Genomic DNA, 288358 nt, shown 5'->3' with positions numbered 1-288358 from the left:
AGCGAATAGCGAGCTTGAGAAAGATAGATGTCAGGGCTTGGTGGCTTGCTCACACATGTGAGCGAGACAAGTTCAAAAGTTTTGAACTTGACTGTATGAAGGTGGTACGAAATAAGACAGCTATAGCTTAGAGAGGTGATCTCTCTTAGCTCGCGATAAGCTATTCAGTGCAAATTTCAATATTATTAAAGTGCTAATGGTATTATTAGTTACACTAATATGGATTCTACTAGGACCCGATTCTTGAATTTATTCGCAAGGAAAACGTATGCGTAAATTTGGTTCTTACAGAAAAGTTGCAAGTTGATTAGCTAAAAGCCATGCAATATAGCCAATCAACTTTCAACTTTTCTGTAAAACTGTTCGCACACACTTTCCGTAAGACGTAACAGTAAGGTTTCGACCAATCGAAATTTCAACATGTTGGAATTCTATTGCTACTGTTACGTTTTACGGAACGCGATTGGTCGAAATCTTACTGTTATGGTTTTACGGAAAGTGTGTGCAACTAGCTTAAGAACTGAATTTATGCATATACGTTTCTCTTGAGAATAAATTCAAAAATTATCAGTCCTTGATCACAGTTTAGCTATAACCAGTTAATTACGACAGTCAGCAAAATTTTGCGTATAATATTTGAGGGCGAATGCGCCAACTGTACCATTAAAAATATAGCGACACCTACATATGACGCGTGTATCTAATCTGCGTTTCTCGTTTTGGATAAATTAGTATTAAAGATTATTTGTATTTTTTCAAAAAATAATTTTCAAGCCATAATGGCCCCCATAGCAAAAAACCAGTGATATCACAGTGATATCACAGTGATATGCTCTGGATGTCATAGCGATGTGCGAATGTCCGCTTTGTCACAATGTAACGTCACATAATGATATCATTGTAACATCACACTTTGTGACAAACAAAGTGTAATGTCACAATGATATCATTGTGACGTTACATTGTGACAAAGCGGACATTTGCACATCGCTATGACATCCAGAGCATATCACTGTGATATCACTGGTTTTTTGCTATGGGGGGGATTTTCTTATGTTATGTGTAAAACATATTTGGACGAAATTTAAATTTTTTTAAAGATTTAAGACAATTTGTAATGTTACATTTATAAATGACGATTTTAATATTATAGAATACATGTGAGTACTTAAAAAATTATTAAATCATCTTTTTTGTATTCTATATCTTTGAATAATGCGCTTTTATACCATCAAGAACATGGCGCATGGTCTCGTGATTAAGGGACACGAATATCAAAGGTTTCGACACTACTGTTGTAACTGGTTGTAAATGGTTATAGCTAAACTGTGCCTTGATTGTATATCCTAGAGATGCCGAGAGCATATAAGTACATACTTTAATTGTAGATCATTGGGAGCAATGGGAGTCTTTCAATAACAAAACACAGATATAGATAATGTGCAATTGACTATCAAATAAAGAATTTTTCAAGTCTCGAAAATTGTCCTATTTGAACCAATCGTATGACATTAGGTCTGTTCTTTTTGGCTGAACTGGCTGTACAGTGGGGTCTACAATGGCAGCAGGAGTACAGAGTACAAGAGTAAGCAGTAAGCAATACGAAATGGGATTCGCTCATTTCGTCGGGAGTAACGGAATGAGCCAATCCGATTTCATACTGCTTACTGCTTACTCTTGTACTCTGTACTCCTGCTGCTATTGTAGACCCCGCTTACTAGTTCAAAGTTTATCTCTTTCCTTTCAATGCGGAGTAAAAAAGACAAACTCTGAACTAATGCAGCCAGTTCAGCTGATTGTGAGTCAGCCAAAAAGAACAGACCTATTGCGTTTATGTGTGTTTATCTGAAGATAGCCACGTCTAAGTCAAAAATAGCTAGACATTGTGTCTAGTTATTAGTGCATCATGACTGTATAAGTTCTTGAAAAAACCAGCAACATATTGTTTCGAAGTTTCGGAGTTATCAGTTTGACAGTACCATCGAGCTCGATCAATTTAACCGGTCAACTTTTACTTTTAAAACTTTTTTTTACGAATCATTTATTGATCGTTTGTAGGTGATTGTTGATCTTATTACAACTTATGTTATTAGTTAATATTTTTTTAAATACCAAGAAAAAATTTTATATGAAATTAGTGTCAGAGGGATATAGATTTTAGTTTTTAATAAGTTAATTGATTTGCAATCATTTGTTGGTAAAGGATAAACTATACTTAAACGTTTATTGGTTTATTATTTACGTTGAGAAATGAAAAAAACTAACAGCAGATTTTCCTCGCGCATGCGTATTTGTACATTTCTCTGTGAACATATATCGATCGTTTGTAACGACTTAGAATTCGTATAACAATTTTAAGAAAAAATTAAAAAATTAACAAGTGCAAGAAATTAAATTTGTTGTAATCTTAAAATAAAATTATAATAAATTTATAAAATAAAAAAGTTAAATTTCTTGATCGAGAGAAATGCGCGATTGCACATGCGCAAGAGGAAAGAATTTTAATTATTTTGACACACAATATAAGATAACCCAGATAGCACCATGTCCAAAATGCACCCATAAAACATCTTTAAGATGTTTTTAAGATGTCTTTGAGATATATCATATTATAAAACTTCTTAAAGACGTCTTAAAGATTTCTTAATGATGTCTTATTGGTGCATTTTGGACATGGTGCTATCTGGGAAAGCTTATATGCAATGTCTAAGTAATTATTCAGTTTAGAAGCCTCACCTTAAATATCGATAAAATTATAATTATTTTATAATTATTTTACACGTTTTTACATAGAATGAAAGAATATTTTTAACAATAAAATGTATATTTTGCAGCTCTTTATCTTTATTTTTTATATTTTTTAATAATAAAAAAATTAATTATTTTAAAATAAAACCTTGAACTTAAAAATTAGATAAAAATCAAGTCAGATAGCACCATATCCAAAATTAAGAGATATAAAAAGACATCTTTACAAGAAGTCTTATTTATGATATCTAAAAGACATTTTAAAGACATCTTATCTATTTTGGACATGTTTCAATTTTGGTGCTGTCTGAGAATATATTTTAAAACATTTTCAAATTTTATTTATATATATGCACGTACTTTGCATATACTGTAATATAATGATATCTATGCTCTTATCATACATGCAAGAATGTTCGACACTGAAATAAACTGTGAGTCAAAGCCAACTTATTTTCTTGATGTTGACATCACGACAAAATCACGTGATTGTGTTTAACGCTGTAATAAATGTTTCATGAATTTGCACCTTTATTTCCGGGCTTATTATTAGGTTCCATTGGTAGTTACAAAAATTTACTTTAGGATCGATGGTCTTTAATAGTATTTTGTCGATGACTTAGTGCTCGATCCAATCCGGTTCGCTGTTGATTACGTTGATATTAGTGCTTGTAAATTACTATAGGCACACTTGAAGATGTGCAACACGATGCGAGTCATGCACACATTGTATCGAGTCGTTAATTAAACGTGTGTTGTGTGCATCACTGCGCACTTCCGTGGTGATCATCGTGATATTGCGTTCCATTTTTTGGTTTAACTACATTTCGATTATGATTTATTATTTGTTTTGCCGGAATACACTGGCCAATGAATTTGCGTGATGGATTGATTCTATATTTTAAGCTGCTTCAACTACGACGATTGGTGTTAATTATTGGGACAACAGCATCAGTAGCGTGAGTTCCAATTTATACTTTAATTATACATATCAATCATATCAACATTTAGTTGCTAATTATGAATTACATGTATTTTGTAAAAAGCAATTATGTGTTTTCTTTACACCAATTGATTTCTCTTATTATTTGGTGCATAAAAGTATAGATGAGGTAATATGAATATTCTATATAAGGTATTTCAATTTATAATTTATGTAAGATTATCAAATTAAGATATAAAATATTTCGTAAACTATTTGCTTTTTCCTATCTTTATAATTTTTTATGCAAAATATTTGCGAAGAATCGATTTATATATACATATAAAAAAAATATGGTTTCATTTATAAAAATTCAAGGTGATCTCATTTTTACCTTGACAATGCCACCGAGGTCAAAATGATAAGATCTGTAAATAGATATTATTTAATACTACAATTTTTATTTAAAACATTTTTTAATGCATTGTTTATGATGAGATATTCAACAGTTTTTAGACTTTTAAAACACACTGTACATACAAATATGTATATATAATATTATAATAATTAATTAAGTAATTAGTATATAAAAAACGGGACGAAAAAAAATATTATAAGCTGAGTTTTTTATTCTGTTTTTAATTTTAAATATTTTGTTTTTGTTCGCAACTTTTGCGATATTGAAAAAGCGCATTATGTTATCATAATTACTTCGATAATTATGTCTTATATACAGGATGGTAATTCGCGCCCCATTCGTCAGGTGTAGGTAGAGCAAATTAAACTGAGTAAAAAAGTCCTTTACCGTTTAGCGATTTTCTTAATAATAAAGAAGAAATTAATTAATAAAGTTTGGCCAATCCACGCGAGTGCGCGCGGCGAGAAAAGACAGCCCATTCGAAGGTCCAGTTATGCATGTTATTATATTTGGTCGATTATTATCTTTTACGTTTGTGTAAAGCATGCGAATTGGCCGATTTTTATAAATTATATTTCTCATTAAATATAATTAATTATTGAGAATTTTTCAAAATGGTAGAGGACTTTTCTACTCAGTTTGACCTGCTCTACCTGCACCTGATGGGTGGGGCGCAAATTACCGGACACCCTATATATCTATATAAGAAACGATTGCTATACCGTTTATATAAGTTTATTTTGATGATCGTGAAATTATTTTTTTGCTGTTAATTTTTCTTGGAACGCAAAAATCGCATCAAGTTTTTGTTTAAAGTGAGAAATATTCATATAATAATACATAATAATAATATATTATTCATTTTGTTTCTAAATATACATATATATATATAATAATACAATGATATAATCTTCATGTTATTTCTAAATAATTTTAGATATAAATCTTTTTATTATCTGTTTTCTAAACCTTTTTCTAATCTAAATCTTGCTTATATCTATATATACATACCTGCAACATATACATGCATATATTTCAATGTTTGAACTTAATATCTTTTGCAACTGTATTGTAGATATATTTTTGGAGTATCAATGATTGTCTTCTACAAGGAATGCAAAATGAAGAAAAAAAGATTGTTAATTTATCAAAACCGCGAAGTCATCTGTTGTACATATGTACATTTGCAAGATTATTATGTTCGAATGCAAGAGAAATGTAAATACATCTTTTGCATTTATTTTGCGTTAACGACATTAATAGCGAGACTCATTGTCAGTTTTTATGGACGTTTATACGTGCAATTAAAGTTATATAATCTGATATAACAAAAAAGCTACAGTTTATCCGCTTTCAAGTCTTGCGGAAATAATATCATTGAATCAATAAAAACAAGTTTAAATAATCTTTTAGAATATCATTTTTGTAAAACAATGTCCTGATTTTTTAAATGCAAATAATTAGATGCTTATATAAGTAAAAAACTGAATGTAAAGTGAATAAAATAAATTATATTTTTAAATGCTGATTTTTTGTGCATTTATAAACATTCTTCATGAAATGTTTTATAAATATTTTAAGAAAATGTAGCTCTCTCTCTCATAACATAACATTTTGAATATTTAAAATATATTTAAGAAATATTATTCTAAATATTTTTTGAGTGTTTTTCTTTCTCATTGTTAGTAAAAGCAAAAAGTAAGCTCAAGATTTTTTTTAAATATTGATTATATGCATTTTAAACATTCTTATATGGTTTATAAATGTTTACAAATGTTATTCATATATATATATATATATATATATATATATATGTGTGTGTGTGTGTGTATAATTATCATATTATTTATAAAATATATTTAAAAAAATATTCCAAATATTTTTTTAACTGCTGTATTGACACGTTTGCAATACGACATAATTATTTCTAATATATTTAATATTAATTTCTTTACTTATTATTATGTATTATGTATTATTTTTCAAGTTCTACTAAATAAATTAAAAGTCTAATAACTGTTCTAATCAATTAATTTCTAATGCAAAAATAAAAAATTTGGAACATTAAATTAATTAAAACTGAGTTGATAAATGGAAAATTATCTTTTTGTTGCTTATTTGAGACAAAAAATCGAAGTTTCCATATAAATTAAAATAAATTATTATTTATATTATTTTTATTTGTTAGTTATTATTTTTTGTTTAATTTTGCACATTAGGTCAATTATTTCTATCTAAATTAAAATAGCATTAAAAAATTTTTTTTAATATTATTAAAACATTACTTAAAATACAAACAAGTACTTAAAATACTGATATACAGTAATTTAAGTACTCGAAATAATTATATAAGTGATAAATTAGCGTTACTAAGTGATAAATTTTTATAAGGGCTATATATAAAATGTTAGAAAAATGTTAGCGCATTATTATTAATAATATTATTTCTATTTTAACATTATCAAAATCTCTAATTGTAAGTATGACTCAAATTTTATTCACTATTACACGTTGTATATTAACATATATATTATATGTTAATGATTTCTCGCTTACTGATTCATTTTATATATTGATCACACTTTATACATATTCTTCACAAGGCATCTTATACGAGTATTTCTTAGTTATATATTTTCTTCTTGATTTTTATTATGTGCAGGAATGACTCATGACACAGTTAATTACCATAATTTTCTTGGAAATTTAATATTGGAACAATAAATATATCTATACATATATATCTATACATATATATCTATACATATATATCTATACATATATATCTATATGATATACTCATACATTCAATACATTATTACTATATATATCCAACGAATGTTAATTTTGTCTTTTGAAAGCGAATTAATTCAATACAATATCAATATATCTCTGTTGCAGAATGTCCCTCAATCTGGTTTAGAAAGGTTTTACTTTCCCACTCGAGTGATCCGCCATTAGCATAAACGCGTGCAAAGTAGACATCCGGGAAGTGTGACCCCGAGGACCCAACGATCGAATCTACACATATCTTTTTATCGTCCGATATTTTATTCAAAAACAAGGAATCGATATGGATGATCGAATTTATATAGACAAGGAGACCGGCGAGGATCTGATTCATCCATTTGTCGATTGTGATATGCGTTATTCGACCGACACGATGGCGATGAATGACGCGGAGACCGGGGAACCGGAAGTCAGCCTCATAGATCACAGAATGGCCAGAGATCATCTTAGGAAAGTGCCATTTCAGGTACTGCTTGGAAAATCCTCATATATGTATACATGTATATTTTTTACATAGATTCTTCTGAACATACGCATTCTATATATACCGGGTGAGTCATTTAAAGTACCCAGATAGAAATGCCTGATGATCAGATTTCATTATGTCATGATCTTCTGATTTTTTTTATGATTGAAATGTGTTATATGTCTTGTAATTATATTATGATGATAAGTATCATGAGCACAAGTTATACATACATATGATGAAAAATGTGAACTAATATTAATTTGAGCATATTTATGTACTCATAATGACATTTTTTGTAAACATTTTTAAGATATAATAATACATACATATTTTGTATATAATATATAATATATACATATATATAATATAATATATACATATATATAATATATACATATTTTGCTATCTGGGGTGTTACAGATGTTACATATTATATTTCGGAAATGATGAAGCATTTTAGAGAAAAATGTTTCAAACAAAAAAGTATGGTTTCAAGGGGGACATATAATTAAGATATGGTGTTATTGGTTTGATCTTGGATAATCATTTGAAGGTTATGTGAAGGTCATCTTCGACTTCTTAAATGGAACCTTGTTTTTTATTGCATATTCTGGCAGATTATCTCGAGAGTTTTCCAAAATACTATAATAAAACATTTTTTTCTTATAAGCACTCTTCGATCGAGTAATATATAGTTATAAAGTTAACAATTGAAAGTTTAAAGTTAACAATTTTTTGACATAAATATTAATAAATAATGTAAAATATCTTATAAAATATTCAGTTTTTGATCGTCATATATCTTAATACTTTTATGCACGGAATAATGAGACTAATTATTATAATTAGTGTAAAAGTATTAGCCCTAATAATTAATCTATAAAGGGTGATTGAAGGTGATTAAGCCCTAAAGTAACATAGTTCCAAACTGCAATATTTCTGTCTTAAGTTAAAATTCTAATCTCTAAACCCTAAGCAAGTTGGTCAATTCCCAACTTTTAAAGCTTCGAATTTGAAGCTTAATTAAGATCGATATAATTTTTCTCTTACATCTTCTTAAATTATACCTTAAATCACCCTTTGTAGACTAGGACTTAGGATAAGATGTTTGAAAAAGGGATATTTCACGAAATATTTGAAATCTTTGAATAAAAATATAGGTAGCAAACTGACGTCATATTGATGTTTAATGACGTCAGTTTGTTATCTGAGATACATGCTGAATAAGTATAAGACTTCGTCTACTTTATTCAAAGCATCGAGATGACTAACTTTATTTGTTTATAACTTTGTTATAATTTTAACTAACTAGAGCAGATAAAACTTTTTGAACTTTTTATTCAAAAAGCCTTTTATATAATTATATATATACCCAGATAGCCACAGTAATTATTATGACATCATTTTGATGTCAAAATGCATCATTTGTCATCAAAATAGCCACAGTAATAATATTATGACATCAAAATGTATCATTTTGATGGCAAATGATGCATTTTGACATCAAAATGATGTCATAATAATTACTGTGGCTATCTGGGTATAATTCAATATTATTGAAATCAGTAAAGTTGCCTTCAATATATTCAATTTTATTGAAATAAGTAATTTATTTCTTACAGATACCGAAAGAAGTGAAGGAAAAATCCTCGAAAAAACGTCGTTTAACAGAGTTAGAGCCGGTTCCAGCGGGTGCCTCCTTTGGCCAGATAAATCCCATTTGTTTGTTCTTACCGGCCATCATCTATTTCCGCTGGTTCCTCGCCTTATTGATGCTCTTTGAGGTATAAATGTCGAAATGTTGGAAAATATTTTTTCCAGGTAAATTTTCAAAAAAATTTCTAAATCTTTTACGCTCTCTAAGGTCATTCTGCATGTGTGGGCACATCACAAGAACAAGAGCCTGAAGAATGCCAACGTATACTTTCGTTCACCGTTTCACGACATCTCTGCCGAATTCTGCGCTCTCTGCCAAAATGAGACCTGCATGAATCGTGTCGGGAAAATGCATCAGATTCGGATGCACAAATTTTTACGGCAATGCAACTACATGAAGAGAATAGTAACGTGAATTTGAAATGAGCGTATCTAGCTGTATTTTCAGCGTCACGGTTTTTTCATATGATGACTATATGATCGCAATTAAATTCTACGACCTTTAAAGTTGGTCTATAAAATAATTGTTATATTTCGTACACATACAAATTTCAAATATATATATCAAATATATATATATATATATATATATATATGTATATAATATACAAAATATATAAATAATATACACAAGTTTATGAAATACTTGGACAAATGTCCTAGATAGGAAGCATATACATAAATTTAACGTATAAGACGGGCAACATAATTTTTTACAGGAAGGAAAAATAAAAATTTTTAAAAACCACCAATTTTGCGCTAAAGTTGAAACTTCAAGCTTCAAAATACTTTTTGAATTTTTAGTCTACGATGATTTTTTGCCGAGTTTCAGCTGTTTAAAAAAAGCATAATTTTTATGATATAAAAAATGGTCCTTTTTTTTTTTGTCAATTTCATTATATTTCAATCAATTTATTATATTTTCTAAGCCAATGAGTTCTCCCACTTTTTTGTGTTAAATTTGACATGATTTCGATAACTTTGGCCCTTCAATTTAATAGATGTTTTGGGGGGAGGGGCTTCATTCTTCACTACCAAAAAACTAGACACAGGTTTGAATTAATTGAATCTCGCTTTGCATGCAAAGTTGTAAATTTACGATTTTACGACCTTTAAAATTCGATACCTCGAAAACTATTGATCGTAGAGCATTCTGGTTTGCGACATTCTTTCTCTCGGTAAAAAAACCTATCGAAAACATCTATCAAATTGAGAAACCAAAGTTATCGTAATCCCGAGGACATGAGGAATATACTCTAGAAGTTTGTCTAAGTATTTCGTAAACAACCTGTATATACATATATATTTATATTTTTATCTATAGGTGAAGGGGAGGGGAGAAATTGTATGTATCAACGCAAACGACTCTAATCTATTTTCTTGTTAAACATCATATCTTTTATTTTTAAGAATAACATACAATGTTTAATTCTCTATTAAGCACATTATAAACAAACTAAACACGAAAAAAAAACCGTTTTACATTTTGTTATTTCGTATTACAATTTTGTATAGAAAAGTTTATATTAAAATTCCTTTAGTCAAGATTCAACAAGCGTAAAATTAATTGCTATATGTACCTTACAAAATGCACATTTTGTTCTTATTAAAATTCCTTTATACACAATATTTCCAAATATATAAAACAAGTTTTCGCATTATCTTTTAAATATGCATTTTATTAAATAACTATTCACTCTCTCTCTCTCTGATAAACTTCAATCTCAAATTAACGTCATATCGAATATGTTGAAAATGTGTTTTTTTACCATTAATGTCTTAATTTTATTGCATTATGAAAATTTGTTTCAATAAAACTTGATGTGAAATAATGAAGTTAACTGATAAGAATAACAAAAAAATTAGTAAAGTTCTATAATAAAAAAATTAAATATACGTATCAAATCAAGTAATATTCGATTAACCGTTCTCGTTATCGTAATGCTAGGATTTCTCTGGTCGCTATTTTACAAATGACGTTGAAATCTGCAGCCAGATGAGTCCTCCAAAAACGACACCTGCTCCAAATCACTGCGGAATAATTTGGGCTCTGTATTCCGTGAAAGATACGAGCTATGGCACGACCGGTAAACTTCGTATCTCTATAACATATTATCAAATTACGCACATCGGTGGCGATTTGTTGCTCATTCGTCACCTCATTCTGCAAACAAAACACATATGAATGAAAATGTATCCTCTTAATGTAACGACTAAAAATTTGTACTATTTATGTATTTTATTTTATTTTTTAAAATCATATTCCACCACTATAATCTATTTGAAAAGAAATATGTTAAAATGGAGAATTTAAAGATGTTTTTTTGTGAAAATATGAGGTGTCACTCAAAAACATTTTCCTAAAAATTTTTTAAAATTCTTTCAAACAATTGTTTCATTGATGTCCATAACATATTTTTTTCAAAATTTACTGTTTCTAAGAATAATCACTTTTCTATTTCACTTTATTCCTCTACAACTCTTACAAAAATACAAATTTTATTTATTTAAGTAATATAATAGTATTTAGGTAATTTCATATCACATGCATATCAACTTATGACATCAATTAAGCCTCATATGTGCGGGCAGATTTGCTTATATTATTCGGATGTTTATAAGTAGATTTATTTTATTAAAGAACATACCTGGAGACTGATATCAACATTGTTTAAAGGAGAATCCGCTAAAAAGTATTCTCTGATAATATTTTTGAGCTCTTCCGATCTCCTTAAGACATCGTCGGTCAAAATCGAACAGTGCTCGATCCTCGGTACGCTGATTTTATCGAATGTGGAGGATATGAGCTCGAGCTGCTGCAAACACGAGGTTTCCTGGAAACGAGTACGGGCAATCAATTCGTCAAGTGCCTCATCCAATTCCGCGTCTGTCAAATCGCCTGGTGCTTTCACCCGTAAGCCGAGTTTATCGTATTTTACCGATATAGCCGAACGTTTCGTCTTTCCATCAGCTGTGAAAAAAATTTCCATTATATAAGAAAAGTAAATAATTACTTTTGCATTTCTTTCGCTGTAACTTCAAAACATCGACTTTAGGGCATATGTGTATTAAGACTTTTCGACTTAGAATGACACCAAGAATACACAGTTTCAGTATGAACATGACGTTGCAGGATATCCAGTATAAAAATCATTCTAAAAAGGAAACCAAACATTTCCCACACAATAAAATTTAATAGAAATACTTTCTTACTTCCTGTTATCCATTCCAAATTTTTTAGATGACTCTTTACTACTCCACTATCCCAGCCGATGGCTGACGCGACTTCGATTACCGAAAATTCTATTAGGTTACTGTCCTCGTGCGAAATTCCCCTCTGCATGTCCAGTGCTATCGCCATTGCGAGCGGTAGAGACTAAAATCAAAGTCATTTCTAACTAACTCTATTTTTTTTCTATAACAAAGTACAAAAATTATATTGTGAGTTTAAATTGACCACACTGGCTAATAATAAAAGGTTCTTTATTGAATAGGCAACGTTTCGACCCTGGAATTGGGTCCTCTTCAGGCTACAATATTAAAACAAGTAGTAAGTACAAAGAAAAAGAAAACGCAACAATTTTTCTTATACAATTCACGTAGATCTTAATGAAATTACGAAAGAGAAAAAACCTTACCCATAAATTCGATGTGAAGGGTTACACAATGCGCATAATATTGATTGAGACTTATTTAAAACATGTGAATTTATGGGTAAAGTTTTTTCTCTTTCGTAATTTCATTAAGATCTACGTGAATTGTATGAGAAAAATTGTTGCGTTTTCTTTTTCTTTGTACTTACGACTACTTGTTTTAATATTGTAGCGTGAAAAGGACCCAATTCCAGAGTCGAAACGTTGCCTATTCAATAAAGAACCTTTTATTATTAGCCAGTGTGGTCAATTTAAACTCACTACCTTGATTTCTATATTGACTGACAACTACAATATATTTCACCTTAAAAATTATATTGCTAGAAAATATTACTATTTCGAATAAAATCTTACAGATTGCGCCGCTTGTTTAAGAGCTTGCGGTCCATGGTAACTGGAAATTCGTGCTCGAACATATACAGATGACAAGACAGTAATGAAACTCTTCGGGTGTAGCTCGAGATAGCATAATAATGTCGCAATTGTTTCTTGCGTAATATCAAGCTCTTGAGTGATCTCGTCGATTGGAAGGGCGACTTCGTGACCAGAACACTTCTGGTCGGGACTTTTTGTATTGATTTTTGCGCAGGAGCAAGGAATGAAGATCTTTTGGAGTAAGCGTCTAATCGTATGTCTATCGACACCGTTTGCATGTATGTGTCTGCGCAATTCCCATTTATCACTATTTTGCTATATTTGAGAAATAATAATAAATAGATTAATAAAGCAGAGTCGAAGATTAATATCAATTAGAATAAAGATTAATATCAATTAATATCAATTAGAAATGAACCCTGCACTAGTCCTATGTAAAATTGGATCCCGGTAAAATCAGCTGGTTTTCTCATACGTTGTAGTTTTTGACCTGTTAAACAAAAATGTAAAACCCTCAAAGCTAAATAACAATTACTGACCTATAATCAGTCAAACAACTCGCAAAGCCCAGGTTTTTCATATTTGACTGTCTACATATAAGAGCGCTTTGAATCTATTACATGTTTTGTTTAAATCATAAATTACAACATATAAAATCAGCTAATTTTACCGAAATCCAATTTCATGTAGGATTAGTGCTCGGTTCTTTCAAAGAGAGTAATTTTGAAATTTTAATTAACTATGAATGTACCACAGAATTCAAGAACAAGTGACAGTGCGCTGTGATATTGTCTCTTCCGCTACGGCCGACTTCCTGCACATATCCTTCGAAGGTAGCGGGCATATTGTAATGAATGATAGCCCGAATGTCGGATTTGTTGATTCCCATTCCGAATGCGACGGTGGCGACCACGATTCTAATTTTGCTGCTCATAAACTCCTTTTGCACGAGCTTGCGTTTATAGGTCGTCATACCAGCATGATAAGCTTCAGCTATCGTAGATATCCTTGCCTTTGGGTTCTCAGGATTTCGTGGATCCTACGTTCATTTCATATCTTTTGAGATCTTGTAATTCTCTCTATTCTCTCTCTTCTCTCTCTCTCTCTCTCTCTCTCTCTCTCAATATAGCTATAATAATAATAAATGAAATCTTAATACTTACCTGTAACGACACTCTTAACAAGCCTGCGATTCTCGCGCACTCTTCTCTGCGAATGCAGTAAACTATCACGGAGTCCAAATCGCGGAACCTCTCGCTCTTCAACAGTGCAATCAACGCCTGGTCTTTGTTCTCGTCTTTGGACATCGTCAGGACGAGATTCCTAGGCAGGGGCAGGTCCGATATGATACCGGTCATCCCGTCGTGCAGATTTAGATGCTTCACTATACTCTCCGCGGTTGTCTTCGTGACGGTCGCCGTGAGTCCCAATATCATCCTCACGCGCAGCTTCTCCTTGAGCACTCGGCAGACCATCAGGTAGGACGGTCGGAAATTGTGCGACCACTGAGAGATGCAATGGACCTCGTCGATGCAGGCGAATGCGATCGGGGGTAGCTGATTAAGGAGGGCGCCGAAACCGGTGGACTTTTCACCGGCCACCACCGCTTCCGGTGACACCAGCAGAATGTTCACCCTGCCCTGCCTCACCGACTCCATCACCTGTTCCCTCACTTTTGGTGTCTGGTTGGTGTGTAAGCACGCGGCGGACAGGAACGCGGGCATACCCGTTACTTGATCGTCCATCAGGGACACCAAGGGCGAGATTACTAGGGTGATGCAAGGGAAACGTTTGGAGTACAGGTACGCTGGTAATTGATAGCACAAGGATTTTCCGGAACCGGTTGACAGCTTTACCAGAGTGGACTGGCCAGACAAAATTCTCATTATTGCTTTCTCTTGGCCACTTCTAAAGCTTTTGTGACCAAACGTGCGTAGTGCTTCAAAGACTTCTTCCGGCGTCTCGATGAGACTGTTGTCTTTGTTTGTGGAATATAGCGGATCGACTACTTCCCTTCGAGGCGGCAATAATCTGGAGCACAACTCCTGTGGAATCTTATGGGAGATGAAGGCCTCCTTCTCATTAAAGTCAAAGTCGTCATCAAATAGCTTCATCATATCTTCTTCTTCTTCTTCTTCGTGTTCTTGCGAGGAACACGAAGCCTTTGCAGCAAAGTTAAGCGATCCTTCCGGGAGTCCATCAATTCTGCGACCTTGTGCGTTCTTGCCGGCCATCTTCTCGACTTCCTCCAGAGTTGGAAAGTTTATAGACTCGTCAATTTCAGACAAAGGTAGAAGAGCAACGGAAGTTGTGCAGTTTTTAGCGAAATGCCCAGACTCGCCGCATTTGAAACACGTCATACCATTTTTGTCGATCAGATCAGCCGCGTCCAGGTCATTCGCACTGGATTTCTTTCTGTGTTTCCACTGATTTCTCTTATATTTGGACAAATTGAAATTTTTCTTGCCCCGCACGAATACTTTTTTCTTCAAATTTATCCTGACAAAATTATTGTTCATCGTCCCAGTAGCCATTTTCTGCTCTAGCTTCGCTATCGCGGTCGATTTAGTGCTCGTCGAAAGTGTCGAAGCATCCCTTTCTTGGGCATCGTTGGAAAGCGATTCGGAAAGTTGGACAACGAGGTCGCTGCTCTTCGACGGCTTCATCGCGAAGCGAGGAATCGTTTGCAACATCTTCGCGTCATCACACGCCGGAATGTCGTATATTTCCGAGTCTGAATTTTGGTCTTTATCATTCTTCTCTAAATTTGTATCTTTTCTCGAAGATTTTCTTCTTCCCTTCATGTTGCATTTTTCTTCGTTGCTTGCCGTCTTATCTTTACCTCGCCTACTTATGGATTTTTTGACGGAACGTGTCTTCACTTTCGCCTTTTTGTCCTTCTCTTCCACATTAGAATTGGAATCCTCTGACGGTACTTGTTTTGCTCTTCGACGTGATATATGTTGCTTTACTGATTCCTCGTTGGATACCAAAGAGTCCTCTTGATTCGCAAGATCAGCTGATTTAGAAATAGCATCTGTTATTCTGAATCTATTTTCTACTTGATCAGTCTTGCAATTATTCTCAGATGTCTCTTTATTGATAACATTCGAATCTGAGTGATTTATGTTATTTTGAATCCTAATAGATTTGTCCAATATATTGAAACTTGTTTTAAGATCGTTAATTAACTTGGATGCGTTAATATTGTCATTTTCGTTTTTGTTACTTTTGTGTATTAAATTTAAATTTTTATTAACATGACAAATCTGCTTGAATGTATCGTTATCGATTATATCGTTAGACTGAGTAGTGTCAAAATCAATTTTAATACATTGTCGTTTTGCAGGATGAATATTATCTTGTTCACTCAGTTCCTTCTTGAAATTTCTGATACGTTTCTTTCTGCATTCTTCTTCGGAATCGCTATTGCATATAAAATCCTCATCGGAGACCTGGAGCAATGTGGCAGAGGATGCAGTAGATGACTTTGTGGAGTAAATGCTGGATTCTGTCGATTCCACTCCAGAATCGCTAGAGCCTGAGAATCTCTGTGAATTGATGGCTATTGTGCATCGATCAAGCCAACCCCCATTCAAATTACGATTCACACAAGTCACCTGGCTGTCTACCAGCTGTTGGACAGCATTGATAGAATACTGAGTGGTAGGTTTGCTCTCTTTAAATGTTAACTTCATCGATTCGTCAAACATGGACTTTATCTCATCAGCTGCCACATCAAAGCCATCTTTGTCACACACAGCCGTCTGATCAATGTTTGAGCTGGTGTCGTTTTCAACTTTGTTTCTGATTTTAGTCGATGATAGTGATTTTCTTGGATTTCGTTTAGTAAAGGTTGAACTTTCAAATTTGTTTTTAGATAGCTGAAAAGACGAAGATCTACCAATTAATAGAGCTTGCTTTTTCTTTGGTATCTGCTCCTTGCTTTTGCTCAAATGGTCTCCCCAGACTCCTTCAACATCTGCCGATTTATTTAATTGACTAAGAGGATCTTCAAGTTCTATAAAATGTTTACTATTATGAGGATCTATGTTCTCTGCATCCTTTGTATTTTTTTCTGGGCTTAGAATCTTCTCCTGATCACTCATTGATTTTTGCAACGAGTTAGTGACATTGTCCTGCATATCATCACAGAAAGTAATATCTGTAAGGGTTTCCTCAAGTGCACGTGTTTTTAGTTTCCAATATATCTTATATGCCTCTCTGATAGATATATCTGCTTCTTTTATGTCATTCTGTGAATTAAAAAAATTAAATGACTAAAAAATGCAGCAATATAAATACGGTATAAAAAGTGTGTTACATTCCTGATATATAATACAGTATCCAATTTTATTATTTTTTAATAATATAGAGAGATGCAACATATTTTTGATATATTACATTTTTATATCGTTACAATTTTTATTTTGTTTTTTTCTCTTATACATATAAGAAATATGTATAAAAATCTTTGAAAACTCAACTGAACTTGCATCTTTATCTAGTTTATTTGTCTACTTTTTTAAAATTGTGAATATAATTATATATAATTCTAAATTATTTATTTATAATATACGATTTATATGAGTGTGAATGCAAGGTAGAAACTGGAAAATTGTGTATTTCATCGATTCTAACAAAAATGTGAACAGAAGTTGCGAGGTAGTACATGCCTTGTTAGGTTTCCGTCCGTATTTTTCCATAAAATCGCTCTCCCATCGTTTCACGCGGCGTTTATTTTTCATGTACTTGTTTTTAAAAATGGGATCTTCGAAGAGTTTCATATTATTGAGAAATAAAACGATTTAAGTCGACAAAAATTCACACATAAACTCCGCGAATTGATGATATCGGAATCGGAGACCCCGCCATATGGCCATAGACGATATAAGAAGATAGATAGCTAACTCCTGTTAATTTCGCTTTGCAATATACAGGGTGTCTTGTTTTAATGTCCCAGCTTAAAATTATTTTTTTATTTTTGATTGTAGAAAAAAATGTTTCAGACAAAAGTTGTATGATTTCAAGGGTGATGTAAGATGGTATCAGGTTGACTTTGAATACTTGCTTGAAGATTACCTTCAATTTCTTAAATAGGATCACTATTTAATATTTTTCATTGCATATTTTTGTAGCTATTAGCTCGAGAGCTTTCCAAAATCCTATAATAAAGTATTTTTTCATGCAGTACTTTTTGAATAAAGGTTTGAAGTTAATAATTTTTTGACATAAAATAAAAAATTTAAAGAATAAAAAAAAGTTATTTAGAACATTAATGTTTTAACGTAGCAAATATCACCATTTTGAGAAATTTTTATGTTAGAAACATAGTGAAAGCTACGATATATACTCGATAAGAGTACGATATATTAAAGCGTTTTGAGTTGCAAAACTGGGAGTTTCTTTTGATAATTGATAATGAAATGCTGGTACAATAAAATAACTTATAACGTAAAAACTTGGAATTATTCATCAATTGTTCAGAGAATCCAGTAATTAATATTAGAAAGGGTTTCCCAAATTACATTATCAATTCTGTTTTACAATCGGATCATATTAGGTTGAAGATTTTCACAATTGGTAAGAAAATTTATAAAAAAAAAATAATTGTACATATTTAAAAATTATTTGTTATTTTTGAGGAATTTTTTCATCTCATAAACGATATAACGTGTGCAAAAGTTGCACAAATTAAATTTAAAAACATTCTACAGTCCACTGGCTGTCCATTGGGTTTCATAGTTAGATTTTAAATTGAAATTATACAATTATTTTGATTTGATATGGTTAATAGATGTTTGGAATGATAAACATATTATCAATATCCACAATTTTTAAGTAATAGTACGCAATAAAAAATATTCAGAGTTTCTCAGAATGCCATATAATAAAAAAATCGATGATTTAATATATTGCAACCAAGTTTTCAACGTGAATTAGATATTTTCCAGATGAGGCCAATAGCTTACTCCGTAAGATTTTCAAGCATAAGTACTTGATGGCTAGATATGCAAAGACAGTTTCTCAATGATAACTATCAATAATCTATTCATTAAACCTCTAAAATATTATGATATAAAACATCCAAATAGGACTGAATGAGATAAATTTTAGATAATAATTATTATACAGACAATGTACAAGATGCACGATTTAGCGATCTACGTTTAATAAACAGTTACGTGATGTAGATTAAATAATTTTAGCAATAGATTTAGGGACTTGAGAGAGACATGAAATATACTACACAAATGTTTTACCAATCAGTGTGAAGCAAAGAATATTTAAAATATTTTTTATATTTAAAATATTCTTTTTCCTCAATTAATCTTAAAAAAAATATTTTTAAATATTTAAAATATTTAAAAATACTATATATTATATAAAAATAATTGTTGTTTATTATATTGGATTATTAATTGAATGAAGCTAGAGCTTTTAATATGGCTTTTAATACTGCTTGACAAGGAGAGAGCATCATTCCATCTTTGTCTCTCTTACATCGCATATGTAGTAGCGTCCATGTAGGTACAAACACTAAAAAATATTAAATTTAATTTTTTTATTGTTTTGAATAATTTTATCATTAATATACTTATTTTCAGAACTATTTCAATTTTTATTTCATACTTATGTTTATATAAATTATAAATTAAAAACATATCAAAAATGTAATACATATTAATAAAATGCAAATACATATAGAAAATTAATTATAAAATGTCATCTTAAAATAGTTTTTATTTTTGTTCTTTATTTACATATGCATACATATACAAAAAAATAAAAATAATATGATAGCCTTTTTGCTAACATTATCTCTCAATATTTGCATCCGTGTGCTCACGTATTAGTGTTTGTACCTACATGGACGCTACTACATATGCGATGTAAGAGAGACAAAGATGGAATGATGCTCTCTCCTTGTCAAGCAGTCAGCATGTTACCACAGAAATTTCCCCTGCTCCTTATGAATCTAGTGAGAATCTTATCGTCCAGATATTTCATAAAATAAGTGACATAACTTCGTGAATTTTTTTTTAATATATTCTTTATATAATAAAGCAGTCCTCTAAAAGGCCGGATTTTACATTTTCGCTCTTAAAAATTTATAATAAATAAAATACGGACTCGCGGCTAACCCAACCTTACCCGTTCCTAGCTGTGCATTCCCCCAAGTTTATTAAAAATTTTTTATTTTTATCTTTTTTTCATAAAATAGCTCTTTAGAGGACTACAAATGAGCTTACTGATTAAGAATATCCTAAATTTAATAAGGGACATTCTGTATAGAATCCCTATAGAGTCCCTAGTCCCTCTTCTAGGGACTCTAGTGACACAAATCGACACTGGTCTACATTTTCATACGAAGTGTCTCCCTCATGATTGATGATGCCAAAGACTTTCAGTAGTCAAAAATTTAATATTTGGTATATATCGTGATCTGTATAATTATATATTGAAAACTGTGTACAAACATATATAACGAAGATGGACTTGACTTGTCAAAATCCTAGCTTGAGCATTGAGTATTTACTCGGTCAATTAAACACAGCCAGACAAGAGATTAATAATTTAAGGTACTTCAAAAATGTTTTTTATTTGCCAATCTGTCACATTTTGACAAGAAATTTTTTCATTTTAGGAAACAAGTGAAAGGTCTACGATATATACTCGATAAGGACGTCGATGATATTAAACGCGTTTTGGAGTTGCAAAAACATGGGGAAGTCCTTTCACATTCCAAGCTGATAACTGTAGAAGAAGCAAAGCCTGGTACAAGTAAAGATCAAGACATTCTCAAATTAAAACCCATTGGAATTATTTCCACTTGGTTCCCCAACAAGAGGGCAACTCCACGGCAATCTGGAATATGTGGGAAGGTTCCAGGGAAATTAACACTTTATAATTCTGTATTTACAAATCCGGATCATGCATTGCAGGGTTTGCAAGATTTTTCACACATGTGGTAAGAATAATTTTATAAAAAAAAAAAAAATAATTGTAACATTATTGATGAAACAAATTATAATCTTTGTCTTTTCCTTTCGTAGGATTTTATTTCATTTTCATAGAAACGATTCAACGCACACTCGTGCAAAAGTTGCACCACCACGATTAAATGGGATAAAAACAGGGGTATTTTCTACACGTTCTCCACATCGGCCATGTCCCATTGGTCTCAGTTTAGTTAAGATTTTGAAAATTGAGAATTATACAATTTATTTTGAGGGTGTTGATATGGTTAATCAGACCCCTGTTCTGGATATAAAACCATATATACCACAGTACGATAATCCATTACACATTGAGAAATTAAGTAATAGACTAAGAGAGAATAACACAAATATCTCAGACACGTTTCAAAATACAGAAGAAGCCATTAACTTAAGTGAAGACCAATCGATTGATCTTAATATCGATGATGCAAACACCAACAGTGGCAGACAAGCTGAATTTGATATTTCCAGAGATGAGGAAATAGCTTTAAGGCTCCAGGTAGAAGAATTTCAAGCGGATCCAAATCTTGATGGCTACGATATTGCAAGACAGTCTTCTCAATCGATGGAAGCTTATGCTAATAATGCTACTTCATTACAAACCAATGCTACAAATATTATGCATACAGAAACATCCCAAGATAGGGCACCTGATATGAGATTAAATTTAGATAATAATTCTATTGAGCAGAATGCTGAATTAACTGAATCGCGGACGGATTCTAGCGATCTTAGCGATTTGAATAACAGGTTACGTGATGTAGATCTAAATAATTCTAGCAATGCAGATTCAGCGTACTTAGAGAGAGACAGTGAAATATACTACACTGAGAATCAGTTTTTACGCAACTCCAGGCTGCTGGACGGAGCAGATGGTCCGAGCACAGTTTGCGGTACAAATATAGATTTAGTCACTCATATGTTACATGCAAGAGTCGATAATTCTCCTGTAAGGATGGGAATACGTGAAGCGCCTGATGGAGAGGAAGGACTCGAGTCTCAGAGCTTGACGCCGTCGCGAACCTTATCGAATATTCACGTAGGGACTATCGTGTCGTCCGTGCCGATGAATACGTCGACGGAGGATAATTTTTCTGAGATAAGGGTACCAAACTGGATTTCGCAGCCTCGCACAACAGCATTGTCGGTAATTTTTAATGAACGTGCATTGATGCAATTAAACGAGATTTCAGACAACAAGGTTTTTGAACAAAAACAAGCTATAGAACATGTATTGAGAGAGGATCCTAGATCAGTGTACTTGAGGCAGAGATGGGGTAGTCAAGTTTACACTTTTTTAATATACGATCTGCACATCACATGTAGATTTGACGATAGTAGAGGTATTGTTACTGTATTTCAAGTGCGACGTGCAGGTCGTATTTGCGTTTGCGGTGAGCCTGAGTGGCAGTGCTTAGGACACTCTCCTTAATCTTAATGTATCATATAAATGAAATGAAGCAAACATTTTTTGGGAAACCGGAGAAAAAGAACAGCAAAATACTATTTCTCTATCGTGATTTAGCATAAGTAATTTATGTACATTTCCATTTTTTAGAAGTCTTGTAAAATAATTTTGCTTTTTATATAATAATAATTGTAGCTGATAGAATATTTATTATAATGATGAAAGTAATGAAATTTTTATGATTTAAATTTAACTTTAATGCAAATGTACAAGTTCCTACATTTTGTTATCATATTTAATTATTATTTAAATTATATTGCAAAGAATTTATATTAATAATAAGTAACAAAAAAAAGTATATATTGACAACAAATTTGTCTTGATTGAAAATTATAAATGAAAATGAACAGTCGCCTTTATTAATATGGCTCCTTTAATAAAAAAATTGATGAAAACAATTATTAATATTTTTCTAGTAATGATTGCTCAGAATATACAATTATCCTTTTATGGGAATTAATAAATTATTTATTTTTGCAAGAACTATTATTATAACATTTGAAATTGCACATTATATATATTCTGCAAAGTAAGTTTTTAATAAGAGAACAAATATTTTATATTAGTAAAAAAAAAAAAAATTCTATCAGAATTATTTTAAATTTTTTGTAAGAGCCAGAAGAATTAATAAGGGTAATTGTTAATTTTCTTTATAATTTTATTTTTATCACATCGCGTTGTAGCTACATCAATAAACAATAAACGTCTACAATGCATTGTGGCATTTTTACATGTCAGAACATATTGTGATCGATTTTTTGCAATCGGTGAGCGTTTTCGATCTTTGAGCTTAATATATATTTTATGCATTTTATATAAAGATGGAAAAACACTAATATAATTTTTTTTTGTATAAGGATGGTGACGCTGCAATATTCTGTAAATATCTATATTTATTTATTTATGTATACATGCATATAGTAGAATCTGCACCTGCAGAAAATATCCATGGTTCAATGGGATGGAACATGACATCCAAAATACCAAAATCATTATATGATTCATGGTTACACAATCTTTTCAGTGGCACAATTAACGGATTTTGTAAAAGATCACTGAAAAAGTATATACAACGATTAAATATATAGATATGCAAAAAGAATTCTCATATTCGTTATATCTTACTTGTACACCATTCCATGAGATACAATAAGTCCCCTATCATCAGCTCCAGAAGCGAATAGAGGATACCGTTTGTGAAATGCTACAGCACGTACACCAGTTCCGTGTAATCGTAATGTTTGATAAGGTTTAGTACTCAAATCCAAGTCGAACCAAAGCATCTTGCGATCATACGTTGCTACCAAAACATTATCACCTCCTAAAACATTTTTGACGATCACGCATTAAGAGAATATATACATAATTGTTACAAGATTTGTAAATATAATTTACCAGGATGAATAGCCATTGTTGATATCCATTGTGAATTGGATAATAATTTTTTAACCATTTCCTGTTTTACGAGATCGTATATCCTCACGTTCCTTTGCGTCTGAAAAAAAGGTAAATAAAATAATTTATTAAAAAATGGATTGAAATATTAATACTGTTAATATTTTTTAAATAAATTACTATTACTTACTGCAACGAATAAATACGGTCTAATCGGATGAAACAACACACACTGTATTAATCCCTTTGATTTATTAAAAGGCAATTGAGATCTCCGCTTTGATAACTGATTTATTAACACTGATCTATTTTGGCCATCTGGCATTACAGTAGCGAAATAATCTCCCTTTCCATGCCATGTTACTTGTTTTACAGTTTTAAAATTATTTAGAATTATCCTAATTCCAATCGTCCAATGTTCCTTTTCTACTTGCTCCCACTGTACTGCACTTTGTACTCTGTCACTTACTAATATCATATAACATACATTAATTTCATACACATATACAATTTTGTCTCAAAAAAGCTTATATATGTTTATATAATCTTTTTTAAATTATTTAAAAAATAAATTATATAAACAATAATTTTAATTATTGAATTATTGATACCTATTTTTTCACTCTGTGGTACTATTTCCATAAGCTCATCAGTTTTGCTAATAACAAGATCGTCTCCGACTCCTGGATTTATTAAAAGAACCTTTTTATCAACTGCGACGGCTATCAATGATATAGCTTGGTTTGGACACCAGGCAACACTTCTAATAACACCACCACAGGGCACTGTTTTTAAGCATCTGCCTGTGTTTACTTCCCATACTATAAAATAATACATCTCTTATATTTCACATGCAAAGTGTGTAAATTTATCAATACATTACATAAAAAAATATATACCCATATTAATTATTAATAAATATTATATGTATTATTATTTATTTACTATTAATTTATATTTAATAATTATATACAATGGTAACATAAAAATATAAATGTATATATGATGAGCTAACTCACTTTTCAATGACATATCATCTCCACCAGAAGCAATAAACTGACCACTTGGTTCTGCAGTAATACTTCTGATCATATCTGTATGGCCTTTAAATACCATGAACATTGTTGTTGGAAATGGTTGCAAATCTTTTGGACTAGGCAATTGTGGAACTAAAGCTTCAGGCTCTATTGTCAATCTCATCTTTAATGCTCTAGGGCATAGATACAGATCCAAACACCTCTGAAATCTTTCCTTGATATATCTAGAATATGCTGGTACTTCTCGAAGAGAATTGAACTTTTGTGGTATAAAGTGTAACTTTCTTTTCCATGGAGTTGTTTTTAATTTATTCCATTCTTTAAGTTCTTTGTTATCAAATAGATATTCTGATGGAGGATTATAACTTTCTGCATGACCAGGCAAATGTCTTTTAGGTGCCGGAATATGCTTATGGATTCTACGCATTTCCTCTGCCTGATCATCAGACTGCCACAACATATAAAATTGTGGTCCTTGATTCTTCTCCCTATTATTTTGCATCTCGGTAGTAGATTTTATCCAACCCATCTTGAGAGCATGTACCAATTTTGACACCTTCTTAGCTTCTATTTTAGATGGTAAGAAAGAACGTTTATGTTCTGGAAATTTTCGAAGAGGCGTTTTCATTACTTCGGAAGTAAACCAATCCACCCATGGCTGTGCAATTTACAACATGAAATAATAAAATTTTTCATATATAATATATAACAATATAATTTAGAAAATTAAATTATTATAGGTATAGCTTACCGCATATTCATCAAATTGAACATCAGGTATTTTTTGTTTTTGAATTCTTACAATTAAGTCTATATCTGCTTCGCTTAATGTAATATTTTGACCACTTTGAGGATCTTTTATAGTTCTCCAAAAGTCAGGATCTTCCATTCTCTTCAAAAAGTTATCTAATTCATCGCCTTTTTCTGGCTTTGGAATTTTTTTACCCTCCCAATTATAACCAAGATGATCATAATCATTGTACCATTTTATTGGCACATTTCCAATTGTGTTAGAAATATCTTCCTGATCAGAAGTATCATACTCGTATTCATCTTCATCTTTAGATAAATTTTTAGTTTGTATTTTTTTACAGGAATCATCTTCATGTGCCAGTGCTTCTGACTTTTTAGAATTCTTATCATTTTTTAATATTTCTTTTTTCGTTGATATTGTAGCTTTAGATATTTGAGATTTTTCACCTTTATTCTTAAGCTTTAATTTATTTTTGTCATCTTTTAATGTAATTTGTGAATTCTTTTGTGTTTCTTTATAAAAATTATTTATTGCTTCATTATCTTCAGAATCTTTAGACTCTTCAGATATTGTAACTTTAGATATTTGAGATTTTTTACCTTTATTTTTAATCTTTAATTTATTCTTGGAATCTTTTAATGTAATTTGTGAATTCTTTTGTGTTCCTTTGTAAGAATTATTTATTGTTTCATTATTTTCAGAATCTTCAGAATCTTCAGACTTTTCAGAATCTTCAGACTCTTCAGCATCTGTAGATTTATAATCTGATTCAAGTATATCATCTTCATCATCCGATTGAAATACAATAGGATCCCGCTCTTCATCTGAATTGGGTATATCCGCATTATTCTCTACTTCTTCATCTGTGGTATCTTCATCATTGATATAAGCTTCTAACAAATCAATGTTAGATATCTAAAAATTGTTAAGAAATTATGTTTTATTATTATTATATCATATTAATAGTCTTTATTTGAATTAGATGTAATAAAATAAATAAGAATATGTCTATGTATATATAAGATGTATAGACATGTTAAATATTATTTTTAATTTAGTTTTGTCATATCCTTTAATTGTAATAAAAAATCTGTAAATTGACTTTTGATGATTTTAGTTAACAATTCCTATAACTGCTTGCAAACTTTTGAACAATAGAGTGTATATAAATATAAAATACTTTTAATATAAAAAATACTTTAAAATAATTTTTATATTATATAATAAAATAAAAAATAAAAATTTATGTATAGAATGTATAACAAGACAGTACCTTTGATTTATCATTTTTAATTTCATTTTCTCGCGATTTCTGATTAACCTGTTTTCTCTTCAAAACTTTCTTTCCCATTTTTTTTATTACTTATGGAAACTAAGCACAAGTTATGTGTATTATTATTTTTCAAATCACGTATATTATTATTTTCTTCTTCTATATTCGTCTATTGAGTAAAATATTGAAATAAAATATACAATATACAAAATCACGTGTATCATGGAAAATTCTTTTTGATTTGTGTCATCGTCATAGAAAATTCATAGATGGAATCTTTCCGAAGAAGTTAAAAAAAAACACGCCAGATGGCGAATTCACCAATCTAGAGTCCCTAGAAATAATTATATAATAATATATAATAATAATAAATAATATAAAATAATAATATAATAAATATACATTAAAAGATTATTATTACATTATAAAGTTATAATAATCATAATTATTTCTAGGGACTTTAGACCAATCAGAATTTGATAATGACAAGTCCCTAAACACAAATGGCATTTGGTTATATTGAAGGATTCTCTGGTTCATCGTGCTAGTCAATGATTGTCTATTTTCAAGTTGTAAAAAGATTATACATACATGTTGAATGGATCTCTCTACTTTTTTCAGAGATTTACTGATTGATTTTAATATATTTATAGTATCATATATAGTCAAAAATATTGATGACGTCCCAGCAAACACAGTATATAAATGTTATATACTCAACAGGGTTGGGAAGTAACGAGTTACTTGTAACGAAGTTACAGCTACAATTACTTTTTTTCGGTAACTATAACTTAACTTCGTTACTTTTCTCCATCTGTAACTGTAACTGTAACTTTGTTACATTTTTTTAGTAACTAGTAACTATTTTAATAGTTACTTTATTAGTTACTTTTTTTGGAAACATGCGCTAAAAGTATTGTTTAAGTATGGTAGCCGTTATATTATTAAATTAAATTTTGATAACAGTAGCATATGGATCTTCATATGATTTAATCTTTTACCTAAAATTTTCATTTTATGTACATAAAATAATATAACACATAATTAAGATCGATCAATCACAGTCAAATATTTAAAAAAATTCTTAAAGGTAATAATTGATCGATTTGCTTGCGACTTTGCGATTACCATTTAGTAACTTACTATAACTATTTTTACTGTTGTATATAAAGGTCATTTATACATTGATGTTAATTGCAAAGTCGCAAGCAAATCGATCAATATTACATTCAAGAATTTTTTAAATACTTGACTGTAATTGTGCATAAAATGTAAGCTCCTTATATTTAAAACAATGTATAATTATTTTTAAAAAGTAACTGAAAAGTAACGACTCGTTACTTTTAGAGTAACTGTAACTGTAACGAGTTATTTTTTAAAATCGGTAACTTGTAACTGTAACTATAGTTACTTTTTCAATGAAATAACTGTAACTGTAACTAGTTACTTTTACAAAGTAACTTTCCCAACCCTGATATTCAAGCATGTTACATGTAACGTATATGTTAGTTGTAATTTCCCACTCATAGATGTAACATTTTTAATATTACATATATTACATTGTAGTTATATTGTCATTATATCCCAAGATAGCACTGACTTATCAATACATCAATGTGCTATTTGGTATATAATTACAATATAACTACAATGTAATATATGTTATATTAAAATGTTACATCTATGAGTGGGAAATTACAACTAACATGAATGTTACATGTAACATATACGTTATATTATCTGTTATATTCCGTTTTATTATAGCAATGTAACAATTATATATATGTATGTATGAAAGTCGTATAGGAGTCGAGTATAGACTTTTGCATAATGCATAAGAGAGTCAACTAATTAATTAGAATCCTTCATTTCTATTTTTAGGATGAAAATCCTGAAGATTTAGAAAATGAAGGATTTTGAGATTATTTACATTATATGTAATTATCTGTGCTCCGCGGTCCTACACGAGTTTTCTTTTTTACAATATATAAGAAGATTGGAAATATAACATTTCTCTTGTAGAAATTTATCGCTAGTAACGCCAATTAATCACTTATTTCGAGTACTTAAAATATACTGATGTACAGTAATTTAAGTACTCGAAATAAGTGATAAATTGGCGTTTCTAGTGATAAATTTCTATAAGGGTTATCTAGTAAATCATGAAATTTGCAGGGCCAGCGTAAAATCGATCATTTTTTCGTCACTGAGCAGCATATATGTGATGATATCATGATAAATTAAATTTTCGTTACATGAAAAATTATGACTATTTCGAATCAAAATAAAATTATTTTGACTTTTTCTTGACTTCAGTGTGTTCCTTGGGTATATACACGGTTGTATATACCGTGGGTATATATTGTTATTCAATTATAATTATATATAAATCGTAAAACCATAAAACATTTATTTAAAAACTGCACATCACTATGTATGATTTTTACTCAATATCTGGAAATGCCTTTAAAATAATTTCCAGATATACAGATTAAGCACTGATATGATATGATCTATATATATATATATATATATATACCGGGTGTCCGGTGACTCGCGTTTTACACATTATAATGAGAGATTTCTGAAGCGATTTAATTGGAGACGATTTTTCCTCAGCGAAAATGTTCAGACACTAATAATTTTTAAGCTATAAATGATTGAAAATAAAAGCTTTTTCGTAAACTAAGCCTTGTAAAAATTAACAAAACTACATTTTTTAGTTAATTTCAGGTAAAGTTTACTGTAATATATAGAATTTTAATTTAAGGCTTGGTTACATGATTTCAAAAATTGGGAACATTAAAAAAATGATGATCTTTTTCATCATTTTTGCTGAGGAAAAATCATCTCCAAATCGCCTCAGGAATCTCCCATTAACGCGAGTCACCACCGGACACCCGGTATATATATATATATATATATATATATATATATATATATATATCATATCAGTGTTTAATCTGTATATCTAGAAATTATTTATTTAAAAGGGATTATTTTATATATATATATATATATATATATATACAGGGTGTCCGGTAACTAACAGACTAATGATTAAGGGCGGATTCTCTGGCCAATTTGGAGACGATTTTTCCTTAGCAAAAATGTTGAGAAATCAATAATTTTCGAGTTATAAGCGATTTAAAAAAATGGGTTTTTTGAAAACTAAACGTTTTGGAGTTAAAAATCTAACATAATTACATTCTTCAGTTAATTTCAGATAGAGTTTACTATAATAAAATTTTAATTTGAGGCTTAATTATAAAGATACATAATGACAAATATTGGAAAGTTGTAAAAAATGATGACCTTTTTCGACATTTTCGCTAAGGAAAAATCGTTCCCAAATTGACCAAAGAATCCATTTGTAATCGTTGGTCCGTTAGTTACCGGACACCTTATATATATATGTATATATATATATATAAAAGTATAGGAAACGTAAAGTTAACGTATTAGCAAAAAAAAATGCGATAAGAGACATTTTATTTGAATATATCTGCTTCTTCTTGTCTCAATCAATGCTTAATTAAAAATAATACTTTTAGATTAACATTATATATATATATATATGTAATGACTTATATATTTATTATTAAAATTTTATTTAAGACAAATTTACATAATTATATACATCAGTACATAAAATCTAAATTATAAATCTGCACGCAAAAGTTCTTATCAGCAATGAATATTATCGTTATCGCGCTTTATGCTTGAAATGTTCAAGAACAAAAATAGCCATCGCTAATCGTCATTCGATAAGAAATAAGTTAGAATGTCATATTGAGTGCGCTTAACCTCTGTTGTTTCGAAAAACGTGATTGCTTTTCCAAAGAAGAAAGTTAAGGGAACATATATACTCATAGAACCGCTTATTGCGTATGTATATATTTATCTATATATACGCGCGTTTTTTAAAAATATTTGATATGAATCATAAGGAACAAAAGTTTGTACAATGGTTCAGAGATGCAAGCTGTGCTCGACAAACGAAAAATAATTAATATAAATTTGGTAAATAGTAGTTTATTAATCCGTTTAATGCAATTAATAGAGATTATAAGATAGGCATCAAAACATTTATGAGGGATTTTAAGATAAAAAGTTCTTTAACAATTCATGTTTATCGTACTATTATTTTTATTTAGTAGAATTTTATTTATGCAACAAATAATTTTTATTTTAATTTCGTATATATTTTATTAATATGATTATTAATATGCTGATTTATTAATATAAACATATAATACACACACACACACACACACACACCACACACACACACATATATATATATATATATATATATATATATAGTGTCTAAAAATATTTGGATTGCGCCCTTTATTGATACAATACAAGAGATCACCAATTATTTATTATCCAAAAAGCAAGTCAACTTTGCTTCACTTGAATTGCAACCGTGGAACATATCTCCGGGAGTAGAATTACTTCACGGAGCGAAGCAATCAAGAATCATCATGTATATAAAGTCTAGTATGTAAACGACCTTTCCCTTCGGATCCCCCTTTCAGCGCAAAAGAAACTATATAGACGCTTCTCGCCATCGGGAAGTGAGAGCGTGAACGCGAAAAGGATCTCCATCTCTCCAGGCACTCAACATATAGACCCCAGTCCGACTCGACAGTCGTTCGTCCGATCAGAGTTACATTTGGACGAGTGCGCGCGCGATGGTGCGGTCGATAGGATGTACCATGTATATACTATGTACATACATACAAATGGAGCAAGGTGAATGTACAAACGGAGCAAGACTGCTCGCCGCGCATGGTCCGTAGGTAGGCACAGCCACGGACAGGTATAGGATTCGTGTCATTTCGGCCGTGAGGATTACAGCTCGGTTGGAATCGCAAACCATGGAGTTTAAACCGTGAAAATGGTCGCCTGAAATGACGGTGTCAAGGACCGACGAGGATTCTTGCATGTGTGATCGATCTAAAAGGGATGTTGTGTTCTTAGAAGGAGTGGGTATTGGTACATGTAAATCTTTAGACTGACGACTGCCAAAGTGATTTCGGTGGCTTAGAATAGGTTATTCACAGGATTCGTCCTGCGAATATATCATTCCAATTGACTCTTCAAGTGTTACTTCCGAGGGAAATAGTGTTCGGTGCTTGTACGATGTTTGTTTGATGACAAAAGTTGTTCACGTGCTGTTTTTAGAATTGTACTAAGTTATAATAACAAAAACTCTCAAATCGATACCGAAGTAATAAAAGGATATCTGTGTGTTATCCTTTTTTATATATTATTTCGAGGAAAAGATTCACGCTGTATGAAAAAAATGGATTATTTAAAGTCAATCCCTCGGTGCTCTTTCTTAATGTATCCAAAATACCGGATGACAATGGACAATTTGAGAGATTTGCAGGGGTTCGAAAGTTTGATAAAAACTTTAATCTATCGTAAATATTTATTGTCGCAAATCTTAAATAAAATTTACAGTCTTCACAGTACGTTTGTCAAAGTGTATTAAAGTATATATATACTCGCTTTGGGAAATGGAAGGCACTTTAACGCGCCGACGAACGTAACGGAGAATCCTGGCGCGGCGGAGGTCCGTTACTTTCGAGAAGGAGGTAAGAGAGCGAAGTAAAAGAAAAAAGTGGCGATACTCTGTTGGTTACCATAATTTTACCTTGGCAATTACGAAAGAACGCGACTAACAATAAAATCAACAAGCAGGATAACAAAGAATTGCGAAACTCATAATTTCTCTAAACTCGTAATTGTCCTCTGAGGCTCGCCAAATTGCACAAACGATTGTGAAAGCCAATACATATATACGTATGTGTATCTTACTTCGAATTAATTTGAATGCAAAGTTCAGTTTTATGGAAATTTTACGGTAAGAGTTTCTTTTGACAATAAATTTTGTGTAAATATTCTAACAAGAGAGTTTTCCTGCGAGAGTAAACACAGTGAAAGTTCAAATATAGTGTGAATTGGAGAAGTGTATCTGTCGAGAAAACTCTTATTTATATGTGAAATAGAGACGAAAGAAGAGTAAAATATTAAGATCGGTGTAAGAACTGTATAGTTTCTGTGGTGTTGTAAGAATTTTGTCAAGAAAATTACGAATTGGCTTCGGAGAGATATACATATGCGTCAAAGAATCAATAATGTGGAAATATGCCGTAAAATTATACAAGAATGTTCAATACACCATTTATTATCCTGAAACAAATCAATGATAATATAACATTAAGGTATACAATTTAACGGATTGGAACGTCGCAAATCTTGACATTATATCGCATAACGAAAAACCCTAGAACCGAGAACCAGGGAACCGGAAACCAAAAGTCAATTGAATCAATCGGTGGGATCGTCCCGGATGGGAGTACCCGAGTTATCGAATGTAGCGATAATTTCCTTAGGGCCACACCTTCTGATAGAAAAGAACGAATGATGGACCGTCATCGCAGAATCGACAGATATGGCACCAGGGAGATGCGTCACTCAAGAAGCGAGGATCTTTTGGGCGCGATCTCCAGATCTCCCAGTCCGAACATCGATTTACCCACTGCTACATCCGAGGACGATCTGATCGCGGCCAGCGGTCTCCGAGACTCGGGTATCTACGATGAGGCTGGGGTTAGCATCGGCGTCGCGGGACCCTCGCAATGTATCCTTTCGTCGCCGTCCAGAATAGTGGGGGTGCCCGTCGACCCAGAGGACTCCATTCGCGATATTGTTACTGAAAATGATTTGTACAGGTCAGTGCAAGATAATACTGTTATTTTATTTATTTTTAACTGCAAATACCACCTGAAAACTCTAAATTATGTATATTTTAACTTCAAATTGGCTTCTCTCTTTTTTTGTCATTATAACTTGCCAACATAATTGTTTTATTAATATACGAAAAGAATAGACCTCTCAGATATTTTTGTTGATGAATACTACGTATACTAAACGATTAATAATTATTGTTTCTTTATTTGATAATTAAAGTCGATTTCGTTAATCAATTCAGAGATTTGATAGATATGTACTATATTTTATAATTATATTATATAATAATTGCCTGTCACTAATGTTTTCTTATTTTTAAAGTCTCGCACTTATGTTAAATTAAATGCAAAGTTAAAATATGGTTGCCGGATATTCAAAGTTTGATGCGAAACTGGCCTTGTAGTCACTATAAGAAGATCATTACCATTTAATCATCTACGCCTACGCAATCAAGAGACCGAAACAAGGATAATTTCTTTCTTAAACGATGAGGAGCGGCTTCCGCGAGTCGTAATAATCGCTCAATGAAATAAATCGCAAATAAGTATTATTTCGATCGGTAATTATTTCAAAAGATATATCCGTATCAAAAATATTTAACATATACATTATATAGAGTATAGAATATAGAATGTCTTAAAACTATTGGACATATTTTTAATATAGCAGATTAGCTAATTTAGAATTGCGATTTTTCCTCAGAAAAAATATCAAGAAAAATCTAATTTTTAATTTTTTCCATTATATATCTTATTTGTATAATTAAGCGACAGTTTCTCTTTTGGTTGATGTATCACTAATCTCTATGTATCTGTAAATTTCCAAAATATAGAAAAAAGATTTTATAAGAGAAATACTTCTTAAATTTTAACTTTAAAGGCAAGTCTTGATAAAGATAGATTATAGAAAAAAATTTATAGGAACTTATGGAATTATTTTTACCTATTCTACATGTCTATGAGAGATTGTTCAGTTTTACTGAAATACTCTATATAAATTTAAGTCAAATCGGTTAAAAAATTAATTAGCCAAAACTTTGAGATCTTTGATGAGTTCAGCATTTCTATTTCACACGCGTTAAGCAATTAATTCAAATCTTCGATTGTTATTTTCACATCATCTATAAGAACGAAAAGTAACCTCTTTTTGGAACACAAGAAAAAGACTTTGAAAACGTTTTTCGTTTTAGTTTTTTTGATGCTGAATACGCGATCTCTTTTTGAAACATTTGTGGTTAAAGTTTATAAAAAAATTAGATTAACAAATTTAGTTTAGATTATTATAACTACAGTATGCGATGCAAATGGAAAAAAATTTTTGCAATGAAAATCAAGTATGTTTCAACTCTCAAAAGAATTTTTTTTTATATCATTATTAATAATAAGATATTCAATCCATTTTATTGGGATTCAATTTCATCTAGGATTTTATATCAAAAACCCCGTATATTAATTTTATATAAAATTAAATCTTGGTCAGTTGGTTTTCTCATATGTTATAGCTTAAATTTATTAAACAAAAAATGTAATAGGCTCAAAGGTTAAATAATAGACGGTTATTAGTTTACGACCAGTCAAACACGAAAAACTGGGACTCTGCAAGTTGTTTGACTTACAATTAGTATATAATAATTATCCAACATTTAGCTTTGAAACTATATCATCTTTTGTTCAGCAAGTCATGAGCTACAACATATAAAAAACAGCCAATTCCACAGAAAGCTAAAATCCTGTATGTACATATATATTTGATGCGAGGGCTTCAATTTTAACATTGGATTCTCGTCAAATGGGAAGTTTTTTTGTGTTTTTTTTTTATGTTAAACTGTTACACTCGCGCATACTGTGACGCTTCATCGTGTTTCCGGGTCAGGTGACTTTCTCATTTCGAAGGTATCACCGGGTATCACCTGGGTGCAGAGGCCCATTCGCTCGCAGACTACCGGGACGTGAAACGTACGAATCAGCATCGATGTGAATCAGCCGGTCTCATGAAAGCGAAAGTTGTGTGTTCGCGGAGACCAGTTAGCAAACTACGAACTAGAGAGGAAGAAGTTTGATTCATCGCCGCGATTGGTGCGGTGAAATCGGTTTTAAACGCTCAACACAAAACTCCCGAAACGCCACAAGGCTCGAAGTGAGATCAAATATAAGTGCGTGCATGTCCGGTTCCGTTTCTCTCGTTGGAACAATGGCTGGGAACAGATCGCGGATCTATCGTAGACTTTCCGATGCTACAATGATGAACGGCGATGAAACTCGTGTATTCGCGTACGTTATCTCTGCTCCGATAGGAACAAACAATTCCATATATAAGTCACTTTCATAAGTGATTTTCTAGTCTAAGCATCTTTAATTTTAATTTTCTCCATTCTGATAATATGATCATGTGTCAAATGCGAGTAATAGAAGAATGATGCAAGAGAATCTTATATTTTAAAAGAAAACGACTAATTTATATAATTAGAGGAAAAGCTAGATAGAAATAATAATAGTAAATATAGGAAGAGCCAGATATAGTATAAGTCATTGTATAATATTGTACCACTTAATTTTCTACTTTTGTTTCGTTTTTTTCACAGATATGTCCTATTCAAACGGCATTATGACAAATACGTGGATCTCGCCGAAAAGTATAAGGAAGCAAAGAATATCACGTATTATCTGGAGGAACGTTATCATGAGATCAAGGTATGTAAAAATGTTTTTGTTGGTGATTAAAAAATTGCTTAAAATTTATATATATCTTTACATATTGTACTATATTGTTTGAAAGGGCATACATTTTTTTTTGCGTAAACCGGAAATTGACCCGTGCAGGAGTTATTTAAGATCGAATTTCGAAAAAAGCCAATTTCAAAAAATCGTTACTACCATTTAGAAAATCCCCAAAAAATGTTTGAGATGTGAAAATATCTTTTTAAGTCCTTTTTTTGTAAAAAAATTCAGATTCAACATCGAGATTTTTTTCGGTTCAAAAAAGAAATCCAAGTAATTTGTTAAATTCACGTCTTGCTTGGATGAGCATCCAAAATATTTTATCGCTCACTCCTTTGCTCTTAATTTTTTGATAAAAATAAAGGAGATACAACACACTAGAATCAGTTCGCGAAATCAAATAAGAATTAAAATTACTTTTTTTTAAATAAATTTTATTTTAATTAATTTGCAGAATGCGGACGATAAATCATATTCTATACAAACATGAACGTATATAATGTGATTTGTGTCGCGAATTATTATCAAAATGCGTCTATAGTTGTTCCGCAATCTCATTAATCTCGATGCTTAATTACAGCTAATTATTTATTAGTGAGTCCGCGAGCGGTGAAATCGAGTCTTCTTTCTCTCTAACTTTATTCACGAATTGTTCTTTCTTTCGCGAAACCGGAAGAACAGCCACAAAAACAAAAGAAGTGATGATCACTAAAAGAAATTAATTTTTTTTCGCGAGAAATTTGTTCGCTATATTGATCTTTATTTTATTAACTGTACGATTTGTATCTTGATCTGTATAATTTGTATTGGATAATTACTTCTGATATCACGGTGTTGAGGATACTTCGAAACTTCTGATTTCAATTGTCAAGAATTTTAATTGGGAAAAAGTGAAAGATTTATTGGTGAAATTTTTCTCCGCGGAGCATTGTTTTTCTTCAATAAGATTGGTAGATAATTACGTATTGTAGCGGCAGAATAAAACTTGAGTTCATTATTATCTTCAATCGCATAAATAAAACTTTCGTCTTTCTACGAAATACGTAATTCTCGATCTGTTAAAATTCCTATAAAAATTCTATAAAATTTCTTAAGTAAAACACATTTTTTTCTGAAAAATCTTAATTTTCACACAATATACATAATAATATCTCAATCTTGTGTTTTGGCTTTTATACATTTTTCGAAATTTGAGTTTTGGAAATAACCGACCAAACTAGCAAGTAATAATCGTTTATTAAATTTCACGACGTTTCGATCATATGATTGTGGTCCTTTTCAAGTGAGACTACAATAATTATTAAACATATTATTATTATCAATGAAACACTAATATAAAATTCGCAATTGGAAACGCACGTATAATACTTACAAGTAAATGTAGTAATAATTAACTCATCATACAGCAATAATCAATATCAATTTTTAGCTAAAATTATACAAGTCAAAATTAAAATTAAATTGAAATTGTGAGACAGCCACAACATCTCCCAACCAAGGATCGTCAGATTCTAATGTATTTTAAGTGAGATTATTTACACGACCTTAATTATTTTATTATATATATTGTTAAGGCTCTCTGTATTCCTCTGTGAGTTTGTTGTTGTTTAATTTTTTAATATAAAACATTTCGGCTATCTCTCTCTTCCTCACATGCTTTTCCGTGTGTAAAAAGTTAAATCGATTCCACTCAAAATTATGTTCAAATTCAGATCGATGTTTACTTATAACCGAATGTGAACTATGATGTAATTTAATATTATTACAATGTTCCTTAATCGAAATTTGTCAAATTTTAAATTTTATTAATTGGATAGTCCATATCTACGATTTTTAATTCAATATTATTTCGAAACTATTATCACCCTTTTCTATTAATTTTTATAATTTTTTTAGATTTAGATAGATTACAATGTCACTTTAATATAAGTGCGCGATAAAATTCGGAAACATATCTCGAAATTCTTTAAAATATATCTCGCGCTTAGGTTTGCATGCAATTGTACGCAATGATATTCCTTGGAGCTTACTTTTATTTATAGAAAATTAAAATTGTTTTCCTCTAACACTTCTCCTCAACCTTGTCACTTGATAATGTTCTGATATTTGGTGCTGGGAGATTTGAAAATTTGCCTCGTCGAGCTATTCAATTCTTTTATAATTCTTTTGAGATGACATTCGGCCAATTATAGCTTCTATCAATTTTCTGTATTTGGAATTTACAATAATTTATTATAATCTATTATTATATAATTTATTATTTTTTGATCACACGATATAATTGCAATTCTAGAATTTTTCCCAATATTTTTTTCCAATATTTTTTTCAATATTTTTTCCAATACTTTTTAATCGTTATATAATGATCGAATGATTAGTTCGTATATAAATTTCCTTCTACATGTAACTTTTTCCTTTCACAATTCTTGCAAGTTATCGTTTTGAAATGTACTATAATACGAATTACGTCGGCCCATCATATCATGCTGTAAATTATCGGCATGCAAGCTGCATTCCGAGAAGTTCGTAAACCATGAAACGAAAGAAGAAAGAGGTGAATATTGTTCTCGTCATTCTACTTTTTCTAACGTATGTGTATCCTCTGCCTTCGGATTTTTGGATTCGTCATCATCACCTACTTGTCGTTTAAATTTCTCGTATTTGATACTGGGAAAATGACGGATATGTGTGAAAGACGTTTTTTCTTATTTCTTTTTAAACAAGTCGCCTTCGAGTTTACGTTTTTTATAGAGATTATCTCTTTTGGATATTTGCAATATTTCTGCAGTCTTTTGATGCTGTATGAGATTTATATACCAACATCTACCTACTTTAAAAAATATGTTTAATGTTCGAAACGGGTTTAATTTTAATCCTATAAATATTTTTCGATTGTCCAGAAAAATAAAACACTACACATTTTTAAATATCTTAAAAATGTCTAAGGCTCTGAATGTTTTAAATACGTACAAAACGTCTAATATGTATATTTTTAAAACATTATTGTGTTGTCTGGGTTAATATTTATATTTAATAACTAAATATTTGTGCATGCGAGTTCATATATATATATATATATATATATATATATATATATATATATTGTATATAAAATTTATAATATTAAATATTACCATGTTGTAAAATACATTCCTTTTTTTGTCATCGTCATTTACTTGTAATAATATCGCAGCGCGATAAAAACGACGATATAATGCATTTAATCTAAAAAAAATCTTGAAACGAAACGGTATCTCTTTTATATTTCGTTCTTCTGCATCTGCGTCATCGTGTCTCTTTCAGATTCCTTTGGTTTCTACATTACGGTCTCCTTCAGCTTCCTTTGGTTTCTATATTACGGTACTCTCATCTTTGCCTCTCAGATAAGATTTCTCGACAAGAGCAAATAAGGTGTGACTTAAAAAAAAGAAAGATTGAAACATGAAACACGATATTGATACTCCGATTATTTTTCTCCGCACGATATCCTGTTTTCTACCTCATTCGTTTTATAATATAAAAGTGTGTATGGTTAAGTTAATTGCTAGCGCAACAAATAATACGTGCGGACTAATAAAAGACGTATATATATGTATATATGTACATAAATATTTATGTACAATATATAACCAGATAATTAAGCAGAGTCCAAATAAGGAAACAGAATATGGAAAATTACACAAGAGCCTAGACACTCGTAATAATATCATCTATTTGTGGCAGAGACACTGATACTTCATCACTTATCTGTGTAAAGCATTTATATATTTTTTAGTCCAGAATAATCGAATAAACGATATTTCATCTAGAAAAAATGTCAAATATAATTTAGGAACTATATTCAGCAATTAGGTAATCAATATTACTCTAATGTCTTATAATGTGACATAATTTTATATGTGACATAATTTTAATGTAAATAATTTTATTAGTCTCGCATAAGTGCTAGTTAGCAATTTTTTTGTAAAACAAATATCTTTGATCCAGGATTTTTATATTGGATCTCTTCTTCAATTAATACTTTTAATCTATTGTGATGGTTTTAATCAGAATCAGTGGAATTCACGTATATATAATATTACACATGTTATTCAGTTATTTGTCCAATATAACCAGCTATATATAATATTTCTTTCGGTATTTCCGGCTTCCCGTTCTTCTTGTTATAAAGAAAGCTCCACCAGAAGAGTCTACTAGTCTCAATACTATGTAGTTGGCGTTCATCCACCTCGCTTGCCTACCTGGTTGACCTACAATGTGGCCGCCATTAGAACTAGAACTGAAGGGAAAAGAGAGTACTGAGAGTATACGTCATCCGGCATGATCAAGCGGTCGCGCGAAATCAAGCTAGACGCGGCTCGCCAGTGATTTTCAACGCGTACTCAGTATATCGACAAAATATGCATTGAGAAAACGAAATCACTGAATAAAATAATTTATAAAAATAAAACAAATTTTTATGAAACAAAAATAGTTTCAAAATTTCTTCAAAGTGATATCGCACAATTTACAAATTTTATATATCTGTGGTAAGATTTATTTTCTCATGATGAGTAAAATATTTTTCGTGCAGTTCTTAACGCATTAAATAATTTTCTAAAGAGTTCTAGGCACTGGCAACATTGTATTATTTAAAAAAAAAATTTTATTTTATTAAATTTTTGATTATAGTATTTTTTGTCTGAACTCTTGAGAATTCATGCTCAAAATGTTGAACTCGTCGGAATATTGCTCCCTTACGCTAGAAGATGTGAAATTCGATGAGATGCTATAAAGCCATACGAGAAGTGAACATCTCATTTCTTTAGAATGCGATTTTATGTGTAAATCAATTGAACTATTGTTGAAACTTATTAAAACTCCCAGAACTATGCCGGATGCAAGTAAATTTATAATAAATTCGTAAGATATTAACATAAGATATTAAGATATTAACATAAGATGCTAGCTTCACACCGGTAGTTAGTCTGTCTCATTTAATGTAAAAAAAAACTTAAGCTGATATTTCCAGTAATTTTGAAGAAAATGGCTTATAACACTTTATTTAATTTACCCTGAATATAAAAGTGCAGTAATAGAATTATAATCATTAATGACGATACCATTTTTTGGACAAATAATGGTTGGAAGAGTCTGAGTGACGCACTCGAATTGCAGACACCTTTACGTAATGAGTTTTGGGATGTTTTATTTATTGAAACTCACAGAGAGTTGCAAATATATTATAACAAAAATTTTAACAAAAGTGTCCTACAAATCATTAATTTTTAACATTTTTGTAAGCTAAATTATAATTCCTAGAAAGTTGTGCCCATTGAAATTTTTGTTTAGACGTTATATGAATTGGTATAAAACCCTAAGTTTGTATGAAATTCCCCTGAAGGACAATTTTCTATAAGATATGTGGTTTTGTTTCCAAAGGCTGAACGAGATAGACTAGAGGAGACTCGTAGGAATCTGGAAAGACGGTTGGAGAATTGCGAGACGGAACTCCGTGGAAAAGAAGACGAGCTTTTTATACAACTGGAGAGAAGTCTCCGATTAGAAGAAGAGATCGAACGCGCGAAGGCCGAAAAAGATAGCTATATAGAGGCGCAAAATCGACTGGAGCAGCAACGGGAGTCAGCCTTTCGTCGTTTGCAGATGCAGCTCGAGGAGAATGAGACCACAAGACGGGATCTCGACAGAGCGCGTCAAGATGTTATCCGACAGGCCACTATTATTCGCGCTGAAAGAGACACCTTGGAAAGAGAGGTGGATACTTTTTGTGTATTAGAATACCTTTATTGCACAATGTTTTATATCCTGGTAAAAAATCAGAAAATGGATTTTCTATTGCATCAAAAAGTTTTTTGCAGAGTCATTCAATTTTTGTTAGATTTCTTCATATCATATATCTGTGTCAAGTTTTATGACTATTGGTTTTGTACCACAAAATTTTCCCTATTTAGTATACTCTTTTTCGCACATATTTTTGAAACATTATATAATATGTGCCATGTCGATTACCTCTTCCAGAATGAAATGTTGCGGCAGAGACTCAGAGTGGAGCAGCACGAATTGGGAGCCGAACGACGCCGTCGAGAAGAAGGCGTTGCTGCACTGACCAGGGAGACTATTGCATTGAAGCACGCTACTCGTCACTTGACTGCCGCAACGTTTCACGCAACATCCTGCCGAAATCGTCGCCGATGTTCTATTTGCACATATGCCAGACGCACTTTTGCCAACGTCAACAATTATCGTGACAAGTAAATAAAGATTCTAAATCACTCATTTGAAAAATGAGATTACAATTTTACTATATCGGTATTTGACACTATCAAATTCTATAACATATTGTAAAGAATATATATGTAACCAAGAAAATACGGTGGTATCGGACGTATGATTCAGCGATTTCTCTACTAAGAGGAAGATTCTAGGATCGAGTCTCGATAGAAAGCTTCAATATTTTTCTTACTACTTTCCTCAATATTTTCAGAAGTGGGTTGAGTTCTCAATGGTTCCTTGGTGATTTTGAGTTGAACTAAAGGTAAGAGAAATGTAAGAGTTTTGTGAACTAAAAAAGCATTGTGACGTTCGAAGACGAATGTTTGGTCATGAGAACCAAATTGTAAAGATATATAAGAGAAGAGATAAAATACGGTGATATGGAACGTTTAGTGGCTCAATAGCAGATTTGCCTGAGGTTAGGACGATCCTAGAATCGAGTTTTCATAGAAAGCTCCGATATTTTCCTTTCTTACAGTATTACGCGAAATGCGTATATTTTAATTTAACCATAAATATTTACTGTTTGCAGTGGAAATCTCTTGCAGTGCCTTCAAGCACCCTCACAAGATCTTCGTAGCTGGTTACGACCTAGCGCGATTCAGTCGTCGTCCCGAGTTCCGCGAATCGTGTCGTCCATGGCCGATCGTGAAATCTGTTACATCGACGACTCCAGCGTCGACAGTAGCAGCAATGACAGCACCAACAGCCGCAGCTGCAGCAGTAGCAGCAGCAGCAGCAACAGCGCTTACGACGACGAAGCCTATCCGAATACTCCGATAGCCGAACCCTCTCTCTCTTCGGCCACTTCCAGTGTTCCTCACACAGTCAGAGCTTTCTCTTCGGATTCAGGGTTTGTTTAACTTAAAGATTTTCAAGTAAGAGACATGCGAACTGGTTATAACGTCAGGATTGGTTAATGGCTGACTTTGCAAAAATATAGCGGAATCAATGAAATAATCTGATTTTATATTTGACTTACAATTAGGCATATGGACAAAGTATAAAGATTAGTCATTATAGTAATTATTAGTAATTCGGAACACAGCAACTCAGTATTGTGGTAATTTTTTGAATATCCACTACAATTTTTATGTACATATTATGTCACATATTAGGTTAAGAATGTGATTATCTTAAAATATATTTTTAATTTTCATGTATTTTATAACTTTTTTGTGTAAAATATTATATTATGAGATGAAATGTTTTATACATATATTAATTTTAATATATTTATATTTTTCTTACAAACCTTACAACCCAGATAACAATTTTTGCGTGCAAAATTTGCGCGTCTTATGCATATAAACTGTGTACGAGATTTGCCTGAGTGTTGCTTGTGGGATATGTTTAATCGTACATATTGCACGCAAATGGTTAGCTTATGTATTATTTAATACACTAGCAAATCACGTGCAAATGGATATCAAATTGTCAAAAATATGTCAGTGATGTGATAGTGACAGTAGAGATGCTTGTTGAATAGTGCTCATCTTGCATGCATAACGAGATGAGATCGCGCGCAAAGTGTGCTAGCATTTGCTATCACTATGACGACACACTAGGATAAGGTTTTGCTTGCGTAGTATGAGCCGCTTTTGTATGCAATGGCTAGGTATTTGCACGCAAAATGTTTTCCGGGAAACTGATCACATTCGCGTCATAGCGGCTGCCATATTCTTGCAAACAATCACAGTTCGCATGTCTTTTACTTGAGGGTCTCTATATAGTTTAACTCTACAGGAATTGTTACTGTTAGAAACACTTGTTTGCATTCTCATCTTCTAATTTGCATTAATTATTCAGGTTCTCTTCGGAGATGGGAGATCGTAAATCGCGATGCTTCAATAATGCTGGTAGTAGCATCAGCAGCGGCAAGAGCAGAAACATCAGCGAGTCGTTAGACAGTAATGAGGTCAATGATCAGGCCGTGACTGGAAGAGACGGGCTTACCCGTTCGAGATGGACTTCCTCTTTTCGCAGATTGCTTGGACGAAAGTCGAAGAATAAGCTCGATCGTTCCTTGGATATAAGTAAGACTGATGAACCGCGATGAACTTATAACTATTTATATTGTGCCGAGACAAGAACAATTTATTACAAGTACATTTTCCCATTTCTTCTTCTCCTTTCATGACGAGTTTTGCGAAAGAAAAAAACGAAATTTATTCGAAATGAAATAGATCTTTCACGAACTGATTCGAATTTTATCAGAAGGTAACAAGATTATCTAGATGCGCATGTCATATTTATTATTATGAAAAAAATTGGAGATATGAGAATTTAGAGATTTGTAGAAACTCTTGCATTTTTTGAGGTAGTAATCAATAATAATTAACACACACGTTTCGAGAAAACCTGTTGTTTCTGAAAATATAATCTTATCTCTTTCAAGATTTAATTATTATTTGAATTATAATAGCAAATTAACTTTGGAAACAATGCAGATATCTTGTAAAATATTAAAAAAAACTTTTGTGATTTTTTTTCAGAGCTTATTAATATCTTCTTCTCTTTATTAGTAATGCGTATAGCGGAATTTTGTAAAAAAAAAATCACATATCCTACCTCTCAGAATTTAAAAATCCTAAATGCAAATTCTGAGATTCTCTCTCCACAACGTAGGAATTGAATTTTAAATAAGTTAGAGAATTGAAAAATTACGTATTATATATATATATAAGAGAAAGGAGTTGAATTATATTAGAAATAATCGCGATTGTGCGATCGAACTTTATACATATATAATATATATACTTATTCGCAAATTGTATACATGGGTTTTAAAGGTTTCGAATATTAAAAAGTGACATGTATTGAAATATTCGATGTTTGAATCGAATTTTAATAATAGGAAGATGTTACTGTTTGCATTCCGAAAGTTTTTTGTATTGTTACGTTTTATTGTTGTTGTGCGATGATTGTTGTTGCATTTACCAAAGAGTACAATGATTTATGAGCACAAAAATTAATTGTCATTATGTATATTAAAAGTTTCAAACTCGCAACAATTTCTTTTATTATTCTTCAATATTTTCATCGTTTTTTCACCAAAAAAGTGCGAGTTTTTTTATACAATTTCAAATACGTGCGTGATGAAAACGGCTGGACCAAATGGCTGACACGTCATATGTTGTGAAATTTAAAAAATGAATTTTACGGATGCAAATAAAAATACATATACGGTAAAAAATAACTTCTCTTCGATATTTCCTACATTTTTACCTATTAAAAAGTCATAAGTATATATCAGCATTTACAGAGCTTAATGATACTAAAAATTAACAGAAGTCATAGAATTGATTGTAAAATCTATCCGAGGAAATATTGTAATCAGAATTATATTGCATGAAATAAATAAAAGCGATTTCTCGAATGTGATATTTAAGAATAATTCAGTTTAATCTTACATTATTGTTTTATTATCTTTTATTATCTATTATATGATATGTTATACTTTGAAAGTTAAAATTCTCAATTTAGATCACTTCATTTTATTGATAAAGAAAACAAACAGAATAATCTTATCACTGTATTTATTTCTATATAATTACTAAACGTTTATACATTGCGATAATTGCACTTATTGTTATTTTTGTAAGAAATATTACGATATATAAATTACAGTTTACAAATTGAAATTATAATGTTTATGCAAAGCGATTCACGATTTGAATAAAATTGTTTAATTTAACTTCCTAAAGAACTTCTTCCATTTTAAGCCCTCCCGGGCTCAGTCATCAAACATATAAGTAGATAATAATTAATAATTTTATAATCGCTAGTAAATTATAATAAATCAAGATATATTTGTAATTCGACCAATACTAGCTATAAATTTGTTTATTTCTTACATCGTTTTGACCATCAGGTTTTGATCCTTTTCAAACAATGTAATATAATTAAAGCGGAACAATCTTCTATTCTTTAGATTCTCCACACAAACACTTTTGTCAAATTTATAAGAGAGAAATCATTCATGATGTTAAACATATGATCATATGTTGAAACATATGATGTTAATTATATGTTTAACAGAATCTCATCATGATACAACGATTTCTCTCTTATAAATTTGACAAAAGTGTTTATAATTTGTGTGAAGAATCTAAAGAATAAAGGATTGTTCCGCTTTAATTATATTACATTGTAACCTTTACTTGAAAAGGAGCAAACCTGATGGTCGAAACGTTGTAAGAAATAAACAAAATAGTTAGTATTAGTCGAGTTATAAATATACCTTGATATAAGTATATAGATAATAATGGTAGAATTAAAAAAAAATAATTTAGATCTTTAAACCGCCGTCAGAGTATAGGTTTAACCTTTTAATGATGTTATTTATTTATTGATTGCTCATCATCAGAGTTGTCTAAGATAACAAATTCGTCATTACTGTGCTCAGAAGTATATCTGTATACCTTCTAAAAATATATTTAGCACATTCTCATACCAAATAACCGATATAGTATAAGGACAATATTCTACAAACTCCAAAACACTTCCACGATAAAATGCCTTGAACGCAAAAAGAAATCTTTAGGAAAGGATGAATAATATAGAAAAAACAAGAATTTTGGAAGCACGTTAAAAACAATTGATTGATCTTGCATAAACCATCTAAAAACTCAGGCCCACCCTTTGGCCTACCATAAAATTATGCTATACTACTCTGTCCAAGTTTTTTTTTATTATAATAAATAAATATAATATATTATATGTAATAAAAATAATATAATAAATAAATAATATGGCCCATCCATATACACGCTGGCCCACTTGCATGAGTTCTCGCGTATGATACACTTTATACACTTTACACCCAACATTGATGATGTCTTAACATTGATCGATGGTGTTTTCGACATTGGCACCTATAAATTTTGAATTCTCTCTAATGCCTTCCCTGTGAAAAATGATCAATTGAATCGATATTGATTCGACCAATTCGACATTGATTCGATGTCGAATCGACATTGATTTAATTATATCATTTCTCGTTGGATTATAATTTGGATATGTCTCATTCTTGGGTTCGAGAGACCCCTCCGAAACTCTTATAAAAATGTGTGTAGACGAAGTTCTGTATTTTAAACAATTGGAATACTATAGAAGTTGTATCTTCTTCTTTTCCTTTTCTTTCGACGAAGATATTTTATTTTTTTCCGTGAATATCTAATTGTACTCGTGCGTCAACTTTGTTATCTAATGCGATATCTTTCTGGAACTGCTGTGACCATCATAATTTGATTACTATATAACACGTTAGTTCGTTTCATTCGCCAACGTATTCTCCCACCCGCCACCCACGTTCAAGTCTCCACATGGGTGAAGACTCATGACGAATTCACAAAGGTAATCCGATTTTGAAGTCGTGCCACGAACACGTCCACGGACCGCAGCATTCCTCCACGAGCGTTCTCTTGTGATAGGTGTAGGCGTGACAGGTATGTTAACATATATATATATATATTATTAATTATATAGGCTACGGTAAATAGACTGAGATTGCACCATTCAAAATTCGCAGAACGAACAATCACGTCAATTCAAACGAGAAAAGATTTGTATTGCGAAGTTCATATTAAAAAAAATTGTCAAGATTTTTTCATTTTGAAATTCTGCACAATTGAAAAATTTAATAAAAAAAAATGTCACATATCCCAAACAAAACCACAAAAATCTGTGTTAATTTAACATAATACGAATATGTTAAATAGTGACACGAATGCTGTATTAATATTTCAATTTTTAACATAAAAGAAATGCAAAATAAATTTTATGTAAAATTAACATATAATTTTAATATAAAAATTAACTAAAAAATTCTTAATTTTACATATATATATATATATATATATATATATATACACGGTAAAAAACATTTCGTATTTCTGTTGAAATTATCTTGTGTAGAAATTTTTAACATACTCTTATGTTAATATAACATATTGTCGTTATGTTATTTTGACATTTGTCTGTTGAGTTAATATTCACTATTTTTAAGTGTTAAAACAACACAATTAAATGAAAATGTACGAATTTTTGCTTATATTATATTTTTATTTTTATATTTTTGTGTTATTTTTTCACATATTACGTGTGTTATTTATTTACATATTTGTCTTCTGTTAAAATGACATTAAAATTAGAGTAGATAAATTGAGACATGTGAAATGTGTTAAATTTAACATAAATTTTTTTACTGTGTATATATATATATATATATATTTTATTATTATCATTTATATTATAAAATAAAATTAATATTTTTTTCTGTAAATTTTAATAGTTAATCTTAAATCTTGTCGTTATATCATATTTATATTGTGCAAAATTAAAAATAAATGTATTTTTACATTTTTTTCAGTTGTTTTAATAATAAATTTAATAATTTCACATTTGAGTCCAATTAACACAACAGCAATATGTTAAATTAACAAATGCATATGTGTTAAATATTTAACATAAAAATTCAATTCAATTATCTTTATTTCTGTTTTCAATATACACATATAACTATAAATTGCATTACATATAACTATAAATAATTATTACATATAATTATAAATAATTATATATGAAATAATATTATTATATAATAAACAAAGGGTTCGTCCCGATATTCATTGCCAGTGAAATTCTATAACTTACGTCATGTAGATTTTTAGTATTGGCAGTGAATATTGGTACGTAGCCAAGTGTATCTAAATAAGTGTGAATTTAAAATCACAATGATACAAACAAAATAAAAGTAATTCCTGATATTATACATATAAGTCAAATGTGTAAAGTAAAATTTGTTTACTATAACTTTATTTTTTTAAAAATCAGTTTTGAAGTTTCATTGAATACAAGCGTGCACAAAACTATTTACACTAAAAGTTGAACTTAACATTTATTTGGAATTAAAAAAAACAAAATTATATAGGCTTGTTCGAACAAATGAAGATATAATAGTTTACAACAAACATCAAGATTAAAGTCTATTTTTCTTTTGTTAAAATGGGCAATTATCACTTTTAACATAGTTTTGAGATAAAAAATTCTTTTTTTTTAATGAGTTTCGATTAAAAAGTGAGAAATGTAAAATAAAATAAAATAAAGTGTTAATTAGTTGACTCTCATCTATTAATGTCAGATATGTACGTGTAAAAATATTATAAATTTTGAATAATTTTGATAGATAAAAAATTATATATAAAATATGTATGAATAAACTAATATAAATTTAGAGATAAACTGATATAAATTTAGAGATAAAATAATAATGGACGTAGAAGAAAGGGAATAAAGATAAGAAAAATATATATATATATAATATCGAGTTATTGTGTTACGAATTTGCGACTCTGAGAAAAAAAACCAAAGTACTACATTCTTTATCTTAGTTTATACACTCATCTTTAGCTTAGTTCTACACTCAATCAATAGTTAACCAAACATGTAAGACAAGTACTTTTTTATTCGAAACCAATCGACGCGATAGTGTTCTTCGTATTCTTCTATTTTACGAATCAAAAACATTTTGTGACATAAAAATTTTGTGACTAAATTTTACAAAAACATACGATAAGATTTTTAAAGTACAAAGTTAATATATATATATGTATATATCTGTACTTGCATTTTTGTAAATATGTAAATTATTATTTCAACAATTGTAATAATTCCAGGAGATACGATAGTCGATCATATTAAAATATTAAGTAAGCATGTTATATTTTTTTTAAATATGAAAAAATAAAAGACACTAGTGACGTTCTTTTTTCATGCAACAGCGATGGCAGCACTTCTTGAAAACGCATCGCACAATGATGACGTAATCGAATTGTTATCAACATATGTTATATATTGATATGGCATTGGTACAAACATATGAATCACGTGTTATCACACACGTATATATGTGATATACATGTGCATATTTTACGTCACATATAGGATCGGCTCCTACATATTAATTTACATTTTTTATTAAAAAAAAAAAACAGAAATTAAGTACCGAATAAACACATCTTATAACAGTTATATAACATTGAAGTAAAAAATAAATCTAACAGCGTTATATCTTTATTATATAGTTGCTATATATCATCTCTTTACTGTTGCTATGTACTAGCAAATACGTAGTATAACATTCATATAACATTGGAATAAAAAATTAAAATAACAGCTGTTATATATCTTGATTTTATTACATTATGTTCTTAATGTAACAAAAATATTACTAACATAAAAGCATATGATATAAAAATGTGATATAAAAACATATGGTGTGATATTGCAAATATTTCGATGGAGAAAGCTATGTCAATTCCAAACTCACAACCGCCAATACAGAAAAATATTCTAACACAATTTTATACAAGGAAAAGATTATTAAAGTTTTTTTATGAGTCATTATCTTGAGAAATTCGTGCAGATTTTCCTTTGCCTATCAATGAGAAATTATGCAAAAGGTTTTTATGAATAACTTGTATAAAATTATGTTAGAATATTTTTTCGTATTGGCGGCAACTGAGTTTGGAATTGACATAGCATTCTTCATCGAAATATTTGCGATATCACATCATATGTTTTATATCACATTTTTTATATCATGTTTTTATATTAGGTTTTTTAATTTGTTTAAATTTTGTATTGAAAAAGACCTGAGTGAAGTCGAAACGTTTACACACGAATTATACTTGCAAATGATTTAATAATAAAGAAGAAAAAATTTTTAGCTCGTTTAGTTGGCCTAGTAATTTCCTTTTATAATAATTATATAACATTACTCCTTCTTTGAGTGGAAAATTACAAGGAATGAGAGTATTGCATGTTACAAGTTTTATAATATTTCTTGTTATATTTTGTTACATTGAGTTATGTGTAACTGTTATAATATAGTTATAAAATGTGTTTGCTGATATTACGACGATTACTCGAAATTTGATTTTACCTTGTATAGTAATCTAATAAGAAAAATATTTTAAAGTGCGAATTTTTTTAATAACGCGGTGTATTTTAAAATTAAGAAACAAATATTTCTTATACACATTTTCGACGGCCGTTTTCATATTAATCATTTATTATTTCGTTGAAATCTAACTGAGAATATTTGACGCGTTGTAAAATTATTGGAAGAAGATTATGAAATATTATCGAGAAAGATTATATTGCGAGATTCCCGCGAATTGTGATAAGGGTACACTGATAAAACGAGTATAGTATATATAGTGTATAGAGTGTCCGATAAAAATTATGCTAACGCTCGTGAGTAGACTGAACAGAGTAAACTGAACATAAAATTTTCTCCATGTTGCAATTTTTGCGATAATGAATGATAAATTAATTAAAAAAGATCGCAAAACGGACACTTTTCTATTCAGTTTAAGGAGATTTTAAGGTCCTGTTTTTCCGACAAAACGATCATTTTGGTGCACTTTTTTATTGGTTGAATAGAATAATACATGCTTTTCCATGATTAAAATACAAATAGAAACAAATAAAGCGGGGACCTATTATAATTTTATGTTAGAAACAAAAATAATTAACTTGCTCTATTTGCTAGAAGTGTTGATACAATCCCTAGAAGACATATTCTGAATATTATTATATATCGTAAATCTACATTTTATCACATTTATTACATTAATTACATCCTAGCCAGAAATGATATCGAATCAACATCAATTCGTCGAATCGACGTCAATTCATCGTTCAAACGACGTCAATCGTCGTCGAATTGATGTTGATTAATTACTGTACTATATGTATAAGTAAATTCTCTTCAATAAACACATACTCTGCAAAAAATATAACTTGTCAATATATAATATATGTACATATAAATATATTTTATTGGCCGATTTAAATATCATAATTATATTATTATTAAATATATTTTAGTTTATAGAAATATTTTTTAGAAAAATATTAAATACAAATTAATTGTAATTTTTTATTTTTTTTTAAATTATGTTATTTTTTTAATTTATATTATCTTTAATTTAAATTATGTTATCTTTACTTTATACATGTATTCTTATAAGCACTTGGTTTAATTTAAAATAGAATAGACGTAGAATCGTGATCAATATTGAGATTATGACGAGATTATTAGAATGTACAAAATTTGTATTAGCTTTTAACAATTTGTTTAATTACTGATAGCACGTTAAAAGTGATAATTCAAGCTTCAAAGTGCTTTGTTAATTTTTTGTTCACAAGGATTTTTCGCCGAGTATCATATCTAAAAAATATAATTTCACTTTCAAAATTGTGTAAAGTGTGTGGTTTGTAGGAAAATTTAAAAAACAGTGTTTTGTAGGCAAAATGTTCTAGCTTATGGAATTTGAGTAAAATTTTTCAAAAGTAATTTTGTATCGAACTGCAGAATGTTAAAAATACGTAATTTTAAGAACAAAATAATTGTATGCTTTTTAAAGCACAGAATAAGGAAAATAAAAAAATTTTTGGTAATCACCAATTCCGCATTACAGTTAAAACTTCAAGCTTCAAAATGCTGTTTAAATTTTTAGTCTAGGATGATTTATCGCCAAGTTTCAATGATTCGAAAATAGTCTAATTTTTAAAGTATAAAAAATGTTCCCTAGTTTTTGTTAGTAGCACATAAAATTTCAAGGGGCAAAGGAGTAAATGCCTTATTTGAATTTGCAAGAAAAATGGATACGACAAATTGGTTGCAATAAATTACTTGACAAATATATGAATTTATTTTAATATAATAAAAAAAAAAGAAATGAAATAAAACAACATTTTTACAACTTTAAGTATCTCATTATGTCACAAATCTAAATATAGAAACTAGTACTAAATAATAAATTCATTTATAATTGTCATTTATTGCAAACGATGATTTATTGCACCCATTTTTGTTTTGCGAATTCCGTTTTTCTTTAGTATAGACGATACTCGATATCTTACGTAAAATAATTTCTTTTTATATTTTGCATTTAGATAGTTGTCCATGGAGCAAAAAATGGATCCGCACCATCAGCCACCGCCTGCTTTTAACACATCACCGCCATATCCTTATCCGCAGCCGCCACCTCCGCCTCCGCAACAACCAAGTAAATAAAATGTTAAAAATAAATTTTCAAGTTTGAATAGAAAATGACATTGATTGCGATCCGCATAAGGCCGGTTTTCGGCCCTCTCTAAATTCATATATACAGGGTGTCCGGTAACTAACGGACCAACGATTACAAATGGATTCTTTGATCAATTTGGGAACGATTTTTCCTCAGCAAAAATGTCGAAAAAGGTCATCATTTTTTACAACTTTCCAATATTTATCATTATGTATCTTTATAACTAAGCCTCACATTAAAATTTTATTATAATAAACTCTACCTGAAATTAACTGAAGAATGTAATTATGTTAGACTTTTAACTCCAAAACGTTTAGTTTTCAAAAACCCCATTTTTTAATCGCTTATAACTCGAAAATTATTGACTTCTCAACATTTTCGCTAAGGAAAAATCGTCTCCAAATTGGCCAGAGAATCCGCCCTTAATCATTGGTCCGTTAGTTACCGGACACTCTGTATATATAAATATCAGAAACGTTTTGTTTTTGTAAGAATGATTGAAATCGAATGATTTTAGTATAAACATATATACCCCGCAATTAATACCATTTTTACAATCAATGTTCTTGTACCATCCACATTTAAAATAAAAAATAAATAAAAGAGAAATTCGAGATTAATAAATCTTGTGAAACCTAATATAGTTTGATTAAATATAGATGTTGTTATAACGGGCGCGGTCTTTGGCCCAGAATCGCAACATATGACTTGTCCATACTGCCGTGCTAGCATATCCACACGTATAGAAACGGAAGCGAACACAAAAACGCACTTGTTCGCGTTACTTCTTTGTGTTCTGGGGTAAGAGAGTTTTGCGTTCGTATATATTAATAACAGATCTTTTTATTTAGAGAGTAGAAAATTAAATCTGAAATCTTTTTTCCAGATGTTGGTGTTGCGCACCATGTCCTTATTGCATGGATAGCTGTATGGTAAAGAAACATTATTGTCCGGCATGCGGCAATTATCTCGGATCGTCTGAAAATTAATCCACTTCAAGCTGCGATAAGAGAATACGAAGAGATATTACGGCATTATCATATCATCGATCAAGGTTTATGACAACGAAAAAAAAAAAATAGTTTAAGGGTCGGCAGGCGACATGGTGGAGACGCCTATCGGCCGGCCGGGAATTAGAGATTCTTATATTCCAGATATTAGCGAAACTACTGAATGAATCTTATTAAATTTATGATATTCTTAATCAGTAAGCTCAAATGCAGTCCGCCAAAGAGTTATTTATTGAAAAAAAGATGAAAATAAAATTTATAATATAACTTGAAGGAATGCGCAGCTAGTAACGGGTAAGGTTGGGTTAGCCAGGAGTCCGTATTTTATTTATTATAAATTTTTTAGAGCAAAAATGCAAAATCCGACTCTTTGGCGGACTACTTTATTATATCAAGAATATATTAAAAAAAAAAAAAACCAAAGTTATGTCACTTATTTTATGAAATATCTGGACGATAAGATTCTCACTAGATTCATAAGGAGCAGGGGAAATTTCCGTGGTAACATACTGACAGCTAACAGCTTGACAAAGAGAGACTATCATTCTGTCCTTGTCTCTCTTACATCGCATATGTAGAAACATCCATGTAGACACAAACACTAATGCGTTGAACGAATTTTTGCATCTTTAGATCAAGATATCTAAAAAACGTGACGTGATACGCAATTTTTGCGGTCGAATTTGTAATCGGCATGAAAAAAATCTACAAAAATACGCTTTGGAAATCTTCGAACCTGAAAAAAGTCATTTTTTGTCGACCAGTGTTATTGATTGAAGCATAGCACAAACTGAACATTTTATATTGTATACATTGTCTGCATAATATTTTACTTATTTATAAAATATATAATATATAAGTTTATATATATGCACACACATAGATATGACAATAGCGTTATCGTGATTTTTTTCGATTATTGAAGTTATATTGTATAATCTCTCTCTTATCTCTTTCTCTCTGCTACATAAACACTATTATAACGTAAAAGAACTTACGAGTAACGTATGATGGCTCAATGCAATAATATTCAATCACGTAAAAAACTTGAGTTCAAATATATCAATATCAATTTTTTTACAATATATTAGAATATAGAAAAATTATAGAAATATAAGGCGATAAACTTGAAAATTTTTAAATATTGAAAATATTTTAATCATTTTTACAATTACATACACTATATATATATATATATAAATGCAAAATAAGTCCGTAAATAAATTTATCAAGTAATAAATCCGTTGCATGCTTGCAGCTACATATGCACACACAAATAGCTGGTATGTTGATTTTTATTAAAAATTTATTTTCTGTATTATTTTGCATTTATATAGTGTGTATGTGTGTGTGTGTGTGTGTGTGTGTGTGTGTGTGTGCACGCGCGCGTGTAGTAAAAATATTTTCAATATATTTATAAAATTTTTATTGCCGAAATATATTTTTTTATCATTTCTCTGTATTCCAATATATTATTAAAAAATTGATATTGATATATTTGAACTCTAATAATTTACTGGGTGATACATACTGAACATCCTTATTACTCGACATAAGTTCTTTTATGTTATAAGTATTTATAGAGCAAATTATACAATAATATCAATAATAGAAAAGAAATCAAGAATAACCAACGTATATTCGTCAATCTATGATTGCTATACAAGCTAATAATAATTTATATTCGTTCTCTTATTCTTGTCTCTCAAAAAAGTATAAGCAATAAATTATCAAATCTAACAAGTACCCGTGTCTAACATTGTAGACTAATTTACTTTCAATTATGCTACTGTTATTATTTATCATTAGACAATTATAAAACATATATATATAGCACTACAAATTATATATATGTATATGTTTTATAATTTATTTTATATTTTATTATTTGACAAGTTAAATCTCTCCGAATCATAATTTGCGCTTACATCTTAAAGACGAAATGCTGTAACTCTCTGATATTCCAATCTGTATTTTTGAAAAGGACCACATCCCGTATGGTCGAAACGTTAAAATAAATATATATACAACTTTAATTTGAGGCCAGTGTAGTCAGACCAAATCTATAACCTCTGTTTTATAATTGTCTAATGATAAATAATAACAGTAGCATATATAATTGAGAGTAAATTAGTATATTTTATATATATATATATTTATATATAAATAATATATCCACATATGTGCATAAGCATATATAAAATTTACAAAAATGGGTGCTTATTAGTCTTGCTACGTTACTGCTTTCTGCTACGGAAGGCCAGAAAGCATTTTTAGGCGGCATCTCGCGTATACCGGCACGGTAGAGGAACAAGGAGAACACGTGATTATCGGTCCTTGTCTCTCTTACGTGCGTCCGCGTGAGCGATGCAGTGGTGTATGTACGTGTACAGACATACACCACTACATAAAACCCGAGAATTGGTTTCTCGGCGTTGGCAACACTGAAACCGGAGCTTCGCGTTGTCACCGCACGAGGTCTCCAATATCAATTCGGAGTTTGCCTGGGTGTACTGCCGACCCTTAATATCTCACTTTTACCATATACATACATACATACTATACATACATACATATATATATATATGTAAATATAATTCGAGTTAAAATATTGATTTATTTAATTATTTTTAAATTAAAATTAAATAAAAATAAAATTTTGATTTTATACACAGATATACATGTTGTGCTAAAACAAGTTATATATAATTCCCAGGGTTGGGTAAGTTAATAATTTTTTTAAACTAATGAATTAATTAAATATTACGTAAAAAGTTTATTAAGTTAAAGTTAGTTGCTTATAAAATTAATTTAGTTAAGTTGAAAGTTGCATGAACAAACAATTAACTCCGTTGAAGTTAAGTTAATATTAAATTAACTAAAGGGAATTAACTTTAGAATTTTGTTTGTTAATTCTTTTAAAATTTATAATAACAAATAACAAAGAAATAATTTTGATTTTTATACGGAAATATATATTTTTTGATAATTATACAATAATTGATGATAAATGAACATAAAAATTAATAATACCTTAATTTAAGAATAATACGTTTATAACTTATAAAAAAAACAATAATGATATTCAGACATAAAAAAATTAACTTATTGTTAGAAAAAAAGTTAATAAGTTTAAGGTCAAAAATAACTATAGTTAAAGTTAAAAATTTAATACATTTTAAATTAACTAAGCTAAGTTAAAAGTATTAATAATTTTTTAACTTTTTTTTAACTTTTAACTAATAATTAACTAGTTATTACTCAACCCTGATAATTCCTATTTCTTCCTAGCAAACAGATTTGTTATATAATATGTACTAACAGAAAAAACACACGTACATAATTTAACGCGTACATTTATGATTATTATTGCATGCAAGAAAAACTATGCAAATTGTTTCAACTTAATATTATCTTGTTATAATATCAGTAAATAATATCAATATAAGTATATATATATATACATATATATAAGTTTTAAAACAATTATATAAAATAATTATTCAATTATAATATAAATGAAACATAAAAAACACTTGTTATATAACAACCCAGCGAGAATGATTGGTCGATTCGATCAATTTGATATCGATTCGACGATGAACCGACGTCGATTCGGCCATCATATTTCTCATTGGAAAAATAACACATGTGTGTTACTCCATAGCAGTTATATTTTATTTGCAGAGTTATTTTTTATAAACATATAAATAGAAAAAATTATATATATTTTAATTGTATGTAAATTGTAGATAATTAAATTTTTTATATTGTTTGCAATATTTCATTGAAATATCTATTATATAATTTTGCTCCGCAAACGTAAAAATATAAAAAATATTACACATTTAATACAATCGATTTTACAGAATATTTTTTTCATATGGTATAAAAAATTTTCTGTACAAAAATAATAAAAATTTACAAAAATATATAAAAGAAATGCATAACATTTTTTAATTTATCTTTATTCATTCATCTTCAACAGTGTACTGTTATCCTCTATTTATTATTTTCTTAGATATAGCTTTTGTTTTTCTAAGATTTTAGACTAGACCAATAAAAACGCATGCCATATTGTCTGTTCTTCTTTATAATGACTTTATTTAATTTTACTTAATTTTGAATAACTGTCAAACTGCATGTTAACCCTCGTGATGATAGTCGCTCAATGCTAATAAGAATATAACACGAATATATAAATAATTCAATTTAATATTCCATGTACATATATATGTTATAACATATTGCACTTAAAATATTTTAGCAACGAAATGTGAATATTGTAATTAAATAAGTATTCCAATTTATGTTGTTTCAAAATGTTACTATCTCTATTAAAATTTAATCGCAAAATTATTCGAAATTACGAGTTTTTGAGCAAAATAATTGTTTAAAAATTTCCTAATACTATCAAAATATGCAATTACTGCCGCTCACGAAGTAATCGCAACTACAGAACCAATCGGCATCGCGGATCGCGGAAAAGGCAACAATAATAATCTTCGATACTTTCGAGAGGTCTTCGATACATGCGAGTGCACTGCGATACATTCGAGAATCGACTTAACATATACCTTTTTTATAAAAAAAAGGGAGGGATGTGAAAAGCAGATGTATCTAATAAATAATAATTCAATAATATGTATTTTGCTCTTTATTCACGAATATAATAAAATATTTTATAATCTATTATTATATTGATACAAAATTTATACCTGGGTATCGATTCTGTAACTTTTTCTAAAGTAAAAATGTGAAAAATTTCTGCCAATCACGCATTAATTTTAAAATAAAATCGATGTGCAATTGGCGGAAATTTTTTACTTTTCACGTTTTCACTTTAGAAAGTTACAGAATCGATACCCCGTTGTATCTTTCATGGTGTTGAAACTTATAACAACTGAGGAATTGGATGAATTGTCTGTTTTACTAATGGATCATAAAATCAATAATGGAGGGGAGGGGGGAGTCTTACAAAATTATTTAATAGTAAAAATATTTTCTCAAATCAGATTATAATTATTTCTTTTAATTTTTAAAGGGAGGGAAATTTAACTTAAAATTGATCTGTTTTTAAGGGTATATTCTATTATAGAGAATCATATAAAACTTTTTAATAATGTAGAATAAAAAGAATAGAAAGATACTTTAACTCTATTTTTATAGTTATTCCAAAAAATTCTTGATAGTTTCACAATTTTATTTATTTTATACAAACAAAAATCATTTTTCTTCATTATTTTTATTCTCGGTCCATGAATAATTGGAATTATTTAGATATAATTTGGCTGGCAGTAGTATAGGTTTGGAAAAATTATCTAAAGGCTTTATAGAAAGATGGTATCTTCTGGAAAAATATTTCATCAGAAATCTTTATTCATAGATCCACTTCTCGGATGCGCGCGTCCAGTCGATCACTTCCTTCTCGCCAAACCATAGACTGATCTCCTTTTTGGCTGATTCCACAGCGTCGGAACCATGGATAATATTCCGACCAACTTGTATGCAAAAATCGCCGCGGATTGTGCCAGGTGCGGAGTCTTTTGGATTTGTCTCACCCAGCATCACGCGACCAGTCTTTACAACATTCAAACCTTCCCAAACCTAAAAGCAATAATTTTGTTAAGAAATAAAATAGATAAATATTTAGTTTTGATCAGTATATTTATCTTAAGAAACTATAACTATTTATAGCATTATTTTATTGCATAATAATAATTTACCATTGGCACAACTGGTCCCGAACTCATGTATGAGATCAAACCTGGGAAAAAGGGTCTCGATGCTAGATCGGCGTAATGTTTCTTTAAAAGCTCCTCGGTTGGCTATAATGTAAATTAGAAAATATACTTACAAATTAGAAAATATGTATATATGTATAAATTACAGAAATGTAATTATTAATTATAAGTATTTTATTTTATTATTTTACGATTACAATTTTATCATATTTTCAAGATAATTAGAAGTTACGTTAGATACGAGTATAATTCGTATTTCAAATTTCGCGCCACGTTCATCGTCACACGGTTAGGTCGACGGGATTTCTAACCTTAAAAAAGTGCTAATTCGATTTGTTTCTTAATTACAAATCAATACTGTACTTAACTTGATTGATTAAACAAAAACAATTTTAGCTGCTACTGATGCTTAAAACAATTGAATTAATGTTTTATATTAATTATGGCTATTATGAATTAAGCTCGTACAAAGCAGATTACATCGAGTACTTCCATTCACTGATGGAATTTGCTTTGTTGGCATTCAATTTTTTACATAATTACTCGAACCAAAAAATACGAGTAATTACAACTCTGAACCTCCAATAGCATATTGAACAGCCAGTTAATATCATTAAAGGAGTTAATCATGGAGAGACCACGTGGTGTGCTCATGCTAATAACTCTTCGTCAATAAGTTTCAGTAAAACACAATGTTGTAATAAAATTACGTGAGCACATTACTTACCCACAGCATTTTCATAGCCACCAGTTTAAAGCCTTTGTCCTCAAACCGCTGGATAATTTTGCCAACCAGACCGCGTTGTACGCCGTCTGGCTTGACCATAATGAAGGTGCGCTCCTTGTTTTCTGCCATAATTAATTTGCAAATAATTTGTAACAAGGCAGAGATAGAACACACAACCATGCGGTGCCGACTAGCTGCGAATGACCGAGAACGAGATGACCCGATGACGCGAAGCCGCGAGACGAGAAATCTGGCAAAAGTGGGGGAAGAACGCGTCGTGACGTGACGGTTCGTCGATCGTATCTGCCGGCCGGTCAAATTTCAAAATGTCGGAGCGAACACAGGATGATCGTGGTGTATGATAGAATTAATAGAAAAGCAAAGATCCCTTCAAATCATAAAAATATACACGTATTAACCAAATTGCACGTATAAAACATATTAGTGCTTATGACTTGTATATATTATTTAATAAAAAAATTTCTCGATTATAATTTTAATAAAATAATTATATAAACAGTTTTATTATCGAATAAGCTTTCGGCATAAAACGAGTACAAATATCGATGTTCCAATTTTAAAGATCTCTTACAATTATAGCGTCATTGTGGAAATATATGTTTCGAACGTTACTGTCAGTATGTCACGTGATGTGACATCGTCGAGAGTATTTCGCATCGATTAGCTTTTACTAAAACTTGGCGACCTTCATCACGATTTCCTTTTCCCAAGAATGTCCTAAAATCATGAAATGTGTCACAAAATAATCTTTTTTTAAAATGTGTCTCACTATTATAATAATAAGATATTTCATAGTACTTATTTTAGTTTTATATCCGATCAATTTATTGTCTATTTCTTTTTAATGAACTTTAATTTTATCTAAAAAAATTATTTTTGTACATTTTTTCTTTTTCTGCATCCTTCAATTTGCCTCATATTAATATATATTAATTTAATTTAACTTTTAGTTATAAAAACATAATTTAAAGATGACAAAAGGAATCATATATAGATTTAAAGCCTATATAATAACGTTTCATAACCGACTCTCGAAACCGTTTTTTTATTAGTTAAAATGTCCACTCGAAAAATGTTAAGAGAAACCTTTACTTCTGAGTTTAAGAAACGGTCAAAATATCATTTTTTACCGTTTTATACTTTATTGAATTTGCAATAATATAGATATATCCGCTTCTAAATCATATTCAGCAATAATTTTTGCAACGCTGATATATTTTCTGCAACGTTAATGTAACATTGATAAAATATTTCTTCTTTTTTATTTTCTTCATTTATTTGGATATTTATTATTTGTTCGATGTTTGAATAATCAGTTTAATATTTGAATTATCTGTTAAAATTGTATCAAAAAAATTAAACTGATAAAAATAATTGATTGTAATATATATATATATATAGCTACTTTTTGCATATGCTTTATATAATTCTCGTGACTAAAATCTCTGCGAGATAGATAGCTCAACGTAAATGAAGGAACTATATATATGTGATTGCATTATTATACTATACATAGCAGTAATATTTTGCAATGTCTCAAATAAAATATATATTGACTTATAATATTTGTATATTGCTGCAATATTTGTAATGTAGCTCAATATATTTTGAAATATTAATTTTATTTGCAATATTTTGTGCTGTAAAGATATAATTTAAACGTGAAAAAAACGTTTCTTAAATTATAGTTTTAAAAATAACGTTTTAGTCGAGACGTTTTTTATTGGATGCTTAAATAACGATTAACAAATAATTTTAGATATGTTTAGGAAACATATTTTTGAAACAATAATCATGTATTACCTGGGCGTTTGAACAATAGAATAAATAAATAAATAATTGTATAATATATACAATTTTTTTCCAAAATGAATTTTAAGTAACACACGTATTATCAAGAGGTCATTATATGAGTTTTAATTATATGTTATTCTATCTGCACTATTATACTATTAATTTTTCGTTATTATTAAAAATTTCGCAAAACGGTATAAGAGTTTTTTACTCGGTTTGATCTGTCTATTCTAACATCAATCTGATATAAAATGAACAATAACGAGAGACGCAAATAAATGTCGAACTCGCACAACGCCAGACTATATAGTTACAGCACTGCTCTCCTTTTTCACCTCTGTCTCCGCTTTGTTGCCGCTGCTGCCTGCCGAATACTCGCGACACGACTCTACCCGAAGACGGCCGAACGTGACTCTCGAATTTCCGGCGCTCCGCCGAAGGCTTTCATGATGGCGCGCGTGTGAAAATTGCATTACCGTGCACAGCGAAAGTCAAATCGTTCGAACCCGGGGATCCGTCATTTATCTCGGAGAAATCGACTCGGACGCGGTCGCGAGTTCTCTCGGACGAGTTTATACGCGATCGGGAGGCGCGTCAGTTGTCAAAGTCGTCGCGTCGCGCTCGTGCTCTTCCGCATCGTCCGTCCGTTCCATTTCGTTCGTACAGGCAGACCTCGCTCGTCGCGGACGCAGCCATGCAAGCGCAACAGCAAACGCAACAGCAGCAGCAGCAGGGCCACCAGCAGATAACGGGCACCAACGTGATACTGAAAATGAACGAGATTCAGCAGCTGTCGACCGTCGGTACGACTAGACTTTTTTTTCGCGCCTTATCTTTTTCTCTCACCAGCCCCTCGAAATCCGCCTCGAGCTGCTCCGCTCCTTATTTAATAACCTATATGCATCACCTGCATCGCTCGATCCTTCGTACTCGTCCTTTTTCCTTACATTTGGAGCAAGTTTTGCTTTTTATTGCATTTCTTGTATTTTTATCATTTTTATGTATTTTATATATGGATATATGTATACATATATACCTATGTATATGTATATACATATGTACATGCGCGCGCGCGTGGTGTGTGTGTGTGTGTGTGTGTGTGTGTATGCGCATCATGCATGCGTGTAGGAAACGTACAAAAGGACAGGTGCAAAATGAATGAATAATCGTTAATAATTGAGAAAAAATTTAATATTTTATAAATCTAACGTTTCTCGAATTTTTTTATCTGTGACGGTAACGAGGTGTAATTATAATATAAATTTAAAGAGAGGTGATATAAATATATAATTCGAAATTTAATTACGAAAATTTATCCCGAGATTTCGCTTTTATAGATTAAATAAATTGAATTATAATTCTGCATTTTTTTTTTGTATATTTTTCTGAAACATGAAGTAACATAAAATTTCAGATCAGATAGCCGTTAGCATCAGCAGACTTCAATATATATGTATATCATTTGATGTAGAAAAATATTTTTTTTAGTTTTTTATCTCATGAAACATTCACAGGTAAAAAACATGTCGTCGATATGCTTTTTGCTGTCCCTTCCTCATAATAGCGGATATCTCCCTCCCTTCTGCTTCCCTTTCTTTCGTTGTGAACGTGATATAATATTCCACTTCAATATCTATTCCATCTGCCATCTACACTAAGCGGGGAAACACTCTTCTGTTTCCCTCTCTCTTTCTCGTTTATAGTTTCTCTATCTGTAGTTCTCTCGTAGAACAGGGACGTATGCAGAAATTAGCAGAGAATGAGCACGAACGTTATTTCAGGATATTTTCACAAATGTGATCGATTAAAATTAAAATTAGTGTAATTTTCCATGGTCTTTTAGCTTTTAAATCATTTTTTTCGAAAATAAAATCTTATATGAAAAATTTTTATATATAAAATATTTTTAATCTTTATTTTTCCACGTAGAATTTTGCTTAAGAAACATCTTTAATTTTTTAATGTATAAATTACTATGGTATATTCTATTAAAAAAAAAAAAAAGATAATTTTCAAATTCCGAAAGCAAATGTTGTGGATTTTAATTTTCCATGATCATTTAGCTTTAATTAAATAAGAAAAAAAGTTATTAAGTATATTATGATCAGTACAGTCATCTCGGGTTTCGCAATTAATATATAATCTCAATGTCAGTTTTTATCATAAAAAAACATTGGTAATATTGTTATACATATATATGCTTCTGAAATAGCATTTGTTATATAAATAAATACAGGATATTTTTATGTGACTATCTGAAAAGATAATCAAATAATTAAAATGTATTATAATGCTTATTATTAGCTTAAAAATGTATATATAAGGTCTTATAAATTTATTCTTTGTTATTAAAAAGACGGCTTACAATCAATAATATAATTTTATTCTCATTTGCTTTCGAAATTTGAAATTATTTAAATTTTTTAAAATGGAATATACCATAACAATTAATACATTAAAAAATTATATATATATAATGTTTCTTAAACATACTTTTACACGAAAAAATAAAAATTAAAAATATTTTACAATTTTTCAAATAAGATTTTATTTTCAAAAAGTTGACTCAAAAATTTTAAAAAATATGTTCTGTTAAACTTAAACAATCATATTTTTGCATCGTGTGATTATAATTTTATGTAAAATTATAAAAATATATTTTATTTAACAAAAAATTTTAATAATTTAATTATTGAAAAGAAAATCTAAAAAATATTTAGATAAATTTAATTTTTTCAATAGAAAAAGTTTTTTTTTAAGTATTGTATTTAAATAATCGAGATAAATTTATTATTTTATTGTAAATAATCCACTATTTTTTTGTAAAAAACGCTATGAAAATTAATAATCACGTACGTGATTTTGTTTTAGAGAGATTCAACTGTATTCATAAGGGTAGTTGTTCTCTAAAACATGATTTTCTGGAAAAATGTAAAAATATGTCAACTTGTTTTAGGACTAATATGAAACGTATTTTTTTAGATTTTTTACTCAAATTTTACTTTCTTTAATGAATTTTTGTATAATTTTAATCATGTTTGGAGGTGGTTTAACTCCATAAAATATTTCAATTAAAATCGCCGAATTGTGTTTTATTTTTCATGGTAATACAACTTTTTTGATCTAAAAATATTGCGTGCTCATATACGAAACGATCAAACGACCCTAATAACATGCATAAAACTGGACCTTTGAATGGGCTGTCTCTTCTCGCCTCGCGCTATCACTCGCGTGGATTGTCCAAACTTTATTATTTAATTTTCGTTTCCCGATTCAGCCGACTTTCGGACCAATATTTTTCTCGTCTATTTCTTTACAGGGGATGTTAAGAGAAGGAACAAGGGGAATTTCTGAGATCCCAACCATAGGATTCAAATTCCTTAGTTTCCAAATTTTCTTATCTTAATCTGTCGCAATAACATCGCGTTTGGCTCTTTAGTCGAGATGAATATGGTGGTTTAAAAATTGGAGAGCTGACTTAAAAATATTCTTATTATTATTATTTAACTTTTTCCTTTATTATTATTGAGAAAATCGCAAAACTGTAAAGGGACTTTTTTATTCAATTTGACCTGATCTATCTGCATCTGACGGGTGGAGCGCGAGTTACCGGACACCCTATATATAAAGCTAAGATGATGCCAAAATTTTATCTAGATGATCATCAACAGCAAACACCGTTTATATAATTTTACTTACAATTAGATAACAGCAAACACTGCATACAGTGTAGAAAAACGCACGTGCAGCAACACTTAATATATACGCTCCTGAAATTATCCGCTTCGACCACTCTTCGCTTCAATCTGACGCTACGTCGTTGACCAATCAGCTCGTCCATCGCGCTGTTAGGAATGAAAGAGAGACAGAGAGGGATAGAGAATGAGCTAGGACACAGAATGTATGCGCAGTGCGTCTGTGCGCAGATCAAGAATCGGAATGAGGGGTATAAACGAGCATAGAAGGTCGACAGGTCAAAAACTGATTTAGAACTATCTGGAATATTCGCCGAGATTAGGTGCGAGCGAATTGAAAGAAGTGAGGTCGAGGAAGATTTCTTTCGAAATTGAGAATTTTTGGCACTTTGATATCGTGACCTTGATATACATACATCTGTATCGCCAAAGATGAGTGTACACGTGTACACAGAGAAGAGCAACTCGTTGAAAGGCCCTAATGGGTTGATTCCGCAAAATGGGGACGATGATTGGCAAGATGAACAGAATATTTTGCTGGTGGCACAGAACATGCATGGCAAGGAGCTGATCACTCTGTCTGATAATAATCAGATTGTTAACACAGACACTTATTGTTCGTATATTTTTTTTATTTACTTCTTCATTAAGAGAAATGATGTGCCACGAGGTTAATTGGTCATAATAAATAAAATTGTGATCGAGGGAATTATTTGTTCGCTCAAACCTCGTGATTGAGCGTGAATTAATAATTATCGCAACTTGATTTAATATACTTGTTTGCCACATTTTTGTGACTTTGATCTATAATTCGAAAATTTACTTAGGGTTTAAAAAAGATTGATATACATGTTATGATTCAATATATTTTTGAGTTTCTCCAAATTTTTTAGTCTCTTCAATATTTATAACTTAATTTAGGTTCCTTAAATTTTGTTTGTTTAATTTCTCTAATTTTTACATTGCTTTCCTTTTGGTTACAATATGGTAAGCCATAACTGAAAAAGAAAAATGAGGAAAACATACACTAATGTCTATGATATTAATCCTTAAACTGCCAGGAAAGCCACTTTTGTGGCTCTTAAAGATGCTAATAAATTAAAAATCTCTATTGCTAAATATATTAATATATACACGTATGTATGTAACCTATGCAATGTGTGACTGATACTCTGATGTCTGCGCAAGCTCATCTGTTCCAAAAAAAATTGATATACAGTTTTATATTTAGTTTATATTCAAACATGGTGTCATTATTATTTTTAGTCTCAAAATTTCATAAATCTATGCTCATAATTGGAATCAGCGATACCAAAAACCCATAGATACACTTATTTTTGGAAAAAAAGTTTTTTTATTGGATCGTCCGTTCCCTGCTGGAAAGGCACTTTTGTGGCTCTGTACAAATCTTGAAATTCTGCACAATGTGTATGTTACTTATATAGATAATTTTTTGAGAAAAAACCTTGATTTTAATGAAAAAATACTGGCAGTCTAAGGATTAAACAAAATGAATGAAAAATATATGTAATATAATTCAAGTGTAGAAATATATCTTATGCTTCTATTGAATTTAAATTCAACATGAATAAAATATCACTCATGAAAAACCTTATGCGTTACAATTTTTATTTTAGGGTTGCTGGAACTTGCTCACAGAGAATATCAAGCAGGGGACTATGAAAATGCTGAAAGACACTGCATGCAACTATGGCGACAGGAAACAAACAATACTGGTGTTCTTCTTTTGCTCTCTTCGATACATTTCCAATGTAGAAGATTAGAGAAGTATGTAATCTCTTGTTATATTTAGTTTACATTTGAAATTAAGGTTATAACAAGATGAAATTAGCAAATTTATATATTTTATATATATATATATATATATATATACAATTTTTTAGATATGTGAAGTAAAAATATGTTACTTTGTATTTCAGATCAGCACATTACAGCAGCTTAGCGATAAAACAAAATCCATTGTTGGCAGAAGCATACAGCAATTTGGGAAATGTTTATAAAGAGCGCGGACAACTGCAGGAAGCATTGGAGAACTATCGTCATGCTGTCAGATTGAAACCTGATTTTATTGATGGTTATATCAACCTGGCTGCGGCACTCGTTGCAGCTGGTGATATGGAACAGGCCGTCCAAGCATACGTTACAGCGCTACAATACAATCCCGTGAGAAATTCGACATTACGACACATTACAGAGTTTAAATGTTACTTAATAAGACTCAAAACATCCAAAAAAGTATTTGAAAACTAAAAGAAAAAACAAAAGTTCTTGTTTATATAAGATTTAAGTTGCAAAATTTTATATTCTTTATATACACAGAGAAAATTTTATATTGAATATTACTATAATGTCACAGTAGCTGCGGACCATCAAGACTTTATAAGTCTAAATGCTATAGTCATTATTTTAAAAACAATGAAGCAAAGCAATTTTTACTTTTCCTCATAATAAAATTTGTATATTACAAAGTAGAAATTTTCTGAATGAATGTTAGTATTGCAAAGAAAGATAAAAAATATACACTAAATAAATTGTAACTATACAACATAGCAAAAATTTAGTCTTTTCACTTTATAATATAGTTTTAGCGGCGGTTTCGCTAAAATTACTTTATTAGTATGATAAAAAGTGATATTGCCATAGTAAAAGTTATATCGAAATAATTTTAATAGTATCAAACTGTGTATAATAGCGGTGTTGTCAAGCGGGCCTCGGTAACACAAGAGCGAACGCGTTTACAAGTTCGCAGTACGTTTCAACAGTTCGAAGCTCGAGGAAGCTGACGTCGTTTATTGAATTTCGGTTTTTGTTTAGAAGTGCGTGAAAAGTGACATACAAAAAGAACACATAAGTCAAAATCAGTTCTATTGTAATATAGATGATATAGATGCATTAAATAAAAATGTCATCTGAAGATATGGAGATTCTAATCAAACAAAGGTAACTAAATTTATATTATTAGAATTATTAAAACTAAAATATTGTTTAATTTCTTTTTGTAAAATACATTATTTCTTTTCTGTAATTGTTATAACGTTTGGTCTGGTAAATCAATAAATAAAAAATAATTAATAATTTATGAAACATTACTTGATTTATCAGACCAAACGTTATAAGAATTACAGAAAAGAAATAATGCATTTTACGAAAAGAAATTAAACAATATTTTAGTTTTAATAATTTTAATAATATAAATTTAGTTACCTTTGTTTGATTAGAATCTTCATATTCAGATGAAATTTTTATTTAATGCATCTATATCATCTATATTATAAAGAACTGATTTTGACTTACGTGTTCTTTTTGTATGTCACTTTTCACGCACTTCTAAACAAAAACCGAAATTCAGTAAACGACGTCAACGACAATAGATATAATAAGTATAGATACAATTAAATATAGTAAAAAAAGAGGTTTAACATATTATAATACTTTAAATGATACATAATAAAGATAACTTTTTATACCTACGAATTTTTACTAAGGCAAATGATAAAATATATTAGATGAATGTTGGTTTTAAGTTTTGCTATGTTATACTTTAATTTATTCTATAAAGTCATGATGATCCACCAATAATGCAAAAAATAGTAAAATATAATTTAAAATTATATTACAAATTAATATAAAATTTTCTCCGTGTACTAAAATTATTACACTAATAACATTATTTTACATTATATTATCAATAACATTAATTATTACACTAATAACATTAAATTACATTCTTTGGACTCTCTTAAAAAATCGCATTTATTTCTAGTTTAATAAATTAATGTTTTATTATATTAAATCTTTTATTTTAAGCAAGATGAGTCACATACGGAAATAATTTACATATTTCACCTGTTTCAGGATCTTTATTGTGTGCGGAGTGATCTTGGTAATCTTTTGAAAGCATTAGCAAGACTTGATGAAGCAAAGGTATGTTTTAGAAGTATTTACATTTAGCTAGTAAACTAATTCGATATATCATGCATATGTTCGCGAGCATTTTTACTTTGAGCAAGTTACAAATGCAGAATCATTGAATGAAAAATAACAATGCTCCTTGAACTAGTGAGAGATTATTATAGAGAAGTTTTTCTCAATTTTCAAAAAAGTCACCAAATCTATCAATCTTTCCTATCCTGAATAATTACATCATCTTTTCTATGAATTCCTTGAAAATAAAAGTTAATAACAATTGATTCTCTTTTAATGTCTCTTCTAGATTAAGGAGTAAAAATTCAATCTATAGAGAAAAAAAATATTCCGCTATTCTCGTGGGTCTTTATGTCTCTCTTAATTTCGAGGTACAAATGCATCGCGCGTATATGTGCACGAGCTACAGTGCGCAGTTTTCCGTGAAGTAAGCGGGCAACAAACGAACAGAATCCGTTCACGATGATTGTGACGAGAAGCTTTTATTTTTTGCCGAGCAACTTGCAAGCGCGGCGCGCAATTCTCCGCCGTCGAGTATAGAAGACTTGATAGAAAATTATCCGTATACAGATTTTTAATATTTTTCTTCAACAGTTTATACCTTCATCGAGGAACAGGCGAGCGAGAAACATTGTTGAAAGCGCGATCGTAATTGTGTGATCTCGATGGCGGATCGAAAATATCGAGTCGATATCGAAAAAGATCCTTTATTCTATAAAATTGAAAGGAGAACTGCGTTTCATATCGCCGATAGCGAATTCTGCTATTTTTCGCAGCGACATTAAGCGACAGTCTCTTAACGTAAAACCCTAAACAATATAACAGACGTTTCTGACAGACGCATTTTTCTTCGATCCAGATTTGTTTTGAAAAAGTCTTTACTTTTTTTTTCTTTTTATTTGAACACGGCGACGACAAGACAATTTGAATCTGGACACTTTAAAATGTGGATTGTAATAGTTTTTTATAATTGAAAAAATGTTTTCTTGTTTTTTTTTTGTTTGTTATACGATAAACGTCATCATGAACTTTCGAGAAATTTTCTAAACTCAAGAATGAACGTAAATCATTTTTTATAATGTTTAGGGTTATTGTTAAAGTATATAAATTGGAAGAGAAGAATATTTTCTCTTGCATTGCGCGTTTTGCAGCAACACCGAGAAAACTATGTGTTATACTTTTGATTTTTTCTTTTTTTTTTTGTACTATTTCTAGAACTCTTGATGTTGTCGCAAATTATAGCATTGCTCAGCCAGTATTATCCGATTGCTATTTAAATTCGAATCTACAGGCTGGCAGCGCGCGAACATTTAAGTGAATGAGCTGATCTATTGTCTCTTGTTTTGGATGTGCGATTTTGCTGTTGTTCTCTCGTGGCGTATGTGCATATCGCCACATGCTGTGCTTTTTTTCAGCACTTTCATGTTGATGAATAGTTGATGATAGAAAGAGAGAAAGAGAGTGTGTATGAGAGAGAGAGAGGGAGGGAGAGAATCTATCGGTGTGTATGGTGAAAAATCTGAATATCGGCGCGAGATTACTTGACCAGTTGCACTCCCTTAAATCGGACAAATGCAAAAGAAGATGAAGATAACTTTTGTACAAGTCGTATTAATAGAAGAATCGAAAAGTTACGAGATACATTCGAAATTGCGAAGCTCGCGGGACTTTTACGGTGATCGCGAGTTGCTTTTTGACATTGGTCTACTTTGTTGTGAAAAGGGTCAAGTGGTCTACAATAATTTCCGCAGCGCGGCGCGGCGATCAACCGAGACGAGAGCGTATCCATAAATGTGTGTGTTTATACATATTTTTTTCACTTGAAATATATTTTTAAGTAAATTATAATGGAGAAAAGAAGGCTCTAATGTCTTAATTTAAAAATTTAAAAGGAATAGGCTAGTAAGAGTCGATGATGTGTATACTTGAGTTTTATTTAGAACGTTTTGGCCCTTTCTTTGGATCCTCTTCAGCTTAATATTTCTAAATTTTACTTCAGATAAAGCGCTTGATTATAATACAGAAATGCGAGATTTGTGAATACGCGTTCGGTGTTCGGTTCTTGAAGATGAGAGCAATTAGGAAAGCTTCTCGTTACATTTCCCGCTGTTCTCGAGAACTGGCTGGTATGCTCGTCCGTTTCTTGCCGAGCTCCTTCAGCCATTCGCTTTTATCAACATCGTAAACGAACGTAAAATATCGCAATTATTTCATTCTCTTGCACCATCACCACTCGACGGTTGATTGTATTGGATTGTTTGAAAAGTTTGTAGTGTTTTTTAATATTGCGTATAGCAACGTATTCTTTGGTGGTAATACTATCTGTTAACCTATACGTATTTTTATATTTTAACGCGTCTTTTACTGCAAGAATTATTTCAATTTAATATTTTTAGTAACTAAATTTATTCGGGTAAAATGGACGAAAATAAAGTGCATTTTCGTCGTTTAATGTTCTAATTCGAAACAAATTATTGCATTTGAATGAGATGTTTTACCGCACTCGCCTTATGCGTCTGACTTTTTACCTTTAGATTACCATTTGCTCCGAACTCTACAAAATTCTTTAAGAAATTCGAAAGCGAAGAAACCTGTAAAAATTATCTTGAACAATTATCCTTCAGAATGATAAGATGTTTTGGAAGAATGGGATTCTAAAGCTATCAGAAAGATGGCAGCAAAGTCATAAAAGAAAGTAGTGCATATATTGTTGAATAAAGATACAAGTAAAGAATTAAACAAAGTCTTTAAATTTCGTAAAAAAAGTGCTACGAACTTTCCGAACAATACAACTTAATGCAACATTTTTTATTAGAGAAAGAGGAGAAAAAAGTGTAGAGTCTGCGCAGCAGCTGGCTGATGAGCTCGGTGAGGCGTGCCGTTTTGCGGACACGCGAATTGTTGAATTCTTTGTGTATACACATACACACACACTCACACACGCATACACGTATGTAGAAAGTAAAGAAAAAAAGACAAAGATTTGATGCGAGGAGTATAATCAGTGAAGAGACATTAACGCAGCTGTCTTATTGTTGTGGATGGGATGATCAACTCTAGGAGGGGAAGTGCAGGAGCAATGTGAGAATGGTCGGTTACCGCGCCGGTTCCTTCGTCAAAGGGTGAATCTGAATCTGGTTATTCAGTAACACACTGTCTCTCGGTCTAAGTTTATTATGAGAGCTTGCGAGCCGTACCTACCGAGTCAGCCTACCAAAGGGTACATTGCAGGTAAAGTAATTCCCAAGGCCGGTCTCTAAAGACCCCTACAATCAATCCAATCTCCTTCTCTCTCGACCGGCTCCTGTGTCGAAGGGTTCCTTATTCCATTTTCCTAGATATTGCGAAACATCACTGATATATATTGTTTATTACTCAAATTTACGTATTTATTGTTTTCGTTATGGATTCTGTAAGTAAATGTAAGAAAAGAGATAAAGTTGTTTATCTATCTATCTATCAAGATTTACGTACATCATATGAATCAGTTTTATGCAAATCGATCTTTAGATTCGTTTAAATGAAAATTCGAGATCAAGGCTTTTTTATTTTTAAAAACGTAGTACAAGATATCCCAGATTTATTATTCGTCACTGCAATAATGATCTTATCGTTAAAGGAATAAAAAAAGTGATACATCCTGTATATATTAGTGTATAATACGTTGCATCTTTTCGCTAAATAATGGTGCAATTAAAAAAATTAAATCTATTTTAATATGTATTAAGATTGTAAAATATATATAAAAAATCGCACAATCCTTTCAATTTTTTTTCGTTTTTTTTTTTTTAATTCCAAGCAAACCTGTCATCCTGCAGAGACTGGTCGACTGTAAATGCCCTTCTTATTTATTGTTTAGGTACGGAGATTACTCTGTTTTCAATATCAATGCAGCCCGCCTCTCGGCACGCGCGATAATCATCCACGCTAAATTCTTAGGGTCGTCATCCCGTTACGCCGTGACATGATTTTCTTCTCATCGACAAGTCGTTTCATCACACGAGTCCCAAAGAGAGACTTGGGAATTTTTGAGACTCGATTTTAGCGTACGGCCTTCAGCGTGCAGTCGAGTCTGCCGGACGCATTCCGGGGATTCTACGTGCACCGGAAGTCGCGCGTTATCCACACACATGATGACGTCTCTAGCGCGCACCCAGATACCTTTATTGTCCTTGACACCTTCCCGATTCCTATCCGAGAATGCAATGCTGATGATGATCGTGTGAAATGTTGTGAGGAGACCCTCGTTCATTCTGTTTCCATTTCTTACCCTCTTTTTCGCTCTCGACGAGGATAGAAAGAAGGGGGAAGTTAATGAACTCGAAGAATGGCAACGTTCAAGGAGAAATAAAAGAAGAATCCATAAATTGGAATAAACTAAAAAAAAAATCAAAAGTTGATTTAAAAAGAGCGACACACGCGGAAGAAATACAGAATAGAATATTTTAAACTCTCGCATTATGTCTTCTAAATCTCTGATGCACATTAATTTTTTGATATGTGACAGAGTTTGTTCTTTATTGTTACACTGAGAAATTAGAAACATTTTTGTTTTATTCTAACTTATTTTACAGTATGCACTAGTTCACCAGTGCAGCAAAATAGAGAATAAACGCATACTTTTGTTAAGAAATTTATATTAGATCACATCGTTTAATTGTTGAAAATGTGTATTATTACATAATTTTAATTTATATCTATTAGTAGGATTTTAATTTCGTACATTTTTATTTTTATAAATGGATTACATGGATTTTTTCTTTCATTCTGATTCTTTATTTCGTATTATGATTTAAATTTTCCTAATGTTGATTCTCTAATAAATATTGTATATAATCGTATCGTTTCTTCAGACTTATATTTAAAACATTTTTTTATTAAAATGGCTCAAGACTCACAATCAGTGCACTTACCAGACCAAGTAAAAAGTACCTGATTAACATAAGTCAGAAGATTGACATGGTCAATCTTACCAAATTCTCTAAATCAATTTTAGCTCGAAATAAATTTCAAAAAACTTTGGTAAAATTCTCTAGCAATTTTTCATCTACCTCTAAAAAGCTAATTTGAAGAAACTTGAAAGAAAATTAATCCCACGAATGAAGAACTCGAGCAGCTCTAATAAGACTAAAGCGAAACTGCTCGAATTGATGATGAAGGGAGAAGAGATGAGCGAGGAAAGGAAATAGAAAGGAGATGTAGAGTAACGAAAGGAAATATAGTTTTGACGGAGTCGAGAGGGTGAAAAGGGGAGAGAAAAAGAAATAAAGAAAGAAAGGAAGGGAGAGAATATATGAAACAGAGAGTGAATGAGAGCGAGAGAATGGGAGAGAGAGAAAGAGAAACTGCAGCGCGGCGATGGGAGGTCGGGCAGAGCGCGCAGCGCGCGTCCCTCTGAGTTCGCGAATGTAGCCGCTATAAATCGCATTCTGTTTCTCTAGGCCTGCTACTTGAAGGCGATTGAGACACGACCGGATTTTGCGGTCGCTTGGAGCAACCTCGGCTGCGTGTTCAACGCACAAGGGGAGATCTGGCTTGCGATACATCATTTCGAGAAAGCTGTGGCCTTAGATCCAAACTTCTTGGACGCATATATCAATCTGGGGAATGTGTTAAAAGAAGCTAGGATCTTTGACAGGTTTGTTTTTTTATTAAATATATGGAGCTTCAAAGCTAAAATCCCCCACCAAGTAGCAAACTGTGACGTTATTAAACGTCAATATGATGTCATTAGATGTCTAAATGACGTATGCTTACTACCTGGGCCTGTACTAAAACGTAGGAGTTGCAGAATGTTATCTTTTATGGTTTAAAAACCTAACCTTATTCTATTTCGATATATCAGATGTGTTTCACAATATGGCGGAACTAAAATTGCACAAAATGGATGCCGTTTTGAATTTGAACATCTAAGCTCGGATTATGATTAAACATTTTTTAAATTATATGTAATTTATACAGTCCTTTTATTCTTCTTGATAATGGGATTAAACACACTGGAAAAAAAATTTTGTTGGATTAACAAAAATTCTGTTCGAAAATGGACGAAACAGAATTACTGGTTGAATCTACCAGAATTCCTTTTAATGCAACAAGCATCTACCAGAATTCCTTTTAATGCAACAAGCATCTTGTTTGTACAACAAATCAGTTTATTGGTGCAAACATAATATTTGTTGTATTAAAAGGAATTCTGGTAGATTCAACCAGAATTCCGTTTCGTCCATTTTCGAACAGAATTTTTGTTAATCCAACAAAATTTTTTTTTCAGTGCATATATCTGACAATTAGTGTAGGGATGTTTGAAATTTTAGCTTTTAAAAAAGGTTTTTTTTTTTAATAAAAGTGGCTCACTTGGCATGGAATGTTTTATATATATTTTTTTAAATTTCTTAAAAGGAATTTATAATTAGCGACAAAATTTAGGACAGAATTCTGAATTTTTTTACTTTAGAGTTCTGTAAATTTTGTCATGTGTAATATAATATAATATAGAAAACATTTAACCATATTATATATCGAAACAATAATAAGAATTTTTTTTTTTTTTTTTTTTTTTTTTTTTTTTTTTTTTTTTTTTTTTTTAACACGATCTACACTCCATTCCTCTCAGTCAATAGAGCTACACGCGATATTATTGCGACAATATTTCTTTACAGGGGAAGTTAGGAGAAGGAACAAAGAGAAATTTCTGAGATCCCAACCATAGGATACAAATTCCTTAGTTTCCAAAATTTCTTTCTTTCTTAATTGTCGCAATAACATCGCGTGTGGCTCTATTGGCTGAGAGAAATGAAGTGTAGATCATATTATATATGTTTATTTGTACAAGATACACATATACATTAAGCTCTTAAAATTATAAACAGAATTTTATTTTGTCGCGAATTATGAATCGTTTAAAGTTTAGTAATCCAAGTAAGTAATAAATAATATGAATTATGTGTAATAATTAATTTTAGTAGCGTAAAATGTGATTTGTTTTAGTAACCTAATCAAAACAAAAATTTCATCTTATCACAAAATTTACGAAATAATATTCCACGCGCACAGTCTTGATCAATCGACGTCTCAATATTTCCGTCGTCGGTTTTAAAATCTGTGCAAGATTAAAATTGACTTTAGTTATTCCACTGATACATAGCATAAAATTATTAGTGGCTAGTCAAAAGTCATACACAAGTCTATTATTTCTACAATTTTCCGACATGATATCAAGGAATTTATCACGCTAATTTAAAGAATTAAAATCTTTACTTAATATAAAAGTAATTATTGCAAGTTATTAAAATCTGCAGAGTGATATAAAAGTTATTTCATAAAAATATTATTTCAGCTGTAAATACAAGTATCTTGATAAAGATGCGTTATAGAAAAAAAATTTATAGGAACTCATGAGATTATTTTTTTATCTATTCTTTATGAGAAATTATCCACTTTTATCGAAACACCCTGTATAAATTAAAGCCAAATCGATGAAAAAAATTAATTAGTTAAAGTAATTTAAATATTCACAAATCGGAATTTTACATCGTCTAAGTGACATAAAAATATTTTTAAACAGTGTCGGTCCAAAAGCTATCCAAAGGCTAATATTGCATCGTTTCTCAGGAGGCATAAACTGGAAAAAATATTTTTAATATCTGTAATTATTTTTGTTATGTATATTAATCATGAACCACACTTGATATAAAAGATTAAAAAATATAATATCTTTTTAAATTAAATAGTGAAGTCGTAAGTGTTAATATAGACGAATATACTGATAAGTCTATGATTATATTGGTCAACAAAAAACTTTAGTGCCAAGGACGCTTGAACGAATTTAGGGTATTTTGGGGATGTGGAATCAACCATGACTCAAAAATGATAATAGTTTTGCCGAATTGGTTCTAGTTTTTGAGATAATGAATATTCAAATTACAATTTTATTCTAAATACGATCTGTAATTATTGATACATGCAGTAGGGTTTGTTTAGTCTGTTTTTTATTCTTTAACACTGTTTTTAGCTTCAACGTGATCCTGATGACCTATATAAAAGAAAATTGTACAAAGCATTTTTCTGAATCAGCTTACTTATTTTTATGTTATTTTACTGTGTGTGAATACAACATTAGTTATTTCATATATATACTTTTCAGATGATTTGAAACAATTTCCTATGATTTTATATGATTTGGGGATAGGCTATGCCTGACCATTACATTTTTGTGTTGCACTTATATCTCAAAAATTAGAACCAATCTAGGAAAATAAATGCCATATTCGGAACAGCGACACAAAATTACCCTAAAATTGGTCTAATATAGTTGGCAATAAAATCAGTGTTGACCAATGTTATATATAGATTCAACATATTTGTACTCGAAAATAGAATGTGGCGCTGTGAACACCGAGAATCGATATTCATGTCCTAATATCCTTTTCAAGTTCATCGTTCTCTGCACTCGAAACGAGAATTCGGGCAATGCACTATTTTCCGATGTTTCTCATGTTAAAATTACGGACAAAGAATCTCGTGTTATTAATATTTTCATATATTTCTCGATACTTTATAATGATACCATTTTAACCATTTCATCAAAATCTCGAATTGAGATTTAACTTTAGAAAGAATAGAGGGATTTGCTAAAAATCTCGAATTGAGATTTAACTTTAGAAAGAATAGAGGGATTTACTTAAAATCTCGAATTAAATATTTAAATTAATTCTTCCTAGAAGCTGTGACGTTTGGCTCTTACTTAATATGATTTTCATATCGATAACTTAAAGTCTTACATCAGTTGTTAATTTCATCAGTAACTTTTTTGTATTTTTTAAGAACGAACAAAAGAATTCTTAATTTCGCATTATTTAACTCTTTTATATATATATTATTTTTTTTACACTCGATTTCTTCTCGTTTCTTTGCATATAAATTTTCTGACTGAGTTCCCAAGCTGAGTGTAAAAAGCTTCCATGGCTACATAACACATTCATTTTTCTTCTTAACTACGTCTTTACGCTTTTCTATTGATCTTTACCAAGATTGTCTGAACAACCAAAATAAAAGAAGTCGCCGTTTGCCAAGTATCGCTTATATACTGCCCTATATTTTAACATTTTTCCTCCCTCCCTCTCTCTCTCTCTCTCTCTCTCTCTCGATTGACGTATTAAAATATTTTTTTATTTTTGTTAACAAAGGATATAGAATTTTTTATTCTTCACTAATGTTAATAAAGCTAAAACATAATTTTGATTATACGTTTTATGTTAATTTTTAATTTTATTTTTTTTTATTGATTAATTTTATATACGTACATACATACATATATATATACAATTTCTTTTTTTAAGGAAAATGAACGTGCTTATAAAATATAATTTATAACAAAATGTTATTATTAATATGATGATGATGATGATGATGATGATGATGATGATGATGATAATAATTATAATGGATCCATGAAATATAATATATATTTCTTGGTAATCCTGATTCTGCGTTGGTGGAGAGAGAGGGAGTCCTTTCACGCACAAAGTGGGAGGAATTTGAGGACAACTATCGATTCCAGCAACCGCTCCGCCCCCACGGAAGTCCTTCGCCTCTCTTTTCCCCTACCCTTGCGGGAGGATACGCGTGCTCGTTCACGACTTTCGCCGAAAACGGGAATCTCGTTCGCTCGCTCGCGAGTTAAACAGCTTCCCTTCGACCGTCAGCTTCCCGGAGGGCTGACAGGATCTATCAGGATCCATCAGGATCTCCACGGGCTTGTAATTCCCGCTTTTATATCTTGCTGCTTAGATACCGCCTGTGTATTCCGAGATGAGTGGATCCTGTATCCACGTGGATTCAAAGCTATACAATTCACGCTCTGGTGTAATTCTTATTTCGTTTCCCGCGCTTATTATTAGATACGTCAACGTGCATCTAGGAATTTGTGTATTCGGGGTTCTACGTATCTAAGGAAAATTCGTGCCTTTTGTTTTAACGCATTTGCCGAGAAAATCGTTGAGTCCACGAAAATACGCAGAAGAGATCTATAGAAGAATTGACACGTATCTTTGAATACTGGTTGGTATACGTATATTTTTCCATTTTACACGAGATTTCTACCCTAACAGCACACATATCCTGACGACGTTTAGAAAACATCCTGAGGATGTTCGAATATTCTCTAGATATTCTCAGAATATCTTCCGGATATGGTGTGCTATTAGGATTGATAGAACCTGGACCTGGAAGATTATCGGAAGAAATATAAAATTTTTCTCAATAAATTTGTAGACTCAACATTTTTCGTGCTTTGCAAAAGATTCGATTTCGAATCTTCCCTCCTTTGCGCTTCTAACAATCCCTTCCTTCCAAGGGAGATAGATCTCCTCAGGATCTCTTGCACCTGCTCCGCCTCTCCAAGGATTCACAATTAATATCTAACCAGTCGTGCCGTCAAGAGTCCTCTTCTCGCATTCAGATCCGTGGGCTTTCGGGATCCGCGGGATCCAAGACGGGCGGGATGGGGAAGGAATGGACTGCCAGTGCGTGGTTGTCTATACGGTGATCTCACCCTCGAGTACTATCGCGCCCGCGCTTCGCGTACAAATAGAAGATACTATCGCGCGACCCTCCACCTCTGGATGCGTCTCCTGGATCAGGCGCTTTCTTAAAAGGTTCATCAGACTCGTCTCTGTGACGTCGGGTGCTATATTAACAATTTAAGTTTCTACCATTACGATCTGGAATAAAAAGGGCAATTTTTTCGCGGATATATAGAAAAAAAAGATATTATTAATATCTTTTCTTTTGTTTTGTTGTTGAAAATGAGATCCGAAATTGAGAATCATGTTTGTTTATCAATTGTTCCAGAGCTGTAGCCGCTTATCTCCGTGCATTGAATCTCAGCCCTAACAATGCAGTCGTACATGGAAATTTGGCATGCGTCTACTATGAGCAGGGGTGAGTTAATAATTTTTATTTTTATTTACGATGAAAATTAGTTCTTCAGGATCTAGAAAAAGCAATCCAGATAGCAACAGTAGTCACTTTGACGTCAAAATGTCTTAACAATTATTGTGGCTATCTGGTGATGGATCTAATAAGCCTGGTGCTAAGCTCTAAGGCTGGATCCAAACACCTAGCTAACTACAAGAGAGAAAAGATGGATCATAATCTAGTAAAAAATTGTAATAATATCATTTACGATAACCATCCTACGATGATTTTGAATTTACAATTTTTATTGTAACAAATTTGGCTAAATTGTCGACAAAGCAATCGAACGCTAATTGATATTACAGGCTTATTGATCTGGCCATCGACACATATCGTCGTGCTATCGAACTCCAACCAAACTTCCCAGATGCGTATTGCAATCTGGCAAACGCTCTTAAAGAGAAGGGCCAAGTGGTCGAGGCGGAAGAATGTTACAATACCGCCCTCCGGCTTTGTCCTACACACGCCGATTCTCTCAATAATTTGGTATGAAATCACGCCGTTTTAAGTTTAACATTAAATTCTGTGTGTGAAAATATCAAAGATAAACTTTTTTTTCTTTTAGGCCAACATAAAACGTGAACAAGGGTATATCGAGGAAGCGACTCGCTTATATCTTAAAGCTCTGGAGGTATTTCCCGAGTTCGCAGCTGCTCATAGCAATCTCGCGTCTGTCTTGCAGCAGCAAGGCAAACTAAACGAGGCTCTGATGCATTACAAGGAAGCGATTCGCATACAACCGACCTTCGCCGATGCTTATTCGAACATGGGAAACACGCTCAAAGAGATGCAAGACATACAAGGAGCTTTGCAGTGCTACACACGAGCTATACAAATCAATCCAGCTTTCGCCGACGCTCATTCCAATTTGGCATCGATCCATAAAGATTCCGGCAACATTCCCGAAGCAATACAGTCTTACAGAACAGCGTTGAAGCTAAAGCCAGATTTTCCTGACGCCTATTGCAATCTGGCGCATTGTCTGCAGATAGTATGCGATTGGACGGACTACGAAGCTAGAATGAAGAAATTGGTGTCTATTGTCGCCGAGCAACTGGATAAGAACAGACTGCCTAGCGTACATCCGCATCATTCCATGCTGTATCCTTTGTCTCACGAATTCAGGAAGGCTATCGCTGCTAGGCATGCTAATCTTTGTATCGAGAAGGTGAGTGCGTTCGTCTAATTCACTGATCTCCATATAACACTGGATGGCGTATTTAACAGAACGTGTTATGAATTGAAAATCAGGCAGCCATCTTTGATAAATTGAAAAATTCTAAAAAATCAAATTATATGTATTGTAATACATGTACAATATATTGTTTAATTTATATTTCAATTCAGATGAATAGCACCCCGCAGTTCAGAACTTTGATGTTGGGATGCTAATTTCACACATCAAAAAGTGCATATTTTACTGTATTAAAGATGGTTGTCGGGCCTTCAAAGCTTAACACACTTTCCCACTTTTTCCATAGTATATCCAGTGTTATATAGAGATCAGTGATCTAATTCCGTAAATCGTTTCAAGCCATATACTCTACATATTCTATTCATCGTCCCACAAATATATTTTCTCGTACCATTAAGTAGTCATATATAAATAAATCGTTGCAGATCCATGTTCTTCATAAACAGCCGTACAAATATCCGCGTACGATGGGCACACGCTTGAAGATTGGATACGTTTCGTCGGACTTTGGAAATCATCCCACCAGTCACTTGATGCAATCAATTCCTGGCTTGCACGATCGCGAAAAGGTCGAGGTCTTTTGTTACGCGCTCAGCGCGGACGACGGTACGACTTTCCGCGCGAAGATCGCGCGCGAGGCCGAGCACTTCGTCGATTTGTCACAGATTCCGTGCAACGGCAAAGCCGCCGACCGTATCAACGCTGACGGGATCCATATCCTGGTGAACATGAATGGTTATACGAAAGGCGCCAGGAACGAAATCTTTGCCCTGCGACCGGCGGCGATACAGGTCATGTGGTTGGGTTATCCTGGTACTTCCGGCGCAAGTTTCATGGACTATCTCATAACAGACGAGGTCACCTCACCACTAGAGCTCGCCAACCAATACAGCGAGAAGCTCGCTTACATGCCGCACACTTACTTCATCGGTGATCACAAGTATGTCCATTTTTAAATAGCGTTTATGGGAAAAATATAAACATTATGTAATAATAATTATAAATCAAAATAATAACGACAACACTTAGAAATATGATGTGTATTTTAACGTTTGATTTATAATTTTTATTATTCCTGGCGATAAGAACTATACAATTTTACTGTTATAATTATGTAATAACGTTTATATTTTTGTCAGCTTTTAGAAGTTTTTGCTTATCTGTTTGATAAGATTATTTATTTATTTATTTATTTTTTAAGGCAAATGTTCCCTCATCTGAAGGAACGTTTAATCCTGACGGATAAATTGAATCATAAAGGCAAGGTGGCCGATAATGTAGCCGTAATCAATGCCACGGATCTTTCTCCGATGATCGAGAATACTCTGATAAAGGAGATTCGCGAGGTAATCGTACCGGACGCGAAGAAACAACCAGTCGAAATTTCTCTCAAAGTCGCCGAGTTACCGACTACCACTCCGATCGAAACAATGATAGCCTCTGGTCAATGTCAGATGTCCGTAAACGGTGTCGTCGTGCAAAATGGTATGACCACTACGCAGGTGAACAACAAAACTGCCACGGGCGAGGAGGTGCCTCAGAACATTGTCATCACAACCAGGCAGCAGTACGGCCTGCCGGAAGATGCCGTTGTCTATTGTAATTTCAATCAGTTATATAAAATTGACCCGCTCACTCTTCACATGTGGGCACATGTAAGTAAATGATCTCTCAGATCATTTTTATGTAAAATCCAAGATTTTCGCCGAATCGTTCGTCTTAAAACATCTATGAATATCTGATTTTAGATCTTGAAAAATGTGCCAAACTCCGTGCTGTGGCTACTACGTTTCCCGGCGGTCGGTGAACCTAATCTCCAATCAACGGCGCAGCAATTGGGTTTAACGCCTGGCAGAATTCTCTTCAGCAATGTCGCTGCTAAAGAAGAACACGTAAGACGAGGCCAATTAGCTGATGTATGCCTAGACACGCCACTTTGCAACGGACACACAACCAGTATGGACGTTTTGTGGACCGGAACGCCAGTGGTTACACTACCGGGTGAGACTCTAGCTTCTCGAGTCGCTGCTAGTCAATTGAACACTCTCGGCTGTCCAGACTTGGTTGCGGAAACACGACAAGAGTACCAAGACATCGCTATTAGGCTGGGTACTGATAGAGAATAGTAAGTATTCGACTTATTGCAAAACAATCAGTAGAAAGTTTTCTTTCTGCAGATAATAGACACATTTTTATTTTTTTCCAGTTTGAAAGCAACAAGGGCTAAAGTTTGGAAAGCGCGCTCGGAGAGCCCTCTATTCAACTGCAAGCTTTACGCGATGGGCATGGAAATGCTATATACAAAGATGTGGGAGCGTGTTGCACGTGGGGAAAATCCCGACCACGTATCGGCTGTTGATAAGAATGACAACCAGAAATCGTCAAATATGTCTTAAAATTTTTCACCAGATTCACACGATCACTTTACTCCGCGATTTTTCGTCTCCAGGAAATTTTAGAGTTTACAGCTGTGGTTAATATAGCTACTCTTTCCAATGAGATCTTATAAAATTTCATATCTCTACTGACTTATTGTTTTTGTATGATAAATCACGAAGCTTAAAATAGATATGAATATATATATACATATATATACATATACATATATATATATATATATATATATATATATATATATATATATGTATGTATACACATACATACACATACACACACACACACGCTCACACAAGATTCCATATATTTACGCTTCGCCTTCACATATTACTCTTATTATTTATAGTTTTCTTTCAACGTAATATTTATGCACTTTTCTTCTTTTAATTGAAAAACATCTATTGAATCCACATTCTGTGGAAAGCTGAGGAAGCTTAAAAAAACTAGAAAAACAATTTTATAAACGTACAAATTTGAAAAGTGATAAAAACACCAGTAATAGAAAAAATAACATCGGAGAATGTATCTGTAGATAAATGTTTTCGATTTTTATTTTCCAGATTATTTGCCTTTCTACACAATATCGATATTTGAATAAAGCATTGATAGTGGATTTATCGAATGTACAAAATTAAGAAAAAAATCTTAATTTTCCGATATTCTAAATGTTAAGAATTTTATAAAATTGCAAGAAAATTAAATATTATAAAAATTATACATTTAGAAGCTTTGAAAGAAGTTCAGATTCAAAATTACGAAATTATATAAAAATTTTTTTTTTTACTAGAATCTACAATTTCATTATAAGCTGACAATGAGTTATATAACATTGTAATCAAGAATCCATCGTACATTTCGCGTATGCTCCTGTAATCGTATTGATTTGTTTATTGTAAACACTATTGAGATATCCATTCTTCTTTCCAGCAGTTCTTTAACGCACAGATATCTTTCTCACGTAATTTACTGAGAAATGCAAAGATTAGAGTTCTCTCCAGTAATCTTTCTTTTTCGAATTACTTATATTCTACTTTACCATTTATTCCTCATCATTGTGACGAAAGATAAAAAGCAGTTCAAACAGACTCTAATCTGAATTGATAATTTTGAAGATTTTGAGAGAAACAAAAAATCAAAAACATTTTAAAATAATAGAAAAAAAAACAAAATGCAAAAAATTTACGAGATCTTACTAACTTTAAAATAATAAATCCCAAGATTTATGACTAAGATGACAAGGATTCAATAATTCCATTAAAATGTTTTCAGAAAAATTGAATTTAGATATTGTTTCAATCAATATTCCAAGTATATAAACATTCAAAACTCGTAGAAATTACAAGTTTTGTTAAAAATCACAGAGTTGAAAAAGCCGAAAAATTTAGAAATAATTCCAAAAAGATGGACCTAAAAAATCAAGAAATCTTAAGATCTTGACGTCTTGATCTCTAGGTATCAAGATTCTACAAGTGTTTGAAGAACGAAATGTTTATTTTAGTGACCACAAGCAGCGTGTAACGCAATTGTATTATATGAAGCGACTAAGGATATGTTATACGTGTAAATATTAAGTATATAAGATAACTGTTAATTATTTACGTTAATGGAGTGCGATTTGTGCGATTTGTGTGAGGTAGTAAAAGATATTGAACTGTAATAAACTGATGTATGTGTAGAGAATAAATACGATGAATGAAATAATGATCTTTCACTATTGTATCGGTACTGTACTATCTTGTGACTTGAAATATTACGCTAAACACGCGTATTGATCTATACATGCACCCACACACACACATGCGCGCACGCGCGCGCGCGTATACACACAATCCAGCAATGTATTTAAATTAATTAAATAAATAAGGATTAAAATAATAGTTCGTGAAATGTATAGTTCAAGCTCATTATTATATATAGTGCATGTACGTATAATACAAATTTCTGAAAACAATATTGTCAAGGAATGTATTTTCATTCGATAGACATTTTTTTATTTATGTACCATATGAAACATATTTTATATCATAGTTGCAAAATAATGTAGTGTAAGGTAACTTCTCTTCCCAGAAATGCAACAGCATATTGTTAAAGGCGTATGAGAAAAGCTTTCTTGTGATTGTTAATCAGTAAGAATCCAACAATATCTTCCCCCAAAACTTAGGAATCTATGCAAGATTTTTCACACGTAAAAAAAGTAACTTCTTTATTCCTCCGCAATTTCTTTTAATTTTAAGATCTTGATTATACGGAAAATCCAAATTTTTCAAAAGTCGATTTTCCTAATTTTTTATGATTAATAAAAGAGCCAAATTATTGAATTCGCAATTTTGTATGTGCTAGATTATAGAATAGTGAATCTATAAAATTATTCTACTTGTTAAATCTAGCAATCAATGAGATAAATAAAAAAACGCATTAATCAACTATCAATATAATATTAAAAATAATTTTAGTTGCTTCTGTATATTCTGAGAGATATTTACTAGATTAATTATTTACATTAACACAACATTTTTAATGTCCTTTGACTTTAATATATGCAAAGGTAAGCGTACTAATTAACATTGAAATCATTGAACGATACACGAAGTATTTTGTTTCGCACGAAAAAATGCAAATACTTAACCATATATATATAATTTTAGATTTTATTTCCTATTAAAGTTTAATGTGTTTATTGTAATTAAGTTGTAAAAAAACTGATATAGTCATCTCTTCTTTAACCACATTTGTATTGAACATTTAATATTCATATGCATACCTCAAAAATTATATAGTCGATGAAAACAAGAAAATGTAGGGTCAAGACACTATGATCTCTATATATAACTGGATAAGGCATAAAACAAAAAACGTGTGACCAATTGAAACTTGTGTGCTTTGTCTATATAATATGAATATGGCGCTTATTTTGATATTTTAATGACAATATATATATATATATATATATATATATATATATATAGTGAATTTAATCATGATTTTGATTGGAAAAAATTTGACATTTTACATATGGAAAAACATTTAATAGCGTTTTCGATTGGGAAAAAGTTAGTGCGCACCAGTGCGCACTCAGTTCACACGAACACTGGACAAGTTCCATGGGTTGCACTGAATAGTGCAGGTGAAAAAGAACACGCCGAAATTTTCAGTGCCACTTGAGTTGACTAGATTCCGGGAAGAACGAAAAAGTAACCTCGACATCTTGTGTTCAGTTAAGTAATGATTTTTATTATATGTAATTAAATATAGAAGATGATCAAGAATATCACGTATGACAAATATAAAAATTATTATTTTCCAGTATAAAAATGCTATTACATTAAGTACATTAAATATATTTTAAAAAAGGGTATAGGTTCGATGTTCATATAAAAAGATATAACACTTACGGTGTCATTATCCATTTTTTTCACACATTCTACATAATTTACAGTTTTTGGAATTATTCTTTTAGTTCGAAGAGTTGTAATTATTTCTTCTTGCTCGCTTGAACTAGAAGAAGATTCCAAAAATGTCTCCAAAATATTAAAGAGAGCCAAATCCGAATTGCTCATTATGTCGAATTTTCGTTCAAAAGAATGCCCTACTGCTTGCATGCATCCAGTGCACTGAACTGGCACCGTCATAATATCTCGTGCCACTTAGTGCGCACTATGCGAGTGTTGTGCGTTCAAACGAACACGCAACACTAGCCAAGTGCGCATTGGCACTACCAATCGAACACGCGCCTGACATTCAGTGCAGCCAGTGCACCCCAATCGAAAACGCTATAAGAAAGAAGGAGATAGCAGAAATGTTTTTCATTAAAAAACAAAATAATAACATAAATTCACAAAAGGATACAGAATGCTTAAACGACATGTACAACAAAAGTATAAAGATCGTGTAAATCTGCTTATTAAAAATATATTAAAACTTGACGGATCCTTCGGCGTGATATGTTGACTATATAATTTCTCGTACCTTCAATCGTTTGACTTTTATATATTTATATTTTAATAATTATCCACAGTTAATATGAAGATTTAATTACTTACTTATAATATATATTATTAAATTAAATCTTCATATTAATTGTGGATAATTATTAAAATATAAATATATAAAAGTCAAACGATTGAAGGTACGAGAAATTAGTCAACATATCACGCCGAAGGATCCGTCAAGTTTTAATATATTTTTAATAAGCAGATTTACACGACCTTTATAATTTTGTTGTACATCGTCGTTTAAACATTCTGTATCCTTTTGTGAATTTATGTTATTATTTTGTTTTTTAATGAAAAACATTGCTGCTATCTCCCTCTTTCTTAAATGTTTTTCCATATGTAAAATGTCAAATTTTTTCCAATCAAAATCATGATTAAATTTACAATATATATATATATATATATATATATATATTTCGCATATATATGTATATACATATAATGTTTATTGCTGCTATGAAAATGTAGATACAGCCTACAATTTTAATCGCTTCTATTGGTCATACTTTTTATAGCTATATGTTATTGGGGTATGCCAAATCCAGTTATATATAGAGATCAGTGGGTCAAGATAATTAAAAATATATATTTGTTAATGTAAATAATTATGTCCTAGATAATTAATTTGCATGATTTTATTAAAGAGATCACATCGAGGAATGTATTATTTTTTAATAGCACATCAATTTTTTTAATAGGCGATACATATATTATTAATCATTACGGAGATCACATTCCTTCATCATCCGCCCACTGTCGGAATTATCAGTATACATGCACCTCCGAGCTTTCGATAGCCGCTATTTGTTACATGTCGATTACGCGACAGAGATAAAAAAAGTATAATTCTAACACAACGAGCGTTTAGGTTTCACGACGTTCGCTTATCGTGACATTTATACGAGGCTCGACGAATCATATCGTTTCGCGCCTTGCACATTTCGTGATGTGTTAATAAAATACACACCGTTATATTTTACCCTTGTAAAAATTTATCACTAATAACGTCAATTAATCACTTATTTCGAGTACTTAATAATAAAATACTGATATACAGTAATTTAAGTACTCGAAATAATAAGTGATTAAGAGCTCGAAATAAATGATAAATTGGCGTTACTAGTGATAAATTTCTATAAGAATACTTATATTTATTTATATGTAAAACTGTAAATTATATATTGATACGGAAAAAATATTCACGCATCAACGTTGTAAATGTATGTTTATAGAATATCTCGCCCATATATTAAATGCTCTGACGTCCTATTAAATTGAATTCCGGGATTAATTACCGAGCCTAATTCAGGTCAAACTCTCCGAAATATGCGCGACTATGCGCGCGACTTTCTGATATGTACTTACTTTCGACACCGCAACGGCGTTGCTGTCGCGTTTTATGCGGCCCCGCAGTATCGATTGCCACCACCTTGCGAGGACGAAACTGGGTCGAAAGCAAGCACAGGGAGCACGGAGCAGCCGCTGCTTTCACCCCCGCCCTCGATACTTTCCTCGTGTGCGCCAATTTATACTATCCTCTCACTCTCGTCAATTGGTATCGTTAAATTTGTGTCGTTGTTATAACAAATCAATTACCAGAAAATATCTAACCTAAAATAACATCATTCTATTTACATATATTTTTATTGTATTATATCGTTATTTCGCGCACTTACTCGTACTTTGCAGCAGAATATATATATTTTCTCCTTTTTATAATTAATAAGTCGTTAAAGGGATCTTTCGTGATTGTCTGTTTTATCGATCAATTATTATATTAGTACTTCTAGTCTTTTATTGTCACATTAATTTGACAGAATTAAAAATACTCCTTTATGATTGCAATACATATACATCAAAGATCCCAGGGAAGTTTGATTTCATATAAAAAATGAAAAATAATTATGAAATTACATTTTTTTATCTACTTCTATCTCGATATGACGTCTCGAATGACAGACGAACTGTCAACGCATCATATACTACGTGTTTTATATAAAAAAATGTACATTTTATATGAATATGAACAAGATCCCTAGGGATTGAGATACACGAAAACACTATTATCTTCTAAATCTGAATTAGAAGTCTAATATAAAAGTATAGGTTGTATTACGATTTGTATATATGTGTGCGTGCGTTGTAGGTATATTAATAGAGCGAAAAACAGCAATACACGTATTTACGTTTAAATCTATAATAATATTAAATATAGCAAAAATGGGCTCCATATGTGCCATGCATAGATGGATTTTTAATACATGTTTGATCTGGATTATTTATAAGGTGAAATTCAAAATATCAGTAATTATTATTTGAAAAAATCAGTCAATAATTACTAATATTTTTAATTCCAAAATGAGGGCGCTACTATTTTGTCGGAGTTTGTCGTTCGCGGAGGGATTCCCTTAAAAATGATTGTTTTTATGAATGTCAGGGATTCGTTACAGAATGCGTCTATCTATAGAGGTTATAGTTTGTGCGTGGTTCATTTGTTCTCTTTATTTTCCCTTAATCGGTGTTTCATATTTACTTCCTCTCTGCGTCTTCTCTCCTTTGATTCTTCCTCTTCTCTTTATTTCTTCCTTTTCACTTCCTTTCGATAGAAACATATTTAGAAACTAATATCAACAAGAGTAAGTTCCAATACGTTGCTTTATAAAATTACGTGAGTGTAGAAAATAATTAACACATGAAAAATGCGTGAACCAGGTATATTTTATACAAATAGAATTTTCTTCTCTCCCTCTCGCCATCTTCTCTTGGACTTCTTGCCTCGAGTTACACTACTGGAGATTCGCTCCCTCTTTCCCTTCTATCTACATATTCCACCACTCTGTCTGCTCTACGCTCCATCCATCCCTCTAACCCTCTCGATCTTCAGTGTCACGGGATAGGCTAGTAGGCTGCCAGATTGAGCGTTTGTCCCTCCGCCTCGGAATGGTTTGCTCGCGTTTGCGTTTCGAGCCTCGGAGGGTTGTGGGGAGAAAATCTTTGACATAAATAATCAGTAGTAGAACATCGCGGTGCCGGCCCGGTTGCCATGGCGACGGCATCGATCGAGGCCTACCAAGAGGTCGAAGCGAGCTACCCCCTCTTAGTACGACTTCTTTTTTTTTCTTTCTTTACTCGCGCTTTCTTACCTCGATCTTTTCGTCCGATAGGATCGGCCCTTCTTCGCCCCACTTTCTTAACGATTCGCTCACAGTCGCTTTCGCTTCCTAGTCGTCTACCTATCTAGGGTTGATTCTGTAGGAGCAGCAATTCTTGGGAACTATCCGTCCATTTTTTTAGTATCGCAGGAATTTCATTCGTGGTGAACGTTGCGTCGCCTATTATATATTATATAGAAATTCATTTCAATAATGAAGACAAAATAGGAATATCATATAAAAAATTAGTTAGTATAAAAAAAAAAACATAATTGTTTCTAATAAAAAATATGTAACTAAATTAGTTACAAACTGTTATATGTTTTTCGAAGAATCGATTTCTAAAATTATAGGATGATTTCATTTAAAAAAATTAGGTTGACCTTGATCTAATTTTGAATTACAAGGTTATTAAAACACAGGGAGTTACCATTGTACATTCCTCTCTACAACATACACAATTTATTTGGGAAGTTTATAAAATTGCACATTTTCGCGCGAAATATTTACCTTATAATATTCAAATAAATCACCCTATATATATAAGAATGTTTTAGAAATATATGTGTGTGTGTGTGTGTGTATGATAAATTTTTAGAAGAAAAGTAATATTTTGTAATGATGTTGAGACTTTTTTTAAGTAATATGTAAAAGATTACGAGCTAAAAAATTAAGTAATTAGTTCGATAACTAACTTATTAAAATCAAATTAGAAAACAGAATGTTATATCAACAATATACTATTGACAATATTGTAATAATATTTAATTATTACATTTTACGGGAATATAAAACAAAATATATATATATATGTATAATGATAAGAATCAGAACCTAGATTTTAAATTGAATGTCGAAGAAGGTCATATTGCAAAAGATTAACAAATATTTTAACCCGAAAGTTTTTTCGGGATGAAATGTTTTAGCTAGAAATATTTCAGACTGAAAAAGCTATCTTACCTAGTAACCTACTTTTATTATATTTTTGAATATACCGAATCAGTGTTCTGCTTCGGTCGAAAAAATTTCAAATGCAGAATAGACATTGCAATTTCAAGTTTGTGAACAAAAATAAAGCTAATTTTAATTTAAATTATATGCCATATCTATGATTTTTTAATATAGGTTTTTTAATTATTTAAAAAAATGCAATATTTTCATAATATATACAAGTATATTTAGGGAGGGAGAGAGAAAATCATTTATTAACTTTCTCAGCTATTTGTAATACAAATCTAATTTACATCAATTACAATATACACTTTTAACGTTCGCTTAAACAAATTAAATTCTTACATCGTTTTATCTCAGCTGGTAAAGCATTATACATTTTCACTCCTTTGTAAAATTCTTTGTGTACTTATAGTTCTACGAAAAATTGTATGTTTCCGATTTATATCGTGTTTGTATTTCACTCACTATTTGTAATCTTTTCTTTTAATTGTTTGTGTAACATGTCTTTTTTTAAAATCCTAAAAATAAATATACATTATGTTATACCCTTTGTTTTATACGTACATGAAGTCATCATATGCTTTATTAGTACGCTTATTACATTACAGTATGGACTCTTAAGATCCAATTTTGCTTTATTTCCAATTTATTTATAGTTGTGTTTCTTTTAAATCAATTAACATATCAACTTTATAATATGCGTATGCATAAGCTTAATATAATATACGTATATAATATGCATCAGCTTAATATAATGTGCTTTGGCCTTTGTTTTTAAATTGATTATCTTTTAATTTTGAATTTTAATTCTAAAACTAGTCTTCTTATTTCATATTAATATAATTTCTCTTTATATTGTTTCAAATTTTTATGAAAATTACTCCTATCATACATATTTCTCCTTCGCTTTCAATTTCCATTTGTTGATGACGGTTTGAATTGCTGTTTATTTTATACACATTATTTTCTAAGATCTGACTGATGTTCTGTTATAATATTATTTTTCGGATACATTACAAATTTTACAATTTGTTTTTTTATTACAAATTCTAATATTTTCTTAAATATCGATAGTATTAATATATTCACTCTCGCTTTTTTTTTTACTTTTGGGATCAGTATTATCAGTAAATTGTTTTCTAATCATCGGGATAGCAACCTTCTTTTGAAGCATTATTTACTACACTAATAACTCCTCTTTTATGTAAAACGTTAGTTTCAGAGTATATTATTTGTTATTTCTTTTTTGTGCCTTTTTTGGTAATTCCATGTAACAACTTCTTTTAAATATTTTATCTGAATTATTTAAAAATTTTCCATGTCTCTTTACTTTCAATAACTTACAATTAAATACATCTCTCTTATCTGCACACTTCTTATCTTTATTTATAAATTTTATGTTATCAATATTCTATGTGTAATATAAGTAAAATATAAGTGTATTAGCCTCTTCCAATGTTGGTTAATATCTAAAATTTTATATATCCTCTATTTCTTTTTTAATTAGCTTATTATTTCTTTCAGGATTTTCCAGATAGATATACTTCAGGTTTTCTTTGCTAAGAGTGGAAGTGTCTATTAACCACATTGATATTGATCACAACTAATCATAGTGCTTAGGGTTTTTTGCTACATCAATGATAATGTTCTGTAGTGGATATCAACGTCGTCAAACGGATTCCACTGGTTAAAATTTATCATATTTTTCATTATTTTTTCATTGTCATAATTAGTTTAATGTGCATTTCTTTTAATTTAAAACTGCAATTAATTTTGGTCCATATTGCCGTACACTTTACTATATATATTTTATCTCTTCTAGCTATTACTTCTCTTATTTCGTCTAAACTTATTTCCTTTCCACATTTTCTAAACTTTTTCTTAGATGCTATATAATATTCACAATGATCTACTATTGTATTAATCTTTGCTTTTACACTGACACCCTTGAACTTGCACTATTTTTCACAAATCTAATAAATTCGTCTACTTGAATTTATTATAATCCTTAACTAAACTTACATTTATTATAGTTCTTAGCTTATTCTCAGATTTACCTTCTCGCAATTCAATTTTTAGTCACGTATGATTTATTATTTTAGGTTTATGTTATTTTAGGCTTGTACTCTATTAATAGCGAAAAATAAATATAATTGTTTGACTATCTTTCGCAATAACATTGGTCTATTAACGTACTATTTCGGCTACCTAAAGTCTGCATTGTCATTTACAATTTTCTTATGTAAAATGTAAATCTACCACACCAAATCTATCTTAATCTTTCATCATATACACATTTCTTTTAATCATCAATTTCTTTGTTAAACGTGAATTAGTAAGAAAATTATCACTAATTCACGTGTATGATGAGGAAGAGAAAGAAAGAAAAGTGCTTTTTCTCTTAAACTTTGGAGGAAAGCGCAGAAAGAAATCGGCAAGTTTGTACAATCTGCAGCAAATCTGATAGTCGTGCAAGGCGCTCATGACGAAGCGTTTCAAGGCTGAAATCGCCCTCTCGTTCGCGCTCCCCCGTCTCTCATTCCCAACTCGGTTTCATCCTCGTCTATCCTCAGCGCGGTGTACGTATCCCACCGTGGCGACGGATCTATCCCCCTATCGCATGACTCCGCAGTGTTACGCAACAGCCAGCGCGCGCACGCGAGTGCGAGCGTGAACGCGGTGTTGCCGAACGCGGTCGGGCGAGCGAGCGGCAGCTTGGAAGAGAGCGGGGGTGAACATGTGTATGTGTGTTTTGTCTGTATTTGTGTACATGTGTAGTTATAAACCATATATGCTTCATACAGGTATGTATATAGCGATTGAGGCGGTCCGACTGAAACTAGAGGTTCAAACGACCCGGAAACCGCAACCGATGGATATTACGTAAATGATTATTACGACAATTGAGTAATTGTTGCAAATGAGTAATTTGCGAAAATCCCAATGACGAATATATTTCGCGGGATCAACCAATAAGATTTGTAATGATAATAAGTAAGGAAAATAAATAAATATAATAGAACAATTGTGTGTGATTTAAAAAAATCTACGAGTTTGCTTGCTCCTCCGTCAGAAACTTCGTACAGTTGGCAGCTTCATTATATTTCCGGTGCATTTCCGCATAGCGTTAAGGAGACGCGCGTGCACCTGCGATTGCACACACGCGATTCTTGCATGTCGCACCGTTTGTTCAGAATTTCATGTCAGAATAGAAGTCAATCGTTATCCTTGCAGATAGAGACTCATCAATTGTACATACAAAGATCATCATCATCATCATCATTATCATCAAGAAGATAAAATGACATTGCAAAGAAATTACATAAAGAAGAAGAATAATGGAAGGGGAATGTAAAAACAAAATAACAACGACATATCTTAATTATCTGAGGAAAGCGCAATGTTGCAGAAATATAAGAGTAAATAGAAAATAACATTTTACTGAAGATAGCGTCTAGAGGAAGATGAGCAATGTACAATAAAAGAAGAATCAAAAAGAAAAAGAGAGAGAAGAGAGAGAAGAGAGAGAGAAAGGGGGGGGGATAGGGGAAAGAAGATAATTCCTTCCTTCGGTTACGTTTTCTGTTGTTTATTCTTCCATTCTTTTTTATCTTCATAAGGAATTGACTCTGACAATGGCTTTTTTTCGAAGACGATGTCCGAAGGTCGAAATGCGAGACGAGTAATGACGAATGGAAGAGTAGCGACGGAGCAAAATGGCGAGTTCGCATTCACGTAACTGAGAGAGAGAAAGAGAGAGAGAGAGTGAAGCAGGGAATCCGTTCCTATACGTCGAGCTAAATCTAGCGCGCGCAGCTTTTTCTCGAGTGCTCACAAGGTCGATTAATTACGTTTGCGTCTTTTTGCGGCCGTCGCTCATTATAGAGGTTCTCTTTTCTTTTCCAATACATATTTTGCGCCTTGAACTCGTGTGCGTGTATAAAAATGAATAGAGGAATAAAAAGAGAAGACTCAAAATTATGATGAAAGTATAACTATGCACATACACACACATCATACATCATACATACATATATATATATATACATACATATATATATATATATATATATATATATATATATATATATATATATATATACACGTTCAAGAAACAGCAAACATAAACAAGATAACCTTCAATAGAGATGCATATTTCTAAGCAGAAAATTGTAGACTAAAAAATTATGTTCACGCTTGCATAACGTTAGCAGCGAGAATAAATATCAGTTTTACGACTTGCAGTAGCAATACATTGAATTCGTATTTAAAACAATTGGCGCCTTTCTTTTTATATTTTATGTGAAACAAAAAACAATTATTAAAGTACATAAGTCATATGTAGATAAAAAATGACAATGTAATATTAATTTAGAAAATTTGCACAACAAAAGATCTTAATGTAATATTATAAGCGTTACAAATTAAATTTTATAGTTCTTACATAATGGAATCAGAACTTAATTTTTTCATTTAATTTTCTTTCTATTAAATTGTATATACTCCTTTTTTCAAATTAAGTAAAGCTCTATAATAATAATTAAATTATATTTAAATTTGAAAATATTTTATAGTATATAATATTTTTTATCAGAAAGACTAAAAATGGTATAAATTAAGTAATGCTACACAGATAAAAGAATTCCTTTATGAAAGTATTCCTTTTCTGAATTTAACTCGTGTACTTTGGAGCATTTGGAATACTGTTTCATAGATATAGATATTATTGTATTTGCAATGGAGCATTTTATTGTAACTGTCATGATTGAGCACGCAACACACATCTTGCAACATTACACTTATGATAGTAGGACACGCAGAGAAGCGCGCTTGCGCGATGCCTCCCCTGCGTATACCGGGGATGCCCTACATTTCTTAACTATACCTACCCGTCCATATTACATGTGCTACAATCAGTGGTGGGAGAGTTTACGAATGGACGGAAGGAGATCGATGAGAGGAAGAAGCGTCCATACTCATATATCTCTATTTATATTGTATATATTACAAAGTTATTTAAACTATTATAATGTAAAATTAAGTAGTATAACAGAGAGAGTAGTAATAATTTTTTGATGTATACTAATGTATACTAAAATTTTCGAAAATTATTTGAGAACGTAACTATACGTAATTTAATTTGATCACGATTACACACATATGCAACACTTAAATATGAATTGGAAATATACACAAAGAGAGATTAACAAAGGTATGATTTATTGTTGGAATTTTTATAATAGCTAATATAAGTAGAATTTTTATAAATATAATGAAATCAATTAATTTTATAATATTAAACAAGAAAAGAAATCCCGATTCAGCCGACTTTTGGACCAATATTTTTCTCGCCTATTTCTTTACAGGGGAAGTTAGGAGAAGGAACAAAGAGGAATTTCTGAGATCCCAACCATAGGATTCAAATTCCTTAGTTTCCAAATTTTCTTTCTTTCTTAATTGTCGCAATAACATCGCGTGTGGCTCTATTGGCTGAGAGGAATGGAGTGTAGATCGTGTCAAGAAAAGAAACTTTAACATTTTTGAAGCTCATTATTATTTTTTGTAAAAGTAAATTAGGTCGTGAAATAAATTAGATTGAGATTAAAAATTGAAATCAATTATCATACACGTTCTAAAAAGTTTGTCGATGGGATTTGTTGTCATCTTGTATAGTAGGAAAGTTGCATTCCGCGTTTAGTAAGCGGGCCAAGAACAACACGATGAAGAGTGAGCAGACACAGCGCGCGTGTGCAATGGCACAGATCCGCGTCTTCTAACCTCTCCTCTTTCTTCAATCTCCTCGTCGATCCCTTTACAAACTAGGCCGATGCATTTATGTGAGACTAGGCCGTATATAAATTTGCATAGCTCCTGAGTTTTATCCACTGACAATTTTCGTTCCATTAAATATTTCAATTGTATATTTTTATATAGATATAAGAATTTGACTATAATAGATTCGATGTGATATTTGTACAAAGTACCTTGAATCAAGGTAAAATAAATTCTTACATGGAAAGAGTTGTCTTTGTTTTGACGGAGTTTCTCGCCAACTTATGTTTTTAGCGAATACAAACTCTTAGTTTCATAGAAGTATTACAAATATAAGCGGCTAATAAGAGCAGATTCAACATCAAGGTTAAACAACTAATTTATTACATCTAATTCATGTATACTAATACAAACAATACAGTTTAAATTAAAACTATAAAAATAGACTCGAAAATTGAAACAAATTAGGAAGCGAACTTTTCGGATCTTCTTCAGCGCAGTATAAAAAGCAAAATTAAATTCAACAAAGTCTAAATGTTTTTAACGTATAAACGTCTAATAAACATATTTAAACGCCGTTACATCAGTAAACGAACTAAAACGTCGTAAGATTAATATGACTCTCGCTAAGCTATCACATTTACGTTACTGTGGGAAGCGATCCTCTCTAGTTTTCTGACTACGAGGTTGGCAGGTGTTAGAATATAAAATATTAATCGCATCATTAATCGTATTTATGATGTGACAATATTTTAATTGTAACAGTAACAACGGTAACGCTAGTGAAATCCTCATGTCAGTAGAACGGCTCAGAGGAAACTCTTAGTTTCATAGAGAAGTATCGGAACGAGTTACGTCATCGAGCGTGAGAACCGTCCGTGATCCTTTCAGGACCTCGAATAAGATCCCTTCCTTCTTATGAGAAGAGGGTCGGCCGAAAAATCGGTTCTTAGGGTAGGCGGACGCGAACCATTCGAGGGGTGAGGGAGGAGCATCGTCCAGAATGGTATTTCCATTGTGTTGTATCTCTTGTCCATTTTGCGGGTTTCAGGTTAGGCCAGGAGCATGCGCGCAACGTGTGCCCACCTACCCGCACATCTATCTGCCTTCTAATCTATCTGCCTGTTTACCGGTTTGCCTTGATCCCCTGAATAATCAGTAGGTGGGTTGGTAAGTAGGTATGTCTTTCTTACGTAAGCTTATACCGCCGCATATGCCGGCAAGAATGAAAGACAAGAAAGAGAGATAGAGACAGAGATGGAGGAGGGCAGAAAGAGAGGGAAGTAGGAAGAAATAGTAAAAAAGGATGGAATGGTAGTATTAGTGATTAAAAATAATTTTAAAGGATATATTCCTTCAAAATAAAAAATATATTTTTGGTAAAAATATACATGTGATATTAAATAATTGTTAGTACCGATAAGAGATGAATTTATTGTCGTGTGTTCTTGATAATAGCTGATATAAATAGAACCAAAAAATTTACGTGTTAGATATCTTCAAATATACATATATCTATATATATTGGTCTTATTTTTAATGTAATGTATGTTTCTTTCATTTTACAAGTTTTTACGCTATGTATAGTCTTATTGTCTCTTTGCTATATTTTTTGACGAATTGTTTGCGAAAATTGAAAATTCACTTCAACCTGTTAATCTCGCGAAGGCCGTTTTATTCCTTCACATATATCTTTTGTATGCGACATTATATGAAGAACCAGGATATGGAAAAAACTTTATCATTTCCACGTATGACAATCGGTAATTTTCCTACTGCGCCATGAATGGCCCGCTAGCGTGTTCGCGATTTCCAGGGAGAGCGAGAGTGAGTGCGAGAGAGAGAGAGAAAGAACGAGAGAGGAGAGTAGGCGGAAGAGAGGAGGGAGGAAGAGAGAAAGAGAGAGAGAACGTGAACGACGGTAACGGCATGCTTTTTCCTGCAGGAGCGAAGCTCGTTGTCCTTGAGGTGTTCTTGGTTCTTCTCATAGCAGAAAGATCCGTTTCGCAGGGCGTGGTCTAACGATGACCTCACGGCGGCCATCTTTGACCAAGAAATCGTTTGAGAATGGTAGTAGGCGAAGATGAAAGTCTCGGAGTGAATTTTTCGGCGAAAAAGATGGATGTGAATAGATCGGTAAGTCCTATTCGTGGGATGGAGATGGTTGAGAAACAGAGAATGCCATCTCCTCCGTCCTCGAAAACTTTCAAAAATGAAAATGTCTTCATTATTTTTCTTTCTTTTTGTTAAAAATAGATAGTTGAAATTTATAACATAAATTGTTTATCCACGCGTATAATCATCTTCAAGAGATCATCGTCTTATCAAGAGATAAAAAACGGAAAATTCAGAGCGTAATTCAAGTCTGGATCTTTTTCATCTTTTTCCTTCTTTCAAAGACATTCCACGAACGAGGAATATTGTCAACGAATAATATTGGTATTGACGAGCGTCAAGTTGCCAATGAGTCGTCATGACTATGTTCGAAGACTGCCTAATAATTGATACGATCGTCGATTACGTAATCTACTACTGATTTATCCCAGCAAACACCGATATATTGTATAATTGTTACATTGCGGTGCACAAAACGGAATATAACAGGTAATATAACGTGTATGTTACATGTAACATCCATGTTAGTTGTAATTTCCCACTCATAGATGTAACATTTTAATATAACATATATTACATTGTAGTTATATTGTAATTATATACCAAATAGCACATTAATGTATTAATTGATAAGTCAGGTGCTATCTTGGGATATAATGACAATATAACTACAATGTAATATATGTGATATTAAAAATGTTACATCTATGAGTGGGAAATTACAACTAACATATACGTTACATGTAACATGCTTGAGTATATAACATTTATATACTGTGTTTGCTGGGATGCCAAGCAAGAAGTGAATTTAACAAGTTGTTTGGATTTCTTTTTCGAACTGAAAAAGACTTCAATGTCAAATCTCGATTTTTGTGCAAAGACTTTCGCACCTCGACCTATTTTCTCGAATTTTGCAAATGGTAATAATGATTTTTTGAGAAATTGGCCTTTGACTCTAAATAATTCCTCTGAACGGGGATCAACGTATCAACCTCCGATTTATGCCAAAAATTTTCTTTTTTATGCCTTTTCAAACGATGTAGTACAATACGAACAGTTTTACTTTTAGCCCCTCAAAATGATTAAATATGTATTTCATGATTTTTCATAATTTTGAGCAGTTTCCAAAATATAGGAGCTGAAGACAGACTTTATGGACACTCTGTGTGTGTGCTTAAAAAATAATGACTTTGAAAGTTCAAAAATGCCTCTACCTGAAATTAGACTATGCTTACAAGATGGTCTTTTCGAAAAATAGCAATGCATTATTTAAAATGGGACACTGTGTGTATATACTATACATATATGCATTAAAGAGCGATAAGCGTGTCCAATGCACTCATCTTACGTCCTATGATTTAATGCTTTCGTGCGCGATCGATATTTATCGCCAGTACATAAGACTCGAAGTAGTTTTATAATGTAATCTATTGCATAAATAGCAATATGTCAGTTGTATCAATTGTATAAATAGTATTGCACAGCGATAAATATTGAATAGCTGAAATCGAGTATAAACCTTAGACTCTCCTTAGATGCTCTTTAAGAAAAGACGCATTGACTTCAGCTCAAGAAATAACTATACGCTGACTTCAACGCTAGAGTTTCGTTCATAAATGACGCGCGTACTTTCATTCGTCTTCGTTTCCTCAAAGCCTAGCTGGCCCCTTTCCTGGTTCCCTTCTCCTACATCCCTTCTGCTCGGCAGATTCTATCTCATTTCATCATGGTTACCATCGTTTTCTCTTTCTTTGTCTCTCTCTCTCTCTCGTCGTTTCCTTGCATCCTTTGTATATCTCTCCCCTTCTCTCTTCCTTCCTTCTATTCACTCCATCTCCGTTCATCTTTGCTCTTCTCTAGCATCATATGCCTGGCTCCACCCCCTCCTTTTTGCAATGATCCACGGTCTTTACCGCTGTCTCTTTGCCCCACGAGCCAACCGTTTCGCAATGATGTCATCTGCGCCATTGGCGTCGACCTCGCAGTATTTTCAAGAGGTTTCAATGACAAAATTAGAGTCGGTAGTGCAAATGCTGGTGAGAATTTCTGATTGAATGTATTTTTACGGTTAAAAAAAAGGTATATAGAGTGAAAAACAAAACGCTATACTAGTATATTTAAAGAGACTATTTTAAAATAATAACTAAAAAGAGAAAGCGGTGTAAATATGTACATTGCAAAACACACGATTTAGATTAGCAAAATATGACTTTATATTTAATTATTTTATTTCAAAATTTTTCGTTAACGCGGTTATGAAACAGTGGTTTGTCGACTTGGCTTTTTTCGCGAAGTATTTTTCTGAAATCAGGTACGGCATATGATGAGGCAAGACGATGCGATATCGAGGCCGAGTAAAATTAGATAGTGAGGATGGAATCTGAGCGTCGGTATGCGAAATGGAAACGGAAATGGCTTCGGTCGCCTATACGAAAGATGGCCGCAATACGATGCCGCGCAAGAAAATGGCGCTTCCGCAAATGATCGGTTGCGCGTATATCTCTCACGTTCTCTCGTGAAATATTTTAGCACGCGCTATATTTTTTCTCTTTTCTTATTAAATCAAATTAAAATTGAAAATTTCTTCATACTGTTGTATTTATAATAAGTTCGATATGACTAAATGATTTAATTCTTTGACATATTAGCATATAGATAATGATATTGAAAAAGACTGTCGTACAGTCGAAACGTTTATCTTTTTTAACATTATATTATGACGTAAAATAATAAAAAAATTTTTTAATTAATATCTTATATGCTCGTTAAGTTGGCCTTTTATTGTATCACATATTTCTTCATACAACCTAATTTTTACTCATCATGATATTGATGTACTGGTATAACAAATCGCGCATAATTATCACACTTTCTTGATTAAATTTAACTGACATAAAAGAAATTTTTTATTCAGCTTTTTACTCCTTAATATACTAATAAACGCAAAAAAGCGATCAAGAGATTTTGTAACAAACTGTAGATTATTGAAATTACAATCTCTCGATAAATCTTGCGTGCGTGTAAAAACCAGTTAAAATAGTCCTATTTTTTTCTCTCTTCCACAAAAGATATACTTTACTCTTTTCCGTTAGATCGACCACATTGCGTTATAATAAAAATTAAACGATAAGTGATAAAGCTTTTTTTGCTTAACTAACTTTCGAAGATTTCATCAATTATGTATCGAGAGTAAATAAAGTTTAACCGCATATGCTTGCATTTCTGCATACAAATGGACACCATTGCGTTGTGTAATATATATTTAAATACTGACCAAAGCACGGTATTACCACAAATACTGTTTGTTTGAACGTAAAGCTATACGTGCATGTACATGTGTGTATATATAATTGTTGACTATACATTATGTTGGCTATATATTTAAAATTGCTCACAAAGTATATTCCAAAAAGCTTCGATAAGAAAAAATGGTAAAAAGATATATGTGAACGACAATATTGGATGAATAATATTATATATATATATATATATATATATATATATATATATATATATATATATATATTATATTTTTTTATATTTTTAGATAAGAAATTTAATATTTAGTTATTTTATATCTTACATATTATCTATTGTTGCATTTAGAGACAGTGTTCAAACATTTTTATAGCAACGCAGGAAAACTTATAAAATGACTACATAATTGTCATTTGTTGTGTACGATAGCTTCGTCTAGCATCATATTATTCATTATCGATTACTTATTATCAATTCGTACCACGTTAAAAGCAGCGTTTGATATAAGCTTGCGATATAAGTTAATTAGTCGATGCCATAACTAAGACTTACATTATCGACTCTAACTCTTGGTCTTACGGATATGAAAAAAAGGTTAGTATGTCTTGTGAAAATAAGACTATATGAAAATTATGAATAAATATACGAGTTGATAAAATTTCATGGGTACAAAATTTTCAAATTAAATAAAAAAGATATCTTTTTATTAAAATTATGATTTTATTAAGAATGTAATTATGAATTACATGATATCAGTTGAAGATAGTTAACATTTGTAACTTGTTTTGATTATGAAATCTATTTAATCTATAAATGTGTTCAAGAAATATAATAATATAAATCGAAAAAAATGTCGAAATTTTTATTTTTTTTATATAATATTTCTGGCATAATATACACATTATATGTAAAATATAATAAAATCATGATAATAATAAAGTAGAATAGACATGCTACTAATTTTAAAAATATGCTTTAATTATAAATAAGATTAAATAAATTTTATTTTCTTTATTATTTTTTATTTGATTATTAAAGTGTATTACCTTGATATTTATTTAATAATTTTGCGCCCTATCTACCGTGTTGTTCCTATCACGCCAATTATTATATTTTAATTGAATTTTACGGACCTATCTTTTTTAATTATAAATAAGAATTACGCAAACCTAAGTAATAAAAAATTTAATTTAACTTGTAAATTAAGAGTTCTACTCACTCAACTTTGTGAATACATTATATACAATATATATATATATATATATATATATATATATATATATGTATGTATAAACAAAACAGGTAATAAAAAAATAATAATTCTTTTCAAGATTTCTTAATTGCCGTATAGCAATGAAAAAAATGACATGTGCAGGCACGGAAAAATACGTGCTACAGAAAACATCATGTCGCGATCCGGTTCGTTCTATACCTCGTAGTTGGAAAAAAAATTCGCGACGGCCGCACGGTATTTGCCGAGTTACGAAAGTAAATAGCTTTAGAAAGTATAGTGCGCGACAAGAGAGGTGAACGGCGACTTAAGAGTCCGGGTAGCTTTAGCGCAATTACGGGGCACAGCAATGTATTTGGGCAATGTTAGAAATATAGCAACAATATATGGGGGAGCAGAATTTAAATGATAAAGTCAAAATTAATGTCGATATAATTACCATATTGAAAAAAAGAGAATAAATAATAATGTACGCAAGTACTATATTGCTCCAAATTATCTTCCACATTAACATATTCTGATAATCATACTGCAAAAAGCATAGATTTCGATTTAAATCCATATGATTCATAAATATATCGTAGTCGTAATTCTGGAATATTTTATATATGGAATTAAACTTCAATTTTTAGCATGATAGACAGTCAGAGGTTATTCATAACATACTCTTGTACTCATTATATGTTAACATTTTATATATGAATGTAGTAAAATTTTCGCGCATGTAAGTGTCGAAATAGATCGTGTACTCGCGTTAATTTAAATGTTGAAGAATTCATGACACAAGAATCATTTCGCACATCAAATCGAAAGAGGAAGTGAGTCGCCAAGAGTCGAGAGAATCTATTGAAGTATGGCCGGTGCTCGCTCAATGTTTTTCATGTTCCCAGAGCCTCTTAATATTATCTGTACAGCTGGGGGAACACGATTTCCACTGTTGAGCCCGTGCAAATGTACAAATGCTGAGTCACGAATTAGAAAATCTGCGGAAATGCGGAGTTTGAGATTAATCGAAATTAAGGGGGATTAAGGAATTCGACAAAGATTAACAATTTCAAAAATAAAAAATAAAATACATATTCACAAATGAAGTCAATGAAGAATTTAAAATTTCTTTAAAAAAATTAATAAGAATAGTGGATTAACTTACATAGTTCTTTATATATATATAATCTAAAATTCAAAATCTTTAGAAAAGATTGAAAAGTATATGAATTGATAGAAAATGGGAGTCCAAATGAATTATAGAAGCTAACAGAGTATCAGAAATTAGATTTTAAAACAAAAAATCCCGAATCTCAAAAGAGAGTCGTGAACACGTGTGAATCTCAAGCTCCGATAGATTTCAAACATAATATACAAAATCAAGGACTATTTATTTAATCTCTCGAGTTTCACAGAAATTGGCGAACTTGGTTCTTACCACCGTAGTTTACCATCTTTTCTTTTTTTGACATAAAAAAGATAGAAACAACGGCGAGGAGGTTTAGGGTCTCTCGATCCAGCTTTACCGCACGCACATCCCAAAGAACGGCGAATAAGCATTATTCCAAAGCGGAAAACGGGTGTTGAGTCGCGCTTTGTCGCAGGGCCGATAGGAGAGAGAAAAAGACTGACTGTCATTTTGCATATAAGCCAAGCCAGTTTCTCACCCCCACTGACCCAGCGACCGAGAGAGAGCCTGCGCTATTGTTGCGCAAGACAAGAGTGGCGGCTCTGGGGTGGTCTTTCCCGTCTCCGTTGCTTCCTGCTGCGTTCTCCGGTGCGTACCCGCCGCCGTCAGCCGTCGTAACAAACGTTAGATCACACACTGGCCCAGCGAGCGAAGCCCGAGCCACGGAACAATCACGTGACAGCGATGGTTGCGTCATACAGTTCGGCCCCTCTCGCTAAGCTTGCTGAGCGGACCAACGAGGGAGAGAGGGCCGCCATGTTTCGCTGAATGAGCGAGAATATGCGAGAACGGAGAGAAAGAGAAAGAGAGAAAAAAAGGAGAGGTTGCGAGAAATCGCGAAAGATCGCGAGAGAGACAGAGAGATCGTGACACTATAGATCATCGATATTTTTTTTCTATTCTCTTTTCGTTGAGAATATGGAAATCGAGAATTATTGAAATTGAAATCCCGGAAAAAATTCGAATTTATTAAATGGTGGATCTTAGTAATTGAAAGTTAAAAGTCTCTCAATTGAAATGTATAGGATTAAAAGTTCATGAAATTAAAATAAAATGACTAGAGGGATGGAAAAGGCTAAATTTTGAAGACAAAAACGCGAAATAAAAAAAAAAGGAATTGGTGATCCGAAGGAAATAATGGAGGAATTGAATGAAAAAGATATTCTAACAATTCGCCATTGATAATTTGCATTTTTCTCACGATATCAGACTTCTGAACCCAAACGGAATCGATTCATAAAAATCAATTATGGAAATGTTAAATTTGAATCTCAGCTCACACTATAATACAAGTTGTATTAATCGTCGGATGTTTTATCGCACTAGGCGTGCGCGTGAAGTACACAGAGAAAAAGAAAAAGAGAAAAGAGAAAGAGAGAACGAGTCCAAAGACTGCGATAAATAGGTTAGACGGTCGCGGTCAATAGGTCGCGTAACTTTTTAAAATTCTACTTTTATAGAAAGAGAGAGGGAAGAAGGTATAAATATGATGAGATCACTTTTTCTCCGTCTGTTTCGTTGTATATGTCTATCTTTCTTTTCTTTTCTTTCCTCTTAATCTTTGAAGCTCTTGAAAGAAGCAAATTCTTTTTTTTGGCGACACCTATGCCGTCACGATACTCACACACAAAAAAAAAGAATTAAATCTGAAGATATCCAAAGATGGTCAAAGAAATCGGTCGCGTGATCAACACGATTCCGAGAGATCGAGACACGAAAATTCCGCTTCTGGTCACGCCACGCATGCAGAATTCATTTGGCAATATTCCTCATACAGATAGACGCCTTTCTGTTGGTTTCTCTTCTTTTTAAACTATTCGCATTCTTTTAGAACACAGTACCACTTTTTCCAGCTTACCGTTTCGCCTCTCTCTCTCTAGATTACTTTTATATTTAGATTCCTTTTTAATAAAATTGAAGTTGCGTTTCTCTTATGTGAAAAAAACTTGGTTACAATAGTACATATTCATACTCGATCTACAAATCTTGTCTGCGATTAGAATAAAATGGTCGATCATTCTAATCGTTAACTCTTCGATAAATAATCTTGGATATAAATTTTATACTTTGCCTTCTTGAATTCTTCCACTGAAAGAATCTAGAGAATTCGAACCATAATATCCGTAAGATCCTTCTTTGTTCAGAAGAGAATATAGATTTTAGAGAAATTCAAAATAAGAGAGAAAAAACTGTGCGAATACTTCTCCGCTGATACTTTACCGCCGCGAAGATAGGCGGAAATCGAAGCACGCGACGGCTATATCCGAGAACGTTACATGGCGGACGACGAAACTTGTAACGGACCGCGAGGGAGAGCGACGCGAGAGCACAACCGAATCCGAGAGCGAGCTGCGACGAACGAGGATGCGCTCGAACGCGTAGCCCGTACCGCACTTTCAACCTCTTCCCCACACCTCGCGACACCGACAGGGCCACATCCGGCGATGACGATATGGCGCGCACTCGCGGGAGCACAATTGCTCACTGCCATTGGGCGAGCGCCGTTGCTACTCGGGTCGCGATTGGCCAACGCATACATACACACGTGCGCGTTGCACACTTGGCGGCTCGCTCGCCTTTCCCCCTTCCCTTCTGCCCTCACTCTCTCTCTCTCTCTCTTTCTTTTCCTTTCCCCCCTCCCTCTCTTCTTGGAACACGCGCATCGATGTCGCGAGACGCGCGCGCGCGCAATATCCTTTCTATGTTCGGCAGCCCGTGCACGGGAATGCGTATATCGTAACGTTACGCGTGAAGATTCACTCTCGTCGGCGCGGTTCTACGACGACAACCGGACAGGAACTGCCAGCCGCACGCGCGAGAACCCGCTACTTATGCCCTGAGTGGGAAGAAACGGCAGAATCGAGCCTGTGCGGTTTGCCTTTGGATTGCCGCAACTATCGCGGCTTCGAAGAAGTAATCGCTGCGGCGCGGTTTGAGCTCTTATACGATTGATTCGACTGTACACTTATGTATACAAGATTAGATGTATCATTTGCAGCTGTGCAGAACTTTAAAGTAAAAATACTTCAGCTTGATAATAAAATATGAAAAATTTCGTTAATTCTCTCCATATTTCTTCACATATGTACAATATATCAATGAAATATATTATACATCTATTTGATTTGTAACAATATCAGATTTTTAGCGTTACGTATATAAATAATGCGGTATAATTTATTTATTTATTTAATAAATATGTAGTTATACAGTGTTTACATTAAGAAGAATATTAAAATGTTAAGAAGAAATAATATAACAAAAATATAAAACAACGATATGTAGATAACAATCACCAGTGAAAAACCAAATTGTTTAATTATCTTCGATCTGACTCTGGTCAATTTAGTTTATTTTAATTTAAAAAATACACAACGTTTTGATCGATAGGTACGGTTCCTTATCAAGTGTTACTGATTAACATGAGACTTAATAGTAAAGATGTCACGATTAAATTAATATATATTTCAAATAAGAAAATATTTTTATCGACTCTCAATCTTAATGATAATAATATAATAATGATATTTAAATCGGTCAATAGAGCTCAAGCGCGAAAATTAATTTTTCGCAACTATATCTCTTGGTTTGAGATTACTAAATTCCATATATTACTTAACCTCAAACTTACATATAGGTCTGAAAAGTCGCTGAAGCGGGAATCGAACCCACGTCTTTCACTTTCCGGGCAACTGCTCTTATCACTAAGCTATTCAGACCCCTTCGATTCAATATTTTTCATTTGTCTTATAATAGATGTTAGTAAATAACGCCATGATTAGGCCCAAGCGTGAAATAAATCAAATAAGAAAATATTTTTATTGCCTCTCAATATTAACAATATAATAATATTTTTAAATCGGTCAATAGAGCCTAAGCGCGAAAATTAATTTTTCGGAACTGTATCTCTTAATTTGAGATTACTAAATTTCATATATTAATTAACCTCGAACTTACATATATGGAAAAATAGGTGAGAAAAATATAGGTCCGAAAAGTAATATATATTTCTTCAACGGTAGTCTTCATAAGACAGATATATGTTCATAATTTATTTTTAAATGTGCTGTATATTTTTTTGTCACATTTACTTGAAATAAAAAAAACTATCGATGCTATTGTTCTATTTTTCTTTCTATTTCCCCAAGTATTTTCGGTTCGCTGCAAAAAGTTTGCTCTATCATTTACGGTGAAGGCGGCGACCGAACCTTTGACCTATTTTTCTATCGATCTCGCCTGGTTTTGCATCTAGGGCGTCTCGACGGCCCCGGCCCTGGTAGTCGAGATTTCCGCCACTCCCTGACACGGAGGTTCTTGCGCTAACCTCGCAACTTTCTGTTATATAGTTAATGAAAATTAAAAATATTTACATTAAAGATCGATCAGTAGAAAAGTGATATACGTAATATTCATGAAAAAAATTACAAACAAAATTTTTGTCATGATGAGATTGATGAAAATTAAAGTTAATAATTGAATATCGTCATGTATTTATACCTATTTATTCATATGTTTATCATTTATACTTGGCTGCGTAGCTTTTATTTTATATTTATTTTTGAGTTTTACATTTCTATAAATATAATTTTACATTTTATTTTCAAACTTAGAAAAAATTTTAGACATTTGCATATAATGTCGAATTTTTTTATATACTTGACGTGTTTTTTTTTCTCTGTGAAGATTTTGTTGTGATATACATATACTCCTGAATAGAATTTTTGCACTGGTTAATAAGTTTACAGATCGACTGGATTTCTTCCACGATTTCTTACATGTATTTAAACGTTCGCTAGTGAGAAACTTAAGTTAAATTCTTTCATATTGAGTTATTTTTGCACATTTGTTTTCTATTTGTCTTTATTTCTGTATACTAAAAGAAAACTTTCTCGTTTACTAAATAAATATTTCATTCCCAATTATTTTAAAAAAATCAAAACTTATACTGAAGATATTGATAAGATGTTACAGACACGAAAGAGAGAGAGAGCGCAAGATACATTGACAGTTATTTGAATACCCCTAGTATTACTATCTGTCATGCTATGAATTTAATCGCGTACTTGGTCTTTAAGATTTGCTACATACGTTTTTCAACAATCTGAATTCCACCGAGAAGAGACGAATATTTCATTATCATTGCGTTACATAACGTTTGATGATCGTTGAGGATTATAATTAACGACGAATAAACGAAAACGGCGTAAATTGGAAGTATCGCTCATTTTTAAGTACATCAAATGAAGTAGAATCTATATTTTATAAAATTTCCTAATTTGATTATTTACGTCAAAACGATTAATTACATTCGTGAAAAAACGAGTTTTAGATTTGAACGCTAAGAGCCACAGAACAATAGATAAAATATTAGGAATAGAATTAAATATATTAAGCATTAGATCTATTGTACAATATAAAAGTATAGACAATAAGAATAATATCTATTCCCCATTTATATTAGTGGCTATTTTCTACTTCTTGTACTTTTGTATTATGCAATAGACCTAATGCTTAATATTTATTCTTATTCCTAATATTTTCTCTATTGCTTGGACCTAATACTTGCGGGTTAACAATCAAATATTAAAGATCACTAGCGGAATGATTGAAAAAAATTAGGCACATAAGGCGGTTGGTGGCGCAGTAGCACTCACAATCAGTCGATTAACCAGAGCGACATAACGCGGCACGGAACAAGGCCGAAAGAAGGAGAGGGAAAGGGAAAGGGGGATCGAGGAAGAGGAAGGAAGGGTTAGGCAGCTCCGTAAAACGTCGGGACTTGGCTCGCCGACCGTCCTATTTCTGCGCTCGGAAAAGTTCGTACATGGTGGCGATCGCGCACGAAGCGAACGGAGAGAGATATAAGTAGGTCGTTCGTAGCCGCACGTGTCGTCCTTGACTCACATAGAGTGGCGCGCAGGCGCTCACTGTTGCCGCATTGCTGATCGCTAGGGTTCTTTCTTTGTTCGCCTTCGCGCTTACGTGTGCGTATGTGTATACTTTGTCCACTGGATCGAATTGTGTGTGTGTGTGTTGCGCGCGCGTACATCGCGGATGGGAGCTTCCAGTTGCTTAACGGATGCGCGTGCGCGTATATATATATATATATATATATATATATATATAGGGTGTCCCGAGAGAAAATATCCGTACGATAAAATTCCACTCTTTCTTTGAGCCACCTCGTACTTGAAGAAGATCGAATGCTTAGTTGAGAAAAATTTGCAAAAAAATCTAGCTAGAGAAAAATCGTTCTCTTTATAAAGAGAAGAGAGAGAGAGAGAGAGAGAGAGAGAGAGAGAGAGAGAGAGAGAGAGAGAAAGAAAAAAGATCTTTCAGTGAACATTTTGTAGAATTTTACTAAAATCTCTGTATCTCTTTTCGATATGATTATCTTGCATAACATTCGCACTCGAACGAAAAGAGAAAGGTTATCAGACGGAAAACGGGATCTCATATTTTCTTTTCCTCGTGAGAAAGAGTAGAAGTAGAGAAGAAAAGAGAAGGCATAGATATATGTGCACCTTATGAGCCAAGAAGCGTGACGTAATGTGTCGCACTGTCGCGGAAATATATACTCAATTCTTTTCTCAGCTCTTCAGCCTTCCGTGTTTATAACCTCATAAAGTATTACTCGACACTATCACAGAAAAATATAGGCACTATAATTGGGTCTGTATAAGATAGATTAGACGTGACCTTTGTATTTTCCATTGCATTCTCTACAATCGAGACTTTGCAGCTATGGATATCAAGGACACCCTCGTATCATAAAGACCTTAGTATATAGTTGGTGATCTTGGTTAGCTCGACATCACGGCGTAAGTATTGATCGCAACGGAAACTCAAAGGGGAGGCTACCACGTTGGGCCATTCGAACCCCAATTGGATCGCCCTACCTTGTGTGGTAGGCAACTGGAGGAGAATGCGAAGCGAGTAAATGCGGCCTATTTCTTAATACATTGGAAACAGGAAACGTTATGCGGAAATGAGAAAATGATATTAAATAGATGAGAACTCTGTAATACCAAGATATTTTTCTTTAAGTTAATAATTTAATAAGAATATAAATTAAATTTTAAAATATCAAAAATTTAATAACATATGAGTTGAATAACTATGCATTTAAATTGTCTACTTACATATATTTGAATTGCACATATATTCAATTACTTTTGAGTGTTGAGTAGCACTACTATATGCTGATATACATCGGAACACTGGTAGATAACATTTTATCACGAAAGTGCACTATGCACTGATGACCGCGAATCTTACGAATTCTAGCGTTCGCTTTTTATATACATCAACCATATGTGCATAATACACATATATGCATATCGTGGGAATTTTATGAATTATGTGATGAAATATGATCTTTGTATTATAATTAATTCTTATTATAATTAAATGTATTTGTGGAATAACTACTCTCGTAAAAATGTTTATTCAATTTCCCATACCTGTATGATATGGTTAAAATTGATAAATATGTAAAATAAATACAATATCGAAATTTATCATTGTAGTAAGATATATAAAACGAAATATTAAAGCGCAATATTGCAACGTGAGAAGATATCGGAATAAATAGGGAATTGATATAGAAAATTATGCAGCAAAAACGAATGGAAGGGAAATCAGTGATATCAAGTTCTAGAGACTTACCAATCCCGATGTTGCGAACCGATGCTCGGCTGATAATAATTTGTTCCTGTTACAGAATGTTTTTCGATGCGCAAAAGATATAAAAGCGCATATACAATACAGAATAAATTTCCAGTTACGTTGTTAATTATGCAATGTGTGTATTACACGTCCCTCGATTCGATTTCTGTATTCAACTCAATTGCCCGTTTCTCCTTGATATTTTCCCCTAGCCTTGGCGTCATGCCGGTTCTGCTTCTACCTTCAGGCTATTACAAATCGGTGTTTGCGTCTCTGATTTTTTTAATCGAGTTTTGCGGAAAAAAATACGCAGAATTTTATTAATTGTGAATACATGCCGAGAAAAAATATATTTTCTTTTGTTGAACATTTTTTTCTCTTCCCCTTCCCCCCATCATCATTCGTTTATCGTGTAGTCATTCCGTAACGGCAGAACGAATTCTGCTACGTCCAAATCGCAACCGTCACGATTTTGTACGTTGGCACGCGGTTACCCGCATGGCGACGTTCCTTTCAGATAAGCACGTTCTTATCTACATGCATGCTTACGTAAGCAATCACTCGCGTAAACTCTCGCGGCTCCACCGCTCTTTTACGCCGTCGCTTGTTCCCTTCTTTTCCTTTCGTATTCTTTCTTCTCTTATCAGTCTCTTCGCGGCTTTTCCTCGTAGAATGCCGTAATCGAAATGTCCAATTCGCAATGTCATCGTGGTTTCGTAATGACAGGAGCTTTCCGAAAATTTCATCAACGAACTGTCGTTTATAGATCTTCTCATCAATCTGATTAATCTTTTTCTCGAGAAAATTAAATATTTTGTATACACGCACAATTTTTTCGATATATACCGGGTGTCTGACATAAGGTGTCACATATCGAAAATATACAGGTAGATGTTGTTATTTGGAGACAATTTTTCTTCAGTAAAAATCTTGAGACGTCAATTATTTTCGAGTTATAAGCGATTGAAAATAAAGGAGTTTTCGCAAACTCAGGCTTGTGGAAATAAAGTATTAACAAAATCACATTCTTCAATTAATTTCAAGTAGAGTTTACTTTAATAAAATTTTAATATAAGGTTTAGTTATAAAGATACATGATGGCAAAAATTGGGAACATGCAAAAAATGATGATCTCCTTCGACATTTTTGTTGAGGAAAAATCGTCTTCAAATGACAAGATCTACTTGTATATTATCGGTGTGACACTTTATATCAGACACCCTGTATATATATATATAGCAATATAGATATCGTAAAGCAATAAGGAAATTTAAGATAATAAAAAGAATAAAATAAGAAAATTTAAATATTCCGTGATACTGTGGTATATAATGAAATTCAAATTGTTAACATTATATTTCAATTTGTCGTCATTTATTTTACAAAATAGATATCTCTGTTTTGAAATGATAAGTGAATCTGAATGCAGTGTGTAACATTTTTCGAACAATTTAGCGATGTGTAATCCGATGATTCATTCGTGTACGTATTTAACGAAAAGAAATTAAGATAGATTTTGCACAATTTGAGAAAGACAGTTTTGCTTCTATTTTTTCTCTCTGTCTCGGCAATTATAAAGTGATATTATATATGTATACATAGAATATTATTACATACTTTTTGGTCTTACAAAAAAAGAACACGAGCGATAAATATTTTCAAAGATAAATATGAAATTAATTTGTTTTACATTTCAAAATTTTAAATTTACATAGAAAATATGCGCTTCTCTACGCCTATGCGTCGCCGTACAACGTACATACCACGTGTCCTACCCTCGCGTGACTAAGGAGCACGTGGCCCCCCACCTTGTTGAGTCGGATACGAGAAGGAGAGAAATAGATGATATTTAAGGTATGAAACAGATGAAATAGCAGTGGCACAAGAGCTAAGTGCGATGAAGAGGAAAAAGGAAAAAAGGATAAATAAGAAATTGCGCGAAGTAAGAAAAGGACGGATAAGAAAAGAGACAGAGGGGTGGGAGGGGGGGGGGAGGGGAGAACAAGTAAAGAAGACAAAGTAATGAATAAATGGAGCGAGAAGGAGCGATCGATGTGTTGGTAGAAATAGAGAGATCGACTAACAAGTTTGTGACGGGGAAAGAAGAGAGGAACAGTGGGGTTCTGAATTGAAAGTGACAAAAAAGGGAGGGAGGGAAATAGAAAAAGACGTAGCGACGAAGCGAGTGAACGAAACAAACAGTGGACAGAGACATGTCTAGGAATTACAGATAGATATAGAAAACATTATAAGAGAGGAAGAGAGAGAATGTAGGAGAAATAAGAAAAAGAGAGGATTGAAGAGAAAACGAAAGAATACAGGGGACATGTGTGCGAGAGAAAGAAGGGGGAGAAAAAGGGGAAAAAGAAAGAGAAAGAGGGGAGAGAGCGAGGAAAGAAGGGGGGAGAGAGAAAGAGACAAACTTTTGGTGAGGTCGATAGTTGTCCGAGTTGCTGAGAGAGACAGTTGTGTAACAAAGAAGTGAATTGAATAATGAGAATTCCCGGAGTGCATTTCGTTGGCTTTCCTAAGCAAGGCGCGAGTTTCTTGTTCGCACGATAAATCGATTATTATCGAACGTGTACAAGTTGTCAATTGTAACATCTTAGTTCACTTCTTAGGTTTGCGATCACAATTCATTACTTATGTAAGTGTTCGATTCGCCGCTACATAATGGTTAAATATATCGATACAATCGAAAAGTATATCGAGTATCATTGCGGTATCTCTAAGCATCGTGTACGAGTTCCTAAAACTTTCATGAAACACTGGCGCGAATGACCAGCCAACTGCACTTGACTCTCCTAGATGCAAGATAAATAGGTGCGGCTGCTTCCTATTAATAGCGGTCCGTTTACACGGTTCCGCTATGAGTGACCGAACTTGGGTGCTCGCACACTATGTGTCAAGAATTTCCCGTGTCGTAAATTACCAATAATTGCGTTGGTGAATGCTGGTCGCAATGAGAATTCATCTTTATGAGGAGACACACTTCATGCAATTCTGATTTGTCTGATTCAATATTATTTTTTATTTTTTTCCCCCTAAAACTAAGCGATTGTATCAGAAAGACCATTCCAAAGATGATACGAAAGCTGAACATCATTATTGCAAGACAATCCTTAAAGGATTAGCTAAATCAATGATTATTAGGTCCGTTTACACGGTTCCGCTATGAGTGACCGAACTTGGGCGCTCGCACACTATGTGTCAAGAATTTCCCGTGTCGTAAATTACCCATAATTGCGTTGGTGAATGCTGGTCGCAATGAGAATTCATCTTTATGAGGAGACACACTTCATGCAATTCTGATTTGTCTGATTCAATATTATTTTTTATTTTTTCCCCCCTAAAACTAAGCGATTGTATCAGAAAGACCATTCCAAAGATGATACGAAAGCTGGACATCATTATTGCAAGACAATCCTTAAAGGATTAGGCTAAATCAATGATTATTAGGTTTGTTCTTTATTGTTGCACTGGTGAACTAGTGCACACTGGTGCAGTAAGTTAGAGTAAAACAAAATATACTTGTCTCACTTTAATTTATTGCACCAGTTCACCAGTGCAGCAACAAAGAACAAACTCATTGTCATCCTATGGGGCCGACCCATTGGGGGGAGGCGCGAAAGAAAAGGGAATACGAAAAAATGCAAATTAAAGAGTCTATTTATTAAAAATTAAAAGAAAAACATAATATACATTCTGAAACATTCAACTTACAGCAATATGCAAATTTATATTGTGATTAAAATTATAATCTTTAATATGTTTAATTTCAACATTAACAAAAAATTTGAAAATATATAGTAATATACATATTGTATCTAGAATTATAATAATTTTTAATAAGTCAATTTCTTATTTTTGTGCTGTCACATTTATGTTCAGTGTCTCGATATAAGAATAGCAAAAGGAGTGCGCCACAAAATGATATTAAAAAAGGAGCACACATGCAAGAAAGTTGAAAAACACTGGACTAAATGGTATAACAGACCAAATTCTAAATTAAAAAGAAGAAAAAGAAAAAACACATTGTTTTACTTTAATTTTATTTAATATATTAATACAAATTAAAATACAATACACGCGATAATAAAATATTCCCTTTCTTCTATAAAATTGTTTAAAAAATGATGTACAATTATGCTTTTTCTATCACGTAGAATATTCTAAAAGGTTTTTTCTTTTCTTGTATGCAATACACAGAAACGAGTATAAAGTAACCTCCTTTCCATTCTTTCTTCTGCAAGCTCTGAGCATCCAACGAGAGTCGCTTCGAATCAAACAATATCAAATGTTCAAACAATAGCAAACGCGGTTAACGACAAGCTCCGGATAAAAAGATGAAAGCAACCGCTCTAAAACAAGCTTGATAGGAAAGAGAGAGAGAGAGAGAGAGAGGGATGACACAGCGAGGCAAGGGGCGCGAATCTGTGGATCGTGGGTGAGGAAGGGGAAGGCGAAACCAGGGCGTAAGTATTGATCCCGCATCTCTGGGCGGTTGACACATTTACCAAAAGATACCCGTGATCTAGTTTTCGTTTGGGAGATAGCGGACGAGCTAGAGCAAAAAAATGACAAGCGGTTGTCTAAATATCGATTATGACTTTTCATTAACAAAAGTTATTGAATTAATGAAATCATCGTTTCAATTCGAGACGTATATTACATGCACGAATGCGTTTAAACACAAATATATTTTTAGAAAAAATAGGTATTTAAAAGAAAAGGGGTTTTTCTGCTGATTTTTTTAGACGCGGCATTATTTGTTGCCATAAAAATACTCTGTCGTTTTACAAAAATTCGTCTTTCCACAATAAACTGTGATATTTAAATAGTAGATTCCTATATAGACATACACCTAATTATTATTACAGTGAAAAATTGTTAGTCTAAAGTATATCGAGAAATATATAATATCTGAAATAGATGCATCTACACTTTTTCATAGGCACATTAAAGAGTTCACGTTAAACTGATGTTCGTTTCCGAAAGTCACCAGTTTCGATGAAAAAAATGAGATTTTTACGAACGAGAAAAACGTTGCCGGTTTTGGGATCCCTGCCAAATAGGTCAGAGCTCGTATTGAGCTGGTGAATCGCTCTCTCTCTCTCTCTCTCTCTCTCTCTCTCTCTCTCTCTCTCTCTCTCTCTCTCTCTCTCTCTCTCTCTCTCTGACTTGTTGTTCCTCATCGCTCTTTCTCTCTCTGCCGAACGGAGATCTAGAACAATTCTAGAGCACCTCCGCCGACAGAGACGAACTATAATGCCATCATCGTACCTTATGTCATTTTGCACTTTTTGTATTATTCCGCAACATAATGTGATGGAATACGTCTATTAGACTGATTAATTACGCGGTCTCCGGTGTAATGGTTGTATATCTAATGTAAATGAAAAAGCAGAAAGAGAGAGAAAGCATTATTTATTGAGCATTCTGGGACGGGTCCCCTCAAGCTCATAAATAGGTTTACATAGTATAAATAATAAAGGTATAAAATAATATAAAAATATTAAAAAGAAAAAACAAAATATAATGGTGTGTACAGGTTTAACTTACGCTATATAATAAATGTATTATTTAAATTAGTTAATTGTTTTACATTATCATTGTATTATATCTTGTCACATTCTAAGATCAAAAATTAAGATTTTTTAAATAAAGTTGTGTTTTAGCACTTGATAAGGGCCGAAATCCATGGCTGAAACGTTGTGAATATTGAATAAAGATCACTTATTTTGCCAGAGTTGGTCAATTAAAAATTACTACCATTTTTTACTATATAATAAAATTACAAAATTTTACATATTATACACATACACACATATGTATATGGTATATATATATATATATATAAAATTAGATTTTGAAAAAGAGAGAAAAATTGAACATTATAACATATAATAGTGAAGAAATGATTATATTGTTACAATATCTCGTTAACTCAAGATTTATTAATATCAGAGATGAAGAGGAGGATTTTATAATCGCTGGAATCTAATTTTTCTCATTCGTGTTTATCGTTACTACAACATCCCCTTCCCCTCTATACGTAGTATCCCTCGAATCTTCTATAATCTATTTTCTCCCTAGTGCATTGTGTTATGTCAGGACGCGATATAGAGACACCAGGCCAGAATATACTGTTTGATCAATACTCCATCGTCACAAGCATCGCGTCCTTCGTCTTTGTACACGTCGATGGTGCAAAGGAAAACAAAACACGGGGTGATGATAAAATGCGAATTGCCAAATGTGGACGCGAGGTAGAATGTGATTAATGGCGGTAATGTGACAAGCTAGCCTTTTGATTGAATGAAAACTGTCACTTTTCCGAATAGAAGAATAAATTGTGCATGAGAGAATCTCGTTTGGAAGCGCAACGTGATAACCAATATTTTAAGTCTTTAAATTATGAAGTCGTGCATTGATAAATGTTGAGAAAACGATTGCTTTTGCTTCATCGAATGTAACATGTGATATTGAACACGTGCCGAAGGGTCGATGCCCTTACACCGGATTTTATTTGATTCTCTTCTTTCTTTCTGTTTTTCTCTCGTTCTGTCATGTATGTATATATATATATACCTACTCATTTGTATCGATAATTTTTCGTAGACATGTAATAAAATTAATAAACATATTTTATCATGATGAAACTGATATTTTTATTGCTTGTGTATTGTATTACTGAAATTTATAACGTAATTTTTGTAGCCTGAAGAGGACTCAATTGGTGGTCGAAACGTCGTTTCTTTTTTAATAAAAGATTTTTAACTTTGCCGGTGTTGGTCAATCGATTCCTATCTAATTTGGTTTTAAAAATTCAACTGGCAATCAGATCACTTTTTCCGTTTATATTTTATCATGCTGATATTATAGAGAAATTAGAAGATCTTTATTAATAGGAACTTTGAATATGAAGAAATATGACGGGTTAATTGATATTGTTTCCTTTGTTTGTTCTATTGCAATTATTAATTCGATTTGGTACAATTAATCACTGATATGATAATAATTATTGTTATAATAAAAGCACCTAAATAATTTCATTCTTTGTGTTTTATAATTTTTATTAATTATGTACGTATAGCAGTAATAATTGAAATATAACGAAAATCAATAATTAATTAAGTATATATATTTGCACACATACTTTTTTAAACAATTTTTTGTAAGAAAGAAAGATATTATCATTAGAATACCCATAAATCTTATGTATATTTTAATATTGTATTAATACATTAAATAAAACACTTTACTAAAAAGATCTTTTAAAATTATTCTAAGAAAGATGAAAAGTGCGATTAATTCTTTGAATCTGTATATACAAAATAAAATTGAATAATTTATTGATTAAATAGAATATTTGTCATCCGTATATATTCGGCATTTTTTTCCTAACGAAAATACGAATGTTTCTTTTCTCGCGGTGATCCGAAATTAGTCAATATGAACAGTTTGATATGTTCAGTACATAATTTATGTCGTTGTCGACATTTTCTGAGAGAAATGTCATGAATCAATTACAATTGGTACAAATTGCGAATTTGCTAATGTTTATTTTAATTCGTCTCGCGAACATTGAAATTAACGCTATACCTTCTAACTTCTAACTTGTATGCAAATTGAATCAGCCATTACACGATAAATATGAAAGGAACAGCGGAAAAACACCGATCGTTTGCGGCAGACATTTCATAACTGTCGTCATTTCGTAAGAAACGACAAATTTTCACTTTTCCATGCTTTCGTGATTTAAGAGTCCGTTGCGTCTACATATATCTCCAATTATAGCTCCAATTCCGACTTTCTTTTTTTTTTACGCACGTATGTACATCATACATCTAATATAAGATTGTAAAAAACGCAAAAATATTAACGTATCTATGAATTCTCGTGTATTATTATATAAAGTTTATTTCAACTTCTCGCCAAGAAAGGGACTTGGTTTACAATTTTTTCCTACTCACGTTTATCCATCCGTTTTATTTATTATATTATCTACTATTTTATATATTATTTCTTTTCCTAGTGGAATATAAAATAAATATTATAACATAATAAAATTAAATTATAATTAAGTTAAATTACATTATACTATACATTAAACAGTTTTTATATTGCATCCCATTTCTTTGTCTACATTATATATTTGTATTTACATACACTTATTTACGATTAGATTTGATTTTACTATTTACATAAACACATAAGTTAAGATTGAAAAACTTTTTACTTATTAATCACTCAATAAACTATAACAGTACAATATTCGACTTTATAAACAATTTTAACATTATGACTATATAGTATCTCTTAACTATCATATATTACCAAATGACTGAATCCTGAAGAATTTTCGTGTATTAAGAAAACAGTTTCAATTTTAGAGTATATATTTTTATAAGCTGTTCCGAAAGGGAATTAGAGAGAAAGAAAAAGAGACGCGATTGAGACAAGTACAGTTGAGAGAAGTCAATTTTCAATAGCGAGGTCGGGTCGATGAGGAAGGCTTGACCTAATGACCTGGAACTGCGCATGCCGGATAGTTTATAAAGTGCGACCTGGATATAGGTGTACGTTAGAAATTTGACCGGAATTGGATTTCTTCTAACGCGTGTGCGCATTAACAATAAGCTTTTTCTTTGTTAAGGTCACGGCAATAAAGAAAATATTAGGAATAGGAACAAATATTAAGCATTCAGGTTCAATAAAAAAATTACGCATTAGCATCTATTGCATTATACAAAAGTGCAGACAATAGAAACAAAGAATAGAGAATATCTACTAATATATATATAGAAGCAAATGGGTATTAGCAAATAGCAATAGATATATTCCCTCTTGTGCTTATATATATATACTTTTGCTTTTTTCTTAATATTTATTCTTATTCCTAATGTTTTTCTGCTATGGCACTGTTTTATTGTTATTAGAAATAATGAGAAACGCGACTTTTGCATGTTACCCATACGCAGCACTGTTATCCTCTTGTCGTTAGATAAGGTTATGTCGATGTTAGATAAGACAAGATTTCTCGCGAATGTATTTAGCAAATACGTTTTATTTTAAAATTCAGTTTTCCTTCTCTGGGCGTTACTGTATATTTAGCTAGTTTTTGTGCCATACAACAACACAGACTGTACTTATAAATCTCGTTTGTCCACTTTTACTAAACGCGAATAAGCGGAAGAATCTCGAAACGGGTTGATGATCTAATCGATATATGATCTTTGCTCGATCGATTTTATAATCGTTAAACTGTGTTCGCGAGATTGCAACGCAATGACTGCTACTTCAAGCAAATCAGTTTGCAGACTATATGTGTTCATTGAATATATGTTTAAAGAAAAATATATCTTTGAAAGTATTTATATCTCTTTGTACACAGTTAACTTTCTCTAATAAGATAGAAATAATTCATATATTCATGGAAAAGTTGATTTGTGTGTTTCGCTTAAAAATATATCAATTATGAGCAGTCATAATAAATTATAAACTGATGTTTTAGAACAGTTTATAAAGATCTTTTTGAAGATGATAAGTTAATGCATTTGAGTGATGAATAGGTTTGAATTAAAGATAAGAAATGGTCTTCTGAGGCGACATTATCTTGTATATTAATAATGACAAATTAATGATGAGTCTGACATTAATGCGCGTTAGAAATATATATTGTTCCATTTTATTATAAATTGTGAATTATTCTTCCGCACTAAAAAGATTTCCGTTCATTTTATTACATTAACAATATAATGTATATACATATAAAATTTATATATACATATATATATATATTTTATATATGTATATATATAAAAGTTTTGTATATACTTATAGCCTATAGGTTCTTCTTTTAATAACAAATATTTTAAATAATTTGAAATTGAATTTTTCTTAACAAAAAAATAACAAAGTTATTATTTATTTCGAATTTTTTCATCATGTATCTTTGTAATTAATGTTTCAAAATTCCACTAAATTGCATCTAAAATAAATCGAAGAATAGTTTTGTAATATTTTTGACTCATTCTCCAAATTTAAATTAAAAAAAAATTTTCTTAGATTTTTTTATAACTGGCATTATTGATATATCATTAACAAATATTATATTATTAATGCTTTGATATTTTTATTAAGAAAAAAATCGATATTAAATTAGAGAAACAATGTAAATTATTAATATAATACTTATTTTATAATATACAATATATTATAAGACATTATAAAAGTAGTCTATATGCGTGCGTGCGAATTAAATAAGAAAATTCATAATTTTACAAATGAATTTTGAATGATTCTTTTAGCGGTGTTGATGTATAAAAGCGTGAGACTGTCAACCTTGTGTAATATGACTTTTGCTGACTAATTGGAAATTTAGTTGAACGTGCATAATTTTATTATTGCGTGTGTTTTAAGTTTCTTTTTTTATATCGAAAAAATATATGTACAAGTCTCGATTTTAGCATGTACAGGACGTCATTGATCGATCGTTTTTCTTATCTAAAAGTATGCGTAACGATTTTGATTGTGTCCTCGATTAATCCCTCGATTATGTAAGAAATTCTCATTAGTTACTCACGGGTGCGTAGGAGCGAAGGTCGCATTGCTACATTTGAAAGTGATGGTGCGACCTTTCTATGAAAAAGCTATTTCTCATAATTCGACAAACTTGCTTGTTATATACCATAGATTTATATACACCGCAGTTATAAAGTAGTCACTATTTAATGAAATTCAAAATAACTTTTGATGAGCAACAAATAGCAAAAATTATTTAAAAATTTTTTGTTACATCTCACATTATTAATAATATTTATTTCAAGTTATATAATTATATTTTTTGACTGTTGGAGTAAAAAAGATATTTTTTAATAAAAATTTGAATCTTGCATGTGATTATGTTTTACAACTATACAAAATTTTACATATATCATGTTAATATACGTAATACATAAAAAGATAGTATCTTTTGCACGTGTGCCAATGTGTACGCATTATATACTCTTAGAATGTATAAGGAGACTATAAAAAGACAAAAGAAAAGAAGAAAGAAAGAGGATTAAAGAATTGAAGGATTAAAGTTTACAAATGTAAACAGAATGTTCCTAAATTGGCGATAAAGATTTTAATGACAAATTCTTTGTAACATTTCAAGACGAAACTTTTAATACGAAAATGTCAAGGCTATCATATTTTTCAAATAAGAAAAGTTTAAAGATTACGAATGACAGGGCTGGAATGTTGCACTAAAAAATGTTATACAACGCACTGTAATATGCACACAGAGTAATACTCCGGCAATACGCGCGCGCTTTCTCTTACGCATCGGCGATCTTTCGAACGTGCGTACATTCGTTCGAAAGTTCGGTGAGGGGAACAGCAGGCTGCTAATGCTAGAACCTAAGCAAAAGGGGACTAGAAGAAGAGAACCCGGGTCGACGACCCTCGCACGTGGAACCGTTCGGAAGTAGGCCATGCCGTGACATCACGCAAACGCAAGATGGCCGACGCATCGCTAGGAGAACACGTTCTCATAGCGCCCTCCTCGAAGATAGGCTTTTGTCACTCTAGCACACTCTTCTGTATCGGCACACACGGCACACAGCATCGCACGTTGTGCGGTTGCACGCATATGTGACGGAGTGTGTTGCGCTCTTCGGCTCCTAGGTTAGGCGGTTTAAGCGATTTAGGAACTTGGTGAAGGTTAGGAACGTGTCTGGGTGCGTCTTTGCGCGAATCTTCTATTTGAAGCTTATTTGTCAAATCAGGTCAGGTCTCTTCTTTCTTCTTTTAGTACCTGACAACAAGTACTTCTGGTCGGCAAGCAGTCTTTTAATAGTTAATAAAGATCATTAAACCATATATATATATATAGAAGAAGAAACTTTGGTGCTGCACATGCTACGATCCGATATCTATAATGCTTTTGAGTTATCTCGCCAAACATGACGATTATGCTTGCTGAGTGACAGATTTATCTAAATTTTATGATCTCACGATTGTTTTCACCTTACACATATCTGATAACAAGATTGACGAGTGAACAAGTTATTTTGCGTACATTCACAAGGCTATTCACGCAGATATACTTGGCTGTTTTGTTCTTTTTCTTCATCGTGTGTTGGAGCTTTCCAGCAAGAGAACAAGTACTACACACTATGTCATGCAATTGGCTGTGAAAAAGAGAACCCAGGTAGCAAGCTAACGTCATTAAACGTCAAAATGACGTCATTTTGACGTCGAATGACGTCATTTTGACGTCAGCGTGATACCTGGGAATTTTTAAAGAAAATAGAAAATAGAAAATTAAAAATGTAATAGGCGTGATAGGGTGCAAAATTATTAACAAATATGTAGATAATACACTTTAATAATCAAATAAAAAAGAATAAAAAAAAATAAAATTTAAATTTTAACGTGTACGTTTCGGCTCTTCTTTTAGCCATCTTCAGCGCAAAAACAATAAATAAAGAATTCAGAATATAAAATTATAGTTAAAGTCAGTATGTAAAAAATAAAAATAAAAATAATATAAAAAAGTTATATAGGAAATTTTTCTATTTGATAATTAATCGTAATATTGTGTGTGTATTTACGTTTTTCATTGGAAAATTTTCCTGGAAATTACTTATTCTTGTACGAGTCACTGCATAAAATCTTGATTTGCTTAATCAAACGTCAAATGTAATCGAGGACAAATGCATTTCACTATTCATTTGACGATGCGTGTATGTATGCATATGTATACATACATTGTCATTCTTCGTGATTCTTTTCCGCAAGCAAATGTAGGGAAATATTCGCGTGGAAATATTCGCATTGAATATCGGTGTATTGTATATAAGCAATGTTCAAAAATAATTATTATCTAAAAATCAAGGAACATAAATAATAAAAATATAAAAAAATATATAATTCTTCTAAGATTCTAATAATACAAATAAAAATACAGAATGTTTTAAAATTCCATTGAATATCGTTTTAACAAATGCTTTGAAGTCAATTTTTCTTCACTGAATGTATCAAGTGAGATCATAATTTATTGCCTGTGTTACCACTATGAACTATAATTATTAATAATTAATAATTTTCTTAGAATTAGAATAATTAATATTAATAAAATTTATTCGTGTTTCATAACACAATAATTAAAATTTTAAGCTTGTTATAAATCAATGAAAAATGCAAATGCGTACACAAATTAATATATTATATTATTTTTACATAAAATTATACCAGTTTATTTTTACAAGGTTATTGCTGCAACATTATTACCGCATTATTGCATTGCAGTATATATTGCTGCAAGATCCTGTGCCATATGTGTTGCAAGTTTTAAATTTAAAAAATTTGTATATAATTCAAATTAAAATTATTTCCTCTGAAATTGTATTGAAGAATGTAAATATTTTATTATCTTTTTAGTTTCGTATAAAAGTTTAATTTAATGAAAAATTTTTCTTGGTTAATCATTTATAACTCGAAAATTATTGATCTACCTAATCTTTTTATTAAATAAATAAAATTGTGTTTAATTTAGCTAAAGGATCTGCTAAAAAATAATCTAGTGATTTTGCAATACTTATTTATACACAACACACACGCACACGCACACGCACACATAAAATATGAAACGTATGTTAAAAAACAATTTATATGTAGAAAAACTGTCAAATAAACGTCTTGTCGAGATGAAACCAATTCTAAATCTCAATCGTTCGATCTTTCTATACATTTTCAGATGTATATTATTTTTGGACCGCCTTGTATAGAATGCGTGCGGTGCATGGAAGATAGCATAGCAGGCGTGTTCTTTATTCGGCACGCGTATGACTGCGGGAATGCGTCGTTGCGGCACGTATCGCGAAATTGCGGTCGAATTCGATGTGCATTATATTTTAGTAAACTCTCTGAAGCACTTATCAAAATACGCGCATCGCATTTACATTTATTGATTATAACGTGACACTTAATGCGCGTGTACTCCTAATTAATTTACCTTATTTCTAAATAATTGTTGTAGAAATATTGCTACGATAAATATTTATATATTATGTAATGTAGTTGCACATTATGTGATTACTGCGACATACCTTCGAATTACATATTTTTGATCGAATGCATAATTAACTATTATTATAGTTGCGTTAAAATGTAAAGTGGTTTCTTTTTTTAAATGTCACATATATTCACTATATAAGCCGGATGGTTCTGGTTAATAAAAGAGTCAGATAGCACAGGCGAGCCTTGGGTAACAGGTAGCGGAAATATGTTGCTGTCGAAAGCGACTGTAATTACGTATAATGATAGCGCTTACGTAATGTATATTTAAGTCAAGCGGTGTGGTCGGCGGCGTTACGAAAATTCAAAGGAAACGATACCTGTCTTCGCCGTTGTTACATGATTTTGTAGCACAAACGGCATTGAAATTGCGTAATGCCCTTTGTATTCCCTTATGCAAAATCTGAATATCTGAGTTGTATACATCGTGTAAGCATTATGCGTGAAAATGCCAATTATTATCCGCATAAAATTTAATAAGAAATAATAATCTTTGCTATTTGTTCTTCAAAGCGATATCTTTTCTCAAAACTTTTATTTTCAAGGTTAATTATATGTATATATGAAGCATTGGTTAATGAGATTTCAAGGTCATCATTGTTTTTTTTAAACGAAACTATCATAATTTTTTAAATTTATCTAAAATTTTGATAATATTAATTATCTGATATATTATTTTTGATAATGTTATCTGTGATTTTTTATAATATTTGATGTAAAAATATGTTAAAGTGAAATAGTCAAAAAATGTATAGTTTACGAAATATTTATGCTTTATTATTTTAATTAAATATTTTTAAATTATAAAATTTTTCAACCTATTATTTACGTTGAAACTATTTTTTTGATTAAACAACTAAGAAATAATACACAGACAAAAGTATACACAAACGCCAAATTTATGATACCTTATTGTTTATTAAACACACGAAAATGGTATATTATTATTATATTATTACATATTTTATTATAATTACATTTGTTGTTTTTTGATAATGTTATCATAAAGTTATTCATTCTTTTATTTTATAATAATTTTTGAAAATTATTGTAAAACAAAAAATGTCAAATAAATAATTATTATAGTTTTATAATGTTAACAATTTATCTTGTGAAAATATATGGCCGATAAGGGAAGTTAAAGTACACAGCTGTTTCGCAATTTACTCGTTTGATGGTAGCACAAGTTAAACGCTACTCTTATAATTCTTGCTAAGTGAGGTTTAACTTTTGTTGATTGTAAGCATTTTTAAAAGGTCTTTAAAAGTGTTTCAATGTCAGTTGCAAGAATCTATTGACAAGGTATTTCAAAAATATCCTACTTTAAAAAAATAAAATCATTTTTACGGCGACTTTAACAAATTGATTTTTAGATCAATTTTTGTCTGAAACATAAAATATTTTTTTCTAAAATTAAATATAAGAAAATTAGAAGAAGAGTAATTGCATGTTTAAAATGAGAGTGTATACTTTAGAAATTTGAAAAAAGAGATTCAAGGATTAATTATTATAACATATAATTTTACAAATGTGTTATTAGAAAACTATTATATTATTATATACATATAGGATTTATGTTAAGAAATAATGCGAAATATTTTGTGAGAAACATTCCGAATCGTAATATATAAATGAACTTTAACAAATTTAAAAATAATATAAAAATATCAATAATTAAAAAACAGTGATATTATCGATCGGTTTAATCTAAAAATACATCTTAGACATTTATATATATATATATATATATATATATATATACAGACAGCCTATAATTATTTGCATAGAATGTATATTTTAATTTTTCAATTATTATTTTATAAGTATGTATACATATATTTGCAGCACAAAAAATGTTTCGTCTGTTGGTAAAAACAGATGATAAAAGGAAGAAGACGCTATGGACGTCTGCTGTTGAATTCAACAACTGCATCGTAATTGATGCCAGATTATCGACAACACTCACAGCAGTTGGTAGAGAGTGAAGAGCCAATGGCTGCCATTTTATGGAATGTAGTGATGAGTCGTGCTTCGTTTAGTGAACGAAATTGATACTTTAGTAGTTCTTAAATTCTTTTAGAATGACGCAGTTTTTGCCACCGAATTTGTTAGCGTTGTTCGCGCCACGTGATCCGGTTCCGTATCTGCCACCGGCGAGCAAACTTCCGCATGAGAAGAAAAACGGCGGATACGTTGGCGTCGGAACCTTTCTCAAATGTTTCGAGGTTGGGCGATGCATTACGTTACATTTAGTATTGTTTGTCGCGAATGCTAAATTCGAACGGCTCGTGTACTCTCCTCGCATAAATTTATTACCCTTTTAACTGATCTGATATACATACCTCTAATTTTCTTTGGATTTTGATACATCATAATTCTTTAAAAACAAGAGAAAAAGATCACATAAAGATATATTCTAAATTGTTTAATCATATTTTCTTAATAGCATGCATTTTTTTTTTTTTTTAGTAAATTATAAAAGATATTTTTTTAACTTTTTATTTTATCTTTTTTCTCCCATGGATATGGAGTTACGGACATTAATTTAGAATCTGCTCATGTTTGTATTATTGTTAAGGCCTTTTTCTCATTTGTAAGTGGTTTTGAATTATTATTTTATATTTCATGAATGTGTTTTAAAAGAAAAGCAATATTTTTCATAGGATCCTAAGGATACACCACCACCAGTGCGTGTAGAGACTCGAGAGGAACGTCTGGAGCGTAGAAGAAGAGAACGTGCAGAGCAAGTTGCATATAAGCTCGAACAAGAAATTGCAGTGTGGGATCCAGCTGGCATTGCCAATGTCACAGCAGATCCCTTCAAGACTCTTTTTGTAGCTCGAATCGTAAGTTTGATTTATATGAAATATATTATTATGTGCTATTAAGCACATATACAATTGAATAATTTAAAATATATCATAATACAATTTATTTTTTTTTATTTTTACAGAATTATGATACATCGGAATCCAAATTGAGAAGAGAATTTGAGGTATATGGACCAGTAAAAAAGGTAAATGTACATATATGTGTTTTTACCATAATAATCTAATAAAAATAGTAAAGACTCACATTTTGATATTGATTTTTTTGCAGATTGTAGTAATACATAATACAATTAATGGCAAACCTAAAGGATATGCATTCATTGAGTATGAGCACGAAAGAGATATGCACTGTAAGTAACAACTTGGAAAGGTAAAAAAAAAGAGAAAAAAAAAGAAAAAGAATAAGTTATCGCGAAGCTCAATGAGCCCCGTATAGTCTGGAATTTCATCTTACTTAGCGTCACTTCCAGCTAGATATAGTGGGGACAGGGCTTTAGAGTTAGGCTATCCATTTTTATTGGTACTTATAAACCAGACGATATCGTCTAGGGGAAGGGGGGGTTCCTCACCGCCATACGCACACCTATGCAGGAATACCATTTGTAAATATGCATAAATATGGTAAAAGCGAAAAACGTACGAACGAACAAACAAACAAATGACGTGAACGTTTATTGGCTATCTTTGATTAATACAGTTTTTATCTTGTTCTTGGTACAGCGTGGTGGCCGCTGCCGGCAACTAGTGCCGTTCACTATTCCATGCAAAATCCCTGAACCTGCCTGATATGATAGGTTTGTATGTGTGGTAAGATCCAACATACAACAACGTTTGTTAGCGTCTTACTTGTTTACCCTATTTATCGTATCGTGTTTGATTTTTTATTGAGCGATGCGTGGTCTCGGTTGAAATTATAACGGACGTACGTGATAACATCCGCCACGCTCTTTACGGGTTCTTTTAATTCGAATTTTTCACCCATACACGATCGAACAGTTTTTTTTCCTTTTAGAATATGTCTCGTTAATTAAAGTGTTCGTAGATTCTAAAATATCGCGGTATCGCATAATCGACCCGTAGAATCTACGAATTTCAAGATTCGCGAACGTTAGTATTTACGTTAGAATCGCGTGAAAGTTAGCATTCTACATTGAAATTGATTGCTGGGCTTTTTTAGGATGAAGGTTCAGGGACATACTCTACTCGCGTACTCGTTTGTACGAATAAACACAGCGAATACATAGATACAAGCATCTTGCACAGACATTTTTCTTCATATTCGCTCTTCCATATGAATATCAGAATAATCTTATATCAGGGATGATTGTAATTCTATGGTTGAAGATGGAATGATTAAGATTTTATATATAAATAAGGCATTTTGTTTTTACTAGGTCTTGTGTTATAAAATGGCATTAGTTTTTCTAATTCTGCATTAATATTCTCAAATGGGATAAAGGACTATGCCCAGAGTTGGTTAGTGAACAGTCATGAGTCATATATTAATCGATAGGAGGGCACTTCCAAAGTCCTTCTTCGGAAGGTTTTAATTGCCTAATTGAAGTTTCATTTCCCCCCCTTTATAGGCATCGTCGTCACAAGAACAAAATCCAAATTTCTTCAACATGACGGCATAGATCGTGTCTAGCGACTTGGGCGGATTAATGAACTGTACCAAATACATTCTAGACATATTATTTCTAAGAGTTTAAGAAGGCTCTGTAATATAAATATAAATTTAAAGTATCAAACAGGCAATAAGAGCCAAATCGCGGATGACAGTGCGTTATCTCAACGAAACTAAATTTTTTCGTTAGAATTAAAAACCTGTGCACAAGGCACCAAATTTTACTTGGTCACGGCCAAGATTTAAAATTCCCGATTCAGCGACTTTCGGATCTATATTTTTCTCTCGCATTTATTTCCTTAGGGGGGGAACAGGGGATGAATGGAATTAAATCTCTTGTAGAGATTATTCCAATTTTAAATCTTGGCCGTGACCAAGTAAAATTTGGTGCCTTGTGCACAGGTTTTTAATTCTAACGAAAAAATTTAGTTTCGCGTTGGGATAACGCACTGTCATCCGCGATTTGGCTCTTATTGCCTGTTTGATACTTTAAATTTATATTTATATTATTTCTATTTCTTTGGTACAACCTGACGCAGAGAACTCGGATAAAGCGGGGAGCACACATTCTTGCATAAGCGCATAAGCATATATGCATAAGAAATTTGATTGGTTGAATTTCTTATGCATATGTTTATAGACCAATCAAGATTCTTATGCTTACGCTTATGCGTCTATGCAAAAGTGTGTGCTCCCCGTTTAAGACCCCGGACAAGATAGTGATACATGTGGGTAGGCGGTTATAATAGCGAACTTTAGATAGCTCTAGCACTCAAGGGACTCATTACAAGATCTGTCAATGAAACTTTTTAATCTTCTTTTGATGTCTTACAATTCTAGCCATGTCTCATTACTGTTCACCAGGGGCCCAATTTTTTTTTTTTTTTATAAAACTGGACATAGTCCTTTTTATTCTACAGTATAAATTGTTGCATATTTGTATGAAACATGCAATTAGCCTATACTTTGGTAAAACTTGTGAAAAGATTACATTTCTCACTAATTTTGGCTTTTAGCAAGAACACATATAAACAATGTCACATGATTGGTTATTAAATAGAACAATTTTGATGACTTAAAAATTTTTTTATTTGATAGCCAATGACGTCAAATTGTGTCTATCTGTATTTTCTTGCTGGAAAGCTCTCATAGTTTCATCACCGTCGTCAATAATGAATAGAATTTTGAGTTGCACATGCTTTTAAAAGCACGTTGCGAGTTCTTCTGATTTCTTGGATATATTACTTTATTTTCCTTTTCTTAAACTTAAAAAAAGGGCAAGGGCATAGACTTTTGCAGTATAAGACATAGTGTATAATGTAATACTCTGTATACTTTATGCATTTACATTAAGGCTTTATGTTCTAATCTTAAAATTGTTTGGACATCGAATGATACCGATCGCAAAATGAAAAAAGTTGTCTTCAACTGTTTTAGGATGAAAACTTATATAGGAAAATATTATTATAAACCATCTCCATATAAATGTTACAATTTGCAAATATATATATTATATACATATATAATATATATAATATATATAATATAATATTATAGTACTCTTGATTTAAAGAAAAAAAAAAGTATTTCTTAACAATCAGAAATCATGGCAATGATGGTCATATATTAAAAGTTAGAAGAGTCCGCAAAATAATTCAAAGTACATACATAATTCAGAATTCTATCTTATATATAAAAATTAAAGGGATCAATGAAAGTAGTCTAACCTTTTTGCAAGTTTTACTCTTCTTTTTAATATTTTTATCAGATAAATTTTTACAAATTTTATCTGTTTGTTCTATCTTATTAGAAATTTTTGAAAATATTAATGAAACGGGCTTAAAAATATCGTAAAAACTATCAAAACTAAAAAATTAATAGATTAATAGATTTAAACACAAAATTTCAAAAGTAAAGAATGCAGAATGTGAAAAAATATACGATAAGATTAGTTATTTAAATGTTCTTATGTTTTTTATAAGGATGTCTGATTTTATTATCCGATGTCCGAAAAAAAGTAATTCACAATAACACACAAGTCCTTAAACATATCAATTTCGATATAGAATACTAATTTTTTTTTTTTATACTAGACATCGGCGTTTTATACTAGACATCTTTTTGTTTTAGTTTTTGTAATGTTTTTCGCGTGAAACGTAATCGGATAACGTGCACGCAATTGGCGGATTGTAGAATCTCTGGATCATTGAATCTTTATATAGATTGTCTGACTCTTGGGTTTAAAATTTTCGGATTCCACAAGATATCCGAGAAATTTAGATTTGGAGGACTTTGATCTCTAAAGATTTGATCCTCGGATTTATCACGATCGCGACGCGACAAATGAATAATGAAATAAAACACTTCTTCCCCTTCTAAAGTCAGGGAGATCTTAAAGATTATTGGAAGCGAATAGTATCTTTCTTGAGATACTTGTGTTTAACATTATGCTAAATGTAACTTAATACTAGATCACACTATAACACACGTATCAATAAGTAATATACAAAATGCGCACGGTTTGATCGTAAGTACGAACGAAAATAAAAGCGCACCAGGTAAACGCAATGATAAACCTCTTCGGAGAATCTCTTGAACGAACGAACGAACGAACTTATGAAGACTGGGCATCTTCGCAATGAGTAGTCTCCTCGCGAGTATCTTACATGTGTTCATTTCACGATTAGACCCGTACCTCTTACCGCTTTGTGTTAACTTCCGTACGTAAGTAGCCGCGGTAGGTATTTTTTGTATTTGCTATACTTTTTTTGGATCTTATAAACAAGTAGATTTAAGCCTAAAGAGAATCCGGAGTGTCTCTTGCTTTCGATCGTCGCATAGTCGCAGCTCACGGCCTGTGATGCGATTTCGTTTTACATCGTGAAATGCGATTTAGTAAACTTAATAGACATAAAGTTTCAAAGTTTTGGGATTATCGCAATATTTCTTTTAGGATCTTCAGAAAAATGTTAATAATTGCTAAAAGAAAGATTCTAATTTTTTGCTTGATAAAAACTGCGATGAAGTTTCTTCTTTATTTTTCTTTGTTTAAAAAAGAATCTAATTTTCAAATATTATTTTACACTTTTTATACAAAGAATTAATTTTGAGTAAGTTTAATTTAAAACATTTTTGAAGTGTCTGTTTTGTGATGATAATTTTTTTTATAATTTATATAAATATAATATTCTATGCTAATGTCAAATACTAAACTTTCTCTGCATTTTACATTGATAAAACGACACATGCTGGCAAGCGGATGTGCGCGCGATCGGTTGCAACTCGTGTCACCAACCTCAAAATCACATCCGAATAACAAATACTTCAATTCAGCAGTTCAATACAATCGGTCATTGAGCTGGTTGATGTTATAGCGATAACAGCATTGGCGATTAAGAGATGCAGATATTTTCTCAGTATTTTTTGACAACTATTTCTCCGCAGGATATTCGACGTGACTGTACTGTCATTAGTGATTTGGGATTTGTAAGTTTCTTAAGCACAATATTAAAAGTGCTTATATTGTCCTTTCGAGGGAAATGTCGTTTGCAGTGTACCTTTCGTGAAAACTGAAAACAAAAATCAGTCAATTCTCTCTTTTTCGTCTTCCGATTTCTCTATTTTCTATTCGAATGGACATCTTGGACATTTCTTCTAGAAAGAAAGAAAGAGAGAGAGAGAGGATCTGCGGAGCTGAGGATCCTCTTCGGATTTAATAATGTGTTTTTATGTATAGATTAAAGCACATTCATACATCCAAGAATTTCTAAATTTTAGATTTCTTCGAAAACATGATTTCTGTGATCTCTAGAATCCATAGATCTCCAAAATCACACGAGTTCTGCGGACTAGATGTTTGGATAGTTCGCGAATCCGAAGATCTGTGGATTCCAGTTGGCTTATTTTTTTTTCTTTTTTTCAGTTTTCGTAGATCTGAGAATGATTGGATTATATAGGATTTGAAAGCTATCTCTTCGAAAGTCTGAGTCTTGGAATGTATGTTCGAAAGTGTGTGAACTCTGAGAGGCAGAGAAGCTTGGAAAAATGAAATTGAATTGCGGGATCTTTGTTTGTAAAACGATTCTTGAATCCAATAATGAGTTTGAATTTAAACAATTCGGGATTTTGAGATCAATCAATTTCAAGAGATCCGCAGGATCCAAAAATCTCACTTGATTAGGTTTTTCGGATTTTTGTCCCTTTCGTCGAGACGTAGATGGTCTTGCTGTAGACATAAAATATTCAGGCGCATGAATCCACCGGCGAACAGTAATTTCTGATCGGTACCTTTTAGCTGCGTATAAGCATGCGGATGGTAAGAAAATAGATGGTCGCAGAGTATTGGTCGATGTCGAGCGTGCGAGAACGGTAAAAGGTTGGTTGCCCCGAAAACTCGGCGGCGGCCTAGGTGGCACTCGTAGGGGTGGCCCCGATGTCAACATCAAACATTCGGGACGAGAGGATAATGAGAGGGAAAGGGAACGATATCGTTTGGAACGTGAGAGGGAGACTTCAGGACGCGGCCTCGACAGAGACAGGTAAGGATGGAGAAAAGAGATAACAAAAGATAACAGGAGGTGACAAACTTTAAAAAAGAGATTATAAAAATTATATTTATTCGTTTTATAGAGATCGCGATCGTCTGGATAGGGAACGTCGCAGATCACGTGATCGCAAGCGAAGAACCAGAAGCAGATCGCGTGATCGTAAGCGTAGGCGAAGTCGCGACCGATTGCCGGATCCTGATATTGAAGAGATTGAACGACCGCGCGATGGGAGAGATAGGAGAGATCGTGATCGTGATCGCGATCGGGATCGCAAAAGACGCCGCTCGCGAAGTAACGATCGCGATCGCGATAGGGATCGTAAGCGAGACAAGCGAGACAGAGATCGCGATCGTAGGGACAGGAAGGATCGTGGCGATCGTCAGGATGAGGACACGAAAGAGATCCGAATTAAGGAAGAACCTTTGGATGGTATCTTTAATAAAAAGACAAATATATTTAAAGGAAGAAAATGGAAAACATATGTTAATATTACATTATTTTTCAGATTATCCAGATTACAGCAACACTTTTGCGACGTCGGGCTCATACTTCACCACTGTCAAGTATGAAGATGATAATGATCAGGAGGTAGAGGAGAAATATCGTATTCCGGAGGGTCGACCCGACCCACCTCCGTACAACAATTATGATTCCGTACAAGATTATTGATCTCAAATAATACATGTTTTCATCGTGTCCCTTTTTTCACAGTAAGCTGCCAACGCCGCATTATTGTCGTGTTATTTCTATTACTAGCATAATGGCAAATTAGCTCTTTCAGGAGCAATTCGAGTTGAATAAGAGGAATTATAACATTCGTAAAGAATTATACAAAGATTCCACAGAATCTTCGAAATATATTAAATAAATAATTTATTACAATAAAAAATAAATTACATATTTACTAAAGTGAAATTTTGACAAAAACTCGTTGAAAAATATTAGGCATATTACTATATACTGTATCACATAAAATAGTTAGTAAATGTTGTACAAATCACCTTTACAGAGTTAATAGCTCTATTTCAATTTTTATGAGAAATTTGCGAAAATTATATATCAATGCAGTCACTAATCTCGATTTGAAGTATTTTCTGCCGTTCTCTCCGCCTATCTATTTATATCATTAGTAAGATTATATTTGCAATAAAAGAAACATTTTGACATTTATGTTAATAGATTAACGAATATCTAAAAAATTGTATCATGAATCACGAAGTCTCGCGATATAAAAAGTATAGTTGCTAAAATTCAATATTATTAAATTGCTATTTTAAGCATTGGCTGTCTACATGTGTATATATAATTACATATACAAATTTAACTTCTTCATGACTGCTTTATGTATATTTATGTAAGGTTTATGTATATGTTCAAATAAAATAAAACATGATTAATTTGTTATGTATTTTTTGTTTCTCTTGTGACGCATGACAAAAATTGGCTTCTAGTATTGATTTTTTATTTTAAAATCAAGTTGGAGCTTTTGTAAGGATAAAATACCACGAGGAATAATGCGAATTTTCACGATATAATATGCGTTCTAGATTTTCGTATATTCTGCCCAATTTTGTCAATATTCATATCAGTTTGATACGTTAGAATGTCAACTTTTGCAGTAACAGAGTGTCTAGTAGTCAGGGAAATCTGGAAAACCGGTATTGTCAGGGAATTTTATAAATCTCTATAAATCGTTAGGAAAAAGTCAGAAAATTTTACTATTTATCTGAATTTTTTCATATTCACATTTTTCTCAATAATTAAAAATTTTTTATTAAATAAATATAAACTTTTCCTCGACTCTCAGCATACTAATTTTCTGTGTTAAAAATTGATTAATCTACACCGTGTTCGTTAATTTATATTTTCATCGTCGTGTTATTTTATTTCAATGTGTTTGATAGAGACAAAATTAAAAAATTTGATATAAATGAAAAATGTGATTATTTAAATACATAGTTTATAGTGACATGTTTGTTTCGATTATCGCACATAATGCAGATTGTATAAATAATTAAAATTTTTGTTTAACTTTCGTGTACCTTTTCATTGTTGACAAAAATATTTCAACGATTTCATGATTTAACATTTAATTGATTTATTATATAGATATATGCAAATTATATATTTGGAAAAAATAATACTAAAAAGTCAGGGAAAAAATTAATTTCTGGTCTTGGAAAATCTGAAAAAGTCGGAATTTTTTTTCATCGAGTCCGCTGGACATCCTGAGTAAGCAAAAGAAGAAAGCATGTGATTTACGTAAACATAATTATACGGTTCTCATTAGTGCAAAAATTATCGTATATTCTGCAAAAAATGCATATAAAATTATTTTAATAGATTAAAAATGAATTAAAATCGTTTTAGAAAAACTGAGCAGCACTACATAAGTATAAACAAAGGACAATGTTAAAAAATCCCGATTTTTTGCCCCTCGAGGAAATGGATAGAATCTATTCCGTACATATCGCTTCAGAAGGATTCCTTCAGTTTTTGACCATTTCATCCCAATCACACCACCTATACGGGGAATATGACAAGCTTTAAAACTCAGAACTGAACCTTTAAACACCTTCTATTTATTATAAGATTATTTTAGGCTTTTAAACTGAGAATTCGGAAAGAATCTCAATTCAGTGCGTTGAAAATTGAAAAGTGGACCCGTTTTAACACCTTATTTAGTAAGTCAAACAGCTTGCCAAAAGTTTTCCCCAGAGTTCTCCACGGTCTTAAGTGCATTTTTGGTTTATATTTATGTGTGGAAAACATGGAATAGGTTTTATCCATTTCCCCGAGGGGCAAAAAATCGAGGTTTTTTTTTAACATTGTCCTTTTCTAATTTTTTCAGAATGTTTTCGCTTAAACTTTGCGTTCTATACTTGGTATAAAATGCTTTATGCATTAGTTTATACTTTTTTTCTAGAAACGAAGTATTACTTAATAAGATAGATCTTTTCTTCTGTCGTCAAATTACTCACTTTGACGCGCATGGACTTGTTTCTACAAGAGTCAGAATAAAATTGCAGACTTTTAGATAGACATAGACGACTATTAATCATAAGACCCTTTTTAAAGTTGTAGAAAAGAGAACTAATCGTTTAGTTTCAGCAACATATCTTATGGGGCGTCCTGTTTATCAGTAAAAAAATTAAGCCTTTACTCTCCTTGTGAATTAACACTGGAATTTATCTGCATATTTATTTAATATCCCTATAATAGCACAGCACAACAGTTCGAAAGATATTCAGGATATTCAAAGGATATCCAGAGAACATTCGAACATCCTCAGGATGTTCTCTGATTGTCTTCAAGGTACATGTGCTGTTAGGGATAAAAATATTGAAATAAAATAATAAAATAGTGAAATAAAATAATAAAATATTAAAATAAAATAATAAAATATTAAAATAAAATAATAAAATATTAAGATAAAAAATAATTAAAAAATTAAATTTAAAAAATTAAGGAAGGATGATATATAATAGAAAACATAAAAATTTAATCATGCCTCTCCCTGGAAAAAATTCCTGCGGACGCCCATGAATGTTATATAGAGATCAGTGTTATTTATTGTTTAAATGTTATGACCCCTTTCGGGTCATCTTCAGTAAGTTATACAGCACATGGTCGGTATTAAGAATATATTGGAGATATAATCGGAGATAAAAGTATCAGTTTTATTCATTTTATAGAAAATCACTATAGTTTAATAGCTTAACTTTCAGCTATTTTCAGCGTTGACACAACTGAATGTTTAGAAATCGGAAAAAAGCAGAATTTTAATAAATTATTGTTATTTTCTTCTAAATGGTTTAGTGAATGTTAATGTAATTTTGCAACATTATTCTTTAAAGTTTTAGTTATGTAAAAAATGTACATGTAAAATGTACATGTACAAAATTTAAAACACATATGGTACTATTTTTGTATTACACGTGCAGACAAAGTGGTACTTTGTGTGTGTGTTTTCTGTGCGGAAAGCGGCCGATTTCCCACGCCGCCATCTAGCGACGACGCGGTGAGTGAATAAGCCGCATTCAAAACCATTGCCTACGGCTTCAGCCGTGGACAATGACTTTGAACACGGCTATTCCCGCACCGTGCCGCCGCAAGATGGCAGCGTGCGATCAGCCACCTCGCGCACAGAAAACGCGCACAAAGCCACTTTGCCTGTACTTGTAATACAAAATAGTATGTGTATTACGTGCGGATTGACAATTGTTCATTCGTGTGGGGTGGTTGCACTCGCCTTCGGCTCGTGCGTCCATCCCCCGCACTCGTGACCAATTGTCAACTTTCCGCACTTGATACACAATATACTATTTCGATATTTTTAACGTAATATAATCAGTCAGAGTAACGAATTTTCATAAAATTATATATAAAACTAGCAGAAATTTAAATTGCAATAGCTTTTAAATGAGTTAGTGAATTAAAAGCCAAATATTAACAGTTGCTTTGGTATCAAAGTAGAAGTAATCTGTATAATTTTTATAAATTTTGTACTATTTTAAATCATACATCCTTAACTGTAGAAACAAATGATAAAGATTGAGAAAAATTTTTTGTATGTGAAACGAAATAATAAAAAAGAATAACAATTTGGAAAAACGTACTTTTTACTACATCAATAATGGTAAATTGCTGAATGTTTGTACGCGGTCAGCCACATTGAGTCCCTTCCCTTTAATAAATCTCGAGAAAGTCATCTCCACAATGATTCCATTCCAATTAAAGTGATGGAGAGGGATATGAAATGTAAAAAATGCATAATATCCCTGCGTTGAAACAAATCTAAATCAGTTAGTAGGAACATTAAGATCAGAGATAAAAAACGGTGACTCATCAAAAAAAATTATCTCTAAGCGAGTGAGAGAAGTCGCGCAAGCCAACCGAATCCCGTAAACAACAAACAATAAACGATATAGTAACTAAATTATAAACTGATAAAAGCAGATCAGTGATGTAGGGTAAAGTCGCCGATATTGTACCACCACTTAAATTGTACTATTCTTATATTAAATACAATCCGATGGCTTAGCGTCATCTGTGTATCATGCAAGGTATATCTAACACGTCCAAGTTAGGAGACGAAAGCACATGTTGTTGCGCGAAAGCGTCTAAATGTTATTAGCAAGAGAAGGTTTTCCTGGTTTTCGAAATAGGTTTTAGCTACTTTTACGTAAGGTATTTAAAAAGTTTCAATAAATATAGTAATTAAGCTGTTTGTCATTGCTATAGTACATTAAAATTGCTATATGTACATGACATAGTTTGAACATAATCTCATTCTATATTTATTTTACTGCCATAATGTAAAAAAATATGTTAGTCTTCTAAATCGTACCACGTAGTGGTTGCTTATATTGTACCGGTACAATTTAGGAATTTCTCTTCTTTTCTTACAGAATGAGTTATAAAAAGAAATATAATCAATGGTCAGAGGAAAATATGGAAGCAATAAGAAAATATAAAACAGGAAAGTATGGGCTAAATGAGATATGCACTTTATATGAAATTCCGAAATCAACATTTAAACGATATTTTAATTCTACTAATGTTAGAGCCAATGAAGGTCAAAAAGCTTTGGGTCGCTGCAGTATTTTTAGTCCTAAACTGGAAAAACAATTAGAGGTTCACATACTAACATTAGAAAAAATGTTTTATGAAGTCACTATAACAGACGTCCGTAAAGCGGCATATGAGTTTGCGGAAAGGAATAACATCAAGCATTCATTTAATAAAGACAAAAAAATTGCGGGAAAGAAATGGTTCTACAATTTTATGCGTCGACACCGAAACATTTCTTTAAGACTTGTTCCTGATCTTCAAAAGCCAAGCACTTCGAAAAAACTACCTCAATTGATGTTCAAGAATGGCATTGCCATATTTATGCTGAATCTGTTGTAGAAGACATGATTCAATGTAGAATGTGTCAAAACTGGGTACACGAATCTTGTGCTAATATTTCCAAAAATATTACATCTGTGATTATTGTTCTTAAAGCTTGTTTTAGAAAGCAGTTTACATTTATTTCTTGTTAATTAAACAACAGATTTGTGTGTTTATTAAAAATTTTATTAAGAGATATTTTATTAAAAACATTTTATTTTTATAGGTTCTAATATTTATTTCTTAATGTTTATTTTTCACAGTACAAAATATTTTTTTAGTTTTTAGTATAAAATGTACGAACTGTGATTCAAATTCTTTTCTAATGTTTATTTTTTAAAGTAAAAAATATTTTTTTAATTTTTAGTACAATGTACGAACTGTGAATCAAATTTTTCTAATGTTTATTCTAGTTTATAATACAAATTATAACTGAATATAACATGTGTTTATTCAAAATGTTTGTATTTTATTTTTATTCCCTCACAATTTTTAAATAAATCATATTGGTACGATAAAAGAAACCTAGTACAATTTAAGAATCCCCGTGGCACAATTTCAGCAACGAGTTGCCAAAATTGTACCATTTGCAGAGGTTTTAAAAAAAAAATATCCGCAGTAGATATTGTTAACCAAAAAATTTCAAAAAAATATAGAATATCAGGAACAGATCAAAGCTAAATCCCAATTAATTGTTGACCCATTTTTACTAAGTTTTTACAAGTTATAAAAAAAATTTAAAAACTGGTCCAATATAGGCAACCTTACCCTATATACAGAAGGTCTCAATGGTGTTATATATGAGCGGAAGATCCATTAGCGCACGGATGCGATAGCTCACATTCCCGATAGCACACGACAAATTTAACATTATTCCCGATAGCCCACATACCTATAGAAGGGAGCGGTGCATTTGCACACAGTACAATTGGACACGATACTTTGCACACGGTTCAATTGGATACTTTTTTGCACATCGTTCTTTTGCGCATCGTTCTTTTACATACTGTTCAATTGCACACCATTCGTTTGGACACCGTTTTATTGTACACCGTTCATTTGCTTACCATTGAATTACATACTGTTCTCAATTATTGACCTTGTTAATGGCTAAAAACACCGGTCAATATGTGTAGAAAACCCATGTGGAATAAGGTAAAATAGATTTTGATAATTGAACGGTGTGTAATTGAGCAGTGCTCAAAGGAACAGTGTGCAAAAGACGGTATTTAATTGAATCGTGTGCAAAATATCGTGTCCATTTGCAACGTGTCCACTTGTAATGTGTCTAATTGTACTGTGTCCAAATGAAGACTACTCCCTATAATACACATCCCGATAACATATCAAGTAAATCGCACACTATCCCAATGGCGCACCAAATTGTACGCACATTATCCCAATAGCATACAAGAAAATAACATAGTGCTGATAGCGTACGAAATGTGGAAGCATTATCTCAATAGCGCACATTATATATTTTATTGTATCCATCACTTCGTTTAGAAACGTTGTGGAGATAATTTTCTCGAAGTTTATTTGGGGAGACTGGATGTGACTGACCGCGCACAAACACTTACTAATTTACCATTATTGATATAAATGTATAATTTAATTTTTTAGTGTTATTTGTGAGGCATATGGTCGAATATTACCAATATTACATCTATTCGATTTAATAATTTGAATTTTTTTCGAAATTTTTTAAACCAACGTTGCACTGTACGTTCATTAATAATTTCTTTGCCAAATATGTCGTTGATATTATGAGTTGTTTTTGCTGCTTTATGGCTTAATTTACATTCATACAAAAAATTACTCAAATTTACCCGTTTTTTTCACTTCTGTTTCAGTAATTTAAACTAGCTACAAATTGACATCAATAATGAAATCAATGTTATAAAAAAATAGAGCAAAGTTTGTGCTTTAACATAGTGTATAATATGAACATGGTTGAATAAAACTCTGACAAAATAAAGCGCTAAAATTTAAAATTATTACAAATCACAAAAACCGAAATTAAATTTGCACCAACCTACTATATCAATACACTAAATTTATATATTTTGTATTACGATTTCTAGCAATTGCAAACGACTATCTTTCATTGCTAATTAAAAAATCATATGACATCAAAAGATGTAAAAATCTCTGAAGTCACCAGATGATAATTAAAAATGGTAGTAATTTAATCAACCAACTCTGGCTATTTAATAATCTTTATTTAACGTGATGAGAAAGAATGGTATTCTATTAACTAATTGGTTTATGAAACCCACTTGTTCGGGTAGATATATCAATTATTATTCAAACCATCCCTTTAAATACAAAAAGAATACCATTTTTAGTCTGGTCGATCATGCGATTTTACTATCGGACGACAGTTTTCATCCAGCAAACATCGCTAAGGTTAAATCGATACTGATAAACAATGGTTTTCCGTCGAATGTGATTAATAAGTTTGTAAAAAATAGGCTAAAATTACTTGAGACACGAAAAAACGACGATCGCAATGTTGACAATGATAATTTAGTCAGTGAAAAATTTGACCGCATCATAAAATTACCGTACGTCAAAGAACTAAGTGAAGACGTTTCGAGATTATTGCAATCTACGGGCATGCAATGCGTTTATTGTATACCGAAAAAATTGAATACACTAATCAAACGTGTCAAAGATCCTTTGCCTTTAAAAGAAAAAACAGGAGTTGTATACAAAATTAACTGCGCAAATTGTTCCTCATCATACGTCGGTCAGACTAAACGACAATTAGGCACACGCATAAAAGAACATTTTAATAACATTAAGGTACACAATAGTAATTATTCAGTCATTAGTAATCATAAATTCGATAATGGTCATGATTTTGATTGGTCCGCTCCTGAAATTTTACATCATGAGAAATATGTACAAAAAAGAGAAATCGCGGAGATGTTTTTTATCAAAAAATTTGACAACACAATCAATTTACAAAAAGACACGGATAATCTAAATATTGTTTATGATAAACTAATAAAGGTCGTTTAGTTTGATCGAAGTAATGAGTATATAAAGAGCTTGAAACCAACACAATAATATAGTTAATTGTTTCACATTATATCATGTCACATTTTAAGATCAGAAATTAAGTTTCTATATAGAAAGTTGTGTTTTAGGTAGGATACATATTAATGTGTGGAAATATTTATTGTTACTCAGTTACTTTTTAATTAATTTTTTAATTTTCTAATAATTGTCATTATTATAATTTGTAGCACTTGATAAGGGCCGAAACCCATGGCCGAAACGTCGTGAATATTAAATAAAGATTATCATATGACATCGTTTTCCACCAACTGATTTCTGTTGCAAGCTTTTCATCGCGTTTGCACGATGTTCTCGCTAACTGCTCGATACGTATTAACGATCTTCTCCCGGAAATTGCAATCTCTCCGCTCTTTCCCTTCCATGTCTCTTGGTACGTCTGTCGAAATGTACTCATATCAATCGTTTGCACTTTTTAAGATTAGTGTCAGCGAATTGCTCTTGTACGTCAATCTTGCAATTGGAATTTTTTTTTGATCCTTTTGATCATATCTTTGTCAGAGTTTTCATAACGTAGATATACTTAGAAAATCTTTTTCTATACAAATTATTTGATATACTTATATATATTGGTTGTTTACATCAAGGAGGAAATCTTTCTGATAAATTGTTATCAAGGAGTTACAATGGAGGAATGACAATACAATGGAGTGGAATAAATTTAAATAAATTTGTATATCAAAGGTGAAAAAATAGATTTAACAATGCATTATAAAGAAATATAATATGTACTTGCTTTCAACTTTCAACACAATTTTTAGAAGTGCTTTTAAGGCGGAAAGAATTTTATGAGTATTTTTACGGCAGGGACCAATTTTTTTCGTGTAATATCTGCGCTTGTATGTCGATGAATATTGAAACGTGGACGTTAACGCTTCGGCTCAGGATAGTTTTGATGATCTCTGGGGATCTGATGAGCAAAACAAATTGATATTTAGTATTTCAATGGCAGAAGTGATATCTTCTGGGAACATGTAAATTAATACATATAATCTATTGCGCTGATAATTCATCGAATATATGACAATGAAATAGCAGATATTACGTTGTTTAGAGCAGGGAAACGCAACTAGATTTTTTGGCGGACCAATATATAAAATTTTAAATTATACTGCGGGCCACAACAGATAAATTTATATTTTTTGTCTTCTTTGCATTACCTAGGAATTATCACATGAAGATGAGGCAAAGACGAATCTCTTTTTTTTTTAGAAAGAGAGAGGATGGCAAAAAGGTAAAAAAGTTCGGTATTATGCGTTCATAATTCAGTTTAATTTTTATTTTTTCTGCAAGTCAAACATGGACATCGTGGGCCAGATTGGAAAACCTCACAAACTGGATCTGGCCCGCGGGCCGTCAGTTGCGTATCCCTGGCTTAGAGAAATCAAAATTTTTTATATCTTTTTATGATCTTTATTTTTTTAAATGTATTTGTATAATGCAAAGTAAAATAAAAATCACCATTAAATATGTGAAATATTCGTCTATATTTGTATATGTATTTGTATGTGTATATATACCACGGTCTATTCAAAAAGTTTGGGGACTAATTTTTTCCAGCAATATTAATGGCATTATCTGTTTGCTAATACAGGAAGTAGTTAATAGGAAGTCTTCTGAATCGGCCATATTTTTTTGTCGCAATCGAATCAGTAGCTTGCGTGCAGCACATATTTAAAATTTGTCAGATTTTTGACATTGTCATGATTTTTGAAATGGAGCAAAAAGCCTTGATTAAGTTTTGCTATAAATGGTAAAACTATTATAGAAACATACACAATGATGCAAATTACATGAAAAAGATTGTATAGCTCGTAACAAAGTTTTCCAAATGAAGATAATTGCTTTTTTTGAATCGTGAAAAATCATTTATTGAGAATTTGTCCTGTCAGGCCAGACTGTTAATGAACAGTTCTATTGTAACGTAATACCCCCATCTTTTAAAGTGAATTTGTCGAGACAGACAAGATTTGTACTAATCGGGAAACTGATTTCTGTTACACTGCTCCGGCGCATTCCTCACTAATTGTAATTAGATTTTTTACTCAAAAATGTTTGTCGTGATTACACATCTATCGTACTCGCCGAATCTGATTCTGGCTGACATTTTCCTATTCTTTAAGCTCTCAAGAAAACCCGTTTTGAGAATGTGGAGATGATTCAAAGTACAGTAACAATGATCCTAAACATAATTCTGAAAGATTTTTCTAGAGCTTACCAACGGCTGTGCCAAATTTGTATAGAGAAACGAGGATTGTATATTAAAAGTTAAAAAATAAAATAAAAGTGCATGTGTTTGTATGTGTCAACCTTTTATCTGACAATTTCTCGGATTATTTTAATGTATATATATTAAAAATGACACATGTATATAGTGTATATGTAGTACAATATAATATGAGAAAGCGTCGTGCATAACAGAAATCAATTTATTTGCCGATTGATTTATTATTTCGGATATTTATTCGCGCCAATCATGTCAAAATTAATAAAAGTGCACACACACATTAAATTTGTGCGCAGAAAATTTAAAATAAATGACGTAATTCCGTATCAATATGCAGCATTATTTTATTACACGAAACATATCTTTATGAATATTTATATTTGTTGACAATTGTAAATATTATGTAATTAATGTAAATATGATAATGCATACCTAATAAGTCTATTTTGAAAATCAAAGAATGTTGGATAAAATATGCATGAGTACTTTCTAGCAACGCAACACAGCCATACATATATGTATACTGTACAATACAATATTACACAGTGTCGACGTAGCTGAAACGCAGCCTTTTTACTTTACCGTCGAGTATAGCTTTTTTAAAATTTTAAGTTTTGTTTTTTTTTAATTTTTGTAAAAGTTTTTATTTATGAAGTGATACAAAACAATGGCATAGTCAAACACAACATTTTAGTTGCGCATAGTTGTGTCGACTTGTATCATAGTTGGAAAGTTCTGGATCATACATTATGTATGTTGGCAATTGGAAGGCATCCTATCACACTCTTGCATACAGGTCCTGAAACTCTAGTGGTATGAGAGAGGTTCTTTTTTAAATCAAAATATAAGTTTGCTTTAGTCGCTATAGTCGATTAGTGTACATATTGTATCGGACAAGGACGGAAATAGATTAGCTTTAATTTAACCATCATAGTTCATTTTATTATCAAAATGTTTTCGTACGATACTAACAGTGCTAAAAATCCATTTAAGGACATTCATTTGGCATCATTTACAGTATTTCTACAAAAATTCATGACAACCAGGTGTGGGTCGTTTTCAGAAGTTTATCTCCTATAAAATGCATTTTTTTATTTCGATATCTTACTTTTTAGTTATATTATGAAAAATTAAAGCTGGGAACTATTTCTCGTATAGGAAACCTACCACCCGTCCTTATAATACTCTAATCTAAATCTATTTCTAATTTTAAATTAAAAGTATATTAAATGGGGATTCGTTAGTAATGGAAGAAGACTGAATATATGAATGAGAATAAATCGATTTCGTAGTTTGAGCAATATCAACCTTATTTAATTACAACATTCGAAAATCGAAATAACTCGCATTAGAGTAAGATTTGTTTGGGTTTTTTTAGGTTTGTGTTTGTTTGGCTTTTTTTGTTTCAATTTTGAAAATTATATAGTACTGTAATTTTTCCAAAAATTTACTTATGCGAATTTGCTTTTTGAATATTGCAATAAAAGAAGATTGAAAAGAAAATATATCTCCAAAACTACGAATGATCGCGACTTTTACCATTCTTGAACTTTTGTTCCAAATGATCCATTTATCAAGAATTCATAGTCAAATGTGCGCGCCACGGAAAAAATTGTAGTATCCTCTAAAATTAATCGATAAAAATCTGATAATTCAAATTAAAAATTGCACATGTTTTGTTATAAGATTGGATTATGATAAACATATGATTGTTGATCAATTTCATTTCATTCTTTGAGTTATATTTTTTTATTTCTTTTATTTCTTTACTATGATATTGATATATTAGAACAATATATTTTTCTCGACGATTCTTATACACGATAACAAAATTCATATTGAGGTTTTTGATTATAATACCTTTATTTATAGACTGTATAGAACAAAAATATAACGACAATTTTATTTTAAAACGAATACTAATTATCGATCCCCCATTAAGAGCACGGTCCAGTCATTTCTAAGATCTGATAATGTAAGTATAACATTCTCAAATGTGTGTATAAATATACTGTCCGTCTTATTGGTTGCTGCACGCGATTTTATACGAGATATTATCGTGTTTTTTGATTCATTAGAATCATTTAGCATCATTACTCACTTGCCTGAATAGCGCGCTATCGAAAATTTAGCAGACTTTCTGAATAATTAAGATTTGTTTAAACTGGACAATTTAGATTTGTTAGTGATAGATTGTTTATCGACTCTTATAGGGGATATTTTGACAATCGTCAACATATCCAGATTAAGATCTTAATTATCCAGATCTTGATTATCCAAAAGATCGTTTTTTATGTGGATTGTTCAGTGATATATAATTTTGCTGTTGCAATAATGAATATGGTTATTGTAGAGTATGTATAATATTGTAATATATATTTATATAGTGCAGTATGTTTGTTACTAAATGGTTTAGTTTATTAGAAGACTAAACAAGTGGTTCGAAAAAAGAACTTGAAAAAGAAGTGTTAATGTGTAACACAACCTAATTTAATAGTTCAGGACTCAGGTTTCGTGCCTCATATTCGGTCTATATGTATTATGTCTATGTTTTTTATGATCATTTTTGTTTGCCTGCGTGCTATAAAATAATGTTATAAAATAACATTTTTGTTAATGTAAAAATAAATTCCATTTTCTCTCTTTTTAATTTGGAATATCCTGTGCTAATATATAAGTTCTGATTCCCATTCCTTTCTATCTTAAAGTAAATTAATTTTTTTGGCGCCTGTTTTAAAACAGGATATTATAAAAATAAATAGGAAAGAAGCACTGACGAGGTATCTCGTCGGTGAAAGAAGCATACCAAATTGGGAAAATTTTGTGGTACAAAACCAATCGTTACGAAACGTGACATAGACATAGTATGAGGTAAAATAAAAAGAAATCTAACCGAAATGGAATGGTTAAATGGACATTGACAATGACGAGAGAGACAGAAATGGATAAAACCCTACCAGTTACTAAGCATTCATTTTATAAAATTTTATAAATTTAATAGACACACTCCCTATTAATTAGTCAGCAAAGCTGCAGTGTTTGTGAGGGACCATTCACGTTATTCTATTGCCAAAGTAAGATTGTATGAATTATAAATAGGCACTGCCGCTACATGACACATCGGACCCATTTTCTGATTTTTTTACTAAGATCCACTCATTTAGCTATTCGATTTTGGTTAGATTTTTTCATATATTTCACCTCATGTCTGTGTAATGATTCATGACAATTGGTTTTGTACTACCAAATTTTCCCAATTTGGTATACTTTTCTAAAAATGAAAATACAGGAAATTTTCAGTGTGTGGAATAGCGGGAATGATGGTATTTAAACGCGTTGTGTTATTTATTATAACTTGAAGTGCGTTGTGCGTGCGCGATAAGAGTCAGGAATGTGGTAAGTGATGTTCGTGTCGTAACGTTAATTAGCGCGTGTAATCGTGTAATTGATCGCGTTTTCCTGATTGATTTGTAGTCCGTGCGTGCGTGAAAAACGGGGAAGTTGAATAGATTGTGGTAGATAGTAACAGCGGTGATGACAGTTGGTGAATAGAAATAGTTAATATCAGCTTGAATTAATTGTGCATTTATTTCATTCATAATGAACATGAGTCCGCGCAAAGAATGAATAACATAAGTATGTTTTCAATGATTTTTCAAAACTCTTTCAAAATGTTTCTTTTTTGAGATAATAATAAATTCAATTCAAATCAGTTTCACATTTGGTGAGTAAGACAAAGTAGGCTCGCAGATAACCTAAAAATAGTCTAAAAAAAGAAGGTCGAGCTCTAGGTTGTAGCATATTAAAGTTTTTAAGTGACAATAGTTTTCTATTAAAATTTGGACTCGATCGGTATCTGTATTTTAATTTTTTGTTAGAGCCTCGAGAGAAGCGGACCTTTGACAACAATAAATCACATTACACAGAATATAACGATATATTAGTACTAAATGTTGAAATGTGAATCGACATATGTATATTAATACTAAATATCAGGGGATTGGCTTCGCGGAGTTTTTTCCGCATTTACTTGTTCTAAGTGTGAAGATGAAAGTGATAAAATGCATCTTTTCGACAGTATTGTGCAAGAGAAAAATATCGTTGTAGAGGATTAAGTTTATCAACGGTTTTAGCTCAAAGATAGCAAGCGATAAATAATTTCAAACTTTTTGTCTAGTAATCCACTCGACTCTCTCTCTCTCTCTTTCTCTCGGAACTGCCTCTCTCTCTATGCTTTGTACCTCAATTTCGCGCACACTTATCAATATAGGTTTTTTCTCATTCCTTTTGTGTGACGGAGAGTCGCGAAGGTATACAGTATAGCGACCAACGCGGCTGAGTTGTGTCGGGAGTTAGAAGGAAGCAGTTTTGCTGGGAAGGGATGACGAGAAGGCAGGCAGGGAGCGTAAGAGGGAGTTAGTCGACAGACCGGCAGGTAACCGGAGGGTAGAGGGCAAAATGTGGGCGGCTGGCGCGCGCTAGGTCGGAGAAAGTAAGGTGGGGTTGGTTAAGGGGTGGAGAAGAGGGAGGGGGGCCGCACAGGAGGTGGCAGGCTCTACTGGTGCGTCAGAGCCTGCAGTGAGCCCGGCAGTGAGGCGAAACGTTGGGCTCCGCGCGGGAGTTTCGTGGCCGCCCGCCGTTTCTCTCGAGAGAGTCGGGGTGCCTTTTTCCCACGAACCATAATCTACACCACCGCGTCACTCCCTCCCTCTTTCCTTCGTCATCATCCCCCTCATCCAGTCCCTCCGTCGGCTCGTCGTTCTGCGGGACTTTTCTTGTGTGCACGCACTTTTACGGTCGTTTGTGAAGTAGCGCGCTCTCCGGTACGCACGCATATGACTGTCGGTAGGCAGATTCTTTTAAGTAGTTTTGGGTAGAGAGAGAGAGAGAGAGTTAGAAAAAGAGAGAGAGAGAGAGAGAGAGAGAGAGAGAGAGAGAGAGAGAGAGAGAGAGAGAGAGAGATGAGAGAAAGTGGGATCCCGCGGAGAGACGCAGCGCACGTTGATCACCGCGGATGCTAGGAAACCGGCCGGAAGATTTCAACGCTCTGATCGCGGGCATCGAACGATGCCGAGGTCATGAATGATTACGAATGACTCTCTTCGTTTGAAATATTGGGATATCGTTTGATTTGCGGATCCCGAGCAACGGGGAAGTGCAATTTCGCGTGATCAAATTTTTCATATTTTTGTGCGACAAGTGCTTAGAGCTGTTTTGTTGGTCATACCACAATTATTGTTGTTTAAAATATTGTTTCACATCGCGTTTAAAAAAAAAAATTCTATTGATTTTGAAACTTACGTGGATATATAACTTGTGGATCGACAACTGAGAAAGAGAGATTGTGTTATTAAGCGTAGTTAAATATTTTTCTCAAATCCATCAGATTGGATGATGTTGCTGGCTAGCTGAATAAGATACGTTTTAATGAATTTTTCAGTAGTCTATATGAAAATCTCGGTATATGTGAGAGACGAATAATTAAAAATTTTTATCGCTAGCATAAAGATATTTAATATCACATGTTGATACTTTTTGAGGAGAAACTTGCTCTCCACGAGAGGAGGTAGCCTTCGAGGTCGAAAGTTCACGAGGACTTCGATTGCGGCTGTTCGCGTACGCGTGACTGATTCTGATGACCTTTGACGTTGACGATCTATTTAGTCTTAATTACTAAACTATATTTAATTTCAAAAATGTATTTATAGATGAAATCACCAATTTTTACTTTTACGCGAAATTAAAATGACCTAATTCCTTTTCATTATATCGGGTGTTTAAATTTGATCACGTGGGTATTGCATTCCACTTTGATATAAAATTCAATTACGTTGCGTTGTTTTTTTTTATAGAACAAAATTGTAAAATTTATTGAGAAACTTCATCTACATTTGATTATCATTCCTGGTGTTAGTTGTGAACAGAGATCACAATATATGCATATCAGAGATTAATCGATCTATGACAAACAATTCGTCAAGTACTTTTAAATTCACCTAATACCTTTAAATTTGTTTAATTTAATCACTCCAATGTTGTTGTTGTGATATTTGAAGTTTTTTCCTACGAACTTCACTAGATAAAATTTTAAACCGATCAGATTTATCTAACAATAGGTCTAAGTTAAGCCGAATGTTACAAGTGTTCGTGATATATAGCTCGTATTTCATTTCAAATTGAAATTCATGAAATTTGCATTCGATTTTACGGTAAAGTGGATTAATTGTGATCATATATACCAATTCGGTTCCAATTCATCTATTTAATCGCGTCTAGGTTAACGCGTCTCAGCAAGGAGATCAATCGATCACGACAGGTCAAATTCGCCGTGGCACCTCATGGGATAACGTGCGGCTCGATGCGAAAGCGGGGATATGCCGCGTGTGTTTCCCCTGTCCGCGAGCTCTCTCACGCACCGCCAATGCGGCTGAGATCGTGCGATTCCATTGGCTGCTCCCGCGCCGTGGTGTCGGCGATGGGTACGTCCAGGTTCGACGCTTGTGCCCGACCGCGGAGTGCGCGTGTGGATTTCTCGCTTTTCCCTGTGAGGAGCGTTCAACCAGTTTGGGCAGGCAGATGATCGCGCGAGGAGAGGAAGCGTAGAATATATCCCCGACGCGCTTATCGGGAATCAGCAGCCCAGCTGCGAGTGAGAGACTATCTGGTCTTTCAAATTATCGCGGGGTCGCGGTGTCGATGGTGTTGAGACGGCTCGTTGAGATTCTCGAGATTCGCGTGTGGTTTGTATTTTTTATTTCGCGTGCGAATGCGCAAATATATATAGTGTGTAGTTTGGTGCTTTTAGCGAAATCAGAATAAAACCTTCGCGGAGATTTTAAAATTTATAAAGAGAAAGAGAGAGAGATTAAGAACCGTGAAAAAGAGGAACCCAAATTCATTGTGAGATTGTAGAATCTAAAAACTCGAGAGCTCTCTTATAGGATTCGTTTTGAAATCTTTTGATTCACTATGATGAATTCATACTGGTGAAAAATTCTGTAAATAATTATCGAATATCTATATAACATATATTTAGATCTTTTGATTCACTATGATGAATTCATACTGGTGAAAAATTCTGTAAATAATTATTGAATATCTATATAACATATATTTAGATCTTTTTGAACTTATAAATATTAACGCAAAATTTAATGAATCTTGAAATTACTTGGACAATCGTTGCAAAGAGATATGATAATTAGCATTGTAAATGCCATTACATATTAGTGTCCTAAACCAATCTATTCATCAACTATACGTATACACACAAGGCCATTTTCCTTTCGAGATTGATACTATATTTCAAAGTCATGCCGGTCTCGTGCTGCGTCTGGCTTTGAGCCAATAAATGTGCGAAATTGTGAAGAGCAGGGAAAAGACAGAGATAGATCGGAAGGAGGGAATGGTGTGTCCCGTCAATGAGAGAACGCGGATCCGGGATAAATAATATTCGTGCGAGACGTGATTCTTTTCGCGACTGTGTGTACAACAAATAACAACGCGACATTATCGCATCATCGTCATCACGCTGGTTGAAAGAGATAGTATCCCTCGACCGCGAAGGGGATCTAATGTTAAGCGAGGGCGGATGGGTTTTGTGCGAAATGAGCGAAAGTGCAATGTTTGCGATATTTTTCGGTCCGCGAACGCCGTCGTCGGCTACACCTGCAGGAGTGCATTGATCCGGCGGTGAGGTGAGAAAAGGGGAGGCGAAGGAGAAGGAGAGCGATCGTGTCGCGACGGTATTCTGGAATTTGCGCAGGACAATCGCGTGAAATGCGCATTGTGTCAAATTTATCATGCGATCAGGATTTAGGATTGGCTCTCTCGTTCAAGATCTGTTCTATTACTTCATTGTTTTTGATATATGATAGTATAACATAGCGTTCGCGATTATAATGGAAATATTATCGCGATTTTGGCGGGTTGTGACATTTCGTGACAGGAATATTTATACAATTTTTTAAATGGAGAGAAAATGTTAATTTGATTAAAATGGATCTAGAATTTTTTTAGTTGAAATATTTAAGTATTTCAGTTAAATATTTCGTAAAATATTGGACTTAAATACTAAAGTCAAATACTTGAGTTAATACACGAATATTTTAATACTAGACTTAAGTATATATATTTACTTAAATATAGATACTTTGACTTCAATATTTAAGTAAAATACTTAAGTCAATACTTAAATACTTTACTTGATTTGAATATTTACTTATACTATATATATATATATATATATATATATATATATATATATATATATATATAGTATATTGACATTTTGAATTTAGACTTAAGTATTTAAGTCAAATATTTTGTTGCAATATTTTATTTAAATATTCAACTATTTCAATTAAAAAAAAAATAATTAAACGTATTTAATTTAACTTGATAAAATAACTAAAAAGTTAATTTTTATTATGATTGGTCAAAATCGCGTCGATTGTAAATTCAAAATATAATTTACTTTAATCACTATTTATTCGTGGATCTTCGCAACAAGTAAGATAAACTTTTACTCTTTCAATAATCGAATACATTTTACTTCTTCATATTATATCTTAATATTTTAATATAATATAATATTAATATATTCTCCTATATTTTCTCTCACCTCTCTCTCTCTCTCTCTCTCTCTCTTTCTGTTTGTATATGTAGTTGGCTTCGTCCTTTCTTTGTAAAAAGAATCTCACCACCTCAGACGCGAAAGTTTGCCACAGTCGCGTCGTTGATTGGCGCGAGAAATATGTCCAACAAAAGACGTTTATACATCGGCGCACGACTTATCTGGCGAGAGAAAGAGAGAGAAAGAGAGAGAGAGAGGGACTCTCGGCCATTACCACGCCAATTTGCAGATATTTTTAAGGGGATCGATAGTCGACTGTTTGCGGTTCTTATGCATCTGGCTCACGCGCGCATCGACCAGAGCATGCAAGCGCCACGGGCATTTTTTAAAATCCTTTTGCTCTCTTTGAAGCGTTCGACCCTTTGAAGTACGCCTCTTTAACTCCTTAGAGCCTATGAAAAATACCGGCACTATCATGCATTAGTGATCGCGCCGGTGTGCGTTGCGTATGTGAACTTTCAACAAGTTGATTAGCCATAAATTCCCTCCTTATGTGTTCAGAATGTGAATTAAATTTTGAAAATCTTTTCAAAAAATTATTTGGGTGGATTTTTTTGTAGATATATATATATATATATATATATATATATATATATATATATATATGGATTAATTTTTTCACGCCTCTGTTAAGAGATCTATCCAATGTTCGCGTTCTAATGATACTTGCATAATTAGCTTTAAATGTCCTTTACCGATGAAACATTGACATTTCGTCGCCATTACGGGGTAATATAATCATATCTTGAATAATGCAATTGCGTATACAAGCAATTTGTTAAGTAATCTCGGAGATCGTTTTGCGAATCTTCTTTGCATGGGACGGCTGGCGTGTGACGTTTCTCGAGAGGTGGAAGTAATTTCATTTTTCTCCTCATTGCGACCGTTTTTTTTTGTTCCGGCTTAGCTTCGTTCTTCCGTGATAGTACCCTTATTAATAGCACGTCGTAACAGGAATTAAGTCTCCCTTCCTCCCTTGCAGAGTAAATATTTATTTTTTGTACTTTTCCTGCGCCCTTTTAGCAAGCGGTTAATAAGCTTGTTAGGTTAAATTATTTTGAAAAAGTTGGCTTGCAGATATATATCTTCATGCGGTCAGATCTTGTAAAAATGTGTGACGATATATCTGATTAAATATTCTAAATTATGGCTCCTGAATATAATATGTATTTGCTAAATTATAAAATGATTTCTTTGATCATCTAAATCGAAGAAAAAAATTATTTAATTAGAGTGCTGTGAAAAAATATATATTAGATTGATTTGTCTTAGAACGTAGTGCAGCAAAATATATTTGTTAAGAAATATGTACAACATTGCAAGATCTCACTTGAAAAGTAATATTCCGATCTACTTTTACATTCGAATGGTGAAACAAAGATCCCACGAGTAAAAAGATAATTGGATTTTTATTCGAATAGTTTCTTTTGTGAGATTGTCTCACACTATTTTATATGTTCTAATTTAATTTTTAGAGATTATTTAGATATACAAATAAATCATTATTATAGGTTGAATTATTATGTTGAGTAAAAATTTAGTATCCAGAGGGAAGACATAATTACTTTTGCGCGCGCGCACGTTTGTAAATGTGATCGATAATTTTTTACCGTTACTATATAATTGAAACTAGTTTGTCGTAGTTTGATTAATCTTATTAGCAATACAATGAGTTTTAGTTCAAAATACAACTATGTACAGCGCGATGACGCGAATAATATTGGTCAACACTGTGATTTTATTGTCAATTATATTAGATCAATTTTAGAGTAACTTTGTCATTGATTCTGAATATGATATTGATTTTCCTAGATTGGTTCTAATTTTTGAGATAATGGATGTTTCATAAAAAATAAAAAACGCAAAAAATGTAACGGTCAGGCATAGCCTATTGTCAAATCATACGGAAACTATCTCAAATCATACAAAAGTTGTATGTATGAAATACCTAATGTTGTATTCAGTAAAGCAACATTACAACAAAGTAAGCTGATTCAGATAATCAATTAATGCATAGAAAAATGCTATTTATACGTTGAAGATAAAAACAATGTTAATGAATAAAAAGATCAGACTAAAATACTGCATATGTCAGTCTACAGGTCGTATTTGAGGTAAAATTGTAATTTGAGTCTCCATTATCTCAAGAAATAGTCAATTTAGCAAAACTGTTGTCATTTGGATTTAGAATCTCCAAAATACCTCAAATTCGTTCAAACATCCTTGGCAACTAAACAAAAGTTTTGTTTTGTTAACTAGTGTAATCATCACTATCTAGAAATATGTCTAGAAAATTGTTCGAACGAGTATTTATCGTTGGTAATTTTATGATTGGTTATTTTATAGCAGCCGCACGAGATGCATTATTCTGTAGCATTCGACCAATCAGACGCTCTCTCCGAGAGAGAATCAATCCAACATTTCATCAGTGCACGAAAGATTGCGATCTCCTCCTTAAGAAAATTCGACAAACCTCGATCTATCCCTGTTTCACTAACTTCGCCGATCTCTTTCGTTCAGCCAATGGTTTGACGTTCGTCGGAAAGCAAGACGGCACCGGGGAAAAAAGTGACGGGAAGATCCGAAGACGTCGTCGGACGACGTCGCCGCGAGATCGGCCGTTAGGGAGCGCGAGTGCAAGTGCACACAACAAACGGGCTACAGTGGTGTCCGGGCGGGAGCAAAAGGGGGTGCGGGGCCGGCAAAGCCTTGTGACGAAACGAAGGATTAGATGGTGGAGGTGCTCGGAGGCCGGGCTAGGGAGCCTACGGGGCCTACGCGCAGGGCACCTCGCACCTACCCAGGGCCAGCGGAGCTGCAGGTGCGCTGTGTAGGCCCCCGCGGGGACTTAGAGGTCGTCTCAGGGGTGAACAGGCCTCAGCTCGAGGCGGACTCGAAGGCTCGCGGTATCGAGTCGCGCGTCCCGTTCAGAACACAGCGTCCTAAAAGGAGCCAAGGACGTTCCAAGCTCGTCGCACGAAGCGTGACGCAGAGCGAGGAACTTCTGTCGGAGGAGGTTAATCCGACGGGACAGAAGAAGACGGAGAAGGACGTTAGTCCTTCACCGGAGGGGCAGCTCGCGGCTAGATTCGAAGACAAGTCGGAGCCCAAATCGGGCTCCCGCGTAAGGAGCGAGGCTGGCGAGCGCAATGTGGCAGAGCGGCGGCATGGGCACCCATGCGGCCAACAACCCATGGATGAAGCTTATGGGCATTGTCCACAAGGAACGGAGGCACCACGACTCGGGGTCCACCGCCGCCGCTGCCACTTCCGGGGTGCAGGGTTCAGCGACCACTGGCAGCAACGATCGAACGCTCAATCAGTAAGTTTTTTATTTCATTCCAATTATACAATTTCCTCTTTATACTTCTCTAATAGCACATCATATTTGAATGACATTCAGAGGATATTCGAACATCTACAGGATGTTCTCTGAACGTCTTCGGGATATGTGTGTTGTTAGGGTTTTGATAGAACGCTTAATCAGTGAATTTTATATTTCATTCCAATACAATTTCTTCTTTACGCTTGCCTAATAGCACACCATATCCGAAAGACATTCTGAGGATATCCAGAGGATATCCAGAAAACATTCGAATATTCTCAGAATGTTCTCTGAACGTCTTCGGGATATGTGTACTGTTAGAGTTTCAATAGAACGCTCAAGCAGTAAGTTTTTTATCTCATTCCAATTATACAATTTCCTCCTTATACTTCTCTAATAGCACATCATATTTGAATGACATTCAGAGGATATTCGAACATCTACAGGATGTTCTCTGAACGTCTTCGGGATATGTGTGTTGTTAGGGTTTTGATAGAACGCTCAATCAGTAAGTTTTATATTTCATTCCAATACAATTTCCTCTTTACGCTTGCCTAATAGCACACCATACCCGAAAGACATTCTGAGGATATCCAGAGGATATCCAGAAAACATTCGAATATTCTCAGAATGTTCTCTGAACGTCTTCGGGATATGTGTGTTGTTAGGGTTTCGATAGAACGCTCAACCATTAAATCTCATATTTCATTTCAATACAATTTCCTCCTTATACTTCTCTAATAGCACACCATATTTGAAAGACATTCTGAGGATTTCCAGAGGACATTCGAATATCCTCAGGATGTTCTCTGAACGTCTTCGGGATATGTGTACTGTTAGAGTTTCAATAGAACGCTCAAGCAGTAAGTTTTATATTTCATTCCAATACAATTTCTTCTTTACGCTTTCCTAATAGCACACTATATCTGAAAGACATTCTGAGGATATCCAGAGGATATCCAGAGGACATTCAAATATTCTCAGGATCTTCTCTGAACGTCTAATACTTAATCTTATACTTATATCTAACTGGGATATGTATGCTGTTAGGGTTACTTGTTATACATATGAAGTTTCTATAATATTTTATTCTATAATATACGTATACATATAAATTAATATCATGCTGTATATATCAGTGTCAGGCTGTTCCTCCTTAATGAAGTAAGCTGAACCGTTGGAATCAAACAAAAAGTTTATGTGGTTCAAACGCAAAAACCAATTCTAATATATAAATTACTATATAAATAGCTTGCAATTGAAAAAAAATAGCTCAAGTTTTTTCAATTCAATGTGAATAAAATGTTATCGCGTTTTTTCGAAAATTAACCGCGAGAAATATTGGAATGGTTTGTTCGTCGAAGGTTATCGATGATACTCGTTGGAGTAACAAAGCGAATGCAAGATGATTGAAATTCGATGGATTCGATTTACCCGTTGGAGGGCTGACGAGAGCAAACACGGCGTGTCGCGAGACGGAAAGAAAGGCAAAAGTAGTCGTCTCGTGTAGTTGTAGACATCGCCCTCCTTTGCTCGTTTCCTGTCATTCGCGATCGACTTGATTACCGCGTAAATTTTTCACAAGTGTTTTGGAAGTTCGGAGCATGAAAGGAGTGACTTTTAATTTGACAAGTCAGCTGCTCGATGTTGGATATTGATATTTGCTACGCATAGCAAAAAGTACCTCTCGAAGTATCTGTTTTTATACTGAGCAACAAAATTTTTGTAATACGGAAGAAGTTTTAATAAAAATATTGTTTATTTGATGAGTTTCAAGAGTTTATTTATTTATATTAAGAACTTTAAAAATTTCTTAATTAAACTATTTGTTTAAATATGTTTGAGAAATGTTGATGTACTATAAAACAAAGATATAACTCTGAGGAAAGAAATATATTCTTTGCAATAATATTTTAATAAATTTGTATGGGAATAATATTTGAATTATATACATAAATATTTTCTAAAGGAAAAAATATGAAGAGAAAAAGCAAAAAGAATATATGTATAAAATTAGGAATAATAAAATAACAATTTTAAAAAAGAAAATTATTTTAATATTTATTTAAAATTGAAAAATAATACTTGAGAGAAAATGCTTTTATTTTATTTAGAGATGAAATCATATATAACTAATCAAATATATGGTCAGATAAAATTTAGCGCAATATAACTTTATAATTAGATATGATTGCATCATTGCTATATTAATAGTCATTTGCTTCTCAAATAAGCAGCCAAAGCAACATTTTAGATTTATCTAATTGTTTTTAATAAATTAAGTACTTTAATATTATAAATTTCCTGTAGAAATTGTATTGAAAATTAAACTGATACTATACTTTTTTAATCTTAGTAATCGCGCTTTATAAGTTTTATATTCATTTATAGTAAAACCGTGGAATATGAGAAAGATATTTTACCTACATATAGCGAAACTGATTATACTTCGGTAAAAGATAAACAATAAATAACACCTGGTTTTTGTAACTGTAAAGAAACTTATAATTTAATCAGATCATAAATGTATATAACCAAATAGTAATTTTTATAAAGTATTACACATATAAAGGGCTAATAAGAGCAGAAGTAATATTGCGGTTATAAAAACTAATTTATTACATTTAATCAGTTTGTACTGATAGAAACAATAAAGTTTAAATTAATCTAAAATTATAAAAATAAAATCGAAAGTTAAAACAAATGAGAAAGCGAACGTTTCGATCCAATTTTTCGGATCTTCTTCAGCGCAGTACAAAAAGCAAATTAAAATCACCAAAGTCTAAATGTTTTTAACGTATAAATGTCTAATAAACATATTTAGACGCGGTTACATCAGTAAACGAAATAAAACGTCGTAAGATTAATATGACTCTTATTAAGCCATCACATTTACGTTACTGTGGGAAGCGATCCTCTCTAGTTTTTTGACTATGAGGTTGGCAGGTGTTAAAATATAAAATATTAATTGCATCCTATAAATTAAAATAATTTTCTCATTACACCTCACTTAATATAAGATCCACAATCAAGTGCATTATGAAACAATAATCTAACAATTGGTATAAAAAAAAAATGCTAATAAAAACTTACATATATTTATGATGTAACAATATTTTAGTTGTAACAGTAGCAAAAGTGACGCTAGTGTAATCCTCATGTCAGTAGAACGGCTCAGAGGAAACTGAAGCTCAGTTGGAAATGTAAGGTGACAAACAATTATAATCATTTTGTATTTGTTATTTAACCTTAAAGTTTAGGTAGTCTTAGAGAGTAGGTAGGTTTATAGCTTCGATATAAATATCAGATAGATTTTCAGTATCAGTCTGTAGATTGAGACTATTATTTTGTCTTTTTATGTATATCATTTCTGATACTGATCTTTTCCCGTAATATATTTCTTTATCTAAAATATTAATGTTCTCCCAATCAAATTCATGGTTAAAATTGACGCGGTGGTCTGTTATTACTGATTTAGTATTAGTATTTCTAACTATGTGTTTCTTATGTTCAGTCTTCTACTAGTCTGGCCCACGTAAGAAGCGTCGCAGTTTGAACAATTAATTTTGTAAACAACGTTGGTATTATTCATTTTAGAAATAGTATCTTTATGTACTTTTATATATTTATTTAATTTATTAAAACTAAAAAAGGATAATTTAATATTCATGTTCCTAATAATATTTCTAAATTGTTCCGTCAACCCGGGTAAAAATGGTATAGTGAAAAAAACGTTTTTTTACTATTATTATTATTATTATTATTGTTACCGTTAATTGTGGTATTTTTTAATTTTTTGAATAAAATTACTAAACGTTGGTTAATAGTATTAAAGATCAAGTCAAGCGGATAACAGTTTTCTAAAAGTATGTTGACAACGGTAACGAGATTTTTATAATGAAATCGTGGATGTGACAATAAAATTGTTCTATCCACTAAACCGTATATAGTTCCCCGCTTTTGACAAAATGGATGTTGAGACAAGAAATGTAAATATCTCCCCGAGAATGTCGGCTTGTGATACCAATCAGTAATTATTTTGTTGTTTTCTAAAATTAATGTCAAATCTAAAAAGTTTATTTTATTATTATAGTAATTTTTATAAAATATATATAAAATATATATAAAAATATTTTTTAAATTCTGAAATAATTATATTAATTTTAGTATATAAGATAAATTTATTTAATAATTCCTTTTTCATTAAGTATCATAGAAAAAAAATTGTTCAAAACTTTTCGATTTATTTTTCATAAAAAAACATCACTATGTACTTAATGAACGCGAATAATATCTTGTGCATGTATTTAATTTATTTTAAAATTACATTTTGAATTATTAATTTTTTTAAAAAATGATATTAAATAGAGAAAATAATTTTTTTGAAGCATATTTTTCCTTGTATGTTCACTAATTTAGAAAATATTTACAAAACATAATTTTTAATAAAATATTTTTGTATGTTAGTTTTATAAAATATTTACTGAAATACATATTACTAAATGTCTTTCTTAACTATTTTTCTAAAATTCCTAATTATATTTATTTTGTTAAATAAACTTTTTTCAGTACATATCTGCTTTGTTTTACGCATCAAACTCTTCGATCTTCTAATCTTTTCTGTATCTTTCACAATTCCATAAATTCTCTAACATATATAGCTTTTCATATTATTCTTATAATTATATATTTGTATAATTATGTTAAATTATTATAAGAAAGAGAGAGAGAGAGAGAGAGAGTTACAAAAACCAGGTGTTATTAATTGTTTATCTTTTACCGAAGTATAATCAGCACGAACTTTGCATGATGACGTCGGTAGGGTGAAACAAACAACTATGATGTCGACAAGAGAAACAGTCCTCATTCCATTGTTGTTTCCGTTGTTCTTCCATTGTCGCTTTAGTTGTTCTAGACAACTCTGTCTGTTGTTCACCTCACATTTCCCGTCTATTTTCGCGATTCGCGAGTTTCGCGAGTTCTCACTTAGCTTTCCCTGCCTCTTCTTCAAGTAGACTCGTTAGTCTAAGCACGTCGGTCGATTTCGCTTCTCGAATCACGACGACTCCAAATTGTACGATTCAGATAGTCGTTAAAAGCGTCTTTTATTATACATTTTCTTACGTGTTTAATTAGACTTCTGATCTCCGCTTAGAATACAATAATATATAGATTGATTATTAATTGCTATTAATAAGATTATTAATTTTATATTAATAATAAAATAATTATATCAATTTATTATTTAATCATTACAAAATAATTATTTCTGAATCCATACACAAAAAACAAGAAAATAGGTTAAATATAAATGGAAGATAGTGATTTTCTGGACGAGTCATATTTTTCGTTATTATAGAAGCTTTAAAAAATAAATAACAATTTTATAAGGATGTTTATTGTCTATTTGTCTTTTCCTAGATAGGTATAGAAAAACGTGTTTTAAGAGATGACAGATCATACTGTTTCATCGTCTGACAAGTACAACACACAAACATAAATAAATATTATGTGAAAATAATAGTTAATTTTTTAAAAATTTGACTTAAATTAGTAATGATTTTTTTACAACTTTATGAACTTTATGAATTACAACATTATGATAAATTTATAATTATTTTATATTTGTAACACAAAAATAAAATCCTATTTATCATTAAAGATACGGATGTGTAATCCCTCGTAGCATACTAAAAGAATGTGATAACACCTTCACAATACAGCGATTTTTCTAATTTATTATGTAATAGCGGCTGACGAGATGCAAGTGAGCATCGAAACGTTCTGCGTAAATTTTGTAAATTTATTGTAAATCTATTTAATAATAACATCAATTTAACAATAAATTCATAAGTTAATCAATTTGCTTTATTAGATGCCTTTCTTTACAATTATGGTTCACACTTCGAGCTGAATTATTGTTAATATTTTATATATCAATTTACTTCATAAAATGTTTTTTAAGATAACAATATTAGCAGCATTTATTAATAATATTAATTAATTATTAATAGCATTAGTTAATAATATTAATTGTTATTTTTTATTATTTTTATTATTATTAATTAATATTATTAACTAATGCTATTATTAATTAATTAATATTATTAAATATTATTAAAAAAATTAATATTATTATTAATATTATTAAAATGTTTTTTAAGATAACAATATTAGCAGCATTTATTAATAATATTAATTAATTAATAATAGCATTAGTTAATAATATTAATTTTAATTAATTAATATTATTAATAAATGCTGCTAATATTGTTATCTTAAAAACATTTTAATAATATTAATTTTTTTAATAATATTGAATAATATTAATTAATTAATAATAGCATTAGTTAATAATATTAATTAATAATAATAGAAATAATTAAAAATAACAATTTTAAAGTTCATCCATATTTTCGATTCTAATAAATTTCTATATAATATAAAAATTCTTTATTGCATACGTATATTGTTTTCATGGGCGTCTACAGGATTTTTCCAGGGTGAAAGTATGATTACAATTATTTTGTTTCTTATTTTTTGTTCTTTTTCTTAATTTTTTAAATTAAATTTTGTTGTTATTTTGTTATCTTTGTTTTTTATATTAAATATGCAAATAAATTCCAGCATTTATTCGAAAGGAGAGCAAATGCTTAATTTTACTGATTCCAAGGGAAAAGGGTAAATGCCCTCTCTTGACCTCCCTGCGAACACCCATAATTGTTTTTCATTTTCGGTTTATGAATTCTTTAATTCGTGAACGCTATAATGAATACTGATATTTATGTGATACTTCTGAAATCTTTATTTCTACCTTCAAACACAGTTTAAAGAAGAGAGTGACAATAAGTTCATGGTTTATTTCAAACTAAATGTATGATAAAGAAACAAGGATTGTTTCTTCATCTAAAAAATTGCTTTTGATGTTGACAAATTGCGTTAGAGCTTTGATGAGCGATTTTCTGCTGCATGGAATTTCAATGATGACGCAAGAGAACATTGAGTAAATGTGCTTGTGCTTGAAGATTCTCGAGAATATACACAGTCATGTTTCAAGCAGTATTTGATTGCAAACTACGAAGACAATATGGCGAATAGAATTAGTTTGGGATACCGTGCACACATTTTCATATACATGTCGAAAGATATTAGATGATTAGATGATTTCGATTGTTAAATGTTCGTGGCGATGATAATGTGATATATATTTGTCACTTTTGTATCCGAATAGCAGAAAAGGCACAAAATGTTCCGAAAGAGCACGGATTCAACAGGTTAGGTATGCTTTATGGAAAATCAGAAATTATTTATTTCGAATTATTGCACGTAAAATTTAATTAGCCAAAAGAAGATTTTTGTGAAAATTTGATTTTTTAAAGAGTAACTTAATCGAAATATATTTAAACTGTGAAAATTGATTTTATTTTAATAGCGATCAGCTGATACTACGTTATGTAAGCTTCGTTTCCTCGTGTCTTTGATGATTCAAACGTTTGCGTGGGTGGACTCCCGTTACAGCGAAAAAAGCAAAAATGATCGTAAAAGGAGGATGTCTGCTTCTTTTTTTATCATTTTACATGAAAAACAACATTTTGCAATCTCACTTTTATGAACTTCTTCACATATGAGCTTTTCCTATCCGGAATATATATTATATTATATATGGAAATATTTTGACATTTTTTAAAATCAAGAGAGAAAGATATATATATATATATATATATATATACACACAGGGTGTTCAAAAATTAATGATAAACCTGTTAATGGCAGATTCGTGGAATTATTTGGAGACGATTTTTCCTCAGCGAAATGTCGAGAAAGACCATCATTTTTTGGATGTTTCCACGTATCTTTGTAATTAAGTCTTAAATTAAAATTCTATTAAAGTAAACTTTATATGGAATTAATAAAAGAATGTGATTTTGTTAATATTTTATTTTTACAAGGCTTAGTTTGCGAAAAACTCCTAATTTTCAATCGCTTATAACTAGAAAATTATTGATGTTTTGACATTTTCGTTAAGGAAAAATTATCTCTAAATAATCCTAGGAATCTGTCATTAAAAACTTTCCCGTCAGTTCTGAAACACCCTATATATGACGTAAAAATTGTAGAACGACCATTAGTTGTCACAGATTAGTGTATATGATAGGTGCCAAGATAGATTCGTCGAAAATGTTTAGCGGCCGATGAATTTATCCTGTTTCGCGGCCGGAAATTGAGGACTGGGAAAATCGCATTTACCCATCTACCGACGAAAATGGAACGTTTGCAGCCTTCCGTTATGCATTTGTCTCTCATTTGAGCTTGGTGAAAATCTATGCATCTGTCCATCTCCTGGGTTTCGCCGCAGTCTATTATTTCCCCACAAACAGTTCCACGCGCGTTGTAAAGTTTGCTTCTCGCTCCAACGTCCATTCATTCATATGCGATCGATAACGATACTCGCGATATTAATGGAAAACGAGTGTATTGGATAGAATCAAGGGTATGTTAAAATATTATATCGCCGACTTGTGAAAGGGTTGCTTCGCATATTGATATAGCGTATCTCCTATTAGAATCGTCGAATCTATGTATAATCACACACAATTCTGTTTGTCAAATATATACATAGATATATCGAGAAAATATATATCAAATATATATATATATATATATATATATATATATATATATCGAGATATAAATAAGAGTCACATGCACATATTGATCAGAGATTTGCCGAAGCCAAGATTGTAGATTTCGATGAATTCAAATATCTGATTTAAAAGTTAGAATTTTAAATTTTTATGCGCGAATATCATGATCGAATATCGATTCTAGAATTCATGAAAAAATTCGTCTTCGATTATTTACTACAATTTTTGTAATAAATAAATTCTGCTCGATTTTATTGCAAAGAATAACTCTCTCCCTTTGCTGCGATGTTTTTCAAGACTCGTCGCTCGTACAAAAGTCCCTTATGGAGGAATTTGTCTTCCCTCCGTGTGCTCTTGACATTATTCGTGCGGATTTTCTCAAGCGTTTTCTTTTCAACCGAATCGCTTCATATACCCGGTGATCAAATAAAGGAGGATCATCATGAATTTTTAAATATTGTACATTAATGTTTGTATATTATTGCTTTCCAAAACTGATAAGATTCGCTCGAAGTACCCGATATATACGCGGCCAGAATAAAATCACAAGTGGGACGTTCAATTGATTAATAATAGCGAGGAATGAGCGAGTTATTTGCACAGCCGCGTTTTGTTACTAGTAATCTCTATTATTACGATATTGATACATTACGAGAAGATATAATAAAAATTATACATAGATTGATGCTATGATTGTCATGAATTGTCATAGCATACAACAAAATTAAGATAATTGAAACAAGTAAGAAATAAGAGAGAGAGAGAGAGAGAGAGAGAGAGAGAGAGAGAGAGAGAGAGGAGTGGAAGAAAGCTATATCTTTTGAGTCTTTCTTAGAAAATTACCGAAAATTGATGTAACATAATTGATACGTGCTTTATTTTATAGTGCTCTATATATACAGGATATATACCAAGAATTAGCATCTTAATAATATTATATCTTCAATATTATAGGTGTTAGAGAACTTAGAAACTTATAAATTTGCATTTATAAAAGACAATCATGAATATTAAATACTGCAATACTGTAACTATTGTACTTTATTTGTCACAAAAGCTTACAATATTGTAACTTTCCCAACTAACTATACCGATTATTGAAATACAATAATGTTTGTTATTGAATATCATACATACAGATGTCGTGATGAATAGTAAACATTGTTTTAAAGACAAGCTTACATAACAAGGTAAATACGATAAGATTAGTATGAATGAATCGATCGATCACGCATCCACTTAAAATCGATATGATACTCATTTATTAGAAGGATGTCAATGAACTTTAATGGGAGCTGAAGCTTTGTATCTCGAACGATATTTTTATCTCTTTTTCTTCGTATCAAACACTTTAAAATGGGCAATAAGTTGAAAACAAAAAACGGAAATTCGACTATTCACGCACAAAAGTGATCAAAGCGAGTTGGAAGCGCGAGAGCAAGTAATGAAGGAAATGAAATCTATGTTCTTGCAATTGTGGTTGAAAATCCATGAAATTGCATCAAATTGCACGTGAATGTGGCATTAATCAGAACTAGCGTACTCTACATCCTTCATCGCCATAAATTTTATTCGTACATCCTCTCATGTCAATCTCTACCGAGAAGTAAATGGTACAGATTTGGTACCAATCGAGTTGAATTTTATCGAATTGAACTTAACGTCAATTTCAAAATAACAATTTATTTTGTCATTCAATATTATTTTCCGATGAAGCAACATTTACAAACTATGGAAACGTTTAATTGACATAATACATGTATTTTTTGGTGTATGGAAAATTTACATTGGTTCTGACAGGTTTAATACTGAAGGCAACGATCTGTGAATGTTATAGTGTGAAATTATTAGCAATAAAATTATTGATTCTTATTTTTTTTATTAGGGAAAATATTCTAAATGATAATATACACAATAGAGGGATTTATTCGAGAAATATTATTTCCGTTGCTGCAAGATGTACTTTTAAATATATAATATAAATAACATGATATATGTATACAGATGCTCATAGTTTTCACTTTTCACAGTAATTAGAAATAACGAAAGAGTCCAAATCGCATACACGCTCATTCTTATTAGTTCATTCTGTATAATAAGTTTACATTTTTCGCATTGAATTAATATATGTTTGATGATATATAGATTAGGTTATAGCAAGAATAAGTAAAGACAAACGACCGTGTGTAAAGTACATGATATTAATTTATTTTTACGGACCGTTAATTTTACATATAATCTTGATGTTCGAAATATTCATTTACCTTGCGATACCTTATATCTGTTTATTCGCGCGCCTTATCACATATGTGGACATAATCACCTCTGCAAGCGCAAACTCGTTCAGATCGGTCTGCAGGATAAGAGGTACATAGTTATACCGATATCTTAAACACCTTTCGGTCTTTATACTTATTATCAGCGGCGTAAAAAAATTATGCCTGTTATCGCATAACTAATATACTATATATTCATCAGATAAAGTATCATACTTTCATCATGGCTATGTTTTTTTATCTGTCGCGCATAAACCTTTCTTCTCATGCAGATGTGATTATTATGAAAGTACATTTTTCGAGCGACCACTCGTAATTGTGACAACAGTGTCAACAACTGTATCTCTTACCCTATTTACGTGTTTGCGAAAGCTTATCGTGCAGTGTTTCGCGGCAGTGGCTTCTGTCATCCGTTCTTATTCAGAGATGACATGAGACTGTACAGTGCAATTTTCTCTAGCGCGTTGAGATATAACTCATCCCGATGTATGCACCGAAAAATTGTATTTTCGAAGTAAGAAAACTATATGTATATTATAAAATTCCTATTTACAGATATTTCTAACAATAAGTGTCTTTCAAACACTCTCTAAAATTAAAAATATATTCTTTGTTAATAACAAAAGGTCATGTTTTTAAGCTCCGTTTATTTGGCATTATGGTTATGTTGTTACAGCAATGAATCTGGTTATATAAGGTGTTTACAAAATATTTGAACAAACTTCTAGGGAATATTCCTCTTGATACAGATATCAGATCGTTCCTTTTTGGTAAAGTGAGTTGAAATGTTCGCGAAACATTATATAGAATTAAATAAAAAGTTTATGCGATTTAAACTGGAAAATCAATTCTAATTCGTATATACCGCAAAAACCTAAAATATATCATCTGATACTAATCTTTAGATTTTAGATGATTCCTATATCTAAGGTTAAAAGGATCCTTCCACCTATTTTAAAACAGGGTACTCTAAAAATAAATGAGAATATAAATTTTTCCAGTAGTGGTGCTAAGGAAATGCACTAGGGAAACGCAGCTCAAAAGAGAGCACTGATCCGCTTACTGACGTAAGAAGATGGCTGTCGTGAATTTTCCTTACGTCCATCAGCGTAGGTGAAAGGGTTATGACCGGGGCTGGCGCGATGAAGCTTTTCAGAATCTGACCTCACACTGGTATCTTGTGTAACAATATCTAAGCACCTGTTGCGACTTGTACTTAAGAGAACGGGATTTCTGACATCGTTCTGTCTTAACCTCTTCATCTCTGAATACATATGTGTTCTAGCGCATATCCTTATACATATTTAAGACTAACTGCGGATGTGCAACTCTTGCTTTGTATACCAATTCATGTTCACATGATATTTGCATTAGAAAATGTACAACATCAATATAAAATTTGAGCGAAAACAAGCGTCAATAATTGTAATTTACTTCTCTGGATTTAATGTGATAAACTTCAATGCGAATTGAATGCGATACGTTTGGTGTATTTAAATGATGTGTTCTTGCATACATTTCCCGGTATAATAGCGCGTGCGTGCAAGAATTTCTATAAATAGGTGCAAAATGTATATACACGAGTGTAACAGGAAATTTAAATCACATTCCATAATACTTCGATAATCGACACGATGAAAAAAAAAACAATGCTGACGAGCATCGCCATGTAATTGTAAAGCAATTTTTCAAAAGCGTGTTCTTTTGCATTGAAGAAAATGCGGTGCAAAACAGAAATATCTTTTAGAAAAACTGAAGAAACTTTACTATGAAAATTCACTATATTTCTTGTTCTTTTTATTAGAATAATACTTTATCGTATCGTCGTTATATAAATTATAATAAATCCACAAATAAAGTCGCGCTTATAAAGTTTCCGGAAAAGAAAAAAGTATGAGAATAGATACGGGTTAATACAATCGAGGTTGAATTGGTAATGTAAAGGGTAAAATACTGAAAGAGACATGAGGTGCATAGACACGGTGGACACGCATAAATTTGATTGCAGCCGTTATAATGACGTTAAGAATAACGAACGAGGCCGAGGGCAAGAGCGAGGCTACGACTCGACACTGACTCGCAGCAGAGCTTTGTTATTATCATTATGCACCTATACAGTGTATCCGATATAGTGTCTGTACGTAGAATCTTTCTCTCTCTGTCTCTCTCTTGCTCTCTTTCTCTCTTTCTGCACGGTCGTTTGTGCTTCAGTGGTTCTCAAGAAATAGTATATAGTTTGTTTTACCTGCTAACTTTGGTGCGATTGTTCAATCTCAAATCATTTCTATACTCCGTTCAACGAGAGAACGTGCATTGGACTGAACGAAAATTCGACCATTTCAAGCAGGCTTTCGCCCATGATCTCCCTCTTTACTGCTGATTTAACTTGTCAGTGTCTACAATAAATGGCATTGGATTTCCGAAGCATTAAACCACCAGTATTTCTCCTTATTTTGCCCATCTATGCGCAGATCGATACACATTCTCTCGTTGAATGGAGTATATATTAGATATAAAGAAAAAAGTGAGGATTAAGGGGATGCTGCCTGTTTCATCGACAAATATTATTTTCATTTAACTTTTTATTGGCTATATAGAATGAACAATTCTTTCCTAAAATTCAAGTATTCATAATAACAAACCTGGACTACTATGTGTGTATATAAAAAGAAATCAAGAAAGTTAAATAGTTACACATTTTTTTATCGTTTAGTTTAGGTTGACCGAATGCAAAAGAGCGACAAAAAACTGTAATTAACTTTCTTGTTTTTTATATACGTATGTGTAGTAGCTTAGATTTGTTATTATAAATACTTCAACTTTAGTAAAGAATTTTTCATTCTGCATAGCTAATATATAGTTAAATGAAAATAATATTTATCGATTAAACAGACACAGTCAGCATCCCCTTAATTGTAAAAACAATTTTACAATTAAGAGAAAATTAGTGGGACCATTTTTAAATCAATTTGTTAGTATTTTGTTTAAAATGAAATTTTTAAATGATCATAAATAAAATAAAATAATTAAATACAAGGATCACGTGAGACGCCAACGAATGTACGTCATTAATTGATGGGTTTTCTTGGTCGATTGAACGCGCGGTATATATGCGATAATGAGAATTAGGAGGAGAAATGTGTGTTTGGGGGTTGAATTCCTGGAGAACCCCTGGTGCAGGGAGAGACCGGGCATGGCGCGCAGCAAACCTCTAACACTACCTTGCGCCGATTCACGGCAATGCGGTACTTCTATCTATGTTTAATAGACTGCATAGGCGGCGGTTGTGCTGCGTGTCTTCCGTAAACTCTGGGTGCAGCAAGGTGAGAAAAAAAAGTGCAGTTCCGTATACTTGCCAGAATGTATCGAGTTTTATACATCATATTTGCAACATTTCGTTATTGAATCAATCTAAGTGAATGTGAAGCGCGCGATATTTTTTCAACGATAAAACAGTCCATTTTTATTAAAAAAATTATCGAGAAAAAATTACATGAAAAAATTATGATGAGAGGTACTCTCGTCTGGGGTTAAAAGAAAAAATCCAAGTGGAGTTTCTATTTCATTCTGCATTCTCTTGAATTTCTCGAGATAATTACAGAGAATGTGAAATTGAAATTACAAAGACCTCTTTAAGTTTTACAAATAATTAAGATTTCTTAATTTTTTAAAGAAATTCTTTTATTACGCCAAGTACCTTTTGTTTTAGAAATCTCTATTAAATCTTTTCATTCGTAGACTGTTAAAGTTTATTAATTGAAATATAATACTAAATGTGCGCATTTCTCAGATGGATTAGTTATTCGATTTCTTGTTTTTATTTGTGCAATATTTTTGCATAATTTTAATTAGATATTTATGTATCACAAATTATTTACAATTTATTGTTTACTCTTCAATGGTTTCAATAATTTATTTATTGAAATTTTTCGATAGCATTCATTCTAGAGATTTATTTGATTAGTCACTAAAAAAATAGATCTGCTAAGCAAGACAGATTGAAATATACAATATAATAATATATATATATACATCTCTCTCTTTCTCTTTCTCATTATTATTTATTGTTACTTGTACCGTTAAATTTTTTTTACCATATTTCAATGTCTCAATCATCTTTTAACTGCGCTTTTGGTAAAACACGAGAGACGCTATCGTTGCATTTATTGCATTTATTGCGACATATGCGCGATCACGTGTATAGGAATCTATTTTTTACCTGTCACGTTCTTTTTCCTTCTTTTTCTCGCTCGAGTTGTAACAATGTCATCGATATTTGCGCGAGTGTTTTTCTGCTCAATCGACTGTCCGAAACGTAGATTTATTCACATAGGATATTTCGCGAGAGGCTATAACTCTATCGATCCTGTCTACGTATGATATAAAATAGTATATCTTATCACAAACACGCAACAAGCTGTCATACTGTATTCCGCTAACAATAAGTTATTCGCTAAACATGAATAGATCCACGTAATAGTTTCTATATGTTTTTCACATGTATATGTATACATATTATATGTATATACATATAACTAATAATTTTCTACACGATTATAGTTTTGTTTGTAAAATATTAGAATTTATTTGAAATAAAATAAGTTCTATTTGAAACATTTTTTCGAACAACATGCAATTCGGAAGATAATTTCGTGAAAAGATTATAATGAGACATCTTGTATATGTAATACATATAGATATATACATATGTATGTATACATATAATATAAGTTTATTAGTAAAATTATTAAAGTATAAAGTTCAAAGTTTATACATTTGTAGTTCTTTTTGGATAAAACATCGCAAACTATTTAAAACCTTTAAGTATTCAAGACATGTTTCTGCTATTTTTAATTATCTACTATGTTCTCTCCGTCTTCTTTGCTCGCGCAGAAAATACGTGCACGTTTTAAATATTAAGTTTTACAAGCCTTCTCGGCATAGGTCAAGAATGCTTGGACAAATTCCTCGACTGTTCCTTTCGTGTTCTTCTCGCATTCGTTTCTAATTTAAAGTTTCGTGGATTTTTATGTTCCACATATATAGTCAGCTGGTATATATGATGGTTTATATTATTTGACAAATGAAATAATTTCTTTAAATTTGAAAAATATAAAAAATTATGACAATATGATGGTATACATTAATTTCTCTTTTGAAATAACATTTTCTATAAGTGAAATATCAGTTGTCTGAAAAAAGATATTAATTTCATAATGATATTTTAAGAAAAGCTTTTTACCTTAATTTTGTTTACGTATTTTAATTTTGAAGGAATATATGAGACAAAATATATAATATAAGAAAAACACATCGTATATATATATATATATATATATATATATATATATATATATATATATATATACACATGTGTGTGTGTAAAGAAATATTATTTTAAGAATGTTGAATGTAGGTATTATTCATTAAGTTTTCACTAAAAACAAGTGTTTTATAAATAGAATAACTATCTTCTACAGTTTGCGAGCGTGCATATATGTATAGGCGGTATGGATGTCTATCTTTTCCTGTAATATAAAGAGGAGGGTTGAAGATACGTTTCAAGGATCGATAGTCTTTTTCAACAACCTTTTTGACAGAATTGCCGAATTATGACACTTGGAAAAATGTCTGAAGAGCTATGAAACGTCCTATCAATTGCTTTCCTGAAAACTGATATATATAAAATCTTTTTTCGAAAATTGTATTGTAAAACAATTCTCGGCGTGAAATATTGAGTTAAAGAGCGACTTTTCCGATTAGTTTGTTTGAAAATAAAAACGTTTAGAAACTGTGGTTCAATATTAATTTAAAATTTTCGTTGGATTTATAATTTTTCTATGTGATATTGATATTTTTCGCAAACATTTCATATGAATGCTGACTCTGTCTGCTTTATCGACAAATATTATTGTTATTTAACTATTTCTTGGCTATATAGAATGAAGAAACTTTTACTAGAATTAAAATATTCATAATATCAAATCTGGGTTACTATAAATGTATATAAAAAAACAAGAAAGCTAAATAATTACAGTTTTCTTATCGCTCTTTTGCATTTTTACCTAACCTAATTTAACTGATAAGAAAACTAATTATTTAACTTTCTTGGTTGTTTTTAATATACATATATGTATAACATCCCAGATTTGTTAGTATGAATTTTTTAATTCTAGTAAAGGAATTTTTTATTCTGTACAGCAAATAAATAGTTAAATAAAAATAATATTTGTTTAAAAAACAGATGTAGTCAGCATCCCCTTAAGGCCCTTGTACAATGCCAGACAACAGGCAATAGGAAGAGGAAATAAATACAGGGAATAGAAACACACCAGAAATTCCAACATACCAGAAATCGTGTATCGACGGAAAATGGACTGTCGTACAGGCAATAGACACAAAATTTCCATCACGTTGCCAACTTTGTGTCTATTGCCGTCTGTTGCCAAACAATCACAGTTCGGATTTTTTTAAATTATATTTACGAATGTCTGACGCATATATGTATGCATACATACATGTTGGATATGTTTTGCAACTAGATTTGCAACTTGCAATATGTTTATCTTGATTTTATTTGAGTTGTCTCGAGGAAGAAAAAAAAAGTGAAAGAAGAAGAATATACAACACAAAATTATATATAACTGAGTACTATATATTTACTCTAATTATTTGCATTGATATCGTGTAACCAAGATAAATATTCTTACATATTTAGCCATTATCGATATATAAATGGATAAATAAATATCGTATAAATTAAATAAATTTAAAAATATTGTTTAATTAAAAAATGTATTAGTTCCATAAAAACAGATAAAGGACTATGCCCAGTTTGGGCCTCCGAGTGAACAGTTATGAATCATATATTAATAATCGATAGGAGGCATTTACAAAATACGAAACAGAAGGTTTTTATTTAAGTTACAGTTTCAGTCCCCTCAGAGGCATCGCCGTCACAAGAACAAAATCCTAGTTTCTCTGACATGACGGCATAAATCGTGTCCAGGGACTTAGTCGGATTAATGAACTGTCCCAAATACATTCTAGACATTATTTCTATGTCTTTGGTACAATCTGATGCAGAGAACTCGGATAAGACCTCGGACAAGATAGTGGTACATGTGGGTACAGGGCCATAATAGCGAACTTTAGATAGCTCCTAGCACTCAGGGGAATCATTACAAGCTTCTGCCCATGGAACTTTTTAATCTTTTTTTAATCTTCTTTTGATGCTCTACAATTCTAGCCATGTTTCATTGCTATTCACTGGGGTCTAATTCTTATAAAACTGGGCATATTCCTTTCTTCAGCTTGTCGAAACATTCTCGATACTTGAATACTACATTATTTAACAATAATGTCCTGTTCAATTGATATAAAACAATTGCATAAAATAATCTATATATCTATATCTATAACAAAAGGTTTAAAACATATTAATATTTAATTTGCAGCAAAAATCCAAAATACAAAAGAATTCAGAAATATATATATATTACTTTGACATTTTAGAGTTTATATTTGCTTAAATCTCTATGTACATTAGAAAGCAGCTGATAAAATTTGAAAATTCTGATTGGCCGCGTTCAGCAGAACAAACCACTTAGTAGCAATTGAACGTGATTGGCTCTTACTTTTAGAAGCAACAAATCAACGTAGAGTGTTGATAAGACGACAACTTAGCAGTTGTCTTCTGTTGAACGCGGTCGTTGATATTGGTTCTTGTCGCTATCTCGTCATCGTGCATCCATGCGAGAGAGGTAATTTTTTATTCCTTATTTCTGTTGTTATTGTGCTTTAGCCTTTAAAGCAGCCTAATCCGTACTGAATGGTGTATTGCGTGATGCAATTACTTACTCGCAAAACAAGAAATAATATATATATATATAAAACGATAAATACGCATTATGCGAACGTACATACACATACCACCTCATGATAAATACGGATATAACGTGTGTGTGACGTAGTAAAGTCTAGCGTATACAGTGGACACTCAATAGCCTTTATTTTTTCCCGCGGGAAGTAGGCTGTGCACAAAGCGATGTCGTGGCAAACTAATATTGACGCATCGTCACGGATCGTATAACATAATCTACCTTGGTTTCAGCGGCTTGAGAATCTCAGCGCATACATAATCGAAGCTATTGTTTTCTCGTTAATAGTAGCGATGAAAAAGATGGAGAGTAGCGGACGTCAACATTCTTTGAAAAAATTGTGTTTAATAAATAATCGAGAAGGATTATTAAAATAACGAGATAATTATTTTAAATATGAATAATACATGCAAATAATTATGGGAATTTTGATTCGGAATCATATGTTAGTTTCAAATAGGAACATTATATTTTCTTTGGAACGCACATTATTTTTGTCCCCTCTTGAATCTTGAAAGTGCTCGAAAGGGTTATCTACAAAATCCTTATGGTATAAGAAGCTAAGGTTTTGATTATCTTGATCCACAGATCCTGAAACAGAAATCTCTGACATTTCCGATGACATTGCAGTCACTTAAGTTTCTCATTATTAAAATAGCAAAATAATTATTTTAAATATGAATAATACAAGCAAATTATGGAAATTATGATGATTCAGAATTGTGCTAGTTCCAGTTAGAAACACTAGATTTTCTTTGGAACGTACATCATTTTTGTCCTGTGTCTTGACTCTTGAAAGTGCTCGAAAGTGTTATCTACAAACTCCTTATGGCATAAGAAGTTAAGGTTTTTGATTAACCTGATCCACAGACCCTGGAACAGAAATCTCCGCTGACATTTCCGAATGCGGTCACTAAGTTTCTCAGTCACGAGACTTAGAGAGGTCGGGAAAGAACTAGGCGAGGTTAATCCAATTACGTCTCTCGCCCATTCTTCGGTTTTCCACCCCCGCGGGTATCAGGAAGCAGCTTGCCAAATCGGTCGACTCTAAAGAGACGCGAGTGTTATAACGTGCCACGTGTTGCATCATACTCGCGTGTAACGTTATTACGGATTTTCCGGGGCGCGATTATGCACCATAATTAAGAAAAATGGAAGCTGCGTACATACCGTTAATGAATCGCTCCGTGAATAATCCACTGCGTGTAAATCGCCTAATTAATACCGAATGGCGACTGCGCAGAATTGGATCGTTAGACGTGCAAATCGTTAGCTTTCCGCTGGAAGATGGAATGGAAACGACAATTTGTAATATTTGAAATAATACGTATATGTTTAATTTTTTAAAAGGGAACAATACGGTATCTCTTACGCTGAAAAGAATGGCTACAACAGCAATCTTGCAGTCTTCATCCATCACCTTGCATCTGTAATTAAAGTTAGAAGTTGAAACGCCAGAGTGAATATATTGTAATAAATTCTTGGTGATTTAACACACTCTCTCTTTTCCTGTCTCTCTCTCTCTCTCTTAGTGTAAATTATTGTTACAAAATTTTTGATGCAATTAAGGATGGCACTAAAAAAAATTAATATGAAGAAAAGAGAAAAGGAACCTCGAGATGCGAACGTATTAATCATTTCTGAAGAATTAATTACCGTTTTTCTATCTATAAGATATCTTTTATGTTGGAAATATCTCTTACAGATTTTTTATTCATTTGTAGTAGATCTCTTTCAGCAAAAATGTGATGAGCGAGGTCATCTTGTTTCAAGTTTAATTATATATTGAAGATGAAATTTTGTTAATGAGAATTATTTTATTATTGATATTAATAATATAAATAGATTCTATATACGTATAATATTTATGCTACGTATTTTAGCCATTGAAATGCTCACTTCGGTTACGTTAATATTTAGAATGCACATTTTATAATTAAATAAAGAAGAAAGAAATGTTTAACGAGGGATGTAACAGAACTTATTAAAGACAATGCGCGGAAGCACGAAAATGTTTTATTAGTTCCTTTGCCTGTCTCAAAACGGCAATTGTCACCGGATCTGTGTGTTTTATTATACGGGCGCTCGTTAATCTCTTCCGCCGGATAACCGTTGGAATGACTGAAAGCATCCGTTTATATTTTTTTACTTTTGTCCAACTAGAGCCGAGTTTCACGTTCTGGAAAGTGTTCGAGTTTGAAACATTGCAATATTTCAAACCTGATCGATGTATAGGAAATTGTTGAAAAGTACGTGCGTATGCGTGTATATATATATATATATATATATATATATATATATATATATATATATAAAGTATGTCTCTCTCAGGATCATTATGTTGCTTGTCAGTGGCAAAAAATCCAAATAACTTGTTAAATTTATGTCTTGTTTGAATTTCTTTTTTGAATTGAAAAAATCTCAAGGTTAAATCTGAACTTTTTATGAAAATGATTTAAAAAGAATACTTTCATCTCAAATGTTTTTTTTGGATTTTCCAAATGGTAGTAATAATTTTTTGAAATTGGTCTTTTTCAAACTTTGATCCTAAATAACTACTGAACGGGTCAATGTATCAACTTGAGATTTATGTAAAAAATTCTTTCTTGTCTTTTCAAACGATGCAGTATAATATATAGGAGATTCTTTTTAAAGTGTTTGACTTAGTCTTCCTGGGAAACTTACTTGAGGTCAATTCCCTTAAAGAGTAGCCCCTCGAAATGATCAAACGTGTATTTCACAATTTTGAGCCATTTTCGAAATATAGGAGACAGACTTTATGGACATTCTGTATATATATAAATTTTTTTAGTCATTTATTAAGTCTGTGCATAAGTTTCTAGATTTTTTACATTGGTTATGAGTATTAATGAAACAATACAGACCCTTTTCGATTCAGCTATTTTTCCTTACTTACTATAATTTTAGACCATTCTTCAAACAAATAGATTTCTCGATTAAAGAATGATTTCTCGATAAATACGATAAATTTGTCAACCCATTTTCGTACCTCGGCCTCATTTCTAAATCGCTCAACGGAAAGATGATTCTGCATTGACCGAAATAGGTGAAAATCGAAAGGGATCAGATCTGGACTATATGTGATAGGGCTTCTCGTTTAAGCTCTAGTAGGACGTTTTTTGTCGTGGAAGATGACTTTTCGATTTTTTTTTCATTTCATAGCCTTTTTTATGGATGTCTTTATACTCAAACCATACAATTGACTTTTCGATTTTTTTTCATTTTATGGCCTTTTTTATGAATGTCTTTACTTAAACGATACGATTGCAATGTTCTTAAATAATTTCGGAATAGTTTTCCTCGATTTGAGCTCATAGAGCACGTTTTTCTGGTTGTACCAAATGCAGAGAAGAATCTTGATTGTCTTGAATTTAATTATTCTCTTTTTGCACTTGGGATCATCGTAATCCGTTTCTTTAATCTAATTACTATTTTCTATAAAAAAACTTTTTATTTTTGTTTAGCAAGCAATAAGATATAGATTTTGAGTCAGTTGTTAATAACACATAGATAGTTAATGTGAGACCCATATTAACTTTTCTTCCTTCTGAATTTATGTTTCCTAATATTATGTAAGTGTAGCGAATTGTTTCGTCATAGACGATTAGGTTGCATTTTAGTTTCCAATTTTTGTCTTTTACCTCCTGAGTCCACAGCGTGATTTGTGATTAACATTGAAATTTTTGAATTTTGAAATCTTTAGAACTGGAATTATGCTTTCAGATACAATATGCTCATCATAGGTATTGTGAATAATTCTGTTTATTTTATCAGTACTTCTTCCGAGATAAAAATAAACATACAGTGTCGGACATGCACTTTTGTGATGTCCATTTTCAATTAAATTAAAAATGTGTTTAACTCAAATGCGATCTGTACTTATATGCAAGATCGAGTGCAGATTAACTAACAACACTAACGTAAAAATAGAACTAATTAAAAAAATTACACATTTAAATTTTAATTTAAACTTGTACTGCGCAATTTTAACTTGATCCTAGGAATTTATCCACAGACTAATATATAAAAGCATTAAGATAGAATCATAAAAAGATAATTTGCAAAATATCTCATATTTTATTTTGATATATTACGACATAAAATAAAATATTATGTAAAGTACTAATTTTTTAATGAAATACTTGTTACATTTTTACTAATAAATTAAATTGATTAATAATTTTATCCTTGTTTGTACATATATATAAGTGCAACATTGCATTTACAAGGTGCAGGATAATACGTATCTTTTTTTAAAGGCAATTACATGTTAATTGTTTTATGAATTAATTAATCTTGTTATTTTTTATATACAGGCATTAAACTCATCAAAAAGTAAATATAAGACATTAAATATGTAAACAATTACACAGGCACAGACACATACGTGGATATATACATATATACTATGTACAGAAACAACAATAAATTACACTGATCGACAAAAAATGACTTTTTTTAGGTTCGGAGATTTCTAAAGCGTATTCTTGTAGATTTTTTCATGCTGATTACGAATCCGGTCGCGAAAATTGCGAATTGCATCAGGTTTTTTAAATATCTTGGTTTAAAGATGCGAAAAAAGGCACTTCCGTAAAATATAGTTTTTAATTGGGACATGATAAAAAATGCTACGACGGCTCAAAATAAAGACTTAAAACTTGTAGTTTATGTAAAAAATATAAAAAAGGTCGAATCTATAAAGAGTTTATTGAAAAAACTGAATTAAAAAATTGAAAATATCATTTTTCACACTTTTTATTATATACCAATACAAAGTCTTTAGAGACTTCGGTAGAATGGTTCACTTTAAATCTTTATAGATTTGACGTTTTTTATATTTTTTTTATAAACTACAAGTCTTAAGCTTTATTTTGAGTTGTCGTAACACTTTTTATTACGTCCCAATTAAAAGCTATATTTTACGGAAAAATATCTAAAATGTCCTTTTTCGTATCTTTAGATCAAGATATCTAAAAAACCTGACCTGATACGCAATTTTCGCGGCCGGATTTGTAATCAGCATGAAAAAAATTTACAATACGCTTTAAAAATTTCTGAACCTTTTTGTGTGTCGAACAGTGTTATTTACTTTTAATGAAAATTAGAATTAGTCGCGAAATATATGCTATCGTAATCTATAATTTATATACATATCAAGCACATAAAAAGATGTAGTTTAATAGATAGATTTAATTATAAGAGAATAGAATATATCTAACAATTCTTTCTATATATTTGCATATTTAAGTACATATATAAAAATATTATATACTTATATTTTTTATTCCATATATAATAAAGCTTATGAACATCAAATGTATATTTAATGTGAAGAGAAAGAAAGAGAGAAAAGTGAAAAAGGGAAAGTACGCGGAAAGAGTTATATCTTGTTCCTGTTAGACTGAATACGGAATTTTTTCACATATAGCGGATACAATTTACTGCTGGTAAAGTTTCGCCACTCGATGAATGAATAGAAAGTTCATGAAAAGTTAGAGACAGAGTGGACGATGTGACGCGACAAAATGAAGTTAGAGAGAGCGATGAAAAAGTTGTCTTGCGGCTTAGTCGTCTATATTTGTCGTTTTATAGATCGATCGAATTTGGCCATTTGTCTTACCAATTGAAATTGGCACCGTTTCAATATTATTATTTCTCATCATTTCTCAATGTGCTCATGTTAGATATGCGATTTATCTGATTAATGTTGGCATACGTTCTACTTTTGTAATTGTATAAATAAATTTAAATTTTAACGGGCTGGAAAGAATCAGACGCAGATATATAATAGTGCATTTTAGTTTAGACGAAGATTAATTTTTCATTGAAACTGATTAATTATGCACAAATCATAATTTTCTTCTATTCGAATATTGTGATCGTTTTAGCCCGTCAAAATTTAAGTTTATATTTCACATTACGAGCCTTACTAAAATTCTTAATATATAAATAAATTAAAGAAATGTAAATATAACAAATGTGTGTGCGTGTGCGTGTGTGTGTGTGTGTGTGCAGTGTATGCACGTGTAAAGAAATTTTATAGTACAAATTAGATGAAAACATATTTTCTTTTATAGCATTTATTATAAGACTGGAATATGACGATATTAGAATATTTATTACAATAAATTGTAAATTTACCGGTTGCACATTTATTTCGTGCATTAAAATAATTGAATAGTTATAATATAGTTCATTATAAAATATAAAATTATTAAGTCAGAATATTGTAATTTTCCTTATGTTAATATATTCCACGATTATAAAAGTTATATTCTAATTATATTTTAATTTTAACTATAATATATTATTTCCGTGTTATAGAATATTATAACTATATATTATAACAATATATTATAACACAATAATGAACTAATAGTTTATGAAAGGATTAATATAAAATAGCAGTGAGTGAAACATGTAAGGAGAATTATCTGATCGAGTGATAAGATCTCTTAATTATACTAGATTGTTATTAATTAACCCATTTTTTAGTCGTTGCGTTTGCTGTGATGGATATCGCATCTATCAATAATTATTTATTGTATTTAATGAATCATCGAATCAGAAGAACAGATAAAGTGCCATTATTTATTTCTCTATTAGACGTCGCATATGAAATTTTTTTTGCAGCAAATTGATTACAATTATTAAAATTACGAAAATTCCGATGAATAATGGTAACATTAGATAAAGAAAGAAATAAAAGAGAAATAACATATTTTTTAAAAATATTTTATTTCTTGAATATTAGAATTAGAGAATTCTTTCAAAGAAATATATAATAACATAATGCGTATATTTACGTGTATATATGTAATGATTATATTTAAAATGAGAGAAAGACGTCATTTGATGCGAATGTGATTATAATGCAGATTCCTTGAAATTTCGAGGTTTTTTTTAATCAGAAAGTTTGCGAAGTTTCCGCAGGCTAGTCGATACGTGATCGCGTGTACGAAATTTCCGACGGAGATCGAGCTCGAATGATCGACATAGCACGCTCGCAATCAACGTCATGATGATTTGCATGATACACGACATGATAATAACTTCGATCTTTTAGAACGTATTTCTCCATAACACATTACATATTTTTTATAAGTTATAAAAATTATATTAAGTTATTTTGCTTTTTGAAATAACATAAGAATCAATTATTAAAAATAATATTAAATATAAATAATCTAATCTAATGTATATTAAAACAGATTTATTGAAAACTTAAAAAATTTTTGAATTTTCAATTATTTTTATTGTAAAAATAAATTTGCAAGGATAAATTGTAGAGATTAAATTCATTAGTCATTAGAAGAGTTAGTAAATCGCACTTTGATTGTTATTGAACTTTGTAGCACCACTCGGGTATTATCATCTCATTGTCTCCATCATCGTCGACGTCGTTTTCGCTATCGTTGCAAGTAGTCCCCGAGGGAAGTTCCCTCCTGCTAACTCGATTTTGTCGTGAACGCAGCATGCGATATATAACTGCGTCGAGCCTGCTAATGAATAGCTATAGGTGCCTACCTGTAATTTTCGAATAAATTGAATGTAGCTGAATCAGGTACTCTCTTTCGAAAGCAACAACAATAGCATTTTTAAGGAATAATAATCAATGTTAGTTTCAGCAAACTAGATAGATGATAGATGTCGATCTGTTGAACGATTGACAATGAGTGACAGCTAACACGTAACAATTTTTCTCTTTCTCTCTCACTCTTTCTCTGTTAAGAGAGTATTTTTATCTTTAATGAAAAACGATATTTATCGATTATCGTGGAAATCGAGACAAGTCTTCTTTTTGTAAATAAATTTCGTATTTCAGACTTCGTCTCACGTATCTCATATTCATATTTCGCGCTCATTGTCAGATAAATGTTTAACCATCCACGAATAATTTAGACAGCACTATGTCCAAAATTCATAATCTTAATGATAAGATATCATTAAGATGTTTTTAAAATGTCTTTTGGATATCATATATCACGAGATTTCTTAAAGATGTCTTCGAGATTTCTTAATGATGCCGCCAATTTTGGATTGGTGCTGTCTGGGAATTAATTCTTTGCCGTTTATTATTTGTGCAATACCATATGGAACATTTTACTCCTTTATGTATTGTTATGTGCCGTAACTCACGTCATTAGTTTATCTTACATCTGGAGCAAAAGTATTCAAAGCAAAAACTACAATAAGTAGTTTAGCCCGACTAGTCGTCTAAAACCCTATTTACCGTTATGAATATTTTCCTTGAACCTTTCAATCCACTTGCGATCATAAAAGTAAAACTCATAAAGTGAAACTCTATCTTAAAGGTTTATTGCTTCCAATCCTGTTTTCCTATCCATTTTTTATTTTACTTACTTTTTATTTTTTATCTCATAACCCTACTATCTGATTATTTTACTTAAAACCGCTCTAATCCCGATTTTCGATATTAAAACAAGTAGTATCATTGGACTATGATCTTTCTTGAAATGTAGCTTTAAATTCAGTCATTTCTTGGTCGTCTTTCAAAGTGCGAACCCTAATAGCACAACATATCCGAAAGAAATATTCAGCGGATATCCATTCGAAGAGGACATTCGAACATCTTCAGGATGTTCTCTGAACGTTTTCTTGTGTGCTGTTAGGAAACATCTTCTACCTTAAGCAGTTAAATAAAGTCTTCATATTAGACAATTGCCTGATTTTTACTTTATTCAAATATTACGCGGCTTCTTGCCCGTAACAGCATAAGAAAGCTTGACAAGTATTTGGACATCGAAGAGATTATTACGTTTATTCATGATTTTCGTGATGAATCGATAAAGGTATGTGTGCTATAAACGGCAAGGTTCCACGCGCGCGCGCTTACTTACACACTGTAAAGCCAACACGCATATGCGTGCAGTGGTGCACCACAAAAGGGTGTAAAGGTTATTGCTCTTGAGCCGCCGTATGGATACAGGGTCGATCGCCTTTCGACGTCGTTGTTTCCAATATAAATTCCTCGAAGTATCCCAGATGTTTCTTCGAAATTTTTGAAGAATATACCACATGATCGATTACAAATCGATAAGAACTACTTTGCGGTATAAGAAACGAGAGAAGCAGTTTCAATTTATTAATTATTCACAAGTTGCACATATAGAAACCTATCAATTAAATATAAAATTAAATTTCATCAAAATTTTTTATCGTTGTTGATTTCATCGAACGTTAAATTAAAAAACTTTCGGCATTTTAGACAAATATTGAAATTTTTTGCACATTAATAATAGAACCACTGATCACAAAAGTGCACGTGTTGCACCCCTGCTGCGAGACATGGGTGGAGCCATCTACTCGTTTCTGCGCGAAACAGCTCTTTATATTTGGTACAGTATATTTATAATTTTTTGCCAATTTACGTTATCCATGTTATAATGACATATTTATATTAACAATATATTGTGTTAACAAATATTACATAAAAGGTTACGCATAAATAGAGAAAATTTCAATTTATGTAGAGCTTATATATTTTCTAAGATTCGTGAAATGGAATTTTGTTTCGAATATATTGTTAAGTAAAAGAGAGATAGTCGAATAGATATATGTATGTAGAATCTGGAAGTCAATTGCAAGACTCATTGCAACGATGACATTCGTGAAATGCACGCCATGGCAACAAAACTATAGTAATTAATCATGCATTGTTTTCGCGCATTATTGTACATCGTCGGTTTAGTGGAAAACCAAGTTGTCGTTTGTGGTGAACAAAGAAGACGAGACCAAAATAGCGTCTTACGACGACTCTTAACCTTCTCTCTTTTGAATTCTCGTTAAGCATCGGCATTCACAAAAGTTTCCAAACGAGCAGGATCGTCGATCTTTCCCAAGGTTTGCATGCTATTATCATCGCGAACTTTGCGGTCGTAATTTCATAGGATAACGTCTTGGATGCTCCTCGATCTATAGGGCGATAATAATTCATTCTGTCCACTTTTTCTTTCACGATCTTCTTGCGAGGCAGGTATTCGCCGATTTTCGGCGAATATTAAAATAGCGACGAGACTAATGAAGTATGTGTTAAATTAATCGATCGAGAATTTCTCGCAAGAATTCTCGGTTGTAGCCTTCTAGTAATTCATCATAAAAGGTGATATCAGCAGTGAAAAAAGAGATTCAATTTTTATTTAAGCATAAATTAAAAGGAAACTGAAAATATATTTTATTTTTTTCAAATAAATATTTATGACTTGTAAATTTCTGAACGTAAACGTATTTTATTTATTTCGTCTGTTGTAAATTTACTTCCATAAACTGTTTCTCTACTATGTTGAAAAGTTTCTCCACCATTTGACAAACAAAATAAAAAATTATGAATATTTAAAATAATTATATTGTTGTAGATATGAGGTGTATATCATCTGTCAAATTCAGTTATTACTTATTATTATTCAACTATCAAACTATCAAACTATTCAATTATCTCGATTTGACTGCGCGTGTCTTCCGGCGATAGGGTTGAATTACCAATGTTGGGTGCATGCTTACAGTGCGCTTTGTTGCGACAGCCGACAGATGGCTGGTCACAGTAGCTCGTTGGCAATATGCACGTGCATCCGCACGCCTCTCGTGGACTCCCACTCTCCGTCTACCAACCCCCGAAACCCACCAGCGGCGTCGGTGACGTCAAGACGCATTGCGACATATCGCGCTACCCCGCTTCGCATCCCCTTTCGTCTCTGTCCACATTGAAGGCGCGCTTTTTAGCTCGTGCCTGAACTCGCTCTTGCACCCGTTTGAAAGATCATGCAATGAATGGACACGCATGGTTGTATTATATATATATGTATATACCGATCGTCTTAGCATCAGCTTTGGTTGGTTATTTGAATTGTGGTACTAACAATAAATCATTTTTACTGAGAAAAAATATGCTGACTTTATTTAACCATTAATAAAGATACATATATATATATATATATATATATATATATATATATATATGTATATAAAAAATCAATATCTGACGAAATATAAACACTTAAAATATAAGAAGCATATACATTTTTTTAAGCTAATGTACTTTTATTTCTTTGTTACAGGTAAGTGAAGCTACTAAATTTTATTCGTACGTCGAGACACACTAGGGTGAGTCGTATACATTTCTTGCATAATTTTTAAGGATGTATAGGAGAAATCCAAAATTTATAAAAATTATATATAGATTGTCTGCGGTTTTAAATATTAAAACTGCTGTCCAAATTTGGATTTAATGTATTAACTCATTTAAAAGTTATTGCAATTTAAATTCCTGTTAGTTTTATACATAATTTTATAAATTTTATACATAATTAATAGCTTGTACTATGTTAAAAATATCAAGCAAATAATACCATATATTTAAATTTTTTTACATGTATAACTGGAACTTTTGAGAACAATGTCGTAAAATTACTTTAATATTCATTAAACCTTTTAGAAGAAAGTAATAATATAAGTAGTACTAATATAAGTAGTAATAATATAAGAAAGTAATAATAATTGATTGAACTCTGGCTCTCTCCGAATTATCAAGCATTCGGTTATGTCAACACTAGAAACAGCTGAGAATTAGGAAATAAAATTATAGCGGTTTTCTAAGATGTATATGTGTGAATTGCTAGCTTTTGTTTTTGTATGTATCTCTAGAACATCATTAAATAATTCTCACATAGAAATCATAATTTGACAATAAAGGTTCAAAAGATCAAGTGTTTGGATTTTGATTTGAAATCTGAAACAGTCACATTTTACGGATTAAATATGATGAGAAAGTATCGGCAGGACACGCGCAGGGGTAGAAGTTTTTGCATTGCGATCGATCGCGCGCCGACTGCATCCGGCTAACGTCATTGTCGTGCAAACGTGACCAAATTCTGAGTTTCCTGCTCCTGGTGGAAATTGCAGCGGCAATTTCATACTTACGCGTGCGTATACCGCTCAGTTGCCTCCCGTTGCAGTCTGCATTGCGCCAGTGCGTAAAGTGGACGACCGATCCTGATTATCGAGACACAGCATCTCTATTGATCTTTTGAAATTAATCTTTTTCTTTAATTCAGCTTCTACAAATTGGGCGAGTCGATTAATCTTACCAAATTAACGATTAGAAAAAAAAATATCGTGTATTTCAATTTTTTCTATATGTATAATTGGAATTTTAGAGGATAATATTGCAATAATAAGAAAGAAAAGTTCGCCCATTTTTATAGGTGTTTCTGGGTCCTCCGGTCTCAGAGATGAGACTATGCCAAATTGTAGGACATCATGAGAGGATTGGAAATTTATAGATGCTAATATCCAAAACACTCATCGGTCAATGTTATGACGTGTTCAATATTGGTGTATAAAGTGCATTCATTTTTGTGTCTATGTTTACACGATGCTTTCTCGCTTGCAATAAACTAATGATTTTTTCATTTTATAGTTGAACATGACTTTTACAGAATTCTTGTTTTTGTATTTATCCTTTTCTAAAAATTTTTTCTACATCCAAGATATTTATCTCGTGGAGGTGTCTTGGATGTAAAAATGGTGCTCGTGCCGTAGATTGTTGTTTCTATATTATTTGTTATCTAGAATATGTTAAATATCTTTCAGAAGATATATAGATACTTTCTAAGCACAGTAATGACGTATTTGGACAGCTCTGATAGTGAGCCACCAAACGCATAAATGATATATTTAGGAGGTCAAAATTACTTCGGGGTTTAAAGATCCAAAACTATTTTTTTAATATTATCATTATTATTTACAAAATTATATATGTAATAATTGGGCCAAAATGGGAGAACTTCTTTGTCGTTAAAATTCAACTTTTGAATAATTATCTCATACCATTTTGCTGAAAATAGATATAAATATAATTTTAACTCTCTTTACACCTCGTATTCTCAATATGAATTATGGCCAAGAGTTTTTGTGAAAAGAGAATTTCTATAAAAGATTTCGACAATACATAAAGAATTGAGTGAAAAAAATTATACAAATTAAAGTTGTTTAAATTGAGATATTTGAAAATTGACTTAAAAGAACTATATTTATGCTTCAATTATTTGTACTTCAATCATCTAAATAATTCATGTAAATAATGCGTATTCCAAGAGGCCGCATATATATCTGCACAATTAAATTTCCAATTATTCATGCCACGAAGAAACAGGATGTAAAATAATATGCGCGCTAATTACGTTCGGCATAGGTACTTTATTACTTATGAATAGGACATGAAAATTTTGCAGACATATTGCGGAAAACATTCATCCTCTTGGAAATATTTTATAGATGTTCATAAAAGCCACAAGTATATAGATATGTATAAATTTTACGATATGGCATCGTAAGCTGAGATATTTATAGCGAAAAGATGATGTCGCGCGAATACTTTCTTAATTTACTGCAATTCTTGGCGAACAGCCCTGACGTTGTGTGTTTAGCCGTTTGCAGACGAGACATTACCTTCGTTTCCAAAATACACTGTCATACCGCCTGCCATAACGTGGGGCGCATTCTAAGGAACTATATTGATTTATTATTTGCTTATGATTCAATCAGACATTAGATTTTTCGAATTGCTTTTGACGTGTACAATTGACTATGTTTAACATTTGTTAGCACTTTGCCAATTGAATTGAAAGATTTCCTTGTAGAATACATCACAGTAGATATTCTGTGAAAGAGAAAAGAGAAAACAAAGGACGTCGTACAATTAATCCTAGCCAAAAATTAAGGCATCATATGTTTATTCATAAAATCGATATAATTCAGTGAAAGTTATAATATCACAGAGCAATTACTATGCGATATTTTCGCAAAAAAGACCAATATTTCTCAAGTGGTCAGTAACTAAGCATTCCAATTCGTCTCGGTTCGTTGCAATATCGAGTTTCCAACATCTTGTCTCTCGCAATTGATCACTCTCTTCCTCCTCTGTGGTAAATTAAATTAATTAAACCTCATCATGGTCTGAGATGTGCGAAGGTGCTACGGCCGATTTCTGTAATTTGAAAGATCCCATTTGGTGGTCTTGTCCAGTGTCACTCGAAGTAAATTAAGGGCAGAGGATATAGATAGAAATAGAAATACGTGGGTGGGGAAAACGAGAGCAAAATATGAATGACAAATGGCAAATTTCAAATAAATTAAATAAGTCTGAATTACAGGTAATTGATCGATCTCAGGAAAAGGTATTACATATGACATTACTTCTTTTTTACTAGTTAAGCTATTTAGATTTATGTATTAATAATTGAAATACCATTTTTCTGTGCATATTTTAAGCGGATGTCGAACAATCTCATACAATGTTAATTAAAATCATTTCCTCTTCGAATAATTAATTTCCGTTCTATTAATAATTATCAGCTATCGATAGGCAATACATATTCAATTTTAACTCTGGCGAGTCGGCGATTCGGAAACGTACGTAAAGCTCGCGGTGTATTTTTAACATCGAGATGCTCTCGTCTGTGAAAGTGTCTCCTCTGGTAGACTACATTTTGGAGAGCATAATCGCGTTTAGTATTGTCGCTCGATGGCGAAAGCTCGATCTACATACATGACAAGGTGATCGATTAAAATTCGTTCTACGCGAAAGAAATCGATCTACCGATGTGATTTGATCAATAATAAATGCTCAATGTGTTTAGGTGCGAATAAGTTCGTGAAATTTACATTATGATTTGTGAGAGTTCGATCTGGGCGTATGCGGAACGGAAAGATTTTCGATTTTCGATCGATCGATGTAATTTATTGATACGATGACACTTCGATCTGCATGAAATCTTCCGATTGTAACAATTTTTTTTTCAAATTTACATATGTGATTTGAGGTGATGACAAAGATTTAAAGTGTGCTTAAAAAGCGTGACAATTCATGCCAAGTATTGGTGATTTATCTCATACGGATTTCATACAATCCAAAGAATTAATGATTAGAGATTCACACAATGCATGCTGGTATCAGGAGCACGTTTCTCGGGATGAGGATATTTCCGCGCCGGAGACGAAAATCGCCCGACCATGGGAGAAGGTAATCATTGTCTGATGCGACTACTAATTATCTCCGTTCGGGTTGTGGAACATTTGCTTAATTGACAAATTAGATCGTATTCTGTGAAAGAGAAGTTGTTAGACAAATAAAGAGTATTACTGCTGATTGATTTCTATTCACGAAACGCTACTTAATGTACATTATAGGAGATCTAATTTGATTTTTTAATCAATAATAAATATATGATAGACTTTGTGCCTATATGTGTATTTTTCGTATAAGTTATCTGAAAATGCTTGTAAAGCGAAAACATTTTGTATTATTCTATAAATGTTTTTTGCGAAGATTGGATGATTCAATCTGTCATTAAATATCAATTATATTTTTTTAATTTAATATACATTAAATATTATTGGACACATAAATAGATGATAGTACAAGTTATTAGGCTATGTGCGATAAACTCGCTTCTGACAAACTCGTGCCATCTGACGCAAGCTCGTGGAAGTTGATGAGTAAGCAGTCGGAAACTTTGTCTCTGGGGTGTTTCGAGATAGTATCAAAATATTAAAAGTTTTTTTCGATACCGCAGGATTATTTTTTCGTATTGATACTGCTGATGCATTTTAGGAATAGTAGATTTTAAGTAGTGCTGAATAATTCCGATGTATTGACACACACAATATTAAACTCTGAACAAATGAAAGATATCGAAAGATAATGAAAGATTTCTTTTTGATATAGCTTTTGTTTCTTTGCACATTCTGTTTTTTTTTTTTCGTTTTTGTGTTAAAGCTTCACATTGATATTCTTATGCGATATAATAATTTGAAAATATTAGGTATGTATCTTATTTATAGGAATTTATTTGTATATTTTGCTGGCGATGTTTCTTTCTATTGACATATTCTATTTAAACACTGTACGAGTAAATTATGTCAAATTAGAAGGGCTTTATTCATAGATGAAGATGTATTTGCGTACGTTAGACATCGCGTTAAAATAGATGAGCAAAGTATATTTAGATAGGTCATCGCGTGAATTTATTTAATATTTTGACGAGTTGATTTAATAATTTGACAAGCATTTGGTTGACGATAAAATGAATTAATTCGATCCTTTAAATACTTCTAGTTTTGAGACTTTAATATATTTGAGACCCATAATATATATAAGGACCACAACCCAAGAAAGCTCAATATCGGAGTTCTCAGTCCTGAAGATGCAAACTGCAACGTTTGCGAAACGTCGGCATTACGCTGTTAAATCACGCGGCATCCATTCGGAAACCTTTTGCATTGACCTTTAGATACTTCTTCATTAATAGGTATTTTTTCATTAATAATCAATTACAAGAATAATCAGAAAAAATTTAAAATTAATTTTTTTAGATTAGTAAAAAGTTTATTGAGATTATATTGAATAGCGGAAAGATAAATAAACAAGATTTTGCATAATAGATTTTGATTGCAATTTCAATTTCTCGTCATGCGTCAATATTCTATATTACTGACTGTAAGTCTACATTTTTTTTAGTTAATCCTTAACTCGTTCGTAATCGATCAATAATATCGCATGTATATTGAACAGAAACTTTAAAATAAGAGCCACCTTGAGAAAAGGGGGCAACTGAACTCCACAATATTGACCGAAGTTGTGAATTGCTTGCAGGTAATCGAGATGATTCTCCCCGCTCTTGTCCGCTTTTTTCCTGAACAAGCGTTTGCTTATTTACATATATTGCATTGTTTTTTTGCAGTCTATACGTCCATTTTAAAAATCTATAATTTTTATATCTACAATTATGTCAAATTAGCGAACAATTAAAATAGAGAAAAAAGAGAAATTATTAGAAAACGAGGAGCTTCACTGCTGATGGTGGTAAAACATATTGTCAGTATTCACGTAAATTAAAAAAAATATTATACATGGACTTCAGGTGATGTTCCATATAAATCTGATGTTGACACCGATATACATACACATGTGTATCTCGTGCGCGTCACCTGCGTCACTGTCGATGCATAGCATATCGTGCATATCCGACTAGTAGTGGAATACTAGGACAGGCCAGATCTAGGGTCGCCGACTTGGTCGCGAAGTGTGCGAGTCGCGGCATACCGCTGTCCTATAAACGGTCAACCCTCCGAGAGGTTCTGAAGTTTTCTATTACACGCCGGCTGGCTTATAATGTGCCAATCAGTCGAGCATCCTTTTTTTCCCTCTCTTTCTGTCCCTCGCGAGTAGATATTTAACCATTATTCTTAATCATCGTCGTAGATTCAAGAAACCATCACCCTTCTAGATTTAGATCTACACAAAATACTTGAAGATGCGGCGATTTTTTTTCTTTCTCTCTCTCTTAAGTATTCTTTGAAATGCTTTTAATATATTGAATCAAAGTTTCGAAGGCAACGTAAAAAAATACAAGTAAGTTAATCACATTCTGATGCTGATTTAATGTAATAAAAGAAAAAAGTTCTTTGAGACTTTTCCATCGACCTTTAGCCAAACCGATTCGATTATGTGGCACATCGAACTATCATAAATCAAAGGCGAATGCATTATCTCATAGGCGGTACCGGCGCGTTCCATTTCCTAAACCTACGCCGGCATTGACGAGCGTCGTTTACGATACGACACGACACGGATACACACGCGAGACCGCGGCAGCAAGTCAGAAAGAAAGGAAGTGAACGCGGCCGACCAGCTGACCAACCACGGATACGCCTTCGGGTGGTTGCCATAAGTTGTGCAGGTCATGCACGACGGGTCAGGAGAGAGAAGTCAGTTATACCAACGCCGTGCTACTATTCGCGTCAGTGATTGGTCGAGTCTGCGGGAAACTTCGTTTTCAAGAAATATCAAACTCGAATTGCTCGCCGCGTGAATTTAACGTGTGCGCGAAGAAGCTGACCTAGACGAAGGGCCGGAAACTCACGAGAAAGCTCTGTGCATACGTATTATCTTCGGATAGCTTTTTCCGTCACGTCACGACGGGTGGGTAGATCAAATAATCGGTACGAGAGTAAGAAACTGTCTGAGATAGATATTTTTGGTTAGACGAATAGTCGGTTTGATTGCTTGATGTGTATGTGATGATTGTCTTCAGATGGTACGAGCGAATGTTATGATGTAGAAGTGAAAAAAGCGAAAATATATCAGAAGAGAGCATAAAGAAAAAAATAGTTTCAAGAACGTGTATAAAAAAAGAGGATTATTTAAAGAGGATTAGATTAAAATTTCGTTAGTCTTAATAACAAAAAATCACATGGGTAATGATAAGATGGCGAAATTTATTTTTATCACATAGGAATTCATTTCTCACTTCATTGAGCAGCTAATAGTACTCCGAAACTATTAAGAGACTCTCCTGATTGATTATTTGCTTCTGTTTGAGCTTGCGGTAGTCAGGCTTGTTGTAATACATCAAAGAGTCCTTGTGGAGTTCATCTCTCTCGCTTTGAGTACACTTTGGATGAAAGTATTTTCTTCTTTCATCGACCGCTTATATTCTAAATAGGGGTAGGTCTCGATTCTCAACAAATCACAAACAATTCGCGGGAAAATTAGTGTTATAAAATCGCAAAATTAACGATATCGAAAAGTATAAAAATTGGTAACAACAGTGTTATCTTTATAAAATATATAATATATATATGTATATATATATATATATATATATATATATAATATTAATGTAATATAAAAATATAATATATATACATATATATATATATATATATATATATATATATATATAAAATATATATAAAAATAATATAAAACATATATAAGAGAGAGAGATATATATATACATATTTAATATATCTATACATACATTTGTATATTTTTAAATAACATATAATAGTAATAATGATATATATATATATATATATATATATATATATATATATATAATATACATATAATATGTATAAATTGATTAGCGAGTTTCACTTACAAAGTAGATAAATTAACGTGAATAGCTTTATATGTTTCTAAGAACTATACTTATACTTTATACATATATTTATTTTTTTAAAATAATAAAAAAAAATTCTTGTTTAAGAGTTTAGTTTATTTTTGCTTTGCAAATTTTATATACATATAAGTATATTGCATATATACAGGTATTGCATTGTGCACATGTATTTTTGAAATTTAATTTATCAGTTTAATTATATAGGTAAAATCTTACAGAAATTACAGAACTACAGAATTACATGTATTATTATTATAATTCTAATTAGAGTTCTTAATTAAGTTGTTATTTCAGTTATATGTAGATTATATTCGTACAGTACATTTTTTATCATCATATGATTAAATTATAGCCAATTGCTAACCATTTTTTAAAACCAATCAAAAATTTTATACATTTTCAGTCTCATATTAACTTATTTCTTTTGCTTGTTTAGATCCAGAGATTAATTAGTATTATTATGTTACTGAAGTATATTATAATACGTATGTTTTTTTTTTTTTAACTAAATAAGAATTGTATATAATATTATTACAGTTACAGTTTTTCTTCAAAGTAATATTGTTTTATTGTTGAACATTTTTTTGTATAGCACGACGCATGATTACGTAGAATATGTCGCGTTTGAATCGGGGTTAGCGTGCCAAGTGAACCTCATTTTCTGGTATTGACCAGGTAGTCATGGTGCCTCGTTACACCGCCATCTTGCAATTGTCGATGGAAGCGTTTCGGCGCGATTCTTTTTCTCGCAATAAATCAGAGAAAATTAGTTAAAAAAATATAATTGTTTGTTTTTACAATTTTTATCACATTGTTAAATGGGAATGAATAGGAATAGCATGAATAGGAATGCATATTTCTGTATGAATGCTGACATGGCTTTCGTTACGTGTCTAACGAAAGGGAAATTTGAAAGATATTATGCTTTTTCAAAGCTCAATAGCTAACGCGAAGGTCTCGTGCAATTCTGTAGATTAATCGCGTTTATCTTCCGTGTAATCGAATGCAATGGTTGCGAGCAAACTTGGGCCGAATAAATTGGCCGACTGCCAACTAGATTAGCAAACTAAGTCCACGTGTTTCACGTCGTCGTAAAACTCACCAGCCATCGGCTGTTTCATTTTGCCGGCAGCTTTTTCTTTCACTTTAAAAGAAATCAATCTCACAATTGAGCATTTAATTTTCATTGTTGTCTTTATGTGCGTATCCGGCTAGCGTTATGCTGCCACCCAGCGACTCGCCCTTGAACTAGAATATTTTGGGGTTGATAGCAGGCATGAATAAATTGCCCATTATCAGTCGGCATCAATGCAATTACAATAAACAATTGTTCGATACATTATCTTTTGTTTCAATCATGTATTTATTTTTATTTGTTTTCTTTTATTTTATAAGAGAAAAAGAAAGGTAGATTTTTCAATGTTATCACATATCATCTATATAACTGTTGTTTCAACAAGGTTTTGAGGATATCGATCAGACGTCCAAACTTATTTCCTCCGACTTAAAAAAAAAACTTTTGCATAATTTAATTCCAATGTCTCTTTTTATTGGAACTGAAAAATAAATAGAAGATTGATGAAAAGATATCTTGCAATTTCTTTTAAATTTTTTTCTTTTTCAAAGGAAGATATTTTTTATTGGGTATCTCAGTAATTCGAAATTTAGATTAATCAGAAGTTAATGTAATTAAACGTTTAACTTATTGTTAGTACTTGGAACAAAATGACCAATTAAAATTTTTTTAATCTACGTTTTGCCTAAATGATTATTTATATTACGCTTATTATTAGTTCTAAAGTAATATGTGAGTGAGGAAAACATATGAGAAAAAAATGAAAACGAAAGATAAAGAGTTGTTTACGAATCACACAACGCAGGAAAGGTTAATTATCTAGAACAGCATGTCGGTCTGTTCACGCAACCTTCTACAGAATCGAGGTTATCCTACTGCCCCTGTTTACTCTGAATGTTACATCCCCGCGACTCGCCTTGACTGTCCATCGACAATCCGACACTTCACTAGCGTCGCGTGGTCTGCGGTGCTGCCACCAAGCTTTCTTCGAAACTTAGGAACATGGTGCGCGGGTGTAAAGGGGGTAGTAGTACGTAAGAAGCGAGGGCAGCGTATTCACGCGAAGGAATTATATCAATCAGAACATTGTGGCATCCGGACTTTTTATTGGTCTCTCCCCGCTAATTTTTATTCTTATTATGAATCTTATTATCTTAACTACGCCATTCAACGATCATTCATCAGATCGATTTATGACAACGGTGGACTTATTCACCAACAATCGAGTGTGTTTTTATTTGCACAATATATGTGAAGTCGTGGTTACGGCTTGGTGTTAACAGGATTTCCTTCCTTTTAATTGAATTCTAGTGATACTCCCCTGTGCGTCTCCTCCAGTCTCGATTCGCTTATCACATTAATCAGTTTCCGTTCTTTTCACTCGATATGCCGTAAACGTGTCGTCACACTCGTCACCACCCAACCCAACCCAACCCAACCCTTTCCCAATTTCTGTACCTCGTTGCATCGCACCTTGTATACGTACCGCGGTGCTGCCATCGCACGGCGTAATAGAAGCGTATCACTAGAACAGTGGGACGCGGAGGGTGTTGCATCGCGTCTTGTCGAGTGAGTCGACACGATTGCGAGACAGAAGTAGGATCTCCAGCATCTCAGCATCAGTGTTGTCGTCGTGCACGTTGTCGTGCGCGTTTTCCTCTTGAGAGCCACTCCTTGTCGTTTTCTTGGTGCGTCCTCTTCCCTAATTTTTGTCCTCGGCCGCGCGACACAATCCTTCCCGGAAATCAGATGAGTGGCGTGTGCGAGTCAGGGTAAAAGGGATAGACAAATTGGTCAGTAGTGGCGTGTGCATGAGGCCGGGCAAGCCGGCGTACCGGGTTCCGTCCCGGCTACGCGGCGGTAAGTTCTCGGACCCTTCGTCGCAGTCATTTTCGTCGCGTTCGCAGAGCGCGCCGCGAACCGGTGATCATAACGCCGAGCGGAAGAAAAGCCGTCAGTCGGTGTTAACTGAGGGCAAGCAAAAGGTGCGCGGGATTGTCGGCAGGGGCAGCCACGGAGGTCGGAGAAGTGGAGTCATCGCGGGTGGCGATTATCGCGGGTTTGAATGGGTGGGCCGGGCGCCGGTAGGGTTACCAGGCACGAGCTGAACGCGGTGCCCCAGAGCCACGTCGGTCACGGGGAACGTGCCCTTGGCGAGCCACCAGCATCAGGCTGCCGCTGTCACCCTCCGGAGCGAGTGTCATCTGACAGTGCCGTCCGTTCCTCCGCTCAGTTACCACCCTCGCCGCCACCGCTTACCTCTTTACATATCGACAACAACAACGGCACTGTGTGCGCTGTCATCAGCGCCAACAACAACAACATCAACACTAAAAATCCGAGTGATCGCAAAGCTAAGAAGGCGGCCGCCATGTCTTCACCGCCGAAACATCGCAGGGGCTTCGACCCCAATGATCCAGCGCTGGAATATCACCGCTATCGTCGAGTTAAGACGAAGCAGCGGTGAGTGCATTCACCTGTGATACCGATTGTTTTCTCTCTCGATCCACTGGAAGGCTGACATTGACAATCGGCTGATTATATCATGCCTAATCCATTCCCTTTTCATATTTTTGTCGTTATGTACATTTTCCTAATCTCTTCCCTATCACTTCTCGATCGCAGGTGGAATTTATTAGCTTTGAGGTTCTTATTTCTTCTTTTTGATATATATATTTTTTTCTTTTTGATATATGTATATATATATATATATATTTTACAAGAGTCAATTAAAGAAATCTTTAGAGTTATATTTAGAGTCTATGTATCTTTACAAACCTATGATTTTATATTTTATTCAACATTTTGTTTTATTTATTTAATATCGAGTTGTGTGAATATATAATTTTTTTTATGAATGTTAATTGTTGTTAAATTTTATCTTTAGTTTAGAGATTAATGAATAATTTATATAATTGTTGACTTAAAACTAAATGACATGCAAGATTAGATTCCATCTGCGAACAGTATTCACACGTGCCGATTCGACCGGGAAATTGTACCTGTGACGTGGAACGATCGAGTCGATGTCCTTTCCCTTTTTCCGCGCGATCCATCGCGTATTAAAAATTTTATAGTGACATGACAACACAAGGGAAAATACGATGATGCGCGTTCGTTGTTTGATTCAATATCTCACGTGCTTTGATTCAATATCTTTCATCGATCGATATTTATATGCAATGCATTAGTCTTCTGTCTTACAACTAGAGAATTCGCTTAACAAAATAATCCTAATTAATTATAACAGGCGGAAAATTAGGAAAACACGATAGATCGCGAAGAAGCATGATTAACTGAATGATTAGATAAATTTTTAAATTATTCCCGAATTTTCCCCTCCTTCCTTTCATTTCGTGGCATTTTCTCATCGCCCTTGTCACGCAGCTTCCATTGATGCCGAATGCACAATGTTCACAGAGGCTTTGTATGTCCCACATCGTGTGACCTTCGGCGCCGGACACAAACCTCCCCGAGAATCCCCGACACATCCACCAGCACAAGGCATTATAAAACACACACAAGCTTGCGATGTTCGATGTTGGACTGCTTACTGGTTGTACCCCCGCCGCTATAATGCGACGAAAGTACGATCGTTGTGAGAATAAAAAAAAGATATATATTTATATAGATATATATTATTACCTGAAAATATATCAAGCGTCCTTCCTCATAGTACCTCTCGTAATATTAGCATGATAATGTCCAATTAAGCGATATATAATATAGTTTATCAATTCAGCATATAAAATGTAGTATGAATACATAAAATAAGTGAGAAGAAACCCATGTGTACATGTGTATATTATAGAAGTGATATAGACAAGAAAAAAAGATAAGATAATGATCATATATACATATAAGATATATATAGATATATTAAATAATGAAAAAAAAAAACGATTTATATACAAAGTTGTAAGAGATAAGGTTGGGTGTTTCTGATTTACATTGTTCCTTTTCATTCGCACATCAGATGCGATTAGAAGAGAAGGAATGGAGTTAGGCGTGGTCCGTTCGCATAAAATACCGAGACGATATGGAATTATTCGGCGATTAAAATTAAAAAAATTGTGTTTCCTGATCTGAGCTTGGAATGCGCTGCCATGGAATGGAATGGGGATGCTTGCACCTTGGGCGAAAAAGGCTTTCACGCACTGCCGAGTTATCGATGTTTGGTGAGATGCTGCGCAGTGTACGCAGCGAACGACCCACACGGAACGCTTTTGCTCAGTGTGTCTCGACTCCGAAAGAGATTGGCTTCTGCTTGGAAGATTTACAAGGGAGAATAACGAAAAAGTAAAATGAGTACCTTAATTTTCTTTCATCGATTTCCATCGTCCTCTTTCCCTTTACATTTTTTTAATTGTTCGTTTGCGGAAGCATTCCGCCTTCCTTTAGTGAGTTTGATGTTTTGGCTCTTTTTTTCTTCAGCGTATTTCGAAACGCTGGTAATAATATTAATTTATGAATTGAAAAGCCAAGTGTATATAAAGGAGCAACTATACTATATTTCATATAAAGTATCGTAATTTTTTGTACTCTTGATTATTTAAGGGATTCGAAGTAAGATTTATATTATCTATGTAAAGACGACTCTTTATACAGACTTGCTCCTTCAATTATTTTGTCAATTTAAAGGTGTCAGTGGTGCATTATTCGTTTCATACGTTTGCACTGCGAGAAATGCGCATGCATGATTCCATATCGAAGGTTTGCACGTAAGATGTAACAGACCGATGTTCATATGAATATTGTAATTCATTACTTGCGCAAGTGTGCGGATTGTTTCAAAGTTAGATATTAATGATGCGTTGTCATAAGATGTTAATATAAAATTGAAAAAAGATATTGACATAATATTAAAGACTGATATACAATAATATTATAATTGTCTCTATTACATGGCTTGAAAGTTATCGACTTAATATGTAAGAAATCCTGCGTTGATGAGCAAACATTGCCTCAAGATACGCAGTTTTCGAATATATAGACTATAGACCAATCGTAAAAAAAAACGAATTATTACACGTACACAATTCATTCGTTTATTCATTGGATAATAAAGAGGATTTTTAAAAAAAGAGTGCAAAGAGGAATATCCGATTGTGCACGACCAATCAAGCAATCAACTAAGACTTGGATAATTAGATCTTTAGACTGATTGATAAATATGAATGAAGATCATTGTTAGAGTATTTTGTCAAGTTTTACTATCTTATTTATAGTTTTAGAAAATAGTTTGTCGAAAAATTTGCAAATCAAACCTTTTTAATTTTTTATAAATATATATATTATCTCTTTATTTATAAATACTATATACATTTTTTTATATGGACATAATGTAAACGGCAATGTAAAACGAGAAAATATATAAACTATTCAGTAAAACTTTTGTAAGGTTCTCAATGTGAAATATTCAACGGGCTAGTTAAAACTAAATGCGGATGGTATTGTGTCAGTTTCATAGGAAATTAATTTCTCATTGAAACTATATAATTAGTTAATTAATTGTGCACAAGGCACAGATTTTCCTTCGTGTGATGCTAATTAATTAAATAAATCTCAATTTGAGATTTTTATTTTAATATCCCTTTCTCTTTATCTCTCCTAAATATGTCCTGTGTACCCTAGCTAATTAATTTCCATGAAAAATATTAATTTATCTTGATATTTTTTATTAAATTCACTTCTTGCTTGGATTTCCTTTTCGAACTAAAAAATAATCTCAAGGTTATATTTGAATTTTTCATGAAAGACTTTTAAAAAGACGAACACTTTTACATCTCGAACGTTTTTTTAAAATTTTTAAATGGTAATAACGATTTTTTAAAATTGGCCTTTGTTGAACTTTGACCCTAAATAACTTGAACGGATCAATGCATCAACCTTTTGGTTTACACCAAAAAATTTTTTGTCCTTTTAAACGATATACAATATAAGAGGTTTCATTTGACATTTTTGAGTTGGAAATCCCTCTGGGGCATTCTCTTGGAATAGCAACCCTCTCAATCCTCTTAAAAGAGTAAAAATAATCCTCCCTTGAAATGATCAAACAATCATGTATCTCATGATTTTTCATAATTTTAAACCGTTTCTGAAATGCGGAGGGGGGGGGGAGGGGGACAGACTTTATACACATACATACATACATATATATATATATATATATATATATATATATATATATATATAAATTAATTTTTGTAAATAATAATTAAAAATTAATTTTCAATTATTATTTACACACATTTATTTATTATTTATTTTTTTACTATGATAACACATATAATTATTTTTTGTAATGTCAGTCACGAAAGTGTCGAATTTCGATTGCTGTTTAGTGTGCGAAAGGTGGCTTATTTCTCAACGATTCAATGTATGCCTTAATTTACCGCACAAGTGCGAGAAAAACATCTTTATGACTTACATTACTGCACAGTTTATAAAGTAATTAATTATTATATAATATTATCGTTCAATAAATAAAATTATTATCTTCAATAAATAATATTTATCTTATTATATGCAATTTCGTCTTTTCGCTATAACTTTAAAACAATCGAACTTTAGAGCATACGTGTATTAAGACTTTTTGATTTAGAATGATTCCATGAGTACAAAGTTTCAGTGGACATTACGTTGCAAGATACCCTGTATACACACACACATACATACACACACATATTTATATATATACATATATAGTAATTATTGCGAAAAGATTCCTTCATCAGTCTCTTTAATTTTTTTCACGTATGTTGTAATGAATATAGTCCTAAACCATGTTGTAGACTCTTCTAGTTTTTGAGATACGATGCTTTATACTTTATTATAGTATTGTTTTTTTATATATTGTGTGTGTGTGTGTGTGTGTTGCTTAATTAATAATTATATTTAGTTTTTCGTATTGTGTGTTATATCTCTTTATTGACATTTTTTTATGTACGTTATCTTTTTTTCTTTAGTATGATTGTTACATTATTGTCAACAGATTGCATTTATTTCTGCCAATTTTTAAATAACTTTTGAAATGCAACTATATAGGTTTTTAAATCAAAGAAAAATATATATTTTATTATTGTAGGCAGACGATTAATTTCAGTTTTTTAAATTAAAATTATATTTAGCAATGACTTATAATATCATTTTATTTTACAATTGTATTAGTAAGAAAAACTGTCAATAAGATTGAATATTACAATAATAGAAAAAATAAAATCTACACTTTATAAGAAAACAACAACGAAAGAAAATAAGTTTGCTATCATACACGTGTTCGATGAAGTTATTCTGAAGCCTCATGAGTTTTCCTAATGATGGAGTTGTTCTTTCCAAGATTATTACACTTGCAAGTTATTGAAGTTTACATACAAAAGATATAAGATCAATGGCATGAGGATAAAGTCTAATACTTAATCTCAGAAATAAATATTTTTATCGGCTCTCAATATAAAGAATATAAGTATGCTGCCTTCTAAGCCGGGCAATAGAGCCAAGGAAACGAAACGAAAAATTAATTAAACGGAACTGTATCTCAATTTGAGATCCCAAAGTTCCACATATAAATTAATTTCGAAACTTACATATGGAGAAATAAGCGAGAAAAATATAGGTCCGAAAAGTCGCTGAAGCGGGAATCGAACCCGCGTCTTTCACTTTCCGGGCGACTGCTTTTACCAACCTCGTTTCGTTTCCTTGGCTCTATTGCCCGGCTTAGAAGGCAGCATACTTATATTCTTTATATTGAGAGCCGATAAAAATATTTATTTCTGAGTTTATTCACGCCTGGGCTAATCACGGCGGTATTTACTAACATCTACTTAAAAGGCAAATGAAAAATATGGGATCGAAAGGGTCTGAATAGCTTAGTTGGTAAGAGCAGTCGCCCGGAAAGTGAAAGACGCGGGTTCGATTCCCGCTTCAGCGACTTTTCGGATCTATATTTTTCTCGCTTATTTCTCCATATGTAAGTTTCGAAATTAATTTATATGTGGAACTTTGGGATCTCAAATTGAGATACAGTTCCGTTTAATTAATTTTTCGTTTCGTTTCCTTGGCTCTATTGCCCGGCTTAGAAGGCAGCATTCTAATACTTAATGTTTGAATCTAACACGATGATGTCCATGAACGTTTATATTTAATAAAATTAATAAAATATATATTTAAAATTAATAAAATATGTATTTTGACATTTTTCATACGCAGCAAAATATTTTTTTATTTGAATTAAAAGAATAAATATCTAATTTTTCTACATATATGTTATCTATTTACTTTATTAAGTTGAATTAATTATCCAATTAATATTTAAGTTTTCAAGTCCCTCCTTGTAGCATTATGATTATTCCACTGAATGAATTTTATTTCTAGTCTCTTTTAATTGTATCGCTCAATCGATTCTATTTTATTTTTTCTTCTTTTACATTATTCTGCTTTTCGAGGTGATCTTCACTTAATTTGTGACGTCGGGAGTTAAATCTTATGCGAGAGCTTCGCGATTTGAATTTCGAAAGAAATGTGATTACGATTTTTTTCACGATACATTATATCGCTTCCAATTTTATCTTTAGGTTTATTATTATTAGATTTATTGTTTCTAATTTATGTTTTTATATTAATTTTTTTTATTAATTTATTTATGTAATTAATTTTATTATTTATTTAAATAAATAAATAAAATTTTAATTTTAAGTGTTTTATGAATGACTTATTATACATATATTTTATGAGAAAATTATTTCTTCTGAGATAATATTATAATACACAATAATTTACAAATATGTCAACATTTACATTATTGAGACAATATCATCAATTATTTAAAGCTTATGTAACATGAGATTTATGCGAAAATCCTGATAGTTTGAATAATATTCCGAATAGCAGTATCCATATCATAATCAGTAAATGAGCTTGTTATAGAACAGAATATCAAAATGTTGGTACGACACTATTGTTATAAATAATTAATCACGAAAGCTATTAATACAGTACATATAAATATATATATATATATATATATGTATATATGTATATATGTATATGTAGCGAGATATTCAGCAAATAGTTGACATGTAACAATTCCTATCAATGATATTATAATTAGATTGTAATATGTAAAAATCAATATTGAAGATATATTTTTCGATAAATTTAAAATTGACTTTATAGAATAATTCTAGTAAAGAATTGAAGATAATATACGGCTTCTGCTTAAATATATGAATGTTTTATAATGCGAAATTTCAGCGTTTATACAAAGTGATCTGAACTGTCGCTTATTTTAAAATAAGCTTTTACATAAGCATATGTGTTCTATTTATATACAAGATATTTAGCGTAACGATCCGCATGATTTTTGAGACGTTTCGGACAGTTTAAAAAAAGCTTATATGGTGAAAATTAATCTATTTTACGCAATCTGTCACATATAATAAAAAATTTGAAAAGAAAATGTTTTAAATAAAAATATCAATGTTATTTTAAATGTTTTAAATAAAACCACATTTTTTAAATATATAAATTGATTCCTCATAATATTTTGCACAAAAAGTTATGAGAGTAGGATGGTCAAAAAGTGAATAGTTTACGAAATATTTTATACTTTAATTTAACATAATCTTACATAAATTATAAAATATATATATATCGTAAAATATTCATTTTTCAATAATCTTGCCTTAATATTTTTATGTACAAAATAATGAAAGGAATCATTGGTGCAAAGAAAATACATAGTATAAATTGATCGCATCCGGTAATATCACTTTTTAATGAATTATTGATGATTATCGTATGTGTAACTAGGGGAATCAATGCGGTTTAAAATTATTATTAATTCTTCGATAATCAACTATAATTCTTCAATTATTGAAAAATTTATTAATGTATAATATGTAGTATCAGTATTCTTTTAGCTTAAGATTTCGTATAGGAATCTATGAAATCAAATTACCTTTAACCTAGAATTTTATATTGTTTTGGAACTACTATAAACACAGTTAGAAGTCAAATCTAATTCTGTGGAAAGTTTCTCTACTTTTATCGTCACGTTTTCTTTGTCAATATACTATTGATATAATTATAATTACGATGGTTTTCTTTGGGTTAACTAGTTTAGCAGTTCCTTTTGTATCACAATCAAACAATCATTTTCTTTGTCAATTCGTAACATGATAATTATTGTGATCTTTCGATAAAACAGGATATACTATTATACAGGGTTTAATCGATTACTTGTACATTTTTTTTGTTTTTGATTGTACAACGAGCAAAAGTTTCAGACAAAAGTTGTTTCATTTAAAAAGGGAATATAAGATGGTGCTATTGATTTTTTAAAAGACTGCTGTTATTTGAAGGTTATTTATATAGTTGTTTTTCTAACAATAAGTGAAACAATTATATTGTTTATATAAATTGATTCTTCGTAATTTTCAACATAAAAAGTTATTAATGAGGATAAGATGACCAAAAAATAATAGTTTACAAGATATTTGATACTTTATGATAATTTTATGTAATTTTACATAAATTATTATGAAATATTTCGTAAAATATTCATTTTTCGACGATCTCATTTCAATACTTTTATACATAAAATAATGAAAATAATTAATTGAGATGTAAAAGAACACATAATTGTTATTAAGAAGTATGTAGTTATTAATTGCAATTTAACATATTTCTTCTTAACAATTATTTTTCTTTACACCAACTGATCTCTCTCTCTCTCTCTCTCTCTCTCTCTCTCTCTCTCTCTCTCTATAACTATAAATTGCATAATAAATTAAATACTTAAACGATAATTAGATATACTCTCGATTGACACGAATACAAATCTTGGTGACTTGTTTTATGTCTTTGCGTTGTCGAGTTGGTAACACAGTTTTCAACTCCGATGATACGGAAGGCCATCGCAAGCTTTAAAGTTGTTCTAGATTACTATGCGAAACTTAGTTTTGAACGCTTTCCACTGGATGGCGTACTATGTTTCCGTTTTATCCGTTTCAGTCTTATCATTCTTATATCGAAGACTGCAAAGTCTCCGATATTTCTAACAAAACTCGAAAGTTCTTTCTCTTGCAAAATATTTAATTCAATCGTTTATATTTTTATGTCTAATCAAATAATATAATTATATTTAATTTCATGAATATTGAAGATATAATTTTTAATGTAAAAAAATATTCAATGAAAAAATATCCCAAAATAAGACATATTGATATTACAGCATATACTTAATAGTAGTAATGTAATATGCATTTGCGAGAAAATATATATTGTCGTTTTGCGCATCTACATTACTCGATTTAGGCTTGGTCGACTGACTTATCTCTTAAGTTGCATTGGGAATTACTTCGTGTTATGCGAGGTCAGGTCAAGATATTCCCGTAACGAAGATATCCTTAGCAGGCATCGATACTATAAAATTATGGGAACTTGAGCCATTATGGCTATTAAATACCACATTGCGTCATAATGAATTGATGCTCGCAAATGTTGGTAAAATTAAATATTTAGTTAAGTCTTTTTCTTCTAAACATCATATTAATAAATTAAAGATTATTCAATTAAAGATATATCGGAAGTCTACGTTTATCCCAAGTGAAAAGACTCAGAGGTTAAACAGCTTTTTGCTTTCACGCCGTATTTGCTTTTATATTCGAAAAGATTTCATGAATTGGAAGCTCTTTGCGAAGAATCTTTTCCTGAGGATAGGTGATGGATTGCGGAAGTTGAATCCAAAAACTGGATTCATAAGCATCGCCGAAGATTGCATTGTTTTTATTCTTTTATTTATATTTACAATTATATTTTAATAATATGAATTTATCTTATCAAATTATATTTCTGAATTTGCAATTATTTATTTGTTAATTTCATTATAAATTATGAAAAACAATATTAAAGAAAGCTTTACGATATGAAATAAATCGAATACATTTTTGCAATTTGCGCACGAGTATAAATCTTTATATGTAATGTGTTCTGATCCTATTTACTTTTAATTCGAGTTACTCCTAATCTGAGTTACTTTTTGGTTTGTTTTTGGTAGTTAAATTTTAATTCCAAAATTAAAATTTCATACTTATTTTAGAAGCAAAATTAGTTAGGACAAAAACTTAGAATTTTTTGTGGTTATTATTTGTTTCGTATTAGGTAATGCTATATATATTAATAATAGCACGTTTATATTTAATAAGACTAAAATGATGATTGAAATTATTTGAATCAAAAGTATCGAATTCCAAAGAAGATATTTTTCTAGGTTAAGAATTGAATTTGGTTCTTGAAATAAAGTCCTTGCTATTTTCGTTCATAACGGCATGGTATATGAATAGCAGACTCTGTATTACTATTAACGTGGAACCATTTTGGATCTTTCCATATCATAAGGATTCCACTCGAAACCCTGAAAATTCCCAAAAATGAACGAGGGAATATATCTATGATAATAACCAGCAGGTTGGAGGGAAGGAGGACGACGATCGTCAAGTACAACAAAGGAGAATTGAATCGGCATAGAAGAGCGGGGCACCCCTGGGAATCCTCTAAAACGACTGACCGAGAAACGTTTGAGGATAATACGAGGAGCTACTGTTCGTGGCGAGGGTGGATATCGACTTCGATGGCCGCGAAAGCCCACGCACGAGCAGCAGCACGAACGGGTTGGGAAGGGGTGTGATGTGGGGTAGAAGGTGGATTTCATCCTCTCTCTCTCTCTCTCTCTCTTTCTCTTTCTCTCTCTCTTCCGTACCAATACATATATATTCGCATCCACACGAATATGTACAACACAGTCGAGGCACATTGCGTGTACGCGAGAGCATACACACATACATAGACACCCAAACAGGAGTGCACCGCGCGACCCTAGGGAGGAACGGGGGTTCGCAGCCACGGTGGCGCCTCCGCAGAACGTTGCGGCGGTTCCTGACGGTGATCCTCGGCCGGCGCCATCCACTGTACCTTCGCTATCCTGACCATCCCATCGGGGGTCGTTTCCGATCTCTCACCCTGCGTGTACCGTCGGTGAACGCGGAGACCACGCAGGATCCGTTCGTGGAGTTCGAGGCGAGAGTGTCTCCGTTGAAGCTCTCGAAGTTGCCGCCTAAACGCGCGTCGCTGCGTCTCTCCCTCTCTCTCTCTCTCTCTCTCCCTCCTCACTTCCATCATTTCTCCCGTTCCTAACTTCCCCGCCGCCACCCTACCCAGTCGCTTCTGGTATCTCGACACGCACCCACTCGGATTCAGAAACCCACTGGGTTCGCTGCCGAAACGTGCTCACTTCGTGGACCAGTCTACTCCGTCGCGTTTCCGGTAGTGACCTGTGACAGTGATCGCCCATTCTCCCTCCCTTCTCTTCTCGCGTGTTGGATCCGGACTCCCACCCGTCTACTTCTCTATCCGGTTCCCTTTTAAGCAGCCCCGTACTCTCCACTCCGGTAATTGACAAGGTTACGCAAGGCAGTAGCCAGAGCAACGTGGTCTTCGAGGTGGACCCGGCCGTGAACAACTGAACGACATAGCGTGTGTCGCTATTGGTGTGTCGAGTGATTCAATCTCATCCCGAACCCCAATTCTCCTATCCCGTTCTCAGATCTCGATCCACGGGAATCTATGAATCTGCTGATTTATTGTGATCCAGATCAAGTGATAAACACAATTTAACTAAACTCGTGGATAATGATTCGAATGGACTAACATTCGAATGGATAAACCTTCATCGTAATGGGCACGATGAGCAAACTTGCGTTATTACGTCATTCGTCGTTTCTCTTCGAATACGGTAATGTTTAACTATGATGCCAAGTTTGTCATTTGGGATGGCGAGTCAAAACTAATTGATTGCGAGACTTAATTCTTGATATTCTTGAAATTGGTCCCTTTGGTGAGCCTACTCAAGTATGTGTTTATTTGGGAGGCTTCTGATAGTCAGGATTGAGTGTACACTTTACATAGGATGATTATCGGAGATTACGTTTTATGAATCCTTTTCAATTCTTTCGATCCAAAAAATTTAAAGATTTAAGTTGTTTTCATAGATTAAACCGTAATTAGATTAACGATTAAAAAGATGCGGCGAATTTTTTTGATGGTTCCAACAAGAAATCCTATTTTTAGCTTGCATTTTAAAGTATTCGATTTTCAATTGTTAATTAAAAAATCTCCGTATTTAAAAGCCGAAATTCTTCAAAGTAATGTAAACAAGTCGAATGTTGCAGACCTATTTGCTATCAAAAAAATTGTAAGAGAGTTTTTATTTTTGTTTGTACGATCTTCTAGTCCTCGTATTTCTATTTAATATTTCCTCTTTCTTCTTTCATTATTTTTCCCATTCATGAATCTTGATATGAATAAATCAATCAAATATATTTGGCGGAGGAACGTGATTAAAGATGGATATATTTATAGCAACAAGATCAAACAGCTTTGCAATATCATTAATTGAGCAGCCGTGCAAATAAATTTTCTGGATCGTCTTCCTGTCAAACTTGCCAGTGATAAAAGAAGACTTAGGCGACTCAACACAACTTGACACAATAATTTTTATCTCAAATTATATGAAACCAAAAAGATCATCCTGACATCAACTCTTCTAAAATACATTTAAAAGAGCTAAAGAAAATTCATAGATCACAGGATCAAATAATCTTAAAAGCTCATACACATCGTGGACTCGTCTAAACTCACCCTGAAAAGGATTTCCGAGTGGTATTACGCATTACGTCACGGTCGTGTGACATCATCGAAGAGAAGCGCTTTCTCTCTCTCTTTTCCTCTCGCTTCCTTCCTCTCTCGCTCTCTCTCTTTCACACATCCATTCTCTTCCTCTAGATTTCCCATTCTCGAGCACCGCGAAAGAAGTAAAGATCAATTCGCTACACCGAATTGTTTTAATGACACTTGCGCAAAGTAATTTTCGTGCGACCGTCACGATGAAAAATGCTCAGTGTTTCGTTTCCGCGCTCGATCACTCTCCATCATCGGGCGGATTTCAAAATGCGGATTTGTCCCGGTAATATTTCCGGTAGCGATGTGAAAATGGAATACTCGGGAGGCGACGTCGCCGGCAATTCCGCTACCGTCATTGACAAATGTGCGACCGTTCCGTATTGTGACAGTGTGAACAGTACTGTATAAATAAGTGGATAAAACTCCCCTGCTAAAAGAGTCCTGCGACGTGTGCGTGTGGGCGGCAGCACACGGGCCTCGGTGGTGGTTAGACGCAACATGCGGGAAGGTACAATAGCGCGAGCCGCCACGGCGATCAGCTGGGCCATCGCCAGTTAGCCGCTGTACTTTTCTCTCCTTCTCTGTCTATCTATCTTATATGTTCTACGTATGTATATACAGAATATCCCAAAACTGTTGCATTTCTTCTCATTTAGCCCAAGATTCTCGGATGTGTTTTGAAGCTGATCTATTCTTTGCCAAGATTTTATTTCGAATCCTTTTATGCATTTTGTCCTGCGTATGTATGTGTGGGTGTGTGTGTGTAGGTGTAACAATTATACTTTTTGGAAAATTTTTAGTTCATTTTTAATCAGTTTTCTCGACATTATATAAATGTGATATCTAATTATAATAAAATTTTAATTAATTATTAGATTATAGACTAATGATACATATGTATGTATATATAATAATACCTAATAATTGAATTTAAATTGGAAACTTTTGTGTTTGTAATTATGCTTCTTTCTTTCAAAGTTCTTGTTAAGGAAAAAGTCAACTTTAATCAAAGAATCTACGGCCAAAAGAAAATGCGATAGCTCTGAGACATGCTGTATACAAAATGTCCTGTAACAGGAGGAAAATATAAAAGATAATGGTGTTTTCGCAGAATTCTCTATTTTAGTCCGCGAGGTGTTCTCTATAAACTCTATAATCTCTATAAACATATATGTTCTAAAGTATAAATTGTTTCAGAATAAAGTAACTTCTTAGTTCTTTACGAAATGTGTTTATTGTTCTTGGGCTGTTACTAAAAGTGCCCCTCGCTTCTTTTAATGTTCTCTCAATAACACATAATGAGAATAGATAGATAGAGGAAAAAAATTATATAATTAAAAAAAATAATTATCAGACAATATTACAGTAATGTAAAAATACTATTATTTTTGTAATTATATGATTCATACGGAAATAGAATTATTTACAACTATCTACAAATAATTATGTAATAATTAGATTTTATGATTTTTAAAGTAGCTATATTTTACATTTGTACAAAGCTTTGGTACTGAAATGAGTTGAAAAACTTATAAAGTTGAAATCCTGTTACAGGTCATTCAATATATAGGAAAATTTGGAGATACCAGCAAAATTTTTTATGTTAAAAATCGAAATTACGTTAGAAAATAATTAAAATGATAATAATAAATAAAAAAATATAAAATCTATTGTTTCGCGAAAAAAAATTATTAGAAATATGTTGCAACTCTTTTTTTATTTTCTATTAAATAAATAATAAATTATAAATTTTTCTTAAACATCCTAATTGAATTTCAATTCAAAGTTGAATCAAAATAGAACTTATTGCAAAGCAACTGCAAAGTAAATGTTTTCTGATATGAAATTTTATTCGCCTTTTGAATATATTGTCTTGTTAATCTTAAAGATATTTTACAATATATATATATATATATATATATATATATATATATATACATATATAAATTGATTAAATATCGATTGACATAAAAACCGAAATTGAACTTTTATTATTTATTTAAGTAAAATAAAACTCAAATTGATTTTCTTTATTTTAATCAGTCATTTCTTTTAATTCTATATAATATAAAATTTTAAGTGGTAATTCCGAATTATTCTATTTATACAAATATATATGTATATATATATATATATATATATATATATATATATATATACACATATATGTATATATATATATTTGTACATATAAAAAACTTCTCTCTATTTATTTCTCTCTCATTACTACTCTTACTATTTGACTTACTATTTAACCTTTACATTTTTTCCTCTGTTATTGCGCTAGTCCATTCTAGAGAGTATTTTTAAACTTCTCACTATTCTCACTATTCATCTTTCTCTTCGGCTCTGTTCGAAATAGTTAAAAATTAATATCGACACTAGAATAAAATTAGCAAAACCTTTATATTTAAATTTATTAAGTAATTATTTAGATAAATTTAGATTAAAAAGAGTTTTTACACACATATATATGTATGCATTGTATATGTGTGTATATAAAATAACAGTATTTATTATTATTAGTAATAAACAAAAATAAATATAAAATAAAAAATATTTATTGTTAGTAATAAATTATTAGTAATAAATATTTGCAATTTTTTATTATATTAGATTTTATTATTTTTATTATGTAATCACATTTTACTATTAATTTTGTATTATTTTAAAAGTTAGTGCTTGGAATGAAAATCTTTTCTTATTTAATTGTTCAAAAAAACTGCTATAATATTTTCATCGCAAATTTTGGGACACCCTGTATATATATAAAAAAAATAGTATTATGTGAAAATGAGTAAATCTCGGTGTCGAAAAGTCTATCGAATCTGTCCGTGATTCTAAACTTCGAGCAGGGTCGCGACCTTCTTGTCCTTCTTTCTTATCTCTTTAGTTATTCTATAGCTCTATTCTGTCACCGCATGCCAAACTAGAGGACTCACCGCTCCGGACTGCTCCCTCTGCGAAAAAGCGACAAAGAGGCCGCCTCCATGCAACATGCAGATGATCCTGGTTGCTGGCGGGTGAGTCCATCATAGTATCCCGCAGCTACACATGTACACATATACACGATATAGTTCACACGTGTAAGTAGTCTGATTTTCCATTATACTATATTTCCACTTCCCACAGAATTTCATTCTTCTTCGTCCATTTCTTCTTTCCTTTTTTATCCGTATTTTCGACACATGTTTAATATTAAATGCGGTTTTCCGGAGTCCAAGAACCTTTGCCGAATTTTAATTGAAGCTTAATGAAAATATCTTATCCTGATGATATATATTCCTTTCTTAAGAAACTTGCAAGCTCGTTGATTATAGCATTTCCATGATGAATGATTCTTTAAATAATTTTGCGATTTCCTGCTTTTAATGAAACATGTTTGGAACATGTTTTTAACAAAGGTGGCGTATGTCGACGAGTAGGGCAACACCCTTTTGGGATTCGTTCTGTTTATGGCATTGTGTACGATGCAAGATGTAAAAGAGAGGATAATAAGCTCACATGTGATAAAATTTTCTAGTTATCATCACGCAATTTTTGTGATGAAATTAACATCCAGTTTTTTTTTATTTTGAAAGCACAGAACTGAGAATCAGTTCTTGAATAGTGCGACGAAAGTTAACAACAAACAAGATTGTGGAAGGATAATATAATTATATTTGTGTTGAAAAATTTATATTCTTTTTATAGTCAATAAACACAAAGATTTCAATTTTTTAATACTTATTGTTGGCTTTTTGGAATAAAAAAAATTAAGTTTTAATTCATATATAGATATTCTATCTTTATATTTTAGGATCTTATATTTATGTGTTCTAATTTTAAATCCTTGGGTTGTGATATCCCTGAATTAATTTTTGGATTTTTTTTTACATTCTTGGATTTTATAATTTTGATAATTATTCTTTAATTTTTTGGATTTGAAATCGACATATAAGCTTTCACTTTCAGAATTAATAATCCACACAAATTGCATTGAATTATGATTATCTTAGACAATATGATGATATTTCTGAATAAATTGAATTAATCTCACTCGCCAAATCGCTCGTACAAGATGATCCGTCTATCATGCATATTCAATACATAGTACGCTTAATATACCTTAAACAAGAGAGCAATTAAGGATCGATATTGCAATACGCTGAGTGCACAGCGATAAATTAAAATTTGGCAAAAAAATACGTTGTTTCAAAAAGAATCTATTGTACCTTTAACGCCAAATTTAAAAATGTTCAGTATTTGTTTTTAAATAAGATAAAAGAGAGGTAGAAGAGGAAGACGTTAATGGTTGTTTGTCTATTTTTGTCTTTTCTATTTCTTATCAATGGCGATAAAGATCTATTTACACGTATCCGTGACGTATCAGTGTCGTATCCGTTCAGTTCCGTGATTTTTCGTCAGTATCAGTGAAAAAAAATATTGAACAAAGGAACGATATTTTTTTACTGATACTGACGGAAAATCACGGAACTGATCGGATACGGCACTGATACGTCACGGATATGTGTAAATAGACCTTAATAATAACCAGATGCATTTGAATGTACAATTTATGTATTTTTCTTCACTTATGTGTATTTAAACCACGGTCTTACATACAGGTCTGGAAATTCTCGTGGTGGGAGTGTTGCAGTTATTGTGACCGTTGTCACAGTAAACAACACTTTTTGATTATGATGAGCTCTATCGGTCGATAAAACAACTACGAAACGTCACGCGATATACATAAGTTATTAATAAATATAAATTAAATATAAATAAATAAAAATATATATAAATTATATTAAATTTTTATAAATATTAAAATGCCGAATTTATCCTTAATAGCACAACATATTCGAAAGATATTCAAAGAATATTCAGAGGATATTCAGAGGATATTCGAATATCCTCAGGATGTTCTCTGAACGTCTTTGGAATATGTGTGCTGTTAGGGATGTATCGTTCCAAAGTGCAAAACAGGCTATAAACAATGTAAAGATAAATTATCAGTGTTATTTAAAGTGCCAAATGACGAAATAATTCGCAAAAAATGGGAAGATGCTATTCCTGGAATAAATAAAATAAAATATATACAATAAGATATATATATATATATATATATATATATATATAATATATATATATATATATATATATATAAGATAAAATATATACAAATAAATACATTTGAATAGCAAAAAATTAAAATATTGATTTATAATATTATATTTCATATTATTTATAATATTATTTTTAATATTATTTATAATATTACTTATAATATTATTTTTAATATTATTTTTGAATAAATAAACATTTATTTATAATGTGTAAACATTTAATTTTATTGTTATTCGATACATCTGATATTAGTATATTATCATTATATCTGAGTGTGAAAAACATTTTGTTCTATACACCCTATAGATAACACTTTTCGATTTTAGCGCCCCAAGCGGTCGTGTCTCATTAAGAGACGCTACCCCCACCATTAAAAATTGAAGTAGTTTCCAGACCTGTATGTAAGACCGTGATTTCAACATATTTATCCAGAGTTGCCAATCAGTTGTTTGCCACGATTATGTAAATCATTGCATTTATATTTTGGCTGGCACTTATTTCAGTTTAGTTTCTTCGTCACGTAGGGAAGGGGGAGGGGGGAATCAAATGGGGAAATTTTAAAAAATATTATTAATCGCTATTGGCAGAAGTGCATCAATACGACATTCTTGTGCGTCTGAAGTTTCACATATTGTCCCTTATAATGAATAAAAACTTTCTGCTCTGAAACTTCATTGGTCTCAACTTTTAATTTCCTTAAACATTGAATCTACTTATTTATTTAAAAAAACATCTTTTGTTATAAACTTTTATCATAACTTAAATCATATTACTAAATTTTTTGTTAACAAAGATGCGTAATTGGATTATTACAGCTTTTTTTTAGTTTTGGAGTTTCTAACCTGTAAGCTCATATATGTATTTTATCATGTGAAAAATTGTCACCACTTTATACGACGCTGAATGAAACTCAATTTACACATCATTTCTTAAGAACGCATCAATCGCGAAAGAGGGGAGGGCCTCCCCCACGTAATTTCGAATACCCACGTGTCACTTTCTGAAGTGGGCCATCCTAATTATCGTAATGACGGATCGTCTGCCGAAGTTTCGAGGATTATTATAACTTCGCTTGCGCACCGTGTTAATTAAACTTTCTATAAAATAAACCGCGGTTCGCGCTTAAATTATGCTCGTTCGTTCGAGATATTGTTTTTCGTCGAAAATAATTTGGCGCGGCTCAAAATGATGTTCCACAATTAAATCAATTAACCTCACAAGTTTTGCCATCCGTGCGCGCGCGCGCGTGTGTATAGTTTTATATTATATCAATATATACATATATTTTCGTCCTCTTTTCCTTCCTATTTCCCTCCCTTTCTCCCACCCTTCCTTCCTGCTCTCTTTCTCTCTCTTCGTATGCATACAAAATAATAAAAAATTAATATATATACACACTTGCAAAAAAGAAATGGGCCATTTTTTAGCATAATTTTTTTGACATTTTTGAATTGCGATAATTTAGTAAAAAATCATCGTATTGAAATGAACCAAAACTTAAATTAAAGCTTGAACATTTCTCGTAATAACACAAAAGACCAAAATTGAATTATAAAAACTATTATACAAAATGGCGAACGTTGAAGATAGCCGTTGAAAAATGTTTATTTTAAATTTTTGCATAGCTTAGGGGAATCGGCTCCCAAGTATAAAAAATATGAGTTTTTTAAACTCATTATAATTTCCTAACTATAATCCATATTGTAATTTTTCTACAATTTTTTAAAATAAAGTTATTTTTGTGAAAAAAATTTTTCACAATAATTTGTTTCTAAATTGCAGATTTTTTACAAGAAAAGATATATTTTGAAGAATATGTTACAAAATACATCTTTTCTTGTAAGATTTATAAGTTAGAAACAAATTATCTTGAAAAATTTTTTCACAAAAAAGATATTGTAAATGTAAACTTTAAATCTTTAAAACCTTTTTGCTGATAAAAAACAAAAAATTTACCGTTAATAAAAAATTTTAACAAATGTTACGGCAAATTTCTAAAGCTAGAGCGTGTTCAATTGTAAGAACGAATACACATTAACTTAACAGAACTTAATTGAATCAAATTCTATGAAACAATTACAGTAAATTTTAAGTTTATTATAAAATTGAATAATTAATTATAATTAAATTATTATTATTATTAATTAATAATAAATAACAATTTTAATTTATTGATAATAATTTTGGCATGAGTGAATATTATAAGCATTTTAATTACATCAGAAATCAAAAATTTCAAACTAATACACGACCTATCAACAACTTAACCTAATGTTTACATTCGTAACCATCAAGGTAATAGGAAAATTTAATGTAGAGGAAAAAATGTAGAGGTTCCATAGAATTTGGGTTTACTAATTGTAAGTTAATAAATAAATGCTCGTTTTTTTAAGATTGAACACATTGTATTTTTATAACCAGAGGAGAATACATATTTATATAAGCATTTTTATTTAAAATAATGTGTACGTGTAATAATCATGTCTTAGAATAGTGATTATTCTTTCTGAAACACCTTGTATATAATATATTTGTGTGTATGTAATCAATATTCATAGATTTTAAGCTAGTTCAATTTCAATTTTATTTACCGTTTATGTATCTAATAGTTACATTGCCTCTCGAACTCTATCCATTTCTAATCGATCGATATTATAGTTGCAATGTTGATGCAAGCGGGGGGTTAAAGTGTTGAAGTGCATCGGGGTATCGGAGACAACTTCAACAGACTATGCTGTTAAAAGCAGGATACAGGTAGTAGTCGAAACGATATATTTAAGGGGATAACAACCTCGGTCAATGCGGTTTAGTCGATCGCTCGCAATAATCGATCCGGTACTCTTGGTGTCCCGAAGTCCTTGACGAACCGAAAGACCCCGAAGATCGACCATTACCGCTGAGAACGGCGAAACACGAACCTATTAAGCGTGCATGCAGTCACTTTGATGCAGTGTACATGTGCGCGTGCGCTGTTTCAGAACTTTTCTCAAATAATTTAAACAATAAAGAGACAGCAAAGTTTCGTTATATACTTTGATTACTTTTCAGATACAAAATATACTTCCGATATTCTCCGAAATTCTTCAGATATTCATATATTTTATACATATTCAGATTCATAAAATACTTGTTAATATTAATATTTATATTAAATTGCATACAAGATATGTATTTATAAAAAGATTTAAGATATTTTATAAATATATCTTGTCTAACAGAGTCTAAAAAAGCTGTTAGACAAACATATATTCGTTTCGACGTAAAACTTTTGAAATGCGCCATTTCATACGTTTCTCTTCTTCGATAACTTTTTTAATAACGTCTCAGATAATAAGATAAAATTCATGTAAAAGATAACAATTGCACGAATTTTAAGATGGTGGTGTTTATATTGACTCATTGAAGAGTACACGACGCCAAAAAGGCGCCACGAGTCGTTCTTCCGGAGAGATTTAAACAAGCGTCTTCGCCGAAAACGGCGCCGTTACAAGAGCTTCCTCGGGCTCGATTGGAAAATAGGTCACTGGGTGCCAAAATCGATAAGCGATCCGTGCACGTTGCATGGTAACTGCATTATCGACAATCCTCCGAAAGAAATCCTGATCTCTGCTTGGATGGCGCAACGTATCCTAATTAAAAAAAAGACGACGGCGAATATATATACATAGCTATACTTTATACGATATTGCAAATAAACTAAATGACTATTTATATTTTAGTATTTTGTTATTAAATTCTTTCTATAAGTAGAATTCTATTAATTAATTATAATTTTATCGAGTGCTAATTAATTATTTAAGTGCTACAATATTATATACTTTTCTCTTGGAGGTTAGATTTCTAAACGGTTTTTAAGAAGTTAGGTTTATTATATTCACGTTTGCAGAAATATTGTACAATATATAGTTTAGGAACGGACATATCTAGATTATTGCAAGCTTTCGGAAAGATTCCATGCAATATTTCAAGCTTGCAAAACAATATTCCATCAATGTATCGTGCTGTAGGAGTTACCCTATATATATTACTGCATATCGATCAACTTAGGATAGCAAAAAAGAAACATTTAGAAACATTCAGTGGATATTGTTGGGATCGAATTTTGTTATGTAATTATATCTTAATTATAAATAAATATATTATAATAATTTTTCCGTTTACGTCGATTATATAATGAGATCATTTTTAAAACTTGTTTTATTTTCGTGCAGAAGTATCTGTTTTGTTTGTCCACATGTGTATATATATACATCTACTTTGCCCGTCTTTTAATGGACACAGTCACTTTGTTTTCCTGCAAAGGTACCTATATCTATAGGTTATCTTCACATAAATGTGCATTCACTCCGTTTGTCTGCATCTGTGTATCCACTTACTGAGGTAACTATTCGTGAAATTGAATTTATGTTGGTTCCTACTTGTTGGTCACAGACTTGTTCCCCGCAGAAAACATAATTATTTAATACGAATGGGCGTTATCAAGTATCAAAGATTTATGGCTAGATGAATTCTAGCGATTAGATTTTTTTACTTGGTAAAAAAATGTCTGTCTGCAAAATATTCAAATTTAAATATATTTCGATACTGTCTCTGTAATTCTTGTCAGTTGGATTCGTGATAGTTTACCAGGATGTGATAACATCTATTCGGCCGTAAAAGCGAATTTAAGTACACATTTATTCCGCGTCCTAACATTTGCAATTGCTTCGTTTATCCTTTGAGCTTGCAGAGAGAAAGAGAAACAGAGAGAGAGAGAGAGAGAGAGAGAGAGAGAGAGAGAGAGAGAGAGAGAGAGAGAGAGAGAGAGAGGAGATGCGTCAAGCATCGCTTTGACTGTGCACAGATATAACTGCCTAAGCATGAAATCAAATTTACGTTTGTTTGCATCACATTTATTTTTTTAAACAAACCTAATTTACAAAATTTAAAGCAATCCGGCAACGTGTTTTCTCTCGACAATATATGGAGAAAGAAGTGTTGTGTAGTTGTATGACTTTTAAAAAATCAGAAAAACTATATTTTTATTTATATTTATATTATTTTACTTTACATATACTACCCTTTTTTATAATTTTCCACAAAAATCTGAGAGAAAGAGCGCTTGTCGAGAGATTTGTGTGCCATCGCCTTATTACTAAAATCTAATTAATGACGATTAATTTTATTGCTAATTGGACTTACCGAGTGGCGATTAACGCACACCTACGCACTCGCTCGGTCAAATTTACGTCATTCCGTTTATATTGATTTGATTAAGATAAAGACAGCCATGTGCCAAATGCATGTGTCGCATCTCTTGGAACGATTTTCTCTCTTTCGGTTAGAAACGATAATGTCTGACATTATGACTCAGCTCGGTTGCGATCAATTACCGGAGTTCGTGACGTGCCCGCTTCGATATTCTCGAGCACACGTGTAATTTGTGTATCACAAGCGACGACAGGAAAAAAATATATAGATATAAATTGATGCAGTTTTTACAGATAATTAAGAGCGCGATCTCGTAAGAATCGACATTTGCCGTGTCACGTCGGAAGTATAGAGTATCTAACCTTTGACCGTAACTCGCCCACGTTATATAGGTGCACTTTTATTTGCCCTTGGATTTTATATTAAACTATTATTATCAATAATAAGTGCTCAATGGGGTGAACGACGAGAGTTTCGAGATTATAAAGCCTATAATAAACATCAACTTTTCTACAATCTGCGGAAGGCGATCCTGACCTTTGTTAAAGTGCCGCAGAGAAATATACTTTATCAAGTCGTAAATACACAAAAATTTTCATTTTAAGATTATATATAAAATTATAATTCAATTTGGTACCTATGTATAATTGTTCTTCTATTTTTATATTTTATATTAAAATATTATAAAATGATTGATAAGGAAGAGAGTGAAAAGGGGAAGAGGTGGAATGCGTCAATAGTATCAATCTGTCTGAATCGAACTTGACGCATAGTATACGCATTAAGTATGTAATAACCAGACCTCGGTCTAAAGTTATAGCCGCGCCATCGATATCGTCCGATCTTAATAGACGATGGAAATACAGTCAGGACTAAATTTACTTGTATCAATAACACCAACCGAAAGCCCATAACTTCTTAGACCGTGATGGCAATCTGATACCACGACTTCTTATGGAGCAACGCTCCAATCACTTGTGTGAGTTAGACGTATTAATTTTCTTGTCATCGCGAATAGTTGAACTTCTCACGACCCAGCTATAAGATATAATAATAAATAGCGAAAAAGAGTTTATCCCTCTACAGTAGAGCGCGATAATCTCTTGAAAAAAAAAAAAATCAAAGCTATCATTGCAGAGAGGTCTAATTTAAAATTTGAAAAAAGTAGCGCATATAATCGACTCACGAGTATCCTAACTTCCGGTTGATGGCGCAAGCGTCCTCGTCTTCTCTTCTTGCTTTTTCTTCCGTCCTACAGTCTCTCGGGAAACCGGTGGATGTACTTGATCGTCTTCGATGCACGAATGCGGAAGGAATATCGAGTTGGCAACGCAAGGGGCGCCCCATAGGTCGCCTCCAAAGGGTGGAAGTGACGTTCGGGATGCGGGAGGGCATCGTTAGTGGGGGCAATTGTGTCGCGGTGGTGGAAGTTGTACAAGGGTGGACTTGGAAGGACGGCGTGGCACGCGCCTTGAGCAAACTAAGGCAGCTACACTGCCGGCCGGTCGTCTTCTCGCCACCCTCTGCGAGTATCGTCGCGATAGCCATCGGAGGTGCGCTCGCGATAAGGAGTAGCTCATTTGCTGTGCGATTAACTCGTTTTCTTCCTGTCCATTCCTCTGTAGGGGGATTCGTTGCTCTCGCTCATGCTCGTTCTTTTGGAATATAGTTGACAGTAGTAGACTTGCCCTTGTCAGGGATTAGCAGCAATCACGGTGATTTTAAGCGAATGAGAAAACAGATCAAATTGACGCATATGTATGAGTCTCACAGAGAAGAAAAAACTCACAAAAAAGATATTCTATTATTCAAAATTAATTTATACCAAATGCATGATGAAAAAAAAAATAAATGGATGAAAACGGGTTGATGTGCGCAAAATGAAACAAAAGCGCTCAAATTTCCTGTAAATGCACTAGATCGGGCTTGTATAGTAATTATTATAGCCATATGTGCATGTAATGGAAATCTCGTGAAAATGTTTCTCGATAATACACGATTCGCGTGAGTGAACCATTCGAAGGTTTCAAAATGTGTTGTGTTGACTTTGTGATAATTGTGATTGTGAGATTATCTTTGGTAAAGATTCTGGTTTGTTCAGTTTTTGAGATGTTGATTTTAAAATTGAAAACGGATATGAGAACTCGCGATTATGAAACTTCTTGAATTGTTGTTTAAAATAAATTAATATATTATAAATGATGGTTGCAAAAAATAACGGACCGAAGTATCCACTAGCAATTTTAATACAAGAGCTGTAGATATAATCATATATTATATACTTTAAGATCAGGAAAATTTACGAATCAGATGTGAGGAAATATAAGGTCTTCACCTCATTCAAAATATCATCATAAATTGTGAGACATTTGTCACCCGTGAAACGAAGATATTATCGCTTAGACGACTTTCATCGCTTGATGCTTGATACGGTTGCCGACTGACCGGCTAAAATAAGCACTTTGCGCACTAATTAAAATAGCAATGTCGAAATACATAGTTGCGGAATGAATGCGATTTTACGGGAGGTTTATCGGTTGATAAATCGTATCGCGCGGTCACGCGACTCTGCAGTTCTGAAATTTGGGCGGCCTCCTCACATTTCCCCTATCGAATACAATCTTACGAACCAACGTATTCGATATGTTATTATAGAAACAAAGTAGCTTGTCGCTTATATAATTACACGTTGATATAAAATCTTTTGCTACGCCGTATCCGCATAATTTTGTGCAGGAGATTTCATTAATCTATAAAGTACTATTGCATCTATCAACTGTACTATATATTGTATTTACTATTATATTATTACATCTACTATACTATATCACACTGCATTACACTATATCTACTATATTGTACTATACTACACTATATAACTATACTGTATTCTACCGCATTTAATAACTATACTGTATTCTACTATATTTTAAAATGTCTACTATATACTATATTACATATTTGCTATTTATTATACTACATATACTATATTTTACTATACTATTGTATCTAAACGCGTTTATAATTCTTTTTTAACGGGACAGTTTCCCTTACATTTGATTATCGCAAGAAACAAAACTTCCGCGCAGTCGATTATTATTAATTCTGTCGGAATCCACGGTCGATGGAAAACTCGTCATTGATCGACGCACAAATTATAACGTATTATGTTGTAATCGCAATATCCGTTTGCCGGAACGGAAAAAAACGAGAGCGACTATTATGCACATATTAGTGCAAATTTGCACGTGCGTGAGAGAAGTTGTAACGCGCATTGTTTAACTCATTGTTGTCACGCGAATTAGAACAACCAACATCGCGTAACTCAATGGCAACTGATCGCGAGATGCGGTTATATTCGCTTTGCCGCATTTCCAGGATTCACTCTTCCTGTGTAGAATGAATCCGAGAATAGGGTGACGTTTTCTTTTGTTTCTCGAGTCATATCGGCAGTTTCCGGATGATGGATCTTCCTATTCCCATTATATCGTTGAATTATGTCAAATAAACGTCAAAGAAAAGAAATCATTTAAAGTAACACTTTAATACAATCTTTACTTTAATACGATCTTTTTGTTTAACCTCGTCATACAATTAGAAAATGCATATTTTTCTTTTTAACATATACAGAGCTTCTTTGATGCAAACGAGCAATATCCTTCTCTCTTTATTTTTTCTCTTTGTATTTCTAGTATATTCGGATTCCTTTGAAGGATATCCGGTTTTATGGGATCGCGCATCTCCATCCGTCCATCGTGTGAAGTGCACTTTACGATTCAGTGACACGAATCAGCTAATTGCGTCTCGCGATCGAGCGCTCTGTGTGCGTGTTATAATTTGGTGCCAATAATAAACAATGCGCATCCGCTTATTTAATTTTTGTTCAAGATGACTTTTTTCTTTAAATAAGAATTGCGAACGATCTTTTTATTTTTATTCGTTTACAATTTGCAAGTTATTAATATTATAATAACACTTTCATTGATAAAAAGTAGCAAGAATTTACGGAACTCCTCAATTTGATAGGTTATTTTCATAGGATTTTTTTTATCAGAAAAAGAATGCCGCAAATCACAATGCGCGATCCATAGTTTTCAATTTTTGAAAGTCGTAATAACTTTTTTTTACAATTAATGATATTATATGTACATTTAAGAAAGAATATATTTGGTAGAATAATTATGCGCATGTATATATATGTGTGTGTGTGTGTGTGTATTGCATAGTGAAAGCGAGACAAAAGAGCTTTGCTACACTTCCATCTCGAAAAAATTCTAATCTGATTTAAACCTATTTCTAATTAAATTTAAATTTAGATTTGATAAAATTTAGATTAAATTCACATTTAGATTTGTTATCTTAAAAATTTTGATTAAAAAATATATAAAAATGACTTTTTGCCAAAAATGTTAAAATCTCACTATATTAAAAAAAAAGAAAATTTGAAACATCGATATCTTGAAAATTATCATAGTTTGCAATTCTTTTTCTGTTTTGGTGAAAAATCTATCAAACACATCATATCAAATTGAGGGATTTTAGAAATAACATTTGCTCTGAATATTTATGCTGGTACGAAGCTAAGAAGATGAGAGAGGACTGCGCTGAAGATGATATGAGGAAGCGCCGCGAGGAGTATAGAGTGATCGCACGCGTTCCTTGCTAATATAGGAACAAACTAACCGGGAAGTCGGTTTTCTTACAACTCCAAGGTCGCCGATTGCAATTTCGCCGTCAATCAGTCGCGACGTCGGCATCGCGACTCTACAATTTCCGCGAGTACGCGAGCGCGCGGCGGCTCGAAAACGTGTCACGGCCAATCGAACCACGTGTTATGCAGACGCACAATGGCATAACTTACGTGCCGTTGTACCTGCGATTAAAGTCGCGAAGTTTTAAATCGCAAATATGATCCCGATTAACGTTCACTTTATACGATTAATTTCGGTGGTTTTATTTTATTTTATTCTTTTTTTTTTTATTTTATCTGTAAGTTTAATCGAAATTCCGCTTAAAAATCAAATTGTTGAATAAATTGCGAATCCTCATGTTCTTACACGAGTGCGAATGACTTCATTGCAACGATCGATGATCGCGAAAAAAAACATTTTCCGTCCGACGACTGTGAAAACGTTTTCTATTCAGCCGGTAGAAAATTTAAGGGGCTTTTAGACGGGACGGTGAAATTGTGTTGCGATACTGTATCGAGTGTAGCCGCGTTTTCGTGACCGAAACTGATCGATGAAAGCTCGCCGCGGCAGAAGCAGCGAGCAGCATCGTAAAATCGCGTCGAGTAGTGTGTCCGAATCCATTTGATTTCATTGACAATGTATGTATACTTGCGATTGGTTTTCGAGGAAATGGAATAACGGATTGCAGAAAAATTATAGATAGTAGTGTTTCAACTATTTCACGTGGATTGATAGGGTTTTAAGGCTGAAATTATGATTTTCATTTCATAGTATTATTTTATAAGAAAGGAGAAACAACAATTCTCTCTTGTCTTTCATCTCAATTATTACTGCGATGATACAAAATATCATGTTTATTTGTATAAATGATCGAAAAAATATTTAGAGATATCCGTTCTTCTTGTTCCGCGTCTCTTTTTATCCTTGTTGCTATGGCACTTAAATTTGGATAAAAAGTTACAATTAAAATAAAGATTAAACTTTGCGATTTCACTTGTGTTTGACGCGTGTAAATCGATCTTGTGATTGCGTCGCCGACGTGTCGCCATGCCATTATTATGCTCGAGAAGAAAGCAATAATAAATTAGCGAATACACACACATATGATTTTGATTCCATCTATATTTTTATGGATTTCTCTTTACATTTCCTGAATCTCTGACGAAGGAAGAAATTTAGTTTGAAGAAAATTGCTCGTGGATTCCAAAACGGCAAATAAGGAATAACTGACCGTTTCGTTGTAATGCTCTTAAATTAGATGGAAACCTGAGGATTTCCATATTGAAATCATTTTCTCTTGACTTAAGCTCAATTAATGCGAATCTTTCAATTTGAAGAGGTAAAATTAAGAGAGGAAAAAGGTGGACTCGTCCGTTTATGGAAGCGCGCACATTGTTCATCGCATCGAAAGCGAGACGAACGAGTATTCGATTTTGGAAACTCGATTTTTTTTATGAAATAGAAACGTGTTTGATCAGGGTGTTTGGTGTACGATGATTATGCTGAATGAGAATACGTGGCGCTTGTAACAGCGTCCAGCAGGAGGATTATGAGCCTGATAAGGCTTTATAGATCGCCAGCGCATGTGGAGATTGAGGTATGGCCGCGGTAGCTGGTATCTATGGCATTTCAGAGGATCGACACGTCAGACACGTCGAGCATCGTGACCGTCAACGTGATCAGATGTGAGTTTTAAGAAAGTCATTAGGATTAGTGATGGAATTGAGTATCTTACAAAGATAGATTAAAATTTATTTGCATTGATTTCGATCTCTCTATGATTACTTTTAAAAAAGAAAACAGTACTTTCAAGTAAATTTGAACCAAGATGAGATAGATTCGAACTCAAAGGTTCGAATAGGTAAAAGTGCTTCGAAAAACAAGAACAGCACTTTCAAATATATTCAAATCTGGATCAAGTTCAATGTTCGAATCTTTTATGAATACTTAGAAAATGGGGTGGATAGTTGATAAGTAGATATTGAACTTGACTCCATCTCTAAATAGAATATTACGTAATTAGGATAAATATTGTTTTGTGAAAAGAAAAAAATGAATTTTAAGACACAAGTACGTTATCATTACGTAACGAATCGCGAAAAAATCAAGAATATAAGCAATTTTTTTAAAAGAACTAATAAGCTTTAGCAAAGAGAAATAATACGTAGTCCTATCAGTCACTTTAATATTCAGTTTCTATTTGATAGCATATTCTTATATAATATTGTAATAAATTCTCCTGTATTCTTTCTTTGTTTGCTAGAACACGGATGTCTAACAATAATACTGATTGAGGCGATTTAAAGAAATTTTGACGCGTTTAGAAATGCCGGTACGCGCGCGCGCGCGTGTATGTGATTGATTGATTGATCGATCTTTATTAGCTTTCTCAGCTATTTGTATACAAGTCTATAGTTTATATTAATAATAGCATACTCCTTTAACATTCTCTTAAACAACTCAATTTTTTCGCATCGTTTTATCTCAGCTAGCAAGGCATTAGGTATACATTTTTTCACTTTTTCATAAAACGTACTCTTCTGCGTACTTTGTAGTTCTACGAAATTGTATTATAATGTTCTCATCCTTGTCATGTTTCCTTTTTACTCACACATTTCCTATTAATTGTAACCTATTTCTTAAGTGTTCGTAACATTTTCTTTAAAATCTTAAAAATAAATGTGAGAGAGAGAGAGAGAACCCTTCTTCTCTTTTGATAAATAAAAGCTAGGGACTGGGAAAATTAACTTGTACGGGTGTATCCGAACGGGAACTTATAAATATAGGCATCTCTTTGGTGCATCCTCGCCTCACGCTACGTCAACGTATAACGGCAGGTGCCGCGTTTAAGAATTCATCTCGCGTCGGGAAGAAAACTTCTGCCGTTGTTGCACCGCACGGACGTCATTTGCACGCTTACTTTAAAGAGACCGCAACAAATATAGCCACCGTTATAAATATATATGAAACTCATATCTCGCACATACAGTTCTTGCGTTCCATACTTCACTGGAAAACTGTAGAAGAAAAGTTACATATAAGGATCAATGCAGATATTTGTTACAAGTATATGTAAGCATATATGAAATACAGATTATTAGAAAAATATAGATTCTTTTGAAACTGTCTTAACTTTTTTTTTTTTTACGAAATACTGTTTGTAATTTTTTAGCAAAATTATTTTATTAATATATTTTACGTCAAATTATTTAATTTATTACATTTATTATATTTATCCGCAAGATACGTTGGAACAAGATAAGAAAATTTAAATTATTATAATTTGAGTATATTGTATATGATAAGAAGTAACAACGCAGAGTTTATATGCCACATCGTGCCAAAAGACCAAATAATAAAGGTCATGTTTTTCGTTTTTGAAGGGAGGGAGGAAGAGAGAAAGGGAGAGGGGAGAAGGAAAGGAAAGAGAAACAATAAGGATTTATCGCGCTGCAGCGAGTGATGTTACTCTTGGCGATAATTAAATTGACGCAGAATACAAGTAGTAAACTCAATTGTAGCGGAAATAGTGCCCCATTTACACAGACAATTCTTTGAGACTAAGTGGGATAATATATGCTTGATGTTGTTTTGTTTAATGTTTATCGATTTATATATTATTTTATATTATATTAACCTCAATGTAAAAATGATAATAGGATGTGTGCATATATATACGTGTGCATCCCTTTTTATAAATATAAGATTAATTATTCTTATAATATAAGATTAATTTAATTAAAAAAAGAGATCACTAATAAAGCTAGATAAAATTGTTTATGAAACAATGTGTTCAAATATAATTGTTATGTAAGCGTGAAATAATTTTTTTTTTTAATCAGAACGTGATACATATGCTTTTGTTTAAGAATTAACTCTCATTAACTTAATAAGTGTAAACTCATCCTGTTTACGGTAGTGTGACTGTCCATGACAGAGACTTCATAAACCTAACCTAACAGGTTCCTATAAGGAGAAAGAAGAAAGGTGAAGGGAAGAAAATAACGGGTTAATATCTTCACGCACAACGGGATTGCAGCGGGTGTTTCATCGGTTAGATAATCGATTTCCGATATTGAGTTGACCGGCCTTCGGACACATGCGAGATATAAGTGTGTATCTATTGCGGTAACGTAAACTATTATGTATGGCGCTGTACGTTAATCCGCAAATATTCACGCTGTATTTTGTTATTAAAGACGTTTTCTTAGCAGATGATTGTTCGGAATGTAATTTTATATTTAATTTTAAATATCTCTTCTCTTTTCTTCCGATTCGACATACAGGATGTATCTGAAATGATGCACTAAACTTTAGGAGCGTATTTTAGAGGTCCAAATAAGATTTTTTTTTCCTACGAACATGGGTCCGCAAATAAACCCCCCTCCGAGCTAAAATTCACTAAATTAATGTTTTCATGATATACGTTTTTATTTTTTCATTTTAGTGCTTACTTTACTTCATAATTTACTAGGCTATACCAATTTCAACCTTCTGCCATTTTTTTTCTAAAATACCTATATAGCCAATTTTCAATTTTTTCCCAAACTTTAGGGGCCTCTAGCTCGGAAAATGGTTCATTTGCGGACCCATGTTCATAGGAAAAAAGTCTTATTTTAACCTCTAGAATACGCTCCAAAAGATTAGTGCATCATTTCAGATACACCTTGTATATATACCTGAAATCGAATTTTATCATTAAAGTTCATGACTTTCTATTTTATTCTCGATTGCGTCAATTTTTTTGTCAATATCGATACAAAGTATTCGATTTTTTTCTTATTCTTGTTCCTCTTTTTTGCTCCATCCTCTCGACCTCGAGAGAGGAAAAGTGACAAGGCGTATATAACAGCCGGCGGTTAACAATGGCGTTTGGCACGCCGTCCGAAAACTTTGGAAATTGCCTATCTTCCGTCTCACGAGATTACGCTTTTCTCTCATGCAACGCAGCGGTGAAGAAAATGGGATGAAAAGGTTATGTTAGGAAGAAGGTTAGAAAGAAACGCGTGCGCGCGATAGAGGACGACTAAAAAATAGGTAGCCTAGCTGCCAAATACACGTGCAGTCGTGGTAGAGATTTGTCATTCGGAAACTGGAAATTGCGCCTCGCTGCTATACATAGTTATGATATTCCAATGTGGTGATTATTTATTTTCAATGGAGAATTGAGAGATTTTTTTAGTGATGAGATGGCAATTTGATTAATTATTATGGATACACTTTCGAAATATATCGTTTCATCCATTATGTCGCGTTTAAGAAATAATTTCTTGATATTTTTAGAAAAATCTTTCTCTTTCTCTATCTTTATAAATAACTAAAAAGAGGGAGCCACGATCATTTTTCCACGATTATACTTTATTTTGGTTGTAATTTTAGTTTAATAATTCACGTAACACTGATTAATTACCCAGACAGCACCAAGCCCAAAATTGGCGCATAAGATATCATTAAGAAATCTTTAAGACAGCTTTAAGAAATCTTATGATATGTGATATCCGAAAGACATCTTAAACATATTTTAAAGATATCTTATGCGCCGATTTTGGATTTGGTGCTGTCTGGGTAGTTTATCTACATACTAACAATCACATAATATGAAATACAATAGCGTATAATACTATATAATTATGCGCTGTGCGAAGTTCTATGGTTTGTGCATTATGCGATGATCGCAGTTTATAGATCAATAAAAAGAGATAGTTTGTACAACATATAATATATATAGATGTAGTATCGCTCTATAATAATATGTGCAATGCGTGTTGTGTGCGTGTATTCTAACACTCTTTTATTTTATTATAAAATATATATGCATACATATACACGTATATGTATGTGCGATAACGATAACGCAGATTAGAGAGCGCTGTACTAGCGCTGCATCAGCGAAACGATATCTCTGCAAGATATAGTGACGCAGCAAATAGTAGTGGTTTCTTTTTTACCGACTGTTCAATATTCTTTAGAGATATCCAAAGCAAGAAATTATATGAATTTCTTCATTTTTTTGATAGTTTAATATAGAATTTTCGAATAAAATTATTTTGAGGCTATAGAATACATTGAATTTTTTACAATACGAAATAAATATCGACTTTTTATATTCATACGCAGTATCCTCAATTTAATTCAATTATAATAGAGATTAATTGTATTTTTAAAACATCGTATTTGTTCTTAATTATATTATATTTTTATTCTATTGTCAATTGCAAACAACTTGTAAGCATTTTTATGATGATATATACATATTATATACATATAAAGCAGCATATATATCGTGTTTTTAATTGTTTAGTATATTTTGATTATAATATTATTAAAAATGAGAGAAATAATAAATAAGGATTTAAACTGTAGATTGATAAATACATGCATACTTACACAATCTCTTTGTCGTAAGGCTTTCTTTCTGCGTGAAATCGATCCATCTGCGGAAGAACCTTTATACGTATACATGTATATGAGTAACGTAAGCGTACACGTGCGCCGTAGGTCGATGCATTGCATTTGAAAGGAATATCTAGAAAGCTGCACGTGCGTGTTTCTATATTGCGCGTATTTGTCTACGTACGTAAATTGTAAGCGTATAGTCGACACACATACTGAGCATTTCATATTTTATCTTTATTAGATCTTCATAAAAAAATATTTTTATTCATAAATAATAAGTTTCATAAATTCTTTCGAATCTCGAAAATTTTTAACTTCTTAGAATTTCATAAATTCTTGACGCGCAAGCTTGAATTAACTCATAATTATAGATAAGTCCCACATAGTATAAAATCTTTCAGAGACCTTTGCAACTTAAAAATGTCTATACGTCTTAGATACGTGACAATGTTCGCTATTTTGTTACAAATACGTCTATGAAAGGTTGCATAAACGTTTCAAATGTTACGTTTTCTATGTTATGTTTTTATAGATGTTCTAACGATTTAGAAACTATTTTGAATCTTTGAAACGTTTGATGTGGGGTGGTACTGGAGCAGAACTGTGCAAATCCGAGTTAACTCGGACAAGGTAGTACTGGAAAAGTTATACAAAGTCTAAGTTAACTCGGGCAAATGGTACTGACAGAACTGTGCAAGCCCGAGTTAACTTAGACAAGCGGTACTAGGGAAGAATTGTGTAAGTCTGAGTTAACTCAGGCAAACAATACTGGCAAAAGGAACATCCTGTTAGCACACATCGACCGATGTCTAGGGTAATCTAGCATGATTGACCAATCAGTGAGTCCTAGTGTTCTACTGGCCAATTAGTATAATGGATTATTGGTTCCCGTCCATTGGCAGAACTATGCAAGCTCGAGTTAACTTGGACAAGAGCGACACTGGTAGAATTGTGCAAGTCGGAGTTAACTCGAGCAGCAGTATTGGGGTAGAATAGCCCGAATTAACTTTATTTTATAATACCATGAAACCGCGATCAACGAACACCGCTTTATTTTATAATACCATAAAAAAGTGACTTTTTTGTCATTTTGTTGCAAGAAAACCGTGCATTAAGTAGTAATATGTACTGCGATAAACAATTTCTTCTAATCTTTTTCGGCAAATAACTTTTCATTGGAAATGTTCTGCAGAGATCGGGTCATGTATAAGATTTACAACAGGGTTCCTCGTATGTGACTGGAGTATTCATCGATCCGTGTTGCGAGGCGCAATTATTCGCGACATATTTTCCACGTCTGCGTGCACCTCCGCGTTTTCCATTATTTTCTCTCTCTCTCTTTCTCTCTCTCCTCTTTTCTCTCTTTCACTCGTATGTTTCCACCTCTCTTCATACCATAACAGCAGCTACACGTCACGAATGACTGTGTACATTGTTAACCCCGAGTGCACTTTCTCATGCGTACAGTATTATAAAAATAGGACGTGAGTATTTTTAATTAGGAACGACAATCATTATCCCGATCATTCAAAAGTTTCATCCTCTACTCATTTATAAGAAACGAATAACGGAATAAATAATCGCATCACTTGCGATTCTAGTGTCTCATTTTTTCTTCATCTTATTGTGATATTTTTCGAAAGATTGTTTTGGAAATTTAAGATACAAATATATACTTTTGAAGATTTTCTTTTCAGTTGAATGCAACACAAGCAGAATATCCAAGTAGCAAACTGATGTTATTCGATGTCAAAATGACGTTATTCGACGTCAAAACGTTATATGACGTCATTTTGACATTTTATGACGTCAGTTTGCTACCTAAGTAGATATTTTCTCTTTTCATACTTTGCCAATTTAAAAGTTAAATGACATATGATATTATTCATCTATCTCTATTGATGCAAGATGAGCAAGTAAAAATTGCGATTGAACAAAGTGAATTAATTGTATTTAATTTTTACAATTTTGATAGTTATCAAATTGTAAACTTGCAAAATTGAGATTTATTTTGTTTCATTGAAGATTTATGTCCGATTCTCAGCTTCAATTGCAGCTAGAAAGGCAGAATATTTCTCTTATCTCTTTCTCCTTTCTCTCTTCTCTTTCTTTCTCATTCCTTTTACATGTTTTGGAAAAATAACATTCGCTTGTTTGCATTCGTCAGATTCATGTTTACGTGACTCGGCACGCTTCAGCTTCCCGATAATATCCGGTTTGAAGTTTGCTCGACAAATTTGCCGGAAATCGCTAACATCAGCGTTCGATTTCGTTAACATTTGATTTCGTTCTCGGTATTTACCTTTATTTACTACCGGACTTATGTTAGACTAAATAATAAAATATGTGCAAAAGAAAAATCTGTAAATTACTTAAATGAAAGGATTTGTTCAAAATTTATCTCTAAAACTCAAATATCTGAATTTTGTAATTTTGAAGCATCCTCTAAAAAATAACGTCAATTTAATAGTATTGAAAATAAGTTCTGTACAGAAATTACATCTTTTTGTAAAATACTTTATCTCTCATTATATCCGTTTACTGACAATGAGTCTGACTGAGAATCGATGATTAGTCGATCGCTTGACGCGTGAAGACTGCCGAAACAACTTGCGCACAATGACAGCTGATATGAGTCGCAGAATGTTTGGTGCATTGGAGTCGATAAGGGTAGCGAGACCTGACTGGTATTTGTCGCCATCTTACAGTAATACAGCGAATCAAGTAATGCTTAATGGTGTGATCTGAAAAAGTTCGCGCGGCGTGCGCCTCTTTGTTTACGTCGTTGTCGTCTCTTCCTATTTATGCTATTGAGACCTTCGCGTTGGTTTATCGATCGAATTGCGGAACGAATGCGAAATTAATTTAAACGTGATATCAAAGAAAAAATAGTGACTGTGAAAGCTTGATAACAATATTATAATCTTGAATGTAGAAAAGACGCCGAGATTTTATTGCCCTAAAATATTGTTATCTTGAAATATTTATATATAAAGATATATATAAACAAACTAATAATACAATATAATATTGCAACCTAAGAATCAAAGATTAGGACAATTTATAGTATATGTAACATCTATGTGTATATAATATATATATATAATATTTCTACAAAATAGCTTTTTATTTTATGGTAAAAATTCAGAAAAAGGGATGTTTCATCGATTTTATTGAAATTGATATATGTTAAGGGTTATTTAATTAAAAGATAATTAAAAGATGAATTTTCAAGTAACTTTTATTTAACAATTATATGAGGATCGCAAATATAGTTTGTGAAATATATCAATTAAAAATATATACATAGGTTTGGATTAGATTAGGTTAGAACTTTTTGGAATGGGAGATGCAAAGGGGAGGAGCTCCGTTTTTACTTTGTGAAATATAGTATGTGTATACTATCAGAAGAAGAAACGAAGTTCCTGTCTTTGCATTTAACCTATAGCATGGTAAAATAGACGTTTGTTGTTAACGTCAAAGTCAAGACTAGATAGGAAATAGATTTTCTTTTTTAAAAGTTAAGCGAAAAACATTTTAAGCTGTAACTTTATGCTATTTTATACTATGAAAATTTATATTATAAATTACTGAGAAAGAATTATAATAGATATATCTCGCAAACTACATGTGATCTTCATACTTATAATTATTATACGTAAACATTATTCAAAAATTCATCTATTTATAACATACACTTCTTACATTAATTAAGGGATCAAAAAATTGTCTAAAAAGTAGGTAAATTTTAAATATCTGTAACTTTGTTTCTAAATATGAGAATTTAAAGTTAAAGAGCTTTAAAGCTTAAAATCTCTACTTTCAAGATGTCAGCTGTTTTTTATTTTCTTTAATTCCGGTATTTTTTACTTATAGAAAACAACGAACTTAACAAAATGGAAAATTTTTTTCTCACTTTGTAAACATGTCGCATGCACAACAGAATTTGAGAACATTTTTTAACTTTTTCGTGTTAAAGCCTAAAGTTTTCTCTGTAAAATCGCTTTTTAAAATTTAAATTTCGACTTTTCCTTATCAAGTTATTGAGAATTGAAGAGAAAATGGTCATATTTCTACTTTGATCATTCATAACTCTGTTAAAAATCATTGTACAGTAATTTTAAAAGTGAATTTTTGAAGCTGAATCTTTGCTCTACCGTATGATAAAGTGACCGAATTTTTTTTAATTTATAAACTTTTTATAAATAGGTGAAAATAACGAAGAACTTCGCGAGTTTTTTTCAAAAATAGTTATGCAAGGTGACTAAAAAAAATTTTATCGATTGAAATTTTTGTGACTCTTAGTATTCCAAACGTGATAAAAAATCTGTTAAAAAAACTTGATTTGTTCTGATAAAAAATAAAAAAAGTAAAATCCGACAAAAAATCTTTTCTCTCCTTTCTAACATAATCTTTTAATTGTCTCAACATAAAATTTAGAAAATGTAAAGTTACATATCATTTCCAAAATTACCGCCTACATCAACTTCACCCAAAGCGCATCACGTGGAGATTGTATACAATTCAATTTGCGCTTTGATGTAAGCGGTAATATCTTGTAGATCTTGTAGAAGAATCTTATTTTTTTTAGTGTTAAACTCGACTCTTTGATTTTCTTTGTTTCTTTGTTCTTAATCTCATTGTTTCGTGTGTGCATGTGTGTGTGTTTGTGTGTGTATATTTTTTAATAATTTATAAATAAGATTTCATTGTAACTTGTTAATATTGTACATTCTAATTGATTGTTTTGTAATAATGTTCATTTTTTGATGAATAAGCCCTTTATTTTCTTATAAATTACGCGTATGTTCTCTAAACAAAGATTTTCCATGGAAACAATTATATATACTCATGCATATGTTTTATAGCAACAGCAAATTCGCATTCTACAATGGATATATCATAGTGATATGTAACATTTGTACTATGTTATTAACGAATGATCTGGCTGGTTATTCTAAGAGAATGAGATTGTGATGGTTTGTGCGCGCGGATGGAGCTATCCGCTATAATTAGATTGCATTCTGAAGATTTATCTACAGTTTTGAGTTGTTTAGACAATTCTGGAATTTTCGACAATGAGAGAATTTTGTTTCAAAGAATCGCTTTGCGTATGACCATTTGTAAATTGACATATTGTTTTGTTTTTGTTTTTATAGAGAACATACGTGTAATTTAATCAACTCATACGGCTTTCAATTCTTGGAAAAGAATTAGCGGATCTCCTCTGTGAGAATCATCAGTAATTTAATACATGCTGATTAGTTGGCTTGACATATAAGCTCTACCAGAAATAAAACGTGGCCGCGTGATAAATTATGAAATTCGTCAACTGCTATTTAATCCAATTCATTTTTTCTCTATTTTTGTAATGTTAGAGTGGTATAAAGTGCTCATTATATTGTATATGTGCTTGTTATTTACTTCCTTATACATTATTTAATAAATTTCAATGAAAAAAAGCTTCTCAAATTTCAAAACAGAAATACTTTTGTTTTTCACAAATGTAGCACATGCTATTCAATCTATGGAATTATAGTTTAAGGTAATCATTCAAAACAAATATATATTACAATCTTTTTCATACTTTAAAATATTCGATTAAAAAATTTATATGCTATAATGAATAAAATTATTTATTATTGAGCATTCCGAGCATTCTATTAATATGCATTCTCTAACATTCTTAAGAAAAATTTGAACATAACTTGAGAAGAGTGTATTACAATTCTTAATTTTCAAAAGTATATTAAATGAATGAAATCACATTGAAAAAATTACATGTTCGAAAATAACTCTTTTCGAACTGTCAAAATATTCGCAATGACAGCTACTGATAAAATCAGCACAGTAAAATAATTAATTAGCATTGTGAAAAAGCGATAATAATGAACTTCGATCTCTTGAATAATCGATTTTATATACATTTTTAAAGAGTAGAGGTAACGCAAAAAGACATTTTTTTATTTCAGATTTTCTATTGTCTATCGAGATAGAGAGAGAGAGAGAGGGAGGAAAGAATGTCTATTACTCTTTAAATATCTATTGCATAGTATGAAGTTTTGAAATTTTTAATGTTGATTGATGCATTTGATGGTCAGATAAAAGTAATGCGCGCTAAAAATTTTCAATAACAAAAACCTAATTGGTTGAACGAGTAGAAAACAGATTGGCAGATGCAATTAATGCGCTAGTTTCAATCTTCTTTGAATTATGCGAGACAGTTGCTGTTAGTGAACAAAATCGAATTCGACAATAATAGAAAGTGAATGTTATTCAGCTAGCAATATTGCGAATTGATATTGTAGTACTTAAAAAGTAAAAAGTTATATTATGTATAATAGTTAAATACTTTAGGATATTATATTTTATTTGCTTTAAATAATTATTTTGTCATATTTTTGAACAAACTTTTCCCCTAATTTTATTCATTGATTCGTAGTCAATTTATAGGCGAAACCAATGAAATGTCAATCATTGTGCTAAAGGAATGTTACCCCTGGTCCACAATAGGTGATTTAAGCCGTAAGCCTTAAGAAATTAACTAATCACAGTCAAGTATGAGGAGATTAGTCGACTGTATTCTCCTCATACTTGATTAGTGATTGGTTAATTTCTCGAGAATAGCATGTGCTATATTTGTAAAAAACAAAGAGTCGAGTATTCTTCTCATACTTGACTGTGATTGGCCAATTTTTTAAGGCTTACGGCTTAAATCATCTATTGTGGACCGACACTTACAACTAGTGCAGTATTGAGTATATACGTGATTGTTCAAGAACATGAATCGATGATGGGGTAAAGTGGGAAATAGCGACGGTAGTTACATCGGGGGAGGTCTCTTACGTGGATCCTTGTCGTTACGTAAAGGAAATAAGGGTATAGATCGAGAGAGAAGGGAAAGTTAAGTGCATGTGTATATGCGTGAGATAGAGAAAGAAAGAGAGGGAGCGAGGAGGCGAAAGAGAGGAGAGAGAAAGGGGTGGCGTGTGCGTCATGTCGGATCCATTCACCGGCTTCGCAAAGATGGAATGAACCAGGTCGCGGGCACAGTTTATCTAGGTCAGCTTCCCTGCTCTTCTCACGACCTCGATGAGAGCGGTTGACTCTCTGTTATCATGTGAATACGCCGCTCGGCATCAATGAAACGTCCAGAATGACCCTGATCCAGCGAATTGTCGTTAATGAGCCGACTCCGCAAAACGAATTTCTCAATATGCATGATTGAAAAAAAAAAAAAAAAACAGTATCGAGAATTTAGCTTGCCTTTTATTTTTCTATCGAACGTTCGAATTACAATGTATTATAAGATAACAATTCGAAATTTTTTTTTATTTTAATAGGCTATTCGTCATTAAAGAATAACAAAAAAAATTTTTTTTAAAGAATGCAGTTGCTCGTGTTATCTCGGCTCGTTTAATCTCTTATTGTTCGGAATGTGAATCCATCGATACTTTCGACGTTGCTAAAGTAGCTCTCATTGTGAGATCAATCATTGAGTGCATCTAACGATACACGTCTTTCTCTATTGTCTCCTTTGATACAAATAGTTCTTGATGGCGAATCTTCATCGAGACGAGTTTAATATCTCGCTTTTTTAGGATTGAAGTGTTTTATTTGTGGCTATATTTGTCTAGACATTGACAGTTTTTGTACCTCAGACATGATCTGAATTATTTAAGTATTGAAATAATTAATGTTTTGCATCCACATTGAACTTTATAAAGACATTCTTTAAGGAGTCAGTTAAAGGATTTATATCAATGTATTTTATATATTACATATAAAATTTCGAATTAGCATAATTTAGTTTATTACTATGCATAATATAATGATGTATCCTCAAGATAATGAAAATATCTTGAAGATAAAGAACTGCTTGGGACAAATTTTGTAGCTGAATCTGCGTAATATTGGCTTAGTTTCACGTTGCGTTGCGAATTTTGTTTTAATAGCTTGAATATACGGATATTATTTTTGTTAAAAAAAGACAAAATGCTGATTAACGGATATGTCGCATCTTTGACAATAACTGTTATTCGCGAATTGCATCTAAAAAGAGATGTGTAGGAAAAGATAGGATAGAGATGATGGCTTTATGCGTTTAACCATTTAGTTAACACACGAGAGAACGGGAAGGGAAATTAATTTCTCTCGGTCTCTCGTTACTCTCGAACGGACGTGCTGCTTTTTGTTAAACGTTGACGTTGACGTTCGTTCTTCACAAAGAACTTCCCGTTCGACTCCCTTTTCTCCCCTTTTCTCGGGCGTTTCACAACCGTTTGATGTTCAACCGAATGAAAAAAATGTAAATGAAAATAAGTTCCAATGAATCATTCAATTAATGCGTGTTGCAACTTTTATTAGCCGTCATTTCGATCGAATAAAACAATTCAATGCATAGTTGTTTACTTATAGAAGTTTATTAAATTAACTCTGCTTAATGCAGTGAGGTAAACATAATAATTTGCATCAAAATTATTATCTTAATATAAAGTAACAGAAGAGCTATCATTAGAGTCCTGTCATTTTAAGAACTGGGCGTCACGTCACGGTTTCGTTCGTTTTACAAAATGTTCTATTTTGGAACGAGTCTTTGCTTAATGCAGAGCAGGAAAATTGCCGCGACGCACGCAAGAAAACAATTCGGAAAAGTTCATTCGCAATAAATGCTGCGTGGTGGCTCTTTTCTTCTAGTTGGAAGAATAACTTTCACTCATTAAATGTATATACAATATATAAAAAATTGTTCCGGTTTTTAATGTAAAATAAAATAAATAGTTGACAGAATATACGTCGTAAATATAATAAATTGTAATTAATATCTGTTTTATTTGAATGATTATACCACTATTTGAAAGCGTGTGCCGCTTTAAACACAATAACTAAATTTCATGTGTAATATAGGGGCAACTAAAATGTAGCTATAGTAGCTAATTTTTTTCCTCTAGGTGTGAGAATAGCAGACAATAAGATATTTGATTCATCAATGTAAGAGGCTTCCGGATGGATGCCGCGTGATTGAACAGCGTAATGCCGATGTTTCGCAAAACGTTGCAGTTTGCATCTTCAGGGCTGAGAGCTCCGAAAGCCTCAAAACTAAGATATTTAATTATTTTTTTACAATTATATAATAGATCTGTTCGTTTTGGCTACACTGGTTACACTAATTCGGAGGTTATCTTTTTCCTTCCAATGTCGAGCAAAAAAGACAACTTCTGAACTAGTGTGACCAGTGTAGTCAAAACGAACAGATCTAATAATAATTAATATTAGTAAATATTTAACACATGTACTAAAAATGCAAAAATTTACATTCCTAAGAGAGAGAGAGAGAGAGAGAGAGGGAGGGAGGATGTGTGTGTAAATATATGAGAGAGTGTGTAAATGTGTAACAAGGATAGCGGAGCGTTGTGGGGTTGGTGGGTCAGGATCAAGAGTAGTGGTTTGGGGGATGGAGGTTCGTGGAAGGGACACAAATTGTGGAGGGGGACGTATTGATTGCGTGCGGTTAGTGCGATGAGAAGAGATCGGGCAAGATAAAGAGAGAGAGAGAGAGAGAGAGAGAGAGGGGGCATCGTAGAGTGAAGAGTAGATGAGAAGAAAGAGAGAAAAGAAGATATAGGTCAATGAAAGCGAGAGAAAGATAGAGCATGAGAAGGATGGTAAATACTCGTGTAATCGAAACAGACCAACGCAAACAAGAGGAAGAGGAAGGGAATGGAAATTGTTATTGATGGGAAACGGGATATGTGAAGGATATAGAAGGGGGAGAAAGAATAAATGAAGATATAGAGATGAACCAAAAAGGAAGTAGGACAAGAAAATAAAGAAAATGAAGAACTTTTGAATCGCGGAAGAGAATACGAAAGAATAGGAAAGAGATTTTAGGGAAAATATTGCAATAGAATAAAATTGGCGTACAGCTAGGAGAATGAAATTACTCATGTGAAAGCGGCGTGGATTACGATACAAGTGACTTTGAGGACGGGATTGAAAAGGGACATTAAACGTCGCACTATGCGATTCCATTTTTCTCTGCACATCCGGAACGATTCGATTTCCAGTATATTTGTTGTCCTATAGATATTTTTTATTCTCCCACAATTTGCTTTAAACTATACATAGATTTTAATGATAAAAAAAGTAACAAAATGTGCAAAGAATACAATTATTTGAGTCTTAATTATTGTAATTTCTTACAATAATATTTAATATTAATAATACTTAATATTAATTAACTAAATTTTTTCATGAAAATAGATATCTCTCTCTAATAATATGTTTGATAAAATTATCTTTATATTTTTAACTTTTGAATTATTATTTGAATTGGCAAATAAAGTAAGTTTAATTTTAAGATTGATTTTTACTATTATAACACTTAATCAAAATAAAATTAAATACACAATTTTAATTACATTTTTATATAACAAAATAAAACACATTTAAATAAATTGACACAAAATTTACCGCGCAGAGTAATTTTCTATTAGATATTCTTTATTGTTTTCTTACTTTTTGTAGTCTGTTAAGGATTATTCTGAATCGTTATAAATATATAAATGTAACGATAATAGTTTGACATTTTTTAATGTGATCGCCTTGTTTCTCTTTTGAATTATCAATGTATGTAGCTTTAAAAAGAATTTAGCAATCGACAAAAGAAGAAAAACAAAGAGTAACGAATGTTGGAAGCGAAAGAGCCAGAAATAAAGCGAACAAAAAGAGAAAAAGATCCAGAGAAAGAGGGGAGGAAGGGAGAGGGGGAGAGGAGAGAGAGAGAGAGAGAGAGAGAGAGAGCGCAATGCTGATATTCTGCAATGCTGCCACATGTTACTATTATTTCCTTCTACTCTGTGGACTATGCCGAAGGAAACTTTCGCGAAGCTTTCGTCTATGCGAAATGTTACGTTAGTCAATGTATGTAGGTCGCTCCGTTGCTCACTCTGGCTGGTATGAGTCACGGAAGTGAAGATGCGCCAGGTCACATAGAGTTGAAGTTACAACTCGACGAGTGCCGGTGGACTGGCATTTATCAGATTTGCGATACGCCGAAGGGCGTGAAATGACGAGTCCTCGATTCCATGACAGTTGGAGAACTTGAAGTAGATTTAAAGAGCTCACTATTTAATGCGGAAATAAGTCTGCATTAAATAGATTGTCGATTTGATTTTTGAATTAATAGTTTAATTTTCAATTATGAAGATGAAATTCGATTCTTTAAGGAATTAATTTAAAACGATAAACTGATATATCTTGATTGCATTTGTAGAATTGTATCTTCTTCTTCCAGTTGATTATAAAATCGAATTAACATTTACATATCAATAAACTAATGATAAATTCTATACATTATTGAATCGTCGTATTCAATTCACAGAACTGCATTATCTTTGTGCTCAAAGTTTGTTAAAGCTACCGAATGAATTGGTGTTAATCAATTTGCGGTTTGATGAAATTAATGACAGAGAGCACTGTCAAATCATAAAGAAGGTTATGCTTTGTTTTACCTTGTTTTATAATGACTTTTTCCCCAATTACTGTAATATGTATTGGGTCGCAAAGCGCACTTAGAACTCGTATGGTCGTCTTTTAACATATCTGTTAATAGTTTAGATCTGATCTTATAGTCTTTGTTTTTTAGTTCACTTTTTAGAATATATATATATTTCAATAGCGACTGTGACAAATGCATACATTTCTTTGTGGGTATGATTGTTCGTTGAAAATTGATGACGATGACGACTAATAACGAATGTGGACATTGCTCAGCATAGGGAGGACCTTGCTTGTCCGATTTGTCATCATTCCATTCTTCTTTTATCGTTCTCATCCGCGCGAACTATCCACTTTTTTCAGTGTTAAACTTCTCTCTTATCCATGAAGGCGACGAGTGATTTGCTTTATCCGCATAAAGAGGGAAGAAGGTTAGCTTGGGATGTACATTGTGAAGAACATGCTAGAATGGAATGAGATGTACCTCGTTATCCACCTTGATTATGCAACAATCTCCTTGGTCTTTAGAACCTTGTACTATCCAGACCTTAGTTACGTTTTTTATAGACCATTCAGACAAAATATCTTTTTTTTCATATTCGAACGAATATAGTTTGTAAAATCTATTTTGTTTTTAAATAATCGATAATAGGACAAACTAAGAGAGACCCAAGGCATGTTTACTGGAAATGGAAGAAAACTGATAACGAGTAAAAAAACTCACATGTCACGTGCATAAAGACTCTGATGGTTTTACTACGCGATTAGGACAAACGAAACAGCCATAAAGAAGATACGTTTTGACGCGGCGTGGTGTAGTGTGATATAGACAAACGTGAGGATATTCAGTTTTTTATAGGGATGAGTCTTGAAAACTTGGTCTCGGGATGAAAAAGAGAAGGGAAGGCTTGACGCTTTGCACGAGAGAAGGAAAGAGCTGCAGAACGGAATGGCGAAACGAAGACATCCCCGCGCGCAGGGGGACGCGCGCAGCTTTCCAGCCGCTCCAGTGAGCGAAGCGCGCGCGACGAGGAAGAAGGCACAACGGAAACAAGTCGCTTCTGTCTTCGATTCGCGATACTCCTCGTGCTCCCACCACTGACGACCTCCATCCAGTTCACGGAAGAAGAAGAAGAGAGACACAGAGAGAAACAGAGACAGGGAGAGAGGAAGAGAGAGAGAGAGAGGGAGGGAGGAGAGGGAGATGAAAAACGGAAAGAGCTCAGTACAGTGTGGTGTTCTCAGACGAGTTCTCGTCGGCGCAGTGCGAAGGTGGAGCCGAGAGAACACTCCCTAGCCTCTCCCGCTCGCACCTCGTGGTCGGCCGTAGGTAGATATGCGAGGGATACGCGCGAGCGCCGTACGACGCGGGCGAGAGGAAGAGTGAGCGAACGAGAGCGACCCGAACCGCTCGGACGTGTACGAGTGCCAGTTTCGCGGAGGAGTGCGTGCGCGAACGAAGCCGCTGCTCCGGTCGGCGCGGCGGCGGTGCTGAGTGCAATCGCGCGCGCGGTACGAGGTGCAGTGAGGTGTACGAAGGTGTATAAGGTGCTCCGGAAAGGCGTTGTCGTCATCGCGGGAGAGGACGCTCTCTCCTCCTGACGATGATTAAATTGTGGCGACCTGGAGGATCCGTAAAGGCCCGTCGTTACGTTTCGCCCGATCTGCCGTGGCTCGTACCTGTCAACGTACATCTGTGACCGACGAAATGTGCAAGAGCATTAGCGTCAGTTGATCCTGAAAGCACTTGGCATTGGCACTATTAGTCTCGCTGCGTCGGAATCTTCTCGCGGGACAGGGTGAAAGAGTGCGAGGGTGGGAAACATTAGAGATAAAAGCAAAAAGATCGAAAGAAAGAAAAAAGAGAGATACAATACATAAATAATCGTGAAAAAGAAAGAGAGATAAACAGAGAAAAAGAAAAAGGCTGATAAATGATAAAAGGAAACTAGAGAAAAGTTGGAAATCCAGGAAGCAGAGAATAGACAGCAGCAGCAGCAGCAGCAGCAGCAGCCATTTTGATTGTGCGTTCTGCGCTGTCGCCGCTAACTACTCATCACAAGTGATCTCGGTGTGTTTGGTGATCTTGCATAATATTTTTGTGGTATACAGTGGTGTATCAGTGGTGTCAGTTAAATTTACGAAAAAAGGAAGATCGATACGGGATGAAAAACGAAGGAGAACGATTCGAAACGTATCTGCGATAGAAGGAGCGCAAGAGATAGTGCGAGAGCAAGAACAAAGAAGAGTGGACAAGGGTGGCAGAGAGAGTGACAGAGAAAGGGGGAGAGAGAGAGAGAGAGAGAGAGAGAGAGAAAGAGAGAGAGAGGAACCATCGAAGGGTGCGTGTTGTGCGGGGGTGCACCGCTCTCCGGTGGCATGGGGCTCGGGAGGGGGATTCGCCCCCTCTCGTAACCGCCGCGAAGCGCCAAGATTTCCCGCATCGAGTTCATCGAGAAATGGGGGCTGACCCCTGTCCTCAAACCGAGGCAGGACCTACGCCCCCACCGGAATGGTGCGGAGGAACACGGCGACACGAGGTAGGCCGAGCTGAGCAACCGCATTAACTAGCGAAAATTAACATAGTGGCTAAAATACGATAGAGGTGTTAACGATGATAGACGGCAGGTCATTTGAATGTGCATAGCGATAGATGGAACATATGTGTATGTGTGTTTTGACAATTTTTGCAACTTATAATTTGGGAAGAATTCTCTGATTATATATAAGAAAATTAACAGGATTATATAATTTTTCTCTTTTAATTTATAAGCACATATTTTTTTATGATTAATTTATTAATTCTTAGAATCCAAAGTCTTGGAAATTGCCACACAGTGGCATTGCAAGTCGATATAGGGAACTATAGCTGAACTATAGTGATTATTGAGACAGCAGGTCAGTTGTATGTATATGTATGTAGAAATAACAAAAAAATGACTTCTTCTAATTGTTACTGATATGAATGATTGCGACATAATATATTGATTTTTATAGAAACTTTTGGGTTACACAAAAACCAAATTTATTTAGTTAAAGAATTTATATAGGCTGAAATTTTTCTGACACGCTTGCTATTTCTTCAATTCATGAATTTATGAATCTAAAAATTGTAATGTGCGTTTTTGAAATTTATGAGATCTTCGGATTTCATTCTTATAGTTGTGTGACTGTTCCATGACCATTGATTTGCATGCAAATGGGGGAAGGGGGCGATGAATCCATGAGATATAGCGTGCATAAAACAAAAGCATTAGAGTCTCGTGGCATGCTTGATTCACTATAGTCCCGTCAGTTATTTGCTCTTATGTAAGCTTTGGCTTCTTTTTTAGTTTTATCTCCACCAAATTATCTTTATTATTCAAATATCTATTGTCTTAGTTATTTTATTATATATAATTATCATAAATAAAACTTATACTTGTACGAGAGCTGTTCAAAAAGTACCCGACCTATATGTCAATATTCTTGTACCTTTGTGCTATTGTAGAAAACGAGTATTTTCCATTTAGAGTGAACCTATATGAATATCCCTAGCAAGCGGCAGAGTCCTACAGTCTGTCATTTTATAATTATGCACAGTTATGTATGTAGCCAAAACCGAGCATTTCTAATTTCTCTACAATAAGCGCATTGAGCAAACGAATTTGTATATTTTGTCAAAAATTTGATCATGTTTGGAAATGATCAGTATAATCAGTATAATCCGTATGATTGGTCGTCTCCAAAATTTAAAAAAATCTCTTAAAAAAGAGATTTTACGATGGTGGATATAAAATAGAATGTGACGAGGTAACTGCTGGGTGTTCCAAAAGTTGGGTTTCAGGACTGCTTCAAGAAGTGGAAGCAACGTTAAGAAAGTTATGACTTCCAAAAGTTTTTTTCTTGTGGTTTCTAAAAAAGAGGAGATATAGTCATCACTGATTCATAGTAGCTCTTTCTTTTCATATAGTATAAGGTCGGATATTTTTCGGACAGACCTCGTATTATATAACAATATTTTATATGATTTTCGAATTTGTTACACGTTATGTTAAAAGTTTCGAAAATCTTAAACTTCGTTTCTTTATATTAACGTTAACTATATAGTGAAAATAATCAATTCAGATGTAATAAAATAGCAAATTGCAATCGAAAAAAATGTTTATATATATATATATATACTGTATATTTTCTAACATAATAAAAATGTATAACTACAGCATATTTTTATTTTTATTGTTATTGTCAAAAACTTACTTTGAGGACTCACAATAAATACAAAAATCTTTGAGATTTAAAGTTTATATCTTGAAATTTAGAATATCTAAATTCTCTATGTGATCCTAATAATTAAAATATCAATATTATCTCTTAAACACAAAATTATTGTTAAATTGACAAAAATAGACAAAAATAAGTGCAAATATGTGTAGACAGCTCCAAAGGAGCAAGATTATATAATGGAATCTTCCGGGCTATCTTATGTTATTTTGCCGTGAAAATGTCACTTATCACGTTATTATTACGTTTATTACGTCAAACGTTAAACTCTCTTGGAAGTAAGTAGGCATTAAAAGCACATATGATATTTATATTGAAATAAATTATCCTCAGTATCTTGAAACCATCCATGGACTAAACAAATCATCATGGTTTCGGTACGACGTACATTTAAGGACCAGCCGTCAAAACCACGAGTGGACGTAAATTTAACTGACGGCTGCACCGCGTTTTAACTCGTTTTCCACTGGTGGTAAACTCTAAAACACATTTTACGATTTCATGCGCTTGTAATTCGCAGCAAGAAACTCGTTCGCTCTCGAAGGAGAACGGAAAAAGATAGAGAAATATTTTCCACGATGATCGTTCCGTCTATTCTATTGTTTACGATTTGCGGTAAATTCGCACGATTGTTCCACGTGTGTCACAACACGTCTCTTTTGCCAGGAAAAATAACAGGAGAAACAAACAAATTACCAATGAGTTGATCCAATAATAAACGCAATAATTAAACGCGTACGTATTTGGCCCGGCAATATTTCTTTTTTTTTGGAACACATTTGCACGAATAATTATTATTTCGAATTTGATCAATATTATGCAAAAAATATTTAGATTATCTATTGTCTTTTCAATAAAATATTAAAGTACTAAAAAATACATATGTACCCAGACAGCACGGAATGTCTAATGGACATCCAATTTTGATTTTTATTTAGTCCAAATGTCCATATAAAATGAACATTAAAGAATATCTTTGTCATTATTGGACATTCAAAGTATATTTATATATAAACATTTAAAAAATGTTCATTTTACGTACTCGTACAACACATAAAATTTCAATTACATTGCAGCAATGTAATCTTACAACGTAATATTAGAGAGACATTATGAAAACAAGTAACTGTGTAATATTTTATAAAAAATGTTACAGCAACATTCTAAAAATATTATAAAAAACAATATTCAATAATTGTTAGGCTTTTATTTATCGCTATGTGATACGCGATGTGTTATCTATTTCGTATTTAAGAATTGTTATGAGAATTATATGTAAAGTTTGCAAAAAGCGACTATTAACTTGAAGAAGTCGGATATTCAAGTATTACACACGTAAACAGAATGAACACTCATACAATTCCAACGAATTTTTTTTATCTTCTTTGGATGTCTGCAATATTTCTACAATCTTTTAATGCTGTTACATGAATACTAAATATATAATACTTTACCTACACTTATCTACTTTAAAAACAAACATTCTTTACTCCTTAAAATAAACATTTTTCTATATTATCTAAAAAAGTAACATTTAACATATCTTAAATGTTCTAAATGTGTTAAAAGGTCGTAAAGGTGTCTCATGAGACTCTAATTTGGATATTTTAAGTACGTAAAAAACGTCTAATATATACATTTTAATATATTTTTAAAATGTCATTGCGTTGTCTGGGTATATTATTATTTTGAAATAGCGCGATAATCATTATATCTCGTTATATCGGATAAATTATACCAAATTTAAAAATTTTTATTTATCGCAGAAGAATCGCGTAGATCGAACATATGTATAAATTTTTGTGTCTGGCAAAAGAAAACATCAAAGAGAGAAAGAATAAATAGAGAGACGCGTGGCTTATAATTGTAACACACATACGCATAATTGAGTAATCATTATACATTAATCATTAATTGATTAATGCCCAGTATGATTAAATAATAAGGCGCAAAATTCGCCGCTAAAAATATATTATTATTTCTGACTGAAGCAGCTATCTTTAGGACAACAGAAAAGCATTCCTCTTTCGCCGAGCATTTCTGTGGAATGCCTGGCTAGGATTTCTTCCACGAGCCATCGCTGCGATTATGAATTCTTTCGCGTTGTTCAGAGAATGTGTTATTGAGACAGATATATTATTTTATTGTCGTAGGGGAAATTGAATCTGTCCCGCTTAATAATGAGATGGTAAATAAGTAAAAATATATTCAAAAAATTTGCGGAAGAAATCAAATGTAATTAAGATTTCGAAAATATAAACTTGACAAGCTGATAATTTCTGAAAAAATTAATAAAAATAAATAAAAAGAAATGAAATAAAATAAAAAAAAAATTGAAAGAATATTCCACCCTCCCTCTCTCTCTCTATAATAATAAAGAATATATTTTTTATATAAATTATTTTAAAAACACGATTTCCCCCAACGAATCTAACAACTATTTGTGGAATATTTCAAAGTTTAATTAATGTTCAAATTCTCGTTAAATTTAAATCCGTTGAAGTCTGCGTGAATCATCGGGAACAAGATATTTCTTGAGTTTTCGATTCGTTCATCTCTTGCGTGTGTGCGAGACTGTTTCGAAGTACTTGTCAGATTACCCTCGTACTGCGCACGCAAAGAAAATGTAGCTTTTGCGTGGGCGTCCGTCACGTGCGTGCATACGCGAGGGTGTTCGCATTCTTGCACTTGCATCGCATTAACGACTCTAATCTTAAGTGCGAATGTCTAAATATGCAAGACACGCAAGATACGCAATCCAGAATCTGTGTTCAAAATTTATTTTGCATTTACATAATGGAAATTTTATTCTAAAAGTATTTTGTCAGATCACTTTTACCACGATGTTTAAGAATTAAATATTTAAAAGGAAATTTATATATATATATATACATTTTATGTAATACACATATAATAGGATGTTAAAGAAAGGTTGGGACGGCGAAAAGTATCTCGAAAAATATAAATTTGATAAAAAAGTATTAAAAATAAAAAGTTTGAAGTTGTATTAAAGAAAGTCTATTTATTAGCCTTATCAGTTTGACTTCGGGTGGCATTTTTCAAAGTTTTAATGTCAACTTGATTTTTTTAAATAAAACTATCTAAACGTTTTATGTATAGATTCTTTGTAACTTTTTATGCAGAATATTACAAGGAATTTATTTGGTCTTGCTAATCATTCTCTATTGTAACCATCTCGCAACTGTTGACTGATTAATTTTAAGATTATCAACGATCTTATGAGTTGTTTTTATGGCGATCGGTTTCAATCAAGGACAAGACTATCAATCTCGGGAGGCCGTCCAGAGCGTTTCTCTTCGAGATTATAATGCCCATTACGAATCGTTGGAATCATTTATGAATTATGACATAGCAACAGTATCTTCTCCGTAAACGGGATGTATCTGTTTTTGAATCTGCGCAGCAGTTTTGCCTTTTCAAAAATAAAAAAGCATAATATGTCGAAAGTGATGTTTATTTTCTTCCATCTTCAAAAATTCACAGATCTTAGAAACAACAATCAATGATTATTAATTTCATATCGAAATATTTATTCAAGTGTTACCTTCAAATGTTTAATATGTCACATACGTATGAAGTTAGTAACAGATTGAATTTATGTATAATGCACATACACAAATGTTTAAAAACGAGATGAATTCATGCATACGACATATCACACTTAAGGCAGTTCCATTTTATAAAATCGAGTTAGCATTATAATAATTTAAAAAAATACTAGGGTTGAACTAATAAGGCTATAATAAATAGACCTTTTTAAATCCTACTTTAAACTTTTATTTCTAAAACATTTTTTATCAAATTTATATTTTTCGAGATATTTCCCGATCTTTTTGGTATCCTGACATCCTCTGTGTGTCTATGGAAAGAGACAGAGAGAAGGAGGGAAAGAGGAAAAGAAAAAGGAGAGAAAAATTCTAAAAAAATATTGAACATAAATTTATTGTAGAGAAAAACAATTGTGAATATACAATATTCCATGTTGACCTAAAAAGATATACAATATTATAAGAGAAACATAATCTTTAAATTGCACTTCCGCAAAGCGACTCTTTCAATTTCCTTTCCTACTGATATTTGCTTCTCTCGCACTTTTTTGTTTTATGTATTGTAACTTTATAAAGATCGTTAAGGGTTGCCGCATCGCTCCGCAGTGGCCTCTCTATTATTCGTGAAGTACTCAATGCAGCGAGAAAATGTAGACGATGCATTAAAGAACGGAAAGTAGCACGACGTGGCCCGGGCTTCTTAAGGAAGCTCTGAATTAATGATGAAGTCAGGACCGTGACTAAAAGGATCAGAGCATATATAGATCCGACAAAACTTGACATGTGTTTTTGTTTTCATTTTTCTATACACACATTGAAAGATCATATACTAAATAATATAATAATATATCTGATACATTTTAATTCAACACAATATATGTTCTATCTTTCTAATTTCGTAGATTTAATTTTTACTTTATTTATTAACGGGTTAATTTGTTATTTTGGGAAAAGATAATAAACATTTTGGTCATATAACTCTTGATTCGCATAAAGCCATCGATTTTTTTTTTATACAAGTGAGAAGTGAGAATCATTTTATATATAGACATAATATTTATGTTCCTTTTAAATTTATTTAATCGTCATGTGTTGGATTTCGTATTTTGATAAAATAAAAAATTATGTTTCCAGAAGGAAAATAGGTGTTTCACTGAGAACCTGAGGAGGTTATAAAAGTGATATGTTAGAACTTTGAATGACAAGTCTACCCTTTTCTAAGGATCAGGTTACGCAACTTTCTCCTTGAAGATTCGTACGCAGTCAGCTGTTCGTCTTTTTCGCCGTCGATCTCTTCTTTTAATATGGGTCAGCCTGATTATGCCGAGACACGAATGGTCGCATAAAAATTGGAAGAGCGATGCTTCATGTAGGCGAAGTGTTGCAGATACAGGAGAATGGGTGTAAGAGCTCAGCGAATATTTAGGGCCCTCGATTTCGCCGTCTTTTGACGGAAGAGAAATTACGATACACACAAGGGTAATAGTCATACACTTTTCATATGGATTAAATAGTGTTGTTATAAATTTTGAAAGGCAAATTTTGGTGAATATAGTATCTTGTTAATCTAGATAATACATACAAATCATCGTTTTACGCTAAAAATTAATATGTAGTCACGAGTTAAGAAGTACGCTTTTTTCAATATATTTCTTCAGCAACGTTGTTAGAAATTGTAGATACCGAAACAATTGCGAAGTTATAGAGCTATATCATATTTTTATCAGCCACATTTGATTTTATATATAATTAACTAGTGCGTGCACGATCATCACAGATCATTGGAAACTCAATACTCGTAATTTTTTTTCAATGGTCAATTTGTTTCCCGTTACTTCTTTTTGCTATTTTTATTTTAAGCCATCTTAGGCCTACAGTCTTTTTATTTTTCCGGAAGTATTCAGAGAGTATCATATAAATGGAATTGATTCTCAGTCGTAATCACTAGACCGGATTCATGTTACCAATTAGAGACCGATACTTTTCACGCTTCTTTTCTGACGGAAGCAATCGTCTTTAATAGGTATCAGACTTTACATCACTCGGCATTGATAGATATCGGTGTTTTAAAATGTTATCTATTTTCGGGCAAATTTGTCTGAAAAAGAAAGAAAAATTTAAATTGAAAAAAATTACGCGATAATGTAGCAAAAAATTTGGAAATTATTTTCGATAATATTCCAGGAGCGTGGAAAATATATAATATATAGGATAAATTAAATTAAATTTTTTTATTTGTTATTGATACATTTATCTTTCTTATTTAATATCTGAAAATGAAAGAAGCGTCTCAAAAATGGAGATTTTCTTTTTACACTTTCCTCTTTGTTCCCAAGTACTTACACGCTAATGTCTCTATAACAATTTGATATTTATCGTAGGTTAAATAATTTGTTCGCATACAGTCTTATTATATATACTCGGCTGTAAAAATGATAAAATAATGTTGCATCTTAAGTTAATCGAGATTTATTGGTGTATTACTTTTCTCGAATCATAATCAAAATTCCGTTTTCATTTTCTTAAAATTGTGAATAATTACGCAGAATGTCTCTTATGCGCATAAAACGCACAGTAATGTAGGATTATCATCAATAATCTTTGCATCTCTAGCGCTGCAATAACATCGCATTTCATACATGAGAGCATCATCATTATCTATTGTTTCTCTACTCTTTCAGCAAATAGTTATGATCGTGTTATAAATGATTATGCTATGCAACCAAACCTAACCTAACCTAACCTAATGAATGTTTGGTAGAGTTAAGATTATTATTGAAAGTTAGCTCTTGATTACGAAGTTTTTAATATAGATGTACTTATTACTGAAAAATATTTTTAAGCACGTAAGAGAGAATTTTAATTAGTCTATTCGTGTTACGTACGTAAAATTCTTCATGGCGGCGACACGTGTCATTGGCGGTTTTCGTGTAAGTGGTCGCGTAGTGGCTATTTCCGCTACTACGTCGCGCTATTTCCATCGTTCGCGCTCCGGGGATACACGGACTTCGAAATTGATGTTTGTTCTCGTCACATCGACTTCCCATTGATATCCTAAAATAAATCACCAATCGACGTAACTCCCACCAGACATATATATCGACTGGATGCATCTAAATAGAACGTTTTCGTAAACTAACTCTAACTGTGAACAACTTTTGTATCCTCTATAAGTGAATCATTCGAATCAATTCTAGAAACACCAAGAAATGTATTGAAGTATTCTGCGAGGAGATAAAATTTCAAAGAGGAATAATTTGTTAAGAATTTTCTTTATATTGCATACATTTAAAAAGGTAAAAAAAACGGAGAATGATCGCGTGATCTTGCGCGATGAGCAGTGTCTCACCAAATTCTTCATCTCTTTCGGTGTCTTATTGTAACGATGACGGTTTATTTTTGGTAGCTGACAGTTTTATATTTATTTGATATTATCTTTTTATTTATCGAAAAGGCAATTATGTGTTCAATGTTTTTACTTTAAAGATATTATTGAAATATCATAAATATACTTGTGGCTATCAACCATTTTTTACAATAGACCTTTGATATATTAGCAAGAATTAAAAATTAGTATATCAGCAATGATTTTAGGGCCTGAAGTTATTGTAAAATGTTTATTTGGATGAATAAATTTTTGCAAAACAAAAATCTTTTTTTTCAAAGCACTCTCTGTTCAAGCGAAGTGATCTTTAAACCCTCAAAGAAAGCTTGTTGTCCCCTCATTTTCATCCTTAAAAAATGCCACTTAAGCGTCTGCATGTGATTAGTTCTCTGATTACATGTGATTACATGGTACTAATTCTGGTTATTTGTGGAGCTTAATTGAGGAAAAATTCTTATTTTTGAGATTTAAAAGATTATAGACTAATTTAATTTATTTCCAAAACACATTATCTTCACAGTCATGAAGTGTCTTGAATCTCAGTGTTTTGATCTCACTTAATTAACGCCTGATAGTTCGCCGACGTAATTCCGATGATTGTCGTCCTAACATTCACTCGAATCTTGTGTTTTCGATCTATTTGACTATCATCGAGATCGACGCGTATCCATCAATTGCTCGACACACTTTCGACGGTACTGTGTACATATCAGTTCAAGTAGAGGTTGTTAATAACAAGTAGACATTAACATACGTAGAATATTGTAGATTATAGATATGCATCGTGTGTGTCTATTTCCATTTGGCCATTAGAACGTCAAGTCTAGCAGCCTAGCGGATACATATATACATATATATATAAGCCATGCGTTCAACTAATAGTCTATTAATAAGACAGTCTGTGAACCATTTTCTGGTAAACTGAAAGTCTACTTGCTTAATGTAGTGCCGGAAAAATACTGAGCATTTACAATACAATAATTGTATATTAAAAATCTATAGAGAATTATAAATGGTAATTTTACTGTATCACATTAGTGCCATATCCTAGAATGGTTATGTTGTATACAAATTTTTGTAGACTAACATATATGAACATATCTTAATCTCAATTTCAATCTAGTAATTTAGCAATCTAATAATTTCCCTATTTTCTGTAATCTATATTATATAGAATGTCAAAGTTATTGAAATAGCGGTGCGATATAACTTTTTGGGTCTGCTGTTGAAAAGTTTCTTAACGATGTTACGACTTTGATTATTGCAGATCGCTGCCGAAACTCAGCAGCCAGGACGAGGATGGGACGAATCCCCACACTCAATACACAGGCGTCACACACTTCGAGCCCATACCTCACGATCATGATTTCTGCGAGAGGGTCGTCATCAACGTAAGTTTGTTTTAGCGAGTTTAAACACTTTAATCCCGAATCTTCTGCCACTTTATGGATCGATGACTTTATGAACCTTGTCTTACCATTAATCTTTCTGCCAGAAAACATGCACAGCGTTGTAAGGATATATCGTCGTCATTTTATGTCATTATTTAGATTAAAGAATATTCGAGGGAAAGATATTAGAAGTTTTTGGCTCTTTATAATCCTTGGCACCATCAATTCTTGGAACGAAAAATTTTCGATTCTAAACGCCAAAAAAGTTTCGTCCTCACAGGAATCTTGGCGCCACAGATCCTTAATCTCGCAAAACTTTTGGCGCTATAAATTCATAGATTCGATGCTTTTCAAGGCGAAGGCGATAAAATTACTAATATCTCAAATATAATTTTATTTAAATATTGCTTTTTCCAATATTGCTTTTCTCTCGTTAGCATTTTTGCCGTCTTCCTTTTATCGCGAAAATCGTTAAAATCATGCATAATGTTTTAAACGCATAGGTAAACTCCAGTTCGGTTCAATATTCGCGCGCGTTCTTCTTTTCAACGAGGTGATATTATCTTATAAGACATGAAGTGACCTACAGACTGCGTTTTGGCGGCCGTCCAAGTTCGTCTTGGAATCGGGGGCGATATAGCATCAAGGTCGTATTGTATGAACGGAATTATCTGTCCTCGCGGATGACACGACTGCATTGCGCCAATTACAGCAATCGGTTCGATCAATGCGTTTCATTCCTTTTTTTCACTCTTTTTTCTGCCTCGCAATGGAATCGAAAACTCAACAGAGGTCAAAGCACGCTGCGTGATGCGTGGGTAGAACATGTTAGGTATCATGGGATCGATGTGTAATTAGAACATGCACACACATTTGAGTACTAACACATATGATTTTTCTTTCATTCTCAGTTAAAAACAGAATATTAAGAAATAATTAAAAATTATCTAAAAAATTACTTTATGAAAAAATAGCTTTAATCTTTCGAAGTATATCGGTCTTTTTACAATAAATTTATTTTATTTTCTTATCTTCTTTTATATGTCAAGTCTAGACTTTCTTCCATGAGATTCTTTAAATAAAATAAAAATATTTTATCGTTGAAATCACATTTGTACTACTTCTTCTTTCTTCTCTTCTCTATTTTCATTGGTTTCTTTTTGGACCATTTTACCGTGAATATAGAGATAGAGTTTGTTTTTTTTTCCTTAAGTGATATTCAGTTTTTGGCGAGAATGAGTGATGTTAATTGAGTTGTTATTGTTGAAGCGAAAAGTACTGGGATATTTTTACACATTTCATGGAAGAAAAATAAAAATCGCAATGTTTCGTGAAAAGAATTAGTTATATCGTTTATCTTAAAAATTAGCCTTTAATTTAAAAAAGTCTTCCTATTCAAATATTTACTTTCACAGATATCTTATATAAATTTTATATAAATATTAAGAGTAATATAAATATTATAAGATCATTGTTACACAAATCTTTAATAAATGTTTTCATTAATTTTCAACTTAACAGACACATCAGCTTTGACGAAATTAATTTTGACGTTGAATTGTAGATTTTTCTTGAAAATGTTGGAAATCTTACAATTAGAAAGAATTACCTCGCTACTTAACATAAGTTAACAACGTTAGATGAGTGATCTACTCTCGATCAACATGATAATCTCCGATAATACGTTGGTCCTTTTGTAACGAGCAGCTCCTACATCCCACGCCCGCCCCAATTAACCGCTTGAGCGACACGCCCCGTCCAGCGCGGCGCCACTGTACCAATAATCGATTGCTGCGATCGACAGGTGAGCGGGCTACGGTTTGAGACACAGCTGCGTACGCTGAACCAATTTCCGGACACGCTGCTTGGCGATCCAACACGGCGGCTCCGATACTTCGATCCGCTGCGCAACGAATACTTCTTCGATCGGAATCGACCTTCCTTCGATGCTATACTCTACTATTATCAGAGCGGCGGTCGCCTACGCCGCCCGGTCAACGTCCCGCTCGATGTCTTCTCCGAGGAGATCAAGTTCTATGAGCTGGGCGAGATGGCGACTAATAAGTTCAGGTACGCGAGAGCGAATCTTTAAATTAAAATTAGGGTGTGCGAGAACAGTTACTTAAAATTAGGATAAACAGATTTCTCGGTTTCATGAGTCTACAAGTTTTTCAAATCCAGCATTCATAGTTTTTTGTTCTAATTACGCATTACGTGTACTACACTTGAGAATCTTTACAATTACCCTTATAGATTTTTTGAGCAATTAAGAGTGGATCTGTTCCTTATACGATGACACAGCTGTGCAATTCCACATGTTCTTGCTTCTTCGGATCTTAGTTACAATCTTGTACTCAAACTTTGCTCCCGTAAAATTACAGTTCTCTCAAAAAAGGATCCTCAAACTTTACAAACATTCTATACCACGAATACGAGTGTAGAAGATTTAAAGAAAATAGTTCTATTGTAGAGAGATTAATGAAGTAATGACTAATCAAATAGGGAAGACGAAGGCTTCATCAAGGAGGAGGAAAAGCCGCTGCCGTCGCACGAGATGCAGAGGAAGGTCTGGCTGTTGTTTGAGTATCCGGAGAGCTCGCAAGGCGCCCGAGTGGTCGCCATAATCTCCGTGTTCGTGATCCTCCTGTCGATCGTGATCTTCTGCCTGGAGACGCTGCCCGAGTTCAAGCACTACAAGGTCTTCAACACGACGACGAACGGCACGAAGATCGAGGAGGACGAAGTGCCGGATATCACGGACCCGTTCTTCCTAATAGAGACTATTTGTATCATCTGGTTCACATTCGAGTTAATAGTGCGCTTCCTCGCCTGCCCAAACAAATTCAACTTCTTCCGTGACGTAATGAACATCATCGATATCATCGCGATCATTCCGTACTTCATCACCCTCGCCACGGTGGTGGCCGAGGAGGAGGACACACTGAATCTACCCAAGGCGCCGGTAAGCCCACAGGACAAGAGTACGAACCAAGCGATGTCCCTGGCGATACTCAGGGTAATCAGGCTGGTCAGAGTGTTCCGGATATTCAAGTTATCTAGGCATAGTAAAGGCCTCCAAATCCTCGGGCGGACCCTCAAGGCCTCCATGAGGGAACTCGGGTTGCTCATCTTTTTCCTCTTCATCGGTAAGTTCGATAAAGAGTCAGTAATATGGCGACAATAATAATTTATTATTATAATAAGTTATATGAATCTAGATTTTTGAGTTCCCAAGTTGCATAGTAATTTTACTATACAATTTGGATGTATTTATCCAAAGTGCATTGACATTTACAGCTGTACCACTAAGTATGCATAATGAATTTTCATTATCGATATCAGCTATTATACAATTAAAAATATGTCAATACACTTTCTTAAATTTATATGTTAATATGTGAGAGAGTTATAAATGTGTGAGAGGATTATAAATTAAATAAAATCAAAATATATAGAGAGAGGGAGAAAGAAAATATATAGATAGATGAATGACGCATCAAGAAGAATAAGAACAGAAGCATTTAACAGAAATCGCGCGAGGTCGAGGTGATCGAGCTTTCGCTATTCTAGTTTGCATTATGTAACACATATTGTATGCAAATACTTGGAAGTTTGAAACTGTTCCACGGAGGACCTTGGAATTACCATGGATGATGAAATCGCGAACAGCTGTTTTTATTGTCTGAAAATTTATGACAACTTTGCATCTTTCCCTTTCTCAGTATATCTAGTTTTTTCTCGTGTATTATATATATATATATATATATATATATATATATATATGTATATATGTATGTGTGTATGCACCAGTCCTAGAATGAATGAAAATATGAAATTTTGCAATTTCTTGTAGATTCTTCAATTTTTGACGCAGATCTGTTTGTACGCGCAGATATTTACTTACAAAAATTTGTTTTATGAAATTATAAGCAAATTTGTGATGCATATTACACGCAAGAAGAATTGATTGATGAAGAAGTTTATTCACTTAACTTTGTGATTCGTTGATGGCAAAGATCAAATTATCAGCATAGATGTTTTCGCGGAGAAATTGCTTATAATTCAACAATTTCCCGGATGTTTTCTTCTTCGCTGACTCAGAGACATTTAAAATATCATTTTGGGAACTTTGTTCCTTAGTAATCGCTTTTTTGCGTGAATACTCGTCGTTAAAAGAAACGGACAAACAAGATTTATGGTGCTGTTTTTGTCTATTGCTATTCAATGCGGATGGTAACTTTCGAAAGCTGAAATCTTTGCCGAACTATTTGTGTCATAAGAGCTTTGAAAAGGGAATATACAAGAAAGGATGCAGATAGAAGGCAGAGTTTTGAATAATATTTTTAAGTTATTATATTTTTTTATAGGTCATAGAAATATGTGTTGAAAGTTGCTGCGCAGAAATAAAATTTTTGGAGTCTAGTTTAAAAAATTTAAAAATAGAACACAATGCAATTACACGACAATACACTTTGTTCTTACATTTTACAAGATAAATGTATTATTTTGATAATATCTGATTCGATAATATCGCGTAATTATGCGTGATCAATTTTAACTTTTAACTGATGTTGTGTTAAAATATTTATTAGATTGTTGTATAATAAATTAATATACAATTATTTATTTTCTGTTATATTAATACACACATAATGACATATTATACATATCATTATTTTCCAATTCTTTTATATATTATATTAAGAACGAGAATTCGTTATGATATGAATCGTATAAATATCGAGAAATGTTGTTTAGTAGAATAATAATATTTATCGAAATCAAATTATACTTTTAAGTTTAATAAAATTTAATTAATATAGTAAAAAATGATAACAGTTGAAGAATCACTTTTCTAAATGAGTTTGTTATCTCATTTAAACATCTACTGTACAAATCTGTCTACACTTAACCCAATTAACCCTCTTTCAAGGATAAGATTTCCTACAGCCCACAGCTAAGCTCTCAGTCTTGCGGACGAAGAATTCCCGTCATCGAACATACCAAATATGCCAGCAATTAGACAATGAGTATCGCAAAAGCACAAGAAATTTTTTTTTCCGCCACTGAATGAACAAGTCGCAGGTGTCCTATCAGGAAGGAATCATCGGAATCAGCTGATTCTAGTTTTAGGACGTTTCAGATGCAATTGCGATTATCCAGATCAGGCTGAGTTCCAGTAACTAGGCCGTAACATATTCAACTGGTTTATTATGACATCTGAACTGTCCAGGCGTGATCAATCGATCATCTGGATGACCAAGTGGGCGATTCCAGGTTGGAACCACCTAATCAGAAGGTCGCACAGATTGGACGATCCTAGTGGTCGGGTTCCGCGTCCGTGGAATGTGTCGACATACGCGAGCGCGGATGATGACACCGTCTTGACTCGTGCCTTCCTCTTGTGTGCGTTGCAGGTGTGGTGCTGTTCTCGTCAGCGGTCTACTTCGCGGAGGCCGGCACGCAGGACAGCTTCTTCAAATCGATACCGGACGCGTTCTGGTGGGCGGTGGTCACGATGACGACCGTGGGCTACGGCGATATGAGGTACAGAGTCACCGGGGGCGTTAAACCCACTGAACCGGTGTTTTCTTCCTTGCATTGCAGGTGTGGTGCTATTCTCGTCGGCGGTATACTTCGCGGAGGCCGGCTCCGAGAATTCGTTCTTCAAGTCCATTCCGGACGCGTTCTGGTGGGCCGTTGTCACGATGACGACCGTGGGCTATGGTGACATGACGTATGATGTACTCACTTTCATTTAAGACTCTAGTTAATGCCCGCAAAACAGTGATGGCCGCGTCAGGTCGTCGATAGAGAGCGAGCGAGAGTGAAAGAAAAAAAAGAGAGAGAAAGAGAGAGAGCGAAAGGGAGAGAAAGAGAGAGAGAAAGGGAGAGAAAGAGAGGAATCTAAGAAAAACTCACGCAACTCCTTGGCCTTGATTTATTTTTGACATCTTTTTGAAATTGCACCAAGAATCATTTAATGCTTAAATATTTCCTTGATTAAAAATTGACATTGAAGTTAACATTCTAATGATAATTTAATGATGATTTAAGTGATAAATTTTAAAAAAACTTATGAGTTTAGAAAAAACGTGCATATTCTCAAATAATTTGTATATTTTGTTTTATTAGTATTGTGTGTGTGTAATAGTCTTTAATATTTAATATTTATTGTATTTAAAGATTAAAACTAATAGAGATCGTTGGTGCAATTACATTTTTTCCTTCCTTATCTTCCTTCTAGTTGACACGCGTTGCACATTTTAATTATTTCACGTATTTGTCACGTATTGTTCTGTTTACCTTAAATTGGTGGATTACGAAATCATTTAACGCGATAAAGTGGTTTTAATAAGTAGGAGTTTACTTTATGTTTTTTCTTCCTTCCAATTGACACGCGTTGCACATTTTAATTATTTCACGCATTTGTCACAAATTATTCTGTTTATCTTACATTGATGATAACGAAATCACGCGATAAAGTGATTTTGATGAATAGGAGTTACATAATTCTTTCTTGCTTTATACGCTCATACGGGATTTTATAATTTCGTATAAAAAGTTATAATTAATTCGATTACTGTTTTATAATCATTTATTCAAAAATAATTTAAAATTTTAGTTTGGATTTTAGCCAAAATTTAATTGAACAATTAAGTTATTTGTGTAAGATTTTGGAATTAAAATAATTAAAGTTTTTACATATAAATGTCAATTATTCTTTTACCGTTGAATTAATAAAATTGATACAGTTTTCCAATCGTCTTCCTATTCATTTTTTAATCATATTCGCATATTCATTAATCAAAGTTGACACATTTCATGCATCCTTGATTTCATATATAATTTGTCTCTCTTTTGCATGAGATTCTTTAAATATTTCAGGTTTTATACATTCCTATTTGAATTTCACAATTATTTAATATTCTGAAGTCTGACGAAGACTTTTATATTAAACTCTGTATATTATTATGCTAAATTTCACTCAATTACAATTAGAAAGTCCTAAATATCGCGCATAAAAATTGTAATTATATTCTCCATTGACTTACAATTATATTTTCAATATTCGAATAAATGCAAACTACAATTCATGTTTTACTTCATACATCATCCCTCTAAATATTTTCGCCTATTTTACACCTTTTACATGCTAAGATATTTTGTTATTATTTGTTCTACAGATTCATAAATTCATCAAGTATTTGTCAAGTTTGTGGAAATTGGTTTATTTTTAGTGATAATTTTTGGAAGAAAAATAACAAAATTTTTTAAATAAATAATTTTTAAGTTAAATTAATAAAAAATGAATTATAAAGCGACGAAATTGAAACTATATACATTACATCGGAATTATTGTAAGTGTTTTTGAATTTCTTGAAATTATTACAAAGTAGCTTACGGAGCATTTTGCACGAATGTATAAAATTAGCGCGAGTTGGATTCTCAGCAGTAATTTTCGCGCTCGTAAAAACTTTGGCGGCGTCTATTGTTTCTACTGCGTATTACATCTTGTAACTACTTAAACATGGCTTTTAAGAATCGGAAAAAATGTCTACGGTATCCTTCTCATTTTAACATTTGCGCGCAACGAAGGGAGTCTTTAATTTGATAGATGTGTTTTATAGATTTTTTACTAAAAACAAAGAATGTCGCAAACTACGATTCATTATAGGCTCAATTATTTTTGAAATCTCAGTGTTTTAAAATTTTTAGATTCTTTTTTGAAAAAAATATTGAGATTTCAAAATTTTTGACAAGAGGTCATCATTTTCATCAAATTTTAAAAAATAAATCTAAATTTAGTTTAATCAAATGTGGATTAGGTTAGAGTTTTTAGTTAAATTATAGAATTTTTGAGTTAAGTTGGAATTTCAATTCGAAAGTATTTACGATGTGTTAAAAACAAAAGATACAAAAAACACGGTATGATATTTGTTATAATAATTGTAAGTTTAAAATATTTAGTGTAAAACATTTTCATTAAAGTATAAAGCACAACGCATACACGGTTTCTTCATCTTTTGCCATAGATGGAATAAAAAAGAATCGCTTCGCGATACTCTTAATTTTCCATCATTGAAAAAAAATGTCCGACGTGTTGCGGTCTGGGAGACTTCTCGGGCCAATTGTCTACCGTAAATCAATAAATGTCCTCAGACACGGAACCGCCCTGAAGCGAAAGGAAAAATCACGGAGAGATTTGAAACCGCCACGCTACGCTACACCTCACGTATCGATCGATGCACACGAAATGTGTGCGCGTGGCCGCGAGGTATCCGGCTATTCCACTTCCGATGACCTTTGCGCGACGTGGTTTGTTGAACTCGCGCTATAAATGGTCAATATTGTTTGTAAGATTGACACTTGCTCTTTGCACACTGCCGAGTAATTGTCTAGTAAAAATCGGAATAATAAGAGAAATTTTTTAAAAATTGTAGAAATACATACTTGGAAAATTTTTGTTCGTCCTTGCAATTTTCAGTATGTTTAATATCATCATTGATATAAAAAAATGTCAAGGCATGCAAGAGATCGCCCGAGATCCGTTGTGGCTTTGTTTATTTTATTAGAAGTAATTCGATGACGCAATCGGGGTGGTATGATTGACTTTGCGTAGAAGCAATCGAATGTAATCGCTGAACAACATCGATAACACGTGGCTCACGCATGATACAAGGATCATTTAATAAATAAAGTCAAACGGCTGTTGTTTTAATACGGTTTATTGAATGGATCTAACAATTTATCTATTTTTTTTACATAATCCCCTGTTACAATTATACACTTGTTCTAACATTCTATTAATTGTGTTATACTAGCAGCACAAAATTCTTTGTTTTTCTACTTGAGTCAATTTTTTCGATTTTTGTTTTTACTTCTTCGTTACTGTAAAACTTAATTCCACGTAATGACTATTTGAGGAGGTCAAATAAAAAGAAATTAATAGATGTGGCAAAACTTTCCAGCCTAATTTTCCATTTTTCTTTTTCAGCCACTTTTGAATTGATCAATCCACTTGTAAAAATTCGCACGTTTCATATAACTTTTATCCTATTTCTTGAGCATCCGGGAGTAATTTTCAAATGGTTTTGCATTATTAGAAATCAGAAATTTTATCATAAAATGTTTTTTAAAAGTGCAATTTTTGAGAGGTCATTATTGAATGAATGATAAAGGTTATATATGTATATTTAAATAATTGTAACACAACTGTTTTAAATTGATGACAAAAATGCCAATATATGATTTTGAAAAATATCATATTTCTTAACTTACTTTACAAATTTTTTTGAACTATAGCCGTTTATCTCTTTATTTATTGAATGGCATTTGCGTGAACGTTTACGGAATGGTGACTACCACATTTAATGGAAAGTCTTGAGTGGAAGCGGACCGACCATGAGATTCTCTGACCAGAGTCTGAAATTCACTTTTGTTTTTATCTTCGGTTAAAAGTACATTCTAACAACATGAGAGAAATTACATTACTTTAACACATAGAGAGATGATGGACAATATCTTTCTAACTTCGTACATTAGGTCGATAAATAAAAGGAATTTTCCAAAAAAAGATTCCCATTTCTAATCATCCTAAACTTTGACCTGTCGAATTGACCAATTCATTGATGAATCTTTAAGCTCTTTACTTATTGAAACTTTTGGTTTTATTCGAATTTATCCGCATTATCTCATCGATACTTTATTCTTCCTCTATTCCATAATTTAGTTTTACAGATCCTTGCGTGTGCTCTCTAAAAAAAGGGTCTCCCGAGAGTTTTAATCTTACAAAATATCTTGATGAGAAGGATCGATGCATGCATTCTTGCCTGACGATTGCCCAGCATGCGATTGCCCACGCAGACTATTTTCATTACAATATATAGTCACAATTATTATAGTAAACATTACTTTTTTTGCTCGATCCCATTTCTTCTTATAATTACGTTAGCATCATTACGATCACCATGGTCATGGATCACAAAGGCCTATAATATAGTAACTTAACGGGAACGATTTGTTTCTTATAACTAATGCCTTTTTTACTTTAATGATTGCTCACTTTAATAGAGCAAGTCTTGCACATATGTAGGCGAGTTATTCATTCATTTACGAATTTGTTACATCAATATTTAAATACCAACGAAAAGTTGACTTCCAATTGCTTTGTGGTTAATTGACAATAATCACAAATTTGCTTTTTTAATCTAAGCTTTCTAAAATCTCGATAAGAAATTAAAGCACATTGATCTTTTAGTAGTTTTGTGTAAAATAAGTATACTTTAATGTTTTTAAATAAAAAAATAATCACTATTTTGTTTGTTAAATTGATTATTAATTCTCTCATATTTTAATAGTGTTAAAATGAAAACAAAACTATAGACAAGGCGAGAAAAAATATAGACAAGACGAAGACATATGAGCTTTTCGTTTGTACTTACATATTTGTACGATGGGCAAAAATTTCTTTCTGAACTTACGACATGCACGTAATCTAATTGGCGCCTCGTAAATGCCGGTTCAGATGCGGAAAAAAGCTTGGCCAAATTAATTCACCAGAATGTTAAACGGAATGTGAAAACATAAAGACAAATACGCATGAAAAAATGCTTTATAAATTTTTGTTCAAAGTATATATAATTAATAACGTAATAATTTTTTACAATTGTTCAATCGTAACAATTCTTCGTAGAGCGTTACATACAACGGTTTAAAGTAAATTATTAGAGCGATAATATAATGTTATTATTAATATAATTTTCTGCAATATTATGCCATTCGATATTTTTGAAGAATATCAAGCTATTTTTATCCAGGTCACTAATAATAACGCTATAATTTCTCATGTCTCTTCAATATTACAAGGAGTAATTATTCAGTATATTTCGCGAATGCCTGTAAAAAAGAAGGACCGCACTCAATTATCTTGTCCTTCTCGAAAACTCGAAGTACGCCGATTCGGTCAAGTGCTTGCCTCCGTTGTGCATCATCGATATATCGAATTGTTCTGGCCTTACTGTAACGAGGCGCAACCGAGTGCGACTGAATTGAAAAATTAGCCGATTAGGCTCAATGTGTAAATTTTGAAGAAATGAAATAGCACAGGTTGCCGCATCATTCTCAGTGGACCAGTAGCGCAACGTGCTTTAGCACGCAATTCACCAAAGAAGCCATTTTAGCGAGTCCTTACGTTAGTCCCGTAGTCTAGAGTATTCGCTTATAGACACGCGTCACGCGTCGCTATATTTATATACGATTGAGAACATATAGAATCAGTCGCGTAGCGTTGGTTGGAATAGAGAATTGAGAGTGTCAGTTTGGAAAATTCCCGAAATATATTGAGATGCGCGGCCGACCTTGTTCGGTCCTAGGTTTATCGACAAAATGTATTCTGGTTAGTCAGTTGAATGTGCAATCGACATAATCCATGTGTTATAGTATACGTCCACCTCGTTTAATATTCCGCCAACGCACGTGGAGACAATCATCATGTATTTATAGGAGCCTCCAATACCGCATAAGTAGCGCCACACTCAAAAAACACGGCAAATTCATACAAGATAGAAACACCACACCTAGCACCAAAAGTTGAAAATTGCGTTCCGTGATCTCTCCAAGTTATGCGTACTTAGGACATGACATCTAATATCGGTATTTTTCTTGATTCTGTTCTAGGCCCGTGGGAGTCTGGGGAAAGATCGTTGGTTCATTATGTGCGATTGCCGGTGTCCTGACGATCGCCCTACCCGTCCCCGTTATCGTCTCCAACTTCAACTACTTCTATCATCGTGAGACTGACCAGGAGGAGATGCAGTCGCAAAACTTTAATCACGTGACCAGCTGCCCATATCTTCCTGGCACTTTAGGTATGCCATAATGTCTTCATGGAATACATAAGGATTATTGATAATAAATTAGAATAAATATAAATAGAAAATGCGAAATAAGGATTTTGATAGGAAAATATACATTTTGTGTGTCCTTTAGGTCTGAAGAAGATCTCGATGTCGGAATCCTCATCGGATATAATGGAACTGGAGGAGGGCACCTTGTTTACTCATCCAGAGATAACTAAGAAGTCAAATTGCAACCCTCGCCACAATAATAATATCAATCCAGCCTGCATGAGCATCGAGACTGACGTTTGACTACTAGGTATTGCAGATTTAATTCATGCCCGCATACATTATACTCGCAAAATATCGATATAACATGTCTTATCTCTTCTTTACGCTGTCAATTCCAGTGAAGGAGATGGTGGCAGCATTATGGCCGTTGCTAGGCCAGTTGTCAAAGAGCAATTGCAACTCCCTGCGGTACCTGACGTAGGCCTCCTTCACATCTCGTCATAGTCGTAACGGTTGGCGCCAGCGTCACATCTCGCCAGCCTGTCCAATCAGATCCGTCAAGGGCGCCTCAGGTCAAGATCGCGGGAGTCACGGGAAGTCACGCAACTTCTCGGGAAGTCGATCGGGTGCTTCCTCCATCCGTGACGAGAAACGGGGACGAGAGGTGGAACAGAAGCCCAAAGTGTGTGCAAGAGGAGCAAGAGATGGGGACGAATCTAACCTCGTTCTTGAGAAACGTCATCATCTCTCCTGCCATCACCTCAGAAGACTTGCGCCCCACGTAAGGATCTACGTGCGAACGAAGGGGACGGGATAATTCCTCGCTCGCCGTGCGAGCACGCGTGCGGCCCGGATCCCCCACACCACCGACTCCAGTGTTCAAAACAAAAAATTAAATAAAAAATAAAAATATAACAAATGATATCGAAAAAACATCGCGGCGTCTTCGTATAAGCGCTGTCGAGTGTCCCAACCCGTCCCTGCGGGCTCCTTCGGCTTCCGATATTCGACGAGTGAAAACGGGAAAGGGGAAGCCGATAGAGGCGGCAAAGCAAAACGGGGATCGTACCAGATAATACTATATTAATTATTATCGATACAATTAATATCGAGTACCGTACACGTAGGGCGCGGGTAAATTAACAAAATACATTTTATGATTAATCGCGAGTGCGGACGAGGACACTTGGACGAAGACGCTGCTTGCAGAAAAGGCGAAAACGACGGAAACGGCAAAGAAGCACGCGAAAGAAGTATCAAGGACATAAAATCGAAGAATGACATTCGTAGAGAGAAAGAGAGAGAGAGAAAGAGCGAATGAGTGAGCGAGAGAAAGAGAGAGAGAGAGAGAGAGAGAAAGAAAGAACGAGCGAGCGAGTGAGCAAGAGAGAAGGGAGGAGGAGGAGAAAGAGAGAAAAAGAGGGGGAGAGAGTGCAGTGTGCGTTGGAAAAATATTTTATTTATTTTTAGTTTTTTTTATAAAAACAAGTAAGCTGATTTTTGTATTGGGTTACCATATTACATCATGCATTATTAATGTGAGACAATTATTAACAAAGTTAATATTTCCAATTTGTTATACACATTTGCGTATCAACGTACACATAAATAGATTTACACAAGTGCCGAAGTGAAACGATAAAATCGAAATCGATGGTCACCATTTCTTAAGAATAAGAGATTAATATATGTATATCGATAAAGAAATTAACTAACTATAAATAAACTAAATGATGATTATAACATTTTGTGGAAATAATGACACAAACGATTTCGATGATATCTACATGTGATCGTAAGTTATTCTGCCAATGTCGGTTTACACACTCCTGCCGCTTAAAATTGCTACAATAAAAATTATCTAGATCGATTCGAATAATATATTCAAAGGAAAAAATTAGAGGCCATATGAAAAATCAAAGCGTCACAAATTAATTATCATTTTTGAAGAAAATTACTTATTAATGTCAAATTAGCACAATTTTATCGTTACGATTAAAAAAAAGCTTCGTATTATAAATATATGTATAAAAGTAAATCTATTCCCATGCTTATATCTGAAACAATGGAAAAATAGAAATCTAGGCATCAGCATTATAAGTGGCGAGGGTGTATGTCCGTTTGGGTGGCAAATTTCGAAGAATTACGATAAATATTGCGATACTGAATATGAGAGTGACAGGGCCAGAGTGATTGTAATAAGAAGTGTCCAAAAAAAAAAATCAAAACCGAAAATGTCTGCCGATGGCGCGCGTTTATATCCAAATCATAATTTGAAATCTTTCAACGCGTACGATTCAATTTCTGTCATTGATGTACGCGATAATGATTTTTCGAAAATTTCGTAAACGATTGCTTGCACCGAGGACAGAATTGATGACTATTAATGATGATTATTAGCGTGAAAGTACACGTGTATTAAAAATAGCTCATATATATCACTTCTTCGTCTTTATCAAAGCTCAAAGATCAAAGGATTATTATACGAGATTCCTTACGGAACTAAATTTTGATTCGTCTCGGAGCTGCCAGAGACAGAGAATCTCTTTGATAACGGGGAGTGTAAAACTCGTTTAAAATGTCGAGAAAATGCGTTATAATAACATTTTATAGTTTTCCTCTTTCTCTCTTGTAAGCACAAATTTTCAACAAAGAAATAAACATTCTATAAAAGTCGTTTTTCTAAGTTGTCCAAAGTACAGTATTACATTTCGATGATCAAAGAAGTCAAATTTAAATTAGCTTACTGTTTTTTTTGAGTTTTAATAAGTTAGATGGCAACAGAATTTGTATCCTCGAGAAGAGGAAGAGGAAGACACGAGGTAAACTACTGTTTTTGAACGAATTGGCACGTTAATCGATCTTATAGCACCTGATCTTTTCCCGGAGATATTTTCTAAAATCTGTTCTCGTCTCAAAGTTTCACTTGTTTCAGTATGGCGGAAGCATGTCGCACAATCGTTAAAAGACTGCCATTTTAGAGCTGTCGATTTATATCTCGCACCAAAGAATAATTCCATGAGTACATCCTGCGGAATCAAATTGATCCAAATCCGATAAATCTTCAACATGTGCTGATTCGATCTAAATTTGATAAAAACCGGAGTCACAATCTTACATGTAAGACCGTGACCCGAAGTCAACTTAGTGCGACATATTTTCGCTCGCGAGGGATATAGGAAGGAAAAATAGGACGGGGTTCGATAGCCCATATAATTGACCAGTTGAACACTAGGACTCTGATTGATTGTGCTAGTGGCTATCCTAGGCACCAATTAATGTGTGTAAATGTGTGCTAACGGGACTCTCCCAAAGAGATATATGTTAGATACACGCAAAAACATAAGATCCTCGTTCCATTTTCCCGAAGTTGCCGAATATTTGGTCGTTATTTGACTGATGAAAGAAAAGCGAAGCAGAGCCCAGGTGAACTTTTTCAGTATCCATTCACTATACATATACATTGCGTTAGTTTACATTAATTGGAATACGTTATATACACATTCATACATACATGCACACACAATATGTCAAAACGTTATATACACATTTATACATACATGCACACACAATGTGTGGGTGTGTGTGTGTGTGTGTAAAAGCTTTGTTGAAAGTTGTATAAAAGCTAATTGAAACATATAAAGTGATGATTTTACTTAGTTGTGATACTGAAAAGGTTAACTAATTCTCTTTAAGAAGGCATATGTGATTTAAGGCTGATACACAATGAAAAGTTCAAAGAAATATGAGAGCAAGAAATAAAAAATTAGTTTGCCAATATATATTTAAAGAAAAGAAGAGAATAAAAAAATAATTACGAGAGAAGGGGGGGGGGAGAAAGCAGTAACAAATGAAAAAATATATATTATCAAGCAACAAAATCAATGGAGTGTAATCTCATAATTGTCTTAACATAAGTAATATAGAAATACCATAAAAAAATTTAATTGGATATAAAAAGGGTCAAATGTGTGTATAAAGAGTTTTCCACCTTTTTTGGGACGAAAGTAATTTTTGCACTTATTTAACTGATTGAAAAAAAAAACATATAAGACCTGTATTATTCGTAATATATATTTATTCTCGATTCGTTGTTCAATATATCATTCTTTGTTTGCTGATGACCAATTTACACTCCTTGTTCTTATATGTATTTCATTGTGTATCGGCTGATTTAGAGATGCATTCGTAGCAAAACGACGAAACAAGCAATTCCAAAAAAAAAAAAAAAACGAAAATAGAGAAAATGATTCGATTTAGTAGTTAATATCACTTAGAAATGATTTTAATAAATGGTTAATCTTATTTTTTAATAGATACAATACTGATGGCAAAATTTTAAGAAATGTCCAAGAAATGAGTGAGAGAAAGGGAAAGGAGAGAGGGAAGGGGGAATATGTGTGTATGCATGTGTAAAAGACAGAGAAAGGAGAAAGAACCAGAGGAATATTAAAATATAAGAGATATAACAAAATATATTGATACAATAATTACACGGAGATTTAAGTTACACGCTTTTAATACTCAGACCTCTCGCCTCGCTGATTTAGCCCGGGAAAAGAAGTACAGAAGTAATTAAAAAAGCAAAATATAAAAAACCATCACAGCCTAGCTAAAATTGTGAAAGAGAGAATGAGAGAGAGAGAATGTGTGTGTGTGTGTGTGTTATGCGTGCGTGTCTGTGTGTGTGTTCATGCATGCGTGTCTGTGTGTAAAAAAACAAGAGACAAAAGTGTATAAAAAATTGTTCTATGAACGATAAAAATTTATATTACTACTACTAAAATACTATTACTATACTATCATTACTGCAATCGCTACTACTACTATTACTACTACTACTACTACTACTACTACTGTTACTCTCTTATCATTACTATTTACTATTATTATTAACTACTATTGCGCTATTACTATTACTGCTACTGCTGCTACTATCGAACAAAAAAAACACGCTATGATGAAGTATTTAGATAACGAGAATCTACTCCGCTAGGCAGTCAGTAGCCGTTAGAGTACACGAAGATAGCCATTAGGTGGCGAATTACGACGTCATCGTTGTCGTTGCGTCGGATTATTCATAATAATCGTATCAAAATTCCAAGTCTCCGTAGAAAATCGATCAAGCCGAGGCGGTTATACATAGTCGGCTGAATTAAAAATATGAAAAATAGGCCGTCGTCAGATAGGAAAAAAATATTATAAAATATCAGATATGTTGTTCCGTTCGGTTTCCATCGGCAGACTTTCGTTGCCTGAAAATATAAATTGCCAAGGATCGAGCTTTTATGACGACCTCTCAGATAGACAAATCTTTCGATTTGTCTTATTATAAAAATTATACTTGCATGGTAATAATTACTTGTTAGAGCAGGTTAAGTATGGATTAAAATTACTTTTAATTCTTCTCATCTTACTTAACTCGCTTATTAAAGTGACTTAAACTAAAATATTTAAGTTGAGATCTTAGACAACATTTACATCTAAAAAGAATTTATATACATATTATCAAAATTATTTATTCATTGAAGGATTTAGAAAATAAAAAATGGATTGATGATTTGGTTCTTTAAAATGGATCTTTAAAATTCTCTTTGATTACGTACGAGGTCCGAAGTCGTCATGCCAAAGCGAAGAATCCTCGAAAATTCGTTGGACTTCCATTACGTTATGCCGTATCTATTTTTAATTATGCGAGTCAAGAAAGGAAAGAAAAAAAACGAGGTGTCGCGAAAGTATAACTTTCGATGTTTTCATTGTTTGGGGCATGAAAAAAAACCGTCTTGCAAAAAGGGCACAGGACGAGCGAGCGGAAGTAGTCGCCGATGTTCCTTCTATAAAATTAAGTCACCTGCATTCCCGGAGGAAGAGGAAAAGAAACTTTTCTCCTCTATGATCCTTTTTCCGCTGTGGTCTGTACTAAATCGATTATTATAAAACAAAGCGATTGTCGATTATAAAAAAAAAGCGTTCCCTCCGTTGAAGATCTAGAAAAGGGATAGAAAAAGAAGGGGAGAACGTGAATAATACGAATGTGAGAGCGAAGAGAAAAGTTAGAGAAGAAGAATGAATGACACAGTATGTCTGAGAATGAGTGAGAGAGAGAAAGAGAGAGGGAGAGAGAGAGAGAGAGTGAGAGTAAAAGAGAGAAAATTATCGGTGATAAATTATGCGAGTCGAAGATGCATTCCGAAATAATTAATTAACAATTAAAAAGAAAAAAAGAGATAACTAGTCTCGCTATACGAAGTTAGAATTATATTTCGCTATCGCCATAAAGCGAGAAAATTTGTCACTGCTAATTAATTAACGCGAGAAGGAGTCGCAAAGAGGAGTAAATCGGCGCGCCGTCGAAAGTTCCCTTTTTTGATCTACCAAAAGAATAACTAATAATAATAGTAATAATAATAATAATATTAATAATAATAATAACGCGTATGGTAATCAGCCTGGGTAGGATATTACGAATATTATGATTTAAAAAAAAGATAAAGCGAGTAAGTAAAAGCAGTTTAGATGTGTGCAGGCATCATTCTCAAGCATCGTCCATCCTGTCTTGATCTCTCCGTGGATCATCATCGATCGATTCTTCCTTGTTCGATTCCTCGCACGCGCATGCGCGATCAACATCACTATCGAATTAAAATAGCAATAAGCTGCTAAAATTAGTCGCCTGAGATCGAATAAAGATAATCTAATCGCGGATTGTTGTATGCAGAGATAAAGAATCGATGCGTAAAAAGGTAGAATCGATCGCAATGAATCCTTGCATTTAAAAGTACGAAGAGATTATGGCACGGAAGATGCTCGAGCGCCACCCGAATAAAAGAAAGAAGAAAATAGTAAAAAAAAGTTTATATATATATATTATATATTATATAATATATATGTGTATATATATGAACAATATATATACAGGCGAGAAACAAGTATGAGCGCTCGTAGATCGAGACGACCGCTTTCAAGTGATATATTTAGGTATTATATGAGTCAAAACGTATTAAAGCGCTGCTGAAAAAATATAATGTATAAGAATTTAAAAAAAGCGAACGTTTGTTATCATTCGGATAACGTTTTCGACAATTAATTTGTGCCGCGACGAGTATTACGTGTAAATGTATGCAAATATATCATGTACAGGATAAATCGTAAAGAGCATGGAGAGATTAGTAGCAAAGTTATATTTCTCGATGAGTGTCTTTACAATTGAGTTTGAGTATAAACATTTCATTCGATGTCAATTTTTTTCATAATTTTAGAATCGCAATTTGAGATAACTTGTAAAACAAGCGATATATTAAGTTTCGATTAATTTTCTTTGTCGAAACTCAAACAAAAATTAGTAGACCTATAATCAGGCCTTTTTTTAAATCAATTCTCGTCGAGGAAAAATCGTTTCCAAATTCATCGTGGAATAAGTGCCTACTACCGACATCCATACTTGACGAAGTAATCTATATATATCGAATGTACATGATATATAAATATATATATACACACATCCGAAATATGTATATGTAATAACGATATGCCGGGACAGAAAACACGAGATAAGTAAGAATCGCAGGAGGAAAGAGAATATATCGCTCGTAAATTTGCAATGTGAAAAGAAGTAATTCGTTTTTTGCGAAGAGTAGAAAGTACTAATGTTACTATATATATTCTCATCCAATACGCGGACACGTACACGTACATACACGTATACAAACATAGATACACAACGATGTACACACGGATACAAGAATGACTTTCGAATAAGCTATTTAGTAGGCTAAATCTAAAAAAAAGAAAACCGAAAAGTATATAAAAAATTTGTAATGTGAGAGCTGCCTGTAACGCGGTGGCGGCCACCCCTGCCATACTAGTCGGTCAAAATCCGTTTTGTGAAATTAATTAAATTAATTAATTGATTGATCGAAAACTCGTTTATATAGTGTTGAGCACTGTTTTAAGTGCTTTTCATTTTTTGGCTGTGTGAAGCTTGTAATAACGTAATTAAAAATGGGGGAAAAGTCATTTAATTATCGACTTTGCGCAATCACTCTCGAAATTTCTGTAAAGCGAGAAGAGAATAAATTAAAAGTGTATTGGAAGGAATGAAAAATAACACAAAAAGAGATAGAAAAAGAGAAAAAGAAAGAGAGAGAAAAATAAATAAGTGATTTTGTGATGCATCGAAATTGCAATCATGAAACGGAAAAGGGACGGAGAGAAAAAAAATGAAGAAAAAATGAAGAAGAGTGGCCGCAAACAATATTTGATCGCAAAGGATTATTAATAAAATAATATTACTAAGTAAAGATAAATAAAATATAAAATATTATAATAACGCGAATAATAAAAAAACTAATGGGCATATTAATAATATCCGATAAGTCGCACATAAATTGCTACGTTTTCTTCGATACGTTACATATGTATATTATATAATTCTGCATCTCCGTTTATACGCATTTTAACAAACAGAGCGATAAAAGAGAAGGAATAACGAGGACTAATTAAGCGAATTACTACAGGATACATTGAAATAACATATAGATACCAAAGGAAAAAATAACTATATTACTCTTAACGGTACTAGCTCACACAAATATCCTGCCGAGTTGCCCCGGGTTACGCTAAGAGCCATCTTGCCCATTTTAACACAAACAAAAGATTTATTAAGTTTATAAGCGTTAAGAGAAGCTAAGCCCAACGCCTTATTCAGAATTTAAACGAAAACTATGAGTAATGAGAAAAAAGAAAGAAGAATGTGAAAGAAAAAAGGGATACGGAAGAAACAATAGTGAAAGAAAGAGGTTATAAAAAATAGGGTGAAAAAATGAGAAAAAGAAAGAGAAAGTGTAAAAAAAAACATGAAAAATCTAGGAGACAGAAAAGGAGAAATACAAGCTCTTGTAGAGAGGTTGAATATGGAGTGAAAGAAGACAGCATGTAATACATATAATCTATTTTTCGCCTGCGCCAAATAAATCTATGAAGATAATTATTATGATTATAAAAAGGAAAAAAGAGAGAAGAAACCGCTAATTTTTCTAACAAATCCGCGCGTATGTTGCCAGGTGGCGACACCGACACGTTCTACGGCACGATTTTTTGTAAAGCCACTATTTCTATATTGCGCGACGGGGTTGCTGCAACTGCGTCGAAGGAGAAAGAAAAGAGAAAAAATTCAGCGTAATCAATTATACCGATTTCAACGAGAAATGCAAATTTCGTATGAAAGGTTGAAAGAGCAAATCGAGATAAGATGAGATAGCGATGCACGAGACTCGGCAATGAATTTATATACTATAGTACCTATCGAGGAGAGAGATCTGTGATATAACGATATTCCATGAATTCTTTGGATAATTGAGTAAATTTCTTTGAAAAAAGTCTATATTAGAAAAGTTTCGAGTTGAAAGCGACAAATTGTGAATTTGTGAAATTGTGAATTTTGTTTCTACACATACACACATATACATATATTCTATTAAAGATTCTTGCTGTCACGAGCGACTTAAACCTTTTGACACTATCAATTCCGAATTGCGATTTTTTCTTTTCACCTTGCAGGATTCATTATCGTGACTCGTGCATATCTTTCGTAATAGATTGAATATTGAGGCGGAGATCAAATTCCGTTAGGGTACCAAGGCACTCAGGGCAACGATAAATATCGATCTTATTTGTACGTGATGATCTAAGCTATTTTCGTTACACGTTCATTACACTGGATAGACGATGCTAAATGAAAAACTCACGCGCAATATCCTCAAATGCATTCGTAGATTTTAAATGAAGTAAAAGAAAAAAAAATAAAAAAGGCTGCTCTCCCGATGATTCATATTAACTCTTTAAACATAATCGCGCAGGTCGTAGAGGAATGAAGCTTACTTCACGTTGTTATGCCACATTCGAAACTGTCGAAAGATGTAGCAATAGATAATTTATACCGAGTACTTTCTGCATTTTTTTTCTCTTTTTTTTAATTCCTCTCTTTACGTATGCAGTTTTAAACGCAAATGTGGTTTTACTCGAATTCCATATAAAGTACGCGAATAATTGAGCTAAATGATATGAAATTATTCGCGCAATTTAGAGTTGCCGTCATATTAGTGAGTCATTGATGATAGCGAGAACTGTAAGTGAAGAGATAGGAGAGGGAAAAGTAAGGAAGGCACCGAAGAAAAAGAAAACTTACAGAAGCTAAACATGCGTCGGTGGGAATGGTGTATGATGGAATATCATATAACAAGCATATCCAATAATACCAACACCAAAGAATATTCGTGAGAAAAGGAAGATGAGAAATTTTCAAGAAATTTGGTTCGAGAAAGAGAAAATGATTATGAAAAATAATTATAGAGAGAAATCCTTTTATATAAAATAAGAGAAGATTGAGAGAATTTTTTTGTTACAAGTTGAAACACACACTGGTGCGCATTGTTACATATACAATCCATGAGAATTATATTCCTTTCGTTGAATCACAAAGAAAGTTGATAGGGTACAGATTTTGAGAGAGTAAGAGTGTGATATATAAGAATCAATTTATCGATCGAGATGCCATACAACTTGGGGAACGATCCCTATACACTAGCTGTATACTAAGGACAATTACGTAGTGCTCATATAGTCCGTTTGTTAATGTTTCAGATACTTTATTAAATGTTGATATAATGTATTCTCTGCTACATTCCTTGTTTATATATGCAGGAAACTATTTCAAGTCTTTAATCCTTTATAGATTTCTAAATGCCTTATATTTAACGTGATTTAAATATACATTGTTTAGCGACAAAGCTATTTGTGTTATACAAAAGATATACAAATAAATCTTTAGAAAACGTTTTATTTAATTATATTATTAAAAGATAAATCTCTCTTTCGTAATTCTTCTCTAAAATTTAATCCAAATTTAGACACATACATCTAAGAAATTTAGATTATTATGCATTAATTTCTTCAATATAATTTGAAAGAAAGTTGTGTCCTATAAAGGGTTAAGAAGCATTTTTAAGCGCTCTTCATTCGATTGATTGATCAACCGTTCAATCATTATAGTGTGTATGTGAATATACAAGGTAATTCGAATATATTCGCAAGAGATTAGACGATTCACAAAAATTCCAAGGCCGTCTACGTGCAATCTTATGCGAATAAATCTACGCATGTTCTACTAAACTAATTAATTGATTTCTCTTTCTTGATTTAAACCGTATTTAAAACGCATGCAAAGTTTTCAGACAGTATTCTCGAAAGACTCGCTATACAGATAGTTATAGTACTTCAACAAGGTATTCTCGTAAAATCGAATCGATGATTCGCGGAAAATGATAGAAGGGAGGGAAACGGAGTAAATGTGAAAAATAAATTATAGAAGAATGGGTATCAGAGTGAGAGAGAGAGAGAGAGAGAGAGAGAACTTGATATTTTAGCTTGATATTGCGCAAATTTTTCGCAAATTAATGTCACTTGTTCATTATTTCTTAATGGCATATTAAAAGTTATAGTTTTGATTTATAATTAAAATATAATATCAAATTACATTTTTTTGACAATTAGTTTAAGATAACTTTTCAGAATAAATATTACGTGTGCGTGAATATAGAGAGATATTCCATTCTGCTAAATTAATTATGAATTGTTAATTCTAATTTATTAATTTTGAAAATAGCTGTGTAACTTGCGCGATTTAACCGTTTGACTGCTATTAAATATAAATATCTATCTTCAATTTACTTTTCAATATTTCTGTCTAACATATGTACGAAAAAGATATGTAATTTTTTTATAAATTAATTTAATTTTGTTATATAAAAAAATTTTAGATAAATTATATTCGTTAAACATATAAAATTCAGCTACAAGTTTGTCGCACAAAATGAATATTTTGAACATTCTCTTATTACATTCACAACGTCAAATATATGTGTGGCTCTAATTTTATCTCACACTGAATTCTTCAAAATTAGGCAATTGCATTTAATGTTGCGCTATATAAAATATATATTTCATTATATATATGTGAAATATCCTCTTATAGGCGCTCAAACGGTTAATCGGAAACTCTCCGATTCGCATAACTGAAGAGTTCTTTGCTGCCAATTAATTATTGTTAAATAGAGATAGGCCGATGTCAAGCGATCGCTGATACAAAATCAAATGAGCGCTTATAAATGCGCAGAAAATTTCTCGATCGCGTAGGAAAAGAAAATAAAATCGATTTCACACGAGTCACAAATTATATAACATATTATTTTGCCTCTCACATGAGCAATTATTCTCTCGTTTGCGTACGAAACCTTCGATATAAGAGAATATATGCTTATCCGTCATCCTGCTAGCGTTCAATGAAGAATTGAAACTTATTAGTACCCGTAAGTTTCCGGCACTCATGGAACTTTAGAATATATAATACAAATCAAATCACACATGTTACAGCATCTGAATGTAATTCGAGTGTGATCTTATGGCGATTACATCGTGATGCAATTGTGATCGAATCGATTAGAATTTAAATGTAATCCAATCGTAATATTATTGTGGTTCATGTTTTAATTTAATTCGTGATCCGTGTGAAATCGTCTCTCGAAAAGGGCGAAAAATAAACGCGGCATCTCATCTCTGCTAACATTTGCTAAACACTAAAAGGATCACGAAGACTCCCGAGTCTACGTAGAGATGGTAACATCGATATTTTTTGAATATCGATTCTTTTTCTGCCTTCATAGATGGCAAAAATAACATCGGTATTCTGAAAACACATGTTTTTGCCACTTTCAACATATTTAGCGGCAATAATAATCATGTTTTTTTTTTTTGCAAATAATTCTTTCGCCATCTTTAAGAAACATTAACATAATATCGATAATCAAAAAATATCGATAACGATAGTAATTTTGCCACTTTAAGCCCACGTATACATATATACGCCATGAGAAAGCGCTCACAAATAATTTGTAATGTTTTATAAATAAATTGGCATATCAATCTTATCAATCACAAGAATGAATGAGAAAGGGAGGGTATAATGTGTGCGAAGGACATCTTCCCTTCAAAAAAGAAAAAAATATATAAAATGTATAACTGAGCAAGAAAACAACCTGTGAGCAAGAAAATATGTGTATGAACGAAAACACGTGTGAATGAATGAGTGTGAGCGAGAAAAAGAGAAAAGGAAAGAGAAATAAACTCGTAAAAACTATTATTGTCACTTCTTCATCGATGAATGCTCTGCTGGTTTGGAGCTGTAGTCATATCGTTAGTGTATAAGTCTGTATGTGACGATGCTAATTATTGTAATATAAAAGAACAGAGGAGATAAATGCGCGTACGTAAAAGAAGAGAAAGAGGAATAACATATTAAGTCATTACTATCACGAGAGAGAGAGAGAGGATTAACATAGAAAGATCAAACGGAGAAAAAAGAAATGAATGCGATATTATTTGTCTGGTATTACTGGGCATGCTTCGAAAGGATAGTTTTTTATAAGCTAAGATTTTATTTCTCATCCCCTCTCCCCGCGGACACTAAGACTTTTCCCCTTCCTTTTCTCCGATTTTTAATAAATAATTTCACATCAGTACGTAAAACTTTCTCCGTTTGTGTTATGCGAGCTGGACTTTTTCGCTTTTTGCAAAAGATAGGGAGGTAGGATATGTACGAATGAAAATAAAATGAGAGAGAGTGAGAAAGAGAGAGAGAATCTACGAAGAGAGGATGTAAGAAAAAAAAGCAAGAATGAAAGAGATAACAAATACAGATAAAAAAAAGCGAATTTTGGTGACAAAAAAAATAAAAAAGAATATCAAAGAGAGAGAGGGAGAGAGAGAGAGAGAGAGAGGGAGAGAGAAAGAGGAGAGAGAGAGAGAGAGAGAGAGAGAGAGAGAGAGAGAGAGAGAGAGAGAGAGAGAGAGAGAGAGAGAGAGAGAGAGAGAGAGAGAATATGAAAAAGCAATCGCACCTCGACCGAATTTAAATCTATAATTTCCTCTTACACTTCTGCGCAGTGTTTTGGGCCCTTCCGTCCAATACGCGATGTACCACTGTCATGATTTATTTAATTTTTGCAAGTCTACGTACAATAAAATTGTTATTGCTGAAACGATAAGTATGTAAAATATATATACTGTACATTTTGACCTTCGTTCTAAAAAAGCATTATTAAGGTCTCGCTGGACCAGGATTCCTGCCGTCCTGGCGTGTGTTGTAATTGTATATGTACATATACATGCGTATTTTTTAATATCAGACGGTACTTTACTCGATAATTAGAATCGCTTATATATTAGAGGGTATGTATATTTATATATAAATATAAAAACACACGTATATATATATGTGTATATAAATATATGTACGCATACGCGTGCACGTGCGCGAGCGCGCGCGCGCGCGAGTTCGTGCACGCGTGCACACATATTGCGCGATAAATGAAAGCGGCATTCCCGACGCTATTGTCTGCGATGAACGATCTTCGAAAGGAATAAAGCACTTTCACGTAGCAACGTGTTTTTGTTAGCGTCACTTATAGTTTCCTAAAATCCCAGCGAGTCTCCTGAAATATTAAATCTTTGTTTTTTCATTAATTTCTTCATGATCATAATAGCATATGTTCACTCTCTAATCTTGGAAATTTCGGAAACTAAATTTTGGAAACTTTGAATTTAGGAATTTAAAAAAAAAAATTTTTATTTCAAAAAAGGGACAATTTTTATCAAGAATTTTTAATTTTATTCTTCTTAATTTTTATTCTTCAAACTGTCAATTGCAATATTGGCAATTATAGCTGCATATTTTTTTCTTTTAAACAACTATGTTTTTTGTACATCAATTCAGAAAATGAATATTTTACAAAATATTTCATAGATTATGTTAAATATTATGTTAAATTAAAGTATAAAATATCTCGTGAACTATTCATTTTTTGACCATCCTACTCTTATGAAACATTTATGCAAAATATTGTGAGGAATTGATTTATATAAAAAAAATAGAGTAGTTTCATTTAAAAAATTTAAGATAACCTTTGATATGACCTTAGTAAGCATCTTGTTAAATTCATGTCTTGCTTGGATCTTTTTTGAATTGAAAAGAATCTCAAGATTTGAATTTCAGTTTTTTATAAAAAAAAATGAAAAAGACGAACACCTCACAAATGTTTTTTTAGGATTTTCCAAATGATATTAACGATTTTTTAAAATTAATTTTTTTTTTAATTTTGACTCTAAATGACTTCTGATTAGAGATCGTAATAATCGATAATGTCAGTGTTCTTTATCTATTCTTAAAACTTGATCAAAAATTTATTCGAGACATTTGTATATCTTTATATATTAAACATTCAAGTCTTTATATATTAGACATTAAAAGGTACTAACATCAAGTTATATAAACCACATCGACGTGATATTATGAAGTCTTCTGGAAATAGCGTTGAATAAAACTCTCTGTATCCTACTGTAGGTATGTAAATCTTTATATTGTCGGTAATAAAATAATGATTTAATAAGATAAAATATTCATGATTGTTATTGTTTGGGTAACTACTTAAAAAGTCTACACATTTTTTATTATAAAATAATGACAAAAAATAAATTAAAATATTTATATACACTAGTGGATTCTGAAATCCTGACATCGATAATGGGGGAAGGTTTCTGCAAAATTATTTAATTAATATTTTTTTGTTTCATGCTTAGCTTTTACTCTTGAATCAACGACGAATTTTTTTTTAATTTGCAAGAAGAGGGGGTTTAACCCCAAAATAGTTTACTATAAAAAATAAATTTTTTAAATAACGTAAGCTATCTTTAGTGCACACGTAACAAATCATATAGTAATAAATGAAAGAACACACGTCAACAAAATCATAATAATTTGATAATAGCTCGAAATAGGGGGAGAGGGGAGAGAGAGAGAGAGAGAGAGAGAGAGAGAGAGTCGCGCCGCGCGAACTTATATACCCATATGCTCGAGGGATTGCCTCGAGGATATGCGAAAAAGTTTTCTGCTAGCGCTTAGTGCTTTCTTTGGCTACATAAGTGCGGCGCGACCTGAGAAGTCAATTTTTTTGGAGTTATTTCTGCTTTTGGTTTTTGTAATTAGTATTTTTTGTAATGCTTTTGTTCGTTCATTGACTATATACTGTGTACTATTTGTCATGTTTAAAAAGATTTTTAGTTTTCTTGTTGCAAAGTCATCTTACAATTAAATCTGTACAAGAAAAATATAAATATATATATATATATATATATATATATATATGTAATTTTTATATTAACCATAAATATTAATAATTTAAATTTATAATTTAAAAATGCATTATTTTATCTATTTGACAGCTTGCAACTATAGTTCAGGCATAATCTCATAAGATAGGAATCTATATATATCTTAATGAATACTTAACATTATGCTGTTGTTTTATGTATAATATAACCACCCTATTAGCATCATTATTATATCTTTCAATCATTTATTTATATTCTCCACTAATCTGTCTTTTTATATATGCCTC

The 288358-nt window shown here is 32.2% G+C and overlaps 11 protein-coding genes and 2 long non-coding RNA genes across 22 annotated transcripts; 10 read left to right on the top strand and 3 right to left on the bottom strand.

Moving 5' to 3' along the window:
* Window positions 1-3112: 3112 nt before the first annotated feature.
* On the top strand, window positions 3113-10550 carry LOC114939367 (uncharacterized). Its single transcript, XM_029313643.2, has 4 exons — window positions 3113-3707; window positions 6990-7344; window positions 8970-9131; window positions 9212-10550. The coding sequence occupies exons 2-4, from the start codon at window positions 7162-7164 to the stop codon at window positions 9416-9418; spliced, it is 552 nt and encodes a 183-aa protein (XP_029169476.1). The 5' UTR covers window positions 3113-3707; window positions 6990-7161; the 3' UTR covers window positions 9419-10550.
* RecQ4 (RecQ4 helicase) lies at window positions 9830-17905 on the bottom strand. Its single transcript, XM_029313642.2, has 7 exons — window positions 17708-17905; window positions 14195-17287; window positions 13783-14070; window positions 13011-13346; window positions 12217-12379; window positions 11652-11974; window positions 9830-11167 (listed from the first exon to the last, which is right to left on the bottom strand). Exons 1-7 carry the CDS (start codon window positions 17816-17818, stop codon window positions 10937-10939), a joined length of 4545 nt encoding a protein of 1514 aa, XP_029169475.2. The 5' UTR covers window positions 17819-17905; the 3' UTR covers window positions 9830-10936.
* Window positions 17906-20368: 2463 nt separating this feature from the next.
* Window positions 20369-23800, top strand: LOC114939394 (tRNA (adenine(37)-N6)-methyltransferase). Its single transcript, XM_029313688.2, has 3 exons — window positions 20369-20614; window positions 20680-21003; window positions 21089-23800. The coding sequence occupies exons 1-3, from the start codon at window positions 20526-20528 to the stop codon at window positions 22464-22466; spliced, it is 1791 nt and encodes a 596-aa protein (XP_029169521.1). The 5' UTR covers window positions 20369-20525; the 3' UTR covers window positions 22467-23800.
* On the bottom strand, window positions 23378-27204 carry LOC114939393 (ribosome biogenesis protein BOP1 homolog). Its single transcript, XM_029313687.2, has 8 exons — window positions 26962-27204; window positions 25686-26603; window positions 24917-25592; window positions 24509-24718; window positions 24088-24365; window positions 23898-23997; window positions 23628-23823; window positions 23378-23557 (listed from the first exon to the last, which is right to left on the bottom strand). Exons 1-8 carry the CDS (start codon window positions 27037-27039, stop codon window positions 23404-23406), a joined length of 2610 nt encoding a protein of 869 aa, XP_029169520.1. The 5' UTR covers window positions 27040-27204; the 3' UTR covers window positions 23378-23403.
* A 4097-nt stretch (window positions 27205-31301) lies between these two features.
* Window positions 31302-46103, top strand: LOC114939363 (uncharacterized). 2 transcript variants are annotated; one of them, XM_029313639.2, is made up of 6 exons: window positions 31302-33710; window positions 36311-36419; window positions 41868-42200; window positions 42465-42697; window positions 43252-43572; window positions 44529-46103. In XM_029313639.2, the coding sequence occupies exons 1-6, from the start codon at window positions 33400-33402 to the stop codon at window positions 44776-44778; spliced, it is 1557 nt and encodes a 518-aa protein (XP_029169472.1). In that variant the 5' UTR covers window positions 31302-33399; the 3' UTR covers window positions 44779-46103. The 2 variants fall into 2 exon arrangements, with proteins under 2 accessions (XP_029169472.1, XP_029169473.1); XM_029313640.2 differs by lacking the exon at window positions 31302-33710 and adding an exon at window positions 35138-35999.
* Window positions 46104-47996: 1893 nt separating this feature from the next.
* On the top strand, window positions 47997-60332 carry LOC114939362 (lipopolysaccharide-induced tumor necrosis factor-alpha factor homolog). Its single transcript, XM_029313637.2, has 4 exons — window positions 47997-48169; window positions 53688-53800; window positions 54481-54622; window positions 54708-60332. Exons 2-4 carry the CDS (start codon window positions 53698-53700, stop codon window positions 54808-54810), a joined length of 348 nt encoding a protein of 115 aa, XP_029169470.1. The 5' UTR covers window positions 47997-48169; window positions 53688-53697; the 3' UTR covers window positions 54811-60332.
* On the bottom strand, window positions 60014-61619 carry awd (nucleoside diphosphate kinase). Its single transcript, XM_029313713.2, has 3 exons — window positions 61303-61619; window positions 60558-60659; window positions 60014-60438 (listed from the first exon to the last, which is right to left on the bottom strand). Exons 1-3 carry the CDS (start codon window positions 61480-61482, stop codon window positions 60208-60210), a joined length of 513 nt encoding a protein of 170 aa, XP_029169546.1. The 5' UTR covers window positions 61483-61619; the 3' UTR covers window positions 60014-60207.
* A 1881-nt stretch (window positions 61620-63500) lies between these two features.
* sxc (O-linked N-acetylglucosamine (GlcNAc) transferase sxc) lies at window positions 63501-87203 on the top strand. Of its 3 annotated transcripts, none has more exons than XM_029313711.2 (12): window positions 63501-63920; window positions 68450-68600; window positions 68753-68996; window positions 70689-70757; window positions 76199-76395; window positions 81609-81698; window positions 82040-82220; window positions 82300-82902; window positions 83355-83869; window positions 84131-84584; window positions 84678-85054; window positions 85136-87203. In XM_029313711.2, exons 1-12 carry the CDS (start codon window positions 63812-63814, stop codon window positions 85323-85325), a joined length of 3180 nt encoding a protein of 1059 aa, XP_029169544.1. In that variant the 5' UTR covers window positions 63501-63811; the 3' UTR covers window positions 85326-87203. The 3 variants fall into 3 exon arrangements, with proteins under 3 accessions (XP_029169544.1, XP_029169543.1, XP_029169545.1); XM_029313710.2 differs by lacking the exon at window positions 63501-63920 and adding an exon at window positions 67028-67428; XM_029313712.2 differs by lacking the exons at window positions 63501-63920; window positions 68450-68600; window positions 68753-68996; window positions 70689-70757; window positions 76199-76395 and adding an exon at window positions 81102-81412.
* Window positions 87204-97996: 10793 nt separating this feature from the next.
* LOC146722402 (uncharacterized) lies at window positions 97997-99443 on the top strand. Its single transcript, XR_014925188.1, has 2 exons — window positions 97997-98636; window positions 98791-99443. It is a non-coding gene; the product is annotated as an uncharacterized LOC146722402 (long non-coding RNA).
* Window positions 99444-130689: 31246 nt separating this feature from the next.
* snRNP-U1-70K (small ribonucleoprotein particle U1 subunit 70K) lies at window positions 130690-139121 on the top strand. Its single transcript, XM_085484827.1, has 7 exons — window positions 130690-130937; window positions 131376-131558; window positions 131666-131728; window positions 131812-131893; window positions 137465-137708; window positions 137800-138146; window positions 138223-139121. Exons 1-7 carry the CDS (start codon window positions 130794-130796, stop codon window positions 138384-138386), a joined length of 1227 nt encoding a protein of 408 aa, XP_085340953.1. The 5' UTR covers window positions 130690-130793; the 3' UTR covers window positions 138387-139121.
* A 21517-nt stretch (window positions 139122-160638) lies between these two features.
* shaker (potassium voltage-gated channel protein Shaker) lies at window positions 160639-286342 on the top strand. 7 transcript variants are annotated; one of them, XM_029313668.2, is made up of 10 exons: window positions 212743-213558; window positions 214608-215013; window positions 217410-217528; window positions 259875-259998; window positions 261803-262068; window positions 262501-263144; window positions 265606-265735; window positions 271678-271868; window positions 271990-272157; window positions 272249-286342. In XM_029313668.2, exons 3-9 carry the CDS (start codon window positions 217503-217505, stop codon window positions 272148-272150), a joined length of 1542 nt encoding a protein of 513 aa, XP_029169501.1. In that variant the 5' UTR covers window positions 212743-213558; window positions 214608-215013; window positions 217410-217502; the 3' UTR covers window positions 272151-272157; window positions 272249-286342. The 7 variants fall into 7 exon arrangements, with proteins under 7 accessions (XP_029169494.1, XP_029169495.1, XP_029169501.1 ...); XM_029313667.2 differs by having other exon boundaries at window positions 212743-215013; window positions 217439-217528; XM_029313666.2 differs by having other exon boundaries at window positions 212743-215013.
* Window positions 192791-194871, top strand: LOC114939381 (uncharacterized). Its single transcript, XR_003821236.1, has 2 exons — window positions 192791-194279; window positions 194363-194871. It is a non-coding gene; the product is annotated as an uncharacterized LOC114939381 (long non-coding RNA).
* On the top strand, window positions 199189-203392 carry LOC114939380 (uncharacterized). Its single transcript, XM_029313671.2, has 2 exons — window positions 199189-202229; window positions 203187-203392. Exons 1-2 carry the CDS (start codon window positions 201832-201834, stop codon window positions 203341-203343), a joined length of 555 nt encoding a protein of 184 aa, XP_029169504.1. The 5' UTR covers window positions 199189-201831; the 3' UTR covers window positions 203344-203392.
* Window positions 286343-288358: the final 2016 nt, after the last annotated feature.

The sequence above is a fragment of the Nylanderia fulva genome, unplaced genomic scaffold, assembly GCF_048542155.1.
Source record: "Nylanderia fulva isolate GAGA-0341 unplaced genomic scaffold, ASM4854215v1 Scaffold32, whole genome shotgun sequence".
Classification (NCBI taxonomy): domain Eukaryota; kingdom Metazoa; phylum Arthropoda; class Insecta; order Hymenoptera; family Formicidae; genus Nylanderia; species Nylanderia fulva.
Note: the sequence above shows the minus strand (reverse complement) of the source record. Positions and strands in the feature narration are given on the sequence as shown.

Coding starts and splice junctions, on each gene's coding strand:
- LOC114939367 (XM_029313643.2), top strand. CDS start 7,162: ATGGATGATCGAATTTATATAGACAAGGAGACCGGCGAGGATCTGATT. Junction 7,345..8,969: donor TTAGGAAAGTGCCATTTCAG/GTACTGCTTGGA, acceptor TATTTCTTACAG/ATACCGAAAGAAGTGAAGGA. Junction 9,132..9,211: donor CCTTATTGATGCTCTTTGAG/GTATAAATGTCG, acceptor ACGCTCTCTAAG/GTCATTCTGCATGTGTGGGC.
- RecQ4 (XM_029313642.2), bottom strand. CDS start 17,818: ATGAAACTCTTCGAAGATCCCATTTTTAAAAACAAGTACATGAAAAAT. Junction 12,380..13,010: donor TTAAACAAGCGGCGCAATCT/GTAAGATTTTAT, acceptor CTTTGATTTTAG/TCTCTACCGCTCGCAATGGC. Junction 11,975..12,216: donor TTTGGAATGGATAACAGGAA/GTAAGAAAGTAT, acceptor TTTTTTTCACAG/CTGATGGAAAGACGAAACGT.
- LOC114939394 (XM_029313688.2), top strand. CDS start 20,526: ATGGACTTGACTTGTCAAAATCCTAGCTTGAGCATTGAGTATTTACTC. Junction 20,615..20,679: donor CAAGAGATTAATAATTTAAG/GTACTTCAAAAA, acceptor TTTTCATTTTAG/GAAACAAGTGAAAGGTCTAC. Junction 21,004..21,088: donor CAAGATTTTTCACACATGTG/GTAAGAATAATT, acceptor TTCCTTTCGTAG/GATTTTATTTCATTTTCATA.
- LOC114939393 (XM_029313687.2), bottom strand. CDS start 27,039: ATGGGAAAGAAAGTTTTGAAGAGAAAACAGGTTAATCAGAAATCGCGA. Junction 26,604..26,961: donor TTAAAAATGATAAATCAAAG/GTACTGTCTTGT, acceptor AACAATTTTTAG/ATATCTAACATTGATTTGTT. Junction 25,593..25,685: donor TTCAATTTGATGAATATGCG/GTAAGCTATACC, acceptor TAAATTGCACAG/CCATGGGTGGATTGGTTTAC.
- LOC114939363 (XM_029313639.2), top strand. CDS start 33,400: ATGATGGACCGTCATCGCAGAATCGACAGATATGGCACCAGGGAGATG. Junction 33,711..36,310: donor ACTGAAAATGATTTGTACAG/GTCAGTGCAAGA, acceptor TTTTTTTCACAG/ATATGTCCTATTCAAACGGC. Junction 43,573..44,528: donor GCTTTCTCTTCGGATTCAGG/GTTTGTTTAACT, acceptor TTAATTATTCAG/GTTCTCTTCGGAGATGGGAG.
- LOC114939362 (XM_029313637.2), top strand. CDS start 53,698: ATGGAGCAAAAAATGGATCCGCACCATCAGCCACCGCCTGCTTTTAAC. Junction 53,801..54,480: donor TCCGCCTCCGCAACAACCAA/GTAAATAAAATG, acceptor GATTAAATATAG/ATGTTGTTATAACGGGCGCG. Junction 54,623..54,707: donor TTACTTCTTTGTGTTCTGGG/GTAAGAGAGTTT, acceptor TCTTTTTTCCAG/ATGTTGGTGTTGCGCACCAT.
- awd (XM_029313713.2), bottom strand. CDS start 61,482: ATGGTTGTGTGTTCTATCTCTGCCTTGTTACAAATTATTTGCAAATTA. Junction 60,660..61,302: donor TGGCTATGAAAATGCTGTGG/GTAAGTAATGTG, acceptor TTTACATTATAG/CCAACCGAGGAGCTTTTAAA. Junction 60,439..60,557: donor CGGGACCAGTTGTGCCAATG/GTAAATTATTAT, acceptor TATTGCTTTTAG/GTTTGGGAAGGTTTGAATGT.
- sxc (XM_029313710.2), top strand. CDS start 67,245: ATGAGTGTACACGTGTACACAGAGAAGAGCAACTCGTTGAAAGGCCCT. Junction 70,758..76,198: donor CAAGACTTGATGAAGCAAAG/GTATGTTTTAGA, acceptor CTGTTTCTCTAG/GCCTGCTACTTGAAGGCGAT. Junction 84,585..84,677: donor CTCTTCACATGTGGGCACAT/GTAAGTAAATGA, acceptor ATCTGATTTTAG/ATCTTGAAAAATGTGCCAAA.
- snRNP-U1-70K (XM_085484827.1), top strand. CDS start 130,794: ATGACGCAGTTTTTGCCACCGAATTTGTTAGCGTTGTTCGCGCCACGT. Junction 130,938..131,375: donor CCTTTCTCAAATGTTTCGAG/GTTGGGCGATGC, acceptor TATTTTTCATAG/GATCCTAAGGATACACCACC. Junction 131,559..131,665: donor CTCTTTTTGTAGCTCGAATC/GTAAGTTTGATT, acceptor TTATTTTTACAG/AATTATGATACATCGGAATC.
- shaker (XM_029313661.2), top strand. CDS start 160,708: ATGTGGCAGAGCGGCGGCATGGGCACCCATGCGGCCAACAACCCATGG. Junction 262,069..262,500: donor ATGGCGACTAATAAGTTCAG/GTACGCGAGAGC, acceptor CTAATCAAATAG/GGAAGACGAAGGCTTCATCA. Junction 271,869..271,989: donor ATATCTTCCTGGCACTTTAG/GTATGCCATAAT, acceptor TGTGTCCTTTAG/GTCTGAAGAAGATCTCGATG.
- LOC114939380 (XM_029313671.2), top strand. CDS start 201,832: ATGGGTGGGCCGGGCGCCGGTAGGGTTACCAGGCACGAGCTGAACGCG. Junction 202,230..203,186: donor CGAGTTAAGACGAAGCAGCG/GTGAGTGCATTC, acceptor CAATGTTCACAG/AGGCTTTGTATGTCCCACAT.